The 288358-nt window shown below is 36.8% G+C and overlaps 3 protein-coding genes and 1 long non-coding RNA gene across 4 annotated transcripts; 2 read left to right on the top strand and 2 right to left on the bottom strand.

Moving 5' to 3' along the window:
* Positions 1 to 8665: 8665 nt before the first annotated feature.
* Positions 8666 to 9893, bottom strand: LOC125229641 (phospholipase A1-like). The gene is made up of 2 exons (XM_048134525.1): positions 9748 to 9893; positions 8666 to 9671 (listed from the first exon to the last, which is right to left on the bottom strand). The coding sequence occupies exons 1-2, from the start codon at positions 9878 to 9880 to the stop codon at positions 8725 to 8727; spliced, it is 1080 nt and encodes a 359-aa protein (XP_047990482.1). The 5' UTR covers positions 9881 to 9893; the 3' UTR covers positions 8666 to 8724.
* A 42127-nt stretch (positions 9894 to 52020) lies between these two features.
* On the top strand, positions 52021 to 270782 carry LOC125229646. Its single transcript, XM_048134533.1, has 4 exons — positions 52021 to 52168; positions 139270 to 139751; positions 268782 to 268942; positions 269767 to 270782. The coding sequence occupies exons 2-4, from the start codon at positions 139418 to 139420 to the stop codon at positions 269824 to 269826; spliced, it is 555 nt and encodes a 184-aa protein (XP_047990490.1). The 5' UTR covers positions 52021 to 52168; positions 139270 to 139417; the 3' UTR covers positions 269827 to 270782.
* Positions 129773 to 136528, bottom strand: LOC125229647. Its single transcript, XM_048134534.1, has 2 exons — positions 135956 to 136528; positions 129773 to 130278 (listed from the first exon to the last, which is right to left on the bottom strand). The coding sequence occupies exons 1-2, from the start codon at positions 136235 to 136237 to the stop codon at positions 130252 to 130254; spliced, it is 309 nt and encodes a 102-aa protein (XP_047990491.1). The 5' UTR covers positions 136238 to 136528; the 3' UTR covers positions 129773 to 130251.
* Positions 160498 to 161197, top strand: LOC125229648. Its single transcript, XR_007177432.1, has 2 exons — positions 160498 to 160562; positions 161021 to 161197. It is a non-coding gene; the product is annotated as an uncharacterized LOC125229648 (long non-coding RNA).
* Positions 270783 to 288358: the final 17576 nt, after the last annotated feature.

The raw sequence follows: 288358 nt of genomic DNA, 5'->3' as shown, positions 1-288358 counted from the left end.
GATGCAACGTAGCATAGTCAACTCCAACAAAGCATAGTCTTTGTTTAGCATGCATAAAACAGAACAAAGCTCAAGCCTCCGTAAATAACGACTAATGTTATCTTACAACGTAATATGCGAGCCAGTTTCTCCTATATTGTTGCGGCAAAGCTCTAAATGTCACCCTCGTTAAGAATTGTTTCTGTCGAATACCTGTTTTAAGTGAAAGAGCCAACACGTTTCGTTTCTAGTCAAGCAAAATTGAAACTGAGACGTCGGCGTCGAGTAGAGTTGTCGAGGGTCGCTCATTAGACTGTGTTCAGTGGAAAATGTCAAATAAAATTACGATTTGAGTTCATAACTCACTTATAAACTGCCGTAATCACAAACAATGAACCAATTTGTTCAGCTTTTTATTTTATATATGAAATCATACTACGTTTTGAAATCAGACATAATTATATTGTTTTTAACGACCGGTCTAGCCTAGCGCGTCGTGACTCTGCCTGCTAAGCCGCGGTCCCGGGTTCGAATCCCGGTAAGGGCATTTATTTGTGTGATGGGCACAGATATTTGCTCCCGAAACATTTTTTTTTTTTAGTATGAATAGGTAGACGTTTGACCACGATTACACCTGATGGTAAGTGATGATGCGGTCTACGGTGGATCACGCTTACCTATGAGATACCTATTTACTCTTGCTTTAAAGAGACCTGGATTGTACTCATGTGGGAACACAGACTCAGGCAGGGCATTCCACTCCTTGGCGGTTCGCAAAATAAATGTTGAAGCGAAACGTTTAGTGCGTTTTTTGGAATACTAACCGTGAAGCGATGTCGCATTGCCGATTGTCTGGTGGTCTAAAGGTGAAATGGGGACGGAGGAACAAGGTTGTACAGTTCCTCAGCGCACTCTCCGAAATGTATCCTGTAAAATACCGATAAGCTGGCAACCTTCCGACGATGCTCCAGGCTATGAAGTCGGGAATTGGTTAGCTCGTCGTCATTGATGATTCTCTTGGCCCTCCTCTCGACTGACTCGAGCGCCGCAAGCTGGTATTTCGCTGACCCATCCCACAGATGGATCCATGGATGTTTTCTATCCCCCTTATTCATAAACGTTCACTTATGTTATCAAGCCGATAAAGTTCGTTTGTCTCTTTATATCACACCAATACTTACGTCGGAAAGGGACAAACGAACTTTATCGGCTTGATAATGATAACTTTAGTGAACGTTTATGAATAAGGTGGTTAGTATATAAGTATTTGTGTATTATATATATCGTTGTCTGAGTACCCACAACACAAGGCTTCTTGAGCTTATCTATTTGTGTAGTCTATCTGAGTAAGATGTTTTATAAACTTCAACATTAATACAATTTTATTGTTTTTAATATTAAAAAATACAATATTTTAATAAAAGGTAACTTAAAATAAATATTAAAAATAAACTAACTATTAACTGTTTTATAATATAATATATTTATTTATTTATTTTTACAGACTACAATATTCAAAGTTCGTTTTCTATAAATGAGTTCGTTTCAAATCTGACAACTATGTAGATTTCATCACAAGGGAAAGGCAACATGTAAATGTTTGTAAATATAGTTTACTTACCTCCACAAACATCGTGAGGGAACCGAACTAAATAACAAGTTTACCTTCTGGATTGGAAGGTTTGATGGCAGTCGCTTTAGTGAAAAAAATATAGTCTCTAATTACACCAAATCTTGGTATTAGTTGCTAAAACAGATCCCCAGCTCTCACGAGCCTTGGAAAAATGCCAGGATGACCTTAAAAATTAGAAAAATAATAATTGACTAGTGTAATGTACATTACACTACTGATCTACTTACCTAAACTTTCTTTTCCATTACGCCGTCGCGTCTCATACTTCCATATCGATAAGGTTTGATTTCGTATGCGTCGCATCGCCGTCGCGCGACCATCGCGCGACCGTCGCCCACCCAAGCCACGGCGTTACTGTTGGGATAGGAAGAATTCAAACAAACTAGCGAACAACGTGAAATCTGTTACATTTTCACAATGGCTGAGAACTCGCCTCTTTAACAAATGTGTCATCAGTAATGACATACAGTTTGCATACAGTGTCGTCAAGGACTTTTACTAAGGAGGCACAAAATTCGAATTGCCACAATAAATAGCGCTATAGAGAGTGACAAACGTCGAGGTCAGGTGCCGCATGCACCAATGTGCAGAGACATGTCATTGCCGAGCTTAAATGGTTTTAAGCGAGACTTTTGACCAGACACTAATGTCAGGTGGACATAATACCAAATACTTATAATTGGTGGTGATTTTTCTATAAGTAAAAGAAAGCGAAAGGCTTTGGCTCGTTAGACGGGTTACATCCTAAAAATGGCGGGACCAGGGTAAGTAACATTTCTTCTAAATATGATAGCATAAAAAAGTTTTATGTTGTTGTCAAATTTACTTTTTTTTTTAAACTAGTGTTTTAATATTTGGAAATTTTAACACTTTTTTTACTCAGCTTGTGCAGACAACAAAATAAAAACTTTATTTTTCTCCACACCGACTGGTAAAGGCTCTCTTGATTCTTCTAAAACAGATGAGAAGGTTGCGATATATCCACAAGGGTGCAAAGTAATTTCATGCAAAATTCTACTTGATAGTACGAGTTCTTAACCAGATCTATAGTAGTAGAGCGGCGAGAGGGTCTCGGAAAAAGTTGATGTGACTGGAGAGTATACTGCTGACAAGTGGTATCGTTGTGATCGGTAGACTTTACTGAGTACGAAATAATGACTTGTCACATTCTCAGACTGTGGGGGGGTTAACTATGACGTCACAAAGATCGCGGTCCCGGGTTTCAATTTTTTGCCAATTTGTCTAGAACCCCTTATCCAATTTTGAAAAATGAGGTGTCGATTGAAAGCGTATTACATGCTGATTAAGATTTCTTATAAGTGAAAAGTATAGGTTTGTTAGTTATTTTTTAATTAACAATAATGCAAAAAATACTTTTTTTTACTCTCTTTTTTAATTTTTGTGACTCAAAAAAGCAGTGAAAACGGCCACTTAGCTAAAAAATATGTTATATAAATCATTTAACTACATTATTAAGCTATCTGTTGATTTTTAAATTTCTACGATCGGATAATAAATAAGCAAACTACAAGCACATACCTGTAGGCGGGGAGTACCGCTTGACGCGCGTTCCCATACATTCGGCGTCTACCAAATTACACCTCGCGCAAAATTCGTTTCAAGCAGATATACCTCTAATCTTATTCATTGTAACCTATCAATATTGGTATCATTTGAAAGTACAATTAAAGTACCTTAAGAAACAATGTCAATCATTTTCTTAAAATCAATAATCCCCAGTCTGCGGTGGTTACAAAGGAAAAAAGTGGGTATGGAATTTGACTGGTTTCCTAGGTTTGATACCATAGACGAGTTTAAAATGGGAGGTAAAGGTGACATATGGGTTGTTCTCTGACATAAAAGCTACACAGAGGGTCAGGGGAGAAAAAACTAGGGTTTAAGTTTAGTTTTAAGTTATTTTTTCTTTTATTTGTTGATTTTATTGTTTAATTTTTTTTGTAATTTTATCAAGGATACACGTTGGTTTCTTTTGCTGAAAATTCACTTTTTTATGAAAAATGTGATGAATTTCATGGCATTTTCCGATAGAGAATAAAATTAACTTTCAAATAAGGCCACATATACATACTTTTACTCATATAATATTAAGGGTAATACCGTTTGAACTCAAACGACTTAGAGGTGCGGTTTTTTGACCCAGTAGGTATTAAAAAGTAATCTTAAAATCAAGACGATTAGACTTCGGTCGTTATACATATTAAATCACTAAAATGAAGTTACCTATAATGTTTTAGTAATTATAATCATTACTTTTAGCCACTTTTCTCAGAACATAATTATTCGACAGAAGTCAAGATAACATTAAGAGCATATTTATTATTAATAATGCGTTATAAATATGAAATAGTTGTTGGGGTACACTTGTTAAGTACATGCAGCTCCTGCAAATACACTCAGTGTCAAAAAAATCACACATCTCAATCGTTTGCGTTGAAGCAGTATTGACCCACATATTAGAGAGCAGGGCGCGCAGGGCACCTCGTAAGACTGTGTGGCACTGAAAAACCAGTGAAGTCAGGTCTATGGATTGCTACACTGCTGTCCCGCTTGCACTACTCCGCCGGGGCTATTACCCTTAATATTATATAAGTAAAAGTATGACTATGTGGCCTTATTTGAAAGTTAATTTTAGTCTCTATCGGAAAATGCCATGAAATTCATCGATTTACTCATAAAAAAGGGCATTTTCACAAAAAGAAACCAGCATGTATTCTTGATAAAATTACAAAAAAATTAAACACAATAAAATCAACAAATAAAAGAAAAAATAACTTAAAACTAAACTTAAACCCTAGTTTTTCTTCCCCTGGCCCTCTGTGTAGCTTTCAGGACAGAGAACAACCCATATTTGTCACCTTTACCTCCCCTTTTAAACTCGTCTAGGGTATCAAACCCAGGGAACCAGTCAAATTGCATCCCCGCTTTTTTTCTTTGTAATCACCGTAGACTGGCGATTATTGATTTTAAGAAAATGGTTGATATTGTTTCTTAAAGAACTTTAATTGTACTTTCAAATGATACCAATATTGATAGGTTACGATGAATAAGATTAGAGGTATATCTGCTTGAAACGAATTTTGCGCGAGGTGTAATTTGGTAGACGCCGAATGTATGGGAACGCGTGTCAAGCGGTACTCCCCGCCTACAGGTATGTGCTTGTAGTTTGCTTATTTATTATCCGATTGTAGAAATTTTAAAAGCAACAGATAGCTTAGTAATGTAGCTAAATGATTTATATAACATATTTTTTAGCTAAGTGGCCGTTTTCATTGCCTTTTTGAGTCACAAAAATCAAAAAACAGAGTAAAAAAAAAAATATTTTTTGCATTATTGTTAATTAAAAAAAAAACTAACAAAACTATACTTTTCACTTATAAGAAATCTTAATCAGCATGTTATACGCTTTCAATCGACACCTCATTTTTCAAAATTGGATAAGGGGTTCTAGACAAATTGGCAAAAAATTGAAACCCGGGACCGCGATCTTTGTGACGTCATAGTTAACCCCCCCACAGTCTGAGAATGTGACAAGTCATTATTTCGTACTCAGTAAAGTCTACCGATCACAAAGATACCACTTGTCAGCAGTATACTCTCCAGTCACATCAACTTTAAAACTAGACGACTTTTTTCAATTCCGCCGCCTTACTATAGTCCGGTCTGGCAGAAAGCATGAAAACTTGGCATGTATTTATATAGCTTATAGGGTTATAAGAAAAAAATTAAGTAGAAACACGCCGAGGTGTCAATGTTTCTCCTCCTTCCCCCCACTTTTGTATCCCTGTTTTCAGTTTTTTTTATATATCCATGAAAACCGTGAAAGCTACCATTACGATGTCTATTAGGAGAAGTATATTCTCCATAAAATTCTCTACAATATTGTGTTTTGGAAGTATATAGCTAGAACTTATAATTTTGTAAACAGTGCAGACAGTCGCTAGCTCGGGTATCAAAAAAGCCATTGCCGTATGAAAAAAGAACAGTTAAAAGAAAATACTTACTTTCAAATTGTACCAATTTACTAAAGTGAACCGAATGTCTCGCTAAGTAAAGGTTTTACGGCAACTAGCAGCCGGGGGTCCTGACGGCCGGTAACAGCCTGTTTCCGGTACTCTGTCACGCTGTAATTGCTCTTACGTCTTTATTGAACTTGGTCATTTCTGACGCTTTAGAAGTTACAAAACCTTACATAGCATAGGTTTGTCATTGCCGAAGAGTATTAAAAACGAATAACAAAGATGAATTTTAGCCAAAATAGTGCAAAGTAATTTAATACAAATTTTAACTTGATGTCATTTTAACTGGCTGTTAAAATTTATGTAAAAATTATGATTTTAAATCATACATGTTAAATAAATTGAAGGATTTGATTATTTTGCGTTTGATTTGGGGGTAAAATTACCATAAAACCCTCGCAACGCTCAAGACTCCACATTCTGAACCACTCGCTACGAGGTTGGCTCTTTCACTTGCTCGGGTATATTGGCACGTTCGGTGAAACGCTTTGCCCCCTTGTAAAACAATTAGTACATTGCAAGTACGGAAAAAAGGAAGTTTGAAACAATTAAGTGGCAATAAATTAAAACACGACCGAAGTGAGTGTATTAAATCGACACTAGTTACAAATTTCCTTTTCGCACGTGTATAGTACGACGTTTTTCAGTATAGGTACAGATGGCCCTCGGAAGTTTCGACCTGACAAATAATGACCACTTTACGCATTAGTGCGTAAAAAAGCACCATCTGTACTAAAAATAACTATTACCGATTCTCATTTTTGAAAAACAAATCTTATTTTATCAAACATTAGGATTTGTTTTACCTATTAAGTAGTCACTAGTTCATCCCAGGGAGCCAGTCCTAATAACTTTATCTTGAGTGTGATACTGATAAATTTATAATCTGTAAGCATTAAGAAAGTTTGATTTTTATAAAACGCCGCTCTAGAAGTCGTTGTAATTAGTAGTTAATATTAATAGTGACTGTAACTCGGCAACATGTTACGGTTAACTAGGTACCTAAAAGTTTGAAACTCCTCAAAAGTTATTCCTTAAGTTCCAAGTTTAACTAAATTTTACAACAATAACAACTTTTCGAAACGCGAGAACACCGATACTTATACATTATTTAATTAAAAGCTGTGCTAAAAGCACATTGTATATTTAAATAAACGATTATCTAATTGCAACTTTTAGTAATGATCTAGTAAGAAATGGTAGCATAAATAAAATATGTAATTACTAGTATTATCTCTCTTTACTCGAGAAAACAATTCTATCAATTTGTACTATTTGTAGACACAATTTTCCAAATGGAGAATTAGCCTGGTTTTTGCAATAATAGCCTTAATTAATAAAGATAGATATAATACCTGCTTACAGATACAGAGCTTGGGCAAACAAACTTCCCACATACCTAATGGTGAGAGACGAGACTGCAATTTTTTCGAGTTAGTCGGTTAGTGACCTTGCAGGTAGTGGGTTCGAATCTCGATAAAGTTCCCGTCTTCCCGAGTCATGGATGTTTCCTATGTAGGTATATAAAACTACCTACTTAAATGTCTTAAATATGTATTTAGCCGAAATGACACAATCGTTGACGCTCGACGCCGATCAAAGCGCAGTCGTTCGCCAACGTATCGCGCCAATACGGAAAAGCGATAACGAGAACGATATAATAGTTTGTGCTCTTGGCTACGTAACTTAGATGGCATTTATTTATATACCTATTATAAATATCTACTATATACTTGGATAATTAAAGAAAACCTGTAAAAATATTGAAGAAAACCTATTTTTGTTTAAACCACTTAATCAACTCAAATTAAAAATTGAAATAGATATCATATACGCGCGAAAGAAAAAACGACAAGGCCCACTGGTGGCCACTCAAATTAAGTTGACTTTTGATTCGGTCATTCAATAATTTAGGTATTTATTATTCTTATTACAGTTTTAAAGCAGCGGATGGCGGGTTTCCATAGATTATGATAGTTTATAGTTTAGAAACTTACCATTTTATATAATAATCATCCATTCAAGCGTTTAAACATTTTGTGAAGCAATTCAAGCAATGACTAATTTGTCCTGGGTTGCCAATAACGTTGTTTGTCACGGTACGATTAGTTCCGACTCTTCCGACATTGCGAAACTATGTCGTAACACTTGATTGTAACTCTTATTATATCGTCATCATGTATTTATTAAGTAGGTACGCTAAAAAGGCATTTTTTTTTTCTGAAAATATATCACGTGATATTTTTTTGCGGTAAGATAATGGATGTAACGCAAGATATCGACGAGATCTGTTTATATTAATATCGGAACAAAGTAATTTATCTTGAAATAATACTTTAAAACTGGATTAAAGATCCCAGTTCCGGACCCCAGTCCCAGTCCGACTTTAATTATGGGTATAATAGATGTGTAAACTTTACTGTGTTAAGATACATTAATATAATAATATTTGATTTGAGTGATAATTCAAATTAACCAAAATTACAGTTAAATCAACCTATCTCAAAAACTATAAGAGATACTTTGATCAAACCAAAAATCGTTGAAAGAGTTAATTAGCATGCATCACCTCTATTTTTTTTAGAATTTTATACCCCGTAGTTATAAAAATAGAGGGGGGGGGGACATACTTTTTACGACTTTGAGAGCTGATATCTCAAAAACCGTTCACTTTAAGAAAAATGTTTTTTAGAAAACTTTATATCATTTTAAAAGACCTTTCCATTGATACCACACACGGGTATGTACATCGAAAAAAAAATTTTCATCCCTCAGTTACATGTATGGGGGGCCCCACCCCCAATTCTTTTTTTTACTATTTAGTGTCATAATTTTGTAGCGGTTCATACAACACATATTCCCATCAAATTTCATCACTGTAGTACTTATAGTTTCCGAGTAAATCGGCTGTGACAGACGGACAGACGGACAGACGGACAGACGGACAGACGGACATGACGAAACTATAAGGGTTCCGTTTTTGCCATTTTGGCTACGGAACCCTAAAAAAGACAACAATATGGCAACAATATATTTACAGCGTATTAAAAAAAACACTAGACTTGTCATACAAAATTATGTTAAATTTAAATTTGCGAGCCATTTATCTTCCTTGACTTGAACATTTTTAGCTCCACTCATACCAAGTCCAAAGGGAGCACTGGCAGACGTTCGCAGGTAGTATAAACCGCGAGTTGTGGACGACGATCCATAACCTAGCACTGCGAAATCGTTATTCTCACATTTGTTACCTATAAATGACTGCCAATTCACACACTTAACACCAACTATAGTTTTTGGGCTTCTAATACTTTCTGTGTATAGTTGAGCTGCGCGCAAATGACTGCACGAAGGTGACATACACCCCGGTTGGTTCGGGCCTCCGCCATTAACATAAAAGTCTGCGTGGCCCAGCGGTTCAATTACACCTTGGACTAGTCTATTTGAATGCACAACGTCAACATAATTCGCGTCCAATTTATCTAACCTCTGGTCCGCATAAGCGTACGAGAAGCACGGGCCGGCTGGATCCAATCCAGTAATGCGGCCCAAATTGCGGCCTTTGTAACGTCGAAAATACTTCCCCGCCCATCCGGCGATGTGCGCCCCGAGACTGATGCCGAGAAGATGAAAATCCTCCGAATTAGCTCCGAACTTTTCCAAATTGGCCAAAAGATTAGCGAGCCGTTTTCCAACCAAACGAGAGTTGTGAACGGAAAATATATAACCCTTATTAATCAGTTCCTCTGCGTCGATCATCATTACATTAAACATAGCTTTTTCATTGTATGCCTTAGCCATATCTAGAGGCACTTGAGACTGAGAGCTATCTCTATATCCGTGAATGATTATCTTGGTCTGTTTAGTGATATCAAACATTAAACCACTCGTCAAGGCTTTGAACGATTCATCGATAGGATATGTCTTCATCTCATTTCCGTCGATCCACACAATTTTCATTGTTTTAACTAGTTCATTATTCGCATTCATCGAACTGTACCGAAGATCCATGATTGCTCTACCTGAAAATAACAGGTATGTATTACATAATAGAATATTAAACTGGATAAAATCACTTGTATACAATGTAACACTCACATGCACTGGATAGCTTAATATAGACGTTTTCAGCAAAAGACAGAGCCGAATCGGAGCCAGTGGTTTGCGCTAGTGACGGCGGTATCAGACAAAACACGGCCAGTAGCGGCACGACGATACTGTTCTGGTGCATGGCATAGGCCCTGCGATAACACGGTCACTGTGTCACTGGCGGGCTATCGGAGAAAGGTCTCTCTCGCAGCCGGCACGGGAGGGGAGGGGCTATCAGATCTAGACCACTTACACGCATCGCCACACTTGCTCTCGGACACTCGTTTCGCCATTACGTAAACAAATCACAATATATAGTATGCACGTACTGCACATTTTTATTGCCAACTGTATATTGCTCAATTAACGAACTTTGTGAAATGGCAATCCTGGCTGACGTAATGATAATGTAACATTAATTTGATCTGTAATTTTGAACCCGGCACGTTGTGTAAATGTATTAAACTCCATTTTTATCAAATAAGTACGTCATTAATCCAACCTACTATGATATAATATAATTAAATTATACTTATACCACTACATATACATAAACATAAATGCAAGTGTCATGAGATGACTGACTGAGTGATTAATAGTACGAGTTCTTAACCAGATCTATAGTCCCGTCTGGCAGAAAGCATGAAACTTGGCATGTATATAGCTTATAGGGTTATAAAAAAAAATAGAAGTGGAAACACGCCGAGGTGTCAATGTTTCTCCTCCTTCCCCCCACTTTTGTATCCCTGTTTTCAGTTTTTTTATATTTCCATGAAAACCGTAAAAGCTACAATAATAACGTCTAAGAGAAATATATTATCTATAAAATTCTCTACAATATTGTCTTTGGAAGTATATAGCTAGAACTTATAATTTTCAAACTATGCTCATTTTCCCTTTGCCATATTTGTGTTTGGTGACCAGTAGGATAAGTAAGGCCAGCGACTTTGCACTTTTGCCTGTGGCGATGCTGCTTGGCAAAATTGTTCCTTGGGTCAGACTGATCCGATTTAGCTCAAAAGTCATGAAATCGCACATGACTACTCCCCACAAAGAGAAGGGGAAAAAAATAGGACAGGTGAGCCCAAAACCGAGTTCTGATGATGGGATCCTGGAGAAGTCAAGGGATCTCCTCAAATCTTAAAGGCATAGATATATTGATTTTTGTGTTTTTGAACAGCATGCATTTACGTTCAGAACAGTGACATTTAATGCAGTGGAACCTGCTGATGATCATCAGAACGTTACTCCTCAAAACTGAACGGCAGACTTATAATGACTTTGGTATTTTTATAAGAACATCATGCATTTACGTGCAAAACAACGACATTTGGTGCAGTGTAACTCCTGATGATGATCAAAATGAAACTCCTGAAATCTGAACGGCGCACTTAAAGTGACTTTGGTGTTTTTATAAGAACAACATGCATTTACGTTCAGATTAGTGACATTTGGTACAGCTGCTGATGATCACCAGAACGTAACTCCTCAAATCTGAACGGCAGACTTATAATGACTTTGGTATTTTTATAAGAACATCATGCATTTAAGTTCAGAACAGTAACATTTGATGCAGTGGAACTGCTGACGGTGATCAGAACGGAACTCCTCAACGACGCATAGCTCTTGTTAGGAGATTTCTAAACGTATCATATGCATGCTATTCTTTTCAAAATACCAAAGTCACTAAAAGTATGCCGTTCTGATTTGAGGATTGAGGAACTCTTCTCTCAGCTCACCATCAGCAGTTCCTCTGCACCAAATGTCGCTGTTCTGAACGTAAATGCATGATGTTACTCGTATTATAAAAATACCAAAGTCATTATAAGTGTGCCGTTCAGATTGGAGGAGTTCCGTTCTGATGATCACCAGCAGATCCACTGCACGAAATTTCACTGTTATGAACGTAAATGCATGATGTTCTTATAAAAAATACCAAAATCATAAGTGTGCTGTTCAGATTTGAAAAGTTCCGTTCTGATCACCATCAGCAGTTGAAATGCACCAAATGTCACTGTTCTGAACGTAAATGCATGCTGTTCTTATAAAAACGCAAAAATCACTATATCTATGCCTTTAAGATTTGAGGAGATCCCTTGACTTCTCCAGGATCCCATCATCAGAACTGGGTTTTGGGCTAACCTGCCCTATTTTTTTATTTTATTGATGAGATAATTGTCACGATTTAATTGTAAATGCCATAACTGTTACAATTAAATACATAGAAAAACATTATTTTGTTATAAAATCGTTATTTTTGTATGAAAAGGTGCAACGATTTTTTCAGAAACGATTAACACGTTCCTACATTACACGGAAATGATATACGATTTGCCCTAGTCGCTAAGAGAAAGAAGAAGTATTGCATAGATTTCATCGAGGGAACCGGCCTCTTCCCCTTCTCTTTGTGGGGAGTAGTCACGTGCGATTTCATGACTATTGGGCTAAATTGGATCAGTTTGACCCAAGGAACTATTTTGCCAAGCAGCATCGCCACAGGCAAAAGTACATAGTCGCTGGCCTTACTTATCCTACTTGTCACCAAACACTAATATATATGGCAAAGGGAAAATTAGCACAGTTTGAAAATTATAAGTTCTAGGTATACACTTCCAAAGACAATATTGTAGAGAATTTTATAGATAATATATTTTTCTTAGACGTTATTATTGTAGCTTTTACGGTTTTCATGGAAATATAAAAAAAAACTGAAAACAGGGATACAAAAGTGGGGGGAATGAGGGGAAACATTGACACCTCGGCGTGTTTCTACTTCTATTTTTTCTTATAACCCTATAAGCATACATGCCAAGTTTCATGTTTTCTGCCAGACGGGACTATACATTCATACTAATTCTCCTTTTCCGCCCCGCACTATAATCAACGCAGAGCCAAAACTAAAAAAGCTATGCTAAAGTCAGACGCAGACCTCATTTAAAAAGAATAAAATAATTATAAAACCCTCGACTTCAAGAAATTGTGAAACAAGAGTTACTCAACGTAATATCTTTCATTTTAAATAAAGTCGATCTCTCGCAGACTCGGCCATACAAACAATTAATTTTATCAGTTTTCATAGCACTTCCTTACGTATCTATTTGTTTCTCCAAGATTTAAATAAGTGACAATAATAATAACATATTCAACTAAATATGAACTTAATTTTCTCTTTTTTTGTATTGTCACTTTGTGTTTTTAGGGTTCCGTAGTCAACTAGGAACCCTTATAGTTTCGCCATGTCTGTCTGTCCGTCCGTCCGTCCGTCCGCGGATAATCTCAGTAACCGTAAGCACTAGAAAGCTGAAATTTGGTACCAATATGTATATCAATCACGCCAACAAAGTGCAAAAAAAAAAAATGAAAAAAAAAGTTTTATTAGGGTACCCCCCTACATGTAAAGTGGGGGCTGAGATTTTTTTCATTCCAACCCCAACGTGTGATATATTGTTGGATAGGTATTTAAAAATGAAGAAGGGTTTACTAAGATCGTTTTTTGATAATATTAATAGTTTCGGAAATAATCGCTTGTAAAGGAAAAAAAAGTGCGTCCCCCCCCTCTAACTTTTGAACCCTACTTCCCAAAAAATATAAAAAAAATCACAATAGTAGAACTTTATAAAAACTTTCTAGGAAAATTGTTTTGAACTTGATAGGTTCAGTAGTTTTTGAGAAAAAAACGGAAAACTACGGAACCCTACACTGAGCGTGGCCCGACACGCTCTTGGCCGGTTATTTATTTCTACAGTAGTCTAAGGCATGGCACAATACGATAAACTGGTCTTGCACGATACAGGCTGTGCTGGCCTAGTTCCTCTATACCTTTTTTTAAACGAAAAATGATCCTATATTTTAATCGCTAATACTCGTATTTACACATACAGAGTCACAGATGTTTTATATACGGCGGGCGACTATGTTTTATTTACAAGGTGTAGTGATACAAATCTTAAATACATAGAAAATCCTTCATTCTGGGATTAACGAACAAATACATACTTACCACCACACAAATAAATGTCCTTAATAGTAATTCGAACCCAGGACCACAGGCTTAATAGTAGACAGAGTAAGTATGCACTGAACCATACCGGACGGTTCTGTACTTAATCAATTTATTAGACTAAGTATACTAAGGTGACTTAATTAACTAAAGTTATCTAATTAAATGGTTCGTTACTGAAAAGCTAACTAATTAACAAGTTTAGTTACACACATTGTACGCAGTCCAAGTTATCCTAAGACATGTCAGGTATACAGAGCAAGCACCATTAGCGAATGTATACCTGCCTCTGAGAACTTAATAATATACCTTTCATTGCATGAGACGACAGTTATTTCCGTATCGTGATACTGACGGCCCGCGGCCGCGTCCAGTCTGTGGTCACTTGCACTCCTCCTCTTCTTATTCTTTGCCTGCTCTGTTTATTGGGGTCGGCCCTCCTCGTTCGTTGGCGCCAGGACACTCTGTCCAGGCCCCGTAGCCGAATGCCATTTCTCCGACGCGAAACGAAAACGAAACGCAGTCTGGCTCTGTCGCGCCAATACGCAAGAGCGATAGAGATAGATATCTACTAGCGTTTCGTTTCGTGAGCGTTTGTGCCATTCGGCTACGCACCCTGGCCTCGTAGCCGAAAATGGCATTTCTGCGACGCGAAACGAAAATGAAACGCCGCGAAGATAGTCTGGCTCTGTCGCGCCAATCCGCAAGAGCGATAGAGATAGATAGCTACGAAAGAGATATTATCGTGAGCGTTTCGCGAGCGTTTGTGCATTCGGCTTCGCACACTGGGTTGTCTGTTCAGCTGTGCCCTAAGACACTGTGCACTAAGACAACGAAAGGCTTGTGTCTCTGTAACATCTTTCGTTTTAGTGCGACAGTGACAGCCGCGTTTCGTTCGTTACGGAGCGGAGCGTTAACGGTTAATATACAGGGTTCCGTTTAAAGAAGTTTATTTTCTCATAAGAATATTACAATTCACTTACATGAGAAATTAATATTAACTTAACTATGTTGAGCGTATGTATGCGTATAATTTGATTACAAAAGAATTGCTTAACCTTAATATTATAAAAAAAAAATATATGTACAATAATTTATCAGTTTCTAAACTAATCATCTATCTATCTCATACTAGTATATGGAAAGCTCTATACGAATGTAAATTACCGTCAGAAACAATCGAACTCATTCAAGATATCTATAGCAAGAGCGTGAGCCGGGTAAAACTAGACAAAACTGGTGAAGAAATACACATTCAAAGAGGCGTCAGACAGGGCGATCCGCTCTCTTCTACATTATTTATCACGGTTCTACAACACATTATGAAAAACCTAGATTGGTCAAAAAAAGGTATAAATATAAAAGGACATTTTTTAAGCAACTTACGTTTCGCTGACGACCTAGTACTTTTTTCAGAGACAGCGTCACAATTGGAAACAATGATAACTGAACTTAACTGTGTTAGCCGTAATATTGGCTTAGAACTAAATATTGAAAAAACAAAAATCATGTCGAACAAAGCTCATAGGCCCATATTCGTCGAAAACCGACAGTTAGAGTATGTGCAGCAATATATATACCTAGGAAAACAACTGTCTCTATCAAAGTCTAGGCATTGCGACGAATTAGATAGACGCGTCTCAATGACGTGGAACAAATTCTGGAGCCACAAGGAGGTCCTGAAGTCAGACCTGCCTTTGAAACTAAAAAAGAAGGTTCTGGACTCATGTCTGCTTCCGTGCCTTTCCTACGCCAGCCAAACATGGATATTTAATTCATACACGAAAAGAAAAATTACAACCTGTCAAAGAGCCATGGAGCGAAGCATAATGAACCTAAAACTTAAAGACAAAATACGTCATACAACTATAAGAGAAAAGACCAGAGTTATCGACGCACTATCACACTGTAAGAAATTGAAATGGAAGTGGGCGGGCCACGTGGCACGAATGAATGCTGAAAAATGGACAAGGAGAATCACTTCGTGGGCGGGCCCTCCCGGAAAAAGAAAGTCAGGACGCCCAATAGAAAGATGGACAGACGAAATAAAAAGAACCGCCAGTGACGACTGGATGTCAGTAGCCCAAGATAGGGAAAATTGGAGAAAAATGGAGGAGGCCTTTACTCGTCAAGAGGTCCTTAATAATACCAATACCTGAGACATTGTTAAGAAAATATTATTTTTTATTATTAGCTAGCTATACCTACAATTATTCATGTCTGCATGAGATATAACTAATTGATTTAATGTTTTATTTAATTTATTGATGTAACGATAGAGTGTTTAATATTTTAATGATGACTAATGTATTTATAATCAAGTTTAAATTATTAAGGAATTGAATGGCTTAAATAAAAAATAAATAATAAACTAATCATCACTATCACTACATAGTATAAAACAAAGTCGCTTTTTCTGTCCCTATGTCCCTATGTATGCTTAAATCTTTAAAACTACGCAACTGATTTTGACGCGGGTTTTTTTTAATAGATAGTGTGATTCCAGAGGAAGGTTTACATGTAGGTATAGTACCCGTGCGAAGCCGGGGCGGGTCGCTAGTAGTATACAAAACAAAATAAAGTGTCCTATTGTAATACATGTCGATATTTATTTAAATATAACTAATTTTTATACATAGGTACTTATAATATATAAACGCGATAAAAACTTTGATACAACCACTACAAAATAAAATTGACTCGTTATGTATTGTGACACCGGTAAACGATTTAAGTGTGAAATACGTAACCTAAAAGCCGTTAACAGTGTTCAAACACTTCAAACGGACGACGCCATTACGCAGCAAAACCGGCCGGCCGAACAAAGAACAAGTTACACCGCAACCTTAAGCACTGGTTTCACCCTCAAACACCAAGCAGGATACCTCTAAGGCTTCAGGGAAGCCAGTGAGAACAATGGCCAAAATCACAAAGAAAATAATTAAAAAAAAAAAAAACCGTCGCCTTTCGGGTTCTGGTGAAAGCTACTTGCGAATGTTGGATTATGTAGAAATGTGTTGGAGTTTTTTTAAACTTCTTTTAATGCTTTAATTATTAGATGGCAACATAAATGAATATACGTATAACGTTAAGGTTTGAGGAGTTTCCTCAATTCCTCATGAATCCGATTATAAGAAATCGAAGCTTGACAAACTTTGACTTGAAAACTCAATATGCTTAACAAACAACTAAATAAATGTCACTGTTCTGAACTTAAATGCATGCTTTTCTTACAAAAATACCAAATAGTCACTATGAGTGTGCCGTTCAGATTTGAGGAGTTCGGTTCTGACCATCATCAGCAGTTCCACTGTACCAAATGTCACTGTTCTAGACGTAAGTGCATGCTGTTCTTATAAAAATGGCAAAGTCACTATAAGCGTGCCGTTCAGATTTGAGGAGTTCGGTTCTGACCATCATCAGCAGTTCCACTGCACCAAATGTCACTGTTCTGGACGTAAGTGCATGCTGTTCTTATAAAAATACCAAAGTCACTATAAGCGTGCCGTTCAGATTTGAAGAGTTCCGTTCTGGCCATCATCAGCAGTTCCACTGCACCAAATGTCACTGTTCCGTACCTAAATGCATGCTGTTCCTTTAAAAACACAAAAATGACCATATGTATGCCTTTCAGATTCGAGGAGTTCCCTCGATTTCTCCAGGATCCCATCATCAGAACTGGGTTCTGAGAAAAATGGGACCAATCTATATGCATATACATTCAATCAAAAAAAAATTCAAAATCGGTCCAGTAACGACGGAGATATCGAGGAACAAACATAAAAAATAAAAAAAAACATACAGACGACTTGAGAACCGTCCTTCTTGAGAGATTTGAGGCGACGGTTAAAAATAGCGCTTCAAGCCAAACCTCAAGGACGACGACCCACTACGCAGGCACAAAATGTACCTAAACGTAATGCACCTAATTCAAGCCGCCCCGGCACCCCTGAGGTACAAAAAGGTACACCTATAACATCATGATCAAATCGAGTTAAAGGAATAAATGAGTCATGATAACACTAACAGTGATAACCAACCACAACAAATCCGAGCCAGCGAGACCAGACATGACTCACAAAACAACAAACGAAACAGGACGCCGAAAATAATTCAAGGGACAGTACTTGTAGCGCGGCGATAGAATCGCGGAGTGAGTCGCCCCTGATCAAAGTTAAATGAACTTATCGAACTCCCTGTTTTCAAACAAAATAAAGTTATAATTATGGGAGATTTTAATATTGACTTACTAACTAAAACTAACGAAAAAAAGGTTGACCTAATTAAATCAGCTGGCATGACGTCACTGGTGTCCTTTCCCACCCGAATTTCCAATACAACTAGTACATGCCTTGATCACGCCTATACCAATATTAATAAAAACGATGTGGAGAACCTTACGATATGTTTATTTCGAATCACAGATGTGTATTAATTTCAATAATTACTTCAAAAATATTACAATTAAATGTTGTCATTTGGAAAATAATGTTTTCAGATATGAACAAATATAATTTTAATTACTGTTTTTATAACTATGACTGGACAAGTGACCTAAATAATATAACCGTTTTACATAACAATAAAACGATTATTATGTTCCGAGAGAAAGCACAGCGTCGCTATATGAAGATGCAATGTATTTTCTCACCTATTGTCAGATATTTTTATTCAATTTCTGAACGTTTTTAGCGTTTCTGAACGAATTTTCTGTCACAAGAGGGCGCGCGCGCTTTAGGCCGTTTTCACATTATCCGATCCGATATCGGATGTCGGATCGACATCCTACATCCGATAAACGCTTCCGATAGTGTCGGATGTCGGTCCGATAAAACGCATTGTTCCAAATCAATGATGTACGATTTTGTATCAAAAAATATTTAAAAAGTGTTTTATTTTTAATAATTATAAGCACTATATCCTAAATAGTATATTGTAAAATTAAGATAACGAGCATAAAAAATACTTAAGAGTGTCAGGCAAAATAAATAATTTTACATTCAACTATATCTACTAAAAGATGAAAAAACTAGTATCCGCAATTCGGACCGATGCATTACAACCTTTTTTTTTCAATGGAAATTTTCAACTTTTTTGAATTTCGATCATTAGCAGCTGTTTAAGGCGAGATGATCTGTCAAACTAAACTAACCAAACCAAGGGGGTGAGGTGCGCGGCGTCCGGGCAGCCCCGCCCGCGCGGCTCTGTTCGCTTGTCGCACACGGGAACTCAAATTCGCGCGGCAGCATGACACAGACGGATCGCAGTATTTTAACTGGGCTTTCTTAGTTTTTTCATGAAATAGGAGGCAAATGAGCAGCTGTATCGCCTGATATTAAACGATCACCGTCTTATTTTGTTTTATTAGGTTTCATCATTTGTGTAAGTAATACGAATGATTTATAGTTACAGTATGTTTGGTCAGCGTTATCGTTGCTTTTAAGGACGTCCCTAAGCTACAATCAATTTTATCGATTTTTTCGGATTCTCCAACTGCCATCGTCGAAACTTCTTAGTAATCGCACTTAGCTACAGATCGACAGGGTGAAATGAAAAGGACCATTCAAACTTTGCATAGTGACTTTTGATGTCATTATGAACAACTTTTATTAAGGGTCCAATGCTGAAACCACGAAAAAAAAATTGGATGTTCCATATAAATAGGAGCATAATTTGAAATTTACGAGTTACAATTATTTACCTGAAAAGATAATACTGTGTATAGAATTTTATGGAAATATACCTACTTGACTTCCTGAATATATAAAAAAACTGAAAATGGGGACATAAAAATGGGGTGGCGGGAGGAGGGGAAAGATTAACATCTCGGCGTGTTTTCTACTTTATGCAGAAGTTTTTTTCTTATAAACCTATTGTTAACACAACACAGTAACCATCAGCTTCTTTGACCATAGACTTTATGTAAAAATATATTATGTCATGTCACTGTTGTGTAAAAAGACACATAAAATTTGTCAGTCGTGAATAAATAACGCTTTTTCTTTTCCATATTGAAAGTCTTTAAGCTGTATGTATGTCAAAGTTTCGAATTTTATTCTTGTTGTTTATGAACCTACAACTTCAAACATGATGAAGTCACTCAACAAGTCACTGATGAAATCTGTGCTATTTATATTAAGATATGAATAAAATCTAAAGTATGAAAACTATGCAATTGAAACTTTGTCTATTTAATAAAGTTGCTATTGATATTATATCCTGACAATTATATTTATCTGGTTTAAACCAGACCCAAAATTCGAGGATTCAGAAGAACGACAAAATGCTTCAAGAAAACAGCTTTTCTCTTCGCTTGACTCGTGTTGGCGGGGGCACTACCGCCACTACCGTACCTCCAAATGGAATACAACCCAGCACAGGATAAATTATCAATACCATTCTTTGCCTACCTTGAATTCTCAAGTAATATTCATATCAAGTATCAACAGAACTATTGTCAAAGGAGTCAGACAGCTTGTTGAAGGATTCATATAATCTTGCAAATTAGACAAATATCTTTAAATATCAAGTACCGTAATCATACCCACCAAATAAAAAATAAAAAAATTGTCCAGCTTTATCAATGTATGATTATGGACTTTCATCAAAATTTATTGAGAAGTTAAAATACTGAAATCTTTTAACTATTGTGGAAAAATGGCGATAGTTGTCAAACAAAATTTCTGTCAGGCTGGCCACATGTTTGGCATAGACACAGAAAAAATATAGACGGAGGGTAGCATGATCTAATTAACCTTATACCAAATTTTGAAAGACAGAAATACCTACCGTACCTGATCTTCAATCAGTACTGTACCTACCGCCGCCTTTTCTTTCGAACAATTCAATATTTTTATGAAAATTTTGCATAAGTTTGTTCACTAGCTGGACATCAGTCATATATTTTCTAAGTGGAAAAGTTGTGCTGTAATGACGTCACAGACCCGTCATCTATGGGTTTCTAAAATCTATGATGTTTAGATATCGTAAATGTCACTTGATAACATCATATGAAAATGAAATACTTACGTGTATATATAAATTACCATTTTCTTACCTTTTCACGGGCTTTGATTACAATTTTCTTTATTTATTTGTTTTCTAGCACGCAATTATTTTTTCTGCCTCCTCAAAGCTTTGTTCCCCATTGCTTCAATGACACGTGACCACGCGGAGAAAACTGACACAGGTCCATCCTCTAAAAGCGCCGCCGCGCGACTGAAGAGGCCATAAGTGCCATCGAAAATGTTTTCAATTTCAAAACAATTTTAAAAAAAATTTTTTTTTTGCAAAAACAGGATTAGTAACAGGTCTTAAAATTGGGTTCATAGTTGTTCCATCTTTCCTTTGCGGATTTGGTAGTATTTGGTAAATATTATATTATTTTAATGACGCTACTGGCAGAAACTCATCAGATTCGTCTAGATAATCTTATTATCTATATATTGAAGTAAAAAACAAGTCAAAAAAGTTCTTATCATAGCCATGGGAACGATTTATTGTTAAGAGAAGAGGTAACTTAGGATTTTCTATCGAGCGAAGTTGTATCATTCATGTCGTTCAACTCCATAACATACTCACCAGATCCTGAAATTTAACATATATCGTTTTCAGATTTTTCCATTGCGTTTTCCTATGTTTTTAACGGCTTCAAAAAACGAGTGCGCGGAGCGTCTACGGAAATATATCGCCTTAATAGACGCCATTTTTGTCACGCACACTACTACAAAAGTTTATATACATTATATACGCACACAAACAAATATTATCGGCCGACAACTGGCGGGGGGTCCGGCATGCCAAAAAATGTCGGAAGCGTCCTGCCGATATCGGCAGTTCCATGGTGCCTCGGACAAAAACTGTTGTAGGAGAGTGTCATCGGCATTAAATCCGCAATTTTTGCGTTTTATATCGATTTTTAGTAATAATGATCTATTAAATACATAAATGAAGACCTGGAAGCGCATAAATCTTACATTTTACATCCTTCCTACATCCGATATCGGATCGGATAATGTGAAAACGGCCTTAGACTTGTCATTGCGTACTTCACCAGGAAGAAACTTCCTGCGACGCTGTGCTTTCTCCCGGAACATAATAATCGTTTTATTGTTATGTAAAACGGTTATATTATGTTCCTTTGGAAAGCACAGCGTCGCTATATGAAGACGTGTTTGTTATCTGCTGGTGACAATTTCACACGCAATTTGATGATAATGTTAATCACTTCATTAGTAAGAATGAACATAAACTGATTAGATGGGAGGCATGCCCCTAATTTTTAGGGTTCCGTAGTCAACTAGGAACCCTTATAGTTTCGCCATGTCTGTCTGTCCGTCCGTCCGTCCGTCCGTCCGTCCGCGGATAATCTCAGTAACCGTAAGCACTAGAAAGCTGAAATTTGGTATCAATATGTATATCAATGGCGCCAACGAAGTGCAAAAATAAAAAATGGAAAAAAATGTTTTATTAGGGTACCCCCCTTACATGTAAAGTGGGGGCGGATATTTTTTTTCATTCCAACCCCAACGTGTGATATATTGTTGGATAGGTATTTAAAAATGAAGAAGGGTTTACTAAGATCGTTTTTTGATAATATTAATATTTTCGGAAATAATCGCTTCTAAAGGAAAAAAAAGTGCGTCCCCCCTCTAACTTTTGAACCCTATGTTCAAAAAATATGAAAAAAATCACAATAGTAGATCTTTATAAAAACTTTCTAGGAAAATTGTTTTGAACTTGATAGGTTCAGTAGTTTTTGAGAAAAATACGGAAAACTACGGAACCCTACACTGAGCGTGGTCCGACACGCTCTTGGCCGGTTTTTTTTAAATTTATATTTTAAGGTACAAAATTAACAAACTTCAAGCAAGGGTCTGTTCTCATACGGACTAAAGTATAATGGCACACTGTTCTGATAACAATAGCTTATATCAATCCTGTCTCTCATACCTCAGATATAATTAAGGCATTTCAATCAATTAATGTTAAAAAAACTTGTGACCTTTGGGGAGTCTCTGTCCATGGTGTTAAATCTTTAATAGAAATTGTAGCGCCTGACTTGGTAGTTATCTTTAATAACAGTGTTGATTGTGGTGAGTTTCCTGATCTTATGAAACACAGTAAAGTCATTCCATTATTTAAATCTGGTAGCACATCCGACCCCACTAATTTTAGACCGATATCAGTGTTACCGACATTCAGCAAAATTTTTGAAAAGTTAGTGTTATTTCAGCTATTGCAACATTTTAACATCAATAATCTAATGCACAATAAACAATTTGGTTTTACACGGGGTCGCTCAACAACCGACGCTGGTGTTGAGCTAATCAAACAGATTTTCGATGCCTGGGAGGAGTCACAGGATGCCTTGGGTATCTTCTGTGATTTATCTAAGGCTTTCGATTGCGTCTGTCATGAAACACTGATCAGGAAATTGCACTACTATGGAGTGCGAGGATCGGCACTGAATTTAGTCAAATCTTACTTACACGATAGAATACAAAGGGTCGACGTGAATGGACAGCGCTCACCGGGGTCACTATTCTCTATGGGTGTACCGCAGGGATCAATATTGGGGCCTTTCCTGTTCCTTATCTACATTAATGACCTGCCATATCTTGTAAAGACCCACCATGATATAGTATTGTTTGCAGATGATACTTCCCTTATTTTCAAAGTCAAACGTCAGCAACAAACTTGTGAAAATGTAAACAATGCTATTTCCGAAGTAGTTAATTGGTTTAGTGTTAATAACTTATTGTTAAATGAGAAAAAGACTATGTATTAAGTTTGTAACGAGTAATGCTAAAAATGAACAAGCAAGTGTCGTTGTGAAGGATGAGGAATTGGAACTGGTAGATAGTACAGTTTTTCTTGGCATAACTTTAGATTCTAAACTTCAGTGGGGTCCCCATATTGCTACCCTCTCGAATAGACTGAGCTCTGCAGCATTTGCAGTGAGCAAGATCCGTCAGTTAACAGACGTGGAAACAGCTCGATTAGTTTATTTTAGTTACTTTCACAGCATTATGTCATATGGTATTTTACTATGGGGCAGTGCTTCAGAGATAAATACCATATTTGTTCTGCAGAAGAGGGCTATTCGAGCAATATACAAAATGAACCATAGAGACTCACTTAGAGATAAGTTTAAGGACATTAATATAATGACAGTGCATTGTCAATATATTTATGAGAATATTATGTATGTACATAAAAACATTTGTAAATTTAAGAAAAACTGTGATGTACATAATATAAACACTAGAAATAAGCATAAGCTTGCAGTGCCCTTCACTCGGCTCCATAAAATTAAAAAATCATTCATGGGTAATTGTGTAAGATTTTATAACAAACTTCCTAATGCCATCACTGAACTGTCTTTTAATCGATTTAAACATTATGTAAAGCGTATACTGATCTCTAAAGCCTACTACAGCACACAAGACTACATGAATGATGAAACACCGTGGGATACAAGTATTGTTGAAAACCATTAATTATATAGCTTATTAATGATGATAATTATTGATAATTCAATGTATTTTTATACAATTTTTTTGACATTTAGAATTTATTCTAGAAGTTTTTATACTAGTATTTTTTTATACAATTTAGATTGATATCATTTTATTAAATCAATGTAGTTTTAAAACAATATTGTTTATTGCACCAATAAATTGCTCTGATATTTAGAATAAGATGAATATTGTACACTGTTGACAATTTAAAAGTGCTTATTGTAAGCCTATTTGAATAAATAATATTTTGATTGATTGATTGATCATAGCATTTGATCTGAGATATCATGTCTTACCTTAAACACTCAATTGATCATGATATTCAGTAACAATCGACAAATATCGTTGATACCACTATTCTCGAAAGTCTTTGAGCGTCTACTTAGTGATAGATTAATGTCCCATTTCTACTCTAACAACTTATTAAATAAACAGCAGTATGCTTACCAACCCGGGAGGTCGACGATCGACGCGGCGCGCGACGTAGTGGCCAGGGTGACCGGCCACCTCGACGCCGGGCGGCAGGTGGCGGCCATCTTCTGCGACCTGTCGCGCGCCTTCGAGCTGGTCAGTCACTCCTTAATTCTAGCTAAATTAGACCACTATGGAATCACCGGCAACTTCCTACAAACCATAGCCTCTTTCTTTCCTCAAGGGCCGGAAACAATTAACGTCCGTACGGGGAGTACGATTTGACCTCCTGGAATTGGGCGATACTGCTGTTCCTCAAGGTTCCGTGATAGGAAATAACCTCTTCTCAATATTTATGAACGATTTCACAACCGCCACCGGCGATGCGGAAATTGTGATGTTCGCCGATGACTGTTGTGTAATCGTGGCGGCTGAAAATCACATCATGCTCAAAATGAAATTAACTAAGGTAATGGAAGAAGTAGCACAGTGATTCGCAGCCAATGGTATGATATTGAACGTTGAAAAAACTAATATAATCCGCTTTTGCTTGCGTGGTAAAAGTGAGCACGACTTATAAGCTGCAACGGTCAACTTGTCCCGCAGGTGGATCAAGTTCCTTGATGGACCTTGGTCTGATAATTGACTCAGGATTAACGTGGAGCCCCCATATCGACCAACTCTGTAACCGCCTGTCATCCGCTTGCTTTGCCCTGGGTAGACTTAGCCCCTGCCTAAATAACAGCAACGTCAAAAAAGCTTACTAGGGCTATTTTTATTCAATACTTACATACGGTATCGACCTGTGGGGTGACGCTGCGGACCGACTTAGGCCGTTCAGACTCCATAAAAAGAGCCATTCGGTGTATATCAGGAGTCCCATGGGATCACCCAGCTCAAGAACTTTTTAAACGGACAGGAATTCTCACCCTACCGTGTGCATACATTTTCGAAGTGGCAAAATACGTGAGACGCAACATAGCACAGTTCCCGACCCGCAGCAACGCACGAGGTACGGCTTCCAGAAGGCGTAATGAACCTTATGCACCTCAAACACGACTAGCCAAGTCTAAGAAGTGTATGCATACGGTAGGACCTAAAGTGACTTAAATCTAAACTGGTGTCTGGTGTCACACAATATTCAATTGATTCCTATTACGAGACCTAACACTGTATCAAATGAGTACTTAAAACTGTAAGTATACAAATATACACATACATGTAAAATTCGCTCGCTCAGCCTTGCCTGTTAATAATTAATGCAATTTTTAATCTAGCAGTAAGTATGCCAACAGTACCTGACGTGTAAAATTTTATTTTATCAATAAAGGATTGTATTGTACTGTATTGATGAAAAACTAGTATACCTTTGGAGGTGTAAGTAGCGTAGATATATAAATACAAAAGTTATAGTCAGTAGACGGTCTTCCCGATACTAACCTTATGTAAAGCATCACTAATAAATTGAAAAATTCAACACATAAACATAGTTGTCCCCGCTTATTATCAAGATGGTAGTGTGATTGTTTGTCGCCATTGCAGCACTAAAATTCTGGCTGTAATAACTCCACAATAACTCGCACCATAACAAGGAAAATGTATTGTTGAAGAGGAATGTCGTTGCGGACGTATTGGTGATCGTTATCAGGGTATATATTAATGTCCCAAGTTTTTTTTGCTATTCTCGCGTCCCGGCGCCCACACAATGAACGAGCACAATAAAAGTCATTCCAACAGTAATTTAACAAGTCTTCAACTGAGGCCCAACGGAAGTAGTTACATGCAGACTGCCACCACTCCAGCGCAACCTCGCCGAAACGTTGGGAAAAAAGGTAAAATGATGTAAATGCGTTCGACCTGTATGTGACTTTAAATATGCAGACTGGTTTTACTCAGAACGAAAAAATCGGTACTCTGACTCTGTCTTATGGCATGTAGGTAATCGTAATCTACACATCTGTCATACCCAATTTGCTCTATAATTAATAAAACCAACTATGATGAAACTTTGTGCACGTATAAATAAAAGTCAAATGAGGGCTAAAACGGATGGACGGACTAGATGTACAGTACTCTTATGTCATGTTCATGTATACGTTCAGTGCTCCAACTTAAATACCCACGATTTGCCTAGAAGGATACCTAGACCACAGGCACAGGAGTCACGTAGCATAAAAAATGGCGGTTCGGAGGACATCCCAGACATTAAGAAAAGCGAAGTTCAAAGAGCTTTAAACATGATGAAAAATGGTAAAAATGTAAAACGTGGAAGATATTTCGATTAGTTACAATTCTAAGCAGTTATTATTGCCCCGCCCGACCTTAAATGTAAACAGTTAGAGTTATTTAATGCTCAAACTCAAGATTCAAAAAGTAGTAGTAGTAGTAGTAGTAGTAGTAGTAATACACTTTATTGTACAAAGATAAGAACACACACAGTAAAGAAAAAAGAACACACACATCATTTGTACAAAGGCGAACTTATCCCATTAAGGGATTTCTTCCAGTTAACCTTAGAGCAGCACTTTCGCTACCAAGAACCCGACTGTCGGGCACACCGCTCGTAGAAGCGTAGCCGATTACATGGGTTTCCCCGTATGTAGCGAAAATGTCGTAGCGCCGCGTAGAGCCCGGTTTCGAAAGTGTTAAAGGAGAATTGGAGAAAGTATAAGCAATTGACAACTTACATATTAAGAAGTCGACTAGGGAATGCAATCTCATTCTCGCAAGATCTCTTTTGTACGAGATCTCGGTAATTTTGAGCGAGCGAGTAGATCTCGCGAGTTCAGCGAGATTAGGCATAAAAAAAAAACCGGCCAAGAGCGTGTCGGGCCACGCTCAGTGTAGGGTTCCGTAGTTTTCCGTATTTTTCTCAAAAACTACTGAACCTATCAAGTTCAAAACAATTTTCCTAGAAAGTCCTTATAAAGTTCTACTTTTGTGATTTTTTTCATATTTTTTAAACATATGGTTCAAAAGTTAGAAGGGGGGACGCACTTTTTTTTCTTTTAGGAGCGATTATTTCCGAAAATATTAATATTATCAAAAAACGATTTTAGTAAACCCTTATTCATTTTTAAATACCTATCCAACAATATATCACACGTTGGGGTTGGAATGAAAAAAAAAATCAGCCCCCACTTTACATGTAGGGGGGGTACCCTAATAAAACATTTTTTTCCATTTTTTATTTTTGCACTTTGTTGACGTGATTGATATACATATTGGTACCAAATTTCAGCTTTCTAGTGCTAACGGTTACTGAGATTATCCGCGGACGGACGGACGGACAGACAGACAGACATAGCGAAACTATAAGGGTTCCTAGTTGACTACGGAACCCTAAAAAGTAACATGCGTGATACAGGTTCTAGTGTGTACGCATGTTACAATACAATTCAGGCTCGTGACTTCGCCGGGTACATTTCCCCGAGCATACCTACTCATTTTGCGAGGTTATAATGTATGTGAGAAGCTTTCCTCGCTGAATATTGCATGGGAAGAAAAACTGATTAAAGTTCAGATAAAAGTCGCGAAAGTGTTTTCATGAGTTGCAATCTTGGGAAGACAGAATGGTAGACTCTTGGCAGTTGTGGTTACTGCGAACGAAGATTGCAACAGGAACATGTTGTTAGAACGAGCTTTCGCCGACAGAATAAGAAGTGTCCGTGAAGTACGGCGGTAAATGATTACGATTGACAGATACTTGTTAATAATGTTTGAATTAAGCTAATGCCCCTGTAGTTTTTGCAGTCCAGTCGTGAGCCTTTTCCCTTGTAAAGAGGAACGATGACGGCCTTGCACCAGTCCCTAAGTACCCGGCCGGTACTGAAGCACAAATTGAAAAGGCGATACAACTGACTCGCTACAATACCCTGTCCAGCCTTCAGCATCTCGGCGGAGACCTTGTCATATCCTGCAGCCTTACCTGATTTCATACCTTTCAATGCTTTCACAATCTCATCCATGCTAATATTACTTTCATTCATTGATAAGTTTCCATTCACACCTGAGGTTAGCATATTTGCTTCCTCCCTTTCAAACAGGCTTTCAAAATGCTCCTGCCATCTTTTTAAAATACACTCTTCCCCATTCAGCAAACTTACATTCGAATCTTTCACCGATTTTAGCTCAGAGTCCGAACTCTTATTTCTGGCTAGGCGAACGGATTTCCAGAAGAACTTTATGTTCGTCTTAAAATCTCGCGACAATCTTTCATCCATTTGATCATTCAGTTCATCTTTCTTTCTTTTAACTAATTCTTTCACACGCACTTTCATCCTTCGATAATTATCCTTCGCTTCGTTCACTTCATCAAAAGAGGCGTTATGGGCTCTTTGATTAGCTCGTGCCGCCAGCCAATCCCGCCATAGCTTCTTCTTCTCACATGCCGCCTCTTGCACTTCCTTATCGAACCACACATTCTTCACCTTTCCTCCTTTGTTCCTCTTACTCACACCACACACTACCCTAGCCACACTTACAACTTTATTTCTAAAGTTGCTCCATAATTCATCAATCTCATCTATATCATCCAAACTTTCAAACTCATTCTTCAATCTACTGACGTACTCTTCACTTACGCTTTCTTCTTGCAAACATTCCACTTTTATTCGGTCTAAAACGCTAGGGACCGCACGAGGTCGTGATCGCCATCCTTTGAACAGACCACTTATTCAGCACATTACCTGGAAGTGCTCAGTATGGATAACTGACCCACGATACACCCTAGTGTCCAGAACATTCTTCTTCATTCTATCATCCACGATTATAAAATCAATCATACTTTTCCTCACGTTCTCTGCCTCTCGAGTGTACAAATGTATCCATTTGTGAGCAAACATTGTGTTTGCCACACAGAAGTTCCACTCGAGGCAAATCTCCAACAAGTTTCTTCCATTCTCATTCACTCTATCATCGCCATGCATCCCTAGAACCCTTTCAAACCCAACTCTATTGACTCCTACCCAACTATTAAAATCACCTAACATTATCATCCTTTCATTATCCTTGCACACTTTTAAAACGTCTCTCACTTCGTCCCAAAACATTCGCCTTTCATCCTGTGTATGCTGGGAGTTTCCCGCTCCCTGATCTACAGGAGCGTAAACCCCGAGCACAAATATCCTTATCATGCCCACTTTCATTCTGATCCATATCAACCTGGGACTTACGCACTCAAACTCATTTACACATTCAGCCATCCTAGCGGAGAGTATGACACCGACTCCCTTACTGGCTCGATCTGAGCTTGGCACCCCCGACCAGTACGCCGTGTAAGCCCCATGTGTGGTGGTGTCACATCCCTTCCGCTTTGTCTCATTCACACAAAGCACATCGATCCTTCTTTCTTCCATCATCTGCAAAACCTCATTACATTTCTCATTCATTCCTCCTCCAACTTTCAATGTAGCAAAACGGCTCTCCGTGAGCCGCTTCTCGCCCTCGTAAGAAACGAGACGTGATGGTAGGCGTACCGCATCGCCGCCATGCGGATGATTATTTTGTTTCAAAATCTCCATTGCGTTCCCACGAGTAGTAGGGATAACAAGTCCACCCCAGCAGAGCCCTATACTAAGGTAAGGCGGGTACACCTAAGTGTTCTCTGACCCAGGACAAATACAAAATAACTATAGAAACAATGGTATTCGATATCTACCTTGAAGCATTTTATCATCTACCTCGACATTACAATCAGTCATTATAATAGGTCGATAGTATTTATTAATCATAGCTCCAGCTATTTATTAAAAGAAAAGTATTCAATTCGGAATATGGGATGTACTTGTACGGATTAGCAGCGGAAGATGCAAGTTTACGAAATAGATGCAAACTTCAATGCGTTTATTTGTATAAGGGCTACCAAGGGCTTTTGCTATCTTCGCATACACATACAGTCATGTTGCAGCATTCTTATGGATTTTAGCTTATTTAAGGTTAGTTAGTTACGTCTCCACAAACATGCTCGGACGGAACTGCTGGCCTATAAATAAAATAAAATAAAAATAAAAATAGCCTTTATTCCCCAAAAAGTATGCACATTACAATTTTTTTATATAAAGAAAGAAAATTTATATTAATTCAAGACTTGGAATATAAGTAATCTTAAACCTAATTTTAATTGGGGATCATCCATTTCTGGACGAAGGCCTCCTCCATCTCGTGCCAGTCGCTTCTATTTTGACCCAGACGGGGCCAGTGGTTTCCAGCAACCGAAACTATGTCGTCTTTCCAGCGAGTGAGAGGATGTCCTGCTGGCCTAACCGAAATAATAATGACGCTAGACGCCGATCGAAACGCATTCTGGCTCTGTCGCGCCAATACGGAGGAGCGATAGAAATATTTGTTTGCGTTTGTGCATTTGACTACGTACCCTGGACAGAATTCAGCATTTTCCATAACGTTCTTACTATCGAATTTTATTGACAATCTCATGGTAGAGAAACAAGTTGCTACTGTGTTGGTTGCTAATAAGGTACTGATGAGAGCCTATATCACAATTAAGAAATATTGAATACAAAAGTAGTCATTAATTACGTTGTGTTAGTTAACTAATCAGAGCTACATACATGAAGGTTACTAAAAATCACATAACACAAAAACTAGTCATTAATTATACGTGCAACTTCACACAGTTAATCAGAATATTAGAGGCTACATTTTTCAGCCAAATCGATCGAACGGTTTTTTTCTAACATTTTGTGCGGGGTTCTTGCCTGGGTTATAAATGGGTCACTTTATGCCCTTGTTGTACAATCTACTATATTTTATTCCATACATCCATACACGCGTTATTTTAGGTAGAAAAATGGCAGGGGAAAATATTATTTCAGCAATGTAAGGTGCACTAGGGTATTTCCGAATGATTTTTGCACTAGTTGATAAGGTGTATTTGTTTCCATGAACCAGTCAGTATAGCAAAGTTTTTAGACGGAAGTAGTGAATAACACACGTACTAGATGGAATAGCCTAACAATGGATTACAGAATTTTTCATAAATAATGTAAGATTTTTAAAATACAAGCATTTCAAATCTAGTTTGTTTTTTCGTTGCAAAGGTGCAATTCCGAATTGGTTCGGGTAAATCCGAATACACTTGAAAACGAGTTTTATGTGTATGTTGCATAAGAAACATATTACTTTTTTAATTGAAATTACCCTCCCGGCTCTTTTTACTTGATTTGGCGTATAGGAGTACTTATACATGTGTTTGTCAAGCTTTTATTTCGGATTTACCCGATCAGGAATCTGTGGTACTCAAACTTTAATGACACATTTATATCCACCATCAATAGTTTCCAAGGGGTCGCCTTATGATAATGTACCTACTTAATAAAAATTCACATATTAAAGGCTTAGTCTTTAACCTTTAAAAAAACGCAAGTAATGCACATAAACTTAGGTGGAAGACCTCCTAGGCCTTTATCAATCCATGTTGATGACACACGTGCTTCGTTGAAATTCACCGAACGGACCTAAAGGCAAATGTACATATTTTAGAATCGTTATATCCGAATAACAAAAGAACTTAATTTTGTTTGTTTGAGAACTACTGGCTATTACTTAGAGAAAACAAGGTCGGGTAATTCCGGTACACTTTGTGACACGGAATTCCCCACTTCGGGTAAATCTGAAAATGTAATAAAATTCAAGGTAGAATAGTTTAAGCCGATTTAAAATGGCTAAAAAACGAAAATCTCTCAAACACAAAGGCAGTCAATTCATTTACTCACCAAAGTACAGAGTTAGCGATGGTCGTCTAATTCCGAATGACAAAAAAGCGGGAATTTTTCACTCGCTCACTAATAAATCTAATGCGCCACAAGCGTAGTTTCGCCGCTAGCGTCTCGAGCCAACTTACGCTGGGAGGGAGATACTTGAACGTCATAGGGTGCGTTGCCAGAGCAAATTATGTAGCCGCGTTTAGTAGATATTAGTAATTTTCGGAATATCCCGAATTTCGGAATTAGCCGAGTAAACCTTATCTTTTTCGTTTTATATTGGATAACTGGTGCATGAAGAACGATTGATGTGTAATATATATAAAAAAAAAAAAACAAAAAAAAACTGAGGCTAAATCTCCTCAGCCTCCTTTACCTTAGTCTCTACCATGAGTACTGACATTTTGTAACACGAGTACCTTAAGTAAGGTCAGTGTCGCGAAGACCGTCTACCTTGAAAGACCATCTACTGAATATAACTTTTGTACCTCTATTTATACACGGTGTTTCCGGTATCACTCAAAACCTCAGACACCCCAACTGATTTTTATTTTTTTAAACTCATCTAGAGTATTCATCTTTTAATCTGATCGTTACTTTTTTTTTATTGAATTTTTAATTTTCTGTACAGCTCTACTTGACTTTTAGCTCTACACTCAATAAAGTAATTGCTAACTACCATCATAAACCATAACACTATTTATTTGTGTACGTTACTGCAACGACGTAAGGTTTACCAATAGACAGCTAAGATGTCACTGTAAAACACTTTAAAGCTTTGTCACAGTAAACTTCAAATTGGACAGGTAATAAACTCAATATTCAAAATGACAAGGTGGTAATTAGGTACGAGTTCAATTTGTTATGACTTATGATAAACATTAAGATTAAACTGACAAACAACGTCAAACTAGTAGCGGAAAAAAAAATCGTCCAAGTAACCAGCCAGTATTAATACCCCTAAATACTGAAAAAAGGTAAACAACCTCTTAGCAATGCGATATACACAATGTTGTATTACGAGTACAATAGAATGGGCACGTAAAAAATAATTAATAATACTAATTTAAATAAAAATATTACCCCCATCAAGATATAGCTCAATCGATTCTACTCTCGATTCTGAACAAACTGTTTTCAGGTTTTTAGTGTTAAGTGAAACACGGTGTATATCCATCGCTTCTTGCACCTCCGAAGGTATACCAGTTTTTCATCCTTAACTTAATCCATTGGTCTTCAATAGATATCCCTAGGACGAACACTAGTTAACAATAAACTCGATTTGTGTTTCGAACTCGAACGCAAAAAATTAAAAAAAAAAAGCGTGTTACAAAACACGGAGAAACTAAAAAGCCAAAAATAATAAACCTTCGAATTCAGATTTCTTATCGGATTGCAATAATCTAAACATCCAAATTATAAACAAATCAATTATTTTTGTAGTCGGTACCAGACCTGTTCGTCGCCTTGCTATTTCCTGTTTGCCCTACCCAACCATACGCAGGCTGGTCCCGACTCCAAAAATAATTGATTTGTTTATAATTTGGATGTTTAGATTATTGCAATCCGATAAGAAATCTGAATGCGAAGGTTTATTATTTTTGGCTTTTTAGTTTCTCCGTGTTTTGTAACACGCTTTTTTTTGAAGGCGGTTTTATTTTTTGTTAAAAAGTTAATTTATTTGTTGATTTTTAGTGGTTCCTGGTTATATTATATGTATCAGTCCGAATATATGTTGTACAGTAGTGAAAAAATTGTCCTTTAACTCCTAACCATTGAGGAGTTGACCTTCCATCATCAGCTCAGCCACATAAAATTATTACCATCAGGCGGAAATACTGGTGCACCTTTGAAAAATACACAAAAAACATTACATGTGCCTATAACATTTGAAGAGTTCCCTCGATTTCTCCAAGATCCCATCATCAGACCACGACTTGGTGCCAATGGGACCATCTCGGGGTTATACCCGTTCGATCAAAAAAAAATTTTGAAAATCGGTCTACGATTCTCGGAGATATCGAGTAACATACATACAAAAAAAAAAAAACATTCAGTCGAATTGAGAACCTCCTCCTTTTTTGAAGTCGGTTAATAAAATAGAAGCAGTCGGAATATTTGTGCATTATGTATGTAAATAAAGTAGTGAATTAATATAATAAACGTTCTTCCTGTCTCGTACTATTAATGCTCTTAAAACGCCTTCAATTTTTATTGTTTTATGTTCTGAAATATGTCACTTCGAAATTGTGCCTACTCGGAAAGTCGGCAAACATGAGTAAGGCACCTTTTTTAAGCTTTATGGGAAATAAGTCGAGTGTAAACAGGTGTGATGGTAGGTAATTTTAAGTTCCGACTTTGCTTTTGACTGGACCTGAAAAAAAGAAGGTTATGAACCTCATCTACAAGACATATCCGGTTTTGCCGGTTGTATAAATAGAAAAATGCTGATAAGTTGAAAATTTCGTGAGCGTCAGGACCCCTGGACCACTACAGATATTTGATGTTTAGTACATACTAAAATTTAGTACCTATTTGATACTATTTGGTACCTGAGTACATGTATTTGGTACCTGAGTACATATATTTGGTACCTCCACTGATATCGAAAAATCGAGCGAATAAAGTGGCCAGACATTCTGACGTCAGGATGTCTGGACCATTTTTGGTTTACATAGTTCTAGACAACACTACTAATTGATATCTTAGTCAATATTTAATACCTATTTGGTACCTGTCAATATATTTTTTTCAAATTTTTTTGGCGTACCAGAAAAAAGTTATGACGGAATTTAAAGTTGTGAGCCCAGCCGTGGCGTTGAACTCGTTGAAGTATGTAGCGCCTGTCAAAAGTATAGAGGCAAATCCGCTTGCCCTCCTGCGCGCGTCAACTTACACCGTGTCCAATAAGTCCGAATACTCACATTTTACCTCAGTTCTAAAGATATAGGGATCACAGGCCATCAAATTCTTATTTAAACTGAAGAGTATATTCCTTTTAATAAAATACAAGCACAAAGTTCATGAAATTTCCGAAGTGTCTAAGAAAAACAAAGCGGTAAAGTGCCAACAAAATACTTGCTCGGCACGCAGGTGACGAGTTATTTTTTATAAGCAGAATCTGTATGTGATAAAACAGACGCCACGTGTCCAAAATAAACTATTATGGGTACCGAGGATAGATAACGTTCCGGGCAACTAGAAAAATGTGCCTAGGTTCCAGAGCTCACCATCGGCCCAGATGTGGGATGCAGTATGTAAGCGAGGTAAACTACCTTCAGTACTTACAGATAAAAGCGTTAAAATCAACGTTTTTTTTCTTTAAAACCAAGGTTTTGGAGAAAAAAATGCCAGGATGCTTGGGAATGAGTATCATGTGTCCCAACAAGACGCACCTCCAGCACATTCGGCAAATGGTATTCTAGCGTAGTTTCAGACTAATTTGGCAGTTTTTTATCCGAAACATGAGTGGCCACCCAGGCCTCCAGGTTTAGGCGTATTAGACTACTTTGTATGGTCATACATGCTTTGAAGACTAAATTTTTATAAAATCATAAACCTAGATCATTTCAAAAAGATTATTGAGAGTATTTGGGATGAAATGTGAAGAAAACGGTGCGTGCCGCGTGTGATCCGTTTGAGAAGCGTTTGAGGCTGGTAAACAAGTTAATGCTGGAGTTATTCCAAAACATTTGTTGTGAATGTAGTAAATAAGAGTGCCATTCATAAAATATAATAATAATGTAGTAACTATTTGTTCATTTTGTTTTATTGGCTATTTGTGCTGTATTCAAACTTATTGGACACGGTGTAAATAGGAATTTAGTTTTAGGCACTCGCACATCATCTCTACTGACTAGTGGCATTAATATAGTCGAAATATAAAAGTAATTAGTGTAATTACACTGTCTAGTTTTCCATTTTCCTCCTGAGAGACCTAAACACGTGGCAACAGTTGGGCAAATTCTAGGGGGGAAATAGCATAAACTGTTAATTAACAGAAACGTCATTGGTAATATTGGTATATGTATAGGATGTATTTTGATGATGTGGCCAATTTATGGTCCACGAGCTCCGTTATAGGGGTTTATCATATAAATAAACCACTGCTTTCGATAACATTTGTTTTTTGCATCGATTAGTGTCAATATATGAATTAAGAATAAATACAAACATCAAATCAATCATCTACTATCAGTACCTACAACCACAATGACGCCAAATCTGCCATACAGCTCTACAGCAGAGCTGCTGAACAGTCGCAAAAATGACCGGCTGTCAGGGTAAACTCATTTACAAAATAATTTCTCCGCCAGGAGATGTCTCTCAGGGACATGACATGACGTTAGACGTTATTGAGACTGTAGGCTGATTTCGTCAGATTTAGGAAGTCAAGACGTAGTCTCGTGGTAATGCGCTTCGTATGCAGATGTTATCAGGTTCGATCCTGGACAACCGTCATTTTTTTTGTTTTCTTTTTTACAATTTTCTTTTTGTGTATTGAAATGGTGTTTAGTTACTGTTTTATCTATAAAAATGTATTTGCATGATAACTTAAGCCCTTTGTTAGTCGTATACCTCGTAATCAAAAAATCCTTGTACTCTTTCACCTATTCGCGTTTCGCCGCGATAGCGTATTTTGTTGTAGTGTGTAATATTGATGGTATACTCGTATTTTGTTACTCGCATATATTTTTAATCGATTTTTACATTAGTAGCAAATTTTGATGTAGCATTATTATCAATAGCCTAATTTAGTTAACCGCAAATATTTTCAATAGATTTTTACAACAATAGCAGATTTTTATGTAGCGTTTATCACTAATAGCCTATTCAGTTAGCCGCAAATATTTTTAGTCGCATTTTACCTGGGTCGCATATTGTATTAATGGTTTTTTAAAAAGTTCTTTATAGTGGTGCATTTGTTTTACCCCAGCCAGTAAACGGATTGCACGTTTTTGTAGAATCAGTACTCGCCCGGCATCTGTGGAATTTCCCCAAATAGCTGGGGAGTTTATTGAAAAACCTTAAATTTTTTGACCAAAGCATGAAACTTGGCGCAGTTGTTCCTTATATCAAAATAAGCCGATTAAGATCGGGAGCCTTCGGGAGCCTCCCCCCTGGGGCCCGGGAGGGGGGGTCAAAGTACCGCTTCACCCGGCTTGGTTTGAAAAATTCTAACTTACCCCGTTTAGTTAATAGGTCATGTTTGGTATCGTTTTCGAGTAAATCAATAACGTAGAATTCGTTTTTAGTACTAAAATTATAATTTAATGGTAAATAAAATAAAATAAAATAAAATAAAAAAATTGAAATTTTCATCCATGATTTACAAATTCAGGTCATCATAAATGACAAACTGTTTACTTTTTCTATAAATAAAAAATATGACATGATAGCCTATTTAATATAGATTTTAAAAAATATAACTTTTATCCACCTTTACTAACGTTAAGTTCCACAAAAAAATTACTTTAAGACGCGCGGCGTCGGGACGCCGCGAGCGTAATTTTAAAATGCCTTTATTTTAGAAACTCTATTAGACCCCGTTTAGCTATTAGGTCATGTTTGATATCGTTTTCGAGTAAATCAATAACGTAGAATTCATTTTTGGTACTAAAATTATAATTTAATGGTAAGTAAAATTAAAAAAAAATAAAAAATTTGAAATTTTCATCCATGATTTACAAATTCAGGTCATCATAAATGACAAACTGTTTGCTTTTTCTATAAATAAAAAATATTATATGAAAGCCTATTTAATATAGATTATAAAAAATATAACTTTTATCCACCTTCACAAACGTTAAGTTCGACAAAAAAATTACTTTAAGACGCGCGGCGTCGGGACGCCGCGAGCATAATTTAAAAATACCTCTATTTTAAAAACTCTCTCTATTTTAAAAATGTAAATGTAAATCAGGTTGAAAACACCGATGCAACTGCATAAAGAGGGTAGAGCCCTCTTTATGTAGTTGCATATGTACCCAGCTATGTCTCTGCGAAGGGAATGTATAGTATGAGTATGAGTAATCTGTCAATTAGGACACCACAGACTAAACTATAAGTGCTAACTTTTCAGTGTTGGATACTCTATGGCAGTTCCGACTCAATTATAATAAGCTCATTATAATTGACTTTAGTTAACTATAATAATTTCAAAAATAGAACTTCATACAATTTCTATACTAATTTGCGATATCTGGCAAATTTTCCTGCATCTGAAACAAATTTTTTTTATCTGTCGCGTTATCGGCCAATCAGAGACGGTTATTACAAACAATTGGTTGCTAGGTAATTCGATGTTGATACAACGGTGAACGACTCTATTGACATTAATTTTAACTTGCATGAATGGTGATATTTCCGTCCATTGATGATGAAGATAGACTCGTAGAAAAAGTATTGTATACAATAGTGATATAATTAAGCTTTTCACTCTCGTACCGTACTACACATGGTACTCGACTGAAAAGTTTTGTATTATATCACGATTGTATAAAATACTATTATATAAATTTCTTGACCCGACCCGAGTGTTGCCGTTGTCGACACCGGAGTCAATAATAATGAATCTTTTTCTATTTATGCATTAACACACCTCTGACACTGGCGATCAAATATATGAAAGAGGCGCGTTCCCCGCACACAGTATAAGCTCGCGTAGGTGAACGCGTACTATCCTTTGTGAATAGGCTTTAATATCATATTTTTATATTTATAGAAAAAGCAAACCGTTTATGGTGACTTGAATTTGCAACTCACAGATTTTTTTTTTTTTTTTAATTTCATTTAACATTAAATGGTCATTTTAGTACCAAAACTAAATTCTACGTTATTTATTTACTCGAAAACCATACTAAACATGACCTAATAGCTAAACGGGTTCTAATAGAGTTTTTTAAAATAAAGGCATTTTAAAATTACGCTCGCGGCGTCGGGACGCCGCGCGGCTTAAAGATTTTTTTTCTAAAACTTAACGTTAGTAAAGGTGGGTAAAAGTTATATTATTCATAATCTATATTAAATAGGCTTTCATATCATATTTGTAGAAAAAGCAAACAGTTTGACATTTATGATGACTTGAATTTGTAAATCATAGATGAAAATTTCAAACTTTTCATTTTTTTTTATTTTATTTACCATTAAATTATAATTTTAGTACCAAAAATGAATTCTACGTTATTGATTTACTCGAAAACGATACCAAACATGACCTATGAACTAAACGGGGTATGTTAGAATTTTTCAAAGCAAGCCGGGTGAAGCGGTACTTTGACCCCCCCTCCCGAGCCCCAGGGGGGAGGCTCCCGAAGGCTCCCGATCTTAATCGGCTTATTTTGATATAAGGAACAACTGGGCCAAGTTTCATGCTTTGGTCAAGAAAAAAAAGGTTTGGCCTCTTTTTGTCGATAAACGTCCCCACTAAAATCAATGTACCGTATGACATCAAGGAGTGAAAATGCGAAAAATAAACAGTTTTAAGTGACTTCCCTGATATCAGAGGTTGTAGTTTTTTCAATGCAAATATGGAACTACTTAACCTGTTACAGAGCTGATCGACATGGCACTTCCAATTCAGATTTGAGTCAAGTATAAAACCCAGAAATTTTGTTTCCTTACATAATGGCATTGGAACACTACTGATCCACGACGGTATTGAGGTGCTGCGACCAGAGAACATCATCAAATTGGATTTCGATATATTTAACAGTAGGCCATTTGACGAAAACCATCTCTTTAATTGGTCACAAGCTTCATGTATTTTCTCAGCTAACTGCTCGTGTGTTTTTGCCTTAACAACAACGGTGGTGTCGTCTGCAAATAACACCGATAACCCATTTTTGATGGCAGAGGGTAGATCGTTGACAAACAGTAAAAAGAGTGTATTTCCAGCTGCTGACCCTTGAGGAATACCTAAATTGACATTGCCAGTATCTGAAATATGTTTTTGGCCATTTAGTGACATTTGAACCACTTGTTGACGACCAGACAAGAATGATGCAAACAATCTGTGCGCTGACCCATTAATGCCATACATACTTAATTTATTCAAGAGCAGATTATGGCTAATGATGTCAAAAGCCTTAGACAAATCGCACAGTATGGCAGCCATCTTGTACCTATCATCTAGACCAGTCAAAATGCAGTCGACGATTTTGTGTGCTGCAGTAGTAGTGGAGCGTTTACGTCTATAGGCATACTGGTTGTCGGTTAGTAAATCGTTCTGTTCTAAGTAGGTCATTAGGGACGATGATAAAATGGACTCCACAATTTTCGAAACCGTAGACCAGGTACGATAGTTATGGGCCTGTAGTTGTTTACATCACTCTTGTCACCCTTTCCTTTATAGACCGGACACACACGTGTATTTTTCATTCGGGTATATTCCAATTTGAAAAATGTCATTAACTAAAACTACTAATATGTCAGATATAAACTTTTTAACAAAAAATAAAACCGCCTTCAAAAATAAGCGCGTTACAAAACACGGAGAAACTAAAAAGCAAAAAATAATAAACCTTTGAATTCAGATTTCTTATCGGATTGCAATAATCTAAACATCCAAATTATAAACAAATCAATCACTTTTGTAGTCGGTACCAGACCTGTTCATCGCCTTGCTATTCCCGTTTGCACCACCCACCCATACGCAGGCTGGCACCGACTCCAAAAATAATTGATTTGTTTATAATTTGGATCTTTAGATTATTGCAATCCGATAAGAAATCTGAATTCAAAGGTTTATTATTTTTTGCTTTTTAGTTTCTCCGTGTTTTGTAACGCGCTTATTTTTGAAGGCGGTTTTATTTTTTGTTAAAAAGTTTATTTATTTGTTGATTTTTAGTGGTTCCTATTGATATTCTATGTATCAGTCCGAATATATGTACAGTAGTGAAAGAATTATCCTTTAACTCCTAACCATTGAGGAGTTGACCTTCCATCATCAGCTCAGCCACATAAAGTTATCACCATCAGGCGTAAATACTGGTGTACCTTTGAAAAATACACTAAAAACATTACATGTGCCTATAACATTTGAGGAGTTCCCTCGATTTCTCCAAGATCCCATCATCAGACCCCGACTTGGTGCCAATGGGACCATCTCGGGGTTATACCTGATCGAATGAAAAAAAAATTTTGAAAATCGGTCCATGATTCTCGGAGATATCGAATAACATACATACAAAAAAAAAACAAAAAAAAAATAATAAAAAAAAAACATTCAGTCGAATTGAGAACCTCCTCCTTTTTTGAAGTCGGTTAAAAATAGGCCAAACACTTATTAATATGTTTAAAGACATGTCATATATATCCAATGTGGTACTGGTCCTTAATATTGATTTTATAGTGTTATCCAGAAGCTCACGTGTAACAATAGGGAGTGCGAATGACGGTATATCAGTGCTGCCCAAGTGCCCACCGACGTACTGCTTGGACAAGTACTCATCACTGCTTATTGCATGTTTCTTTGCAGTGTTCAAAAAGTGCCTATTGAATGCATTTGGAACCTCGCCATAGGACATATAAGTATCATCGTATTGATTTTTTATGTATACCAGCTGAGAAGTTGATTTTTTGCCTATTTCCTCATTTACAATCCTCCACAGTTCTTTTGAAGGGTTCGTGCTTTCTGCCAGTCTGGTTTCGATATGATTTTGACGGGCGCGGAGAGTCTCAGACATAATGAGCCGAGAGTAATGGTCTATACAGTCCGATATGATTGTATTATTTGGATACTGACGTCGTAGTTCGTGAAGGTCACGGTGTTTTTGCATGTATTCAAACAGCTCGTCAGTTGCCCACGGAACAGGATATTTATTTTTGGATCTTAATTTTTTAATAGGAAAATGCAAATCTATATAATAAGTCAACACATTAAATAATTTGTCAAATTTAGAATTAATGTCAATATTGCAATCATAAATAAAATAATTAAAATTATAATAAGAAATGTCCGTATAGAATGAATAAATAGATTCGGTATTAAATAATCGACGTTCAAACATTTGATTTGCTTTGGATTTTTGAACCTCACTTTCTAAAGTAAACACAAACCGCTGCGCGTTGTGATCGCTGATAGCAGTGTCCACTGGCGATACGGTTAGGCAGTCGCGCGCATAGTTCGCTAATCCGCAGTCGATGGATGACGCACTTTCGTCCGTTACGCGAGTGGGGAAAGTTACAGTGTTCAAACATCCAAAACAACCAAGTATATCGTCAACCTGCCGTTTTGAACTATTGTCAGATAAGTAATCCACATTTTGATCTCCGACTATGAGGAACTTTTTATTTTAATCCGGAAATAATATTCTTCACAACTCCTAGACTTCCAGAAAAGTAAGTGATTGTTATATTTTTGTAGTGTTAGGTAAAAGTGAGATTTAAAACTATAATGACGCATTAAAATCAGTAAGGATTTACCTGTAACGACATCGACATGCTGCGATCTATGTATCTCGAAAGTTTGGTACCTACTTAAATATTGTGGAACCGTCTATTCAGATATTTTATGCAAATACTATTTCGTCAGTATTTAAGAAAAAAAACACGTACCTACTTGAATGGTACGTGGTAGAAAGTGCGTTTTTGTTTTAAATAATATCTAAGTATAACATATAAATTACCACATAGGTGATGTGAAAAGCCCTCCCCGTAAATATCTCATTTTGCTCCCTTGTTACACAATCTAGTATTGCGCGTATGAGACTATTAATATATGAATAATATTTTTTTGTGTATTCAATATTGACTGATGTCAGATGTGGTATTGTTATACTAATACTTACAGTTAATAGTACCTACTAGATAACAACAACTTACTTTGTACGAAGTTGATTAACTTTATAGTAATTTTGTTCAACCCTGCGTGACCTTGCGCAGTATAGACCGCCCGCATCGACCTGCCGGAGATTAACTACTGAGTTGTCCTTATACTGTGCTAATACTTATATAATATATAAAAATAGACTAATAATATATATAATTATGGCGTAGGGATGTGACGACCCCATCGCCCACTGGTTTTACCACTGCAATCAGTCAACGCAGGGCAGCTTGTGGCGAGCTGTTGGGGAACAGCGACCCCACGTACCCAAGTGCTCCTGGGGAGTTCTGTTACCCGTAAGGCGGGTGGGTGGGACAGGACTCTCTACCTCTGGCTTGCCTTGGCTGGCCGTCCAGAGTGGAGTCGTTAGGGCTACATGCCCCAGGGGTGGAAGTGAAAATTTGCATATGACGCGAGTTGGTACAGTGGGGCTTGACAACCACTGGGCAGAAAGCGGTGTACACCTCTCGACACCCCCCTTGAGTTCTCACACCGGTGGTGTTGCCCTTGAGCCATCTTGGATGTCGCTTTTTGTGGGGGCCCATCTTGTGGGGACAAGTCAACGTCTGCCAGAAATAAAATTGGATACCGTTTTTTATCTCATAGCCCAGTATTTAGCCCATCACTTTCATCCAATAGCCCAGTTCATTTTAGATTCCATTAACTCTCAAATAGTCCTTACACCCTGGCGGGTGTTGCCTCTGCGTGTGTCCCATGATACGGGTAAGGGCAGCATCCGCCCGGTGTACCCCTTACATTTCATTAAAGTGTCAAAAGGGCCTTTACGCGTTGGCTTCGTCCCCGCGCACGCCTCCTAAAGGTCCGGAACACCATTGTTCCGTGATGGGAAAGATATATAATTATATCTGTGTATTATTATTATCTGTCTTGCTGTATATTACTATTTAAGTATGTTTATGTAAGTCTATTTATATTCTCTTATATGTGTATGTTTATTCAATTTGTGTGTTGGAAATTAGAATAAGTATGATTTTTCATTTCGAAGCACCTACTCTTTCTGATTATGTTTTTTATTTCCGCTACCCAAAGGTTGTCTGGTAGAGATCGCTCTTTAGCGATAAGACCGCCTGTTGTCTGCCTCTATTTATAATCATTTGTTTTGTCTCCGCTGTATCTTTTTTCTGTATCTCTTGCTGAGGTGTGCCAATAAAGAGTATTCTATCTATCTATCTATATATATGATGGTGAAGATTCGTCTTAATAGGCTATGTTATTTCTCACAATGAGTAATTAATTTTTGAAAAATATAAACTTGTTTCTTAGCTCTCTTGGAAAGTACCTAAGTGTTTGTTCCTTGCGACATTTTAAATTTCTTATGTAGTTCCTATCACGTTTGACATGATCTCAGCGAGTACCTAAGTTGAAATTTTGTACCTACGAGTACTGCGAATAAACATCACATGGCTGCCTTTTGTCTGGAAAAAATGTATTGTACATAGTACATTAAGGGTTTCTGCCCTGTTGAAGGTCAACTCGGAATCCTTACATTGTGACTCTTTGTTCAACCGATGTGACTTTATGTCTCAATTTGGTGTTATTTTAGTCCCAAACTCGAGAATTGCTTTAAACCATAGTTAAACGACTCATTTTTTTTCTTTAAACATCTTTTTCTGTCCGGTTTTTAGGGTTCCGTAGTCAACTAGGAACCCTTATAGTTTCGCCATGTCTGTCTGTCCGTCCGTCCGTCCGTCCGTCCGTCCGTCCGTCCGTCCGTCCGTCCGCGGATAATCTCAGTAACCGTAAGCACTAGAAAGCTGAAATTTGGTACCAATATGTATATCAATCACGCCAACAAAGTGCAAAAATAAAAAACGGAAAAAAATGTTTTATTAGGATACTCCCCCTACATGTAAAGTGGGGGCTGATATCTTTTTTCATTTCAACCCCAACGTGTGATATATTATTGGATAGGTATTCAAAAATGAATAAGGGTTTACTAAGATCGTTTTTTGATAATATTAATATTTTCGGAAATAATCGCTCCAAAAGGAAAAAAAAGTGCGTCCCCCCCCCTCTAACTTTTGAACCATATGTTTAAAAAATATGAAAAAAATCACAAAAGTAGAACTTTATAAAGACTTTCTAGGAAAATTGTTTTGATCTTGATAGGTTCAGTAGTTTTTGAGAAAAATACGGAAAACTACGGAACCCTACACTGAGCGTGGCCCGACACGCTCTTGGCCGGTTTTTTTTTTTTGTCCGGTACCTGGCTGCGTGAAAACAAATGGCATATAATTAACCGGGCAACTAAAATATTAAACGGGAAGTTATGTCGGGCATACAATAATATAATTTGGCTGTGTTTTAATATTGTGGCGACAAAAAAAATATATGAGCCTCAAATATTAAGCATCATTATTATTGAAAAAACGGCAGCAAATTTCAAGCGACAAAAATATTGCCGAGGAACATTAAACAATACTTTGGCGACTAAAATAATAATTTGCACCTAGTATTGTAAAGCGTAAGATTTTTAATATTTGTAGTCATATAGATGTTAGCACCTAAATAATTATACTTAGCTCATCGTTTAAAGTAGTAATTAAATTGCGATGGCAACTAAAAAAATTATTGGGAAGTAGGTTTTTTTAAAACACATATAAAATCGTTTCTTTATGGAAACGATGGTCTCATCGGAAGATCAGCGCTAGAAGTCACCAGCAACACGCTGAGGTGAGGCTTCTTCTTCTTCTTATCGTGTCGAGGTTCCTTTCTTATACAGTAGATGCCCAATAGGCAGCAGCATTAACAGCCCTGGCTGTCGCGTCTCTCAGGTCGAGCTCCGAGCAGTGATGCGGGCACGCGGGGCAAGCCAGTATAGGTGCGCCATGGTTTGCGGCGCTGTGTCGCAAGTGCATTGGGTCGAGGGGCTGCGGAGCAATCCCCATTTGGCCATGTTTTGCTTAGGTGAGGCCATTTTTTCGTGGCACTTCATTTCTTTCTGTCTTGTTGTTATTATGTGTATTTTGTCTTGCCTATGTTCACGAATAAATGTTTATTCTATTCAAACATCGTATTTGCGATCCGTAAACCACGGGTAGTATTTAAATATCTCACATCTATTTTCGAGCGAGTTGCAAGCGAGGGAACGCGTACCAAATCATTTTATAATAAGTCCACAGCAAAAAGCAGTGTATAAGCTTCTAACGGGTCGGTAACGCGCATGTGACACCCCTTGAGTTGCAGGCGTCCATAGGTCACGGTGACCGCTCTCCATCAGGCCGATCGTATGCTTGTTTGCCACCGACGTGGTATTAAAAAAAAATTGCCATGATAATCGTATATTACAAGAGCAGAATTATTTTCTACTAGCAAAAAGTGGTTAGGGTTAGGTTATTTTTTTAGTAGAATATATAAGTCCTACCAAATTTGCTAAGTATGGCATAATTCTTAGGTACTTTGTATGAACAAAACAACGATAGCAAAAAGGAAATTAAATACAGTCCCAGAGGCATGCATCCCCAACACACATGATTCGCTATCAAAACAGAAATAGGAAGAAGATGGACAACTTTTTACCGCCTAAATATTATGCAAACAAAAACCTACGGAAGTACTCTTAATTTAGAAGATTATTTTGCTCATTAACATTATGCTGCATAAGATTCGATATTATAAAATCTGCGGAACGATTTATGCCAAAGCATATTCTGAGTAAGGTTTTCCTGCCAAAAAATAGTATAGACGAAGTTGCCAGCACCCCCAAACACCTAATTTCTTACCATAAGTATAATATTTTGTCGACCGTTATATTTTATAAGAATCCTTTTTTTTATTAAAATGACAGCTCAGGTGACGAGTGCCGATGTATAAATTTTAAATGTACTTTTTATGTTAATTTGCTATATAAATATTTTAAAATAACTGTATATTTTATATTAATAGACAGCCGTTTTCCTATTAAACTGTATCTCTTAAATTGTTTCCAATATAATAATTCAGTTGCCAAATAAATAGTTGGTACTCGCGTCTGAATAAACCGTAGCCGTAATGACATTAAAATGCTACCTCATATTGAAATATTTTGAGGCCCCATTTTAGTCGCCAAACTATTATTTTTGATACCCATTTCTATGGTTATTTTGTCGCCCGGTTAAATACGTGCCAAAACAAATTAAGTTGATCGAGAATAACTTAATTTGTTTTCACACAGCCAGCCACCGCACAAAAACTACGTATTAAAAGGTTTTACTTCGGACTCGCTCACCGAGGGTTCCGTACAAACTTCCAATAGTTGAATCATCGAAATGTTATTCATAGAACTCTACAGACTTGACTAAATCCCTCAAGACTCAATTTCCCACATAACAAGTAATATTTTAATATACAATTTTATCCTTAGACAACGTCCAAATAAAATCAAGACTATTCGACTTCAATAGTTAACAACTTACGACATGTCGCAAGGACGCTCCTGAACCGACCTCATAATATCAGGAAAAACGCGATGTAGGAAATGAGCGTTCTACGTACAGCGACATCTATCGGCAAATTGAGTAAACTAATGCGCGCGAGCTAGTATGGAAGATGATTTTTATGGGATAATTGTTATTTGCGTGAGCCGATTTTAACCATTTTGCCTCTATTTAAAAACATGTAATTTCATTGTTACTTTATTAAAAAATACAGGTACAATAAACACCCGCAAGGGTGCTGAAACTGAAAATATAAATCTGAAAGGTTTTTTATTAAGAGGGCTTTCGTGTTAAAAATAGTGAAATCGCAACCGAGCGCTCGATCATACCGTGTGTGGTATCAAATTAAAGGGCTTTGCGAGTAGTTTATAAATATATATCACATTATAGGACTTTTTCTACTTGGTCTAACAAAATATGAGAAAATGTCCAAAAGTGGTAATAATTGTACCGGAGAAGGCTCGTTTTCAAAAAATTGGCAAAAATCAATAATAGCAATTTATAATCACTAAGGCATAACAGAAATTTAAGTAAACGTTGCAGATTAATTTAGTATAAAACTTACTTCTATGTGATGTAGATTTTCAAAGAAATTGTCACTTAATTTTAGGTAATTTCTGAAAAAAATTGAATTCGCCTTAGGCTAGTTTACTCTTTTTCAAAAAGTTAAAATAAAAATCTAGTCTGAAATGATTGTGGTACAGGATATACGAATTATAAATTTACCCGTTTTAATATTCAAAATTGTCCAAATTTTACAAATAAGATCGACTGATTCAGCTATATACGTGCGTTTTTCTAAACGTGCATTAGAGAAAAATTCATAATTAATTTAGTGAGTTAGTTTTCAAAAATCCAGTCTTATAAAAATCGAGATAATAAGATGTTCTAACTGGAACTTGAATTAAATAAATCTATTGGATAACGGAAAGTGTAGTATTTCACCGACTAAAACTATCAATTTTACATTCTTTTGACGTTTTTTTTGAAAGCAGCCTTAATTAAAAATTTTTTTTTCAAGATACGTGTACGATTTTATTTTTCCTGTAATATTCATTATCGTAATAGCCGACTTTGACGACCGGTCTGGCGCAGTAGGTAGTGACCCTGCCTGCTACGCCGCGGTCCCGGGTTCGAATCCCGGTAAGGGCATTTATTTGTGTGATGAGCACAGATATTTGTTCCTGAACCATGGATGTTTTTTATGTATATAAGTATTTATATATTATATAATTATATCGTTGTCTGAGTACTCACAACACAAGCTTTCATGAGCTTACCGGGCCTCAGCCAATCTGTGTAAGAATGTTCTATAATATTTTATTTTATTTATTTATATTTATTTATAGCCATGTTTGGTGAAAATTTCATAAATTTATGTTGGTAAACTTCGGAGATAAGGGGGGGGGGGCGGTCTTTTTTTTTTAATTTTCCTTCAAACAACATTTTTTTTCCACAACCAAAAAAATATAAAAAATAGTTTTGATATGTACAGTTTGAGCTCTTTCTAACGTTACCCCACTTAAAAAAAAAGTCATTTATTGTCGCAAATAATTTTAAGGTACAATTACTTAAGTACTTATTTCTATCATGCAACTAAGAGTAAGCTACGCTATGATACAGTACAATCATGTCTATATTCTATATTAGCTATGATCACAACTTTGAGGACTAAAATAACTAAGTAACTACCAACAGTTAAATACTAGGTGCGACAATAGACTCGAGACTCAGCTTGTGCCGCGAGTCTAGTGACTGCACAGCGCTGTTTTTCAGCCCGTACCTATTTCTTTGAGTGTATGAAAAAAGAATTGCTAGCTATCAGGGATAATGACTTCTAACCCGCGTTAACATTTGAATAGCTGCTCACAGGAGTTAAAATAACAATTTATAATAGGTACTATATAAATACTAATAGGCCCATAAAGTTTTACATTGTGTGAATAGTATTAGTATTAACCCTTAAATGCATGATTCTTCTTTTAATGAGAAATTAATGTATGATTGTATGTGATAGACAATGTTTTTTAACACTAGGAAAATTTTTACTACAGTTAGAATGTACAAATATATGATGCATATATACATCACTATACATTTAAGGGATAAGTAATACATATTTTATAAAATTATATTAATATTATTCATGAAATTCACGTATTTCTGTCTAGCAATCGGACCCTATAGTAAATTAATTTTCAATGTAACAGTATTATGCACTATGCAATTAATCACTTGACCTAGTTACTTGAAATTTATTTAAATAAATGAATAAAAATAGTACTTTCAATTTGTAGAGGTTAATAATGTTCATTACTATGCCAAATTTCAATTCTATAGCATAAGTATAGTTTTCGAGATATTTAGGAATGTGACAGACCGACTGACGGACAGAGTCGCGCTAAAGGTTCCTTTTGTACCTTTATGGTACGGAACCCTAAAAAGTAAAATAGCAGAAGTATTATGGAGCCAAATAATACCTACTTTAGGGTTTCCCTAAGAGCCCCGAGCTTCCCCGAGGTTTTCCCATACGATTTTTACCTTATCTCATGGTTAATGCAGTACTCATTTAAGTTTTCACCGAGTATTATTTTTTTATTATTTTTTACATGAACTCAACTCTCTTAGCAACATTACTAAGAATTCGTTCTGATATTTTTTTCAGTAAACTGATTACTTTTATCTTGCCGCAAAATCCTTCAAAAATAACCAGATTAAATGAAACTTCAAAATAAGCAGCTCTATTATTCTAGAGTATGGTACATTGCCGTCAGTTTTTAGAAACTAATTTTAGATACTTATTTTTCAGTACAGATGGTGTTTTTAGGGTTCCGTAGCCAAAATGGCAAAAACGGAACCCTTATAGTTTCGTCATGTCCGTCTGTCCGTCTGTCCGTCTGTCCGTCTGTCCGTCTGTCACAGCCGATTTACTCGGAAACTATAAGTACTACAGTGATGAAATTTGATGGGAATATGTGTTGTATGAACCGCTACAAAATTATGACACTAAATAGTAAAAAAAAGAATTGGGGGTGGGGCCCCCCATACATGTAACTGAGGGATGAAAATTTTTTTTTCGATGTACATACCCGTGTGGGGTATCAATGGAAAGGTCTTTTAAAATGATATAAAGTTTTCTAAAAAACATTTTTCTTAAAGTGAACGGTTTTTGAGATATCAGCTCTCAAAGTCGTAAAAAGTATGTCCCCCCCCCTCTATTTTTATAACTACGGGGTATAAAATTCTAAAAAAAATAGAGGTGATGCATGCTAATTAACTCTTTCAACGATTTTTGGTTTGATCAAAGTATCTCTTATAGTTTTTGAGATAGGTTGATTTAACTGTAATTTTGGTTAAGTTATTGGTTTATTATATTTGCTGCTACGGAACCCTTTGTGCGCGAGCCCGACTCGCACTTGGCCGGTTTTTTTTTACGCACTAGTGCGAGAAGTGGTTCATTATATGCCAGGTCGAAACTTCGGAGGCTCATCTGTACTGAAAAACGTCGTACGATACACGTGCGAAAAGGAAATTCGTAACTCGTGTCGATTTAAAACACTCCCTTCGGTCGTGTTTTATTTAATTTATCGCCACTCGTTTCGAACTTTCTTTTTTACGCACTTGTATCGTAATGTACTATTTAAGGATATGTGTTTTTTTGTCCAAAGTGGCATCACCGTCCATTATAGGGTATTTTACATTAATCTGGGGCTAGGATAATATACAGAGTGGGGCCTGTAACCAAGGTGAAGAATTGAACTGTAGGCTATTCTCCTTATACTGAACATTTTTTGTTCAGTGACTTTTAAAAATTATGAAGTCTTTAAATTTTAAATTTTTCATACAAAATAAATATTAGCTTCAATGTACGCCATTATTGTTGTCATTGACGTTGTCTGTCACACTTTAGACTTAACAGAATTCGCAATACATTACCTCTTAGAAAAAACTTTCAAGGGTGATAAAAATCAAAATACAAGTTATTTTTAAAAGTCGCCGAACAAATGTTGATCAGTATAAGGAGAATAGCCTACAGTTCAATTCTTCACCTTGGTTACAGGCCCCACCCACTCTGTATTTGTCGCTAAAAATTAATTATGTAGTCAGATTCAATAATAAATTAGAATCCATGTTCACAAGAAGATTTGATTTTGATCAAATCGGATCGAAAACATTTTTCGATGCGTCTTTTAAGATCATGAAGTGTGGTGACGCGGTACAGTGGCGGTGGCGGCGGTGGTGGCGGTGGTGGCGGCGGTGGCGGCGGCGGCGGCGACGGTGCCGGTGGCGGCCGGCCGTGGGCGGCGCGCGCTCGCCGGCGCCCGCCCGCGCCCGCCCGGCTCCAGTACCTGCCCGCCGCCGGCCCGAGCGCACGTCCCGGCATCACCCCCGTCGCCGCTCCGCTAAAGCCTCCACCACCTCCATCGCCGCCGGCACAACAAACTCTTGGTGCCCTTGTGATACTATGTGCTTCTGATCACGCTGACACCGGACGACTACTTTAAACGCAAGTAAGTTATAATACGGTAATTATACTGTATATGATTATTGACACCACACATGCCTGGCAAGTATTTGAGATATTAGACTAACAGATTATTGTCATACTGAAATTACTGAAGTCAAAACTGTATCATCTTCATCATCATAATTATTTAAACTCGTACGCACATCTGTTAATTTAGTACTAGTACTTACCTTGAAAAAAGTACCTAACATTAAATAAGTGTGTTGCAGGACGATAACAAGCATTAATTGTAATATATTATATATTATTTGTAGCACAAGTAAAATAATAACATAAAACTTCCTTCGAAAGCAGCGCCAAAAAGTGAGCCGTTATTTTTTTAAGCACACTCCTTACCCTCCCGTACACTTCTCTCCTCGGCTTTATTGACGTCACACAAATTCAACATCTATTCTTAATTGTGTAGGTACACTCGAATTTTACATTTTAATTTATAGGCTTTACTTAATACAAGTACACTATTAATAGCACGAAAACTATGTGCCTACTTTGTTATCTAGTGATAACCAGAAAGTCGCGAATAGTAACTACCGTAACACGTATAAACCATATAAACCAACTCGGCTTTCAATAAATATAATACAGGGTTAGTGAACCTGAAATATCCCCCAAATTTTTAAGAGGGGTTTTTTGAATACTTAAACAAACATAATAATTTAATAATAAAACCGTAAGTATTTACATATTATTATAAACATAATATTTATACACCTACTTTTTAGTTTTGTTTTGTAACATTATATGTCAATTCTGTAGGCCCAATTAGGTACCTACCGACTGTCAAACGAGACTATTTGCACACACAATCAACAATAGAGATGACCATCCAACCCTCATCTTTCTCATTGACCACGAACGACCCTCTCGAAGCTCTAACCTTCGGAATGACTTTAAAGTAATATGTATGAAAGCGCTATAATTCGTAAATGGGTTTACTGCCTACACATTTAGGTTATTTTGTTATAGTAAATTACATAGGATATATTATTATACATATTAGCGGAGCTAGCGTCCGTCCCGAAGCAATAAGCCCAATAAGGTAACAACATTTTTAAATTTAGGTACCTATGTGAGTCTATTATTCCAATAAAGGAGCGATTATTATTGTTTATTATTTGCATTAAAATGTTTACATCTATGTCTAGCTAAAAATAATCACAGTAACGGAATTGTTGTGTAGTAATAGGCTAAGTAATATGCGATTTACGTATTTTAGGTACTACTTAACCAAAAAATACTTAATTATTGGCTTCGCGTGGTGCATGGAGGGGGTAAGGGGGAAAAGTGATCGCAGCGCATGTGGTGCTCAAAATTTGAACTAAATGGAAAGCGTCTTTAACAGTTCATACAAGCTATAATAAGAGTACCTAATAATGACTCCACGGCCGATACGGCCACGGCAACTGCTTTCAAGTCCGTTGCTGTCTCTGGTGTGCTGCTCGCAAATGGCTGATATAGCCGATCTTGTTGGTAAATGTTCGTGGACACTGCGTACATGTGAGCACACCATTGATATAGTTGTATTGTATTGCCGCAGGTGGTCGGGCTTTTATTTCGCATACAAGGCTCGAAAGGAAACTATAATTCACAATTTCAAATATTTATTAAAATTGTATTATGTAAGGAACACAGACCAACCCAACAAGACGGCCCTTACAGGGCGACTCGCAGTCACCAAGCACACGAAAAATCAGGTGTATAAAAGTTTGAACGCGCGCGAAACCGATCAGTAGCGCCCAAGTATACGACCCGCTAACAGTAGTGTTCGTGTCCGCTAGGGAAAAAATCTTAAAAAATTAAATTTGGTTGCAAACAATGGTCTCTTGCAGCATAAAGTGGTGTGGCAAGTCTTCTTACACATACACTACTCGTCACTTGAATAGGTTCACCTTATATTTTACCCTTATGTATTATATTACTATTATTTTTCGAATTTTGTCCTTTGATATAGATCACTAATCTTGCGCTTAAAAATTTCTAATACACATTAAATACGTTACGACGCGTAATTGGTCAGTGTCTGACCAATCACAGATGCCCACGTGTTCGCGGCGCGTCACATGGATAGGTTCACGCCACGTTTTGTCTTGTATTATTACATTTGTCTGTGTTCTCGCTTGGTGTTTAGACGTACTTGTTTGTGTTTTATAAGATATAATATTTTTCTTGTTCATATAAAAACAATACAAGATGGGACGCAATAAACAGTTAACAAGTGAGGAAATTAATAATATCCAGTTTTTCTTAGGACAAAAATTATCAAATCGCGAAATAGCTCGCAGATTAAACAGAAGTCCTAATGTAATTAACAATTACGTTAAAAATAAAGAAAATTATGGAAAAAATTACAAAGGCAGAACAAAGTTTGCGACAAGTGCTCGGGAACGTCGAATGATTTTGCGCGCTGCTTCTAATTCAACTAAAAGTACGGCAGCAATAGCTAGAGAAACTAACACTACAGCATCCCTTTCCACTGTCAGAAGGATTATAAAACAAGCAAGTCACCTGAAAAGACGAAAATTAAAGAAAAAACCGGCTTTGCAAAGTCATCATATATTAAGACGACTTGCGTTTGCACAAAATCACATGAGCTGGACACACGAATGGAAAACAGTTATTTTTACCGACGAAAAAAAGTTTAACCTCGATGGTCCTGATGGTTTTCATTATTACTTTCATGATCTTAGAAAGGAAGAGAAGATTATGTCTCGCCGGCATTCGTCACTTCAATCTGTAATGGTCTGGGGTGCAATTTCATATTATGGTGCAGTCGATATTGTTTTCCTCCAAGGGAAACAAACGGCAAGGAAGTATCTACAGCTTCTAAAAGATAAATACAATGAAATTGACACTATTATGAATCACCGTCTTTGGATATTACAGCAAGATAATGCGCCGATACATACTGCACATGAAGTATCAGAGTGGTTTAAACAACAAAAAATTGAAGTTTTAAACTGGCCCTCATGCTCACCGGATCTAAATATAATAGAGAACGTTTGGAGTTGGTTATCACGTCAAGTTTACATCGGAGGACAAGAATTAAGTAACAAACAACAGTTGATTAGTGCCATCGACAAGGCTTGGAAAAATCTTGATTTAAATTTCCTTCGCTCTCTTTATGATTCTATGCCTAACAGAATTTTTGAAACAATACGAGAAAATGGTAAATTTACACACTATTAGAAATAAAATATATAATTACTTTTGAAAATATTTAGTCTTTTATTTGATGAACCTATTCATGTGACAAGTTTTTTTGTCCCATGATAACAAATAAATATTTTTTCTTAACAAACACGTCATTTAATTTGTAATGTCATTATATCTTATATCTACAAGTAAAGTATCCTACATAATACAAGTTTTACTTTTTCACTAATATTACTAGAAATGCCGATGAAACTATTTTTTGTAGTGAACCTATTCAAGTGACGAGCAGTGTATAAAAAAGATGGAATAAAATTCCACAGTTAAGTCAAAATAATTATTGGGTTGGTAAGAAAGTAATGAGCGATCGATTGAATTCCACATAAAATTTTTGAGAGAGTTCTAGAATCTTCTATGGTCGAAAGTATATAAAGGGCGAGTCGCACAGTTTCTCGTCAGTCATTCACTAGCTGTCGCCGAGCTAATATAAGGAAGAAAATGGACGAATTAAAAGTGCATGTAAGGCATTGCTTACTATATGAATTTCAGTCTGGCCATTCAGCCGCCGAAGCAGTGCGTCATTTATATGTCAGCGTGTTGCTCCTGAAGTTGTGTCTGAGGCCACGGCGAAACGATGGTTCCAGCGGTTTCGTAGTGGCGACTTTTCATTATCAGATCAACCTAAGTCTGGTCGACCGGTGAAGATTGATGTAGCCAAATTAAAAACCTTAATTGTAGGAGATCCGAGGCTAACGAGTCGTACTCTTGCTACCGAGTTAGGCTGCTCTCATGTCACCATAGAAACACATTTACACGAGTTGGGAAAAAACTACAAATACAGTGTTTGGATACCGCACGAACTTGATAGAGATCAACTAAACCGCCGTGCCGATATCTGCATACAACTTCTGTCTTATCGCCGCACATTCAACTGGTTGGACCATCTTATCACTGGAGATGAAAAATGGGTCTTATATATAAATCACACACGCAAACGTCAGTGGCTAGCTCCAAACGAAAAAGGAATAGAGGCACCAAAAACAGAGCCTCACCCGAAAAAAGTTATGCTGTCCGTTTGGTGGGATATTCATGGTATTATTCACTGGGAACTCCTACCAAGTGGAATGACTGTTACCGCATCAGTATACTGTAATCAGCTTGAAAATTTAAACCAAAAAATCTGTCAGAATCTTCCACAGCATGCTAAAGTTTTTTTCTTACACGACAATGCTCGCCCACACATTGCAAAAGTGACTCGGCTAAAGCTATTGGAGCTAGGTTGGAAAGTGATACCTCATCCACCGTACTCTCCAGACTTGGCACCTACGGATTACGCATTGATCGCTAAGCAATGCCTTGAATGAAAAAAAGTTCGATGATCAAGCCCATCTATGACAGTACATAGCTGAGTTTTTTAAATCTAAACCTAAGAACTTCTTCGCCGATGCTATTCATTCTTTACCAGAACGATGGAGACAAGTAGTAGATAACGAAGGCCGTTATATTTTTGATAAATGATTAAAATAATAAATTAAATAAAAATTACAATATTGGTTATGATTCGCTCATTACTTTCTTACCAACCCAATTGTACTGAGCGGCGCCGAGGCGCGTCCATCCCTTTTTGCCTAGTTAACAATGCGATATGCTATCCTATTCACGTAAACGACTAGGGATGGGGCCATGTTAGTTTAAAAATGTCTGTTGCGGGAACTTCGTACTACCGTTCGTACCATGTGCTACCATTTTATGAAATATAAAAGAAAGCAGATTTGTAATTGTGAATAATTATCTAGAATCTGTAGAGTCTGTAGTGTTATTTAGTTGATTGATTAGTTTAGAATATTTAGTTGGTAATTTAACGTAAACGTAAGTAAAAATGCACAGTTTAGTTATTAGTAGAATTATTTTTATTGAGGTGCTATCACAATCATCATCCTCCTTGCGTTATACCGGCATCGGCATTCGCCACGGCTCATGGGAGCCTGGGGTCCGCTTTGGCAACTAATCCCAAGATTTGGCATAGGCACTAGTTTTACGAAAGCGACTGCCATCTGACCTTCCAACCCGAAGGGTAACTAGGCCTTATTGGAATTGAGGTCAACATCATAATCAGATATGAAATTTAATCAATTCAATCTATGGCCATGGACCAGAAGGTCCATCAGTAGATCAGCTCCATGATACGAGTACCCTTATATTGCATCGTCACGTGATTTACACAATTATGTGTGCAAAATTTCAGCTCAATCGGTTAAAAATATCTGCTTTAAAAGTCGCATGATTTCACCCGAACGTTGCAAGTTAATTTCTTACCATTACTTGTAGAAATAATACTTTATAACTAATGAAATATAAATAAGTTAGAAAAACTGCTATAATATTATAATTTGTTGCAAAACAAATTCACCACAGTACTGGTACCGGTACCATTGTCTATAATATACATGTCCCATTCCCATCCCTACGGCTAAGCGTAAAGGCGCGCCATTATTTGAAACGACCAATGGCAGCACCGTGCGCTTCCGCCTCACCCCGCAAGGATTGGTGATTTGCGTCTCGAACAATATCGCTTGCATTAGGCTTCTAGTGGGGTGTTCTGTGGTAAGGAATCAATGTAACTACGTTATAAGACTTATATCGACCGGAAGACCGTGATTACCTTTTTGATTTTTGTCGAGCTCCCGATATTTTGATGCAGTTGGATGCATCATGGTCCCGGAAAACTGAAGAAGGCGGGTCGATGGCAAAATTGCGTAGACAGCGCGCGATCTACTCTACTTCGCGCGCGTCGGCTACGTTTACTTTCAGCGTTACCACTGGTGGCGTTCACACCCGATGGTCTATCCAAACACACTACACTCACAGTGTCACTATGTTTTTCAATTCTGACTTCACCGGTGTATTACACAAACAAATCACTGGATTCCATACATCAAAAAGGTAATCACGGTCTATATCCCGGTTAATACAAGTATAATGAAAATAACCGTGAATCATTCAAAACTCTTACAGTATGTGATATTTTAAGCAAAAACCACCGCTGAAGTTTTTGTACCTAGCTGTAAATAATAGAGAGACAATCCATCCATACATTGTGTGGTTATAGCTCAAACTGATTCAATAGCATTACCCAAAAAAAAAGTAACAAAGGCGAGCTTGAATGAAGATACATGCTAAAGTCCGAGTACATGTCAGTATCAAATTAGTAAGAGGGTAGTAACGTACTGGTCTGACTGAATCGAAAAGCTGTCAAAACTGTGAAATATCAAAACCAATCTTGCATTTTGGATCACCAGGCGCCCTATTTGTTATAGTTTTCAGCTAGTTCAAATGCTCATGGCTCACTAATTGTGGACGGTGTGTCATTTCATCTCACAGCTTCTAGTCGTTTTTTATGAGCGAGAAAAATTTATATCGAGTTTTTTTTATACTATGGAAAGCAGTCACCGTAACCTATGGACGCCTGCAACTTAAGGAGAACTTGTACACTCCCTTTTGCTGTGTTAAGTACACTGCCAAAAGGAGTGTGCAAGTTCCAAGGAGGGTTTGGGTTGCCGACGACTCAAAGGACAACAGACAGAACAAATTAGTTCCGTAGGTCCTTCCATCACCAGCACACTGCACCTTCGTTGAGCTCTGGCAGCCTTACTCACCGGCAGGAACACAACACTATGAGTCGGGTCTAGTGCTATTTGGCTGCTTCTGTATGGTATGTTTATATGTATTATACATAATTGACTTAAAACCGAAACATATTACACATATGAAAGAAAAATTGACCAAGGCTTCTGGTGCCTGAGGCTGGGTGGCTGGTGGGTGGTTGGGTAGACTATACAAAAGGGAAACAACCTTCAATGAGTTAAAAAAATTTAAACAAAAAATAATTGTATCGTATTGAGCAAAAACATTTAAAGGGGTTTCTCACTTTCTTTGCAAAATAACTTTCTGCACAAAGAAGTCTAAAACAATAATCGTTTTGCAACCAGCAAAAAATTGTTTACTTAGGCACGTTATTAACACAAACAGAAAGCCTTTCCGCTCAGTAACAGATCCATCACCTCCTGCAAACGACAAATACCTACGCTTTATTTCCTACACATTCTAGCGGTCAAGAAATATGAACGACTTTGAGACTCAACGGAGCGTTTCAAGCGTTCACAAAGCGCGACGACTGCGGCCGGTGTGAGAATACGTTACGCCGTAAAGCGAATTAGGGATCATCCATAAATTACGTCACACTAAAAATCGTGATTTTTGACCCCTCTCCCCTCCTTGTCACAGCTGGTCACATTTGTTAGACTCCCCCCTCCCTAGTGTGACGTCACATATTTTGCAAATTTACACGTAGAAATTATTGAATGAAAACAGCGGTTAGAAATCAAGCTTATTTTCATTTATATACTTAAATTATTCTTCGCCCCATCAACAGGAAAGGCTCTCTTGATACTTCAAAAACGAATGACTAAGTTTCATTGTATCTATAAGAGTGTAAAGTAATTTCATAGAAATTTTAACTTGATGTCCACAGCTGGCTGTGGCTGGTAGAATAAACGTTTAAATGATGATTTTGACTCTTAAATGTTCAAAAAAATATGAATGAAACTAAATTGTGGGATATTTTGCAGTTAATATTTTCCACGTGTTGTTGTGTGTGTTACACATTTATTTAACCTACGTGCCTTGAAACCCCAGCAACGCTCAAAATTTCACATTCTGAATCGGTCGACAATAAAATTGGTATCTTATATTTATAACCAGATACAAAGTCGAAAATAGGTGATCCTGATCTAGGCCATTTAGAACATTTTTAGCCAGACATGGCTTAAACAAATTTACTCAAATCATTTTTTTATGTTATTAAATTTTTAAATCGCTGTAGTTTGATTTTATTTAGACACAGATGTTTCAAATTTATTTTCTGGTATACGATAGACATTTTACAATATGAAATAAAACCAAAAAAACTACATATCTACAATAACAAGAGTATGCTTATCGATTTTGTCTGAAATTTTGGAGTTTTCACCGAGAAGTTTAAAAAAACGACTAATCAAATTTTGTCCGAGAGATTTACTAGCTAAAGAATGTTCTAAATGGCCTAGACTATCGCCTACTTTTGGCTTTTCATCCGGTTACCGAACATCCTGTATTTGTATAAATGTTTATGAGGTTTCATAAAGTAACAGTTTAAAGTTCGTGTTTTAACCCTTAGATTATGATAGATTTTGAAATGTGACGTCACGAAATTTAGGACCCCTCCCACCCCCTTGTCACACATTGTCACACTTCGTCGACCCCCTCCCTCCCCCTTAACGTGTGACGTAATTAATGGATGATCCCTTAGGGGTACCTAATGGGTTGTATCTTCTTCGAGTAAAAATGTGCCGTAACGCCGCAACGCGCATAGCGCTTATTCAACTTCAGAACTCCTGAATTAATTGCTTATAAATGATGGATATCTATCTTAACATAGAAAAATTGGTGCAAAAACTAGCCCTGTCGGATGTGCCAGCTGCTTGCTTAATGACTGGTGCTGAAAAGGCACCGTATAAACGACTCAGGAGTGCAAAGTCGGTTTGCTGGCGAGATTTAGGCGGCTGAAAATAGTCGTCGTCTAAACAGTCTGAAGATGAGTTTTCGGCAGGCACTGGCGCCGTAGATTAGGCGTCACAAAATGGGCTTCGTCTAAATCCACCATTAGGGTCGCCGGTCGGTCCAATGAAATAAAAGACAAAAATATTTTATGATTTACTTTTATAAAATGGCAAAGTTGTAAATTTTGGTATACACCTTATGGCATGCGCCATTATAATGTTATGTGTATTCTCAGTGTACTCTTTAAGTAATACAGTTACTTGCATTAGGTAAATATTTATAATTTCATTAATTTGTTTTTGACTGCTACTTATGAAATTTTGAAATGCATACGTGGAGCCGCAATCAGCAACGATTTAGGCCTTTTTAGGGTTCCGTACCTCAAAGAGGAAAAACGGAACCCTTATAGGATCACTCACGTGTCTGTCTGTCCCTCTGTCACAGCCGATTTCTCCGAAACTACTGGACCGATTTACTTGAAATTTGGCACACGTATGTAAACCTGTGGCCCAAAGACGGACATGTAATTTAATTAAATGAAATTTAATCACAGGGGTCACTTTTGGGGGGTAAAATTGAAAATTAAAAATCAAAGTTATTAAAACTATATTGTGTTACATATCAAATGAAAGAGCATTTTATCAGCATCTGAAATATATTTTTTTATTTTTTTTTATTTTGGTAATTTAGAAGTAATTTAAGAAAATAAGCAAAAAATGACCATTCCCCCCCCTTATCTCCGAAACTACTTAGCGTAAAATTTTCAAAAAAATACACGAGATAGCCCTCTACCTGTAGATTACAGGAAAACCTATTAGAAATCTACAGTCAAGCGTAAGTCGGACTTAAGAGAAAAAAACTCAGATTACGAATTTCACTCACTGCCGCTGCAAGTAGTTACTAAACGACTTAAAATTGTGTAAGCGCATTGGACAGGTATAAAGAAATCAATTTCTGTTTCGTTTTGCTTTAGAAATTGTTAAAAAAAAATCATTTTCCAAAATGACTTAAGTTCCTACTAAAAAGGAGGCGCTTAAGACCGTTTAGAACTTCACTGACCATAATATTGCCCACATAGGTCCAATACTACAATACAATAGGACTAGATACTATTTAATACCTAGAATATTTAATGTTATTCCATGTCATAACGATTGTAATAGCCTAGTGTCCCTCAAAAATAAGATAAAAAAGTTTTTATTAGATAATTATCAGAAAACGGGTTAGCGTAAATGTATCAATTAGACATTAGAATTAGTACCTAAGTAATGTAGTTTAATTAGATTAAGTATGAATCAGCATCAAAATTGTGCAATGGTTTCACAGTTCTCCGACAGACACAGTTTTTGTAGTTAGATAATGGCCACCAGCTGGTCGGACAAGTGTGTTGCTGTTACTACCTACCTTACACAGTAGACGATAAGGAAATAATAGTGAGTGCTTGCATTCGCCAACAAACTGTCATACAGTTTGGCGAAAATACTATAATTAGAACAATACTGTGTAACCTTTTTTGAGTAAATAAATTAAAAAAAAAAAAAAAAAAGGTGTATATATACGAAAACAAAAAAATTGTGCCACCGACAACCAAAATCTGAAGTCTATTTGCTCTATCTCTTATAGTACGAAATTTAGTGTACGTTGCCATTACATGTCGTCAGGCGCTCATGACCTTTTTGTATGGAAATGTCGAAATCCGACTCGCACTTGACCAATTTTCTTAGAAAGTTGTGTTTTATTATAGTTTTGAAGGAGGTTTCTTGTTTTTAGCCACCAACGCAAAAACGACGGAGTAGGTTTGACGCTTGACATGTCTGTATGTCTGTGGCTATGAAGCTCCCGAACGAATCAATCGATTTTGATTTAGTTTTTAATGTTTAAGGTGAATTCGTCGAGAGTTTTTTTTGTACCACGTAGGTGGCAAACAGGCATACGGTCCGCCTGATAGAAAGCGGTCACTGTAACCTATGGACGCCTGCCACTCAAGGAGTGGCACATGTGCGTTGCCGACTCGACTCATTAGAAACTTGTACAAATCTGTACTTAGAAGGGGCCTGGGTGCCGACGACTCAAAGGACAATCTATTGTCCTAATTACTTCCGTTGTCAGCATACCGCACCCTCGTTGAGCTCTGGCTGCCTTACTCACTGGCAGGAACACAACAATGAGTAAGGTCTAGTGCTACTTGACTGCGGTCTTTTGTAAAGCGGAGGTATACTTCCCCAGTTAGACTCTGCTCTACCTTAGGCCGTTTTCACATTATCCGATCCGATATCGGATGTAGGAAGGACGTAAAATGTAAGATTTATACGCTTCCAGGTCTTCATTTATGTATTTAATAGATCATTATTACTAAAAAAACGATATAAAACGCAAAAATTGCGGATTTAATGCCGATGGCACTCTCCTACAACAGTTTTTGTCCGAGGCACCATCGAACTGCCGATATCGGCAGGACGCTTCCGACTATTTTTGGCATGCCGGACCCCCCGCCAGTTGTCGGCCGATAATATTTGTTTGTGTGCGTATATAATGTAGGTATACGTATGTAGTAGTGTGCGTGACAAAAATGGCGTCTATTAAACAGCTGTTAATTGATCGAAATTCAAATTAGTTGACAATTTCCATTGAAAAAAAAGGTTGTAATGCATCGGTCCGAATTGCGGATACTAGTTTTTTCATCTTTTAGTAGATATATTTATTTATTTATTTATTTAAACTTTATTGCACAATTGGAAAAAAGTACAAATGGCGGACTTAATGCCTTAAGGCATTCTCTACCAGTCAACCATAGGGTCAAACAGAAATTCGCGAATGTGGGTGCAGTGAGAAAAATAAATTTAGAAAGCATGACAACTATTGACAAGTATAGCAATATTATTTACAATATATATTATTGAATATATATATTTATATAGTTGAATGTAAAATTATTTATTTTGCCTGACACTGAATATTTTTTATGTTCGTTATTTTAATTTTACAATATAATATTTGGAATATAGTGCTTATAATTATTAAATATAAATTATTTTTTAAATATTTTTGATACAAAATCATACTTCATTGATTTGGAACAATGCGTTTTATCGGACCTTCATCCGACATTATCGGAAGCGTTTATCGGATGTAGGATGTCGGTTCGACATCCGATATCGGATCGGATAATGTGAAAACGGCCTTAGAGTATATTCAATTTAGTATTAGAGTTATGTCAGTGTACATGTCAGCGGCCGCGAGTTCGCGGCCCATTCATTGGCGACGACCTTCGCGCGGCGCAATAAAATTCAATGTTGGCTGCTCGCGTGCGGTCCGTTTGTTAATGTCGGTAAGAATTTATAATGGCGGCATTTTGTGAACATCAAAGGAGTGAGCCTTCTGTACTTGTACTATTATATATTTTGTGACAAAACGAACAACATGTGTTCCAAGTACAACACTCGAAATGCCGGAAAGTTATAGTAGGTATCGACCGTAAATTGGCAAAATCCAACAAATTAACACATGTGATGGACCCTGCCGTCTATTAGTTATTTGTTATACAAGGATGCAAAGTTGTATTTTAACGGCGAGTGTGGAATTGAAAAACGAGCAAGTGAAAGGATTCTATAGTTGAACCACGAGCGAAGCGAGTGGTTCGAGAATAGACTCCTGAACTTGCGAGTTTTTTAACACACGAGAAGTAAAATACATTTGCACCCGAGTGTAACACAAAACTTTTCCCCTCACTATAGCGAGGAAAGTACAACGCAAAAAGCGCGTTTATCACTGCTTCCAGTAGTTCCACAGGTGGTAAATCATCGTCATCACTAGATTCATTCACTTTTATTAATTTTAAAGCATAAAAAATGACTATAGTCAAGGTCTAATTACTTTATCCACTAGTGGATAAAATGCGTTTTTACCCGCTGGTATTGAAGGACAAAACACGTGTTTCCGAGCTAGTGAGGGGAAAAATAAATTGCCGCAATATGTGGTTGAAGCGCCTAGTGTGTCGAACTTTAAGTATCGCTTAAAAATTTGGCTGGTCGAGCACCCGTTCTACACTTATGACAATTTTTTTATTACCTAATTAGAAAAATATTTTTGTGCATTTTTTATGTGAATATTGCCTAACTTTTTGTAATTTCAATCTTCTGTCTAATTATTCTCTAAGTATTATTGTTGTATGAATATTATTTTTTTAAATCAAATCTTGACGTGTAAAATGGCGTTACAAATAAATGAATATGAGTATGAGTAATGATTATTTTTACCATTGAAAGTTTGTACGGAACCCTCAGTGGGCGAGTCCGACTCGCTCTTGGCCGGTTTTTTGTTATTGTAAAAAGCTCAGGCAGCTCTGGGATCTTACTAAACAAATTGTACCAGTTAATGGCAAGTCACACTGACACTGGAAATAGATCAGGGTCAAGAGCTATCACATAAAGTTAACGTTGTTTTCAAGTTACTGACAAATCGATTTTGCTCATCATTATGAGATGTATGTACTGTATGTATATATTATATGTATATAAATTGTAAAATAGGTTAAATATTTTTGGCTTAAAAAGACAAGTTGAAAAACAAGCAATTCCTTTCAAGCAGAATAAGCTCAAAGCAGCTATAGCCTAATTAGGCCGCAAAGATTCAAAGCTCCGGCATCCCGCAGATACGAGTACTTAATTTGAACAGAATTGCATTCTGCAATCGGAACTCCAGTTGTGTTGGGAAAAGGTCTCGTAAATTAACAGGTGAGCTAGATAACTAGCTATAAGACATTACATACGAGACTACATTGACGGCATCAAGCATTAGGTAAAGTAATTTGATGGAACGCGAGTGCTCAGGACATGATGATGGCGAAGGTGACCACTCACCTACATAAAACAAGCGGATTAAGCAGAACTTATTTACTATGTTATATACTACAAACTTTTCCCCACTTTATGCAAAACTCAAGTAGATACTCGAAATTGCCTGAAACACGTCTAGTATTGCAATAATTAATAATAAAATAAAAATTAAAGCTAAATAACTAAGCACGGACGTGCAATTCTACCGTTTTAATTGATATTGGACCTTTGATTTCTAATTGGAAACACATAGGATCCTTCTTCGGGACAACTGTTCTTTAATTATTATATACTAGCTTTCGCTCGCTTTAGAAAGAGACAAAAAGTAGCCTTATCATAAGAGTGACATAATGTCACTCTCTATCCCTTCAACTATCTCCACCTAAAAAAATCACATCAATTCGTCGCTCCGTTTTGCCGTGAAAGACGGACAAACAAACAGACACACACACTTTTCCATTTATAATATTTGTTGCTGTACCTAGGAGCGACGTACAAAATGTAAGAATCGGATAATATTTACACCTCCACTTTCTTATTGTAATAGTTAATATTTTTTTCTACTCCCCTACGTTTATTTGTCAGTTTCAGGGTCGTGCACAGATTTTTTTATCTGCATCTGAAACACATTTTTTTAATTTATTTATTTAAACTTCATTGCACAATTGGAAAAAAACTTACAAATGGCGGACTTAATGCCTTAAGGCATTCTCTACCAGTCAACTATAGGGCCAAACAGAAATTCGCGAATGTGGGTGCAGTGAGAAAAATAAATTTAGAGAGCATGACAACTATTGACAAGTATAGCAATATTATTTACAGTCAATATAGTATAATTAGTACATTAATAATACGTTCATATCATTACACATATACTTATACACAAATATAAATACAAATATACATACAAATAATAGATCACTTATCTTTTTATCTGTCACTTTATCGGTGTCCGTCAGGTGTACTTAAACTGTACTAAACTGTACCTATAGCGAAGAAAACTGTACCTCAAGCAATCAAGCATTAAATACCGCCGTTCTGACGTCAGCTTGTCGCGCATAGCCGTGTAACATCGCCCCAACGTGTGGGAACTATGTTCTGGAACATATATCAATAAACTGTACCTAAACCACAGTATAATAAAGAGTACTGTCGTACAGTATGGCCACTCTCGCTTCCCGCTGAAAGTGCCGCCCACCCCCTCTCGGTTACCTCACAGTTACCGCCTGTCAAAAACGCGACCAGTCGACCTGTCATATCTCACTCATACAAGCTTAGTACGCGTTCACCTACACGAGCTTAGTTTTTTCGACTTCTTCCTCTGTCGCAGAAGCGACGGGGCGGCCTTCTCTGGTGCATTAAGCACCACTGAGGCGGTGGCTGGCGCGGTCCCATTACCATGGGCCGGGCGTTAACAGTCATTTTGTGGACTGATTGGTGGCTGCGTTTTCTTTCTCCTCCTTCGACTGGGGGCGCCCTTACGGGCGCGGTGGTGCAGGGTGGGGTGGACCGGGGCCGGCTCCGTTTGTTGGCTCATCTGGGAGCTCGAAGAGCTTCATGGTTTCCCGGGGCAGGGCTCGCCCTCGGGACTCGGGCGGCCTCGGGATGTGTGGCGCTATCCCCCGGAGGTGCGGGTAGCTGGAGTTATCCGCGCGGTCGAACATGACCCGCGCGCATTTCCCGATGAACTGCTCCAGGGTGCGCCACTTGAGGCCTCGGTGTATGGCAGCGTTGCGGACGTAGCGAGGGGCTGCCACTATCGTCCGCAGGGCTTGATTTTCCTGGGAGATGATGGCCTTCTTGTTTGTCTTCGATGCGAGTCCGTACCAGGCCGGCGCGGCGTAGGAAAGCCTGGACCTTACATATGTTTTGTAAAGCCCTAGCTTGGTTCTACGCCGTAGTCCGCTCGCCAGCACTGGACGGAGGGCGGTGCGAGCGTGTTTCGCCTTGGCCACCATCTCCTTGGAGTGGGCGTGCATCCGTAGGCGGCAGTCGATGTTCACGCCCAGGTATTTTGCCGCTCTGGACCAGGTGAGGGGCGTGCCGTGTAGTGACGGCGGCGGGGGCAGGTTTTGGAGGGCGCCGATCAGCATGGCCTGCGTCTTCTGGACGTTCACGGACAGGCGCCACCGCGTGAACCATGCCGGGAGCTCGTTCAGCTGTCGCTGCATCAGTGTGACAGCTTGATGCGGCCTGATTGAAGATGTGAAGAAGGCCGCATCGTCCGCGAACAGTCCCAGCATGGTGTTTCCAACGGTGGGGATGTCGTCCGTGAACCGCGCGTAGAGGGCTGGCGACAGGCAACTCCCCTGGGGGACTCCTGCCAGGATGGGGCGCTCCGTAGACAAGGTGCCCTCCACGAGCACCCTGAATCGCCGGTCGCTCAGGATCGACGCCACCACTCGTACGATGCGTCGGGGCGCCGTCGAGGTGGACATCTTGTAGAGCAGGCCTTCGTGCCATACTCGGTCGAAGGCGTACGAGCTTAGAATGTGTGCTAGGAACGCGCCTCTTTCATACATTTGATCGCCAGTGTCCGAGGTGTGCCTAAACTGTACCTCACTAAACTGCCAATAATAACATTTAAATCACACGTGATATCGGTCAAATCAACATTTTTTTTTAGTGCTCTCATGTTTATACTTAAATGAATGACATGTATGTTTGCCGATCAATTTGCAACAGGTGCTTGTTTTCACGTACCACTATGTGGCAGATTATGCCGATCACGAATTGGATTATATGGCCACAAGCGGCGCTGTCACTCGATCAGAGATGCTGCTTAAATCATCTGTAAAGATGCGCAAGGCCTAATGATGATGATTATATTGTAATAATATTACATGTATTATATTTTTAGATTCCATTAACTCTCAAATAGTCCTTACACCCTGGCGGGTGCTGCCTCTGCGTGGGGTGTGTAATGATTGGTATAACTTTTTTTGTTATAGTAACATTTGATATAACAATATTTGGTATATATTTAAAGGATATAATCACTCATTTGACATAATTAACATTTGGTATAACCACAAAATATTTACTTTTATTTTGTATAATCATTATTTCGTATAACATTTATTTATAATAACCGTTATATGCTATAACTATCTATTGATATACGACTAGTATAATATAACTAGCAAACAGTATAAAACATTTCATGAATTGTTTTTATTCTTTTTTGAAGGGATCACAGTTCTAACCTAACCTAACCTACTTTTCTGATAGCAGTACATATGTTTAAGGGTCACAGTTCTAACCTAACCTAACCTACTCTTCTTGGTAGCAGCGCGTTGTGTGAAGGGGTCACAGTTGACACAGTTCTAACCTAATCTACTTTTCTGGTAAATGATGGATCTAATTTATTTTACAATTTTTTTTTATACTAACTGTGCTTTAGAAAGAATTTGTGTTATACAATGTATTTATTATCGGAAATAAGCATTATACTCAAAGTATGTTATAATAAATGTTATTCGAGAAAATGATCATTATATTAAATAAGAATTATACAATTTGTTAGTATGTTATTTGTTATTATATGATTCAATAATTATATCAAATGATCGTTATAACGACTAAAAATATATCAAAAAAAGTTATATCGATCGATACGCACCCCTCTGGGTGTGTCCCATGATACGGGCAAGGGCAACATCCGCTCGGTGTACCCCTTAAATTTCATTAAAGTGTCGAAAGGGCCTCTACGCGTTGGCTTCGGCCCCGCGCACGCCTCCCAAAGGTCCGGATCACCATTGTTCCGTGATGGGAAAGACTTACATGTATTACGAGAAAAACAAACGCCTGTTGCAAATTGATCACAAACATTCATTTATTTAAGTAAATGAGAGCAGTAAAAAAAATGTTGTTGATTTGATCGATGTCACGTGTGATTTAAATGTTATTATTGTCAATTTAGTGAGGTACAGTTTATTGATTTATGTTCCAGAACATAGTTCCCAGTTTCCCACACTTTGGGGCGACACACGGCTATGCGCGCCAAGCTGACGTCAGAAGGGTGTGTCTATGTAACTATCTATTTAATGTTTAATTGCTTGAGGTACAGTTTTCTTCGTTATAGGTACAGTTTAGTACAGTTTGGGTACAGTTATTTGGTGCAAATGTTGTGAGTATTCAGACATCTCTCACGCCATCATGACGGACACCTTTATCGGCCAATCACAGACAGTTATTACAAATGCTTGGTTCTCAGGAAATTGGATATTGATACAACGGTGAACGACGCTATTAACATTAACTTGGATTTTGGACTTCCGGTTCGAACGCCATCTTAGCGGTCTCGTGTCGTGAATAATTTCTTTTTCTATTGCTCATTAATGTTGTTTAAAGTGCAATATCGATAGCTTCTTATGCAGTGAACTAAAGTAAACTAATGTTGTAGTGAGAAGCTGATGGAGAATTAATCTCGAAATGCGTTTAGCCACTTTTTTGTCGTCCGCGTGCTCTTATAAAATCTAGCTATCAAATTACAAGTGATAACTCACCGTACACTGTCGTACTTACCGTACCAAAATTAATAACTATTAGATCACCTTGACACTGGCAAAATAGTCCCAGTGGACTGAGGCCATTTAATTTTAAAAGCTTAACTTAACTTTAATTTGACGATATTGTTCGTCGATTGATGATGAAGATGATGACTCGTAGAAAAAGTATTGTTTTCAATAGTGATATAATCAAGCTTTTCACTCTCGTACCGTACTATTAGGCCACTCAGCAAGCTTCGTGGCCTAAACATGGTACTCGATTTTATTTGAAATATCTTAGAACTTGTATGACGTTTTATTTTTAAAATTATTATAGTTGACTTATAATGAACCGTAATGAAATATTATAGTTGTCAAGTGTCAAAGACTATCCAACACTAAAAAGTTATCATTTATTGTTTAGTCTGTGGTGTCCTAATTGACAGATTAAAGTCAACGAGTAGAAAAATAGTATTTTATACAATCGTGATATAATACAAACCTTTCAGTCGAGTACCACGTTTAGGCCACGAAGCTTGCTCAGTGGCCTAATAGTACGGTACGAGAGTGAAAAGCTTAATTATATCACTATTGTATATGTTATGGACCAAGTGATTAATAAGGGCATTATGTATAATGCCCGGGCATTATGAATAATGCCTAGCTGTATTGGGCAAAGTGATTAATCATTGTCTAGACGCCATTTTTTATCACATTGCCCGGTCATTATGATAATGCTACGTGATCGTTGGGCAAATTGATAATAAGTTTAACAAGTTTGCATGAACGACATTTTTTATCACATTGCCCGGTCATTATGATACTGCTACGTAATCGTTGGGCAATTTGATAATAAGTTTAACAGGTTTTTCTGAACGTTATTTTTTATCACATTGCCCGGGCATTATGATACTGCTACGTGATTGTTGGGCAATTTGATAATAAGTTTAACAAGTTTGCATGAACGCCATTTTTATCACATTGCCCGGGCATTATGATACTGCTACGTGATTGCTGTGTAATTGTTGGGCAATTTGATAATAAGTTTAATAAGTATACAGGGTGTTTCCTTATATAGGTGTAGGTAGGGTTGGCAGAGTAAAAACACGTGTTAACTGTTCAACGTTCTGTATTCAAGTGAAGCAGTAATTATTATAATGAACGAATGACAGATTGAGTGAGAACGAATGAATGTATTTATACAATGATTGAATGACAGGACAGGAGGAGGAGGAGGACTTGGATTTTTGTCATATACCAATAGTCCCCCTCAAAAATTCAAGTATTTTATACATTTAATATAAACTCAAATCAAATTTAAGACTATTATAATCCAAGCTTAACATACATTGCATTTAAAACATTAATCATTATCTCATGCAAACAAATTACATTTATGCAATTATTATTTAATTAAATCAAATTTAATTTAACTCTTAATTCGTGAAACTTGGTCATCGGAATTGCCTTCGTGAACATATCTGCTAGTTGGTTTCCTGTGGAAATATGTTCTAGCATTATTACCTTATTATTAATTTGTTCACGAGTAAAATGATATTTTATATCGATATGCTTAGACTTTTTGTGATTTGTGGGATTATTAGCAATGCTAATGCAACTATTGTTGTCTTCATAAATAAGTATGGGCTTAGTCACTTGTATGTATATACTACTAAGTAACGATTTTACCCATATAGCCTCTTTTACAGCTTCAAATAAACCCATATATTCGGCTTCTGTTGAGGAAACGGCCACTGTATTTTGTTTCCGTGTGCACCATGAAATTGTACAATTATCGAACATTTGAAATAAATATCCTGTTGTACTTTTTCTATCAGTTTCGTCGCCTCCCCAATCAGAATCCGCAAAAACAGTCAATAGCTGTTTGTAATCACATTTATGATAAGTCAATTTAAGATTTAAAGTTCCTTTTACATATCTTAAAAGATGTTTTAAACATTTCCATAATTCCTCATTGCCTTTACTTTGAAATCTGCTTAAAATATTAACCGCCGCGCACAAATCAGGACGCGTACAAAGCATTGCGTACATTAAACAACCTATGACTTGTCTACTAGGTGCATCATATTGTTCATCACTATTCAATGCGTCATAGTTTAATTTATTTGGAAAAGGTGATTTTGAGGGATTACAATCACTCATGGAAAATTTGTTTAAAACATTTTGTAGATATGTTGATTGGTCCAAAGTTATTTTGTCTTTGGTTCTGTCAACTCGTATGCCAAGGAACAATTTAATATCATTTAAATCAGTCATTTGAAACTGTTTCATTAGACAGTTCTTACACATGGTTTGTACACATTTTGTTACTATTAACAGATCATCAACGTATAAAACTATGTACACATTCAAATCAATCGAATTTTTATTCAATATGTACAAACATGGGTCAACTTTCGAGCTTTCAAAACCCATGCCCTTAATTGCCTGATCGAAACGTTCGTATTTTTCAAAACAATAAGTGTATTATGTCTGGCATTTCTTGCAAAATAACCTGTCTATGATAACTTTTACTATCAATTTGCAAAAGGCGTTGAGTGTAGATGCAAAAAGAAATTCAAATCTATACAATTTATGGCATAAAAGACTGGGCCCATAACCTATAGGTGTAGGTAGGGTTGGCAGAGTAAAAACACGTGTTAACTGTTCAACGTTCTGTATTCAAGTGAAGCAGTAATTATGATAATGAACGAATGACAGATTGAGTGAGAACGAATGAATGTATTTATACAATGATTGAATGACAGGAAGTAGGACTTGGATTTTTGTCATATACCAATACCTAACAAATAATGAAATGTAAATTGCGCTCTCTTGAATAAGCATACTTTTTAACCGCCGCCCTTAAATCTCAAATCTCAAGGAACGTGGTTCTCAATTCGTCTGTATTTTTTTTATGTTTGTACCACGTTATCTCCGCCGTTACTGGACCGATTTAGAATTATTTTTTTTTTGATTGAATGTATATGCATACAGATTGGTCTCATTTTCATCAGAACCCAGTTCTGATGATGGATCCTGGAGAAATCGAGGGAACTCCTCAAATCTGAAAGGCAAACATATAGTGATTTTATGATTTTAAAGGAACAGCATCCATTTACGTACACATTCTGCAGAGCTAGTTCATCATCTAAGTTTATTAACAATTGCATTTTAACACCTAAAGTGCTATTTTATCCCTCTCCTAGCGAGAAAGGGACACTTGGTCATACCTACTAAACAAACTAGGCGTTTCACCATCTTTGCCATGCGTGAAAGTACACTTTTATGATAGCGCTTACCGGTTACAATACTTTTTCTACGAGTCATCATCTCAATCTCACCTTTTTCATCAATGGACGGAAATATCATCATTCATGCAAGTTAAAATTAATGTTAATAAAGTCTTTCACCGTTGTATCAACATCGAATTACCTAGCAACCAACTGTTTGTAATAACCGTCTCTGATTGGCCGATAACGCGACAGATAAAAAAAAATGCGTTTCAGATGCAGAAAAATTTGCCAGGTAAGTATCGCAAATTAGTATAGAAATTGTATGAAGTTCTATTTTTGAAATTATTACATTTAACTAAACTATAATGAGCTTATTATAATTGAGTCGGAACTGCCATAGAGTATCCAACACTGAAAAGTTAGCACTTATAGTTTAGTCTGTGGTGTCCTAATTAACAGATTACAGTCGAAAAGTAGAAAAAATACTATTTTACTTCTACCAATAAACGGAACTGTACTGAACATCAATAGAATGTAATACTGTATTGACGTTTTTACGCGGTTTTAAAAGTACCATATATTATGAAATAACCGATTTTTAGCAATCTATGGAAATATCATTTAATATTATTATTATTACACGTCATTGCTGTCATGTGCCGAAAAGAGGAGCATACATATCTTAGACAAAGTTTCGGTTCATAAACTGATAATTATAAATGATGTTAGGACTCTGTTGCATACTATAATGGATTGATTTAAAAGTTTTGTTTGAACATTTTTTATAATCCGTATCATTCTCAGCGTATTTTAAATTTTAGTCAGTGATGATCCTTCTTGAGTTATCCCGGCATTCGCCACGGCTCATGGGAGCCTGGGGTCCGTTTTGACAACCAATTAAGGTTTAGTCAGTAGGTACCTTACCCAGGTATTTTTTTCCTGAATTTCAAAAAGCTATTTCTCATTAACTACCTACTAACTTTTGACAATTCCAGCTTCAGTTGTCGCATTATTTAGTCTACCAGCTTTTACTAGAAACAGAACATCTCCAATAATGAGGTTTCTTGTCAGGACTGTGCCATTTAGCATCTTATATCATTACATTAAATTAGTTTTTGAAAACATTGTTTAAAATAACACCTTCTATAACATTATAACTTGGAGCGAATGTTCCTATATACGTTAGCGGAATTATGAAGAGCTCGTTAGGGTTTCATTCATCGCAGTACAATGAATGGGCAGCAAATGCGGCCGCCGTGCCGGGTTAGATATTAATATGTAATGTTACGTACAACTGGCGCTATACGAAGCCACTGTACTGTAATAATTACATCATGGCAGATTTTTAGTTTAACCCTTTCTACCTGATTGTCAATTTTGACGTGTGCGTGTGGATTGAGTGAGCACCTTCCGAAAATTAAAAAAAATATGCTGATCACTTAGTAAAAGTTCTAAAACAATTGTAAAACGAATCTCTGAATTTGTAAAAAGATAAATCAAAAGATACACTTATTAATATGTGCTCACTCAGTTCTCACAAACTACCGACGAAAACAGTGAATGTATTCATTTAACATATAATATTTATATACTAACATTTAGTAAAAAATATGCCAACTTACCTCTATAAATTTTAGATCACCTAGTGACGTATTTAATTTTTTACAAATAGTTTCTTATGCTCACTCAATCCTCACACTTTTGAAAACCCGAATTTTGATGAAAAACATAAGATTTAGACCGCTAGTATATGTGTATAGTTTAGTTTTAAAAGTAATATGGGAATTTGTAAAATACAAAACGAACCACTAACGTGTCAGGTTTTTTTATAATACATTTTTGTAAGTACTCTCAGTCCACACGTTTTGAGAAAGTTAAAAATGTAAATATCTTAAGATTTGTAGCACCACAGAAACTCTAAAGTACTTCAACATTTAGTAAAAATTTTTACTAAATATCCACCATATAATATTTTATACTCGTTGTCTGGTTTTAAATATATTCAGATATAACTTTTCTCATACAAATGTATCATGTGACCACACTATGTCGGCTCCTGATTTTCCCCGCCTTCCGATTGTCATATTGATTGGGTAATTTCGTTCAATTTTGTTAATAGTTTATATTAAAAACTAATACCATATTAATTCTAAATCTGCAAACTGTTTTTGGGTTATGTTCTTGCTTGGCCTAGTGATGATGTGTATTTATGTAATTTAATAAGTGTATCTTTTGATTTATCTTTTTACAAATTCAGAGATTCGTTTTACAATTGTTTTAGAACTTTTACTAAATGTTGAGCATATTTTTTTAATTTTCGGAAGGTGCTCACTCAATCCACACGCACACAATTTTGACACAGTTTCGTTTTCTTTCAACCGCTTATACTTATTTGACGACCGGTCTGGCGCAGTCTGTAGTGACCCTGCCTGCTGCGCCGCGGTCCCGGGTTCGAATCCCGGTAAGGGCATTTATTTGTGTGATGAGCATAGATATTTGTTCCTGAGTAATGGATGTTTTCTATATATATATAAGTATTTATATATTATATATATATCGTTGTCTGAGTACCCGCAACATAAGCCTTCTTGAGCTTACCGTGGGCCTCAGTCAATCTGTGTAAGAATGTCCTATAATATTTATTTATTTATTTATTTATTTACTTATTTGCCAGGAGTGGAATTCATTTGCTTTATATCTTTCTCTTTGACTTATTAAATAGAAATTATGTTTAAGCATAACTACTGTCCATATGTCTACTGTCATACTATCTATGTGGTGGTTTATTTCGTGGACTGCATAAAATATTTTATTTTCAGTATAGGAAACTAGCCTATTTTGGATTATATTTTTTAATTCGTTTAGGTGTGGTATGCACTTCTGAAAAAATCTAGTTGCCTTTAACAGAATATTTTAAATTCTCATTGACTTAATAATGTGTTGTGAGTAAGATACGTGTCACCAAGCTCTTATTTTAGTATGCATGCTTTAATTATATTTCCGGGAACGAATGGGGTGACAGTTCAATAGTATGAACAAAATAGTTCTAATGAAATTCCGCAACATGCGTAGTCATATATTTCTGGTCAGGCTTTAGGTATGTTGCCTACCCTTTAAAATCTATTGAAAGACGGCCGCGCTTTCGTGCCTCGGAACATCTTCTACTCTCGGCAAAACATTTCATTTGACATTGAAGAAATATTTTCAAATTCTGAGTACCTAAGTCCTTATGGGTTGGCGTACCTGTGCGACGTGGTGTCTGCTATTGTGTTTATTTAACGCGCGGCTATTTATACGTGAGGAGGGTGTAGGTAAAGGCTTAAGGGATTGCGGTGTCTGATGACGTGCACCAGACACCTCATATCAATCTCCAATAAACGTTTACTTTAATAAATATATACTTAATAGGTACATAGTAGAAATAGGTGACGGTGACAGAATAGAGCAGGGTAGAAATTTTACAAACGTCATCTCGGTCACTTAAAAAAAGGTAATTAATAAATAATACGAAATAAAAATAAAGGAGCCTCCTTTCCGTGATCGTTATAACGTATTCTAGAGATCGATATGAAACGATAATTTGTCATTGTATACTGAGTACTGTCTTTGGTGGTTTTTGTTAAACTAGTTGTTTGACCGTAATTTTGAAAAAAAAAAACCGTATTGTATTGATTCATATGGCGATATTGGCGATAGCGCCTTGTTCTTCTTTTTCTTATCTTAAGAAGGTGCTTTTGTAACTACCTAGTCTTTGTTGCATTTGATGATATTTGTCGTTTTCTTACTCCGGCTTATTCGCAAAGTACAAGCTATGGCGGTCCCTGCAGGTGTCTACCGAATGAACGACTAAATAGGAGTTTCTGTAACTTGTTCCTAGCGGCCGCGCGTTGCGAACTAAGAGTGAATGTGCTAAACATTTACTTACTTGCGCCACAATACAAATTATTACCGTGGTTTCCAACTTCATTAGTACTTGAATAGGTACATAAATTTAATCAAGTTTATGCATGAGTGAATTAACTTCCCAAGGGGTCAGTAATTTCTTATGTGAAGTCAATTTGAGTACCTATTGAAAATTATTTATAAAGTGAGTACAGTCAGCATCAAAAGTAGCGGATGAAGTAAAGCTTCAGAAATTAAAAATAAAAGACCTAGCTTTTATGTTATATGTTTTATGTGTTACATTGAAGCCTAGGTATTAAACAAACCAAAATAAAGAGAATAATAGTTTTTTATACAATTGTGATATAATACAGAGCTTTTCAGTGGAGTACCATGTTTAGGCCACGAAGCTTGAGTGGCCTAATAGTACGGTACGAGAGTAAAAAGCTTAATTATATCACTATTGTATACAATACTTTTTCTTCATCATTCAAGTTAAAACTCGGTAGTTAAAGACTGTATTATATCTAAAAAGTCACCTGTAGAAGCAAAACATGAAATTAAGTACTGGTTGAAGATGTAATGTTTTGAAAAGAAGTTGCCCGCCGAGTTTCTTGCCGGTCCCATAGTGGATACCCCCCTCCCAACTGAGGGGGGACTGAAATCTTCTCGAGGCTGAGGCGTAGGGTTAGAGCCGGCGTAGCTTTATTTGACGTTCATATGCGCATTGTAATATGCCTACTTGAAAAATAAATATTTCATTTTCATTTTTTTTTTCATTTTAACTATAGACAAATTGAAATGCTGCCGAATACGCTGCGAAACAGTACTCTGTCTTGGAACCAACGTACTTATGATTACATACCAGTTGCAGTGGAGACTGCAGGGCCTTGGGGTGCGGAGGCGAAGGAGTTTGTGTGGTAATTAAGTCGGTGGCTTAGAGGCAGGGGTTGCGATCCTCGTTCCGGATCGTATCTGGTCCAACAAATTTCCCTGGCTGTAACAACGGGGTAACGCGGCCAGTGTTATGGGAACTTTTGGGCCAGCTGCGGTGGCATCATACCCTAGGTTATCTAGTGTTTAAGTTTGGCAAAGCCTGTTGCGGATTATTTCATTTGCATGTAGTTGACAGACAGACAAAGCCTGTAGCTGATTTGTTTTATGTCCACTTGACGAAGCCTGCGCTGCTGATCACGATCTATTTTGTTTCTTTGTATGGGTTTTGGGTTTAGTTTTAATTCAGTTTTAGTTTTACTTGACGAAGCCTGCGCTGCTGATCACGATCTATTTTGCTTCTTTATATGGGTTTTGGGTTTAGTTTTAATTCAGTTTTAGTTTTACTTGACGATGCCTGCGCTGCTGCTCACGATCTATTTTGTTTCTTTGTATGGGTTTTGGGTTTAGTTTTAATTCAGTTTTAGTTTTACTTGACGAAGCCTGCGCTGCTGATCACGATCTATTTTGTTTCTTTGTATGGGTTTTGGGTTTAGTTTTTTTTATTGTATTTAATTTGAAATTTGAATCAATGAATATTTTTTTGTAGTTAAAATCAAGAACAATTTAATACTGCCGGCGTATCATGCTGCCAATTTTATCACTTATCCACGTGGATAAAGCATCCGTCACGCTTTAGCAAGTATGTCAGTGTGAGAGTGACAGATGTCTTATCCACGTGGATAAGTGATAAAATTGGCAGCATGATACGCCGGCAGGACTGACAAAGCCCATACAAAAAAGCGTACCCCTGAAATGTATGGGCCATTTAGGCTTAAAACTAGATGGCGCAGTACGGAGCCTGGAAGTGGCCAAAATCATATTTTTCCCAAAAGTTTTTGCGTGTGTTTATGTTTTATAAGAACGAATGGCATATTTCTTTATTTTAAAATCATATATAGATAGATATCACGTCAATACACATTTTAAAACAAAAATTGTAGGCATAATCAGTATAGAGGTAGTTATGATAGTCGTTCACCTTTGTATCAATTTCGAATTTCCTGGCAACCAATTGTTTGTAATAACTGTCTCTGATTGGTCGATAACGCGATAGATAAATAGTATATTGTGCAACAAGGGAGGTAAGGGGGATTTTGTCAACGAGTGTTAATAACTCGCGACAGCCGCAGGCTGAAGAGAGTTATAGACACGAGTTTACAAAATCCTTACCTCCTGAGTTACACACAATATTTTTCATCACATTTGAGAGGAAAGAAATCATAAGGCAAAACCTTCAATGGATGGCGGCGCTGCTGCGACCAGTAGTCTATCTTCACCTATATCGCATTCTTCATATAAATCCATTGTTCTTGATTACAAACACTTTTTGAACACATAAAATACTGCATATAAATTAGATGCAATGTTCAAAGAAGCATACAATTGAACTCATTTTACGTGTCCGTCAAAATATTTTGTCAACATTTTCTGATTACAGTTTCTGTTGTACTACCCGTTGCTATGGCAACGCGGTCAAGCGCGAATGGAGATGGCCGTCATAATTTCCTGTCAGATTCCAATGTGTAATATTTAGCTTAATAGCTAGTCTGGTAGTGCAACAATAGTACATCTGGTGGTGCAACAAGGGGAGGAACTTGAAAAAAAAAATTGTTTTTGGCAAAATTTGCTTGACTTCATATAACATTTTATCTTTATTTTGTCCTCAGAAATGCATGGTTAAAATCTTTCTGTTTCCTCATGTTACACCGTGTATATTTTTTTGTTTTTAATGGCTAACAGTAAAAGTCCAAAACCTGATACGCTTAGGCCAATAAAATCTAATTCACACTTACCAATAAATTGTAACTCGCAAGTGTGTTGAAACACGACGCGTCGTATGAAACATGTGTGCATTAGGTACTCATTACACCATCGGCTCTCTTATGCGCCTATATCGCCCCGTGTGTAATGAGCAACCTAGAACACTTGTATCATAATGTATTATATTCTCACAGTTCAATTTTATAAAACGTACAGATGTAGTGTGAAAAGATTTTCCTTCGTATTCTTACAAAATGTAGGAATGTGTCATGACATTTCAGTCAGTCTCAGTACAAGACGTACTTAGACTCTGAACTAGCATGACAAATACGAGCGTTTCCGGAAAATACGAAGGAAAATCTTTTCGCACTACATCTGTACCTAGTTGACAGTGTCATAAAAATTTCTTAATTTTTCTGTCAAATGGCTTCCTAATTATTCTCCTAAGCCCCTTTAAAACATAAAGGATCTAATAGAAATTAGTCAATGCCGCCTCGCAGACACTCCTGCAGTAACCGCTAACCCTCCCGTCCTCGTCAATCCTACGAGACTGGCGCGTTTTGAATCTCTCTCGGTAGACGACAACCGACAACTCAATTATTAAAGAACGACATACAAGGAGGTTTTGACAAAAAAATATATTGAATTTGCCGCTTCGCCAATCTCCTTAGTCCTGAATTGTGGAATAGCAGAGCTCCAGACTAACAATGCTATTGTTGGTTTCTGAATAGCATTGCAGGTGTGGAAACCTGTTACATTTGAGTAAGTATACTATTTGGGGATAATGATTAATGATGCTAATACTATAATTATTTTTAAAAACCGGGACTTAATCGCGTATAACTACATATTAAAACGTGATGCTAATACTGTTGTTACATGTCATATCTTTTAATATAAATGTATTACTTAGGTAAAAATGAAGTTTCAATAGATATCATATGCTGATAAAATATGAAACGTGAGGTCAGTCGGAGTACTAACTACGGGGCAATTGTAACTAATCGAAATATCTTCCATGTTTTACATCATTTACTGTAGTTCCATAATTATATGTCCAGATAGCGTATAAGCTCTTTCATCATTTCACCGTAGATGGTGTTGATAGTCCTAATGATCTCTGATCTACACTATTTAGTAGTTTTAATTGCCCCGCCGTATTTTATATGAAAATCAACAACACTAGTGATATACTCGATTGGGGGTTTTGTATCGATATTAATACCTCATTTAGTGACTCTGGCTCTGGAAAGGGCTAAAAGTATATTCTATTGAACGTCATTGTGTATTATGGATTATTTTAAGCATTTAGTCCCTTATTGGTCAGATTACACAGGGTATGCACCTATAGACACAGTATCGACAGATTTCTAATAGGCACGATTCCTATCACTACTTAGTATGGAGACCAGTTTTAATTACCCCGCTGATATCTTGTGTTTTTTTACACAAACCGACAGACCTACATAAAAATGAGTGTTTAAGTTAGGTTCCTTACGTTTTGACAAACCACATGACATCCGGTTTACCAGAGTAAGTTCACCGTAACGAAACTTATTATCAATAGTTGGAATTCCCCCTCGGCGGGATAATTATAACTATTTCTGCCTTCTCATACAACAATCGTATTTTAAAGTATACGGAATCGCGTGATACTCTGCAGCCGGACCACCACGCTTTATTGTGCTCAGATTACCATGGTGGAATGTACCTCTGATATACCCCTTGTACCTCGTCGGAAATTGCATGTACCTCAGTAGTTTGCCAGAAATATGCATTTAAAAGGGGTCCGGCTGGGGAGTACTACTCCCCAGCCGGACCACGGCTGTACCCGCTCATATCACTGACTTCAAGATATAATTTAACTATCACAAGAATGTACCTGTTACATGCCCGTGAATAAGTTGTTTATTCCTTTTAAAAAGTGGCCTTATACATTATTTTTCACACATTAAAATTTTTGGTTATCGCGGTTAGTACGCGATTTCGTTAGCGCCTGAAATATGTGAATAGCAATGTTTTGTGTTTATATGAAATTGCGGAAAAATCTCATAAGGTATTACATCGACTTAAATTCAATTGTATATTTAGTATACATAATATATGTAATATTTATTATAGTATAATTTTTGTGTTATAACTTTCACATCATAAATATGTATATTATACCTAGGACATTATTAGTGTTATTACACGGATTGATAAAGTTCCACGGTAAAAGCACAGATTAATAATAAGTTGCTAACGTAAGTAAAAGTCAAGAGAACTCGTGAACAATAGTTATTTGTTTTACAAGGGGGCAAAGTAGTTGTTTTTCCGTACGTGCCAATATTGATACCAGAGCAAGCGAAAGATTCCAATATTGAACCGCGAGCGTAGCGAGTGGTTCAAAAAGTGGAATCTTGAGCGTTGCGAGGGTATCAAGGCACGAAGGTTAAACAAACTTTGCCACCGAGTGAAACACAAAATTTTTCACCACACCAACACGAACAAAATACTGACTATAAACCATCAAAATAAATGAAATCCATCAATTTATTCAATATTTATGATTTAAAATCATTATTTATAGCTAAAATGTAGCAGCCAGATTAAGACATCGAGTTAAAATTTGTATGAAATTACTTTGCACCCTTGTGGATAAAATGCAATTTTGCTATTTGTTTTCGAATAGCAAAGAAAGCCTTTACCAGTTGGTGTGGTGAAAATATATTTTCCCCTCACTAGCTCGGAAACACGTGTTTTGTCCTTTAATACCAGCGGGTAAAAACGCATTTTATCCACTAGTGGGTAAAGTAATTTCACCTTGAATAAAGTCAATTTAACTGCTTTAAAATTGATAAAAGTAGGTGAATCTAGTAATAACGCGACTATGCGACTATGGGATATGGGTTAAATTGTGGTGTAGGCGAGAGGCTGGCAACCTGTCACTGCAATGCCACAGTTTCGTTTTCTTTTAACCCCTTATTTGCCAAGAGTGGCCCTGAAGCTTTAGTAGTTTCATGTGCTCTGCCTACCCCTTTATGGGATACAGGCGTGATTGTATGTGTGTATGTATGAATCTAGTAATAAAGATGATTTACCACCTGTGGAACTACTGGAAGAAGTGATAAACGCATTTTTTGAGTTGTAGTTTCCTCGCTATAGTGAGGGGAAAGTTTTGTGTTACACTCGGGTGCAAATGTATTTTACTTCTCGTGTGTTAAAAAAACTCGCAAGTTCAGGATTCTATTTTCGAACCACTCGCTTCGCTCGTGGTTCAACTATAGAATCCTTTCACTTGCTCGTTTTTCAATTCCACACTCGGCGTTAAAATACAACTTTGTTTTTCAATTCCACACTCGGCCCCTTGTATAACAAATAACTATTGTGCTTGCCACATAAACAAATGCCCGTACTGCGATTCGAGCCTGGAGCACTGGCTTAGAAGGCAGGGTTATTACCAACTATGTACCTGGAGGGCCCATTTCTCAATACTGAAAGTTACAAGTTACAAGCGAACTTGTCATACCAGACATTGACTACTTGTAAAATTGTAACTTGTAGCTTCGAGAAATGGGCCCCTGACTGACCCGTCATCAAATGTACAATGACGCCTTTCAATACAAAACACTTTTAACATATGTAGGTACATTCTTAACTAATCGTAGTAGCGTAGGTAAGTATCAAAGTTTCAATTGAAATAAAAATGCAATGTTTATTGTGTACAAATATAATTTCGCAATTATCAATAACGATTAACTATCATGTCAAACCCTTGACATGTGTCAGGTTTGGTTTTCATATTACTTAATTCATACATATTATATTATACGGAGGTCGCGGGTTCAAAACCCGGCTCGTACCGATGAATTTTTCGGAATTTATGTGCGAAATGTTGATATTTGTCATTTGATATTTGCCAGTTGCTTTTTGGTGAAGGAAAACATCGTGAGGAAACCTGACAAATCCCAATAAGGCCTAGTTACTCGTACCTTCTCGTTGGAAGGTCAAAATGACTGTGGCTTTCCTAAAACTAGTGCCTACGCCAAATCTTAGCATTAGGATTGTCAAAGTGAACCCCAGGCTCCGATGAGCCGTCAGGAATACTGTAATAACGCAAGTAGAAGTATGAATAAGTAATTAACTCGGCAATAATTAACTCTTAATTAACTTCGTGTACAGTTTTTCGACCGTACCGCATAATATTCCAGAATTGAAAGGCGTCATTATATTTGATGACGCGTCTGGTCTAGTTGGTAATTCCTTCTAAGCCGATGCTCCAGGCTCGAGTCACAGTACGGGCATTTGTTTATGTGACAGACTCAGATATTAGTTAGTTCTCTTGACTTTTACCGTGGAACTTTATCAATCCGTGTAATAACACTAATAATGTCCTAGGTATAATATACATATTTATGATGTGAAAGTTATAACACAAAGATTATACTATAATAAATATTACATATATTATGTATACTAAATATACAATTGAATTTAAGTCGATGTAATACCTTATGAGATTTTTCCGCAATTTCATATAAACGCAAAACATTGCTATTCACATATTTCAGGCGCTAATGAAATCGCGTACTAACCGCGATAACCAAAAATTTTAATGTGTGAAAAATAATGTATAAGGCCACTTTTTAAAAGGAATAAACAACTTATTCATGGGTATGTAACAGGTACATTCTTGTGATAGTTAAATTATATCTTGAAGTCAGTGATATGAGCGGGTACAGCCGTGGTCCGGCTGGGGAGTAGTACTCCCCAGCCGGACCCCTTTTAAATGCATATTTCTGGCAAACTACTGAGGTACATGCAATTTCCGACGAGGTACAAGGGGTATGTCAGAGGTACATTCCACCATGGTAATCTGAACACAATAAAGCGTGGTGGTCCGGCTGCAGAGTATCACGCCGGAATCTTTATTTTTGGTTGAGAGCCAGGTGAAATAAAACCTAGATAACTAATCTAATTTTTTCTCATTAAACTAAGGTCTGCAGCTGCACTGCATATTTTGCATGATAAATATATAAAATGCGCTGACGGCATGGCCGAGTGGAGAAAGCGAGGCCTTTGCCTAACAGTATTAGGACACTATCAATATCTTGAGTCCCACTGCTGGGCGCCTTCCCTGTGTTCCGCCACTATAGTCACGCACGTTTTGTGCATGGTCCCGCCAGCCGCCAAAAAATAAGTCCAGGTCTTTCCGACATCTTATTTTTGGCCTAGGTAGGCCAGGTAGGTAGGTAGGTAGGTAGGTAGGTATGCCGAGGTCGGCATCAGGTAATTTGTGGTGCCCATTCGGTCGTTCTTCTAGCCCATCTCTCCGGTTGCAACGACAGACTGATGTGTAGCGTCCAATCCCACTTAAGTTTTTTTAACTATATAAAACTCCCGTGAAACTCAAATATCTTTAAAAATCTTTTAAGCTGGTCACTCACGTGTTAAGTCGATATTAACCTTCGACATGTTTCGATCCATTCGATCAGTATGCGCCGCGCTCTTGACGCGTAAAGGCGGGGACGCTACTCTTGAAAAAGATTCTCGGAAATGAATCGAAGCATGTTGAACGTTGTATCGACTTAATACGTGAGTAACCCGTTTATAATATTTTTAAATACTCACTTAAGCTTGGCTGCTTTCACTCACATCTGCAATGCCTTTTTAGAGCGCAACTCAGTGTTCCTTATCCGATCGTTTCTGTGGGCTCCAAATATACTGCGGTCCATTGCTTGCTGGCAAATCTTGAGTGGGGACTTCTGGGCTTCTATTAATGTCCAAGTTTGGGCGCCTCCATAGGTTAGGACAGACACATGCCATAGAGTTTGCGTTCTAGTCCTATTGGAAGGTTGCCCTTCATTAACGCCTTCATGGAACAGAACTCTTCCGGGCATTTTTGCCACGTTGATCAATTTCCTTGGATTGCCTGTCATCAAGGTAGTTGTATTGGTCGAGTTACTGTAAATTTGTAAATCCTACCCATCTACCGTGCCGTCGTGCTTACGTTTCGCCACATTGGTCATTTTTGACCTATTCATTTCGAGTCCGACTTCAAGATTTGCCGTGCTATATGACAGAATATTATTGCATGAAAATGAAAATGAAAATGAAATATTTATTTTTCAAGTAGGCATATTACAATGCGCATATGAACGTCAAATAAAGCTACGCCGGCTCTAACCCTACGCCTCAGCCTCGAGAAGATTTCAGTCCCCCCTCAGTTGGGAGGGGGGTATCCACTATGGGACCGGCAAGAAACTCGGCGGGCAACTTCTTTTCAAAACATTACATCTTATAATTAACATGCATTAAATAACAACATACAATTTAACATGCAAAAGTATTCATCAAAGAATATGAACAGACTAGGTACTCTATGGAAATCAATTTCAATAAATTATATTATTGCTTAATAATACGTCGTTATTCTTCAGAGAAAACATATCAAATTGTCATAGAAGAAAAAGATAATATGAATCTCAATATCATTAAATATGTAATTTACCTACACAACATAAAATATAAAATATTTGATGTGCTTTCTTATCTGAACTGTGTCCTCTATACATAATACAATTATTTTAATTGCTATTCGTTTTTTGTAGTTTCTGGTTCGGGCCATGCATGTTTGTCTGTCAAATAGTCCTCGACTCTGTAATAAGCCTTTAACATCAATGATTTTTTTAAGTAGTTCTTAAGAGCTGGGAGGGGTAATCTCAAAGCAGTGTCAGGTAACTTATTATAAAAATGAATGCATTGCCCAACAAATGACTTCTGTACTTTACGGACACGAAACTTCTTTATGGCAAGCTTATTTTTGTTTCTAGTGTTATAATTATGGATATCAGAATTCTTAGTGAAACAGTCTAAATTCTTAACAACATAAATTATACTATCATAAATGTATTGGGAAGCTACAGTTAAGATATTAATTTCTTTGAAGAGTTCTCTTACTGATTCACGTGTTCCTAAGTTGTAAATAGAACGAATGGCTCTCTTTTGTAATACAAAGATAGTCTGTATGTCAGCTGCTTTGCCCCAAACCAGAATACCGTATGACATTACACTGTGAAAATAACTATGATACACTAGGCGAGCTGTCTCAACATTAGTCAGTTGCCTGATTCTCCTAACGGCGTATGCGGCTGAACTTAATTTGCTTGCTAGTTTCTTTATATGAGGACTCCATTGTAGATTTTTGTCCAATGTTAAACCAAGAAACAGTGTTGTATCTACCATCTCTAAGCATTCATCATTCAAAAGTATTTTTGTATCGATTGGTTTAACATTCGGCAGAGAAAATCGAATACATTTGGTTTTCTTAGAATTAAGAAGTAAATTGTTGACAGTAAACCACTGCAGTACATCAGCTAACGTGCTATTAATTACATTGTAATCCGTAGATTTTCGGTCAACATTAAAAAGCAGTGATGTATCATCAGCAAAAAGTACTATTTCACAAAAGTTTTTCACTATACATGGCAAATCATTTATATAAACCAAAAACAGGAATGGACCTAAAATTGAGCCTTGTGGCACTCCTAATTGGACTACAGTCCCGCTAGAGCGAGTTTTGTTAACAACTACTGTTTGTGTTCTATTGCTAAGGTAAGAAGACATAAAGTTTAGGGCATTTATAGACAAACCATAGTGTTCTAATTTCAAAATGAGCGTTCCATGATCCACACAATCAAAGGCTTTTGAAAGATCACAAAATATGCCAATTGCATCACAAGAATTTTCCCAAAAATTATATATATGTTTAATGAGTACCGAAGCAGCATCGGTCGTGGAACGGCCCCTTGTGAAACCGAACTGTTTGCTTGTAAGTAATCTATGTCTGTTGAAGTGTCCCAGTAGATCATTTAACATTAGCTTCTCAAAGACTTTACTTAGTACAGGAAGTATTGATATGGGACGGAAATTGGTTATATCACTCGAATCACCCGATTTAAAAAGCGGTATGACTTTGCTACATTTCATAAGATCTGGAAAGGTGCCGTGGCCATGAGGTGGTTTGGAACGTAAGCCCACCACGCTGGTCCAGTGCGGGTTGGTGGGTCGTCAGTTGTTCAGCAGGGTATATATCATGTGATATTAGTTGAGTCCCAGCTAGTAAAATTAAAAATTAATGAAGTCAATAACTGGTAGACAATGATTTAAAGCATTAAGTCCGCCTTTTTGTACTGCAAGAATTTTCTTTCGTGCAATATATATTAAATAAATAAATGGTGTTAGAAATTCATTATAGGTAAGTACTTAGAAGATACGACAACTTTTTTTCAAAATGTCAATGTGAATATTAGCTATCATTTCGAATCACAGCTAAATAACATAATTTTATGATGTTATAAATTTCTTAGGCCATATAATATATCTTTTCACCTCACTAGCTCGGAAAGGACTTTTTTATTCTTTAAAAACAGATAGCAAAATCGCATTTTATCCACAAGAGTGCAAAGAATATTTGAAATCTGAACGTGTCATTAGTTACTTTCTTAAATATAATTTCTTGTAAAGGCATGTCCCAGACAGGACAATTTTCTCCCTGTGCTTAAATTGTCTTAACAAATCATGTGATACGAACGTAAAAATAATTTCATATCGAATTGTATCCGACTAAAAACATAAAATTCAAACAACTTTATAACATGATTTTGCTATAAAACGCTTGAAATCGTACAAGAAATTGTATTTTTGACTTTTCCATTGTACTTATTCAGAACGCACCTTAAGTAACATTGCAATCTCAAAACGCGTGAAACAGAACGCACCCAAATAGATTTTTCTTCTTGATTCTTAATTTGAAACTTTTGTGGTGTCGGTCGGTGCATCGTGGAAATTGTAATAAACGCAAATTGACTTATTTCTGTGCAATTATGTTCCAGTTGTTTTTATTGCGTGTTTCCTCGCTTTAGTGAAGTGAAAAGTTATGTGTTACACATTGATGCAAAGTTATTTTACTTCGTGTGTATTGCAACACTCTCTACGCTCAGGATTCTACTTTTGAACTACTCGTTACGCTCAGGATTCTATTTTCGAATCACTCGCTTCGCTGGTGGTTCAACCATAGAATCCATTCACTATCTCGTAGTTCAAACCTAGAATCCATTCGCTAGTTCGTGTTACAATTCCACACTCGGTTAAAATACAACTTTGCTCCCTTGTATAACAAATAACTATTTTCTACTCCCGAACTTTTAGTTGTCATTTACAGGGTCGTGCAAAGATCTTTAAAACCCTACATAAAAGTCAATTCTCCAAAGCCAGCGTCCGCTGGCTTTCCGCGCATGGGCGCAGTATCGAAAAAACTGAAAACGCATTGTTTGCTCTGTAACCATGGCAACGCATTGTTATAACGATACTGCGCGCATGCGCGGGAAGACTTTGGGCAGCTGAGCTGGCAGTGCAAACCTTTGCGTCAAAATACAGGAAACAGTGCAAATTTCACGAAAGTTATTCTAGTAAACTATTAAAAACTAAGTGCATGGTCGTAGAAAAAGTATTGTATGCAACGGTGTTTAACTGAGTCAAAAAAGTACTCATGGCGTCTTAATAGCAATTTTCGGCTTCGCCTCAAATTGTTACCCACGCCACTCGTCTTTTTTGACCTCCTTTAAACGCCTGTTGCATAAAATACTATACTCGTAGCACCAATAATTGTTGAGTGTAATAAGGTTATTGCCCTTTAACTTAACAATAAAACATTTACCTATTCGTTTTTCCATTATTGCCGTCACGAAAAAACGACAATAATTTGTCTAAATGCTATGTCAACGAGTGGGCATGACCCTGTCGAGAATATATAGCCTCGTGAAGTCTAAAAATAGGTAATATACAGGACGATTCATGAGCCGTCAGCAAGACTAAACGTACACGTAAACGTACACTCAGTAGGTAAATATAAAAATAATGGATCACACTGCACACTTAATCACTACAGAAAAGTTAGAACAGGGCAGTTTTTACCTTCAACAAATTTAATTATGTAGAATCACTTTGACAGCACTTAGAAGAAAATAAAGTGGCATGCTTCAGTGAGATACAATTTTTCAAAAAGTAACCGGCCGGAACGCTCCCTTTCAAAATGTTTACATGTCTTACCGCCTAGGCCACGACTTTGCGCGACCTGCTTCGGAGGCGGTGACTAGCGGAACACGCATAATACAAAAACAGCGCGGAAACTAAAACTAAACATGGGTAGAAATACCCGTGACCCAAAGACGGACATGTAACTTAAAAAACTTTTCATCACATTCGATGTTTAAAGGTCTCATTGCGTCCACGTGTACTGAAGAATAATGTACTATTTATTCCGAAGGGAATAATGAATTTAGTTTTAATAATGAATACAATCCGTACAATACTTCAGGCAAAGGATGTTTCAATCAGCCAAGGATTTTATTTGCACAACTTAACTTATTAAGCTATAAAAATATATTATACGGTATGAAATAGTACATTACATCAGAGGCCGGGAAAATGAGGATTTAGAGATAGGAGGCCAAGTGGGTATATATAGCGAGCGAGCGTGCGAGCGAGGCCGGATAAGGATACGAGGCCGGGAATCCGTTTTCACGCCGAGGCATGTATAGTGCTTTTCTCAAACATACAATGCTCTAAAGGACAATATTTTATAAAAAAAAAAGTTACTTTGCAGGCCTAGGCCTGAAAAATAATATGAAATCCCTTTACAGTCCTCTCGAGTTGTTGCGCCCAAAAAGCGATACTTCCCAGCCCATTTTAAGGAACGTAAAGACAATATTTCATTGCATGTTTGAGAAAAATGCATTTTATTTGCAATCTGGCTCCTGCCAGACTGTGACGGTCATTTCGATTTGTGCTTGACCGCGTTGCCATAGCAACGGGCAGTACAACACCGCCATTCATTGAAGGTTTTGCCTTATGATTTTTTTTCACCGTGTTTTCCTCTCAAATGTGATGAAAAATATTGTTTGTAACTCAGGAGGTAAGGATTTTGAAAACTTGTGTCTATAACTCTCTCCAGCCTGCGGCTGTCGCGAATTATTACACTCGCCGACAAAATCCCCCTTACCTCCCTTGTTGCACAATATACTATTAATCGTGACTCCTTTTTGCAAATATAATAGAATACTTTTTTTTTTCTAGCCTGCGTTAGTGTCCCACTGCTGGGCAAAGGCCTCCCCTCTCTTCCTCCACTCGACCCTATCACTTGCATTTCCCCACCAGTTGGGATAAAATTTTTCCAGGTCGTCGCACCATCTCCTTTTTGGTCTGTCCCATTCGGTAACCATTTTAGCCCACCTTTCAGGATGCATGCGGCAGACGTGTCCAGCCCAGTCCCACTTAAGCTTAGCGGTCTTGGCACCTACATCTACTACTCGAGTTCTGGAGCGCAGTTCCGTGTTTCTGATTCGATCAGTTTGTGATGTGTAAGCATACCTAATTAGATTAAGTAGGCTAGATGCTTTATATATGGAAACTGTATTACTCATAATGATCAGCTTATTCTATCTGTATTCTAATCGACATTACATATTGATGCCTTGGAGAGTCAACATGTGTTTCATTTATTAACCGAATAGAACATGCACCAATAGCTTCGACCAATACATGGCGACCTTGCCAAAGCGTGTCAGCGTGTTGAGGAACTACGACCACTAAGGCTTCTCTGCAGCATTTCGTCGGTTTGCTATTTTCAAGATGGGGAAAACTGTGTCTAGAGTGGAGAAGGAAGAGGTCATCATAGCTCAGGCCGGTCAGGGCAATAGCGCCAGGACGAGTCAGGACATCAGCCACGCGGATGGGCAATCATACATAACGATGGCTATGGGAGTGATGATCACCGTTATCTTCGTCTATCTCGTCTGGAAAAGGATCCACAAGTGTCTGACGCAGAAGATCGAGCGCCAGGCGGCTGCTATGGTGATGCGCAGGCGTGCGTCCGTCTAAGGTGGCGGGCAGCGGCTGTCGTGGGAATTCCTGGAGCGCTGCGGATCGGCAAAGCAGTGTGAGTGTCCTACCACGAACTAAGTGACAAAGACTTTCATCGGACTACCGGAAAAATCATGTAAGTGTAGTGAAGTGACAAAGACTTTCATCGGCCTGCCGGGAAATCATGTAAGTGTAGTGAATTATTTTCCTATGGACTGTAGACCTTATCGTGTGGCGTTATATTAGCTTAAGGCTCGTTATAGTTATGCCAGATGTTTTAGAATTTTATAAGCGCATTAATTATTTTAAGGAATATTTGCTTAAGCTTGGGCCAGTTAGAAGAAGCGAGAAGTTAGGGCAGGAAAAATTTTCGGAAGCAAAGTCGGTTTATAACGAGTATAATGCCTATTTAGAGATTTATATTTCAAAGGTAGAAAAGGGGGAAGTGCCCCTCGACAATAAGGTACAACAGTATATTGCGGAAGTCGAAAGAGCATATGCTAAAATATTGCAACTGTTCGGGGAATCGCAACAATTAATTAATTCAAACATGGGTTCCAAATCGAATTTCGACTTGAAGACGGCAGTCTCTCTTTTGCCCGTCATGGATGATACTGAAAAGGTTTCTTTGCAATTAATCGACGCCATAGAGTTGTATGGGACAATGATAGTCGAAGCTGACATCCCGGTGTTGATAAATTTCGTTTTGAAAACACGTTTGTCTTACAATGCAAAACTGCGGTTAACAGGTACCTATACCACAGTAGCGAGTTTAATTGCAGATATGAAACTTCATCTGCTAACTCGGAGGTCGGATACCGCTTTGCAGAAACAGTTGCAGACGGCTAGGCAGGCGGGAAAGAGTATAGAGCAGTTCGGTAGAGATTTAGAGGATATTTTTGTCAAGCTGACAATTTCACAAGCCAATGGTGATTCGAGTGCTTACAGTGTTCTAAAACCCCTTAATGAAAGGCAGGCTATTCACAGGTTTACCAGTGGTTTGCGAAATGACCGGTTAAGTACGGTAATATCGGCTCGCAATTACACGTCTCTTAAAGACGCAATACAGGGTGCTAAGGATGAAGAGATTGCGATGACACCAACACCCTCAGAGCAGGTGTTCGCGGTGCGCGGTAGGGGTGCAAGAGCCCAAATAGCTTCGGGTCGTGGAAATGTATATTTCAACAGTAGGGTAGGTGCAGCGAGACACCCGCAGTACGAGTACAGGAAAACCGAAGGACGCGCTTCCTACTTGCCCAGAGGCAGAGGCGGTGGCGCTTTCAGGGGTGGTTTACGCGGCCATGGATATCGTAAGAGCTACGGGCATAATGGTAACGGTTTCGGACCCCGTAAGCCCCATAATAAGCAGTACGTAAACACGGCTCGTGAGTGCAATGACACGAACGAGTCACCAGCCAGATCGTCTGATCTTCAGTTTTTTCGTAACTAACACCTTACCTTATATTATGGCCTTCGGTAACGTGAATTCAGTTCAGCTTCACGTAAATGGAAAGTCGTTGACATGGCTATTGGACACCGGAGCGTCATTGAGTGCAGTCAAATATGGTTCGATAAGACCAACAGCTCCGATGATTCACCCACACACAACAAACGTAAATGGGCTAGGCGGTGTAATTACATCTGTTGGTTACAGCTATCTCGATTTATTTTATGAGACAAATGAATCATTTAGTCACAAATTTCATGTTTTTGAAAATTTACCGGTTGACGCGGACGGGATCCTGGGTCAGGATTTCTTAAAAAAATATAGAGGCAATATAGATTTTGAAACGGACGTTTTGAAATTGAAAAACGGTAACCGCACATCCTTTATACCGGTACGCGTTTACTCTACACATAGCAGTAACGAACAATCATTCATTGAGTTACCTTCGCGAAGTGAAATTTTTGTAAAAGTTCCCATTAATGTCGCGGGGGATTTTGTTGTTTATGCCAGCGAAGTATGCGAGGGTATTTTCATAGCAAATTCTTTGTCTAGAAGTACGGATGGTAATTTGACTGTTAAACTATTGAACACGCGAGAGCAGGTTGTGAGGATTAAGTGTGTTACTCCCGAAATTAGGCGACTGGAGGAATTTGACGTTCTTAATTTTGATGAATGTCCAAATAACGCCGAAAGAGTGAAACTGTTGCTTTCTTTGTTAAAATTGAATTATTTAAATTCGGAAGAAAACGCCAGCATCTCAAGTATTTGCGCTAAGTTTGCCGATATTTTTCACCTACCAGGTGATAAGCTGAATACCATGAACCTTTACGAACAAAAAATCCATTTAAAGCCTAATGAATCTCCAGTTTACAGTAAGCCATACAGATTGCCTCACTCTCAAAAAGCGGAAATTAAAAAACAAATCGATCAAATGTTACGAGATGACATAATCGAAGAGTCCTATTCGGAATGGGCTAGTCCTTTGTTAATAGTACCTAAAAAAGCAGATTCCAGCGGGGAAAAGAAATGGAGGGTCGTAATTGACTACAGAAAAGTTAACGAGCGTATAGAGAATGACAAATTTCCATTACCGAATATTACCGAGATATTGGATTCACTGTCTGGTGCAATTTATTTCAGCACCTTGGACCTTAATCAAGGATACTATCAAGTAAAACTCGACCCTAAGAGTAGGCAATACACGGCATTTTTGGCTGATAAGCACTACCAAATGAAGCGCCTCCCAATGGGTCTAAAAACGAGTGCTAGTGCGTTTAGCAGAGCGATGACAGTTGCAATGACGGGTTTGAATTACTTACAATGTATCGTTTACCTTGACGATATTATCGTCATGGGACGAAATCTTCAGGAGCATAGCAAAAATTTAATAGACGTATTTTCGAGGCTGAGGAAAGTCAACTTTAAACTTAACCCACTAAAATGTACGTTTCTAAAAAAGGAAATTTTATATTTAGGCCATTTAGTTACGTCAGATGGAATCAAACCAGATCCAAGCAAAATTTTAGCGATTAAAAATTATCCAACTCCAAAAAATGAAGATGAAGCTAGAAGGTTCGTAGCGTTTGCGAACTATTACAGAAAATTTATTCCGAAGTTTGCCGAAATAGCTCAGCCAATAAATAATTTATTTAAAAAAAACGTAGACTTTGTATGGACTAATGAATGTTCAGATGCATTTAATACCCTAAAAACAGCAATGAGTAACCCACCATTGCTACAATATCCTAACTTTTCAGAAGATAACGAGTTTAGAATACACACCGATGCGTCAGGGATAGCGATAGGCTGCGTTTTATCAAACGGAGATGGTTTACCTGTTGCTTACGCCAGTAGACCCCTGAACAAAGCGGAGAAAAATTATCCCACCATTGAGAAAGAGCTTTTAGCTATTTTGTGGGGAATAAAATATTTCAGACCTTATTTATTTGGACGACGTTTCAGAGTAATTACGGATCATAGGCCGTTAGTCTATTTATTTAACATGAAGGATCCCTCCAGCCGCCTAACCAAGTTCAAATTGTATTTACAGGAGTACGATTTTGTGGTAGAGTATTTGAAAGGTAAAGATAATGTGGCTGCAGACGCATTATCAAGGGTTGAGATAACTAGTGAACAGCTGAAAGACATGAGTGAAAGAGTTATGTTCGTAACAACACGTGGGCAAAAGAAGCGAATGGAAGAGAAAGAAAGGCAAAAAAATGCCGGCACTACGGATTTCCAAAACGGTTGGATTGATCACCCAAACGTGGCCGAAATTCTAAAAAAACCTAACAATTCAACACAATTAAGTTTTAATTCAGAAGAGTATCGCAAGTGTGCGAAAATGAATGATTGTATTTATAGCAGAAACAATACGTTTGTATATACACCCTCATTGTCACTTATTAGCGTTGCACCAGTATCCCTATCATGTATGAAACGAGCTTTCTTCATGAGGGAATTGGAAGCTTTCTGCAATATTATAAACATTAACGAAATATGCGTTATTAAAAACAAAGACAATGAAAAGATTATCAAAGAGCTAGCTCAACATATAAAAAATATAAGTAAGTGGTCCGGGCCACGACTATGTATTATAAAGGGTGCAAAAGAAGTAAAGAATAAAGAAGACAGGCGAGTCATCATGAATGATTTTCATATCTTACCCACTAGCGGACACGCGGGTATGCGTAGGATGACGAATAATATAAAACGTCACTACTACTGGCCAAGCATGGAAAATGACATAAAAGCTTTTGTAAAAAAATGCGATAAATGCCAAAAGCAAAAATTCCATAAACACATAAAAGAACCGATGTCTATTACTACCACAGCCACATCGGCATGTGAAAAAGTGTATCTAGATCTAGTTGGCCCTTTAACTAAAGATAACAACGGGTATAGTTACATATTGACGATACAGTGCGAGCTCACTAAGTACGTATGGGCTTACCCATTACCCAATAAAGAGACCGAAACGGTCGCGCGAGCATTCGTTGAAGGTTTTATTTTACATTACGGCATCCCGCGCGAGATAGCAACAGACCGAGGTTCTGAATTTATTTCTTCAACTATGCGAAATACGTGTAAATTGTTAAAAATAAATCAGATACAATCCACGGCATATCACCATGAGAGTCTCGGTTCTTTGGAGAACTCTCATAAGGCCCTGGGAGCTTTCCTCAGAATCCAGACGGATAACCAGGCTCACGAATGGAGCAACTGGCTTCAATTCTGGTGCTTCAGTTATAACACGACTATGCATTCTGAAACTAAGTATACTCCCTTCGAATTAGTATTCGGAAAACTTTGTAATTTACCAACTAATATAACTAATAATAATATAGATCCTGTGTATAACTTCGATGATTATCCGATAGCTTTAAGGTATAGATTGCAAAAGGCTCAGGAAGACGCCAGAAATAATTTAATTATGTCAAAGCAGTTAAGAAAAGAAAGATATGATAAAACATGTAATCCAATTAAGTATAAAATAGGCGATTTATTATTAGTGAAAAAAGAAGGACGTGAAAAAATGGACCCAGTGTATTTAGGTCCATACTCTGTTATTGAAGACATGGATGTTAATGTAAAAGTTTCTATAGGAAATAAACAAAATGTAATCCATAAAAATAGAACTATTCCTTATTTTATGTAACGAGTTATGCTAGTAATAAGTTAGTCATAATCATTGACTCATCGGTGCACCAGGTGTGCGTCACATTTCATTATATTATTGTTATCGTAACCTAAGAGAGTAATCACCTCACCATAATTATGAGCGTGTCGTATTATACAATAACACATAAAAGTGATTGACCTGTATTTTTATTGTAGGTTAATTTGAAAGTTTGTTAAACATGATTTTTTTTGTGTAATATTTTTTTTTTTTTCTTTTCTAAAAAAAAAAAAAAAAAAAAATAGGGGGGAAGGTGTGATGTGTAAGCATACCTAATTAGATTAAGTAGGCTAGATGCTTTATATATGGAAACTGTATTACTCATAATGATCAGCTTATTCTATCTGTATTCTAATCGACATTACATATTGATGCCTTGGAGAGTCAACATGTGTTTCATTTATTAACCGAATAGAACATGCACCAATAGCTTCGACCAATACAAGTTCTGCGAACACCCAGTATACTGCGCTCCATCGCCCGCTGACAAACCTTGAGTTTGGACTTTAAAGCCTCCGTTAACGACCACGTTTGAGCACCATAGGTTAGGATAGGCAGGATACACATGTCAATAAGTTTGCGCTTGAGACACAGGGGAAGGTCACCCTTCAATAGCGCTTTCATGGACCAGAAGCTCTTCCAGGCGTTTTCGATGCGTCTATTGACTTCTAGAGTTTGCCTGTTTTCGAAGGATGCTATCTGGCCCAAGTAAATGTACTCATAGACATATTGTATATCCTGCCCATCTACCGTGACCCCATCTTTTGCTCCGTTAGTCATCAATATCAATAGAATACTTTATCTATGGTAAATGTACGTACCTACAGCTGATAGGCATTGCAAATTAATCTTATGTCTAGTTATCATATTCATATTCATTTATTCATAAAATTAAAAATTTTACATGTCAAAGTTAAAGTTAAATTATCATAATTAGGGTACAATACAATATTACATTTTAAAAATAGAAAATACTCTCAAACAAGTTGAATAATTAATATAAAATAATTTTTAAGAAAAAAAAACCGTCGCCTTTCGGGTTCTGGTAAAAGCTACTTGCGAATGTTGGATTATGTAGAAATGTGTAAGTATTTTTTAAAACTGCTTTTAATGCTTTAATTATTAGATGGCAACACAAATGAATATACGTATAACGTTAAGGTTTGAGGAGTTTCCTCAATTCCTCATGAATCCGATTATATTATAAGAAATCGAAGCTTGACAAACTTTGACTTCAAAACTTATGCTTAACAAACATAACTAAATAAATGTCACTGTTCTGAACTTAAATGCATGCTTTTCTTACAAAAATACCAAAGTCACTATGAGTGTGCCGTTCTGGTTTGAGGAGTTTGGTTCTGGCCATCATCAGCAGTTCCACTGCACCAAATGTCACTGTTCTGGACGAAAGTGCATGCTGTTCTTATAAAAATACCAAAGTCACTATAAGCGTGCCGTTCAAATTTGAGGAGTTCGGTTCTGACCATCATCAGAAATTCCACTGCACCAAATGTCACTATTCTGGACGAAAGTGCATGCTGTTCTTATAAAAATGGCAAAGTCACTATAAGCGTGCCGTTCAGATTTGAGGAGTTTGGTTCTGGCCATCATCAGCAGTTCCACTGCACCAAATGTCACTGTTCTGGACGAAAGTGCATGCTGTTCTTATAAAAATACCAAAGTCACTATAAGCGTGCCGTTCAGATTTGAGGAGTTCGGTTCTGACCATCATCAGAAATTCCACTGCACCAAATGTCACTGTTCTGGACGAAAGTGCATGCTGTTCGTATAAAAATACCAAAGTCACTATAAGCGTGCCGTTCAGATTTGAAGAGTTCCGTTCTGGCCATCATCAGCAGTTCCACTGCACCAAATGTCACTGTTCCGTACCTAAATGCATGCTGTTCCTTTAAAAACACAAAAATCACCATATGTATGCCTTTCAGATTTGAGGAGTTCCCTCGATTTCTCCAGGATCCCATCATCAGAACTGGGTTCTGAGAAAAATGGGACCAATCTGTATGCATATACATTCAATCAAAAAAAATTTTTCAAAATCGGTCCAGTAACGACGGAGATATCGAGGAACAAACATAAAAAATAAAAAAAATAAAAACATACAGACGACTTGATAACCGTCCTTCTTGAGATATGAGGCGACGGTTAAAAATAGATGTCGAACAATAATAAAAAAATTATAATAATAGTATGTAATTGTATTGAACATTAAAAAGCATTATTATTATAATATTCGGAGATGTCATAAAAAGCATTATTATAGATACCTGGTCCCGCAATGAGAACCGTTTTATTCGATTTCGCGAGTCGACAACATGTTGAGTGTAAGATGTTTTAATGTTTTTGTGTGATACGTGAACTTTTAAATGTCTTTATTGGAAATAGTTCAATGTACTATGTATGTTCTACTTACTTGTGTATCGTAGTACACAAGTACATAGTTTATATTTAACGTCGCAAACATGGACATAAGTGAGATAGATGATCGTTACACTCTCACACATATTACAAAAGCATTTATAACTCGTGGTAGTCCTACAAGTATTGTTTCGCCTAATAGGTAGCTAGGTGATCATTGCGCGTAATTGAAGGCTACGTTGGCTTGATTTAAGGGTTTAACTGTAAACGAGGCACTTGGCTCGACCACGCAAGCCGGTTCTTTGTAGCTCGGGTAACCAGTGTAACCACTTTAATTGTTTAAGGAAACTTACTCTTTGAACGCTCCTTCACATTAGAAAAGGCGATTTTAGGCCAGATACTCTAGCACTATGTACGATGATACTTTCATGCATAACAGACCGACCCCATAGATTTTTGAGCTACAATATTTTGCTATCCTATCCCTGAAACCTGCCATAAATGCTGGATCGGCCTCGGTAATCTTACTTTTCGATTTCAGGGTAGACTTGTTTTTAAATTAACCTCGGAAAAATGATAACACCTTATACAAATAAGTATTATGTATTATTTTTTTCTCAAACATGCAATGAAATATTGTCTTTACTTTCCTCGTCTATAATGGACTCGGAAGTACCTAACTTTTTTTGGGCGCAACAACTCGAGAGGCCTGTAAAGGGATTTATTTCATGCTAAGGTCAGTGTCGGGAAGACCGTCTACCCAGAAAGACCGTCTACTGAATATAACTTTTGTATTTATATATCTATCCAACCTGCCTTTTTAGGGTTCCGTACCAAAAAGGTACAAAAGGAACCCTTATGGCGCCGCTCTGTCCGCCTGTCTGGCTGTCCGTCTGTCACATTACTAAATATCTCGAGAACTACTTATGCTATCGGTATGAAATTTGGAATAGCTATGAACATTGTTAACCTCTACGAATTTAAGGTATTATTTTTTTTAGATTAATTAATATAATGAAATAGGTCAAGTGGAGTATCGTTAGAAAGAGCTCAAATTGTACCTATCAAAACTATTTTTGATAATTTTTTTGTAGTGGAGAAAAAAAAGAATTACTTACGATATCTCCGAAGTTTACCAATGAAAAATTACGAAAATTTTACAAAACATTTTAAAATTTTAACTTTCGCTTTAAAGCGATATATTTCCGTAGACGCTGCGCGCACTTGTTTTTTGAAGCCGTTAAAAACATAGGAAAACGCAATGGAAAAATCTGAAAACGATATATGTTAAATTTCAGGATCTGGTGAGTATGTTATGGAGTTGAACAACAACATGAATGTTACAACTTCGCTCGATAGAAAATGACTCCAAAGTTAACTCTTCTTTTAACAATAAATCATTCCCATAGCTAGGATAAAAACTTTTTTGACTTGTTTTTTACTTCAATATATAGGTAATAAGATTATCTAGACGAATCTGATGAGTTTGTGCCGGTAGCGTCATTAAAATAATATAATATTTACCAAATACTACTAAATCCGCAAAGGAAAGACGGAACAATTATGAAACCAATTTTAAGACCTGTTACTAATCCTGTTTTTGCAAAAAAAAAATTATTTTTTTATTTTTTTGAAATTGAAAACATTTTCGATGGCACTTATGGCCTCTTCAGTCGCGCGGCGGCGCTTTCAGAGGATGGATCTGTGTCAGTTTTCTCCACGTGGTCACGTGACATAGAAACAATGGGGAACAAAGCTTTGAGGAGGCAGAAAAAAAACTTGCGTGCTAGAAAACAAATAAATAAAGATAATTCTAATCAAAGACTGTGAAAAGGGAGGAAAATGATAATTTATATATACTCGTAAGTATTTCATTTTCATATGATATTATCAAGTGACATTTACGATATCTTTACATCATAGATTTGAGAAACCCCTAGATGACGCGTCTGTGACGTCATTACAGCACAACTTTTCCACTTGGAAAATATGACTGATGTCCAGCTAGTGTAGAAACTTAATATAATTTTCATAAAAATATTGAGTAGTTCGAAAGAAAAGGCGGTGGTAGGTACAGTACTGATTGAAGATCAGGTAGGGTAGGTATTTCTACATACATATAACATATAATCACGCCTGCATCCCATAAATTGTATTATTTCATAATTTGTATTATTTAAATGTATATTTCCTGTATTCATTTTTCGTCTTAAGTAAGGTTGATTATAATATGAATATAAAAGTAAAATACAAATAACACATACAAAACAATATAAAAAATATTGAAGAAATATTGCACGGATTTTACCTAGAGAACCAGATCTTTCCCCTCCATTTCGTGGAGGGTAGTCACGCACGATCGACGGAAAAATCTCGCAAAGCACCATTGCTTTAGACAAAACGCGTAGTTGCTACCCCTACTTATCCCACTACTCGTTAAACACGAATATTACACGAGGAAATTGTGCACAATCTGAAAATGCTGAGTTAAACCTACGACCTACTATATACCTTTTAAACACAGTATTGTAGAGTATTTTATGAAGAATATACTTCTCCATCGTGATTGTAGCCTTCTCGGTTTTCATGAAAATATCAATAAACTGAAAATAGGAATATAAAAATAAGGGGGAAGGGGGGAATCATTGACAATTCGGCGTGTTTCTACTTCTATTTTTTTATAACCCTATAAGCTATCTAAATGCCAAGTTTCATGCTTTTTACCAGACCGGAATGCAGCTCCGGTTAGGAAACTAGACTATTACAAAAGTTCTAATTTTATCAACATCAGTTTTAAGATTTGAGCAGTTTTTAAATCTTTACTGGACAAAGTCTCGTAGCGACAATAGACAACATGGCTGTAGTCGTTAAATTTGCATTTTGCGAGAAATCGTCGCCAATTAGGTTAGCGGCACGATGTCTACCCTGCCGCCGGCTACTCCTTCTGTCGGCCACTTCTCGGCTGCAATAACATACATATATAATACATCACCCCCTCGAAGAGCTTTGCCGGATAGCTCGACGGCGCACAGCTTGCATACCAGGCTATTATTTTTAATATTACAGCAGTATGTGAGCATAAGTGATTGTATGATTTTATCTCTGTTGGTGTTCCTATGAGAATCTTTTATTTCAGAAACAAAACAAGACACCTATTTAGTTGTTCCTATTTTGTTTCATTTACCTAGATCATTTATACAAGCGTTTTAAATTTTAATAAGGTTAAACCTAGGCCACAACTCGGACACTGGCGATTAAATATATGAAAGAGGCGCGTTCCTAGCACACAGTCTAAGCTCGTGTAGGTGAACGCGTACTATGCTTGTATGAGTGAAATATGACAGGTCGACTGTTCGCGTTTTTGACATGCGGTAACTGTGAGGTAACCGAGAGGGGGTGGGCGACACTTTCAGCGGGGAGCGGGAGTGGCCATACTGTACGATAGTACTCTTTATTATACTGTGCCTAGGCGTATTCTATTATGCCTTGGAAAAAGGTAGTACAGACTGTTACTGAATACGATTCGTTATTAATGGCACACATCAATGAATAAGCGAGCTAGAAATAAATGGAAGATGTTTATTTATATATCTTAAAGAAGATGTTTATTTTCGTAGGCCACGTCTTTGCCTTCGGCTAGTCTGTGGCCAAGAGTAAGCCCATTTATAATTAAAAAAAGAAAAAATATGCCTTAGACTTTGAGAAGCACTTATCAAAATTCAAATACTAAATACAAACGTTTATTCAGCGATTAGGTAGGCCAGGCCACAGTGGCTCTTTTACACGTCAATAGTCACAATACATGAAATATACATAAATAAATAAAAAACGTTTATTTGAAACGTAATGCTTAATACTAATACATATCTCCTGCCAGACCACAAACATTCAGATATAACTACGTACATATTTTGATACCCCTCCCAATAAATTGATGCTTAAAAAGAAATAACAAAAATAAACGTTTCCGACATTTATTTCTAAGCTTAGACGGTTGTCTATAGATAAACCAACGAAAAATACTTTCATCCAAAATTAAGAAATTTGGGAAGAATTGCATACACTTTCTTTCTTGCATTTTTGCATAAAGCAAAGATTTAGCGCCAATTAGGTTGGAAGCACAATGTAGTGGGGCCTGGTCAGCGTCGCCTCGTCGTCGTCGGTATTCAGAGAGCGATTTTTTTCGATGTCATATCGAGCTCAACACCGACTATATTTTTATTCCCTTCTTTGAATGGTGATGGTAATTTATATCACAACATGGTCATAATATGACAATGTTCAAGGTAGTTTTGCTGATTTATTATTAAGTTTTTAAGTGTAGTTCAGAAATTTAATCTATTTCGTGTTTAGTCTTCGTATGATAGCTGTCGCATATTAATAAAAAGTTGCACGTTTTTAAAACTACGCAGCAGTAATTTGCGTAAATAGCTGACATTTTACTTACGTGTCCGAAAATTGATGTTTTTTTATGAGTTTTTATTTGTGGTGTTTTAGTGAATTATGTACAATTTTATTATTGAAGTCAGTTTCGAAACATCATAAACGTTAATAGTAGATTTTGTACATTTTTTGACGATTAAATATGTATCCGAATTTTTCAGTATGCTAGTAAAAACCTGCTTTTTTAGGGTTCCGTACCAAAATGGTACAAAAGGAACCCTTATGGCGCCGCTCTGTCCGTCTGTCTGTCTGTCTGTCCGTCTGTCACTTTGCAAAATATCTCGAGAACTACTTATGCTATAGATTTGAAATTTGGAATAATTATGAACATTGTTAACCTCTGCAAATTGAGGGTATATATTTTTTTTATTTATTAATATTAAATACTCGACCCTATCACTCGCATTTCCCCACCAGTTGGGATAAAATTTTTCCAGGTCGTCACACCATCTCCTTTTTGGTCTGCCTGTACCTCTACCTACACCATCTATCGTAGTCCGTGGGTCCCACTCGGTAACCATTTTAGCCCACCTTTCAGGATGCATGCGGCAGACGTGTCCAGCCCAGTCCCACTTAAGCTTAGCGGTCTTGGCACCTACATCTACTACTCGAGTTCTGGAGCGCAGTTCCGTGTTTCTGATTCGATCAGTTCTGCGAACACCCAGTATACTGCGCTCCATCGCCCGTGGGAAATGCGAGTGATAGGGTCGAGTGGAGGAAGAGAGGGGAGGCCTTTGCCCAGCAGTGGGACACTAACGCAGGCTAGAAAAAAAAAAAAAAAATATTAAATACAGAAAAAGGCAAAAATAAAAGGGGGGGTAAACTGTAAATGTCAAGTTACTAGGTCAAGTGGGGTATCGTTAGAAAGAGCTCAAATTGTACATATCAAAACTATTTTATATATTTTTTTTGTTGTGGAAAAAAAGAATTTTGAAGGAAAATGTAAAAAAATACCGCCCCCCCCACCCCTCTTATCTCCGAAGTTTACCGACGAAAAATTATGAAAATTTATAAAATCATGTCTGTATTTTGCAACCTTTTTTTTTAATTAACAAAAAACTTTTCAGATTTTAAATTTCAATTTACCCACCTTTGCGGATGTATATCGTTCTTGAAATGAACACAAAATTTTACGTAAAATATCTTCTTTCGAATAAAACAAAAACTGCCGAAATCGGTTAACATAATAAATAATTATCCCTGAAAAACCAACGTACTATAGGTACAGGTCGCGCAAATTAGTTACCTAGCGAATTCACCGAGAGATGGCGTTGTACACAATAATACTCATCATTAGTACATACTGTATACAGTCTTTAGAATTATCTGAGAAACTTGAGATTTTAACTATTGAAAGTTTGTAGGGAACCCTCGGTGGGTGAGTCTGACTCGCACTTGGCCGGTTTTTTTTAATTTGGCTATTAAATATTTAAAAAAATAGTGACAGATTTTTTTCATTACTTGTCCAGTACTCAGCATACCACCAGGTATAATATATGTAGGTATTAAATTGTCAAAAAAGAAAAAAAACATGCAATTAAGGATTAAATTGACCTGAGAATAATCCCGGAAAACCCCTTTAAGCGACGCCTTGATTATGTAAAATTACTAGTAAAAGTACTGAACCGCCTTTTGTAGTCGTATTTATATAACAATATACATACATACATACATACATACATACATACAATCACGCCTGTTTCCCAGAGGGGAGGCAGAGATCACGGATTTCCATTTACTACGATCCTGACAAACCACTTTCGCTTCACACACTTTCATAACGTTTAATATATAACAATATATTTTATTTTATTTCAAGAAATATTATTTATTTATAACTGGAAAACCATTTAAACAATTTTAGCGAAAAAAAGCTTTCCCTATGTACTAAAACATTAATTATTAAGTACATTACTACAGAGGCAGGGACAAAAGGGGTTGCCGGCCGAAGACATTTAGGTAGGATAGGTCTGAGGCGGGCAACCCCATGTTTCCCGCCGAGGTATATAGTGCTTTTCTCAAACATGATATGAAATAAATAGAAATCTACTGAAAATAAAAACTTTGCTGCATATCATAAACCATGACTCGTAGCGCGTAAATTTCCGTTTTTGTGTGAAATTCCTTGACATATCAATAAAAATATCGAAAAAAGAATCAAAAGGTTAAATCGCAAGCACCAAATGGAGAAGGCCTTTCTATTGCCTAGAACCAGAGAATATAATACTCACTCCTACAATCTACACAAGAGTCTGAACGTCTGTAAAATCTCTTTTAGTTTTTTTTTAAATTGCCAAATACCTAACTAAGTAGATGCTATGTCAGCAATTCCCGTCAACTTTGTACAAAAATTAAGGGAAAAGTTGAATTTGTTTTTATTAATTCCTATTTAGGTGTCCGTGCCTTCGCTTGAACCACTAATGAGATTAACACCTTCATAACTCGGCCCTAATCGAGTGAATTCCTCGACTAGTAGCGCCATCTGGCGCGCCAGTCAAGTACTAGTGTCGCCCGGTTACCAGCGCTCGGCTGCTTTTTCCTCAGTACGCTTTTGTAACTCGGCCGAGCAACACGTTTACAAAAGCAAGTCTTAAAAAGTTCGAGAAATTTAAAACATCGAAAAGATTATGATTACTTCTAACTTCGTGATATTCCGCTCGGTGCCTTTGGCCCAGCGACGAGACGCAGTGACCTCCTGTAGGCACCGTCATAAATACGCGGATACATATGCCTCACTCACGTGAGACTGACATGGCGTCGTCCCGTGAGACGACAGACGTCGTCCCGTGAGACGACAGACGTCGTTCTGTGAGACGACAGATGTCGTCCCATGAGACGACAGACGTCGTCCTGTGAGACGACAGACGTCATCCCGTGAGACGAAAGATGTCGTCCCGTAAGACGATAGACGTTGTCCTGTGAGACGACAGACGTCGTCCTGTGAGACGACAGATGTCGTCCCGTGAGACAACAAACGTCCCATGAGACGAAAGACGTCGTCCCGTGAGACGACATGACGTCGTCCAGTGAGATGACATGGCGTAGTCCCGTGAGACGACAGATGTCGTCCCGTTACACGACATGGCGTCGTGCTGTGACACGACAGGCGTCGTCCAATGAGACGACATTGCATTGTCCCGCGAGACGACAGGGTTGTTCTTGTGTGGTGGCATGGAGACGATGAAGAAAACTGACAGCGATGGGACGCAGTGTAATCCTATGCACCGTCATAAAGAATATAAGGGACAAATGCCACGCTCACGTAAGACGAGACAGAGCGACGTCCCGTGAGACGACATAGGTTCGTCCCTTGAAAAGTCATAGCTTTGCCTCGTGAGGTGACAGGACACAAGAGATGTTTTGAAACAGATGAGGTCCCATTAGATAACCTGGCCTATGAAAAGATAGGGCCCACGATCCGATAGGGCATCGCCTCGTGATATGACAAAGGAGATCATTCATTGTGCAGACATGATTCGTCATTAGAGACAACATGAGTAAAGTTGTGCTGTGCGAAAAAGTACACTGTCATATAAATTGACAAGCGTCGCCCCGTAAAAGATTAAACTTTGCAGCGACTTGGAATTTGGATTTCGTTGTCCTATGCGATGATTTACGACATCCTGTGAGAACCCATTGGGTTATTACATGCTATGCACTAATTCACCTTTGGTGTCATGAGACGAGCGTTATGATCACGAGGCAAAATGTTGTATTTGTACTCGAATCTCAATGAGATTATGTCGCTTTAACATCTACTTTGCGGTAATTAGCACAACTCTTAACTAAACATACTTTGTATAAGGTATTTCTAAACATATGTACTTCGTAGAAGGTCTTTCGAATCAGAACCACAGCGTACGTGTTAACCTGAGACATACACAATTACACAGTTTAGTCATTGTCTTATTAGACAAAAATCATCACGTGATGGGTTCCCATAAGTGGGGTCGTTTTATACAGGTAAAGTGAACGACATCGGCGTCGTCTCAATTGCCTAATTAGCTAATACATAATCAGCGTGGTCACCTGACCAACAGATGAATGATTGTGAGGAATGTCCAAATTTATCTCGCTCGTGAATATCTGAACGGCCATAATGATGACGAATGTGTGATCCAATTACTGTAAAGCAACGCCGTTATTGCCAACCTAATTTGTCATGTCAACTTTTAGAATGCTCGTCATGATAGAGGTTTATTAGCAGGTTTGACGTTGTGAAAATCCACTTCCACATCTAAAAACGTGTGGGTGGAGCTTCGGTAGCAATTAACTAGCACTTTGTTGCCAGATACTAAGCGAATTAAGAAATATACATAATAGTGATGCTAAACAGAATGAAAAACCACTTTATATTACAAAGCCCTTCTTGCCCAATCAGAAAGGGAGAGGGGGTGGCGAAGATACCAATGGGAAAAAGAAAATCCATTAATTTATGCCACTGTTTTACGCTATTCCTAGGGTGCAGATTCTTTTAAATGAATGATTAGAGCTCTAGTCTCATCAACTCACGGGCGTCAATAATTGACGCATGGTCTTGGGTCTTGATACGGACTTTAGAAATGCAGAAGAACCACTCAGGTACTTAGCAAATGTTGACTATTAGCTACAAAATAACTTACCGCAAAGGAAAATTCTTGTACTAGGCTCATTACTCTGTGAAACCTGGATATTCGTCTGTATTTCAGCAAACATAGCTGTCCGGCTGAAACATCCAGTCGGACTAATGGCGGATAATGTTCCAGTATATGTTGTTCAGTATACCGAACTGACAAAAGTATTACTTCTGTAACAATCGACCCAGTAGAGACTTCTGAACCAATTCATTTAGAAATAAAAAGCTACAGCTCGGAAAGTTTTCTAAGTACGATATATACATATATGTACTACAAATTGACCTCAAACTGCCGTTAATCGACCAACGGTTAGAATACTCAATCATGCATTATTACTAACGTTAGCTAGACCAAGGTTACAGACAATCCTTGAAGAGGTTAATTACAAAGACAACAAACTCGTACCGGAAATCTGACTCCCAAATATATACGATATTTTGTGGATAGTTTGGCAAAATGACTTAAAGGATATGTTATTTAGTACAATAGCATTTTAGTATGCCTTGTTGCATTGTTACTCAGGACGGACTCTCGTCGTAAAAGGATTTGTCGGTTGCCCAGTTCGAGGGCGTAATGTTACGAATCCTATGTTTCTATAAATAACTAACGAATTAGACTAAAGAGACGACCGAACAATATTCTCAAACTATTTACAGCGAAGAACTATGGCTTACATCTCTTGACCGAAGTAAATGAAGTTGGTCCTAAACTTAAACAACTACACAAAACAAAGCAAGAAACCGTGTAGGTAAATTGTATTCAAAGTGCTTATTTGTTGTATGAGTATGATATATCGAAAACACTTTAAGCTCATTAAAACCAATAGGGCAATACATTTTCCGAGAGAAGCCGATTTTCACAATTTGCTAAGGCACTCTTATGGATAAAATGTTGAAAGGTAGTCACTGAATGTGGAGGCCTGGTTCTGAAATAATAAATTAAACGGAAATTGAAGGATGAATCTCTTTCGATTTTAGAACACAGTTTCCTCTTACAAATAAAGAGGCGCTCGCATCCTAAAATTATCGCCCGCTACTGCGGTATTACTAACAGAAAGTTCCCGTTTATTTAATTTGACAAATGTTTTCTGAACAGGTTTCTGGGACCTAGAGAGATTAACAGAAGTTGTATATTTACAATTAACTTTTGGAACTCCATTAGCGCGTTGTAGGATCGATACACATTTCTGCAGTTGCTTACTAAGCGCCATTTATTAGAATTTTGCGGCGCGACTATTAGTCAGTAACAGAGTAGACACCACAACTTATTCAAAAAACGGTTCGTAAGGTCAGAGGGCGAGTCCCAGTCCCAAATGAATTTAGTGTAAGGAACTAGAAATATGATGTTTATAACATTACTGTGCTTATGACTTAATTTAGAAGACTTCGGACTCCTAATATACCTGACATACAAGAATTTGTTGACACTCATAAAAGGGAGCGCAGATTCTAGGCAAAATGGGTTTCTAGTGGTAACAGAAAACTTAAAATTATTGCCATTTAAATAGATATTGATGAACTATAGTTATCAGAAGTAAGGTCTTGAAACCTAAATGAAAAATAAAAGCTCAGCGCTTAAGGTACGCAGTACTTATAGCTACGTTATTTTGACCTATTGGTCTCGGATGACAGGCAAGTGTAAATACCATTGTCATCGTCCGTGGCGCTACATGCTACAGCCGTGCGCACGTACGACTTTTAAGAAAATTCTAATTATATGCCATACGATAAATAAATAATTGTCATCTCGATATAATTGTAGAATCAGGTATTACCCTACATAACAGTTGCATCTTGTTTGTGGGAAGTCCCGCTGCATATGGATTTTGAGAAATAAGCAAGAATACAGTAAATATTAACCCGTATGTTTATGTGTATACATCAGTTTATAAAGAACGTGAGACATTTATATTATTCGCACAAAAGAGCAATATAGAATATATTGCTTTGCAATTTGGAGATAAATTACGAAAGTTCTGAAAAGAAAACTATGTATTTACTATCTTAAGCTGATGACTGAATTTTTATTATAAATGGGTAATCGTACATCATTAACCCTTATTTGAAGAGTTATCTGTCGTCTTACATTCTTATTAGAATATCGAAATGGACTAAAGAGCCATAAGTCGTAATGTTTTAGAATTACTAGCTCACGAATCGTACAATTTTGCCTTTATAAATTCGGCTAGCCAGCACATAAGTCATAAAAATGATAAGCCTAAAAATATATGCATCACATATTCATAATTAACACAAATTAAATATTTCAAATATCGAAAAAAGCATACTAGCTAGACATAGTAAAAGACTAAATAAAGTTGACATTTCATGTATATTCATGGAAGTATCAAAGTCAATTTAATTAGAAATAATTGCCTTCATTTGATCTTCGCCTAAGTATGTGTGACTCATTAGATCATTGATTCGTTTCAATCGCTTGTATCCCAAAGCTTTTTGCTCAGTTGACCCATTTTAATTTAATAGGAAAAATTTGCATAGTTTCCGTTCTCGTAAAGACTTTGAGTAGGAGCTTACCTTTTATTATATGGATCCTTAGCTAATCATGGCCATGGTATTGTTAATTCAGTCAGAAGCCGAAAATGTATTATCATCTTATTTGCAGTTTTGCTACCAGTCCAGCAGTAACGCATACATTATCGTGATGTAGGTATACATTACAAATTAACATATGATAGCGTGCAATTTCTTCCAACTCAAGTGTCCATTTCAATTGTTTTGGCAAATGTATATTTCATATACAGAATTCATAACACATTATGCTATGGGAAATATTGACATTTGGCAGTGGGCTGTGTAAGACAATGTTTAAGCTATGTCAATATTGCTTATTACTCAGTATACTAACAATAATATATGCATATTCGGAGATACATATAGGCGCATTACTTATGGTACAGTAATCAATTTACATGAAAAATAAAAATTTCAACATAATGTCATAATGCTCATGGCACTGCTATGATATAATTGTGTATTATAGTTACATGATATAATTATAGTTATCTTAAGCAGAAGAAGACTAGTATCTTGGTGAATTTATAAAAAAAAAAAAAAACATGTATATGATCTTGTTCTGACTAGGGACTGTTATAAGGGAAACGTGAGACAAATTTAGCCGACGTTGATGTAACACCCATTGATGAAGGGGAAGCTCTTCAGAGTTTGGGTTGCTACAGATATTTTCTCACAAAAATGTTATTGAAATAACAGGTTTTATTTCCGTAAATATTGTAATACCGATCTATTAACTACTGGCTTCCTGTGGGTTTTATGTTATACATAAATTAAGTGATTCACCACCATCATAGAGTCATAATGGATAACTGTGCTGTGCTGTGTGGAGTCAGTTTCAACTCATGAAACCTTAGTGGCTTTTTGAAACATCCCGTTGTATACCTTCCTATTTCTTATTATGACATTTCTGTATAAATAAAGTATATCAGTCACAGTACGCCCTAACCAGCGCCGGCAGAGGTTTAAACACGTCTCATTAGTGGTTCAAGCGAAGGCACGGACACCTAAATAGAACCGTTTTTCCCCCGAAGGGTAAAAAACGGATATTTAGGTTCCTGCCGAAGCTTGAACCACCCTTAAGGGCCTTGCCGGCTAAAGGTACTGAGGAAAAAGCAGCCGAGCGCTGGTAACCGGGCGACACTAGTACTTGACTGGCGCGCCAGATGGCGCTACTAGTCGAGGAATTCACTCGATTAGGGCCGAGTTATGAAGGTGTTAATCTCATTAGTGGTTCAAGCTTCGGCAGGAACCTAAATATCCGTTTTTTACCCTTCGGGGGAAAAACGGTTCTATTTTGTTACCAAGATTTTGTTGATGAATTGAGATTTTATTAAGTTTTATTTCGTCATTAAGGTTCTCTAGTATCTATATTTTCTTAATTATAACAATTATCCTGTATATATCTTACGAAAGTCGAATTATATTACTTAATGTTGGTAACAAAATAGGATCAATTAAAATTTGCTGACGTGGCATTGTACAAAGTTGACGGGAATTGCTGATGTAACAAATATCTGTGACTGAAAATTAAAAAAGAGGATTTTGCCGGCCTAGACCTGCAGAAATGTTTATTCATTTATAGAGGTAATTAATCATCATGTCACTAGGATGCATCGAGATATATCATATAAGTGAAAACCTAAAAGGGACCTTCTAATCCCCCTCAACCCGGAGGATCGACAAGGACGACGATCTTCAAGATAAATAAATATTTATAAATATTATTGGACATTCTTACACAGCCTGTCCCACGGTAAGCTCAAGAAGGCTAGTGTTGCGGGTACTCACACAACGATATATTCATACTAATCCATACTAATATTATAAATGGGAAAGTGTGTGTGTCTGTTTGTTTGTCCGTCCTTCACGGCAAAACGGAGCGACGAATTGTCGTGGTTTTTTAAGTAGAGATAGTTAAAGGGCTGGAGAGTGACATAGGCTACTTTTTGTCTCTTTCTAACGCGTGCGAAGCCGCGGGCAAAAGCTAGTATAATATACATACATACAACATACAATCACGCCTGTGTCCCATGAAGGGGTAGGCAGAGCACATGAAACTACTCAGGTGGAGGTTTCAGTGCCACTCTTGGCAAATAAGGGGTTTAGAATAAATTTAAAAGTGGAAAATGTCTGCCCTGGGTGTCTCACCCAGGGCAGACATTTTCCACTTTTAAATTTATTCTAAGCCTAACGGCATCGATTGCAGACGTTTCTGCTAATCAGAAGTTAAAAATAAGGGGTTGAAAGAAAACGAAACTAAATAAATATAGTATAATTGACCGCAGCGAAGCAAGGGCTACGTTTTAACTCAAGCAATTTGCTTTTGTATGTCTGGATGTCTCGCTTTACAGCTCGCATTTCCCAACCGATTCGCGTGAAATTTTGTGACCAGATTCTATGACTCAATAAAATTTTTTTGTCGTCCCAGATTTTGGAAATTGTTAAAAATGACAAAGTCATTGGGCCTCACGCCTTAACTTTCAGCCGTATCGATATCTTAAAAGTCTTGTCTTTTAGATGCATGTATATAGAGTGCTTGGCAAAAAAATCAGACGTTTTAGAACACGGGTTTAGACGGTAGATGTAAAAATATGTAATTTTGTATGAGAATAAGCATTTTAATTTCGCCAATCTACGTATGTGTTATGGTGGCTCAGTGGTAAATCACCGTGCTTTTTTTAAAATTTCTAATCACCAAGTTCTGCGTTCGAATCCTCCAGGTGCCATAATTTTTGTATTTTTTTTTTGCATTTGAATTTTATATTAATAATTATATTTTAACCAACTAAGCGATACATACATTTTATACACATATAATCATTTTTTTTCCATTAGAAAGTAAAATCCTGTTTGCTTGTTGATCGAAATTTGCACTTTTATGTCCGTATATTTTCCTCTATTCAACCGATTCTCGTAAAATTTAATTATGTAACGAAACTATTTATATTTATTTTTTATGATCCAGTGTTTAATAATTTTGAAGTACAAAAAAAAACTTATTATTTATAAATAAATGTAGTGCCGTAGATGGCAAAAATAAGTACTAACCAATTTGATTATAGAAAGGATGAGCTGAAATAATTATGATGCCTCTCCTACAACGTCACGCCACAATATTCTCACAGATGGCGTTAAACAGAAGATAAAAACTTACCTCGGAAAAATCAACAAAATTGTGTTTGACTAAAGAAAACGGACGTAAACTGGTGGAGTCCCTCCGCGCGGCATAATTGAAACTTCGTAAGATAATTATGGTAGCTGTTGGCAAACAAGAAGAAAAATAATAAAAATAAAAATTCAAAAAGTTTTGCATTTGCCGGGAATCGAACCTAGAAATATGACTAGCGTGAGGGCAAAAATGTACCATGAATGACACTGCACCACCGTGGTTTATACTAAACGGTGCGAATTTAAGTGTTATGTGCTGCCAACTTTCAAGTAGATTGAATTAGTGAGTTGGCGATGCATCGTAGTATTTAAAATAGTTGGGTTAGGGTTTTATTGTGACCCTTAAAAGCGAAAATAGGAAACCCACTTCGCGGGCTAGCGTCGACACGTTTACAAAACAAAAATTGATAACTAAACGAAAATGGACGACGAGGGGCGAAGCACCCACAAGGGGGCTCGGAGGCGAAGCCCACCGTCAAAAAACCAACGTAGTACGTATTGAAAATAAGTTAGGTTAGGGTCTTTTTTACGACCCTTAAGAGTGAAAATAAGGGGGGGCTCGGGGGGCGCAGCCCCCCGCAAAAAAGAAAGACCAATCAAGTTTCCAAACTAAGTAAGGTTAGGGTTTTCTTGTGACCCTGAAAAGCGAAAATAGGCAGCCCACTTCGCGGGCTAGCGTCGACACCCCTAGAAATCAAAAATTGATAACAAAACCAAAATGGACGACGAGGGGCGAAGCACCCACAAGGGGGCTTGGAGGCGAAGCCCACCGTCAAAAAGCCAACGTAGTACGTATTGAAAATAAGTTAGGTTAGGGTATTTTTTACGACCCTTAAGAGTTTAGCCCACACGAAATACCAACGTAAAACCTATTGAAAATAAGTTAGTTTAAGGTTTTCTTGCGACGAGAAAGAGTGAAAATAAGGGGGGGGGGGGGCGAAAAAGAAAGACCTATTAAATATCCAAACTAAGTTAGGTTAGGATTTTCTTGTGATGCTTAGAAGCGAAAAGCCCACTTTGCGGGCTAGCGTCGACACGATTACGAAACAAAAGTTGATAACAAAACCAAGGGCAGGACTATGATGCTTGCCATTTTCTCACTTATCTACGCGGATAAATCATCCGTCACGTTGTGGCAAGTTAGTCAGTGTGAGATTGACATTATGTCTTATCCACATTGATAAGTGATAAAAGTGCAAGCATGATAGCCCCACAGTTTTTATATGTTAAATGCAGAAATTGCCGTTAAGGGCTAGAGTTGAGTGCCTATAGCGTACGAGTATATGTCGCTTGAAACTGTTGCTGTCATGAGGTCATGACTTGACTGCGATAATCACTAATTAGCTTTCAGTTTTGCGTTCTCTAAGCATTTCGCGAAGGTCTACAGCTCCCAGAGCCACTAGTAAATATGTAATAGTTGTTGGGGTACACTTGTAAGTACATGCAGCGCCTGCAAATAGACTCAGCGGCAGCGTCAAAAAAATCACACATCTCAATCGTTATTGACCCAAATATTAGAGCAAATTTCTAATTTGTATTTTTTTGCTATGTGCTGTATTGTATTGTTATTTATTTTTTAGTTTCACTGTTGTGCCTTGGTTTCTGTTATGCTATGTAACTTATTTGAATAAAAAATAAATAATAAATGACATAAGGAAAAGTAGTTATGACTATGTGGCCTTATTTGAAAGATAATTTTACTCTCTATCGGAAAATGCTATAAAATTTATTACACTTACCATAAAGAAAGGAAATTTTCAGCAAAAGAAATCAACGTGTATTCTGGATAAAATTACAAAATAATTAAACTCAATAAAATCAACAAATAAAAGAAAAAAATAACTTAAAACTAAACTAAAATCCTAGGTTTTCCTCCCCTGACCCTCCCTGTAACTTTCAGGCGAGATAACGACCCATATGTCACCTTTACCTCCCCTTTTAAACTTGTCCAGGGTATCACACTTTAGGAAGCACTCAAATCGCATACCCACTTTTTTTCTTTGTAACTACCGTAGATTGGCGGTTATTGATTTTAAGAAAATGGTAGACATTGTTTCTTAAAGGACTTTAATTGTACTTTCAAATGATACCAATATTAATAGGTTACGATAAATAAAATTAGAGGTATATTTGCTTGAAACGAATTTTGCGCAAGGTGTAATTTGTTTGACGCCGAATGTATGAGAACGCGTGTCAAGCGGTACGCCCCGCCAGCGGTTATGTGCTTGTAGTTTGCTTATTTATTATCCGATCGAATAATTCAAAAAGTAACGGGCAGCTTAATAATGTGGCTAAATGATTTATATAACATATTTTTTATCTAAGAGGCCTTTTTATTGCCTTTTTTGAGTGACAAAAGTAAAAAAAGACAGTGAAAAAAAATTTTTTTGCTTTATTATTAATAAAAAAAAAACTACAAAACTATACTTTTAACGTAATACCAAATCTTAAATGGCACTGTATTAGCTTTCAAATGACATCTCATTTGACAAAATCGGATAAGGGGTTCTAGTCAAATTGAAACCCGGGACCGCGATCTTTATTGTGACGTCATAGTTAACCCCCCCTCCCCCTTCCAGTCTGAGAAAGCGACAAGTCATTATTTCGTACTCAGTAAAGTCTACCAATTACAACGATACTACGTGTCAGCAGTATAAATACTCTCCAGTCACATCAACTTTTTCCGAGACCCTCTGGCCGCTCTACTACATGCATTTAAACGCTTAAAGGTTTAATTAATAGTGTAACAACAGTGTTCGATGTAGGTTTTCGAACTGCTTGCTTGCTTGCTTATTAAAAATGTTGCGCGTGACCCACCATAACCACGAACTTGTGAAACGGCACGTCTTTAGGGGTCTTAAATTGTATTAATTTATAAGTTCGAATCGACCTCTACTCTATACTAACTTTCGCCAACAACAGACTTTTGTTTTCTAAGTGTCTGTATCCGGTAAAAACGTTAATTAAATGTATTAGGTTGATCAGGCGTCGGGTGAATGAATAGAGACGGACAGGGTAATCCGCAACCTTTCGTGGCACGTTTTCTTACGGTCGTTGAAGCCGAGCTTAAACGCCGCCTACGCGCAGCTCGCTTCAATCAACAGCGCTCGGATTTATGCCAGCTTAATGGCTAATAACTATACGCCAAACGACTCACTAAAGGATAGTTAACTCTACGCCAAACGACGGACTCAAATATCTTATATTATTTCTTAAAATTGACATTTTATAGACGCATACCTCAAATGACGTTGCCTTCAGTTCCTCTCTTGCTCCGTCTCAATTCTTACGAGTTATATTTACCTACATAGTCCTGACTAAGTTTAAAAAACCTTACAATCCATTTAGAAAAAATGTCCATTTAGAACAACTCAGTTAAAATATATTGCGAAAAAACCTTTAAAATCGAGGTTTCGCTCTCTACTGTTTCCTCCTTCAAAACTTAATCAATCTGAATATGAGAATCTGAATAAAAATTAAATTATCTGTGTCGGACCGTTTAGTTTTTTTGCTAATTGTTACCAATTTTGAATACCGGACCTTTTTTTGCGCCATAATTCATAAGGCCGTTTGTGGAAATTTTTGATAGGCTCTAGCGTCTATAAAAAGATGAACATCAAAAAAATCAAAACGGTCCGACACCGATAAAAATAATAATAATCTGTATTGAAAAATCATTGCTCTATCTTCAAAAACCAGGGAGGAAATAGTCGAGAGCGTTTGTATGGAGAAACGATCGCTCCTGTATCGTCTTAAATCTTCAAATATAGACAAGAATACGTATCTATTCATCGAAGTGTTGCATAGAACAAAGGCAAACAATAATCACAATTACGCCCACTACCATGTGAACTTGAACTGGAAAATGTCAAAAAATTACATGTAAACAAACGGGATACCCCATTTGCCAGAATTTCATTTGCCATTATTTTATTTGCCCTCCTATTCAACAATCATAATATTGTTTCTCATAACATCTTATGCCATAATCATTGTTTACTATATTAATCTAGTGCCAGAAACTTTGTTTCCCATAAAGTCAGTTTCCATAATGTCATTTGTCAGAATTATCGAAATCCGTAATTACCACATTCCATACCATCATTTGTCATACAAATTAGCGTCCAGAAAAGTCAATTTCCATAATGTGCTTTGGCAGAATCGAAAACTACTATAATAGGTACTAGAAGGACTAGAGAATGAAACTGCTATCAGAAAGTAGGTTAGGTTAGGTTAGAACTGTGACCCCTGGAAAATGAAACTGCTATCAGAAAGTAGGTTAGGTTAGGTTAGAACTGTGAACCTCTGGAAAAGGAAACTGCTTGAAAAGTAGGTTAGGTTAGGTTAGAACTGTGACCCCCCGGAAAATGAAAATACTATCAGACAGTAGGTTAGGTTAGGTTAGAACTGCGACCCCCTGGAAAATGAAACTGCTATCAGAAAGTAGGTTAGGTTAGGTTAGAACTGTGACCCCCTGGAGAATGAAACTGCTGGAAAAGTAGGTTAGGTTAGATTAGAACTGTGACCCCTGGAAAATGAAACTGCTTTCAGAAAGTAGGTTAGGTTAGGTAATAATATGGGCAACAATTAATATGGCAATAATTGCTTATGGCGTTTGAATATTCTATGAAACCATATTATTGCACTTAATAATATGGATAACAAATAGTATGGCATTGTATGATTATGGAAGGTAATATTCGGATAAACAACGAGTATGTCATATGATTTTTATGGTAAACAAATCATTCGGGCAAATGAAATTCAGGCAAGTTAGATTCGGGCAAATGAATATTATGTTTAATGACTGTCGGGCAAACAATAGACAACCGTAATTTATGTAGGTAGATTATAAAGACATGTATATAATAATAAAAATCAGTTTCCAAAGCATTACTCACGGTATAAACTTCCAACCCCAGACCTAAGAAAGAAGCAATAAATTGGTGCTGGCAGGGCATATAAGGACTCTTCAAGAACATAGGAGTAATGGTAGAAGTTCTACGAGCGAGTGATATGGTATTCGCTAAACCTCCGTCCCATTAATGCCATATTAAAACAAATCTAAACGTAAGTACCTAGTCATGTCCGCGGCCGCAGAAATATCCGACACGGGCCTATTCCCAGGCTAGGCCTGAATCTTTAAGCATAATCTTTTACGGTAGGAAAAAAAACTAAGAGCGTATTGAACAATATTAGGTAAACAAAGCTTAAATATAATTTATTATAATGTTTTGTTTTCCAATTTCCAGTGTGCTCTAAGAAACGCATAGAACGTGCAACGACTATTTATGCCATTATTTTTACAATTAACAACGAAACAACATAGGTGCCCCATATCAAACATTACACATTGTATTATATTTTATGAGTTTTGATAGATGAGAACCACAATCAGTGTCGATTTTGACCACCGCAAGCACTGCGATCGCTTTGCTTACCCCCTCCATGCACTTCGCACGAAGCCAATAACAGTCTGCGGAGTCAGGTGGGCATACTGGATTACTGGACATACATGTTCATTGTTGTTGTTTATTATTATTATACCAGATTGAAAATCTCGCTTAACTAGTGAAAAATAATTGTGTACGTATTTACAGAGCACATGTTTCAATCCGTAGATTATGTTTTCATATAAGATATAGAAAAAAACATTATACTAATAAAGAGGCGAATGTATGTCCGGTTGTTGTTCTTGTACAAGCACTGCGATTAGGTAGGTAGTTGTTTGCGTGATAAGTATAATTGAATTGAAACCCACATCAAGTGGAATTATTTTGTTGACACGGAACAAAATGATTATTACAGCGCACACGCACAGTACTGCTCGGTCCTGTATCCGTACTAATTTTAAATCGTACTTGCCGACATGTTATATTGGGTTGGTAAGAAAGTAATGAGCGAATCATAACCAATATTGTAATTTTTATTTAATTTATTATTTTAATCATTTATCAAAAATATAACGGCCTTCGTTATCTACTACTGGTCTCCATCGTTCTGGTAAAGAATGAATAGCATCGGCGAAGAAGTTCTTAGGTTTAGATTCAAAAAACTCAGCTATGTACTGTCGTAGATGGGCTTGATCATCGATTTTTTTTTCATTCAAGGCATTGCTTAGCGATCTGAACAATGCGTAATCCGTAGGTGCCAAGTCTGGAGAGTACGGTGGATGAGGTATCACTTTCCAACCTAGCTCCAATAGCTTTAGCCGAGTCACTTTTGCAATGTGTGGGCGAGCATTGTCGTGTAAGAAAAAAACTTTAGCATGCTGTGGACGATTCTGACAGATTTTTTGGTTTAAATTTTCAAGCTGATTACAGTATACTGATGCGGTAACAGTCATTCCACTTGGTAGGAGTTCCCAGTGCCATAATACCATGAATATCCCACCAAACGGACAGCATAACTTTTTTCGGGTGAGGCTCTGTTTTTGGTGCCTCTATTCCTTTTTCGTTTGGAGCTAGCCACTGACGTTTGCGTGTGTGATTTATATATAAGACCCATTTTTCATCTCCAGTGATAAGATGGTCCAACCAGTTGAATGTGCGGCGATAAGACAGAAGTTGTATGCAGATATCGGCACGGCGGTTTAGTTGATCTCTATCAAGTTCGTGCGGTATCCAAACACTGTATTTGTAGTTTTTTCCCAACTCGTGTAAATGTGTTTCTATGGTGACATGAGAGCAGCCTAACTCGGTAGCAAGAGTACGACTCGTTAGCCTCGGATCTCCTTCAATTAAGGTTTTTAATTTGGCTACATCAATCTTCACCGGTCGACCAGACTTAGGTTGATCTGATAATGAAAAGTCGCCACTACGAAACCGCTGGAACCATCGTTTCGCTGTGGCCTCAGACACAACTTCAGGAGCAACACGCTGACATATATTACGCACTGCTTCGGCGGCTGAATGGCCAGACTGAAATTCATATAATAAGCAATGCCTTACATGCACTTTTAATTCGTCCATTTTCTTCCTTATATTAGCTCGGCGACAGCTAGTGAATGACTGACGAGAAACTGTGCGACTCGCCCTTTATATACTTTCGACCATAGAAGATTCTAGAACTCTCTCAAAAATTTTATGTGGAATTCAATCGATCGCTCATTACTTTCTTACCAACCCAATAATTAGTTAAGGGCATACCTTTACATACAATACTCTTAATTATGTTTTAATAGGTTAAACGGTTAAAAAATAACTGCTAGATTACTAAATACGTGGTAGGTAATACGATTATAATAACAGACCAAAATAACGGCCAATTATATTGAAAGTAATTGACAGAATTTGTTTTAATTGCTTCATAATTTTACTTTTTTTTTAAATTGTGGCCAGACGCAAGTCACATTTGGTATAAATTAAATCACATACATATGTATGCCTACGCCGAGTCAAATCAGACGACGTAGGTACCGGAGGCACGCTGTTACGTCGTCGCCTAAATATGTAGAATGTTTATTTTTCTGTTTTCTATTTTTTATTATGTGCTACAGGTATTGTATTTTATTTTTTAGTTTTATAGTTCGTTGGATATATTGTTATGCTGTGTGACTTATTTAAATAATAAACAAATAAATAAATAATGCTGCGCCGGTTCGCTTCGCCTTCACTTATTGATGGTGACACCTATTTTAGTTTAAAATTGGTATATAGAGGTACGAGTATATACATTTCATGTCTTTCCAATGTTGGAAAACAACAAGGGATTTTTGTAAGCAAGGACCCAATACGAAGGCGTTAACAAATTGTGTCCAATCTCGTACAAAATCATTTTATCAAGTTTTATGATTTGTAAATAAAGCTAACATTTCATTATTCCACCCTAGTTAAGACCAATTTTATTCTTCATACAAACGCTCTCGACTATTTCCTCCCTGGTTTTTGAAGATAGAGCAATGATTTTTTCAACACAAATTATTATTATTTTTATCTGTGTCGGACCGTTTTGATTTTTTTGCTATTTTTATTTTAAAAGATGCTAGAGCCAATCAAAAATTTCTAAAAACGGCCTTTTTCAACATGGCTCAAAAAAAGGTGTGCTACTCAAGATCGGTAACAATTAGCCAAAAAATCTAAACGGTCCGACACAGATTATTTCATTGTTGTTCAGATTCTCAAATTTCGTTCCGTTTAAACAAGTGTTGAAGGAGGAAACAGTCGAGAGCGAAACCTTGATATTGATAAAACCTATATGATTTAAAGACTTTTTCGCAATATCTTTTTCCCCTTACTAGCTCGGAAACACGTGTTTTGTCCTTTAATACCAGCGGGTAAACACGCATTTTATCCACTAGTGGGTAAAGTAATTTGACCTTGAATAAAGTCAAATTAACTGCTTTAAAATTTATAAAAGTAGGTGAATCTAGTAATAAAGATGATTTACCACCTGTGGAACTGGAACTGGAAGCAGTGATAAACGGGAAAAGTTTTGTGTTACACTCGGGTGCAAATGTATTTTACTTCGCAAGTTCAGGATTCTATTCTCGAACCACTCGCTTCGCTCATGGTTCAACTATAGAATCCTTTCACTTGCTCGTTTTTTAATTCCACACTCGGCGTTAAAATACAACTTTGCCCCCTTGTATAACAAATAACTATTAACTTAGTTGTTCTCAATGAACATTTTTTTTTCGATAAATCTAGTTAATAACACTATTATATTTAACTGAAATTCCCAAATTGAAAGGGAGACTCCTTTCCATTAAGTAAGTATTAATTATACGCAGGTCATTGTTAATCCACGCCAAGGATTGACACAACGACGGGCGGCATGTCTCCAGTAGCCACACGCTCGTTAACATACACGGCGCGGCCGCGGCGGCTTACCAGCCGTGTCAAGATGATGAATTATGACAGAACTTTTTAAAGAAGGCGTTTTGCGTTCAGGTCATGCTGATATAAATGTAGTGCTCGACAGAACATAATTTAATTCGTCCATTCATGGAGGTGCGAATTTGTGCGTATCGGAGGGCGCGCCTGCCCTCCGCTGGCAGCCCCTCCCCCGGCAGGCGCCTGCGATGACGTCAACCGCCCACCGAGCACCGCCACCCGATTATAAATAGCCATGCCGATAACACGCCACAGGTTTCGGCCCGTTTACTTCCCAGTGTTATATTTTGAACTCACTCTTAAATACTTAGTTCCTAAACTTTTAAATACTTTAGGTACTAATGATTACAATTCTAAAGCAAAAGCTAATTATCTTGGTCACATGAAAAGTCGTACTAGAACTTTATTATTTTGACGTCATTCATATCGTATCACTTGCGTGGAATTACTTTTCACGTGGGTGTCGTAGAAGGCGACTATGGGATATGGGTTAAATTGTGGCGTAGGCGAGAGGCTGGCAACCTGTCACTGCAAAGTCACAGTTTCGATTTCTTTCAACCCCTTATTTGCCAAGAGTGGCACTGAAGCTTTAGTAGTTTCATGTGTTCTGCCTACCCCTTTATGGGATACAGGCGTGATTGTATGTATGTATGTATGTACTTTTCACGTAGGTACGCATAAATTTCGGTCGGCGCTTCAATTCTTCAATCCTTTAATATATAGTCAATAATGTTTTCATGGCATCTACCCAAAGGAATTTGTTGTTTGATTTCATTACTACCTAAGATACACCTAATACATAATAGATATACCTAAGATATTAATAATATCTTCAACAATTAGATAACAAGACAGCATTAATCTATTCAATCATTGATATTCACTTGGCGACCTGATAGAGTTTTTGTCTTGTATTTTGTCATTGCTTTTTCTCATAAATAAGCTACCTCTAATGTATAACAGATAAGACTAGTCTGTAAGCACAAGGCAGTTGAGATAGACATATATATGTGCATTTGTGCAGAATGACACATCTCTGTATGCTGCAACGCAGGCAGCACAAATATGTTTTCACAGTAGGAAATATTTTTTAAACTTATTAAATTTTAAACCAAAAAAGGGCAGTTCAGCTGACACTGTTACAAGAGCTCGCTTTTAAGCTTTTTCATATTGTTACAATATTTAATTAAGAGGGGAAGATAACTAATAAAAGGAAAGGATTTTAATAAAACTGATATTTAACAAAATATGAACATGAAATAAAACTATGGAAACGGATTAAATCGTGTATAATGCGTTTGTGTTGTATGGTGTTGGACATTTGCAGTTTGTTCTTTGTAAATCTTGTGTAGATTAATTGGTTAATTATTATTTTTTAAATAGTAATGGTAATTTTTTTGAATATTGTATAACTAGCTTTATTAATAGTGTGTGAACCTGCCTTACAAATCTATATTATTTGTGGTCATGGTTCGTTAATATTTCTTGTATGTAGGTAGCTTCTGCACATTGTAATTTTTTCCCCAGTCACCCGTTGACCACAAACGCTGTAAAGAATTCGAAACGTCGGGATGAATTTTAAATTCATTATACGCGATTTAATCCGTTTCCATAGTTTTATTTCATGAGTAACTATCGTGGTAACCGAAGACAATAAAATATGAACTTTTATTTCTCTTATACTCAAAACAAAAGAAAACACAGGTAATACTATTTTATGCAACTGGCGTTTAAGTGAGGTCAAAAAAGACGAGTGGCGTGAGTAACAGTTTGAGGCGAAGCCGAAAATTGTTAATAAAGACGCCACGAGTATTTTTTGACTCAGTTAAACACCGTTGCATACAATACTTTTTCTACGACCATGCTCTTACTTTTTAATAGTTTTCTAGAATAACTTTCGTGAAATTCGCACTATTTACTGTATTTTGACGCGTCGGCCTCCCCTCTGTTATTGCACTCACCCTGTCGCTCGCACTCCCCCGCGCCGCCGCCGCTGCCAGCCCCCGGCGCCCCGCGCACCCACGTTATATCCCTTAAAGGCTTCCTAACAATGCTTTAAGAGCTATATCGTATGCGTGGGTGCGCGGGGCGCCGGTCGGGGGCGGGCATCTTTTATGTAGGGTTTTAACGATCTAGGTATACACGACACTGTAAATGACGAATAGAAACGGGAATAGACACGACGACGGGGGAATATTATAGACACAGGAGTAGAAAAAGTTATTAATATACCATAAAGTAAAAGATACCCCAGGCTAGGAGACTCAGGGGAGCAAATGTAGATTGGCGAGCTTTTAAGTTTGGTTATAGAAATAATTAAATAATTTAACTACATTTTTGGGAGCCTTAAATAAAACTAAGGTTGGATCTGACCTCTCTGTCAATTATTGAAAGAGGTGACCCCTGCTGCCAGGAGAAGGCTGCGCCTGTAGGCACCTACTAGATGGCCGCCAGGAAGGTGCTCCACGCCGCGACCAGTCAAGCGTGTGCAGGAATTCCTTGCATTCGAAGGAGGGATTTGTTGACCCCGCTGTGGAAAAGTGGCCAGCATGGCAGCTGATGCACTGCATGTCGATACAGCGAGGTCTGGAATGTACCTCTGCCGGCATCTAAAGGACATTAATGCTCCGAACAAGTCCTGGGTCAAATGGAAAAACTCGGCCGGCGCACATGATATATATGATGGCGGGTTAAGCCTCCGCGATTGGGATCGAAAAGGAACGGCCGGGCCGCTGGAGCCCTACCTCATGGCTCGTCGATTCAATGACAGCCGGACCATTGAGTTTCCAGCCAACAAAATGCCGGTTGCACAAGAAAACGGATTCAAAAAAAGGCGAATACCGAAAGATTATTTCCAAAGAAAAAAAAACAAATAAGACGTTTATTAGAACGACAACGAGTAATAATTAACAATTTATTAAAGGTCGTAGATAAAACTGAAGTGTGCCAGCGCTGTGCCCCGTAACGCCATCTCTTGCGATATCAGAATATTCTAGTTCCCAAACACCTATACTTAATACTAACTATCGCTGCCAAATGACCCTATCTGTACAAAAAGCTACACAGAGATTAAATACTCGTATACTATTTACTCTAAAGAAAATAAAGGGCATTAAGTATTTGCGGCGGCGGCGATTGCAGGAATACTAATTTCATATTGATTAAAATATTGAAAACTATTGACAGCTTATTTAAATTTTATTAGCCTTAATAGCAACAAAGCTTTGTTTTATTGATTTTTGAAAGATACACAAGCTGTTTTGTGAAAACTACAGAGTGTTTAAAATGTATGGAATATTAGAAAGTTGCTACCTTTTGCGGCCACAAAAAATTCTGGTGACCACGGATTTGTAAAATTAATACCGAATCGCACTGAAAAATAAACTCATTTTCACATTACAGTAAAAATAGAGGCCTTAGGATTTCCACTTTTTCTTAACTCAAGTTAAAAAGGGTAACCCCTTATGCACTTACCAAAATTAACTTTCAAAAGCCCAAAAACATTTTTTTCCACGTCAGAAATGTACTCAACAACCTAACCTATCTGATATTTAAATTTGGCAAACGAGGCACCAGGGGCCCTATTCGAACCGTTATCTAACTGTCAAGTGGTATCATTTCAAAATCAACTGTGGATAATGGTCGCATGTGAGATCGGATCGCAAGTTGGTTTTGAGCCAACCAAAACGTATTAATTGAAAAAAAATATGAATCTAAAATCAACTTTATCTTAGTACAATAGGGCTTATAGTTTTTTACATTAAGCAAAACGGTACATGATTCATGTGTCCTTTTTACCGTTGACAGCTTCTGGTACATGTGGATTTGGTCGCTAGACTTTTTTGTCTATGGAAACGCTGTGCACGATGCGGTGGCGAGTAGCGGAACTAAACATGTCATTTACCGGCTATCAAAAAGAGGTTACACTGGTGATGGTCGATAAAGACTATTATTAAACGAATTTTAGCAGCAATGAAGCTTTATTGACAAGCGTTATTTTTGTGAAACCGACATCTACACGTCACATAATGCTAGCTCCACACATTATGAAATAAACGCCACAAATTATAGGAGGTATATACACGTCACCCAATCTCAAGTTGCTTCTAAACCACGCTTACGGATCAAGTCGTAAGTACATTCACACATTTTACAAAATACTTAAATTGAATTTTTTTTCTCCTACAGAGCCGCCATTCATAGAGTCTGACCGGAAAGTGAAGAGTCGTGAAATGTATGGGGTCTAATACATTCCACGACTCACGACTCCTCACTTTCTGTACAGACACTAGTATACAAGGGGTTTGCATTGAAATTCAATGAGGAGGCACACTCGAAGCTTGTGACAGATGGCGCCACCTTATAAGTCCATTGCACAGACAAAGAATTTAATACGTGAGAGTGAGAAGAAGATATATTTTTTCTCTCTCACACATATGAACGACAATGACATGCCCATTATTACACTTACGTACAGGCGCCGCCTAAAATGTCAGTGCCCGGCGGGATAACATGTCAGTGTGTCTCCTCATTCACATTGACAAAATAGCTTGAACATGTTAAATCCATTAAACTGCAATTGAAATTCCTATCTTTTTTGTGCCAATGTTTTCATTTCAATGACATACAAACACAACTATTAAATATGTGTTTGTATTGTTTATATTTATCAAGAATAAATGATTTGTATTATGATAATAATAATGATTTGTATAAGGCGGAAATTAGTTTTTTACCTCACCCACACAAAAAGGGACTTTGTTTTTTTTCTACGAGGGAGCAAACTGACAATTTTCTGTTCGAGAACTTTGTTGTCAGTACAGAATATTAACGCAACGAGTTTGCATACCTTTAAATGTCTGTCACATAATTAATAATTTACATCTTGGGCGTTAACATTTCAATACCTACTATTATCGAAATCCCTCGCTACGCTTAAAATTCAATGTGATTGCCATGCCCACAATATTGCTGCCGATATACAAATACAGTTGTATTTTTATAGCACCCTAAAGAAAAGGATGCATATAGTTTTCTTTGTTCTTGTTTACTGACACACTTGTTTGACAAAGTATAGTACGCACTTACCTAAAAAAATATTGACAAAAATGTGCAAACTCTTTGTTGCGTTAGTATTTTACACTGGCAAATTAATTCTACAACACAAAATATTGTACCTATGGTAACACCACATTTGGAGATACTTTTGCATTCGATCGTAAATATAATAGAATATGCCCAATAAAACAACTGAACAAGCTTCGTTAAACTTTATTTGATGTCTTAAATGTTTGTGTCACAGAACACATTTGTACATTTATTTAGTCGCATACATCTGTATACTCCACAACTATTGTTACTATTGCTATTTACAACAGGGGAAGACAATTATATAACTCCGTATAGACAGATAGGAAGAAAACGGCCAAACTCAGAACTATAAAGAAAAAGGTACGGTGGCTTAGATGGCTTTACACCTTTGGGGGGTGCTCGGCTAGATGGCGCCAATATTAGTATTTTACACTTTAACTCATATCAAGCTAAGAATATGGGTCAAATTTTCAAAACTGTGGTTCAAAAGTTTTAAGCCTGTGTCGAGAGATAGCAGTATAGGCACTGTGATTACACATTTTACTTTGACAGTAACTCTTCTTCAGCTAGTCGATATTCCGTGCCACGACCGCATTATTTACCGCATGTATGATTTGAAGAACCACTGCAATTATTACAAAGGGGGAACCTAAGGTCACAGTACAAGAAAGAGCTCTATCTACAGTATGGCCACACCCAGCAATAAACTCTGAACTAATGTAGATACTTACTACAATTTAAATACACGTGACTATCAAATTAAACAAATATCGTGACTATTATTTTGAAAAATCTTATCTCACACTGATACTTAATATTGAAACGCAGTGCCTCTACATGGACTTCATACATAGTTACTATATTCTTCTTTTCATTGACAGAAAAACAAAGTGATGCTCTCCAGCAATGTATTTAAATACAAAATGCAAATACTTTGGTTTTTTACCTATTTCAAATAAAAATACAAAATAGTTTTAGAAAAAGGTATTTGAAATACAAAATGCAAAATAGGTATCTTCAAAATACCTTTATTCAACTAAAATACTTTTTTGACATAAGGTAAAGCTTTTATTCTAAAGATGTGTTTAAAACACAGAATCACCAGAGAGCCCAGAAACCTGGCTCTATAGAATTAGCACGTTAAAAAGTGAAGCCAAAAATTGGCTGTCTCCATGTCTAATATTATAAAAATCTAATGAAAGAGTTATTAGGGGAAGGTTGCTATCATTGGACCACTTCGCTGCTCTATATATATACTCGGTGGCAAAGTTCCTTTTACCTTCGTGCCTCGATACCCTCGCAACGCTCAAGATTCCACTTTTTGAACCACTCGCGACGCTCGCGGTTCAATATTGAAATCTTTCCCTTGCTCAGGTATCAATATTGGCACGTCCAGTTAAACAACTACTTTGCCCCCTTGTAAAACAAATAACTATTATTTTTTCAAACTCGGTAAACGTAACAGTCAAGACGCTAGCTTTTTTGAGAAATTAATCGTATTTAATCTAAAGAACCTTCCCTTAAAATTAACGGAATTCGAAAAAGTAAGTAAGTAAACACTTTATTGTACAAGAAAAGAATACAACACATATAATTTAAAATAGAAACAGGGTGTATAGTTTGCTAACTGGACACCACCCGACTAGTCGGGGCAGAGGTAGACCAAAAAAAACGAGGCGAGATGACCTCGACGTATTTTGCTGCGGCTAGCCGAAGCAGGCGGCAAAACGTGATGGGTGGCGGAAGAAAAGAGAGGCCTTTGCAGTGGGTCACAAATATAGGCTAGGAAAAAAAATTGTTTGCTCTTGCCTGGGGGTTTTTATCTAGCACGAAGTCGAAACTCCAAAACCATGCAGAGTGCGTTTTTTAAAAATGTAAAAAAAGTACCTACAATTTTTTTTTCATGAATATGTACACTACTGTACTGTAAACACCACAATCAGAAAAGGTATCCGGGGGTGGCACATGAGGAGCCCACGACGGTCCTGGTCAGTTCCATGTCGCTAACAGGTCCGGGTTCTCCATTTTAGTAGTAGCAAGGTGCTCCGCATTCCTGTAATAATGGTGATATAGTCAATGAACATTAATTAACAGTTATTTGTTATGCTAGGGGGCAAAGTTGTATTTTAACGCCGAGTGTGGAATTGAAAAATGAGCAAGTGAAAGGATTCTATAGTTGAACCACGAGCGAAGTGAGTGGTTCGAGAATAGAAACTAAACTTGCGTGTTTTAAAACACGAGAAGTAAAATAAATTTGCACCCGAGTGTAACACAAAACTTTTCCCCTCACTATAGCGAGGAAACTACAACGCAAAAAATGCGTTTATCACTGCTTCCAGTAGTTCCACAGGTGGTAAATCATCTTTATTACTAGATTCACCTACATTTATCAATTTTAAAGCAGTTAATTTGACTTTATTCAAGGTCAAATTACTTTACCCACTAGTGGATAAAATGCGTTTTTACCCGCTGGTATTAAAGGACAAAACACGTGTTTCCGAGCTAGTGAGGGGGAAAATGTTTTTTTATCGCACTCTATTGCTATTTTGCACTTAATACATGCCAAGTCGCGCTTTCGCTTTCTCCCAGACCGGACTGTAGCTCCGGTTAAAAAGCCGTAATATAAGTAGTTCTCGAGATATTAAGTTATGTGACAGACGGACACACAAGACGGACGGAACGGCACCATAAAGGTTCCTTTTGTACCTTTTTGGTACGGAACCCTAAAAAACCGCCGCTTTTGGAGTTCTGGTGAAAGGTACTTACGAATGTTGAATAGGCTACTTGCCTCCTAGTCAAATCAGCTTCCCTTTAAGAACTGTCAAAACGAATTTTAACGTTTTGCTAATATGAAATCGAATTGAGTGACGTCACGTTCAACTCATTTACTTTATATATTTCTACCTGACGAATTAAATAGAATTTGTATTTAAAAATAACTTCTATCCATGTTTTCCTTATATTTATCTGATGCTTTATTTCGTGCATGGTATTAACACTTTCGCTACCAAGAACCCGACTGTCGGGTACACCGCTCGTAGAAGCGTAGCCGATTACATGGGTTTCCCCGTATGTAGCGAAAATGTCGTAGCGCCGCGTAGAGCCCGGTTTCGAAAGTGTTAAATAATTTATTTTAAGTACAGTCAAGTTCCATGTTGTGTAGAAATGTGTATTTTTTAAAACTGCTTTCAATGTCTGGTTATTTGATGGAAATACAAATGAATACATCAATAACGTATACCTACCGTTAAGGTTTAAGGAGTTCCCTCAATTCGTCATGAATCCAATATCCGACTACCTATAAGAAATCGAGTTTGACAAAATTTGAGTTAAAAACTCAATATGCTTAGCAAACAAAGATCCTTTTGTGTCATCTTTGAGAAGTTTCGTTCTGATCATCATAAGCAGTTCCACTGCACCAACCCCAAACTCAAGTAATTTTGGAGAAAATAGGCTGTGACAGACGGACAGACAGGCGCACGAGTGATCCTATGAGGGTTCCGTTTTTCCTTTTTGAGGTACGGAATCCTAAAACCAAAGTCATAATAAGTGTCTCGTTCAAATTTGAGTAGTTCCGTTCTGATCATCATCAGCAGTTCCACTGCACTAAATGTCACTGTTCGGTACGGTCGACTACAAAGAGATGTATCCATTTCTCACCTTATTACGATGCAAGAAGCTGAAAAAGTGTATACATCTCTTTGTAGTCGACCGTACGTAAACGCATGCTGTTCTTATAATAACACAAAAACCAATATATGTATACCTGAATAAATTAAAGTTATGGTCTTTGGGAGCCTGGGGTCTGCTTTGACAATCAATCCCAAGATTTGGCGTAGGCACTAGTTTAACGAAAGCGACTTCCATCTGACCTTCCAACCCGATGGGTAATTAGGGCTTTATTAGGATTACCCGGTTTCCTCACGATGCTGTCCTTCAGCGAAAAGCTACTGGCAAATATCAAATGACATTTCGCACATAAATTCCAAAAACCTCATTAGTGCGATCCGGGGTTCGAACCCGCGAGCTCTAACGCGACCACTGTTCTGAACGTAAATGCATACTGTTCTTATAATAATACTAAATTAAGTCACTATAAGTGTGTCGTCCAGATTTGAGGAGTTCCTTTATGACCATCATCAGCAGTTCCACTGCACCAAATGTCACTGTTATGAATGTACTTAAATTAAAGCTATTCTCATATAAATACCAAATTCATTGTAAGTGTGCCGTGCAGATTTGAGGAGTTCCATTCTGATCCATTTCCATCATCATCAGTTCCATTGCACTGAGTTCCACTGTTCTGAACATAAATGCATGCTGTTCTTATAAAAATACCAAAGTCACTATGAGTGTGCCTTTCAGACTTGAGGAGTTCCGTTCTGACCATCATCAGCAGTTCCACTGCACCAAATGTCACTGTTCCGTACGTATATGCATGCTGTTCTTATAAAAACACAAAAATCACCACATGTATGCCTTCAAGATTCGAGGAGTTGCCTTGATTTCTCCAGGATCCCATCATCAGAACTGGGTTTTGATAAAAATAGGACTGATCTCAAATCTGTATACATATATACATTCAATCAAAAAAAAAATGAAATCGGTCCTGTAACAACGGAGAAATCGACAACATAAAGAAACCGGTCAAGTGCGAGTCGGACTGGCCCACTGAGTAGTATCCGTACAAACTTACAAAAGTTAAAATAATCTCATGTATCTCATATATGTACTCGTACCTATAACTTTAAAGATTTGACTATAATTACCTATAGGTATCGGTGAATTCGCTAACTAATTTGCGCGACCTGTTTAGTATGTTAGTTTTTCAGGGATAATTATTTCTTAATGTTAACTCATTTGCATAGTTTAATCTTAATTTAGAAGAGATTTTTTTTACATATAATCTCGTATTCATTTGTAGTTCGATCTGTTCGATAAAATCCGCAAGGGTGGTTAAATTGAATTTTAAATCTGATTAGTTTTTAAAACCGAAATAAATTACACATATGAAAGAAAAAGTGACCAAGGCCTCCAGTGCCTGAGGCTGGAATCGAACCAACGTACCCTGCAATCGCGGCAGATGCCTATTTCCGCTCGGCCACCCAGGTCACAGATGCTGAGGTCGAAATTATCTCTCATATGAGTAATCTATACAAGGACTCGCAGCGCCCTCTGACCATCCCTAGAACCTTCCTTCCTTGACAGATTTGAGGCGGCGGTTAAAAATAGTTTTGATATGTACAATTTGAGCTTTTTCATACGATACCCCACTTGACGTAGTAGCTTGACATGATTTACAGTTTGCCATTAGAAGTTAAAAATGTTCATACCTGTTCCAAATTTCAAATCGATAGCAAAATTACCTAGTTCTCGAGATATTTAGAAATATGACAGACAGACAGACATACGGACAGAGTGGGACTTGCTCAGTCATCTCACATCGCTGATCATTGAGCGAGACATGCGCTCCAAGCGGAGATATTTGTAACTGCAATTATAAAGGCTCAGCCGGTCATTTTTGCGACTGTTCTACTTCGACAGACTTTCCTCCTTATCTCTAGTTTCCCTGGCAAAATCTTATTGGTAGTTGTCACAAAAACCTACTTTTTCCATAAAGCCTGGCTTCCACATATCGGAATCGAGCGGCGTCGAGTCGAGTTTTCATCTTATACATTTGAATGCTATTCGACGCATCATGAGAAATGCAAAATACGAAAGTATAGCTATTAGTAAACTACGTAATAATTTATGGCAGAAGGTCCTTTAAGTATTAGGGACTGAATAAATTAACCGACTTGGTATTACAGGGATCTCAACTCTTTTTTACGCCAGAAGAACTGTGTTGAAGGACCAGCGATTACGTAGTTCCTGACGAACTATTGTAATATAAAATAAAATAAAACGGAAAAATAAAATTATGGTAATTGATGCGTGCCGAACTTACTGCTGTTGTTTTCTCGACAGTTCAGCGGGCGGCCACCCTTTCGAATATTTACTTGGTTCACTCTTTCTTGTGTACACTCGCGAATCGTTATTTATTTAATTAATAATTATAACTTTATTCGTCGTTGCGGATATTTTTTCACATTGACATCGAATGTCTTTTAGTTTAGCAGATTGACGTATTTTCTTATATTTTTTAAGAAGGTCGGCAAAAAGGCGGGTGACACGACAAATAAAAATGAGGTTGAACCTATCATAAGGAAGAGCGAACGGGATGGACGATATGAATGATAATGAATGAAAAGGGCGCGAACAAACTGAGTTGCGAAGACTTGGTGTTTTTACAAGTTTTGTTTTTGATGGGATACAGTATCTATTGTCTTAGTCCGTTTTTATCCGATCCGATATCGGATGTCGGAAGGATTTAAATGGAAAAACCGGCCAAGAGCGTGTCGGGCCACGCTCAGTGTAGGGTTCCGTAGTTTTCCGTATTTTTCTCAAAAACTACTGAACCTATCAAGTTCAAAATAATTTTCCTAGAAAGTCCTTATAAAGTTCTACTTTTGTGATTTTTTTCATATTTTTTAAACTTATGGTTCAAAAGTTAGAGGGGACGCACATTTTTTTCCTTTAGGAGCGATTATTTCCGAAAATATTAACATTATCAAAAAATGATCTTAGTAAACCCTTATTCATTTTTAAATACCTGCCCAACAATATATCACATGTTAGGGTTGGAATGAAAAAAAATATCAAACCCCACTTTACATGTAGGGGGGGCAAACTAATAAAATATTTTTTTCCAATTTTTATTTTTGCACTTTGCTGGCGTGATTGATATACATATTGGTACCAAATTTCAGCTTTCTAGTGCTAACGGTTACTAAGATTATCCGCGGACGGACGGACGGACGGACAGAAAGACATGGCGAAACTATAAGGGTTCCTAGTTGACTACGGAACCCTAAAAACAAGTAAAAATATAGGTGAAATTATGTTTTTTTCAACTCCCGGGTTGCAAAACAATGCCATCTAGTTTTGAACCAAAAATTGAGCTTTTTTTTAGGGGTACGCTTTTTTGTATGGGCTATGTCAGTCCAGTATTAAATGGTTCTTGATTATACTAATATAATATAGCAATACCCATGACGAATTTGTGTCAAATGTCAGATTCCAAATTGAACATTAATTTTGAAATCAGCAGCCCCGAAACCTAATTTACGACACTCCCATGACGACACAAAAGTTAGGAAAATGAAATTAATGATAATTATACTCTATTATTATTATTATTATCTGATAATGGAACAAGCACGACGAAGGCTGTGAGGCATTTGTGTTGTATGGTGTTGGACATTTGCAGTTTGTTTCTTTGTCAATTTTGTGTAGATTAATTGGTTAATTATTTTTTAACAGAGTAATGGTAAATTTTTTGAATATTGTATAACTAGCTTTATTAATAGTGTGTGAACCTGCCTTAGAAATCTATATTATTTGTGGGCATGGTTCGTTAATATTTCTTGTAAGTGGGTAGCTTTTGCACATTTTAATTTTTCCTCAGTCACCCGTTGACCACGAACGCTGTAAAGAGTTCGAAACGTCGGGATGTATTTTAAATTCATTATACGCGATTTAATCCGTTTCCATAGTTTTATTTCATGAGTAACTATCGCGGTAACCGAAGACAATATTAATTATACTAATGGTTAAGATGTGAACTTAAAATATAGCTTTTTTGGCTCACCTTAACTATAAACTGAAATAGACCTACCATAACTACTTACATAATTTGCTAACTGCCGGACAAGCGCTTGACGAGCAGCGCGACCCAGCTGCAGCTCTTTGTTTAGCCAACACCTGTCAGGAGCCATTGCCAAATAAATATCAGCATTCTGCTGACGGGCGTCAAACTCCGCCGCTAATCTCTGCTCCTGCTGCTGCTCCTGTTCTTCGTGTCGGTTCAGCGGAGGCAGTTCACAATTCGCTTTGTTAGCTATATTGTCAAGCACACAACACGTTTTAACGATCTTAGCTGCCGCTGCTGGCTTGTAGTGCAGTTTCTCCATTGACGACAAACACTACCAACTGATTTTTAGTCGCCCAAAACACCGCTCTATACAGTTGCGGGCTCGAACTTGTAAAGCGGTATAACGAGCTTCTGGAGATCCTACAGGTGCATCCAAAAGTCAGTGCATCCATCAGTAGTGTTTGCCTCTGTGGGTAAGCTGAATCACCTGAAAGAATATAAAAATGTATGGCTGTGATATATTGAAATATACAATTATGCTACGAGTGTTTTGTCTAACAGTTCTTACTTAGAGTGATATTTAAATTGACTAAACAATAAATCACACGTGCACGGAATTTGTCAAATTTATGTCACGTTAGCTTTTTTTTAAATATAAAATTATCATATCTACGTTTTCATGATGGGTCTACACCGACGCAAATGCACGTCATTCTTGTTTATTTTAATAATGCCAACGCCATCTTGCGACGAGTAGAGGAACCAAGTTGTGCCGAAAAAAACTTGCAATTTACTCTTTGGTACGACAAAATCCCCGTCTAAGTGTCATAAACCAAACATGGCGGCCATACCCATCGACAAAAAGTCTATATACTGTGCCATTCAGGAGAACGCATGCCTTGGTTCGTATTGTCAGGCCATGAGAGATTAAATTCGTGTAAAATTACGCAATTCATATCTTTGTAATGATATGATGATTCGAATTGCAATCTCATTCTGTCACTTTGACACAAGAGTAAAATCAAAGTAGAATCAATACTAGAGTCGTGACACGTTAGCAAAATGCAGACCCAAAGTGTGTACCAAAAGTATTGCCAGTATTACAAGTTTGACACAAAAAAGGGAATTTAATCGTTTGCCGTGCTTAGGATTTCTACAAATAGGTGTTATTTGTGAATATTTTATCTTTTTGTCAGAAAGGGTCGGACGTATCGCGAAGTTTTGAGTCAAAGAGATTAATCAACTAACATATTTTTAAGCAATATTTTTTTTAAATATTTTTTGGTGTAGCTGGCACGACGACGACCGTCTATTAGCAAAAAAACATTTTAATTCAAGTAACAGTGAAAATGGAGATACGAGGTGATAAAAATGTCATATGTTATTTATTTCAAAGATAGAAGTCCGTTCTTTTAAAATACTCAAAACTTAAAAAATACTCCATCAAAAATAAATGTTACAAAAATTTTATCCGGTACATTGCCTGAGCTCTAGTCCCAACCTAGTACCAATCCAGATGACAGCTGCACGTATTCGACAACCCGTGATCCAATCCACTATCATTTGAGAGTCAACGTGAAACGTCAAATTCGCCATGCCGAATTGAGCCCCAGACATCCTGCTTTCACGTTATTACGCTTTTCATGAAGCGCTCAAAACACTTAGTATTTTCTTTTGAGTAGTACCTATATGTAGGGTTTAAAAAATATATTGTTAGAATATTATACGATTTACATAGTTAATAAAGAACCTGCATCGTCATCATGATTGTTTTTTATTGACTTCAATGGGCGCTTCTTTAGGTCAAATACAATTAATTTATCTAAGAAACTAGTGTCTTAACTTATTAGATTTCACTATTATAGGGTATTTTATTTAATGTATCTGAAAAGTTTCGCTGGCCTTCCAAATCATTCGAACAAGCACCTAGCGATTTGACTGCTAATTTAGAAAACATGTACCGAAATGATGCAATATTTATTTATATGTTATGGAGAACCAACAGTTATTAACCTAACAGTGCAGTACAAGACATGATTCAGAACTTGCGAACAGAAACATCTGACGAAACTTTTGAACGCCAATTAAAAATCTTTTTATTGGAAAATCCATTATATTCTGTAAATGAGTATATGGAAATGACATGTAATATAAATTGACTGTAATCCATTAATGTATTTATTCGTATTTTAACTTTAGTTTGACGATTATTATGACATACCTTGTTTTTTCTTTTTTCCTTTTTATGTAAAAATTGACATTGTGATTATTTATAATTTATTATTATTTTTTAAATTAGTATCAAATTGTAATTGTAATTCACATTTCTATATAAAATTCATACTTGACGATCATAATATAAATTCGTATAGATTAAGATAGAATTAATTTATAATGTAATTTTATATTATGAAATAAATAAATCTAATCTAAATCTAATCTAATCTAATCTAATCAGAAACCCATTTACAGGATCTCACAGATAGATACAAAGTAATATTAATTAAACTAATACTAGCACATACCAACGCACACACATACATGCTCACAAAAGTGTGAACATAAAGAGAGAGAGAAAAAAACCGGCCAAGTGCGAGTCGGGCTCGCGCACAAAGGGTTCCGTAGCAGCAAATATAATAAACCAATAACTTAACCAAAATTACAGTTAAATCAACCTATCTCAAAAACTATAAGAGATACTTTGATCAAACCAAAAATCGTTGAAAGAGTTAATTAGCATGCATCACCTCTATTTTTTTTAGAATTTTATACCCCGTAGTTATAAAAATAGAGGGGGGGGGGACATACTTTTTACGACTTTGAGAGCTGATATCTCAAAAACCGTTCACTTTAAGAAAAATGTTTTTTAGAAAACTTTATATCATTTTAAAAGACCTTTCCATTGATACCCCACACGGGTATGTACATCGAAAAAAAAAATTTTCATCCCTCAGTTACATGTATGGGGGCCCCACCCCCAATTTTTTTACTATTTAGTGTCATAATTTTGTAGCGGTTCATACAACACATATTCCCATCAAATTTCATCACTGTAGTACTTATAGTTTCCGAGTAAATCGGCTGTGACAGACGGACAGACGGACAGACGGACAGACGGACAGACGGACATGACGAAACTATAAGGGTTCCGTTTTTGCCATTTTGGCTACGGAACCCTAAAAACAGGAAGTTAAATAAAATGAATGCACTAAAATTCTACATACTAATTAAAAGATCACTCACAAAAATCACCGCTTAACCAATATTTGCCTCACATGCGATACTTTACAGTTAAACTTTAAAGTTGAATGTGTAACATTAAATCTTAAAGCATTTTTCATGTTGTTTCAGGTCTGCCTACGCTAATTCGGAATTGTTAAGGGTATCAGATACAAGCACAAATTGTTATAAAAGTGTATAATGTGGTCGGGCGTGCGCCCACGGGGTGTGCGTAGATTGTGTACTTAGTACTCGTGAGTGGTGGGAGGCGGGCGACAGCATGCGGGTGTACTGCATGGTGTTGGCGGCGCTGACGCTGCGCTCGGCGGCCGAGCCCGCGCCGCGCCGGTACGCGGCGGAGTGGCGCGGCGCGCGCGACCGAGAGCTGGCGCACGCGCGGCCACTGCACGACCTCTTTGACCCGGAGCCCGAATCGGCGGCACCCGCGCCGGTGCACCAGGTCTCGCCGTCACTACCCGCTGGAGCTCTCCACAAAGAACGACGGCGCAACCGGGCCTGGTCTAAACGTGCTCCACGCCTCCCTTCGGAGATCGCGAATCAGATGATGCTACGAGCTTCGCGGTCAAGTCGACCTTATGATGTTCCCCAAATTGGTAAGTTAAGAAAAAAATATATCATGACGTTGCTGATACGAGCCATGTGTGGAAAGTAAAGTATATAACGAACGTAATAGTCGATTAGTATAAAATAAATTAGAAGCTGTATAATAACCGAAAAGAAGCAAGCATATCGTGGACACGCTCAAAGGCACGTCGGCATTTTTTTAAATTTATTTAAGGGATAACAAACATCTGTACAAGGGGTATTACAACAACTGTTACATTATAATTATGTACAATCAACAACATTATCCACAAAGTAGGTACTATACAACTGTTGAAGGCTGTCAGACATGAGACTGATGTCACTGATGTTCATGAAACTTCAATATAAAAAAACCGGCCAAGAGCGTGTCGGGCCACGCTCAGTGTAGGGTTCCGTAGTTTTCCGTATTTTTCTCAAAAACTAACTGAACCTATCAAGTTCAAAACAATTTTCCTAGAAAGTCTTTATAAAGTTCTACTTTTGTGATTTTTTTTTATATTTTTTAAACATATGGTTCAAAAGTTAGAGGGGGGGGGGACGCACTTTTTTTCCTTTAGGAGCGATTATTTCCGAAAATATACATATTATCAAAAAACGATCTTAGCAAAACCTTATTCATTTTTAAATACCTATCCAACAATATATCACACGTTAGAGTTGGAATGAAAAAAAAATTCAGCCCCCACTTTACATGTAGGGGGGGTACCCTAATAAAACATTTTTTTCCATTTTTTATTTTTGCACTTTGTCGGCGTGATTCATATACATATTGGTACCAAATTTCAGCTTTCTAGTGCTAACGGTTACTGAGATTATCCGCGGACGGACGGACGGACGGACGGACGGACGGACGGACGGACAGACAGACATGGCGAAACTATAAGGGTTCCTAGTTGACTACGGAACCCTAAAAACCGGCCAAGAGCGTGTCGGGCCACGCTCAGTGTAGGGTTCCGTAGTTTTCCGTATTTTTCTCAAAAACCACTGAACCTATCGAGTTCAAAACAATTTTCCTAGAAAGTATTTATAAAGTTCTACTTTTGTGATTTTTTTTATATTTTTTAAACATATGGTTCAAAAGTTAGAGCCCCCCCTTTTTTTCCTTTAGGAGCGATTATTTCCGAAAATATTAATATTATCAAAAAACGATCTTAGCAAACCCTTATTAATTTTTTAATACCTATCCAACAATATATCACACGTTGGGGTTGGAATGAAAAAAAATATCAGCCCCCACTTTACATGTAGGGGGGGTACCCTAATAAAACATTTTTTTCCAATTTTTATTTTTGCACTTTGTTGGCGTGATTGATATACATATTGGTACCAAATTTCAGCTTTCTAGTGCTAACGGTTACTGAGATTATCCGCGGACGGACGGACGGACGGACAGACAGACATGGCGAAACTATAAGGGTTCCTAGTTGACTACGGAACCCTAAAAAAGGACAATAAGGTAATCACTAGGAAACACTATTCTATACTAATTAAATGGTGCAGGTAGGTGTAGTTGTGAAACAGTATTTCTGAGTGAATCAATATCAATGAACTTTTTAAATTTCAGTGAAAAAAAAATCGGCATGATCTTCTCCTGAGATAACTAGATTATTTTTATTTGGTTCCTTTGAAGCTAAAATAACTAAAAGGTTTATTTTTATCATTTCTACTCTACGTTTGGAGATAAATTCATCTTTTAAAGTATAATGTTATTTTACTACTTTGTTCATAAGGTCATATTAAACGAAGACTGATTTCGTTACTGCGCAACTTCTTTTTCCGCCACTCGTCACGGCGACGCCTAAACTTCTAACTAGAATATCAAAATACACTTAGAACTCGTATAATTATAAGACAACACCTTTACTACATGTTAATAAGGTTGAAAATAAATAACAATCACAATTAATTTTGATAACACAAAATTACTTACTTTTTCTCTAGTGCAGCGACCCTAAGTGTGTCCTGGCCTCCAATACGATTGTCCGCCACTGGCTTTACAGTTTCTCTCCAGTGTTCAAACTGGAGCTCGAGCAGATCCGCCCCCACAGCATCCTTCCATCGATATCTACACCTGCTCTCTGTCTGCTTTCCGTAGAAAACTCTCTTCGCCGCAAGATCGCCCCCATACGCTCTAAGTGCGTTTCCGGATTCTCCAGCTTCCGTCGGGTCTCTCTAGCATAATAGTACATTACTACAGAGGCCGGGACAAATGGGGTTGCCGGCCGAAGACATATAGACGGCCGAGCGAAGCGAGGCCGGATAGGTCTGAGGCGGACAACCCCATTTCCCGCCGAGGTATGTATAGTGCTTTTCTCAAACATGGTATGAAATAAATAAAGTCTACTGAAAATAGTAACTTTGGATGGCTGTATCTCCTAAACGGTGCATCGTAGCGCAAAAATAATCGAATTTTCGTTCCGTATACGCCTATAAAAAAACAAAAAATTAAGAAAAAAATTAAAAAAAAAGGAAAAAAAATTTTTGTATGAAAACGCACCCAAAATCAAATATTGTCTAGGGCCCGTACCAGTTGCAGTCGGCACGTCTATAAAGCCCCTTATATTTTTTTTTTTAATTGGCTAAATACCTGGATGTTATGTCACAATTATCTGTGTTTGGAAATTAAAAAAACCGGCCAAGTGCGAGTCGGACTCGCCCACCGAGGGTTCCGTACAAACTTTCTTTCAAACTACCTAGTAAAAATAATCTCATATTTTCATATAACTCTAATGACTTGACTAGAAGACAAAAGTATAGGCACTAATGAGTATTATTGTGTATAGCGCCATCTCCCGGTCAATTTGCTAACTAATTTGCGCGACCTGGTTTTTCAGGGATAATTCTTTATAATGTTAACCGATTTAAACAGTTTTTACTTTATTGGACAGAAGATGGTTTACGTAACATCTCGTATTAATTTGAAGTACGATATACATCCGCAAGGGTGGGTAAATTGAATGTAAAAATCTGAAAAGTTTTTTGTGAATTAAAAAAAAAGTATTCATAATTCAAACACGATTATATTTTTCCTGTAATATTTAGCATAAAACCAATGTTTACTAAAATTTTCATAATTTTTTGTTGGTAAACTTCGGAGATAAGGGGGGGGAACGGTATTTTTTTTTACATTTTCCTTCAAAATTCTTTTTTTTTCCACAACAAAAAAATTATAAAAAATAGCTTATTTACGTTCAATTTGAGTTCTTTCCAACGATACCCCACTTGACCTAGTAGCTTGAAATTTACAGTTTGCCCCCCTTTCATTTTGACCATTTTCTACAATTAAAATTAATATATTTAAAAAAATTATACTTTCTATTTGTAGAGGTTTACAATTTTCATAACTATTCCAAATTTCAAGTTGATAGCATTAGTAGTTCTCGAGATATTTAGGAATGTGACAGACGGACAGACAGACGGACAGAGTACCTTTGGTACGGAACCCTAAAAAGAAGACTTTGCCGGCCTTGGCCTGCAAGGTTTGTATGAAATTCCATTATCTATCAATCGTCCTAGCCGCACTTGCAACGTCATACTTCGCTGCCAATTATAAGGCACATAACATCAATATTTCATACCATGTTTGAGAAAAATTACTTACTTACTTCACTGGCACAGCGACCCAAAAAGGATCTTGGCCTCCGACGTAAGAGATCGCCACTCTGCCCTATTCTGCGCCATTTCACGCCCGTTGGGTATAAAATAAATAGAGACGAGTGCGGACAAGTCTTTCAGGTCGAAATGAAAATTCAACACAAAATTAATAGTCATACTAGTTATGACAAAAAAGCTGCACTTTTAGATGGAAGCGGCTTGCTTTGCATGGTGATAGTAAACATCATAGTAAATGTTTGTTTGTTTTTTGAGGATATCAAATATTTATCCCTTAAGAAGCCAGAGTAGCGAGATGTTTTACGTAAATGAAAAAATATGTATCTTTTCTTCTATCTTCCTAAGGGATAACATTTTTGATATCCTCAGAAAAAATCGTTTACTATGATGTCTACTGTCACCATGCAAAGCGGCTTGCTTCCATAGTGCAGCTTTTGGCCAAAAATCCCCTATAGCAAGTATGACTATAAGATAATATGTATATGTATTTAATAAGTTGACTGCTTTCGCACTTTGTTTTCTCTAACATACATAAGCACAAACAATCAGCAAAATTGAAATGTCAAATGAACATTACAGAACAAACCTACTGAAATCATGCATGACACAGACTACCCAATGAAATGTGTAACCGTCGTCGTCATAGCAGACATCTGAACGAGCTGCGGGACATTAAGTGGGCATGTCGAGTGCGGATAGGCGGCAAATGCCAAAAGCTTTAGTCCCACGTTATAGTCGACGTGTGCACTGGTTCACCGCAACTAGTGATCCGTTTAATATGTACGGCTAGGGCTGCCTGTCGGAGCGGCGGCCTTTGAGCCCGACGCGTAACGCCCTCGTTTACCAATTACATCTACACATCAAGTCATTGAGCCCAATTATTAGACTAAAGATAAAAAATAATTGATCATTATCTTTAGTCAAACTTTTATTAAACTAAGAGCATATCAGCATGTGTGCACTTTTTTTTATAATTGTATTTGGGCCATTTTTAAGATCATTCATAATCATCTCCAAGATAGTACTTACAAAATCACAAATACCTAGTAAAAGCATTGAAAGTTATAAGTTGCTAGAATGGCAATAAAAGTGGTCTGATCATTGGTAGAAGACGAAAGTAGAATAAACAAAAATCTCTGTTGTAGCGAGATTTATTAGCGAGTTATAACATTTCAAAACCTTTGTGTTCGAGCATTTCATTGACTCACTGAGCGTACTCGTAAGCGTGAGAATGATGGATTGTGCGTGTTCGCGATCGCGGATATAACGAGTTATGATGTGTTTAGACAACGTGTATAAGGTGTTACCAAATTAGTCACGGATATTCCCGAAGTATATTCATATTATTCATGTATGAAACATCATAGATTTTGTTATTATTTTTTTTTGAGACTAGGAAATATTTGCAACGTTAAAACACCCTGTTCGTGTGATCATTTAATGAAAGCTCATTAAACCAGTTTAGTATCTCTTAACTGTAACGGCCAGTTTTTCGCTGAACCACAATGAATGACATTTAATACATACCTACAAATGTTATGAGAGATAGTTTTCGGGTTAAATGTACAACGTCAATTAACGTCCCTTAAATATCCCTGACTAAATTGGTAATACCTTATATAGAAGACGCTTTTGTATAATGTTTAGCTTTCCTGGAAAATCAGTTTTAACTTAAGTATGAAATGGATTTAAGTGATTTTTTTATGTCGTGCGAAAGTTAAAAACTTTGGATTCGAATTACTTACTGAAGTATCTCGAAAAATACGTCAAGTTTATTAATTTCATGTAGAACTTACCGGTCCTTCAACCACGTAAATCTAGAGGTGCTTTTGTAAAGTCGCGGTCAGTTACATCTATCATTTACAGCGTATACATATAAGGAATAAAATACATGAACATGACTACTCTAAGGCCGATAGTCCACTAACATATGTTTATCATAGAAATATGATCATAGGTCTGTATGCCTCCATTTTTCTCCAACGTGAACAAAAAGGATGGCATGTTGCCTATGATCATATTTCTGTGATAAACATATGATAGTGGACTATCCGCCTAATAGTCATCATGATGTTCATATTACACTGGTATTATTGCCGGTATAAATATCAGTGACCGTAACATTTATCCCACCAAAAATATTCTGTAAAAAACTAGCCAAGTCTCGATGGAGCTGTTAGTTTGTTTATCTCTAAAAAGTAATGAAATCTAGCCAAAGTCGTGCCAAGTCTAAGGTTCCTTATTGTGATTTCTTTATTATTATAGTTAATGTTGTGTGACTTGGCCGCTGAACGGTAGCGGTTCTGGCGACAGATTGGTACAATGGTGTCATGGAGCACTTGGTTTTGTACCCTTGTGTACCCTTCAACGGCCAAGTCACACAACATTAACTAGAATAATAAAGAAATCGCAATAAGGAACCTTAGACTTGGCACGACTTTGTCTAGATTTCATTACATTTTAGAGATAAACAAGCAGCTCCATCGAGACTTGGCCTGTTTATTACAGAATGTTTTTGGTGGGAATTCAGTTATTTTTGTAGAAACGTGGGCATTTATTTATTTATTTATTTAATCTTTATTGTAAAGAAAGAAAAACTTATAGTACAAAAGGCGGACTTAATGCCAGACAGCATTCTCTACCAGTCAACCTTTAGGCAAAGTAGAGATATTGTGGGCGGTGATATTACTAAAACTTTACATAGTCACCTACATAAGAAGTTACATAATAAATATACATAAACCTACATATACCTATATTTCCAAAAATACATTCATACATATTTTTTACAACTAGGAATCCTTCATTCTACCAGCAAAGAAAGAACGTACAGATTTCTTAAAAGCGAACTTATTTGGAGCATTTTTTTAATATGTAGTGGAAGGCCGTTCCAAAGGCACGCTACATGCACGCGAAAAGAGTAACGCCGTGTCTTTCGTGGGCGACGGTCGCGCGACCGTCGCCGTCGCGTCTCATACTTCCATATCGATAAGGTTTGATTTCGTATGCGTCACATCGCCGTCGTGCGACCATCGCGCGACCGTCGCCCACGCAAGCCACGGCGTAAGACATAAAGCCAGTGTGATGAGGTGGGATGGATAAGGACATATTGCCATGAAATGAAGCGGCCCACCAAGTTGAATATTTTTTGTAAAGGCGGTGGTATATCGATCTATAATACTTAGTTTGGTTGGGCTCTTGTGTTTTCTAATCAGGGTCACCGCAGGTACTCCAGACCTTCGATTATCCTAGTTTTTATAGTTTTAATAACCAACATAAAGCCACATAAAGGGCCATTAAACCCTAACTCTGTACCAAATTTCAGCTCTCTGAGCTCATAGGAAGTACTAATTCTATTCTGATGATCATGAGTGAGTGAGTGAGTGTCATAAATGCGAAACTTTGCTTTCGCTTAACTTCGGAACTAAATGACCTTCAGACTTCAAATTTTCGATTTTAAGTAAGGTCAGTGTGGAGAAGACCGTCTACCCAGAAAGACCGTCTACTGAATATAACTTTTGTATTTATATATCTATCACTTCTTACACCTCCGAAGGTATACCAGTTTTTCATCCTTAATCCATTGGTCTTCAATAGATATCCCTAGGACGAACAATAGTTAACAAAAAACTTGATTCGTGTTTCGAACTCGACCATCGAGTTTAACAAGGTTACGCAAAAAATTAAAATAAAATAGAAGCAGTTGGAATATTTGTGCATTATTTATGTAACGTAGTAATTTAAAAATCGTTCTTCCTGTTTAGTACAATGAATTCTCTTAAAACGAGTTCTATTTATTGTCCTGAAATATGTAACTTCAAAATTGTGCCTAGTCGGAAAAACCGTAATATAAGAGTAAGGCACCTTTTCTAGGCTTTATGAGAAATAATTCGAGTTTAAACGGGTGTTGTAGGTTAATTTTAATTATAAGTTTCGGCTTTGCTTTTGTCTGGACCTGATAAAAGAAGGTTATCAACCTCATTTAAGGGGCATATGACGGTCTTGCCTTATAAATAGAAAAATGCTGATTATTTCTTTTTATATCTATCACATTGCTCCTTGTTATTACAGAATATAACAATAAACATGATTTTGATACTTATTTCCATATGAAATTACGCGACAACGAGCACTAGACGGTCTTTCTGTACTCAGCGCGTGGGGACGGTCAACCCGCCGAGCCTTAAAAAAAGTTATTTTTATCACATAAGTTCTTACATAAGTTCACATAACTTTGCTCTTCAGTCAAACAAACCGTTTCGTGGGTTTATACATTTAATTAAAAAGGGCTTTACTATTAGACGGTTATTCATGGGAACAGGCTCCGATCATTGCTCTTAGAGCTTATTATTATTCCTTTTTGTTGCGGTCTACATAAAAAGAAGTAGGTTATTTCGTATTTCAACTTTATTATTGGATTTTGAAGACTTTTATCTCAATTTCCTTTAATTAACATCTCCGATAGCGCAATCATTTTTTTTTTCTATAAAATGTTTCTTGTGTGTAATATCATCGGCATCGCCATCCACGAGGAAATTCAGAATATTACCAAATTCCTGTCGTACAATTGCGATTTATTTTATTTTGTTTTTTCCATATTGCTGACTCACAAAATTATTAAAAATGTAAATTAATTCCTGTACCTACTTATAACCTACAGTGATAGTATTGATATTACGCTGCCCGTGTCACACATTGTTATATAACACCAACACCAAAGAAATACCTACATAACTCAGAGTAAGAAAAAAACGTACCTCGGAACCATGAAGAGAAATGTACGGTCGAATAGATCAAAGGTATAGCTTTGATTGACTAGATGGCGCTAATAAGAATATTTGACACTTTTAACACATTTCTAATTTAGACTATGGGCCAAATTGTCAAAAAGAAATGTTTTGTGTCGAGAGCACACTTTTACTATACATTTTACTTTGACTCTCTATTTATTTACTCGATCCTCTTTGATAAGAATTAGAAAAGCCAACGTGAATTTCATCAATGCCAACATGGTAAATGTTAACGTGAATGACATTTAATTTGTATTTTTTTTAAATAGAATGTACGTATCATTTACACAGGTTAGAACAAAGTAGATTGAATAACAAATGTATTCTATGTGTATTGTGTTGCATATGTGATGGATATAGACCGACGTCAAATTTTACTACTATGTCAAGTTTTTGGCAACTACGAGTAGCTACATCTATTGTTGAGTAGAAGAATCAAAGCTTCAATGACAAATTAGCCATTAATATTAAATCATGCGCCGAAAGGTTAAGTGACGGAGACCTATTCTTCTTTGGCAACTAGATGTGAAACAGTAATATCATTTCTTTTTAGGCAACTAGTTGCGTAACAAGATTATTCATCATTTTTCAACAACTGGTTGCGAAACTTGGTTGCCAAAACGGCCGGAGGGAAAAAAAAATACCACTATCATGTCCCGGTCCTGATTTTCACTTTAGTTTCACTTTACTGTTAACTTTATTTTAGTTTTTTGTAATGAAAATAATTATTTCATTTCAAATTTATACTATTGAATTGTGAGAAAAATAAGGATTTTTTTAATTAAGTAAATGTAGTTTATCACACCCGAACAAAATCGGCGATATCAACCTTGATTAAAAGTTCCTATAAATATTGGCGGCAACGCATATGAAATGCCTCTAGAGTCGCCGTCTTCAAAAAGCTATATTTATCGCATATTTATCATCACTTGCGTGATATTACATATTTTACCGTATTCTTAAAAAAATCTTTCAAAACCTTGTAACTCTTTCCTTCTTGCTTTATTTTTGAGTAAGGAACCCTCAACGGGAATATCGATTTGAACAACAACGCACCACGTACGATCCTTGTACGTGCAACACTTACCAATGCCTATTGCTATAAAGTACTTCCATTTCATGACGGCTCTATGTCTAAATGCGCTCGACGCTCCAGGGGTGGAATACCGCTAAGGTGGGCTGAGACCGTGAAGAAAGCTTGTGGTTCCATGCAGATGGCAGTCCATATGGCCCTAGACCGCGTCAAGTGGAGAGAAATCACTGTTGGTCACGATCCTCAGCCATGAGGGAACGACTGAGAAGAGAGAGAATGTCTAAATATAGCTGCGCTGATGGGTAAAAAATACCTTCATCATAATGAATTAAACATGTAAGATACACAGTATAAAACAGGTATTAAACGTGTAGCTGTAGATATCATTGCATCTGTCAGACAAACGTCAGTTTTGTTTTTTCGAAAGTTACACATGTATGAATGAATCTTTTGCCATTTTTAGGGTTCCGTAGTCAACTAGGAACCCTTATAGTTTCGCCATGTCTGTCTGTCTGTCCGTCCGTCCGTCCGTCCGCGGATAATCTCAGTAACCGTAAGCACTAGAAAGCTGAAATTTGGTACCAATATGTATATCAATCACGCCAACAAAGTGCAAAAATAAAAAATGAAAAAAAATGTTACGTGTGATACATTGTTGGATAGGTATTTAAAAATGAATAAGGGTTTACTAAGATCGTTTTTTGATAATATTAATATTTTCGGAAATAATCGCTCCTAAAGAAAAAAAAGTGCGTCCCCCCCCCCCCCACTCTAACTTTTGAACCATATGTTTAAAAAATATTAAAAAAATCACAAAAGTAGAACTTTATAAAGACTTTCTAGGAAAATTGTTTTGAACTTGATAGGTTCAGTAGTTTTTGATAAAAATACGGAAAACTACGGAACCCTACACTGAGCGTGGCCCGTCACGCTCTTGGCCGGTTTTTTGTCTTCAAAGAGGGTCAAATAAAATACTTATTATTATTTATTTAAGTATGTGTAGGTCAACGAACTCATATAAGCATGGAAGTCGCCATCAAGAACATTACCGTTCAAATTCTCGGGACCACACACATTAGCACACATACACAATTACACTAACATTTACACAAGACATTACGTTTACAGGCCCTGACCAATTTTCGATTGTTTTTTTTTACCTGGAATATTTCTCAGCCTTAATCCATATTTTAACAACTTTATTGGTTTTCTAAGCATTATTTTTCTTATTTCAGTATAGTATATGCACCGACGCACTTAAAATTCAACAATCAATATAGTTATGTACACAAACACTGAGTAGTAAATATTATTATTCCTGGTTAAACCTGTTAAACTGAGGTAAATTGATGGCGCGTTGATAAATTTAGACTTATATTATGAAATCACTCGAGCAGTTTAATTGCTCATGGTAATTAACCCACATTATAATACAAATGCAAATAATTAAATTCTTACGCCATTACGTTTTAATGTCATATAGTTTTATTTATTTTTCATTCTGATGTCACTGATAGTTCGCCATTAAAAAGAATGAAATGAATGAATGATTTTGGAAAAGCAGTCGCCAAACAGTAATAATTTGTGCACAGGTAGTGCACAGTTCTGTGACCAATTGTGCCTGTTACCAATCGTCCCCATTTGGGTAGCCTCGACTAAACGACGATCATACTGCGACTAAGAATTGAGACACGAACATATTATGTGTGCACGCAAAATATTCCGATTTGCGTAGGAACGACGACCGAAATGGTTATATAAAAAAAACATTTATTCATGTAGGTACCAAAAATAGCAGTTATAAACAGGCCATAAACTATATTAACACAAAATAGGCTTCACCATGTCCGTGTCTGAACTAGGCAGATCCTGTATCTCAGGCAGAACAAATAACTTACAAACTAAAACAGGGAAATTATTTGATATCATGTGCATAGGTATTCAACTAAAAAAATAAATAAATTACATTACAGATTTATAAATACAGTAGGTTACCTACTTAAAACTATCATAAATCTAAAAGTACAGCAAAAAAAGATGGTGAGCCATATGTAATACTTATTGCTTATTAGCATTTTGATGAGTCAACAGTTGTACTTATCGCATCAGCATAGGTAGGTGTATTTATTTGTAAACATTAAGTAGCTCTGTCTAGGTTAGTTCTATTTAATTGTTTTCCGAAACTTCGTGTATACATGTGATGCTTCAAAACTTAATCAATCGGAACGAAATTTGAGAATCTGAATAACAATGAAATAATCTATGTCGGGCCGTTTAGCTTTTTTGGTTAATTGTTACCAATCGTGAGTATCACACCATTTTTTGCGCCACAATGAAAAAGGCCGTTTTTGGAAATGTTTGATTGGCGCAGTCTTTTAAAAACAGAATATCAAAAAAATCAAAACTGTCCGACACAGATAAAAATAATAACAATCCGTGTTGAAAAAATCATTGCTCTATCTTCAAAAACCTGGGAGGAAATAGTCGACAGCGTTAAAAGACTGGGATCTGTTATCAGAAGTGCGAGTGATTACCAAAATCCAAAGGTGATTAAGCTCTTGTACACGTCACTGGTTCGTAGCAAACTTGAGTCTGCGGCAATTGTCTGGAACCCTTATGTAGTACTTACGCACTACTTCTGGAGAGAGTACAAAAAGCGTTTCTAAGGTTTCTGTATAAAAAGTTGTATGGGTACTATCCCTATCTGTACCCTACTAAGTTCTTGCTGGGATCGCTTGGCTTCAAATCTCTGGAAGTAAGGCGTAATTACACATTTTTGACATATATGTGTAGTATATTGAGGGGAAAGAGTGACTGTCTTGATTTGGTGTCAAAACTTGTTAGGCTTTCGGTACCATTCGTCCCTAAGAACCAGCTCAGGCCGCGGTGCCCCAGTCTTTTAGCGGTACCTCTTGCGCGTACAGTTTCCTGCAGAAACTCCGCAGTTCTCCGAGCCCTCAGGGATATTAATGCGTTCCTGACATCAGCTCCTGATTGCGATGTGTTTGATAGTAGATGGGTAAATGTGTGTCGTGATTGTTTGAGATACTGTGAGCCGATGGATGAATGAAAATAAAATGCTGTGACTGTTCATCGCATTTTTTGACATGTATTGTATTAAAGCCTTTTTTTTACATATTTCTACCGTTTGTTATTATTTCTTTTTTTACCAATTGTATATTGTGATTTGCATGAATTAATCATAATGAATACTGTAATTATTCTCACTAAGCATGTTTAAATTTGCGCTTTGGTGCAAACTGTAATGCTGTGTAAATTGTATGTTATATTAATAAATAATAATATTAATTAATAAATAATAATATTATAATTATACCTTAACGTTCCTCGAGAATCACTCTATTTTTAAGTGAAATCCGCACGAAAATCCGTTCAGTACTTTTTCGAGTTTATCGCGAACACACACACACATACACACACACACACATACACACGCACACACACACGCATGCACGCACGTACGCACGCACACACGCACGCACGCACGCACGCACGCATGCACGCACGCACGCACGCACACAGACGCGGCGAGGAACTTTGTTTTATCTAGGTGTAGAGATAGAGATGTGTACCTAATCCTTTAGGCGCGTTTAGACGTTAACCACAAAGATTTATTCAAATTTCAATTTTGGTATGCTGTCATTAGAGTCAAAAATAGTGATGTATGCATTTAAGGGTTAATGCATAGTTAATAGTTATGTATGTATACATCAAGCCTTTTTTTGGAAATAATGTATGTTTTTAATTAGTAGGATTTTTTTCTTTATATTTCCCTTAATCTATACAACATTACTCATCTATTCCAATTTTTTGTGAAGTAATACAAAAAAATCATACATTCAAAGGTAACCCTTTAAATGCATGATTTCCGCGATCCGCGGCTCTCTTTTTTGTTATTTTTATTGATTCGGTCAAGTTGTGTTCGAATGTATGGGAAATTAAAAAAAAAATCCAGCAAAATCTTAATGTAGTATGGTACCTTAGGGTAAGGTGCTTTGCGCACACTAGCGTCCCCTCTACCGTCCCCCTGACTCAACACCCCCTTTTAGCACGAAATAGGTCCCGGTTTACGGTTTCTCTTCATTTTTGAGAAAAGTATCAGAGTTAGGAAAAAAATGTCTATAAAAGAATTAATTCTTATTAGATTTGAAACAAAAAAAGTTATATGCATTTTTTTTTGTAGCACTTACCATATTCGTGCATAAGCCTGTTGAATTTCGATATAACTCAATACAATGAAATAGTAATATGTTTATTAGTGGTTTAAGACAGACATAGACCCGCTGACGGACGCATGTTCAGCTCACCAGTATAACGCGACTCCTCACTCTTAATGACCGAGCTAAACCGAAAGACCTAATTATACTTGGTAGCGTAAACTCGTATGCGCTAGGTAAGCGTTGGGAATGCACCACAGTTACTTGCAAGAGTTTAGTTACTCAAGCCGGCTAGTAACATACTTCTACCCACTTTGTTAATATTTTGTTATGATCATTTATTTATTTTTGTTGTTATTTGACGACGGGATATGGGTTAAATTGTGGCGTAGGCGAGAGGCTGGCAACCTGTCACTGCAATGTCACAGTTTTTAACCGACTTCAAAAAAGGAGGAGGTTCTCAATTCGACTGAATGTTTTTTTTTTTTATTATTTTTTTGTATGTATGTTACTCGATATCTCCGAGAATCGTGGACCGATTTTCAAAATTTTTTTTTTGATCGAACCGGTATAACCCCGAGATGGTCCCATTGGCACCAAGTCAGGGTCTGATGATGGGATCCTGGAGAAATCGAGGGAACTCTTCAAATGTTATAGGCTTATGTAATGTTTTTAGTCTATTTTTCAATGGTACACCAGTATTTACGTCTGATGGTAATAATTTTATGTGGCTGAGCTGATGATGGAAGGTCAACTCCTCAATGGTTAGGAGTTTAAGGATAATTCTTTCACTACTGTACATGTATTCGAACTGATACATATAATATCACTAGGAACCACTAAAAATCAACTGAGCTGATGATGGAAGGTCTACTCCTCAATGGTTAGGAGTTAAAGGATAATTCTTTCACTACTGTACATGTATTCGGACTGATACATATAATATCACTAGGAACCACTAAAAATCAACAAATAAATAAACTTTTTAACAAAAAATAAAACCGCCTTCAAAAATAAGCGCGTTACAAAACACGGAGAAACTAAAAAGCCAAAAATAATAAACCTTTCAATTCAGATTTCTTATCGTATTGCAATAAGCTAAACATCCAAATTATAAACAAATCAATTATTTTTGGAGTCGGTACCAGCCTGTGTATGGTTGGGTGGGGCAAACAGGCAATAGCAAGGCGACGAACAGGTCTGGTACCGACTACAAAAATAATTGATTTGTTTATAATTTGGATGTTTAGCTTATTGCAATACGATAAGAAATCTGAATTGAAAGGTTTATTATTTTTGGCTTTTTAGTTTCTCCGTGTTTTGTAACGCGCTTATTTTTGAAGGCGGTTTTATTTTTTGTTAAAAAGTTTATTTTCTTTCAACCCCTTATTTGCCAAGAGTGGCACTGAAACCTGAGTAGTTTCATGTGCTCTGCCTACCCCTTCATGGGATACAGGCGTGATTGTATGTATGTATGTATCATTTATTTATCACTGCCTGCACGTTAGTTGTAAAATATATTTAAACAATTATTGTGTTCTCAAGTAAGCGAATTTATGTAAATTCTTATTGAGAATAAATTTCTTAAACCATTAAGTTCTGAATTTTGTCAAAGTTTATCAAGCTACTAGTTTTTGCCCTTCTAATAATAATACCTTTTTACCAAGTTTCAAGCCTGTAGCTTGAAATAAAACTTATTCCCCATGCAAACTTCAGCCAGCCTCATTTTAAATCTCTTAAAGGATAAAATTCCAGAAACGCTGAAATTAGTTTCTTTCCATTTTAATATTACCTTTATAAGTAGTCTTTATAAGAAGTTTCAAGCTCATATTCTCAAAATAAAGGTAGATCCTCATAAGAATTTTGGACACCCATTTCACCCCCTTATTATAAATGTTGAAAAATCCTTCCTTAGCGGGTTTGTAGACCTTATAAGTAACCTACGTGCCAAATTTAAATTCCCTAGCACCAGCGGTTTGGGATGTGCCTTGATTTAAGTCAGGCAGTCACTCAGGACTTTGCCGTTTATATACAGGGTGTTTGGCACATAGACCGACAAAATTTTTTGGGGGGTTTGCATAATTTGTTTGTTAGTCTTACATTAGGCTTATCTGCTTCTAAAATACTAGATTTTTATTACAAATTTCAGCATAAAACGTATTTTAGATGCAGACAAGCCTAATGTAAGACTAACAAACAAATTATGCATTTAAGACCACACGAAACAAAACAAAAGTTATGGGGCTTCGAAAAACAGATTATCATTTGATAAATAAAAAACCGGCCAAGTGCGAGTCGGGCTCGCGCACAAAGGGTTCCGTAGCAGCAAATATTTAACCAAAATTACAGTTAAATCAACCTATCTCAAAAACTATAAGAGATACTTTGATCAAACCAAAAATCGTTGAAAGAGTTAATTAGCATGCATCACCTCTATTTTTTTTAGAATTTTATACCCCGTAGTTATAAAAATAGAGGGGGGGGACATACTTTTTACGACTTTGAGAGCTGATATCTCAAAAACCGTTCACTTTAAGAAAAATGTTTTTTAGAAAACTTTATATCATTTTAAAAGACCTTTCCATTGATACCCCACACGGGTATGTACATCGAAAAAAAATTTTCATCCCTCAGTTACATGTATGGGGGCCCCACCCCCAATTCTTTTTTTTACTATTTAGTGTCATAATTTTGTAGCGGTTCATACAACACATATTCCCATCAAATTTCATCACTGTAGTACTTATAGTTTCCGAGTAAATCGGCTGTGACAGACGGACAGACGGACAGACGGACAGACGGACAGACGGACATGACGAAACTATAAGGGTTCCGTTTTTGCCATTTTGGCTACGGAACCCTAAAAATCGTATCTCCAGATCCGTGGGTCCTAGGACCAAGGTTCCAAGGAAGAAAAGGAAGGAAATGACACCACAAACCCCCCAAAAAATGTTGTCGGTCCATGTGCCAAACACCCTGTATATGGATGACATGAAAATAGTGCACGATATCAAAAAATATTTTTTAGTACAGATGGTGTTTTTTTTACGCACTAGTGTGAGAAGTGGTTCATTATATGTCAGGTCGAAACTTCCGAGGGCCATCTGTACTGAAAAACGTCGTTCGATACACGTGCGAAAAGGAAATTCGTAACTCGTGTCGATTTAAAACACTCCCTTCGGTCGTGTTTTAATTTATCGCCACTCGTTTCGAACTTCCTCTTTTACGCACTTGTATCGAAATGTACTAATATGACCTTTCTTATTAGGAATTTCATGAGCATTATTTCTTACAATCACAACTTTTTTCTAAAATGTATACATTCCCAAAAATTAAAAAACACTGAATTTTGGGACATTTTAGAGTAAAAGGGGGGGTTGCGTCAGGTGGAGAGAGGGGACGCTAGTGTGCGCAAAGCACCTTACCCTAAGGTATCAAACCGCATTTCTTTTTATTTGGATTACTTTTTTTTTTTTTTCCAAGAAACACCGTTTGACCGAATCATATGGTCACCACTTCTATTGGCGTTTTTCCACTTTGCAAATAACAACCTAGTGTACAATTATCCGTATCATCAATTATGTATGCATTAAAATATAGGCTTAATCATTTAGGAGAGCCCTGCTCAGGCGTGTCCGATCACGGTAAGAATTCCAAGACGTCGCCTGTCCATCACTCACGCAACAGGTTCATTAGAACTTCCGACAGCCCGCTAACACCTTAACAGCTCGACAACCGAACCATAAATAACAACTAACAAGACTAGTGCATCATCGGGTTGGCAAATAAGCATTAAGACGCTACGGGAGCGAAAATGCTAAAATGGAAAGGAGCATATTTTCAATTTGGGAATTTCAGTTAAATATACTAGTGCTAAATATATTAACTAGATTTATCGAAAAAATGTTCATTAAGAACAACTCAGTTAAAAGATATTGCGAAAAAATCTTTAAAATCGAGGTTCCGCTCTCGACCGTTTCCTCCTTCAAAACTTATTTAAACGGAACGAAATTTCAAAATCTGAATAACAATAAAATAATCTGTGTCGGACCGTTTAGATTTTTTGGCTAATTGTTACCGATCTTGTGCATCACACCTTTTTTTGAGCCATATTGAAAAAGGCCGTTTTTAGGGTTCCGTAGCCAAAATGGCAAAAACGGAACCCTTATAGTTTTTATAAATTTTTGATTGGCTCTAGCGTCTTTTAAAATAAAAATAGCAAAAAAATCAAAACGGTCCGACACAGATAAAAATAATAATAATCTGTGTTGAAGAAATCATTGCTCTATCTTCAAAAACCAGGGAGGAAATAGTCGAGAGCGTTTGTATGGAAAATTGACCTGTATCGTATAGTCTTAAAAAGTCGTTTAGTCTTAGTCTTTTTTACTTGCTTGTAGTTACGTAGATATATTATGTACGGCGCCTTACGGCTAACAAATAATTATTGAAAGTGTTTTTTAAATATTTTCTTGTAGATATACAGCACATTAATTCAGACTTAATTTAAAAGATATTGCCAAAATATAGATATTAGATTGCATGTTATTAATTTATTCTAAAATACAATACGAGTAAAGCATGGCGTTTATTTATCATCATTTTCAACCTTTGAAAATAAACCCGAATGTATCACCTTCTTTAACTTACCGTATGACTTCGTGTAAGAACATATTTGTACATGAATAATAACTTCCTATGGGATGTAATAAAATTATTATTATCACATAAATGACATAAATGAGGAAGTATATAACCTGTCACATTTAGAATACGTCTTTTTCTACTCGTCGACTTTAATCTGTCTATTAGGAAACCACAAACTATATGTGCCTACATTTCAGTGTTGGATAGTCTTTTACACTTAGTCAACTATAATATTTCATTACAATTCACTTTAGTTAACTGAAAAAAAATCAAAAATAGAACGTCATACAAGTTCTATACTAATTTGCGATATCTGGCAAATTTTTCTGCATCTGAAACACATTATTTTTAATCTATCGCTTTATCGACCAATCAGAGACGGTTATTACAAACAATTGGTTGCTAGGTAATTCGATGTTGATAGAACGGTGAACGACGCTATTAACATTAATTTTAACTTGAATGATATTTTTCGTCCATTGATGATGAAAATGATGACTCATAGAAAAAGTATTGTATACAATAGTGTAGTGATATAATTAAGCTTTTCACTCTCGTACCGTACTATTAGGCCACTCAGCAAGGTTCGTGGCCTAAACATGGTACTCGACTGAAAAGCTTTGTATTATATCACGATTGTATAAAATACTATTAGCTCATCCAGCTGACAAAAAAAACAAGCTATATAACACAAAATGCGTTTAATGGAACGTCTCAAATGCGCTCGCGTTATACGCTTTTAGTTTTCTACCTACTCGTAAAACCAACTGGATGTCATAAGAAATAAGCTCGTTTATTAAATTTATTTTTCTAAATGAAAATGGGTTCGCTCGTTTACCTGCGGAGTGTAAACTCGTAAGGCTCTTAGATGTATTACCTACGGAATAGATGCCTCCAAACCATAAAATTACATATGATTTAGATGAATGTCTCGCGTAGGCTATCAAACCACCTTACCCGTTGCCGCTATTTACCTACGAACCGAATATTTACCGAAATAGAAATCGTCGAATATAAACCTTTATTTGGATATCAGAAGTCTACAACGAAACTCAATTCAGCATTATAAATAATTCATTTGACCATAATGTAGTTGAAACAGCCGGTTTTTTCAAGCGAATATTTTATGTTGGGTAAGGATTTTAAAACTACCTACAAGTACGAGTAACCTCCGACAGGTTTACACTTTTAACACCAGTGGTCTATTTCACAACAGTCGCCCAACACTTCGCCGTTCATTGCCTATTCAACAGGAAAATATTGACGCTGAGTAACAATGTTATTACTTATCAACCCAGAAATAGGCAGAATTGTCAGTGTCAAGTGTCAATGTCACTGTAGTGAAATAGCCCACATCAGTAAGAGCGTGCGCAGACAGAGAGCGGTCTGGAGTTCTGCGTTCCGCGTTCAGAGTTCTGCGTTCTTTAGAATGTACCGAGTCTGTAGCAACAACGCACACAGCGGGCAGTCTGCCCGCGGCGGTCAAAGCGGAACGCCGCGTTCTAGCGTTCTTTTCCCGCCGAGACAGAGAACGCCGGAACGCGGGGATGTCTGAGATTGCAAACACAGAAAAAATAATGAATTTGTTAGGAAAAGGAAGGATTTCTGAGGTCGAATCTACGGATAGTACACGACGAAATGCTGTTATGTTTATTTTATCCTTAATAAATAATTACAATGCCCTAAAATACAGCCTACCTTTATTTTTCTCAATTAATGAAAATATTCATCGACATGCGAATAAAAATATCGAATCACTGTTCATCTGTAAGGAGAATTTAATAGGTGGAATTTTTGAGCATTAATTCTTCTCTTCATAGGAAAACGAACTTTTCAGTGACATGTTGCATGTACAAAGACACAAACGAAACTAGAACGCGAGAATTTGAACGCCGCCTGTGTGCGTTGGAGCTCTTGAGCGGTCAACGGTCACCAGAACGCGGAACTCTGACAGAACGCAGACCGCTCTCTGTCTGCGCACGCTCTTAATGCGAGGTTGTCAAAGGTCAAACTTCATTTCATAATAGTATGAAAGGAGTTGTAGTAGGTACATATATTTATATTGCATATCTTATATTGCAAATATGTCGCGTAAAGATAAGAATGTAGGTACTTTTCTGAAGCGAGTGCAGTATCTCCCACGGCTATAGCTATAAGCGTCATAAGGTGGATGTACTAGTGCTCGACGCGGTACTAGTACTCGTCACCCATGGTTTAAATAGCGATTAACCTTTCGTATGCGTCTGTCAAAAAATTGTCATTAATATATTAGTCATAATAACTACATGTTAAAGTTGAAACAATATGGAGCAGATCTGCTCCTAAGCATACGAGAGGTTAATAAGATAAGATTACCGTTACATTCATCGCAATTAGATTTATTAGATGAGAAATGTTTGTAGCCTTCACATTTCATACGCCATATTATAAAATATAGAAACTTTTTTCAATTAATGAATAATATATGTGATGACATTGTCATGAGCAATCAATCTCTCAATTTTGTTAGCGATTTGGTAAAGCTTTGCTCGTATTTGCTGACTTATTTGAAATACTTTCACGGTAAGTTGTGAACATATTCTATAATTGTGTTGGTGCTAGAATGTGCGGGAAGATATTTAAGTAATTAAATGTCGATTTCGTTCATTGTTACTGTGATAAACAAGCGTGTCATTTATTAGGACTGAAAACCGTCGCAAGTCTAAAACTCGACACGGCTGGCATTTATTGGGACTGTTACGTTATTTTCCAAGTCCCAATGTTTGTCGAGCCGTTTTTTCAGGATATCACGATTAAAGTAGCCAAAACGAATCGTTTACAGTTTCATATTATCAGCATATTTTTCTGTAAGTCACATTAACTTTACTGAAAAAAACAAATTACATGCACATAGACAGTTTTTTGTATATCTTTTACGGTTTTATTGATATGTTTTCTCGTTAAATGTCGTGAAATCTGTATAATTTCTTTGGGTAGTGCTTGACATGTCATTTTTCACAAAACTTTGGGTATATTTTCAGAAATGCCGCCTGATAAAGGTCAGTGGAAGAGATATTCTCAAGAAGACTTAGAAAAGGCCATAGAAGATGTGTTAAGGGGTTCGTCCATCGCCTCGGCAGCAAAGAAATTACATAAATGTAAATTACATATTTTATTACATAAATGTAACACGTAAAAAGTAAATGTTATCAACAGAATACGTTTTTTTTTATTAAATTATTTAATTTTGTAGTAAATTTTAACCCAAAACACTTGTTTTTTACTGTTTTTCCTGAATCATACTTAGATGTCATCTATTAGGACTGCCAGCAAAAGCACCTGTCAGTTATTCGGACAAGCGTATTGACTTATGTTTTATTTAATTTTGAGATTTTTTTATATTATCACTGTATGAAACTAATTGCATTTAACAAAGTTAAAGGTCACATCTCCCAAAAAAGATGGATATGTTTTGTATAGATGGGTAAATTATCGTAATATCACGAAACACATAAATATTTTCCCTTAACCTGTCGAGCAGTGGTACATCCACCTTACAGGTAAATTTCCTACTATATTTCACAATTTGACTCATCATTTAATTCATTTAATAATTAAAATGTTTATTTATTTGTTGATTTTTAGTGGTTCCTATTGATATTCTATGTATCAGTCCGAATATATGTACAGTAGTGAAAGAATTATCCTTTAACTCCTAACCATTGAGGAGTTGACCTTCCATCATCAGCTCAGCCACATAAATCACCATCACCATCAGGCGTAAATACTGGTGTACCTACCTTTAAAAAATACACTAAAAACATTACATGTGCCTAACATTTGAAGAGTTCCCTCGATTTCTCCAAGATCCCATCATCAGACCCCGACTTGGTGCCAATGGGATCATCTCGGGGTTATACCTGAACGAATGAAAAAAAAATTTTGAAAATCGGTCCATGATTCTCGGAGATATCGAATAACATACATACAAAAAAAAAAACATTCAGTCGAATTGAGAACCTCCTCCTTTTTTGAAGTCGGTTAAAAAATACTAACTATTGCTCCACCGAACAGTAAAAACAAATTTACTTGAAATAATAATCAAATGCCCGCGAAGAATTATTAGGATTGTGTGATTTTGTTGGATAATTAAATAAAACATTACATAGTACATTACGATTAAATAGTACATTTCGATTTACGATACAAGAGCGAAAAAAAGGAAGTTTGAAACGAGTGGCGATAAATTAAAACACGACCGAAGGGAGAGGGGACACGAGTTACGAATTTCCTGTTTGCACGTGTATCGTACGACGTTTTTCAGTAGGTACAGATGACCCTCCGAAGTTTCGACCTGGCATAGAGATTGACAAACAGCAGACAGACTAGAGTTTTAACACGTTCGACGCCGGTGACACAGCGTCTGTGATCAAAAAATCCTTACTCCTATGCCAGTGACACATATGTGTGTTTTAATTTATGAGCCTTTTTGTTGCCAAATTTCAAATTAAATAAAAAATGATTGAACATACAGTTATGTTATTCAAAATTAAATCTAAATTTGTAAGTTTGGGCGCTTAACGCTTTGGTTTCAAAATTTGTAAGTTTTTGATATTGCACAAGATTACCTTTATACAGTGCCGGGTGGCACAAATATGTGTCATTTTTAAGACAGATTTCAGCGGTTCTCAAAATTTTCATTGGAACTTACTATAGATTGCACAGCCAATATGAAATAAGTTAACAATTTAGTACTAATTTTGTATTAATAGTATTTCGTACGATATTAATAGTATTTCGTACGATTGTAACATAATTAAGATTTTAATAAACCGTGTTTAGGCCAGTTTTACTGACTAAACTTATGGAACTTTTTTATCACAATTAATTTCCAATTTAGGTAATAACTTTTCTTAGTACTTGGATAGGGTTTGAGATCCGGATATCCGAATTATCCGGATATCCGTTGAATTTGAGATCAGGATCCGAGGTCTCATCGGATCCGGATAAAACGGATAATACGGATCCGTTAAACATGGGCATCGATCCACACCAGAAAGAATTTTCGAATGAAATTTATGAATTATTCCCTGTATTTTGTCGCGTAAAATGTTTATTCACATTTGTTTAATTCAAATACTACAGAATATCAAGCTAGGTTAGGTTCGGTACATTACGCCATGCAATTAATCCATAAAACTATATGTATTAATGATAACAAACTAAATAAAATGAACAGTAAACCCATAGCTGGGCACCGTTAATCAAATAGTTAACTTCGTTAATCGTTAATCCGTTACTTAAAAAGTTAACTTCGTTAATCGTTAAAGCGATACATGTCGGTAGATTTAACGGAAGTTAAAGTTAATCGATAATTCGTTAACACGTCATAAAAATAGGACTTCACTGTAGGTATTATGTATTTGTATTTACTTAGTATCCACCAAAAACCATTAAAACCTGTGACGCCAATCGGTAAAAAACCGAAATGTAATAATTACGGTCTCTTCGGGCTTTTACCGCCATTGGTTGGCTAAATCCTAGGTTTTACTTCGGATTGGTAATTATTGGGTCATTCATGCGGTCGCGATCGTGGTGCGTCGGTTCTTCAGATTGAGATTTGAGACGACAATTCGATGCTGTGGGCCACGATAACTTGGTAGAGTAATCTAAGGCCCGCCGGACTCGATGCGTCGGTTGCGCGATTTGTCTGTCATGCCTGATGATTGCACTCTATTCCCAGGTTAGTGATCGATCTAGCACGTCTAATAAGATTTAGAGATCTCGAATAAGTGATCCAAAGTCGCCAATTGGTCTTTAGACTGTTTATAACCGACGGATCTGCTTTTACCGATAAATACTAGGTTTTGCCGTACGAGTACTACGGGCTTTTACAGTAGCAGTCAGGACGTGGTATTCGCGACGCAGCGAGCCGCTTGGGGTGCTGGATTAACGATTAACGGACTCGATGAAATTTAACGGAAGTTAACGAATCCGTTAACATTTTTTAAAGTTAACTTAAAAGTTAATCCGTTAACCGAAATGTTAACTTCGTTAATTAACGGATTAACGAGTTAATGCCCAGCTACGAGTAAACCATAGTTTTTAAAACTGTTTTCGTTACTAACTGGATGTATCCCGCAGGAATAACGATAAATTATTAATTTTCTATAAAGCAGAAACGGTTGCCATGGATGTTCTTTAGCTTAGTGATTAATTAAAGATCATGGAGGTAATTATGTAATTACATACGTAATCATTTTATTAGCTCATTTCAGATCCAATTTTTTTTGTATTTAATGAGATGGGAGGCAAACTAGCACACCCAAACCACCAGAATAGGGTTGCAAAAAAACGGTTTTTTTTCTGGCTTGAAAAAAACGAAAAAAAACCGTGAAAAAAAACAGTTTTTTTTCTGGAGTATGTTTTTTTCTAAAGTACGAAATCTCAAAATTTGCAAAATAGTTAATACTTTTATACGGTTTTTTAGACTTAATGTTAACTATTAAACGAATTTAATCAAATCCTTTAATTTCTGGTCTTATAAAAGTTACATTTACGAAATCTGTAGTTGATAGTTATCACCATTTACTGTTGGCAACACCACCGCCTCTCCACGCTACACGCAACATCGGGGATTCCCCAATAAACGTTTGTATACTGAATGTTAATTGAATTAAAATGTACGTTATTGTTATTGAAACATGTTACAACTCACGAAAAACCGTTATTGTCGTATTATTTATTCATCTGAAAAAAAAAACACATTTAGAAAAAAAACCATGGTGCTCGGTTTTTTTTCATGTTTTTTTTCATAATTCTGAAAAAAAAAACATTTGGTTTTTTTTTTCTATTTACAACCCTACACCAGAAGGATTGGAGTGCACCTCCATAATACTTTTTGTGTAGATAGTTAGATACATACATATTGACACTCCCGGGTCCAACGCAATAAAATTATATTATTTTAACTTTTTTTCCTACATCTGCAATTTTGCATGGATATCATTATAGGCTGTGGTTACGGATTTTGACGCCCCAGGAAAACGGAGGTACTAGAACAGGTTCACTAGAACAACACTAAATTACCCTGCATTAGCTTATGTATGTTAAACAAAAAATATTGGCCTACTGTTTAATGTTATATGCTGTAGAATGGGAGTGACATTCATTGTGAATTTGTAACTTCAAACTCTAGTAAATCCATTCTGCTTTTTTTTGTAATCATCCTTAAAACCGAATCGATTTATCCGAGTTGAAGTTAAGCGACACAATTGTGTTAAAAGTCCGTATATTTATTATGTCGTTTTGTGAGTTTAAATCATTTTATTTCAGTAACAGCAGCTTAGATTTGACGAAACCCCTATAAAAAGTGACCATTTCAACACGGATCCGTTTTATCCTAAATATCCGAATATCCGGATCCGGCAAATTTTAAGATCCGAAATATCCGGATCCGAAAAATCGGCGGATATTGCAAACCCTATACTTGGGGTACTGAACTTGTCTAAAAGGCAGTAAATATGAGAAATTTTGACAAATGTTATTAACTTAAATTATAATAGCAGTATTATTCCCTATTATAGGCTGTGGTTACGGATTTTGACGCCCCAGGAAAACGGAGGTACTAGAACAGGTTCACTAGAACAACACTAAATTACCCTGCATTAGCTTATGTATGTTAAACAAAAAATATTGGCCTACTGTTTAATGTTATATGCTGTAGAATGGGAGTGACATTCATTGTGAATTTGTAACTTCAAACTCTAGTAAATCCATTCTGCTTTTTTTTGTAATCATCCTTAAAACCGAATCGATTTATCCGAGTTGAAGTTAAGCGACACAATTGTGTTAAAAGTCCGTATATTTATTATGTCGTTTTGTGAGTTTAATTCATTTTATTTCAGTAACAGCAGCTTAGATTTGACGAAACCCCTATAAAAAGTGACCATTTCAACACGGATCCGTTTTATCCTAAATATCCGAATATCCGGATCCGGCAAATTTTAAGATCCGAAATATCCGGATCCGAAAAATCGGCGGATATTGCAAACCCTATACTTGGGGTACTGAACTTGTCTAAAAGGCAGTAAATATGAGAAATTTTGACAAATGTTATTAACTTAAATTATAATAGCAGTATTATTCCCTATTATAGATAAAAATAATCGATATATCACTCACAATTTTTAAATGGACATTTTCGGCCGCCTCCTAGTGTATAATAATCTATGTTGAGTTCATTAGTGCTAAAGTTTGAGAAACACTGAGTGATAAAGTAATTACTTACGGTTTTCTTCCATTTTGTGAGTTTTAAACTATTTTTCCGTCTTTTTCGAGCATTAGCACCATCCCACAGCACGTCAGAGAGATGACTGACGCCGCGAAATAAAAAAAATCGCATTTTAGTAATTTACCTCTGAACTATGCCAGTTGACACATACCTTGTGACCATGTTATTCCTATGCCAGTAACACAAATATGTGACTACGATAATTACGCCCGGCATAGCTAAAGGGCTTAGTGAAACGCTGCCGGCGTCGAACGTGTTAAATGATTCACGGTTAGTTTCACAAGACTTATATTGACCGGGATATAAACCGTGATTACCTTACCGTGATTTTTATTGAGGTCCCTATATATAATATATTCCTGCATATATCGCTAAACATAGGCTTGGATGAAAATTATGAACAACTTACTTAAGTTACTCAGTAAAAGAGAAAATACTGGTGTTTACAATAAATGTTATGTACGTATCCCTGCTGCTGAAAGTACACAAAAGTAGTAAAGTCAGTGCACTGACTTTATAAATAGGTCGGTGTTCACTAAGATAATCGCTTCCTGACATCTACATTCATACTCGTGTTTTCAATTATTTGTGTCAAAATATTTTCTTCGGTTACCGCGATAGTTACCCATGAAATAAAACTATGGAAACGGATTATACGCGATTTAATCAGTTTCCATAGTTTTATTTTATTTGTTCAACTTTATGCCTATTACCAACTCTCATTTGACACAATGGAGCTGTGGAGGTAATACGACTGAAGATATTGCAATCAAACTAGGAAAGTATGCAAATTACGCACTCGCATCTTTTGATTATGTGACTTGTTGGAATTATTTTTTGCCTACTTTTTCAAGTATTCAAATCTTATAGGTAACCTTGAATAACCAATAGTGATATTTACGAGAATCACAGAGCTTTATTGCTATTTTGTTATAGCTTAACATTGCAAACCATGACAAAACCTAATGTTTATCTGTTGGTCTAGCTACTGGAGATAAATGAGCGGACTGTATAACTTTTATAAAAATATATTAATAACAATAAATTGACCGTTACAATCAAATCAGAGCGCGGCGCGTACAGTCTATATCGCGAGCGGGACGGACGCGGGCCGTCGTGTTTCGTGTAGCGCGGTCGGTGCGAGAATGTTCTGCCCGGGGGCGCGGGGCGCGGGGTCCGGGGCGCACGGCGCGCGGCGCGGGCGCGGCCATGGATGGACGACCGGTTTTAGTCCGAGCGTCCAGGGTTTGAAGATGCACTGGTGCTATCAGCACCATATACTCCCGGCGTTGAAGACCCATTGTCTTCAAGACTGTGGATTGGAAGAGGGCATATCGTATTAAAGGCACGACGTATGATTCCCTTCTTTGTTTTGATGTCTGCTACTCTGGCGACTCCATCTTTCCCAGGTAGCACATTGACGATACGGCCCATTAGCCACATAAGAGGCGGCTGGTTGTTCTCTTTCACTACCACCATGGTTCCTACTTCAAGTCTTCCTCTGGAACTACGCCACTTGGTCCTCTGTTGAAGGTTGACGATATACTCGGTTGAGAAACGATTCCAAAAATGCTGTCTGAGAATCTCGATCCGTTGGAACCTTTGGAGACTTGAGATATTCTGGCTGGAGACTTGTCGATGTGGCACGGACGTGAGAGATCTCCCAATAAGGAAATGTGATGGAGTGAGGGGTGTAAGGTCAGATGGATCATCGGAAAGAGGTGTAAGCGGCCGTGAATTTAAAATTGCTTCGACCTGGCTAAGGCATGTGGTCATTTCTTCGAAGGTAAGATGCGTAAGGCCTAACACTCGACGTAAATGATGCTTTACGGATTTGACGGCAGACTCCCATAAGCCGCCAAAATGGGGGGTATACGCGGGAATAAATGAAAAGTTAATACCCTCAGCAGCCCTATCCTTGGCTAAATCTTGGTTTAGCACATGAGTGAGCTCGTTGGCGGCGCCAACAAAGGTAGTGCCATTATCCGAAAATATGGTTCTTGGCTTCCCTCGACGAGCTATAAACCGATCGAGTGCTGCAATAAAAGCTTCCTTAGTAAGGTCAGAGACAAGCTCCAAATGAAGTGCCCGTGTTGCTAAGCAAACGAAAATGCAGATGTATGCCTTTATAAGTCTGCAGCCTCTACCCTTGCGATCGGCTATCAAAATAGGTCCTGCGTAGTCAGCACCTGTTTCTATGAATGGAAATTCTAGATGTAACCGCTCCTTTGGTAAGTTTCCCATTACAGGTTGAATGGGTTCTGCCTTGAGTCGAATGCAGCGGATACATTTTCGCACTGTATGCTTTACTAAGTTGCGACCCCCAAGTGTCCAGTAATTTTGACGTAATATGGACATAAGTAATTGAGGACCTGCATGGAGGGCGCGAAGATGCAACATTCTAACAAGAATCTTAATTATAGGTTGTTTACAACAAACAATTATTGGGTGCTTAACACCGTAATCGTAAAAGGAATTAAGAAGTCGACCACCGACCCTGATAAGGCCAGCGTCGTAAAATGGAGACAATGATTTGAGTCTGCTTTGCTTAGGTAACTCCTTCCCCAATTTTAGCAGGTCATAGTCTTCAGGAAATGCTGTTTGCTGAGACACTCGAAGGATTAAAGTTGACGCAGCAGATAATTCAGAGGTGGTAAGGTAACCTTGTCTTTTATTACTAGTATTACGACAATTGTAAGTGAATCGTTGTATGTAGGCAATTACCCGCTGTATTTTTGCATAATCTGAGCGATTATTGATCAATGTCTGAATGACATTGGCGTCATCTGAATTGTGTGAAGTGATGACGAATGATTTATTTTGTGTTATAGTCTCTGGTAATTGGATTTCACTTTCATAACCAGGTGCGGTCGGCCACTGTGAAGAATCAGAGGATAGAAATGATGGCCCTGACCACCACAAAGAAGAAGTTTGTATAAGTTCTGCATCAAGACCCCGAGACACGAGATCAGCAGAATTATCCTTAGAAGGCACGTAACGCCAACATTCTGCTTGAAAGCTGTCTTGTATTTCGGAGATCCGGTTTTTTACGAACGGTCGTAGAAGAGCCGGAGAAGATTTTAACCATCCAAGAACAATCATGGAGTCGCACCAAAATGTGCAACGTTCTGGTTTCAAGGTCAGCGACTCCAGGACCTTTGCACACAGTCTTACCCCTAACAATGCTGCACAAAGTTCGAGTCGAGGAATAGTCGTGGCCTTGATAGGTGCAATTTTGCTCTTGGAGGCCAGAAGACGCACACACACAGAGCCATCCCCAGCCACGGAGCGGACGTAAAGGCAAGCTCCATATGCCTTTTCTGAAGCGTCCGTAAACACGTGAAATTCAATCAAAGTAGCTGAATCACCTAATATCCATCTTGGTATATTTACACCATTTAGGCTAGGTAGTGTTTTAGCAAAATTATTCCATGCTGTAAGTAGTCTACCCGAAAGAGGCTGATCCCAATTAATTTTGTCTACCCATAATTTTTGCATCAAAATTTTAGCTTCTACAATGCAAGGTGTAACTAAACCAAGAGGGTCAAACACCTGCGCTATGGCTGACAATATAGTGCGTTTGGTAACTACTGACGGAACTGTAATGTTTATTTTAAAGGTCAACGTATCCAGGGCACTATGCCAGTTAATGCCAAGTGTTTTTGACAATTCTTTTTCACTTAAGTTAACGGTATGATTGAGAGAAGTCTCATTATTATTGATTTGCTTCAAAATATTTTCGTTATTTGATTGCCACTTACGAAGATTGAATTTCGCTGAGCGAAGAGTGTCTATGACCTTTTGACATAAAGACACGGTATCAGCAATTGACTGTGACCCTGACAAGAAGTCATCTACGTAAAAGTCCTTTGATATTGCATCCTGCGTTTGCTTATCTAAAGAGTCCTGTGCCAATTGGAGAAGACAGCGTGTGCTCAGATAGGGCGCTGACGCTGTACCATAGGTCACTGTATTAAGCGTGTAAATTTTTATAGGTTGCGAGGGGCTAGACCGCCAAAGAATTTTTTGAAGAGACCGTTGATCTTCGTCGACCAGAATTTGTCGGTACATCTTTTCTATGTCCGCAGACACTACAAACTTATGTTGACGGAATCTAAGTAGGATAGCGAATAAATCATCTTGGATCCTAGGTCCAACCAGCTGGATGTCGTTCAAGGACTTTCCAGACGTGGTGGCAGCAGACGCGTCAAAAACCGCCCTTAGCTTGGTAGTGGTGCTATCTCTCAATATGCCATGATGTGGCAAGAAGTATGATTGTCGCGAAGTGTCATGAAAGCTTTCACTCATGTGACCTAAGGTTTCATATTCAGTCATAAAGTCAATGTATCGGTCTCTGAATAAGGGATCCCGATCAAACTTTCGCTCTAAGGAAAGGAACCTGCGTCGAGCCAGTTCAAATGAGCTCCCCAATACGTCTGGAGACTCCTTCAACGGCAACGTGACTACAAAGCGTCCCTCTTCATCGCGTTTTGTTGTAGTAGTGAAGATTTGCTCACATGTATTTTCGTCTACGGTGAGATTATGTTTCGAAGGTATTGTGTCAAGCTCCCAAAATGGAGATAGATCTATGCCTGTTTGTTGGTCATTAAGAAAGAAACAAACAGGATTATGAGGTTTGTTACGGGTTGGCTGATGCAAAGAGCCCACGACGAGCCAGCCGAGTTTGGTTTCAGCAAGAAGTGGATTTTGTTTACCAAGATCTATACGCCCTGAACCAATAACAGCCCAAAAGACTGGGGCACCTACCAGAAGGTTTATTGAAGACGGTTCATAATAAGAGGGGTCAGCTAAACAAAGTCCTGAAGGTATAGGTACTTCCTGAACGTTCAAAAATTGATCAGGTATGGGTCGTGTGACCTTAGATAATATGTAACAATCAATGTCTGTCTTAAAAGTTCCATCGCGAGACTCCATATGAAGAGAGCAAGCTTGGACACTTTTTGTCTCTTGGTCTTCTAAGCCAGAAGTGTTAGAAATTACAGGACGTGTTGTCAATGACAGTTCACTAGCCAAACTCTGCGAAATGTAATTTGCAGTGCTGCAATTATCAAGCATGATCCTAACTGTGTGGAATTGACCCTTGCTATCACTGACCTTCACCAGAGCTGTGGAAAGGAAAACATGTGGTGTTACGTTACCCATGACATGATTGTTCGCAGACAAGGATACGTGTTCCGAGGGTGTATTTGTGTCATTATGTGTGTGCAACAACGTATTGTGCCTGACTTTGCAATATTTGCAATGACTAAGACTGCATTTTGACTCATGATGGCCAGGGCGCAGGCAGTTAAGGCATACCTTACACTCCTTGGCCTTAGTCCAACGTTGGTCAACCGGCAACGCTCTGAAGGTGTCGCAATTGAAGATATAATGGGTCTTGTTACATAAGGGACAAGGTTTAATATGATTTTTTATACTGTCATGTTGACTTGAATTGGCTAGGAAACTTTTAGGCTTATTGACCGATGATGATGATGAGTCTGCCTTAGACTTACTATTTTTCGATTCCTCTAATGTTTCAAGAAGATTACACCTGTTGCTCAAAAATGTAAGGAAATTGTCAAGTGATGGAGGCTCCGACAATGAGTTTCTATGCTCCTCCCATTTCCTACTCGTAATGTTGTCTAACTTTGACGACATTATATGAATCACTAAAGTATCCCAATGATTAACTGGCTGATCAAGGGTAGCCAGTGCTCGAAGATTTTTATTTGCAGTATCAACTATTGTTCGGAGACCATGGCAAGATTCTCGATGAAGAGGGTCTATGTTAAAAAGAGCTTGAACATGGTTATTTACCAATAATTGTTTGTTGTCATACCTATCGCAAAGCAATTTCCATGCTGCGTTATAATTTTCTGCTCTAAAATCTAAGCTACGGATTACTATGGCTGCACTTCCATGAAGAGAAGCACGTAGGTAGTGGAATTTATTGATATCATCTATGGATTTCTCTGTATGTATTAATGAGACGTAAATATCTTTAAATTCCAACCAATTTTGACAGCCGCCGCTAAAATGTGGTAGATTTATTTTTGGCAAGCGTACGTTACCTGGCTTGCAAGTTATGACAGTAGGGCACTCATCGGAACCTACCTCCGACCTGGCGCTGGCGTTATCCTTAGCGCGCTGACTACGATGACGCTCCAAAAGTTCGCGCGCGATGGCGAGCTCGTGGTAGTAAGTCCCTTCAAACTGCTCTCGATCGGTATACAGCTCGCTCGGGTCCTCCACTAGCTGCTCCAACTCGCTCTGAAACGTGTCATATGGCTCATATAAAGCATCTATTTTATTTATGCGTAGGTCTAATTCGACCAATTGTGGCTCACTTAATTGATTACAAGATTTTGCCGTAGCCAAATATGCAGAAAATTGCGTAAGCTTAGCTTTAAGCGTTCCACGTTTTTTAATTAATTCTTTGATGCGCGCTTCTGTAGCCATTTTGCAATTAATGTTTTGAAAAAAAAATTAAAAAAGAAAAAAATGCAATTCAAGACTAAAATTTTACTAAGTATGAATGTACTAAGCATTAATTGTGTTGCCAAAGAATTTTAAATAGCAACGCTAAACTCAACTTTGTTATTAACTTTTTGCAGGCGCTAAAATTTATACTACGTTTATGAAATTGTGATATTGCTATGAAAAAATTCGTGGCACTAAAACGCTTATCTCGACCAACCCACTTTTTGCTATGAAATTTATTTATGATTTAATTTTACTCTTTAATGAAATTGACTTTTATTAAATGAAGATAATTAAGATGTAAACACGAAATAAAGCTTTGTAAGATTGAAAATGATAACTTTAGATATGCAAATATGATAGAAGCAATTTTAAATAGACTATTAACTTTACTGGAATGATTTTAAATGTTAATTTAATTACTATGGGAATGCAAACCAAAGTAAGGGGAATAATGGAATGATCTCACAGTTATGCTATCCGTAAATGTAGGCCGGTAGGTAGTGAGCTCCAATCCCGACGATTTCTCTTGATGATTGATGTATGTATATTTGCATTCGATGTACACCCGGTGTTGTTGTTTTTATTGCACGTAGTTCGTAGATAATGCTGCGCTGCAGGGGCCGTGCACTTCGAAGTTATGATGAACACGGCGAAGACCTCAGTTTTGTGTAGCAATCACGAAGACAACTTAAGACGGGCGGTTGTAGATGACGAATTGAAGATGTACTTTTCACGACGAGCTGCGACCTTCACTCGTAGATCCGTCGTTATAAGTTGCAGTACGACGGGCGCGATATAACGGTGATATTTTAAATCGCGCTTGTAACGGTCCACTGTCAATTTCAACGGCGTTTAAGGACCATATGTTGGTCTAGCTACTGGAGATAAATGAGCGGACTGTATAACTTTTATAAAAATATATTAATAACAATAAATTGACCGTTACAATCAAATCAGAGCGCGGCGCGTACAGTCTATATCGCGAGCGGGACGGACGCGGGCCGTCGTGTTTCGTGTAGCGCGGTCGGTGCGAGAATGTTCTGCCCGGGGGCGCGGGGCGCGGGGTCCGGGGCGCACGGCGCGCGGCGCGGGCGCGGCCATGGATGGACGACCGGTTTTAGTCCGAGCGTCCAGGGTTTGAAGATGCACTGGTGCTATCAGCACCATTATCCGTGTAAACATACCTCCTCAGTGCTTTTATATGATATTTTCATTACGGTCAAATTTGCTTGATGTGATAACTAATGAAATGTCCTATCACTCCTTTTAGTTTTGGCGTCGGTATATTATTAGGGACACCCGGTATATTTGTAAGTTGGCCTAAGTGGGCAGTTTTGTCAGTGGCGCCCCGTCGGGATTTGACCAACGACAGTCGGAGAGTCACCATAGCACGTAATTGGGAGCGGAAACAACTCGACGTCAGTCCCGCCGGGACCGGCGATAGTCCGGTTCGCGCCCGTCCAGGAAAACACATAGCTTCGCATACCTTCACAACATTGTAACAAGTAACAGTGGACCAACGCCTTTGATGATGGGTCTTTACTAAAATAGAGGCCGTAGAAGAAGGTAATCACTAACGGATAAAAAGTATCCCAAAAAAATTAAATCCTTTGGAACCAACTGTAAAGTTTGTAAAAATTCACTAATAGTACATTACGTCAGATACGTAATAATAATAATGTACCACCTGATGTACCATGTTTATCGCAATAAAGTAATTAATTCATTCGTTCATTCATTCAGACGCCGGGAAAGAAGGGCTTACAGGCTGAGTAGGTATAGCTGAGCGTAGTGAAGCCGGATAGTGATACGAAGTTTTGAAATTTGAAAAAGCTCTTGATAAAATATTTAATAAATCCGAGCAAACATATATTTTCGTGTAATTTCCACGCTATAACTTTTTTTTAAATCTATTTGATAACCTTTTAAACGGTGACATTTACAGCATTATAGTCTGGCAAAAAAGAGTAGAAATTAATAGGAGTGCCACCGTCTATGTAAACTGTTTTGCGTGTTTTTTTTTTTCTAATGATGGCGTTGTCGTAAGTATTATTTATTCTGTGGCGTTGTGTCAGAATTTAACGTTTAGAAACAAATGACTCGAGCATTTCAGGCTTAGGTGGGGAAGAAATTCCATTACATATCATCCTCACTCAGCGCACCAGATACGTAGTAGGTACTTCCCGACCTAATTTGACAACATTTCATTGCAAGTTTAAGAAAAACCTGTTTGCTACCAATTAGTTCTAGTTGAGAATTAGTAACGTCAAAAGGGGAGTTTTTTGAACGAAAAACTAAGTACTAGTTTTTAGTAGAAAACTAGACAGTAGTCGTAAAACCTATTGTACAAGAAAATAATACAACACACGAGAAAAAAGACAAAAGCGAATTTATCCCTTAACGGATCATCTCTTCCAGTTCACCTGTAAATTTAATTAGAAGTACTTAGCTCAATCTCAATCATATATACCTACATGGAAATTACAATTATATATTAATAACAAACCGGCCAAGAGCGTGTTGGGCTATTCTCTGTGTAGGGTCTCGTAGTTTCCCGTCCGGAGCGCGGAAGATGGTAGTCGTGACCAATAGTTGTAGTTCCGTCGCCGGCATAAATAAGTGACGATTTCTATACCTTGTCACATTAACGTCTTGTTTGAATTGTCAGACGATTAAAAGCGACAAGGTATAGAAATCATCACTTATTTATGCCGGTGACTGTTACAGGAAACATTATTCAACATATCCTAAAATTTGAATCGAGAAGATGAAGGATTGTTGCGCTGTGACTTAGTATCAAACTTTGTTCTTCCGTATCAGGTGTCCGCCTTAATTTGAAAGAGTATCTTTCCACGGCCTCGCGGCAACAGGTGAGTAGCGGGCGCAGGCGCGCCGCGCGCGTCGATACCCGTCCCTCCGCGCGACCCTCGCCATTCACACCCGTACACTAATACAACCACAAACACATGTATATTGTACATGTTTTAAATTTCACCCGTAATCGGTAATCATCATAGGTTTTATTATATATAAGCAATATTTGATGACAGCACTTATGCCCTCTACATTTAATTTGCCTTCGTATTACCACAATGGTTAATGTCTGTGTCGGCTATCATATGAAGGTATAACTTAGTATTAGAGGATTCAAAACTCACTTTACTTAGTTTATTGGAAATAGAAGCAAATCTCACCGAAACCGTTACCGTAAATAAAGCACAGTGACCTTTTACTCTTTCCGAGATCTTTCGTTACACGCGCAGCTCGTTAAAAAAACATGGTTCTGTGGAGCTGTCTAAATAAATTGTGGTTATCTTAAATATCCACGACAGTAATGTACCAAAATGTACTAAAAATTAAACGCCTGCAATTAACTCAAGATAAATGCGAAGGTAGTTTAAAAATATCTGTATTGGGCTCAGGTGACGCACTTTCGTAGTCGTTACACCTCATAATAGCGATAATATAAGGCTCCAGAGTAATGATAACGCCTTGGAACCAGCGTATATGGACTAAACGAAATCGAGATAGGCTTTAACGGGTACTTTTAAAAATAAATTTAAATGCGAAGAAAACTCGTAGCCTGCTCTTTTATTCTCAAATCGAAACAGGTAGTTCCTAGAGGACATACGTTTTGCTTTAAATAGGTATAAAAAGGTGCGTTCCATTTCAACGCGAAAATAATCGTAATACTTAGTCAAAACATTTTTTGCCGTAGAGGTTTTTTTTTGGCTCACCTAAACTATGCTAGCGAAGAATATAAACAGTTATTCTCCTATCCTGGAAAGGTCTGACTTTCCTTCCTTCGTCCTAATAGACTAAAAAAAAACAAAATTGCATTACAACTAGGGAACAAATCAAATTATTTTATTATTATTTTTTATTGAATTTTTTTTTCTTTCGTGTATGATACGAGTATCTATTTCAATTTATAAAATTACATTAGTTATGGCAACTTTTCATTTCCGGGACTTTGGGCGGCTAAAGGATATTTTAGCTAGTATTGATCTTAAAGGTCAGACCGTGTTGCGCTCAACCTAACTGTTAAGGCTTCACTCGCAGGTTGTTATTCAAGTGATAGTCATATTAACGCAGCACAGCAAACAAGCAGCGTCTGTTACTCTATAATTTCTCTATAATAAACCGCCAGCAGCCTTACTCGGAGACTTTAATTCGGGTAACCTCAACCAAATCAATAATTAATTCATTCTACCCGGTTAATCCTATCATCGGAGACTGTTGAATTTTCGATGGAGGTCCCAATAAATGTCGTCTATTGAAATTTCATTAACGAATTTATTGTCTTGGGTCGAAGACAGACTAATAAAATAATACTCAATTAACCTCAATGTCAACTGTCACGACACGAATGTCGCTGATTTTGTTTTATTTGTAAATAAACATATTTTTAACCAACATGGCGAAAAATTAACCAATTTTTAAAAAATCAGCACCTTTTTCACAGTAATATATTGTCGCAGAATATTACGCTATCGAAAAACCAGATATTCGTACCAACTCCTACTCAGTTCGCTTGAGTTTGACATATTTGATTACGCTGTCAAATCACCGATTTTTATGCATATTTAATTCAAGAAAAATATGATATTCATAAAGATGTAGGCTGCTCCGACCTGTACTGAGCCGCGGGCGGCCAAAGGCCTAGCAGCCGCCGCGGCCCGCGACGGCGCACCGCAGTCCTGCTGCCAGCCGTGACAGCTGTGCCTACAGACCTTGACAGACGTTTGTTTTTATATATAATATTGTGTTTTGTGGCTTTTTCACTCTTAATAGGTATTTATTTTTAGTTATAGTTGTATTTTTACTTTTATGTATTTAGTTTTTAAGTTCTCATGCAGGCCGCGACCCAATCTGGTGATAGCACGTCTTCCACTATCCATCCTTGTCCGTTGTGTTCAAAAACCTTCGAAACTAGCCGTGGCTTAAATATACATAAAACCAAAATCCATCGTAATGCTCTCAGCCAAAATGATTCCCCGCTTATACTAGCCAACACACCACCCATTCATCATTATCCGTTCCATGTTCGTCTCAGTAGTCTTAAACAAAACATCCCAATAATTAAACGGATTCCGCGCGGTGCCAGAATTTCTGTAGCAACTCATCTTAGCGACCTCATAAAAAAGTGCTGTGATAGTAATACGATTGAGGATTGGCACAATCTCCTTCTGTTTCCATATATGATATTACATGCAAAAGTTGACAACGAAAACATATCTCTGACTCAGAAGATTAAAAATAATTGCAGTAACTTTTCGATTCCTCCAACCTCAACCGCACCTAGTCATCTTCCTAAAAGCTCCAATGAAATCAAATGCATTGAAAATAAAATCATCGAGGGTGACCTGAAAGGTGCCGCTCGTCTTCTTTTTTCTAGTGACGTGCTATCTCCAGATAATCCAGATACCCTTTCGGCCTTACAAACTAAACATCCCCCAGCTCCCGCGGCCCCCTACTTTTTCGACCCTCCAACAGCAACTCAGTCCTGCATACAGGCAAAAAACATTGAGGTATTCAATGCCATTTGCTCGTTTAAAACCGGGTCTGCAGCAGGACTCGATGGCCTCAGCCCACAACATCTAAAGGATCTGACATGCCCGTCCTTAGGGGACGTTGGCGAACAATTAATCAATAACACCACAAAATTAATAAATAATATGTTCACAGGTAATATTAACCCTGAAATTGTACCCATTTTATATGGAGCAAATTTAATAGCGTTAACGAAAAAGGATGGTGGGGTGAGGCCAATCGCTGTTGGTGCAACACTTCGCCGCTTAGCATCCAAAATTGCCGTTCGACATATCCTACCAAAATTGCAAAAGTCTTTCGAACCGACTCAATTAGGCTTTGGAATCAAAGGAGGTTGCGAAGCCGCCGTGCACGCCCTCCGGACATTCCTTAGCGACGACCAGTGCGAAGTGTTGCTCAAAATTGACGTCAAAAACGCATTTAATTCTTTGGACAGAGATACCTTGTTGGCAGAAGCAAAATCTAACATTCCCGAAATTTATAACTATCTTCTCCACTGTTACGCAGATCCAACGAAATTAATGTACCGAAAAAACGAATTATCGTCAGAAGTAGGCTGCCAACAAGGAGATCCCCTGGGGCCAGCAATTTTTAGTTTGGCAATAAATCCTATCATCCAAAATTTGAAATCTAAATTTAATGTTTGGTACTTGGACGACGGGACCCTAGGAGGCGACGCCGACACTGTACTAGCCGATCTTACAGTGATCATCCAAAGATTTAACTCCATTGGCCTACAACTAAATTTTGATAAGTGTGAATTATTCATTCAAAATTCCTGTATTAACAAAGATGACGTTGTTCAAAAATTCAACTCTCTCGCGCCTAATATAAAGTTACTCGACAAGAGTAACCTTTGCCTCCTAGGATCCCCCATCTTCGAAGAAAATTTTCCTAGTTATGTTCAAAATTGCGTTTCCAAATTCGAAGAACACTCTCATCGTTTGCTCCAAATTAGCCCTCACTACGCTTTGACTGTTATAAAGTTTTGCCTATTCGTCCCGAAATTAACTTATGTGCTTCGCTGCTGCACCCTTTGGAAAAATCAAAATCTTCTTTCACAAATAGATATTATAATTAAAATTAACCTAGAATCCGTCCTAAATATAAAACTCAGCGAGCAGTCTTGGACCCAGGGATCCCTTCCCATCCGGCACGGTGGGTTAGGGATCCGCAAAATTTCCAGTGTGGTATTACCAGCTTTTTTGTCGTCAGCTCATAGCTCGTCCAGTCTCATAGGAAAAATCCTACGAACAAACTGTGAGGCTGCGGGCTTGGCTGACGCCAAAAATGCTTGGTCAATTGCTTGCCCCGGTCAAAATTTTCCCGAATATCCAAATTCTCAAAGGAGCTGGGACGACATTATATGTAAATTGACCGTTAGTTCTCTCCTAGCCCAATCCGACACTGAGGGACGAGCCAGACTCCTAGCAGCTGGAACCAGCGAAGCAGGGTTCTGGCTCCATGCACACCCTTCCCCAAATTTGGGCACATTTTTAACCTCCGATACTCTCCGGATTTCAGTTTCTCTTCGTCTTGGGGTCCCGGTCTGCGCCCCCCATCGCTGCCCCTGTGGCCATGAGGTTGACCGACTTGGGCACCACGGCCTTTCCTGCCAACGAAGCGCTGGCCGCTTCTCGAGGCATGCTGCCCTCAACGACGTGATCCGCCGGTCTCTTGCGTCAGTCAATGTGCCGGCCCTTTTAGAGCCGACCGGCATATCTAGGACGGACGGTAAGAGACCGGATGGGATGTCGTTGGTTCCGTGGAATATGGGACGGGTGCTGGTTTGGGACGCAACTTGCGTTGACACACTGGCCCCGTCTCATCTCCACCGAACCTCTGTGAGGGCAGCGGCAGCAGCAGAGGCGGCCGAGAAAATAAAGGTAGGAAAATACAGCGGTCTCGGCGCCGAATATATTTTTATTCCATTCGGCGTCGAGACCCTTGGTCCGTGGGGCCCTGGCGCTCTGAGTCTCTTCAAGGACTTATCGAAGAGACTAAGAGATGCCACCGGCGACCGAAGAGCTGGCAGCTTCCTCGCTCAGCGTATTAGCTTGACCATCCAGCGAGGAAATGCTGCCAGCGTCTTCGGTACTATGCCACAGGGGCCATTTTTAGATTTACTTTAGTTTAATTTTAGTTTTATTTAGTTTAATTTAATTTAATTTGTATTTTATTTTATTTTAAGTTTAATTTTAGATTTAATAGTTAGTTTTATTGTAAGATAATTTTATGTCCCTAATGTTTTATTATGTTATATATCAATAAATAAATAACTCAGTCATTATTTTTTTATCAACTAGGTAGCATAATGACCTGACCTGGATGAGAGAGCTGTCGAATTTCAGAGTAGTGATTAATGTTTTTTTTTTAAGTCTGTTTAGTCGTACCAAAGAGAGAGAATATTATTAATAATTTCTATAATGATGCCGTGGCATTCAGTTCAATAATTTAACCAGAAACGTGTCAAAACGAATGAAAATAAAAATTGTAGTTCTGAGTTTTTTTTTTGTAAATAATTATAGCGATCTTATTGTGTAAATGATGTATGATGGTGGTATGTATGTATATGTCGCAGTAAGATAGATAAAGCCGTTGTATAGTTATAACCCTAGGGATATAATTATATGTCGTAACATAGTTAAACGAAAGCGATTAATTGCTATCTTACTAGGAATATAACTATAATACGTTACTAGTTTAGTCATATAGTTATATGACTGGATTCAGTTTAGTGAAATGATTGTAGGCAGGAGTGCGGCGGTGCGGCGGAGGTATAGTTATAACCCTAGGGATATAATTATATGCCGTAACATAGTTAAACAAAAGCGATTACCATCTTACTAGGAATATAATTATAATACGGTATTTAAAATTGCAAACAGGACGTATAATTATATTCCTAGGGTTATAACTATATAACGGCTTTATCTATCTTACTGCGACATATACACTAAAACAAACTGTGAACTAGACACATAAAGCATAGTTACTTTAGAATTGGTACGCGATGGCAGGAATTTAATTTTTAAATGAAAAGAAAAAAGTAAACAATATTTTTTATTGCAGAATATAAAAAGATCGTTTATTAATTTATAGCATGTCACATATATTTCAATCATTCAGTATGTTTATGCACAAAATTACGGACTTTTCTGAAAATAGTATTCATCCATCTTTTTTGTCTGTTGATTCTGTGTGGACCGCAAGGAGTGGATATTTTGAATTATTTTGCCACTATTATTTAATTGTCCTTTAATGAAATAATGATTTGGGCAATAATTATTGCCTAGTAGTTTTCTGGAAATTCAACAATTTAGCAATCATTGACCCAGACCAAGGGGATTTTTCACGTATTTGTTCACAGTGCATTTTCGCCGGTCAACGTCCATCATCAATAACTTACAAACGCAAAAAGTTAGATCAACCAAATTTCTAATATAGAGTTATCAACGTATTAAAATTAAGATGTGATTATCAGTTTTTTTTAATTTTTAAATATATTTTTTTTATTCGTCGCTAAACGCGTGCCAATACTATGTTAACTATGCTTTACATAATATATACCCATGTATTTAAATTACTGCGGTTTCGGTGTGCGTAGCCGAATGCACCAACGCTCACGAAACGCTCACGATAACATCTCTTTCGTAGCTATCTATCTCTATCGCTCTTGCGTATTGGCGCGACAGAGCCAGACTACCTTTCTGCGGCGTTTCGATTTCTACGGGGCTAGGACATGGTGTCGTATGCTTTCTTTGATCGATGCGAGTATTTATATCTACTTTCAAATTAAGCAAAACTTAAATATAAGTTTTTTGATGATTCAAAGAGTGCATTTCGGATTGCAGAATGCACATCCGTGTAAATGCTTATGATTAAGCCGTGATCTTAAACGTTTTAATGCATATTATTATATTAAACACGTCTTAGACGCTTCAAATTAATTTCTATTTAATAAGTCAAATTCATGCAACCGGCGTTTAAAGGAGGTCAAAAAAGACGAGTGGCGTGGGTAACAATTTGAGGCGAAGCGGAAAATTGTTAATAAAGACGCCACGAGTATTTTTTGACTCAGTTAAACACCGTTACATATTAGTTATTTGTTTTACAAGGAGGCAAAGTTGTTGTTTAACCGCACGGGCCAATATTGAAGCCCAAGCAAGCGAAAGATTGCAATACAACTAGGGAACAAATCAAATTATTTTATTGAATATTTTTTTATTTGTTCCTTTTTAAAGTAGTCACACTACTATATATAAATTGAAACAGATATCATACACGAAAGAAAAAACGACAAGGCCCACTGGTGGCCGAGCCGGGAATCGAACCCGCCCGCCGTGGTACCCGACGAAATTTCTCTAGTGTATGTTATCTCTGACAAGGCTAGGCGCCTTTTGACCAACTCTAACGCCGTTTTCACATTATCCGATCCGATATCGGATGTCGGAAGGATTTCCATAGAAAAAATCCAGGATGGCGCCTGTAATGTATGGGATATCGGTCCGACATCCGATATCGGATCGGATAATGTGAAAATGCACTAAGGGCGAGCAATTAGTGCTTGCACCTCCTATATGAATCCTTTGCAGGATTACGATATAGCGAGAGAGAGATGGTGCTGCCGTCTATACAACTAGGGAACAAATCAAATTATTTAATTGAATATTTTTTGATTTGTTCTTTTTTACTATATATAAATTATAAATTGAAATAGATTAGCCGCGTAAACTGAAAACCCGGGTTCGATTCCCGGCTCGGCGGTAAGATTCCAATATTCAAAACATGGAATCTTGAGCGTTGCGAGGGTTTCAAGGCACGAAGGTTAAACAAACTTTGCCGCCGAGTGAATCACAAAATTTTTCACCACACAAACACGAACAAAATACTGACTATAAAACATAAAACTAAATCAAATCTATCAATTTGTTCACTATTTATAATTAAAAATCATCATTTATAGGTAATCTCTACCAGCCAGCTCAAGATATCAAGTTAAAATTTGTATGAAATTACTTTGCACTCTTGTGGATAAAATGCAATCTTTGCTATCTGTTTCCGAATAGCAAAGTAAGCCTTTATCAGTTGGTGTGGTGAAAAATACTTTTTATACGACCGTGCACTTAGTTTTCAATAGTTTTTTAGAATAACTTTTGTAAGTTCACACTGTTTCCTGTATTTTGCAGCTGCCCCAAGCCATCCCCCGCCGGCGCCGGCTTCCCGCGCACGCGCGCGGTAACGTTATAACAATGCGTTGTTTCGTTACCGCGCGCGTGCTCGGGAAGCCGGCGGGGGCTAATTTTGGGGAATAGACTTTTATGTAGGGTTTTAAAGATCTATGTACGACCCTGTAAATAACGAATAACAGTTCGGGAGTAGAAAAAAAAAAGTATAAAATAAATGAGTTGACCGTGACGTTACTTCTCACGATTTCATATTAATTCAAATTTAGCAATTCGTTTTGACTGTCTTTTTCAAAGCTAATTTGGCTAAAATGAAAGTGGCCTATACTGGATGGTATTATTAAAGAAATTAGTTGGCATTTTCTTCGAAAAATTGTCTAGTTCACTGATCGACAACAACTTTAATAATTCTTCAGACTAGAAAAAACTTGAAAGTTCAAAGATAATCGATATTTTGTCGGGACATTAATTGGATGTGTGAACTTTGCCAATTACATAGCAAAAAAGATTCGATAAAACTTTGCTGCCGCCTACGTGAAGATTCGATGGACTTTCTCCCTAGATACTAATCATATATAATCTTATTTGAATAATATGATTAGTATCTAGGGAACAAGTATATAGTACTACGTTTGTATGAGGAAGGAACACTAATATAATTGATTATATTTATATGATAATATTTTAATATATGTAAATTCTTTGCTAATAAATTTAAAGAATTCGTTAGTACAAACTCATGAGCAAACTGAATGATCCAATTAAGACCAAAATGTCATATTAGTCTAGAGCCAATTTGACCAAAAGTCGTCTCCTTCACGATTTTCGTAGACATCTCTTCTAAATACCTAAAACAGGTATGGATGTGTTCCTCATTGTCTCCAGATTACGAATTGACCTGTTTTAGTTTAAGAAGAGAGGGCGGGGCAGGTCGAGAAAAAGGGGAGGAAAGATGGTGACCGACCATCATTGATATTTATTTACATCTCGAGTCCTATGGCACCAATCTGTTCGTGCGAGGTGTCATTTGAAAGCTTATTAAACCTACTTTAATTGTTTTTAAATAACTATGCTCATAAAAGTAACCGTTTAGGAAATATTTGAAAATATGTGTTTTTTTATCGCGCATGAATTGCACAAGTACTAGTAAAAAATGCTTCTAACTCAATAAACAATAACTTTACCGCAATTGATGTTATTATAAAATTTACGCATCTATTCATGCGATTTCTAAAAAGATATGTTTTATTGGTATATGATAATATATAACCATGTAATTACGAATTTTGTTTAGCAGGGGTCACTCCGCCCGGTCGCATATTTGGGCGCTGACCGTAGTAAAGTATTCAATATTTTTAAGGTCCTATTTTACGGATCCATATGTGAGAAGTATCGTTTGAAAGCAAATTAAACCTACTAAAATTGTTATTGAATAAGTATAGTCATACAGGTAACTGTTTACATTATATTTGAAAATATGTGTTTTTTATCGAGCATGAATCGCTCAAGTACTGATAAAAAATGCTTCTAACTCAATAAACAATAACTTTACCGCTATTGAAGTTATTATAAAATTTACGCGACTATTCATGCGGTTTCTAACACTATAAGTTTTATTGGTATATGATAATATATAACCATGTAATTATGAATTTTGTTCAGCAGGGGTCACTCCGCTCGGTTGCATAAATGGGCGCTAACCGTAGTAAAGTATTCAATATTTTTAAGGTCCTATTTTACGGATCCATATATTAGAGATATCATTTGAAAGCAAATTAAACTCACTACAATTGTTTTTGAATAACTATAGTAATAAATGTAGCTGTTAACAAAATATTTGAAAAGATGTGTTTTTTTATCGAGCATGAGTCGCACTGATAAAAAATGCTTCTAATTTATAAACCATAACTTTACCGCACTTAATGTTAGTATATAATGTACGCGAAATTTAATGCGCTTTCTAAAAATGTAAGTTATATTGGTGTATAATCTTATATGACCAAGTAATTACGAATCTGGTTTAGCAGGGGGCGCAGCAAAAAAGAAAGACCTATTAAATATCCAAACTAAGTTAGGTTAGGGTTTTCTTATGACCCATAGAAGCGAAAAAAGGCAGCCACTTCACAGCACACGAGCTAACGTCGACACGCTTAAAAAAACCGGCCAAGAGCGTGTCGAGCCACGCTCAGTGTAGGGTTCCGTAGTTTTCCGTATTTTTCTCAAAAACTACTGAACCTATCAAGTTCAAAACAATTTTCCTATAAAGTCTTTATAAAGTTCTACTTTCGTGATTTTTTTCATATTTTTTAAACATATGGTTCAAAAGTTAGAGGGGGGGGGACACACTTTTTTTTCCTTTAGGAGCGATTATTTTCGAAAATATGAATATTATCAAAAAACGATTTTAGTAAACCCTTATTCATTTTTAAATACCTAACCATTTTTAAATATCCAACAATATATCACACGTTATCTTATCTTATCTTAAATCTGCGGGGGGGCTTCCGGATACACCTCAACCCATCGGGATCTTTTGTGCAATTATCCCCTTCGATCCTAAGGTCTTTCAGCTATTCAGGAGCTTCTCGACCATCTCTACGTATCGGATGATGAGGCTCATGGGTAGCTCTCTGAAGTCCTTTGGTGCTAGGTAGCCTGCTCCAAAGTTCCTCATTCTTTGTCTGGGGAGGGCGTGACATTCACACATTAGATGTCTGACGGTCTCTTCTACGTCTAGCAGGTCTCTGTGGCTCAGTTGGTCAGAGTGATTGGACCAGTGTTCGAAAAGGTCGCTCGCGGGTTTAAGTAATTTTAAAAGCGCGCCTACATCTCCCCTTGTACAGCAAATATCGCTTAGCCTCTATTTTGTCCGTTTATTCCTAAACAACTAAACTTCAAAGGCAAATACAGCAGATTTTATCGTTATTGCATTGCGCAATGGTCTAGAGCCTTCGGACTATTCGAGTGTTCACAAGCCACTTAGCTTTCTGTTCGCTAAACGCCCCGAGAATGCTCGAACGCGCCTTCAAGACGTTCGCTCGGAGCTACGACCCCGTGGTTTATCCAAGCTTATGGGAGCTGAACAAACAGACACACACACTTTCCCATTTATAATATTAGTATGGATCATCGGGTGTTTCCATCGGGAGAATATAATATATAAATATCGTTGTCTGAGTACCCACAACACAAGCCTTCTTGAGCTTACAGGAAAACGGAGAAACGCACCTCGCGCTCATTATCCATACTAATATTATAAATGGGAAAATGTGTAAGTACCATATACCTACTCGAGTTCTGGAGCTTTTTCAACACGCAATTATTAGCAATTGACATGCAACTCTTATTAGTAACAGTTGCATGAAGACGCGTTACTTATATAGTCTGAAAATCATATAAAACTAGTTTAACATAAATGACAAATAAAATAAACATTGAACTTACGGGCTCCGGGTCATAAAACCAATGTCAAAGCAACTATTTCTGCCCACGCAAACCGTTCCAGCGGCAGCGCTCCTATTGAGAAATACGGTTTGTTCGTAGAATCGCTGCACAATTTACGTTGTTTTCCGCCACATTGCCTCGTGTGAAGTATTACCGATAAGGTTGCAGAGTTATCTCGAGGCGATCACTTATAGACAAACGTTTTTAGCAAACTTTGGGTTGAGGTTGGGACCTAAAGCGATAGGACTGTGTATCTTATAGTTATAATACATATTCGTTTATACATACATAGATAACTCCTACTCTACAACGATATTAAGGATCCTTGACTGAAAATATTGGTCAAAGGTCAAAGGTTCCTAAGTATCCTAAACTATTTTCGTACAGCAATTTACGAGAAACATTAATGAATCAACAATTTAAGATAAATAAATAAAGTAATGGCTCTGTGGCAACCCTCGACGGCGTTGGCGAGATGACCTTGACGCCTATGACAAGGGTTGGTGGGAAACGGGTCAAGACCGGGATACGTGGAGAAGGAAGAGGGAGACCTTTGCCCAGCAGTGGGACATTCTAGGCTCATATAAATAAATAACTGGTTCTATGAGGACAAAAAAACTTAATCATAGAATCCATTTACAAAGTTTCGCGAGAATCGTTTGAGAATCGCTACCTGTGGAGAAGAACATCCGGACATACAAAAAAAGCAAATAGAGTCAAACCGTAGATCTAGGCTGTCTCTGCGGCCAATAATGGTACATTGTGCAACATGGGGCGGAAATTGAATATTGCTAACGAGAGTAAGTTAAACCGCAACGGCTTACCGGAGTGAATTAAAGACAGTTTGCAGTCTTCTTACGCACAATGTTTTTTATCATACTTGCAACATAAAAATATGTAAAAAGATTTAAAAAAAGATAACAACGGTACTAGATATTTCATCACTCGAGAACTACCGCTCTGCCTGCGCAACTGCACATTTACCTACTGTGGGAGTATGATGTACATTACGATACAAGTGCCGAAAAGAGGAACGAAACCAGTGTCGACAAAATTAAAACACGACTGAAGGGAGTGTTTTAAATCGACAAGTGTTACGAATTTCCTTTTCGCACGTGAAACGTACGACGTTTTTCAGCACAGGTGGCCCTAAGAAGTTTCGACCTGTGTGCGTAGCCGAATGCACAAACGCTCACGAAACGCTCACGATAATATCTCTTACCTATCTCTATCGCTCTTGCGTATTGGTGCGACAGAGCCAGACTACATTTCTGCGGCGTTTCGCGTCGCATACAATACTTTTTCTACGACCATGCACTTATTTTTTAATAGTTTTCTTGAATAACTTTCGTGAAATTCACACTGTTTCCTGTATTTTGACTCAAAGGTTTGCACTGTCAGCTCGGCTGCCCAAAGCCTTCCCGCGCACGCCCGCAGTGTCGTTATAAGGCGTTGCCATGGTTACAGAGCCAAACAATGCGTTTTCAGTTTTTTCGATACTGCGCGCATGCGCGGAAAGCCGGCGGACGCTGGCTTTGGGGAATAGACCTTTATGTAGGGTTTTAAAGATCTGTGCACGACCCTGTAAATGACGAATAACAGTTCGGGAGTAGAAAAAATTTAAAAAAGTAATTATTCAAATGGTTGATGGCAAAAATGTACTACTCGGTAAAGGAATTTGTTGACAGTAATATAGAGAACCTTACACTGTAAATATTGTACACATGTATTATAATAGAATAGCTTAATATGTAAGTATAATTAAGGGAATTGAATGTAATTTTAGTTACGAGTAGTAGGTAGTATATTTTGCATGCTGTCAAAACCGGCTAAAAAGTTGGGACACAAAAATTATGTAACACCTATTATGTTAACCCTTTTTAAACGCAAATAAAGATTATGAATATGATTATTATTATGACGTTTTTTTAATACAGTTGCGAAAAAACACTACTACAACGAAATAAAACTATTAAAGATTGATAACCAACCAGAAATCTTAATTTTCGCATCGATATTGACGCATTTTTTGACAATTCAAAGGCGTATCATTGAAGCTTTTAAACTTGCGTGCATATTTTCAATTTTGCTTTCATCTAACACTATTTTTTTCTTTCATTGTGCCATAAAACATAAAATTGTACGATTTGGGACAATTGTTTAATATATACCTACATTTTAATTCAATCTACTCATTTATGCCTCGATGTATTGCAAGAATCTTATATACAATGGATGTTAAGAGTTTTGAATGATTCACGGTTATTTTCATTAGACTTATATTGACCGGGATATAGACCGTGATTACCTTTTTGATTTTTGTCGAGCTCCCGATATTTCGACGCAGTTGCATGCATCATGATCACGGAAAACATGACGGTTTTCCGTGATCATGATGCATGCAACTGCGTCGAAATATCGGGAGCTCGACAAAAATCAAAAAGGTAATCACGGTCTATATCCCGGTCAATATAAGTCTAATGACAATGGATGTTGCACGCCGAACATTACTTTGAAGCCAGAAAATTTGACCTTGAATTACGTCACGCCGGTCTTGCATCTCTTTCTTTAGGGTGTCCATGATTAAGCATACATTAGGGATATCCCGCGGAATTTGACGTATTACATCTCTCGACACAGGCTTAAAACCTTTGAACCTCCGTTTTGACAATATTCTCAGCTTGATATGATATTGATATGTGTTAAAATGTCAAATATTAATATTAGCGCCATCTATCTGAGCGTACCTACCCCAAAGGTGTATCGCCATCTAGCTCACCGTACCTTTTTCTGTATGGTTTTGAGGTAAGTTTTTTTCTTAGACTTTATCTGTCTATACGGAGTTACATAAGTATTTGTCTTTTACTAACTGGCACCTGTGTTTATTAAAGCATGCAATGGAATATATATTTTAGTGTTTTGGTCATCACAATAATATTTTGGTAGTAACTACTGGGAAAACTAATCCCAGTAGCTATCAACCCCCGGTGTGGTAATTAACAATGTGGGGGAAATCCCAGTAATTAGGACAGGTAAAAACTTGGTGGTAACTAGTGGGAATAGCCACAAAAATATAAGGGAAGTATTTGTCAATGGGGAAATAATGAAATACTAGGACGTTTTAAAACAGTATCTTTATTTTTAAGCGCCGCCCCAAATCTCAAGGAAGGTGGTTCTCAATTCGTACGTATTTCAATTCTCTTCGCATGTACATATGTATCTCAATTTAATGTTTAGGCCACGATATATCCGTCGTTACTGGACTGATTTTTAAAATTTCTTTCTGTGTCATAATCTTCAGGCTTAAAGTGCAAATCTGCAAATTGTCGAACGCTCTGAAACATTTCCTTTTATCGGTACAATCTACAGCCAACAGCCAATGCTGCCTCCTTCCTTCATCTTTTGGAACACTGAAAAGTTTAATATTATTCATGTTAATTGTAAAGACATAAATTATATAAAGTTGGTATTATTATACTGTGATATGAACTATGAACATAGAAACCGTACCAAGTTGATAGATTTAGCTCCATTCAATAAGAGTAAATACCATGCAAGAAAAAAGATTGGTCACCCTAGTCGTCAAACCACACATAGCATTATTTTTCTTTAAAGGTCATATTTATCGTTCTAAACCTATTCGTGGGAATTTTGATATAATTTGAGACAATGAAACCAATATAATGATAAGAACTAACCAAGATTACAAGCAAAATAGAAGAAAATTTATTGCCAGTGAGGTTTATGAACATTTTGGTAAAATAAGTACTTACTTGTGAAATTTTACGTCGGATTTCGGTTTCCATTTACTTCCACAATGGTTCACTATGCAATACATAGCTCAGAACTTAAGTAAATCGTCGAAATACGTTTATTTTGCAAAATAAATCTCTGAATCGGTGAATGAATTTTGACAATTCTGACATATCGGGCATATTTTTTTATTATTAGTGTTCCCATAGTACGCAGGAGGTAAATACCGGAGAAATAAGGTTTTTGATTGAGTTTTTTTTTGTATAATACAAAGAAAAGTAAGTCAATTTGATTGAAGAATGTTTTATACGTTTTTTTTATTAACTTATCTGGCAATACATCACAGTGTTGGAATGAGATAGAACATAGGAGTAAAGGTGAATGAACCTGGCTTCAACTCATTGGTCGGCACGCACTATCCAGAGATATATATAAAATTCTTGATGTATTGCAAATTAAATAAAATAATTATGACAAATAATCGCGTAACATATTAAGGTTTTTGAACGTGCTTGCTGACAGAAGACGCGTTTCGTTCCATTCATGTTCTGTTTACTTGACTTGTTTTTCAAAGTATAGACCATTTTATAAATTATGTTTAGTGTGACTAAAAGTAAACAATTACATATGAAATATCAATGTTTTAAACATTAATCACTTAATAGTATGTTTATAGTTTTATTCCGTCTTAGTAAAATAGACTAATACTAGCGACCCGCCCCGGCTTCGCACGGGTACTATACCTACATGTAAACCTTCCTCTACAATCACTCTATCTGTTAAAAAAAACCGCATCAAAATCCGTTGCGTAGTTTTAAAGATTTAAGCATACATAGGGACATAGGGACAGAGAAAGCGACTTTGTTTTATACTATGTAGTGATGATTAAAACAGCCCCGAGGCTGTTTTAATATTAGTCTATTTTAGTAAATAGTCGTAAAATGGAACGTATACTTTTTACGCACTAGTGCATAAAATCCAACTCGCACGGTAAACAGCCAAAAAACAGGCACTTTTTGAGCAATTTTATTTAAAAAAAAAATTAAGTATACTTTTACAGACTGCATGTAAACAGCTTTTTTTTATATTCTAAATGTAGATTATTGCTTATAGTTTATGTCATTAACACAAAAGAAATATTTTAATTGAAATTTTATGCTTAATTGTCGTCACAAAACTGACATCGAGTTCATTTTTGTTAAAAATTTTCACTAATTTTGGGTCCCAATTTTGCCCAACAGGAAGTTTAAGAGCTCGTTTGGTAGTAGGTGCAACTGATTCCAAGAATATTTCTAATTTCAGTTTTTTTTTTTTAGTATTTTCTAACCGTTTCTAGTAACTAAACTTAAACTTGGGTAGTTTCATGTGCTCTGCCTACCCTTTCATGGGATACAGGCGTGATTGCATGTATGTATTTATGTTTCTAGTATTTAGTAATTAACGGCTAGGTATGCGAATGTTATATTCTTTAACAGAAATTTAAGAATTTTCACCTCTGTGCTTTCCGATACATTTTAGTTACATAATACTTCGTCGTAAAGTGCCACTACTAAGGTTACAGAGTTATCTTTAAAGCTTATTTCAGGTGTGACATTGCACATTTTTAGTACAACGACGTTTTTAGGTTTGTCTCAAACATAAGTTTTTGCGCATGGCAAGGACTTTAATTGATCTAGCAACTGAATCGATATGGATGACAGTTCTGTAATCCAATCAGAATCATCTGTAAACAAGGGTTGTTGCCAGTATACAAATATCCATGATTTTCATGATGTTAATCATTTTAGAATTTAAAATAAATATTTGATTTATAAATTAGGAAGTTGCTAGAATATGGTTAGAAGATCAGGTGTAATTTTACACACTAGATATTTCAGTCATTTGAAATTTATTACAGCAAATTGTTGCTGAGGTTGTCGTTCTATTTGGTATCCCCAAGCCTCCCAAGGTCGTTAGGATTTTGAGATCATTTCCTCCTCACTTGCTAGCTGACTCCGGTACAGGTCGTAGGCCTCCAGTGGCTATTTTTAATGTATCATGGATTATCTCTGATATGGAACAGAAATCCAAATTATGGAGCAGCAGGAGTCCTCTTCTGCAGGGCCTCAAGGCTCCTCAGAATTGTATTTTTCACCATGAACTGTGAGTAGAGTTCAGTTGAATAATATTGTGTTAACTTCTTTGTGTGATCTTGGCTTTGTCAAGTTTTGACCATGTGTCTCTGTTTCCAGTCTCCTGATGGTTTATGTGGCGGGAAGGGTTTGTCAGAGCTGCGAATGATGAGGCTTCTCAAGTTCCAGCTGGTAAGCAATCCAGAATATTAATTATTCATATGATAAGGTTAGGCCACATTTCCATTGTCTAATGAAGGTTTTTTTTCTATTTCAGCTGACTGGGATTTATCAGATTTATTTAATTTATTTTTACATTTTAGATTTTGAATTTTAAATTTATTTGTGGTTAAATTTCGAGCTCTTCAAAATTGTTCTCAAGATCTCAAGATTTGAGCTTCATTTAGTTTCTTCAAATTTGATGTTCGAGGCTTTCCCACCAGTTTTCCCGAGCCGGGTGTGGGAAGGCCCCGTTTCACAGGGAAGAGATGTTTCCGCAATGCATGCGCTAACTGGCGAGTCACACGCGACCACTTGTTAACTACAAACTGCAGGATCGTGGGCGTTACCGCGGGCGTTATTTGGGGGGTGATGAAACAGGATGACGGCGTAGGGGGTAAAGGCTACAGTCATGGGGTAACATATTAACATTTCATTTTATGTTTATGTTAATGTGTTACCCCATATTCGTGCGCATGTCGTCCTTAAATGCAATTACAACACAATACATGCGAGTATTACCACTTAAGCACATATTTTTATTGTCTGTGGAGCGAGCTCCTTTATAAAGGTTTTTTTTTCACACGTTACTTTACGTGAACCGAAAATAAAATAACCGGCTCGCTCTAATACTAAATTAGCTTTTTACTACGAGTCGTACGAGTATTAGATTCCGTTTACTGGACAAGCGATCTGGGATGGGTCCGTGGGAAGCCCCGTAAATAAAAGTGATTGCGTTTAACATACCTATTCCGCGCCGCTAGTTTTTACTGTACCGCAATGCGATTAAGGCAAATCAAACAAGTGTAGTTTAAAAAAACCTATTATTACTATTGATAAATACATAAGTATAATAATATAATAAATCGTTAATTCTTTCTTATGAAAGCAACAAAATTTGAACAACAACGCTAATCTGGCATGTGTACGAATCTGAGAGCGATAATTCGAACTACAAAATTCTGTTATAAAACCGATATGCATACGCAAGGGTCAAGCACAACTAAATGATAATATCAATTTTAAGCCTTGAGTTAGGCTGAGCTGATTGTCACTTCACATACGAAGTAATTGAAATAATAAGTAACTGTGATTGAAAAACTACGTAGTGAACGAAACTCAACTGGCTCAGTCACACAAATACGGAAAAGCAATAGAGAGAGTGACAGCTACGATACGCTGCGGAGCGTGAACGATTGTCACTTCGTCGGTTAACACGTTCGACGCCGGTGACACAGCGTCTGTGATCAAAAAATCCTTACTCCTATGCCAGTGACACATATGTGTGTTTTAATTTATAAGCCTTTTTGTTGCCAAATTTCAAATTTAATAAAAAATGATTGAACGTACACTTATGTTATTCAAAATTAAATCTAAATACGCTTTGGTTTCAAAATTTGTAAGTTTTTGATATTGCACAAGATTACCTTTATACAGTGCCGGGTGGCACAAATATGTGTCATTTTTAAGACAGATTTCAGTGGTTCTCAAAATTTTCATTGGAACTTAAGTACACATATTTAAAGTCACACACAGGTCGAACGCGATTAATTAACATTATTTTCACCTTTTTTCCCAACGTTTCGGCCAGGTTGCACTGGCCGTGGTCGCGGAAGACTGACGTCCCAGCAAAGTGTCACCGGAGATGTAAACAACACAAAACTACCCGATATCAATTTATATAAATGTTCGGGGTAGACAAATAAATATAATCTACCCGCTTTTAGTTATTGTTTATTTCCCACCGCACGACACACAGCACTCACAACATCCGCGCACTGGTCCGAAGATAGATCTTTTGGTTTGAACATTTGAATCACTGGTCCCCATGTTGGCGATAATCTATACCCGTCTTCCCTGTTAAAGTTTTTAGGATATTTTTTAATTTCGATCGCCTCCCTCACAATCCGGGGATAATAGTGTCGCTCGGTGGAAAGAACTTTGGGTTTGTGTAGCTCAATCCAGTGATTCGTTTCCGCAGTAAGCAAGTGCTCGGCGATTGCAGATTTGTGTATATGGCGATTTTTAACTGCCGCTATGTGTTCCTTCACCCTCTCTTGAACGCTGCGCTTTGTTTGGCCAATATACGCACTTCCACAACTGCAATCTATCTTGTAGACACCCGGACTTTGGTACGGAATGACATCCTTAGGACTGCGCAAGAGACTCGCTACTTTAGATAACATCAAAGACGAAGAAGAAGAAGAAGAGAGAAGAAGAGAGAAGGGGGAGAGACATCCGCAGGTTGACAGGCAACCAGCCTTTTTGCCGTATGTGAAAGGGATAACGGATAAAGTTGGATCAGTACTAAGAAAAGTCTCCATTAAGACTGTATACACACCGTTATCTAAAGTAGCGAGTCTCTTGCGCAGTCCTAAGGATGTCATTCCGTACCAAAGTCCGGGTGTCTACAAGATAGATTGCAGTTGTGGAAGTGCGTATATTGGCCAAACAAAGCGCAGCGTTCAAGAGAGGGTGAAGGAACACATAGCGGCAGTTAAAAATCGCCATATACACAAATCTGCAATCGCCGAGCACTTGCTTACTGCGGAAACGAATCACTGGATTGAGCTACACAAACCCAAAGTTCTTTCCACCGAGCGACACTATTATCCCCGGATTGTGAGGGAGGCGATCGAAATTAAAAAATATCCTAAAAACTTTAACAGGGAAGACGGGTATAGATTATCGCCAACATGGGGACCAGTGATTCAAATGTTCAAACCAAAAGATCTATCTTCGGACCAGTGCGCGGATGTTGTGAGTGCTGTGTGTCGTGCGGTGGGAAATAAACAATAACTAAAAGCGGGTAGATTATATTTATTTGTCTACCCCGAACATTTATATAAATTGATATCGGGTAGTTTTGTGTTGTTTACATCTCCGGTGACACTTTGCTGGGACGTCAGTCTTCCGCGACCACGGCCAGTGCAACCTGGCCGAAACGTTGGGAAAAAAGGTAAAAATAATGTTAATTAATCGCGTTCGACCTGTGTGTGACTTTAAATATGTGTACAAAGCGCGAGAACTTAAAGTGTTATATTGCAAACCGTTACGGGAACTTAAGTAATATGTAGATTTCACAGCCAATATGAATAAGTTAACAATTTAGTACTAATTTTTATACCCCGGTAAGCTAACCCGGGAAGTAGCATATTCCTTTAGTATTTTTTTGACTCCGTGCCGTTTTTAACCGCCTTCCAAATCTCAAAGGAAGGGGTTTTCAATTCGTCTGTTTTTTTTTTAAATGTTTGTTCCTCGATATCTCCGTCGTTAGGACCGATTTTGAAAAAATTTTTTTTTATTGAATGTATATGCATACAGATTGGTCCCATTTTTCTCAGAACCCAGTTCTGATGATGGGATCCTGGAGAAATCGAGGGAACTCCTCAAATCTGAAAGGCATACATATGGTGATTTTTGTGTTTTTAAAGGAACAGCCGGCGTATCATGCTTCCAATTTTATCACTTATCCACGTGGATAAGACACCTGTCACTCTCACACTGACATACTTGCCAAAGCGTGACGGATACTTTATCCACATAGATAAGTGATAAAATTGGAAGCATGATACGCCGGCTGCATGCATTTACATACGGAACAGTGACAGTGACATTTGGTGCAGTGGAATTCCTGATGATGGTCAGAATGGAACTCCTCAAATCTGAACGGCACACTTATAGTGACTTTGGTATTTTTATAAGAACAGCATGCACTTACGTTCAGAACAGTTCCGATTTTTGAAAGTCATAATTATTGTTAGTCATAAAATTTATTAGCCATAATAATCAAAGTCCATAGTTGTACAAATCCATAACGTTGAAGGAAATAAACTTATTCGGAATAATTGTTCTAAGGACTTTATCACAAGTCATAATGATTAATAACCATGTGTTTCTTCACTAATAGCATTCAATGGGATCTCTATTGTTTTCCATAAAAAATGTTGCAATGTTTTTTTTGTATGCATTTTCGTAAGTTGTAATTTGGCTTACTAACTTCCTCAATATTTATTAAATTTTCATGGCACCTATTAAACCAATTGGTCTCGCCAATATTTTATATCCGCTTTTAAGGACAAAAGATAACTAGCAAAAGCAACTGGCAAAAGGGTAGGGTTATTTTTTGAAACAATTTTGTTCCGCCAATAAGTCGACGGAGCCCCGCTACGCGGGCCTCCTATTTCCGCTCTAAGGTACAAAAGGAAACTAACGAACCTACACGAGGAAAAGGGGTTATTTTTAAAACAATTTAGTTCCACCAATAAGTAGACGGAGCCCCGTTACTCGGGGCTCCTATTTTCGCTCTAAGGAATCAAAGGAAACTAACAACTACCTAAGGAATGGGGGTTACTTTTTGTTTGGAAGTCATAAATAATATTTTATGTATCAAAATGTTTCTGTGTACTTTTATGTATGTCTGAAATATAATATACTTTAGGAATTTTAGACATTAAATCTATATGCTGAACAATCAGTAGGGCTTCAAAATATATGCCTAATAATATTTCTGAATAATTATTGTTATACTTTTCAATTTTATACTCATCAACTTTATGACTTATAAGATTATGATATCCAATATTATGGTTTGTTATTGTTAGAGCCATTAAACGTTATTCGTAACAAAAATTATGACTAGTGATGTTTATGACCACAAAATATATGAATAACAACTTCTGACTAACGAAATTATGAACAATAAGTTTATGGGAAAGAAAGGGATCCCGAAATTTTGACAAATGTTAATAACTTAAATTATAATAGCAGTATTATTCCCTATTATAGATAAAAATAATCGATATATCAGTAAACACAATTTTTAAATGGACCTTTTCGGCCGCCTCCTAAGTATCTATGTGTATAATAATCTATGTTGAGTTCATTAGTGCTAAAGTTTGAGAAACACTGAGTGATAAAGTAATTACTTACGGTTTTCTTCCATTTTGTGAGTTTTAAACTATTTTTCCGTATTTTTCGAGCATTAGCACCATCCCACAGCACGTCAAAGAGATGACTGACGCCGCGAAATAAAAATAATCGCAGTTTAGTAATTTACCTCTGAACTATGCCAGTTGACACATACCTTGTGACCATGTTATTCCTATGCCAGTGACACAAATATGTGACTACGATAATTACGCCCGGCATAGCTAAAGGGCTTAGTGAAACGCTGCCGGCGTCGAACGTGTTAAGCCAGCTGGACCATAACTATGCGTTACAATCCAGTACTATGCGGAACTTAAAATCGTCCCGTGTCCGTTCCATAAGCGACGGGACCGATGAATGGTCGCATAAAAGGAACGGAATTTTGATCACACAATGAATTGTCGAGAGAACTGAGCAAAGCGCCTTTTGTATTGTCCCCGGTGAATGCCTATACAATATCCTTATTCTCTAAATTCCTATAAATGGATTCAATAACAAGTATCTCGCCTTACTGATAAATAGCCAATCGAATAACACAGAAATAAAGGGACCTCTCTGGAATCACTATAATTATCACTCTCACGATACCTTATAAAACAAAGTCCCCCGCTGCATCTGTCGGTGTGTCTGTGTGTGTATGTGTGTTCGCGATAAACTCAAAAACTACATGCTGTTTTCACCTAAGAATAGAATGCTTCTTGTGGAAGGTTTAGGTATATAATTTGTTAAGATTTTGTGTGAATTGGTTCAAATAGGTATGACAATATTAAAATTTGCTAAATTTTTAAGAAAAAAAAAACGCCGCCTTTGGAGTTCTGGTGAAAGCTACTATTAGCGAATGATGGATTGTGTAGAAATGTGTAGGTATTTTTTAAAACTGCTTTTAATACTTTAATTATTTGATGGCAACACAAATGTTAAGGTTTGAGGAGTTTCCTAAACAATTCCTCATGAATCCGATTATAAGAAATCGAAGCTTGACAAAGTTTTACTTGAAAACTCAATATTCTTAACAAACATAACTAAATAAATGTCACTGTTCTGAACTTAAATGCATGCTATTCTTATAAAAATACCAAAGTTACTATATGTGTGCCGTTTAGATTTAAGGAGTTCCGTTCTGATCTTCATCAGCAGTTCCACAGCACCAAATGTCACTATTCTGGACGTAAGTGCATGCTTTTCTTATAAAAATACCAAAATCACTATAAGCGTGCCGTTCAGATTTGAGGAGTTCCGTTCTGACCAACATCAGCAGTTACACTGCACCAAATGTCACTGTTCTGTACGTAAATGCATGCTGTTCCTTAAAAAACACAAAAATCACCATATGTGTGCCTTTCATTTATTGTGTTTTTATGTGATTTGAGGAGATTTCGATTTCTCCAGGATCCCATCATCAGAACTGGGTTCTGAGAAAAATGGGACCAATCTGTATGCATTCAAAAAAATATTCCAAATCGGTCCAGTAACGACGGAGATAAACCAAAACTCGCGTTGCGTCGCTGCCCCTCAATAACAAATACACGGTGCAGAACTTCACGATCAGTCTTTATCCAGACATGAATCAAAATAGTCTGTTTATTTTAAAAATGTTATAATTCTCACTATAGAACATAAACTCATTTATAAAAAAATAATTAAAAATGTTAGTCTAAACTTTGACAATTACTTATACAGGTTGTATTTTGATAGCGGGTCTGTAAAGTAGAAGACCATTTAAAATTTATGAAAAATGGCGTTTACCTACATATTTTTGGAAAACCATACAGGATGCGAAAAAAAGGTAATTTTTCACAAACTTTTTTTTTGACGCCAATCGTTCCCATTTCTATCAAGGATCAAAAGCCTGTATGAGACCAAAATAAGATTTCTGACTAGAAAATCCACAAATCAAGAAAAACGATCCCCATAAAATTTGTATGAAAAAAATATTTTTTTATTTTCACATAAAATTTAATGCCTATCTATTCCATTCTTATTCAGTAGGTATCAATAGTTTCCTAGATGTCAACTTACGATAATGTATTCAACGCCGCAAATAAAAAAAAAACATATATTCACTATGGAAAAAGGTAGGAGCACTGTAAAAATAATGAAAAAATCTATCACCATTTTTTTTTTCAAATATGAAACAACCTACTTAAAAAAGAAGATTTTTAGTAGAATAATGAAAAATTCGAAATTTGCTTAGTATTTTGTCGTGAAAAACTGTACTTAATCTACTATTAATTCAGTGTTTGTGATGTTTAGAAAAAAAATCATCAACAAGCAAAGAAGGGTTAAATATAAATAACGCGAAGTTTAATTCGAACAAAACAGTTCACAATTATTTTGCGAGTATTAGGGGCGAGGCACCGCGAGTTTTAGCAAAAAATCTGCGTTGCGGTGCCGCACCGCGGGTTTTTGCGGTGCGTGCCGCACCGCGAGTTCTTGCGTCGCGGTGCCGCGCCGCAGATTTCCTGCCGCAAAAACTGGCGGCGCGGCACCGCAACGCAGAATTTTTGCGGTGCGTCGCCGCAACGCGCCCATGTGGCCAGGACCTAAGAGCTTTAATCGAAAATGCTGCAGAAACCATTTTACGGCGATGACTGAAGATGAACTACTAACATCAGTGTTGTGCGGCGTATGATGAGACTGACAAAAGAGTGACCTACCAGTCCTGTTGTCCGTCGTCCGTCGGCAACCCGAACCCTCCTTAGAACTTGTACACTCCTTTTTGCTGTGTACTTAACACAGCAAAAAGGAATGTACAAGTTTCTAATGGGGTGGCAACGCGCATGTGACACTGTTTGAGTTGCATGCGTCCATAGGTTACGGTGACCGCTTTACATCAGGCGGGCCGTATGCTTGTTTGCCACCGACGTAGTATAATAAAAAAAAAATATGACGACCGGTCTGGCTCAGTCGGTAGTGACCCTGCCTGCTAAGCTGCGGTCCTAACGAATCACTTGATGACAACTAACTGAAAGCGCGAGCTTGATCCTGAATCACCTGTAATGTTGTACTTATTTGCTGGTTAATTGAATCCAAATAAAATTGATCCCGGTGCTTGTGACCGCGGGCTTTGTTGGATTTCTTCATTATTAATTTCTTGACGAACATCCAACAAATAATATATTATAAGTATATTAAAGTAGCTGGAGATTAAAATGTGAATAGCCTTATAGTGGCCGTATTTTGGTCATTACCTGACGCAGAAATTAACACCTACCTTATTTTTGCCATGAATTTAAGTTTCAGCTAGTCAAAGCTTGAATTTCCATTTTATGGATATTTTTTATCATTGTATGGGTAAGCATTGGGTAAAATGGGTAAGCTCATAAGGTTCCTTAAAATATGAATACAAATTTTTACTTGCGCAAAACTCATTGGTACGAGGCATAGTGTCTAATATAACTATAATCCTACAAGAAACCCATTTTATATTTCTGTTTAATAGATTTTATCTCTTCAGAACGATAGTCACCGCTTAGATGATATTGCCAACATTACAACAAGAGATTGGTTTGAATAGCCGCCGCAAACCCGCTCCTGATAGAAATCGTTGCGCGGATGAAAGTTTACATTCCATCCTTTTGTTAGAATCGTTATTGTAGTCAAGTTCTGCGCGGTTCATAATACGGGGTTTGTTGTTAATACTGTCATAATCTAACGTTTATACAAATGTGCACGTAGAAGATCATAAGTATTTTGAGAAAATCATTTTAAATGCTACGGGAGCGAAAATGCTAAAATGGAAAGGAGTCCCCCAATTTGGGAATTTTTGTTAAATATACTAGTGTTATTAACTAGATTTATCGAAAAAAATGTCCATTAAGAACAAATCAGTTAAAAGCTATTGCTAAAAAATCTTTAAAATCGAGGTTCCGCTCTCGACTGTTTCCTCCTTCAAAACTTATTTAGGCGGAACGAAATTTGAGAATCTGAATAACAATGAAATAATCTGTGTCGGACCATTTAGATTTTTTGGCTAATTGTTATTGATCTTGAGTATCACATTTTTTTTTAGCCATATTGAAAAAGCCCCTTTTAGAAATTTTAGATTGGCTCTAGCGTCTATTAAAATAAAAATAGCAAAAAAATCCAAACGGTCCGACACAGATAAAAATAATAATAATCTGTGTTGAAAAAGTCATTGCTCTATCTTCAAAAACCATGGAGGAAATAGTCGAGAGCGTTTGTATGGAGAATTTACCTGTACCGTATCGTCTTAAACCTCGGCGAAATGAGCTGGATATTATATGTCTTATTTGTATAGACTATGATATGATTGAAGGGTTAAAAAACCGGCCAAGAGCGTGTCGGGCCACGCTCAGTGTAGGGTTCCGTAGTTTTCCGTATTTTTCTCAAAAACTACTGAACCTATCAAGTTCAAAACAATTTTCCTAGAAAGTCTTTATAAAGTTCCACTTTTGTGATTTTTTTCATATTTTTTAAACATATGGTTCAAAAGTTAGAGGGGGGGGACGCACTTTTTTTTCCTTTAGGAGCGATTATTTCCGAAAATATTAATATTATCAAAAAACGATCTTAGTAAACCCTTATTCATTTTTAAATACCTATCCAACAATATATCACACGTTGGGGTTGAAATGAAAAAAAATATCAGCCCCCACTTTACATGTAGGGGGGGTGGTACCCTAATAAAACATTTTTTTCCATTTTGTATTTTTGCACTTTGTTGGCGTGATTTATATACATATTGGTACCAAATTTCAGCTTTCTAGTGATTACGGTTACTGAGATTATCCGCGGACGGACGGACAGACGGACGGACGGACGGACGGACGGACGGACAGACGGACAGACAGACATGGCGAAACTATAAGGGTTCCTAGTTGACTACGGAACCCTAAAAAAGGAAGGACAAATCTTTAAAAATTCTTATCTAATAAATTATATTTAAAAATGGAAAGTATGCGAATACTTTAATTTCGTTCCGCTCCATTCGATCGGCACACAGAATATTTTTGCACCTTTGCAAACTCCTCGACTTGCAGTGAAATCAAATTTTGTATGAATAATGTAAACATAAGATGGAAAAAGCATTTCGCTGATTTTAAATCAGATCTTTGCTCAAACCTGTCGGGGTAAATACATCTTTATTGTGGCATTATTGTAACGTGGTGTCCCATAGACCCCATAGACTATAACGACTTTGCCCTTTTAACATGACTTTGCCCACCGCGCCACATCAGTTCAGTAAATTATGCTAAATACCTTAAAATCTGTACCTGAGAGGTAATAACACTGTGCCATTTTAGTAACATTACACGAGAGCTAATTTTATGTTAAAATTGTGATCCCCCCACTAGTTTTCCGAACTTACAGAAAGCGATACTTACACACAAAGTTTCAGTGACATTTTTTTCTACTAATCAACAATAAATATATTTAGCATTATTATTTGGCAGTTATTGACACATCATTTTCAAGCATACATTTATTCAATAAAACGTATCAAGTACAAAATGGTTCGCAAATTAGTCTACATATAAAGGCGCAATTTTACTCGTAGTCAGGTCACAGTATAATAAAGAGTACTATCGTACAGTATGGCCACTCCCGCTTCCTGCTGAAAGTGCCGCCCTCTCGGTTACCGCCTGTCAAAAACGCGAACAGTCGACCTGTCATATTTCACTCATACCAGCATAGTACGCGTTCACTTACACGAGCTTAGACCGTGTGCTAGGAACGCGCCTCTTTCATATATTTGATCGCCAGTGACCGAGGTGTGGTCAGGTAGCGGCATAGCAATAATTGACAACCCTACTATATCTTATACTATAGCGACCCGTACCGGCTTTGCAAGGGAAGTAAATCATAAAAAAGAGTACAGTAAGTTTTCCTTTACACCGTTACCTTAGACACAATTTCACCATTATTATTATAAATCCACATTGTCCCACTACTGGACAAAGGCCTCTCTTACTATGCCACGTATCCCTATCCTCGGAAGTCTCCCACCAGTCTGTCTCAATTTAAAAAAAAAAATAGCGAGTTGCCCTTTAACGCCTGATTCCATCGATGATTATTTGCAAAGACGTTAGCGTAACGACCCGGGTTTCATTCCTGCAGTGACCGGAGGAGTTAGTCGTTGGTTTACGAAATATTTTTCAGATTACTCGTATTTTTAGGGTTCCGTAGTCAAATAGGAACCCTTATAGTTTCGCCATGTGTCCGTCCGTCAGCGGATAATCTCAGTGACCGTTAGCACTAGAAAGCTGAAATTTGGTACCAATATGTATATCAATTATGCCCCCCCCCCCTCTAACTTTTGAGTCGTAAGTTTGAAAAATATGAAAAAAATCACAAAAGTAGAACTTTATAGAGACTTTCTAGGAAAATTATTCTGAACTTGATAGGTTGAACAGTTTTTGAAAACTACGGAACCCTACACAACTTGGCCCGACATGCTCTTGGCCGGTTTTTATATCTACTTTTAAGATGGCCAGAAGTACATTCAAGTACCTCTTCATATTCTATTCTATAGACAATACAGAGGTCGCTTATGTAATAACAAGCTAGTCTAGTGGTAAATTAGTAACTAAGTTTTAGTTTAGGTGATTCACTCATAGGATCTGGCACGGAATGTGTCAATATTTTCATAGACAGTCGGCGCCAACTTTGTGTATCAGACGGCTTTCCCTCCGCATACCACAAACCCACAAACACAAGACTATACACCGCAAAAGTATTATGATTGATGAAATACTTTAACAATAAAATCTGCTATTAAAAGATGTCACTAAAGAAATTCGATCACTGTAAATAAATTATATTTGGCTCTAAGCGTAGATTGTTTTACTTAAATCAGCAGTTACCTACAGTGCGTCACCACCATTCATCCCACGCATCTCGCAGAGGTCAGCCAAGGACTAGCCGCTTGCATTTACGATTGTTCTATTTTCCTCTGCCTTACAGAAAACAACTTGCGTCATGTGTTTGTTTAGTTATGAACGAATAAACATTAGACTAGAGTAGTACATCTGATAATGGAACATTACGAGGATAAAAAATATTAACTTAAGTATATATCAACTAGTGTAGTTGAGTTGAGCAGTATAACGACATATCGACAAATAAATCTCATACATTTCCCGTGCGTTGTCGTGACGATAAAATGAGTCCATAGAGGGCAATTAATCACGATAAGCTCAATTATCAAAAATTTTCGAAATTTATTGCTGTCTTCTTCTGAAAAGCGTGGTGTCACGAATAACGATAAACTGAGTCCTCACGTATTACATAGGTTACTGCCCGTCAAGTGCGTCTTAGATTAAAGGATTGCAATTCATAATAAGTAATCATAACCTTGAATGACCACGCTTTACCGACAAGAGCTAAGTGCAATTGTTTTGTTTTTGTATTAAAAATCATGTTGTTACACAATACAAGGTCAAAACACATTTTCGAATAGGCCAACCAAAATTTTTACAAAGGGTCTTAGAAGAAAATTGCGCATTATGTGTCATTGCTATGAATCCGGTCCGAAGAAAAGCTGCCAATATTCACTACTAAGATATTACCCAATTCTAAGAAAATATTCTTAGGCCACGTTGTTGTCCTACAATCTAAATTAATATGAATATTATAAGAAATACACCAGGTATCCAAACTGAATTGATAAGGGCAGATTTCGGAGAAAACTAAAATAAACAAATCGATAACATTACGAGTACAAACACATCTACAAGATCCATTTTCCACTCGAATTATCTCTTGGGAGTATAATTTTCCTCTTCAATTCACGTATAAAGGCACAATGCTAAATGGGCACTGCTTATTGTTTGTAACGATAACGCGATATTAAAGATAAAGGAGAGCATCCCCTAATGGCCGGTGTTCGGATCGACCACGGAAGTTTAGGCCTTTGAACATGAGTAATGAGTATCTTTGTTATTACTTGCTGGGCGAATCAAGGGTTCAGTTCAGTTGAGCCAGTGTGCCCCCCGAATTTGCATAACCGGTATTTTTTTGTATGTAGAGATCACGTTAAATTGGTTTTAACAAGTATTCTAGTCACCCGCCAATGCACTTTGATGAATGATTATAGCTATAATCCCTAGACACACCTACACAACAGCTAAAAGATTGGACGTTGTCTCCGCATGATTTGCCAAATGGAAACCAGGTCGTACGTGGTCGTTTAAATGAATGATCACTCGTTGTACTTACATATTTCCTTTTTTTTCAATTTCATGTGACATAATAACGCATGCAATAAATAACGTCTCTATCTTCGGTGATTGTAGCGACCGTATTCGTATGTATAATAGTCACCCCGGTCTGTTTATAAATAGAGCTTTCTCTGGATTTGTCAAATTTGCAAGTTTGCCTATACCTAATCATCATACATATTTTGATCTCCTCTTGACATTTCTGAGGTATAAAGTATATTGTATGTACATAATATAATTATGTAGAATCGAGGAGGCATATTTTATAACATCCGTGCAATTTGGAACTATTAATTTTCAAATAGTACCTAATATTTATCTATCTAACGATAAGTTGCTAACTTGCCCTTTCTATTACTAATTATGATTATAAATCGGATGAAACAGTGTAGTGCTTTCGAAATGGGATACGCACTCCAATAACAAATTATCAATCAAAGTTGAAAACAAGAGCAGGCGTGAGCGGGGGGAGCGGCGCGCGGGGGGCGGTGCAGGCGCCAGACTGACTGGCGCGACGAATGCAAGCTGCATCTCGCAGGTGTTCCCCTCCCACCCGCCACGTACGATCATGACCTGCCTTCTATTACAAATATCTATTACAATTTTATTATAAACCACATATTTAGTGGGTCTGTGAGCTGTAGACCTTCGTGATAATTATGCTTAATTAAATGTACTTAAAATCCAAAAGTGAAAAATACTTAGTTCTTCAAGTCATTAGTCACAATATTTAGAGTTTAGACCATCGCATCATATACGCGGGCTATTGGCAAATTGCACCTTTAAAAAAAAATCCAAAAACTGAACGACAAAAAACTTTTATTCGATCAAAGAATCTGCTCACAAAATAGTTATATATATATATATATTATATATATATGCATCATGCATTTTTTACTCTATTGACAGCATGTCAAAATTCAAATTTGAATTAATCTTTGTCAAGGTCATGCTTTTAAGGGTTAAAATTGCAATAGTAGTTTATGCGACTGTGTATAATGAAGGGCATTACAACATAGTGTGCGTTTATGAAACGAGCCTAATAAGGAGAGTTTCATAATAGGATCACCACGAGTCTTGTAATGCCTAATTATGTATAGTTAGCATACACTACTTTAGCTACCCAAATATCCTACTTAAGAGTTATGATGGGTTCAGGAACCATAGGGAAATGACAATGGCGGCGTTTCTAATATCTGACAAACAAATAAAGTCCCTATTTTTGTGTCACTTGAGATCAAAATGTCATGCGATTTATAGTAAAAAAAAAACATACTGAATTGGGGCTTCGTATTGCTATCTGTTTGTCTATAAAGACTGTATCGTTACGTATGAGGACAACTTTGAGTAGCCGTATTTATTTGCTATTATATTTTTTGCTTAAAACAAGACATAGGCTTGATAAGGCACATAATAAGGTTCACATTTTGTCCTAGAAACTCGACGTGAAGCAAGTGGTTTAGACAGTATTGACTTAATCCTCCCGAGTAACAATTACGATTCCGGACAAATGCTACTAGAAAATTCACAAAGTGCGTAAAAAACGATACGATTGCGAAAAAAAATTGTACTGTGTGAACCTCAACGACATATGATCCACAAAGCAGAATATCTGGACATAGTCTAGCCATAGTTATTTTTAAGAAATAAAGTTCAGGATCTGTGTATGGCGGCCATTTAGAGAATGTGGCATGGTGCTTCCTCTAACTCCGACTTTGATGTCGAATTTAACTATCATACACTGTTTATATCGATTTGGTTTAGGCACTGTTCAAACACCGTGAATGTCAGTTAGACTTTGGCCTATGGCTAATTTTTTTATCTGTTTCTCTCATCCTGCTTGCATCAAAAATTTACGACAATCCGGAACGTTGCTCAAAATAGCGTTTTTTTTAATTATATAAATTCACCGCATTTTCTGCAAGTACCCAATTGAAAAACCATGAAGAGGACTCTTAAAGAATATATTTTGGCAGCATATTAACCTTTGTTTGTTGAAATCGTACAAACAGTCATTGAAATATTCTCAAATTAAGCCAGATAGGGGTTGTCCGAAATTTATTTGCTAGACCTTAATGAAAGTACCATAAAGTCTCTAAAATAAAAAAAAATTAGACCTTCTTATATCAAATAGTGCTTACCAATACCTTCAGATCATACTCTCGGAACATAATAATATAAAATTATGCACATGTCAACATTTAGACGAGGTTTGTTTTGTCCTTATACTTATCGATACAGTCCTTAGAAAAAAATCACAAAAGTAGAACTTTAGATACAGCACACTCATATGAATTTGACAGCTCTTCCAAATTTAGACTCATGACCTTCAGTGGGTAATAAGTTAACATTACAGTTCCGTTTATTTCTGCTGATTGGTACGGTGGTTATTTGCCTATGGTTTCTGAACGCATTTATTTTTATTTTATTTATTTGGCCCACAAAACAAGTTACATACAGACATTAAGAGAAAAATAAATTACAATTACTGAGCTGGCCTATAACTCTAAACATGTGTGCACAGATAGTATTTAATTTATGTAAATAATATGCGCCACGGAGGTGAGATGTCATCTTTCACGTTCATTAGGTACATTAATTCTGGAAGAGCAACTGACTAAACTTATACCTACTACATATAACTTAAAACTAAACGAAGTAGAAATTATCATAAACATAAACATGTTTGTAATTGCCATTACCGACTGGACTGGACACATGAACGCAGCTTTGCATTATAGAGGGTTTATGATATACCCGGATGTCATTTACTTTTATAATTTCATAATTTGTTTCATAGAGCGATTGAAGACTGAAAACGCAGTGCACGGATGCAAATTACTTTTGTAATTTTATAATTTGTTTTTTCTACTCCCGAACTGTTATTCGTCATTTTTTGGCAAAACGTATTGTTTGACTCTGTAACCATGGCAACGTACTGTTATAACGCGAACGCTTTATATACGCGGAATGGCTTTAGGCAGCTGGCTCGAGCACTGGCAGTGCAAACCTTTGCGTCAAAATTCAAAATACAGGAAACAGTGTGAATTTAACGAAAGTTATTCTAGAAAACTATTAAAATGTAGGAAAAGTATTGTATGCAACGGTGTTTAACTGAGTCAAAAAACACTCGTGGCGTCTTTTATTAACAACTTTCGGCTTCGCCTCAAATAGTTGCATAATAGCATTTTATACAATCGTGATATAATACAAAGCTTTTCAGTCGAGTATCATGTTTAGGCCACGAAGCTTGCTGAGTGGCCTAATAGTACGGTACGAGAGTGAAAAGCTTAATTATATCACTATTGTATACAATACTTTTTCTATGAGTCATCATCTTCATCATCAATGGACGAAAAATATCATTCAAGTTAAAATTAATGTTAATACTCGTAGAGTCGTTCACCGTTGTATCAACGTCGAATTACCTGGCAACCAATTGTTTGTAATAACCGTCTCTGATTGGTCGATAACGCGATAGATAAAAAAACGTGTTTCATACACATACATACATACAATCACGCCTGTATCCCATAAAGGGGTAGGCAGAGCACATGAAACTACTCAGGGCCACTCTTGGCAAATAAGGGGTTAAAAGGAAACGAAACTGTGGCACTGTGTGTGTGGTGTGTGGAAAACGTGTTTCAGATGCAGAAAAATTTGCCAGGTATCGCAAATTAGTAAAGAACTTGTAAGTTCTATTTTTGAAGTTATTACAGTTAACTAAAAGTGAACTGTAATGCGAATGTTGGATTATGTAGAAATGTTTAGGTATTTTTTAAAACGGCTTTTAACACTTTAATAATTTGATGGCAACACAAATGAATATACGTATACCGTTAAGGTTTGAGGAGTTTCCTCAATCCCTCATGAATCCGATTATAAGAAATCGAAGTTTGACAAAATTTGACTTGAAAACTCAATATTCTTAACAAACATAGCTAAATAAATGTCACTGTTCTGAATTTAAATGCATGCTATTCTTATAAAAATACCAAAGTTACTATATGTGTGCCGTTTAGATTTAAGGAGTTCCGTTCTGATCTTCATCAGCAGTTCCACAGCACCAAATGTCACTGTTCTGGACGTAAGTGTATGCTTTTCTTATAAAAATACCAAAATCACTATAAGCGTGCCGTTCAGATTTGAGGAGTTCGGTTCTGACCATCATCAGCAGTTCCACTGCACGAAATGTCACTGTTCTGGACGTAAGTGCATGCTGTTCTTATGAAAATACCAAAGTCACTATAAGCGTGCCGTTCAGATTTGAGGAGTTCCGTTCTGACCATCATCAGCAGTTCCACTGCACCAAATGTCACTGTTCCGTACGTAAATGCATGCTGTTCCTTAAAAACCACAAAAATCCTCCTCCCCCTCCTCCTCTTCCTTAAAAACTTATACTTTTGCTCTCACTTATATTGTCAATCTATCGATGTCTACTGGCACTTTTCCTTCTTTGTGGCGGAAAGCGTACGTAATTCCATTACCTAAGAAGGCTAATCCTAGTGAAATGAAAGACTTTCGGCCTATCTCTATACTACCTTTCTTGTCCAAAGTTTTAGAAGGGGATACCCCCATTTGCCAGAATTTCATTTGCCATAATTTTATTTGCCACCCTATTCAACAATCATAATATTGTTTCTCATAACATCTTATGCCATAATCATTGTTTACTATATTAATCAAGTGCCAGAAACTTTGTTTTCCATAAAGTCAGTTTCCATAATGTCATTTGTCAGAATTATCGAAATCAGTAATTACCACATTCCATACCATCATTTGTCATCCAAATTAGCGACCAGAAAAGTCAATTTCCATAATGTGATTTGGCAGAATCATCGAAATGCTTAATTATCACAGAGGCGACACTACTAGAAGTACTAGAGAATGAAACTGTTATCAGAAAGTAGGTTAGGTTAGGTTAGAACTGTGACCCCCTGTAAAATAAAACTGCTACGAGTATCAGAAAGTAGGTTAGGTTAGGTTAGAACTGTGACCCCCTAGAAAATAAAACTGCTATCAGAAAGTAGGTTAGATTAGATTAGAACTGTGACCATCTGGAAAATAAAACTGCTATCAGAAAGTAGGTTAGGTTAGGTTAGAACTGTGACCCCCTGGAAAATAAAACTGCTATCAGAAAGAAGGTTAGGTTAGGTTAGAACTGTGACCCCCTGGAAAATGAAACTGCTATCAGAAAGTAGGTTAGGTTAGGTTAGAACTGTGACCCCCTGGAAAATTAAACTGCTTGAAAAGTAGGTTAGGTTAGGTTAGAACTGTAACCCCCTGGAAAATGAAAATGCTATCAGAAAGTAGGTTAGGTTAGGTTAGAACTGTGACACCCTGAAAAATGAAACTGCTATCAGAAATTAGGTTCAAATATGGGCAACAATTAATATGGCAATAATTGCTTATGGCGTTTGAATATTATATTAAACCATATTATTGCACTTAATAATATGGCTAACAAATAGTATGGCATTGTATGATTATGGAAGGTAATGTTCGGATAAACAACCAGTATGTCATACAATTTTTATGGTAAACAAATCATTCGGGCAAATGAAATTCAGGCAAGTTAGATTCGGGCATATGAATATTATGTTAAATGACTGTCGGGCAAACAATAGACAACCTTTTAGAAGCCATTGTCCATAAGAAATTGTCTGCTCACATCTTCAACAACCAGCTCCTTTCTCCTTATCAGTCAGGTTTTCGCTCTGGTCACAGCACGACTACCGCATTGCTGAAAGTTGTTGAGGATGTTAGATCAGGCATGGAGACATCTCAGTTAACAGTGCTAGTCTTGATAGACTTTTCCAATGCTTTCAATGCAGTTAATCATGACTTGTTACTTGCTACATTAAGACACCTAAACATCTCATCAACAGTGACCGAGTGGTTTTCTTCCTATCTTCAGGATCGACATCAGGCGGTCAGGGCGGATGATGCTATCTCCGATTGGCGTGAACTGACTTCTGGCGTTCCTCAGGGCAGCATTCTGTCTCCTCTCCTTTTTTCTGTCTTCATAAATCTAATTACTTCTAGGATCCTCTGCTCTCATCATTTATATGCGGACGACCTACAAATATATACGCAAACTGATTTAACTTGTTTAAAACAAGCAGTGACGAAAATTAATAATGATTTGGTCAATATCTCTACCTGGTCTCGTAATTTCGGCATCAATGTTAATCCGGACAAATGTCAAGCCATCATATTCGGAAGTCCTCGCTTGCTTTCTTTAGTAAATGTAGATCAGTTGGCTCCGATCCTTTACGCGGGCAGTGTGGTTCCTTACGCGCCGGAAGTGAGAAACTTGGGTCTATTAATGGATAGTGGTCTGTCTTGGGCTCCGCAAGTCTCGGATGTTTGTCGCCGGGTAACGAATATGCTGCGATCTTTTTACAGGCTTAAACACTTTTTGCCGGTTAGCACGAAAATGCTCCTTATTCAGGCGTTAGTATTGCCTGTAATAGATTATGGTGATGTATGTTATTCAAACATTACGCAGGAATTACTAAATAAATTGGATCGTTTGCTTAATAACTGCATCCGATTTATCTACGGGCTCAGAAAGTACGACCATATTTCCATCTTCCGCCGAAAACTAAACTGGCTCCCGATCCGCGAGCGTAGGTCGTCTAGAATACTTTGCATGCTCTATACTATCCTGTTTGATCCAGCTGCACCAGATTACCTTCGATCTAAATTTCAATTTATAACTCCTCGTCCCGATTGCGATCTTCGTAAGTCTCGGAGCCTTAAGCTCGCTATCCCCCTCTATCGCACCGGGTTCGTCCAACTCGTTCGCTATGCAGGCAATTCGTCTTTGGAACGATCTCCCTCTCGCAATACGACAAGCACAGAGCAAGTTTTCCTTCAAACGTCAATTACGTAAACACTTCTCGCAGGTACACCAACGTTGTTAGACAGTAATGGTTAAATGGGTACTATATATATGTATATTATATATTTTAGTTAGTTTATGTATGTATATGATTGTACTTATTTATGTATGTATATTGATGATGCATATAGTATTTAGATAGTGACTTATATCTATTTAAATTTATGTTTTATTTTCCGCACCAATTGTAAGTTTCTGTTTGGTCCAATAGTTGACTGGTAGAGAATGCCTTAAGGCATTAAAAAAAAAATATATATATATACTATTATTTAAATATTATTATTATTATTTGTACTTTATATTGTGCAATAAAGGTTAAATAAATAAATAAAAAACACAAAAATCACCATATGTGTGTGCGTGTGCCTTCCAGATTTGAGGAGTTCCCTCGATTTCTCCAGGATCCCATCATCAGAACTGGGTTCTGAGAAAAAATGGGACCAATCTGTATGCATATACAATAGAACAAAAAAAAATTTTCAAGATCGGTCCAGTAACGACGGAGATATCGTGGAACAAACATTAAAAAAAACCGGCCAAGAGCGTGTCGGGCCACGCTCAGTATAGGGTTCTTTAGTTTTCCGTATTTTTCTCAAAAACTACTGAACCTATGAAGTTCAAAACAATTTTCCTAGAAAGTCTTTATACAGTTCTACTTTTGTGATTTTTTTCATATTTTTTAAACATATGGTTCAAAAGTTAGAGGGGGGGGGGACGCACTTTTTTTTCCTTTAGGAGCGATTATTTCCGAAAATATAAATATTATCAAAAAACGATCTTCATAATCATAATCTTTAATCATAATCTTTATTGTTTGTGAGAAATGGGTTACATTGCCAGTAATACTAATTGTAACAATTTTCGTGGAATCACCAAAACTCTACCTTTACAGGTGTACAAACAAAGCATTCCTTACACGTCTTAGTCTAACTAGGAATTATATCATGCATTAATAGTTAATACACATCATATTATTTATTCATTCTTAATATAAGAATTAAGAACATACAAAATTAAAAATTAAATTATAAATTGGAAGTCAAACATAATATAATCCCATTAAGTCATAGTGCTCATAATTTAATAAATTCATTTATATTATAAAAACAATTTTGTACTAGCCAAGCACGGACTTTTGATTTAAATAACTGTAAATTATATGTCTTAAAAATGTCAGGTAATTTATTATAAATACGAATACACATAATATAAGAATTTCTCGATGAAAGTGCCAATTTAACAGAAGGTTTATGTAGAGTAAACTTATGCTGTGCTCTCGTCACTCGAGGACCCATGGTCTGGAACTCTACAAACAAGTATTTATACTTGTGGACAAAAACACAGACTTCAAAAATGTACAAACAGGGGAAGGTGAGTATGTCGTTTTCTATAAAATAATTGCGGCATGAGCCCAAATGTTTTATGCCAAACATAGCCCTGATACAACGCTTCTGTGTTATAAATAAGGCATCTTTATCAATGCTGTTTCCTCAAACTACAAGTCCATATCGTAAAATTGAGTTTACATAACCATTATAGGCGAGTATTGCTGCCTGGGTTGAAACAGTTTGGCTAATTCGTCTAAGTGCAAAGATAAAACTATTTACTTTAGATCTGACATTGGCGGCATGCGCCGTCCAATCACAGTGGCTGTCAATGATTATACCTAAAAATCTTGTATTTTGCACCTCTTGTACTACTTCACTACCTAGAATAATGTTTAATTTTTGTGTATTTCCTCTTGCTGTACTGAACTGAATATAGCTAGACTTATTTACATTTACTTTTAAGTTATTCACGTTCAACCACTCTACTGTGCTAACTAACGCCCTGTTTATATCATCATTATAAGTTTTCATATTTTCACATTTTACAATAATAGATGTGTCATCTGCGTACAGTAGGCAATCATGGCTGGGTAAGCACATCGGTAAATCATTTATGTAGAGCAAGAACAGCAGAGGCCCCAAAATACTGCCTTGCGGTACTCCGTATTTATTATGAATTAATGATGATTTGTATGACTCAAGAGTTTTAGATGTTTTGCAATATTTTAGGGTCTCGACACATTGATGTCTCTCATTGAGGTATGTCTTAATCCAATCAAGAGCTGGCCCTCGAATACCATATCGATATAGTTTAATAAGCATTCTCTTATGACAGACAAAATCGAAAGCTTTGCTCATGTCTAGAAACAAAACTGTTACAGGAATCTTATTATCGATTGCATTTAATACATGCCTCACAAGTTTAAATGTCGTCAGTGTAGTACATCTCGATTTGCGAAAGCCATGCTGTTCCTCTGTTATTACATTATAACGCTCTAGAAAGCTTGACAACCTACCAAACATAACTTTTTCATAGATTTTTGCGAACACAGATATCAAAGCAACTGGTCTATAATTTTCAATATCCGTCTTTGAGCCTTTCTTATGAAGGGGTTTAACCACTGATTGCTTTAGAGCATCCGGATAAACACCTTGGAGTAAGGATAAATTTATAGCGTGTAGGAGAGGTCGCTCAATAATATGCATACTCATTTTAATGATATCTGTTTTCACTCCATCATATCCCACCGATTTGGAGTTTTTGAGTGATTTGACCAGCTTATTCAGTTCATATGCGCTTACTGGATTGAGAAAAATGGTAGATGTGTTATTAATTATATTAATGTCATCTGTAGAATCGTGACAAACATTGTCTTGAACAACATTAATAAAATAATTATTAAAACATTCAGCAATTTGTTGGGGATCCTGAATAAATTTATCGCCACATTTCAATTTATCTACTGATTGTCTGCTACAGTCTGACGTTGTATAATCTTGAATAACGTTCCACACTGCCTTACATTTATTACTACTATTTTCTATATATTTTAAATTGTTAGCTTTTTGATGATTAAGAAAACACTTTTTAAGAAGATGACAATAGCGTTTATAATGCAATTTAGCCTCATGACAATTTCTACTATACAAGTATAGTTGTCGTTTATGTTTACAGCAGTTTCGTAGTCCTCTAGTTATATTTTTAGACTTCCGTGAATTATTCTTGATTTTCACTTTAATCAGCGGGAAACAAAGGTTGTAAAAAAGTAAAAAAGTGTCACTAAAAATATTAAAAGCTTTGTTGGCGTCATTTTCGATTAAAACATCATTAAACGATAAGCTACTCAAACATTGTAAAAATTTTAATTGATTGTCATGACTAAAATCTCGTCTGAATATAAACCACCACTTAGTAGGATCTAAAGAACGTTTAGTTACCGGTATCTGATATGATTGCGCCGTGTGGTCAGATAGTCCTAAGTCATGGACAATAGCATTACCATTTTTTGTATTCGAAGCTATGTGGTCAATACAAGTTTCCGAGCGTTCAGTTATTCTTGTCGGGCCGTTAGTTAAGAGTTTTAAATTATAATTATCTAATATATGTCTGAACTCATTCGCTATTGATGTGACCCTCATAGTATCGATATTGAAATCGCCACATAACACATACTTTTTTCTTTTGTTTGAACATAAAGTATTGAGTAGTTCCTCAAGCTTTTGAAAGAATACTGACTCTGGTGACGTGGGCGTTTTGTTTGTATAAATGCAAATGATTACTATGTTATGCTGAGTAAGTGAAGTGGCACAGCATTCAAAAACATGTGACTGAGACAACGAGTTGGCCATTGGCCACGGGTATAGGTGTAAAATTTATATTATTTCTAACGAGTATAGCCACGCCACCCCTTTTTGTGTTTTTTCTTGAAAAGCTGGCAGCAATCTGAAAATCTTCTATTTTTAAATTACGTTCTGAGCCACGAAGAATATTAGTTTCACTCAAACAAACTATGTCAACTTGGGTACCATTGTTTATCAGTTCATTTATAGAGACATTAAGTAGCTCTTGTTTATTCAATGCACCAGATATGTTTTGGTGCAATACGCCAATGCTAGGATTTTTTGTTTCGGCTGCACTTACCGGCTCTACCGGCGTAAGATTATATTGATGAGTCTCAAAAGAATAATTTGCAACGAAAGGAATGCTGGAGCTGACCTTGAGTTGACTGATTTTCTTTTAAAGGCGTATCACGGAGCGGGTACAGATAATTTATTTCATTTATAAGATTTGCGACATCCTTAAAAATAGTTTCAAGTCCCCTGTTATTTATCGTTCCAGTTCCTTGCCTAAACATGTATTTTGAATATGTCAGATTTTTATTAGAGTCGAGAATGAAAGCGTATTCGTATACAAGATTATCGAGGTATAATAATTGGTTAAAATATTCAACTCTTCTGTTATATAAATTGGCCTTAAAACTTAATTTAAATGTTGGTAGACATATTATTACATTAGTATGTTGAACTTTTTGAACATTAAGTCGTATAAATTCACTTAACTCTTCGTAATTAGCAGTTATGTTAAAGTCTTTTTCACCAATATAAATCACACAGAAATCATCTAAAGTATAGTTTTCCAATTTTTTGTAGAGTCCATCAAATAATTGCTCAATTCCACCCCCCGTTAAGCGGTAGTGAATACAGTTATGAAATGAAGGTTCAGTAATTTTTAATAAGCTAGAATTAATACTACTTATGACGCATACTTTCGGCAACCTTGCTGCGTCGTTGAAATTTCGCATCTCGATACTATTCAGTTCGTCTCGTGATCCTGGGCTAGCTGTCACCCCGAGAGATGAGCTTGAAAGTTGAGGTATATCTGATGTCGGTTGAAGTGTAGGTAGAGCTTGTTTGTATGCTCTGTTTGAATTACTTTTTGGATTTGTTGCTTGACACTTCAGTAGTTCTCCTTCAAGTTCGGTTACTATTAAATTTAAGGATCTAATTTCTTGTTCTGATTCAAGGAGCTCTTTTTGTAATGTGGCTATATTTTTCTCCATAGATAAAATTTTTATTGAGTTATCCGCTTGAAGCTTAGACTTAATACCGCCAATAATAGGGCTTGCTGGAGATAGCCTGCCCTTGCGAGCAACATGTTTTGACCGTTGCGGTGAGTTCGAGTTACACAAGTTTTTGAGCGTGTATAATTCTTGTGTCAATTTATCATTTTGACGCTGGAGATCATTTTTCTCTATTATAACATTTTGCAATTCATCATCGGTGCTCGCTAGTTCAAGTTTTAGTCTATCGATTTCACTTTTGAGTTCCATTACCAAGCTAGAGTCGTAGGTTAGTTCGAGACTCTTAGACAGATCCTCATCTAGAAGTCGTACTGTATCTTCAGACGAGTCATAGGTAGGCATTATTGATTCTGTTGACATAGATCTAGTCGGTGTATCATGTTCGTAGGTTCGTGACGGCGGAGAGACAATTATCGAGTCTTGCGTTTGAACCATAGACGAGGTGCTAGGTGCCGGTGATGCTTTATTAGCTGGTATTTTTCTTCTTAGTGTTATATTTTGTTCATCCTTATTCTTTGTCAGTGTTGATTTCTTGAGAGTATGATTTTGTGCGTTGGGAGCCGGGCGACATGATATGCATACCCATTCTTTTTTGCTCTTTGTAGTCATTAAATTAAAAAGCTTAGTTCTGCCGGCACAATTTAAGTCTAATATCTGTTTGCATGTAGAACATTTAAGAAAGTTTTTCCCTTCTACGACCTTACCGCATTTTACGCAAACATGCGCCATCTCTAATTTTTTTATAAATAAACTGATTGAAAGATATGAAAAAAAAAAAAAACACCAAAACGTTATTTAAATAATTTGTGACAGAGTTAAGTCGAATAAAAATCCAAAAAAAAAAAAGTCACAACTTAGTAAACCCTTATTCATTTTTAAATACCTATCCAACAATATATCACACGTTGGGATTGGAATGAAAAAAAATATCAGCCCCCACTTTACATGTAGGGGGGGTACCCTAATAAAACATTTTTTTCCATTTTTTATTTTTGCACTTTGTTGGCGTGATTGATATACATATTGGTACCAAATTTCAGCTTTCTAGTGCTAACGGTTACTGAGATTATCCGCGGACGGACGGACGGACGGACGGACGGACGGACGGACGGACGGACGGACGGACGGACGGACGGACGGACGGACGGACGGACGGACGGACGGACAGACTGTTAGAGTAATTATTTATTAATGCCTTATTTTGATTTATCTTACTGTCATTTATGATGAAAGTATTAAAGAATATCAATTGACTAATAGTAGTCACTGGGTTTCCGCCATGTTGGAATGTTATAAAAATGGCGGACAAGCAGTGACGGTGGCCAGTTCGAGTACAGACGAGTAGTAGTGAAGAAGTCTTGAATTATTTATTGTAAATTGGTTGTTAATATGTTTGTTATAAGTGAATAAAGTAAATGTGATGGTACAAGTAATAGTTTTCATCATCAACCTGGTAATATCCCCAACAGTTCAGAAGTTGGACGAAACAAAAATCGATAAGATTTTTGCCACGCCGCACAAGTGTAAGGTTTTTTTTTTAGTCAAAATAATGTAACGGATTTATTTAACGAAACGTGCATTTAAATTGCTTTGGTAAGTGAGACATGTATTATATTTATTTCTTAAAATTAAACTTCATGTTCTGAAACTGGTTTGATAATCTACCCTCATGGCAGTATAAATTGATGAGCTCTCATTATTGTTTTATTTAAAAGATGACTTACTTTTGTACCTAAAAATCTTTTTACAAAAGGTGTGTAACATTACATTGCCCATTAGTTATTGAAACACATAAATCTGATAACTATATGACTAGTATATTCTGGATACACAATAAGCGCCGTCATATGATACGTCATTCAGTTTGTGACAGTAAAATTTCATAAATTAATTGGCATAAGGAAATCGTGGAATTATGAGTAAAGTAAATTTGTATCCTATCAATAGAAATAAAGTTCTGATTAAACGACTGCTTTATTTAACGATGCCTCGAGTTGTTAAACACAAGCCATTTTATGTTGTTTCCGAAAAGTGGTGTAATTTATTCCAACGAGGCAATTGTCCTGCTGTTGTATTCTGTTATTATAATATAATTATACATATTCGAGCTTATCAAGTTATACAGATCAGATAAACAATTAAACATTCATACTGAATGAAATACGCTGTGTAAAATATGTTCTCATAAAGTACTTCAATAATTTAATCCCTCGTGTCCGGTAACACAAGATTGGTAAAAATTATGTATACTTATGAAAAGTTGATCTCAATTCAAACTGAGAATTATAATGCAGTTCTTAATTTTGATATTTAATGCTTTAAGTACGATTTTGAACAAAAACGATTCCTGTTCATTTGCAAATACATATTTAATAGTGAATTTAACATATTATATTAACCGTTAAAATTGAAGTTGTGCAATTGTGGGTAGTTTAATTCTGTTAAGTACTGAATTTAAATAAACAACTTTGATAATAAGGTTGCCAACCCCTGGTATGAATAATGGAGAGTAAGTTGTATCTCTAATCATCTTCAGATATTTTATGATAACTCGTTATAAAAATGTTTAGCGTTTTAAAGTTTTAAAACTCAACGAATTGAAATGTGTTGTTTTTCAACGTTTTATTTCACGAATTGGACTGATTGATCTCATTTTGATTGTTGACGGTATGCTACCACATTTATGAATACTATTTTATAATGGCCAGTGATGGCAGAATTATTTAATCAAAGTAACGTATAAAATAAAATTCTTCGCATTTTACCATGGTGATCATGGGTGATAATTCGATGGGAAATCGAAAAATTACATCTATGGTGTGAATAAATATCATTAAGACATGTTTCAGACTATTAGTAATATCTGTTTGCTTCTTGAGAATAACGATTCAATCTTGATATGCTTATATATTATGGTGCATGTGACATGACGGGTGATGGTCACATGTAGTCATATATAGAGTCATATGTAGTCATATGTAGAGTCATATGTAGAGTCATATGTAGAGTCATATGTAGAGTCATATGTAGAGTCATATGTAGAGTCATATGTAGAGTCATGTGTAGAGTCATGTGTAGAGTCATGTGTAGAGTCATGTGTAGAGTCATGTGTAGAGTCATATGTAGAGTCATATGTAGAGTCATATGTAGAGTCATATGTAGAGTCATATGTAGAGTCATATGTAGAGTCATATGTAGAGTCATATGTAGAGTCATATGTAGAGTCATATGTAGAGTCATATGTAGAGTCATATGTAGAGTCATATGTAGAGTCATAAGTAGAGTCATATGTAGAGTCATATGTAGAGTCAGTCATATGTAGAGTCAGTCATATGTAGAGTCAGTCATATGTAGTCAGTCATATGTAGAGTCAGTCATATGTAGAGTCAGTCATATGTAGAGTCAGTCATATGTAGAGTCAGTCATATGTAGAGTCAGTCATATGCAGAGTCAGTCATATGTAGAGTCAGTCATATGTAGAGTCAGTCATATGTAGAGTCAGTCATATGTAGAGTCAGTCATATGTAGAGTCAGTCATATGTAGAGTCAGTCATATGTAGAGTCAGTCATATGTAGGTCATAGAGTCATATGTACGCGTAAACTCGAGTATTTTGGCCCCAGTATAAAATAATGACTTGAGCCAGGGTATTGCACAATGAATCGTATCTTGTGGAATATGGTTGACGCACGCGGATGGACGTGCGGGATTTAGAGCGCGTGGATGAACGTGCGAGATTTAAAGCGCGTGGATGAACGTGCGAGATTCAAAGCGCGTGGATATACGTGCATAACATTTAAGCACGTTGATGAACGTGAAAGACTTTCATTTCAACCTTTATAAATACATGAAACATTAATATAAAAGTACAACATAAATGACTGTGCCTTAATATCAGAATGTATATTATTTGCGACTTTTGATTGGATAAAGCAGTACAGCAATAATTACATATTTATCTTTTGGCTACTTGTAATACGTGTATCCAGTTCTTTACATGTTTTATAGTCTTAGGTGATCAAGAATAAAGTAACAAAAAAAGAGACTTTATTGATAACATATAAAACTTAATACCTAGCAGGTTTAGCTCGTAAAATATTAAAAGTGAAGTACTTAAACTTTGTATCGGTTATGAAGAGACCTATTAGATTTAAAATAAAATCGTTACTAACGACTAGTTTCCCTTTCATAGATAAAAGAAATAAATTGAAAATGTGCAATTTGAAATCTAGAGAGCAAACATTAATAATCTTTTGTCTTTAAATTCGCGATAGCTCTTCATGAAAAGAAAATATATACTTGCTTTATGTGTGAATAGATCTTTTGATAATTAAATGAATTGCTTACCACTTGCGGCTTGTAATCAGCGCGAATAAAGATACGTCGGATATCGTATTTGGTTTTTCATACGACACGGTATATATAAAAAAAAAGAGATTATGTATATAATGTCTGACGGGTGTCGCTATTGTTGACCTGTAACCTAAATAGTATATGTACAAAGAGTTTTTCTATTTCGGCATACTATTGCATCAATCTTAGCTAGTACCTAAAATAATAATAATAATAACAGGATAAAAATAATAATAATAAGGACCTACACCGTAGTCGTGTACTTGCGATTAGTCTTAAATGGTTGCGTAATATAATATGTTTACGTTACAAATGGTAAATATTAACTAGGCGCGATATTTTATTGACAGGTCATTTGAGTATTTAAAGATTCTGTAAATGTGTATGATATATACATCTGAAAAATCTTGAATATACTCAGTATATATAAACAGTAGATATATTAATAGGCGATGACAATAATTTAATTAATCATAACGACTATCGATACATTATGACTTATTGAATTGATTACCGAACCATAATCGTTTTACCATAATTTCGAAGACAGTCGAAATTATGTTCCTAAAGAAAGTGTTGCAAGTTTCAGATCAAGGACCGAGGAGCGTCCAGGTGAAAGGGCCAGGGTCTGGTATTCGTTTACCACCCAGGAGTGCCCAGGTGAGAGGGTCGGGGTGTAGATTCACTTCCGACCCAGGAGTGCCCAGGTGAGAGGGTCAGGGTAAAGATACCTCTGTTTCGATCGTCCACCGTGGGTCCTCATACGCTGGCATGGTATGCGAGCTTGCGTCTGGCGGCGCAATGTCCGGCGTCCGTGATGAGCAGCATCGGCAGCACTATCCAGGCTGACAGAGCTTGGGTGGCCCATCATGCTGTTGCAGCGGACGGGTACATCATGTTGCCGAAGCCCGTGGCGGCACGGGAATTTCATTCAATCGTGTGATAAGGTGGTGATGTCATAAAACCGTGTAAATATGTTCTTTTTGCTTGTTTCGCGAGTGAAGTGTGAAATGAAGTGTTGCATTGTTTACTTAAATATGTTTATAACTTGTGAAATTAATTTAATTATCATAATTTAATTAGATGTAATGAATTCAATTGGATGTAATGAATTTAATTAGATGTAATTAATTTAATTAATTTAATTGTATCGAAGTTAATGTTATTCATATATTTATTTTTCACGGGCCTATATTTCTTGATAAGATTTATGGAAATATTTAAAAATCCATTTTATAGCATATCGTAATTATGTGGTAAAGGTATCGGTATGAAGTGAAGTGATGTTTTGTATTTCTATTGTTTAAGAATTATTTCAAATGCATATTATACTACACTTTTATAATCTTTCTTGTATAAACTGATATTGTCTTTCTTTTGAATTATTTCACATTAAGTTTTGGCGAAGGGTCTCGCCTCGAACAGGATGGCCGAGCTGTTAGAGTAATTATTTATTAATGCCTTATTTTGATTTATCTTACTGTCATTTATGATGAAAGTATTAAAGAATATCAATTGACTAATAGTAGTCACTGGGTTTCCGCCATGTTGGAATGTTATAAAAATGGCGGACAAGCAGTGACGGTGGCCAGTTCGAGTACAGACGAGTAGTAGTGAAGAAGTCTTGAATTATTTATTGTAAATTGGTTGTTAATATGTTTGTTATAAGTGAATAAAGTAAATGTGATGGTACAAGTAATAGTTTTCATCATCAACCTGGTAATATCCCCAACAAGACAGACATGGCGAAACTATAAGGGTTCCTAGTTGACTACGGAACCCTAAAAATAAAGACGAATTGAGAACTACCTTCCTTTGAGATATTTGAGGCGGCGGTTAAAAAGCATTTCAATTCTACATACATGACACGAGTAAATAGTCACGAGATGTTACTAGTACTAGCACTACTAAAATACAATGATATCAACATATCGTACACATTTTCAAAAATGGTTGATGTAATACGTATACTATATTTAATGACCTTCAACCGTCCATGAAGACCTTCAGTTAATATGTTTTTGTTGAGTTGTTTATTCAGTCTGAAGTGCAGACAGCCCGACGGCGGGACGGAAGCCGAGGAGTTACTTAACGACTACAATCAAACCGCCATTTCCCTATTGTCTACTGAAGACGGGCTAACTGGAGATTTTACTTCCTTATTTTTCAACTGACTCCCAGAAACGACCTTCATAATCTTTCTTTCTTAGGATTATTTAACGATCAATAGGTATCCAGTTGTTTTTTTTATAAGGAGGCAAAATTGTTGTTTAATCGCATGTGTCGTTCATTATTGATACCCGAGCGAGCGAAAGATTACAATATTTAACAAATTCTGCCACCGAATGGAGCGCAAAACTTTTCACCACAGCAACAGAAGGAAAATACTAAATCTAAAATATTAAATAAATCAAATCCACCAATTCATGGAACATTTATGATTCAAAGTCATCATTTAAAAATCTATAATCATCATTTAAAAATCTAAAATCATCATTTAAAAATCTATTCTACCAGCCGGCTTCGTACATAAAGTTATTTTTTTTATGAAATGAATTTGCACTCTTATAGATAAAATGCATTTATTTCATTTGTTTTGGAAGAATCAAGAGTTCCTTTACCAGTTAGTTTGGTGAAAATAAGTTCAATGACCAAAAAAGTGAATCACAATATTTACTACTTCTAATGTAATTTATTTTGACATGTGCCGTGCCGTCATATACTTATTACTTCTTTTTTTTTATTTCCACCAGATGAGTCCTGTTAATGAGCCTAACGACTAGCCAAATTTAACAGAAAACAAAAGAAACCACAGTGTATCTTAAACACTATATGTTTGTATGGAGAACCGAATTTGCTGCGGACCTTTAATCATGAGGTTCTCCACTCATCTCATGATCTTAAATATAAATTACTTAGGTACAAATCATATCGTAGGCACGAGAGGGAGAGTGGAACACTGAGGATAAAAAGAGGACGAATACATTGAATAACTATGATATTATCCTCACTTGGTATTGTAAATAACCTAAATCCTACCCACTACAATGCAGGACCATTATTTATCCTGGTTATCATAAGATTTTTAATAGCTAAACGCTCGTACTCTGCCCTCGTTGTGCTTAACTTTATATACAGAGTCACAGATTAGATAGCTAGAAATCTTTAAATGAATTTGACAAGTAGACATTTCTGCAACTTGCTGCGCACTTTGTTTCTGCCATTGGAAAACTAACAACAACTAAGTCTGCGCAGTCGTTACACCTAACAAACAACTTAGGTAGGTACAAATCACGTAAACAACGGTATATAAAGGTGAAGCTGTTGTAATTTGGTATACAAGAGATTTAAATGCAACATTCTGTACCATCTAATAATCCCGGCTCGTACCAATGAGTTTTTCGGAACTTATGTGCGAAATGTCATTTGATATTTGCCAGTCGCTTTTCGGTGAAGGAAAACATCGTGAGGAAACCGGACTAATCCCAATAAGGCCTGGTTACCCTCCGGGTTGGAAGGTCAGATGGCAGTCGCTTTCGTAAAACTAGTGCCTACGCCAAATCTTGGGATTAGTTGTCAAAGCGGACCCCAGGCTCCCATGAGCCGCGGCAAATGCCGGGATAACGCAAGGAGGAAAAAAAAAAATTCTGTACCATCTAAGTACAAGTACTATATCTCGTTGAGCGCTTTGACAACACAAACACGTCTTAACTGTATTTTACTTTCCGAGTAAGTAATGTACAAATAATGATGTAAATAATAAAAAATAATCATGAAAATATTGAACAAATATTTTTGTCAGAAACTCCACTAAGTCGCACGAGATGAAACCACCTACAACAATAATAAGGAATGGAGAGGTATCTTTTTTTTAAATTATATATTTTTTTTATTCATGTTTAAAAAAAATTATTCAACAGGTTAAATTACAGAACGTATCATAATAGTTATTTGTTATACAAGGGGGCAAAGTTGTATTTTAACGCCGAGTGTGGAATTGAAAAACGAGCAAGTGAAAGGATTCTATAGTTGAACCACGAGCGAAGCGAGTGGTTCGAGAATAGAATCCTGAACTTGCGAGTTTTTTAACACACGAGAAGTAAAATACATTTGCACCCGAGTGTAACACAAAACTTTTCCCCTCACTATAGCGAGGAAACTACTCGTACAACGCAAAAAATGCGTTTTTTAATGCTTCCAGTAGTTCCACAGGTGGTAAATCATCTTTATTACTAGATTCACCTACTTTTATCAATTTTAAAGCAGTTAATTTGACTTTATTCGAGGTCAAATTACTTTACCCACTAGTGGATAAAATGCGTTTTTACCTGCTGGTATTAAAGGACAAAACACGTGTTTCCGCGCTGGTGAGGGGAAAAAAAACTTAACTATGAACTTATAAATAAAACTATAAGTAAACTTTCTACCTATAAAATAAAACCATATAAATAAAAAATTGGTTCTAAAGGTATCTTAGAAAGGTAGGTATGGGTATTGTAAGTACTTTCCTCTCATAATATCGTCATTCGTTGTGTTCTTTATATTCGCTTGGTGTCGTAAAGTCCGCGCCCACTATGAAGATTTTTATGGTGTAGTCAAAAAGTAATGAAGTTCCGTATTATCTAGCAAAAGTTACAGAAGGAAGCGTTACGGTGACAAGTCTGTGTGTCAGCAATGTTGACAGTAATTAATATAAGAATCAGATTTATTTTACCACATCATCCGGATTCTAAGCAGCACTTTCCCACCCTCCTCATCCAGAGCTTGTGCCATTACTCGAACGTGCTATTGTGTCTGAGAAACGGCCGGTTGGCAGGCCCAGGTTCCGATGGATCGACGAGGTCCAGAAAGACCTGTGTGCCCTTCAAGTGACTGAATGGCATCATTCTAGTGTCGGTTCAGTCTAGTGTCGGAGGTCAAGATCCACTTCGGGTCGCTGAGCCAGTAAGTAAGTACAGCATCCGGATGCAATACGTTTTTGGAATTGATTTAGTTTTATATTTTATATTAGGTATAGTGTTTTCCGCGTGTCGGTGTGGTTAAAAATTGTCTTTTTACTCAATGGCAAAATTTGATAAGCCTTTGTGTCTTGAAACCCTCGCTTATGATTTCACTTTTCACAATATTAGAATCTTTCGCTTTCTTGGACTTCATTTTTTTTTGATGGGAAAGAATGACATAGTCTTTTGCCATCCCTCACGTTGTCTCACTTAGTCAGAAATTCAATATATTTGGAGAAATTGTGTAATTGTGATCAACAAGTGAATGAAGATAGAAAATAATCACTTTTCTTTTGGTGATAACTGATAAAACCAGCTTATTTTGAATAAGTTATTTAGCAAGATAGTTACTTCACCTGTGCAACGATTTAAGATTTTACGCAACCGTATTTGTTTAAATAATGTCTTAATAGGTATTCTACTTAGTCCTTTTGCTGGCAATTAAGAGAAAACTAACCAACTAAATGCGAGTTCTGTTACCCACGGGAACGGAATTTCCACGAAAATTAAATTACTCTTTGGGTTAAACCCTGTGTTAAACTATAACTCATCAGGTTTCAGGTTTATGGCCAGGGGTATTGGGTATACATCATTGTTTACCTATTCATTTCTAGAGTTTCTAATTTGTTAGAGGGTCTTTACGGTATAATTTACTGATAAACCACTAAATTTATATGAATAAAAAAATTATCGGTTTGTCATCACTAAGTGGATCAAAATGAAGATGGTATATGTTAATAAATTCTATATCGTAATTATAACAAAATATAAAGTATGATTGGTATGATTTAATCAAAGAAGCACCGGACTTAACCTATTCCTCCTTTCCTTCTTTTAATTGTTCAAGCGGTTAACTCGACCCGGACATTTGTCCAGTCCAGTGATGTAATAATAGTCCTCCAGGAAAATAAAATGTAGTTGCTATGCGACATAAATATAAAACGATAAACGTCCGTAGAGTTATTTCCGTATGGGATTGAATATTTACAAGTGCTCTTTCAAGTGAATTTAAATTGGAAAAGAAATCAGTGATGATTTGAGAAGCTAGGGATAAGGTTTCTCTAGCAATCGATAGGAAAACTTGTTTACATAAATAACTTCACAGTAACCTAGTTTAGAAGCAAAAATAAAATCCAACACAAATAGCGTCGAAAGGGAAATGACCTCATTCTACGCGGTCATTCCGGTTAGTTATTCGAAACCTTCTCACGCACGCATCTATAAAGTTTATTTTTAGTGCGGCTTACAAGTATCTGGCAATTGGCGATTACAGTTAAAGCTCTAATTAAGGTTTGAACCGTTTTATTGTGGCGTTACGTTATACGCCGAGCTTGCTGTTCGAGTACCCTTTCTAAATTAATTTTCATTGCCGTTCAAATTATACCTAATAACAGAATCAACTGAAAAATATCATCACGTTAGTTGTTTAAGTTTAATTTCCTATACCTATACTTAACCCCAGTTGAGTACTTGACTAAATAAGTATTTACATTTACAAATTGATGTTTTCAAATTAATCAAGAAAGTTTTAAACAAAATCATGCTCAATTAATTATCAAATATAAATGAAATACAATTACACTACTCACAGTAAGTGAGTATGTAAATACTTCGACGAATATACGTATAAGTAATACGAGTACACTGTATTTTACGAGCTTTTATTTAATATAAACACACTTAAAATCATACATAATTGTCAGTAAATGTTGACCAACTACATGTTTTTTCTTAGCCCACTTATCCAGAGTCAAAAAAGATAGAATTTCAATGGATCCAGTTTGTGCTCCAGATTTTAAAGCAAATGTAAACAAGAGGATTACGCAGTCTCCAAAAGACGGCAAAGTTATTAGATCGCGGGGTAGCCCGCTAACGAGCGCCAGCGAGCTGGCCAGTAATATTACCGCTTACAGAACGCCGTGGTCCCAAGTAGTGATGTGCAAGTTGCGGAAACTTTCCAAAAAAATCTTTAATTTCTTGAAAAATTCACGAAACTTTCACGAAAAATAAAGGGAATTTAAATTTATGATATGGAAAGTTTCCATCCATACAATTGTCCATACAAAGTATGGAAAGTTTCCGAAATTTTCCTATGTGAAAATTTCAGAATTTTGGAAACTTTTCCGTCGGCACATCAGTAGTCCCAAGCTAACCCGCACGTATCAGCGAACGGGTATGAGGTCAATGTTACGCTGGATTGGTTTGTCTGACGTTCGGTAAGCGGTAGGGAGTATAATATCTGGACGCGAGCCAGTCGCGGCTGAGCATAAATTGTACCACCACTCGCCACTACGTGTCCTTTACAACCTTATGCAAAAACGCACAAATGTGAAGAAAAAAACAAGGTCAAGCTCTTTCTAAGCACAAAAAAAAATACAAAACATCCTTAGTTTAGTCATTTTGACACGTAGGGTAAGATGGTTGACAGTGGATCACTCAATTTTTCGGAGGCCATATCTCAGGAAAGGTTTGACATATTTACATTTTGTTTGGACTCTTATATACATCATTTATTTAAGATTTATTGTGTTGTGGTTTAAAAGCTATATTATGAGACATGTATGGTCACTAACGCTTTTAAAAAAAAATGGAATTTGATCCACTGTGCAACAGGGGGTGTGAACAATGGATATACCAGTGGTCCACAGTGGACCAAAGAGAATCATATCAGAAAGATAAGGGGAAAAAGAATGAAACAGAACATGTATTAATTTTTATTAAAATATTCAATACTAAATATCAAAACCTAGTAACATAGGTGCACTGATCATCTAACTAAAAGATCCAATTTGTAAGAATTTCCACTTTCGGCCATACAAGCTTAGTAAACAGCCATACAATAAAACAAAAATAAATATTTCTTGTTATCTAACTTAAACTTTATAATGTAAGAAAATTAGACCAATAATTATTATGCGTATATAAATAATTAACTACTCAAAATGCTTTTATGGGATCAATATTTCTGAAATGAACATTTCTGACCATACAACATAAGTAAGAGCCACATAAAAATAGTCTTCCAAGATTTTTTTATGGCAGCCTATGCTTTTTCCACTCGTTCGTTTGGTATTCCTCCTTCATTTCTACAGGTGTGACCCTTTTTCGAGGCAGTCTGTAACATAGGAATGTGTACTAAATCTGACCCACTGTGTACTTGACCCATATGACCCAATGTCAACCTACACGCCAAAAAAATTAAATAATTAAAAACAAATACAAAAAAAAATATTTATAGCGGAAAATGTTAAAACACACAATAGCTTTTTAATCAAGGTAGTAATGAAAACGATAACAAGACATTCAATGGCATATAATTCGAAATTATACGATAAATTCCAACTTACGTAAATATGCTACCCGCGGAGTGATATCACGTTCACACCTGCACACAACGTTCTGTTCGCGCGGTCCCCTGGGCACTGAGCTAGTAGGTACGTGTTGGCCAGAGGTATCCACGGCGCGTAATAAATTAATAATAGTGTATTTGAATTCGTCGTAGTGTGCGTGACCTATTGTGCACCAGCGACCCACTGTCAACCACCTTACCCTACTTATCTGCAGGAACTCCAGAGAAAACGGGTTATGCTGTCATTATTAATAATAAAAATTATGATAAAGATATAAATATGAGTAATGTATATTAATTAGATTGAATTAAAATAAATATTAATAGTCCTATCAGGGGGCCGATTTTTGAGTCTCACGGCGTTCGAATTCAGAAAATTGTTACTGAAAATAATAGGCAATTCACCGTTTTCAATCGGTATTTTAGTGACAGTGAGACTCAAAAATCGGCCCCCAGAGGTGAGACTCTAATAGTGATTTGAGTGTTGTGAGCGACAATAGGTTGCTGATGTTATAAGTAACATTTACGTTTATACCTTGTACTTTTGGCACTTGAAAAAAGTGTAAACAAACCTGAGCTGTCAAATTTGAGGGTTGTTTATTAGGTAACGTTTGGTTCCTGAATTTTTTTCTCTATTTAAAAATAATTGAGCTCACTACTATTTTCCATTTCATTCCACTAACATGTAATTTCGTTTAATTTGACGAAACGTATACACCTTCACAAATACAAACCTATCGTCATTACATTTAATGAATATTATTATTTTCTTCAGGGAATCATCAACCAAAAAGTACCTAATTTTGCAGAGGTTTAAAACTCATGGTTGCATTTTAATCTGGATGTAACTCCGGTTTCACATTAAATAAATAAATAAATAAATATTATAGGACATTCTTACACAGATTGACTGAGGCCCACGGTAAGCTCTAGAAGGCTTGTGTTGTGGGTACTCAGAAAACGATATATATAATATATAAATACTTATATACATAGAAAACATCCACGACTCAGGAACAAATATCTGTGCTCATCACACAAATAAATGCCCTTACCGGGATTCGAACCCGGGACCGCGGCGCAGCAGGCAGGGTCACTACCGACGACTGCGCCAGACCGGTCGTCAACACACATCGACATTATCGACATTATCCGATCCGATATCGGATGTCGGAAGGATTTCGATGGAAAAATCCAAGATGGCGCCTGTAATGTATGAGATATCGGTCCTACATCCGATATCGGATTGGATAATGTGAAAACGCACTAACTCTACTAAAATATAAAGGTAGTACTTATGCGATTTTTAATTTTATCTGTCTGACATTTGCCATTGCTTGTTATCAATCATCATCATCTGTTCCGAGTTCGATATTTGTGTTTTCGAGCTTCCGTCCCTCCGTATGAGATGATGATTATTTATGTTTTTTAGGGTTCCGTACCAAAAAGGTACAAAAGGAACCCTTATGGCGACGCTCTGTCCGTCTGTCTGTATGTCTGTCACATTTCTAAATATCTCGAGAACTACTTACGCTATTGATTTGAAATTTGGAACAGTTATGAACATTTTAAACCTCTACAAGCTGAAACTATTATTTAAAAAAATATATTAATATTAATTATAGAAATTGGCCAAAATGGAAGGGGGCAAATCGTAAATGTCAAGTTACTAGGTTAAGTGGGGTATCGTTAGAAAGAGCTCAAATTGTACATATCAAAACTATTTTTATATTTTTTTTGTAATGCAAAATAAAAAGAATTATGAAGGAAAATGTAAAAAATAAAATACCATTCCCCCCCTTATCTCCCGAAGTTTACCAACGAAAAATTATGACTTTTTACGAAATATTGATTTTAAGCTAAATTTTACAGGAAAAGGTTTCTGGCCTTAAAAGGTTCACTATCCCTGGATCTGTCAAATTTGACGGCTCTAGATTGTTTACACTTTTTTCAAGTGCCAAAAGTACAAAGTATAGTTAGGTATACGGGGCACGTGGAATTCCTAAATAATTTCCATCTGCTTAGGGTAAACTCACCTCATTCGGTGACACGCCTAATTCAGTGAAACAACCAAAAATCGTCTTTCGGAATAGTGCTTCAAAGCTTGTATCACCGAATTAGGCGTGTCACCGAATGAGGTGAGTTTACCCTATGATAAAGCTATGAGTTGGTGTATAAATAAATACAATTAAACATAGAGTAATAGAAACAGAGAGAGCCTCACTGAAGACCGGCTGTGACCCAACAATGGCGGACATTTTTTTTAAACTTTTTTTATGGCTTGGTGGTGGAACACTCAAGCCAGCAATGGCAGACGGTTTGCGATGTGCAAACACGATTTAAAATCAAAATAATGATAATTCAGGTCAAGAGAAAATCAATTCTTCATTTAATTTATCAAAAATTAATTATTAACATGAAATTTAGAAATCTATTGTTTTTAACTATAAAATAATGACTCACTGCACCGTGTGCAAACACTATTTAACAGAAATACTGGTCACACTCTTGTTTTGCAGTTTGTTGGTTTATGATTATGAACATTAATGAATATCGTGATTTTTAACTTCTGATTAGCAGAAACGTCTGCAATCGATGCCACTAGGCTTAGAATAAATTTAAAAGTGGAAAATGTCTGCCTTGGGTGAGACTTGAACTCACGGCCTCTGGATCGATACTCCAGCGCTCTGCCAACTGAGTATCGATCCAGAGGCCGTGAGTTCAAGTCTCACCCAAGGCAGACATTTTCCACTTTTAAATTTATTCTAAGCCTAGTGGCATCGATTGCAGACGTTTCTGCTAATCAGAAGTTAAAAATTTAGCATGGTTAGCGCATCGTAACTGGTGAATTTCCAATATGACTTGGAACTCCGGTTGCCGTTTAAGAAGTTTAACACTCTTACGGTAGATGTCGCTACGGGGTCCCATTGACCTTAGTAGTGGAAAATTTCGCTGGCTTGGTTGAAGTCTTGGTGGCTCAGTTGGCAGAGCGCTGGAGTATCGATCCAGAGGCCGTGAATATCGTGATTTTACGTAACATAATAACGTGATAATGTATTAATTTACGCATGAAAAGTTACTCCGTATTTTTTTTTTCTTTCGATTTTTACACAGTTTGATAACGCATGTAGGCATATTTTCTTATTTTTCTGGAGATGTTTTCGCCACGGGCGCCTCGATCCGACTGACGGGAGATTAGTGGATGAGGTCATAGACAAAGCTATCAATGTGAATGATGGAATCACAGGTTTTTCTTCGGAGTTATCCGTCCATAGAATTGTAGGTTCGTGCAATTAAATGGTTTCTTTTTGGTGTTACAATTTTAAGGGAGCAAAACAGGAAGAGCGTTTCAAATTCAATCTTTTCCTGCAGAACTTTAACGTAAAAGACTAGTCACGTGTGTTTTCTTTCCTATTATTTGAATGATTATCATCAAGTGGGCCATGCTCGTTTTCTACCGAACAGTATTAATAGAAAAAAAAACTCTGGCACAGTGACCTTCACAATAGAAAAATAAATAAATAAATATTATAGGACACTCTGCACAGATCGACTGAGTCCTACGGTAAGCTCAAGAAGGCTTGTGTTGCATGTACTCAGACTTGTAATATACAAATACTTATATACTTACATAGAAAACATCCATGACTCAGGACCAAATATCTGTGCTCATCACATAAATTAATGCCCTCACCGGGATTCGAACCCGAGACCGCGGCGTAGCAGGCAGGGTCACTACGCACTAGGCCAAACCGGTCGTCAAAAATATAACAGATATATGTTTTAAAATCGTATGCGCGTTGACTTTGCTTTTGGGTATGTTTCAGTAAATTTTAATCAAATAACCTAACAAAGATAATAATAACGGTGCGTGAAGCAGCGCGTAGTGACCGCACCGCGCCGCGCCGCGCCAGTGAACGCCACTTGTTAGCACATAGTAACTCTCTCTGACCTATAGGTACCTCTACACGTCACTAGTCACATGGAGCTGTAAATAAATATATCATCGAACATATGAATAGCGATACTACTTTTATATTACTTTTATTTTGACGACCGGTCTGGCTCAGTCGGTAGTGACCCTGTCTGCTAAGCCGCGGTCCTGGGTTCGAATCCCGGTAAGGGCATTTATTTGTGTGATGAGCACAGATATTTGTTCCTGAGTCATGGATGTTTTCTATGTATATAAGTATGTATTTATCTATTTAAGTATGTATATCGTCGCTTAGCACCCATAGTACAAGCTTTGCTTAGTTTGGGACTAAGTTGATCTGTGTAAGGTGTCCCCAATATTTTTTTTATTTTTTTTTTTACTAACTATAATTATGGACACCGTTCACAAGGTGATCTGTCCTTGGCTTTATTATATATTTGCTTGACGTCATATAACATATTATCTTTATTTTACCCTCAGAAATGCGTCGTTATAATCTTTCGGTTTCATCATGTTAAGTACACCGTTTATAAATGTGTCTGTGGTGTGTGATATCATGTGATATGATATGTGATATGTTTCACTTCCAAAGGTACGTTGTTGAGTAGGCACAGGAGCACAAATTTAGGCAGTGGTAAGCTTTTTCCCGCGGCTTCGCTCGCGTTAGAAAGAGACAAAACAGAAGCCTATGTCACTCTCCATCCCTTCAACTATATCCACTTAAAAACGTCACGTCACGTCACGTCATTTCGTTGCTCCGTTTTGCCGTGAAAGACGGACAAACAAACAGACACACTTACTTTCCCATTCATAATATTAGTATGGATTTAGGTTACTTTTCTCCGACTTTTAGCACTTCTCGTTGAGCGCTGATCACGACACCGTGCATTTTCGATACGTAAAATTTCCATGTTACCGGCTATTAGTTATGATGTAGCGCTAGGGCCGTAGCTCAGCGGTGAATGTTTTAGCACATTGCTACGGTTGTAGCGCTACGCCGTAGCCAAAAGCACGAGTTTCCTACAGGCAATAATAGTAGATGATTCTGTAACAAGGAACAAAAATAAAATATTTACGGCAAGGGCGTACATTGAATCCTGAACGAAGCAAAGGATTCTATGTATAATTAAACGCTGATGCTTGGGAGCGTAGCGAAGGATTCAAAAATAGAATCCTGAGCGTACTAAGTGTTCAAGTATTAACGCCCAAAGTGGATATCATTTTGCTACCATGTGACACATACGGATTTTACCATCAGTGCTTAGGTATCTTCTTCTTCCTTGACCTTTTTCCCATTTACTTGGTGTAGGTCTTTCTTGTCCTTTTCCTCCGTAAAACACGATTTTTGGCTGTTTCAACGTATGCGTTAACATCCTTCATGTCTTTTTCGTCAGCTAAGTGGCAGGTGGTATTTCGCTTCCTCTTTTTGTGTCGGCATGTTTAACGCCAAATTAATGATTTACTGGGCGACGTAGAATATGCCCATACCAGCGAAGACGATTTTCTTTGTTTCTCAGATATAGTTGCGACTTTGAAACTACCTCTTTTGTAGTCGTTGCGGATTTTATCCAGCTGACAAACGCAACATGCTTATTTCAGTGACATGCAGTTTATTTATGTACAGTTTGGTTGTTGTTGTTGCCCAATACTCTGAGCCGTATAAAAGAGCAGGTCTTATTGCGTTTTTATAGAATCCCTTTCACTTTTATTGGCATTTTCTTATCGCATATTACACCGGTCAGCTGAGCTGAGCTCACTCAGCTCCCTATTTTCAAATCACCAATGAGACAATTTATATGTTATAATCTTATTGGGATGAAAAGTGCCATTATGCTCCCATCATAGCAGGAAAGAGAAGTAGTACTCTTTCCGAATGGGTGAGGTGAAAAATTATTTATTAGCCTGAGATACCATACTTTAAATTTAATACTCATGTTTGACAAATAGTATCTAAAGATTTTTGTACAATACTTGTTTTTGGTCTATTTCGTTTACTGTACAGTCAACCAATTTGAATCCTAGGCCACTCTAGAACCCTGTCTTATTGACACCGTGCTGTATTTGTCAAAGAAGTCACTTCGACGTTTACTGAGAAAACGTTCTACAGTGGCCTAGGATTCAAATTGGTTGAGTGTACAAGCTGGAGCATTACAAACTATTTTCACATATTTAAAATCACATACAGGTCGAACGCGATTAATTAACATTATTTTACCTTTTTCCGCGGAAACCTGTATGTAACTTTAAATATGTGTACAATCTATATGTGACTTACTTGTTTTCGACCTGTATGTGACTTTAAATATGTGTACAAAGCGCGAGAACTTAAAGTGTTAAACTATTTTCAGTTGATGTAGGTACCTGAACCCATTGTATCACAATTCACAACTCAACATGTAGTTTTAAAATGGTAACGAAAGCCATTGTTTGTATGGTAAAGCAATACCGTCGACCTCGATGGTGAGTTAATGTTTCAATGAAATAGACACAAACATCCTTCAAGTTTAAAAAATCATGCCATGAGAAATATAGTTATAATTAGAATATTTAGAATAAACTTCGAAATGTTTAAATAGGTATGTTCGAATACAATACCTTTGGATGTATGGTAACCATAGGATTATTAGTGACCTTTCTGGTTTTCAATATAACCCTTACATAAAACCGTTTACCGTATCTGGTATAAATATCCCTAGCGTCGTAAGGAGGGCTACATAATTTAGTACGACGCGAACCGATCGATGTGAAATCTAGTAACCATATAAAGGCATTAAGTGGATGAAATTTGTTATTGCTGCGAATTAATTCTTCCAAATAATCTTTGACATGTCTATTTAAGTATTATAATAAAAAAGTGGGTAGCAATTAACAAGCCTATTCATGATATTGTAACAAAACCTTAAACATAACGTACCTATTTAAGTTAGTTTAATAATCACTTTTTAATATTCATACGTTACGGCGGTAAGGCAGTAAAACAGACAGTGCAGTCGGTCGGGTTGTGTTTAAGGTTCGATGCCAAGAGTTGAAGATGCCAAACAATAGGCAATATGCCGCCGCGGCTCCGTGGCTGTGTTATAGTTCCGCCTATTGCTCGTCGAACTCGCGGCCCGGAAGATATTCACATAGCGGACCGCGCTATCAATCAAGGTTAACGTCCTAGGCGTTTAATAATATATTATTTTTGTTTAGGAGTAAAAGGCATTAAATATTGAGAATTAGTTTTTTTGTTTAATATTTGTATTAAACACTATAAACTACGAGTAAAAGTTAGTAAGTAAAAAGTTATGTTTTTTTATGTCACCCCCCAACTAACTGAAAAGTAGTCCAGGAAATTAAATGGCATTCCTATTTAATTTTTAAATTCTTCTTCCTCTTCCTCGGTTCCTCATGGCTGAGCCGCACGGCCTTCTGCAATCCTCATAATAGGCGCCTGTGTTAATCCCTGGATGTCATTTTTAAATTAGATTGTCTTAAAATGATAGCTTTCATAACAATTTTTTTTAAACCAAGAAGGTGGGGAAATCAGACATGAGTAGCGACATGTGGTGCGGAGTCAATGCTGATGCGGAGTCACGCAACATCTAAATAAAACATATAATTTTGATGTCGCACGATTTTCCTAGTCATTTTATACATAGTAGAAAGATTTCTGACATAGACACGATATCACACATTACTCGCGTCACTGGCTGTAGTCATACTTGTTATGGAGAATTTTTGGCTAAGCTAAATAACAATGTCAATCATCAGTCACAAAATAAATCATGGTTGCATAGTTATTATCGAATTTAAGTTTGTATGTAAAAATGTTTTGCTAAGTTAATAGTTATTTGTTATACAAGGGGGCAAAGTTGTATTTTAACGCCGAGTGTGGAATTGAAAAACGAGCAAGTGAAAGGATTCTATAGTTGAACCACGTGCGAAGCGAGTGGTTCGAGAATAGAATCCTGAACTTGCGAGTTTTTTAACACATGAGAAGTAAAATACATTTGCACCCGAGTGTAACACAAAACTTTTCCCCTCACTATAGCGAAGAAACTACAATGCAAAAAATGCGTTTATCACTGCTTCCAGGAGTTCCACAGGTGGTAAATCATCTTAATTACTAGATTCACCTACTTTTATCAATTTTAAAGTAGTTAATTTGACTTTATTCAAGGTCAAATTGCTTTACCCACTAGTGGATAAAATGCGTTTTTACCCGCTGGTATTTAAGGACAAAACACGTGTTTCCGAGCTAGTGAGGGGAAAATTAGATTTATCCATACTAATATTATAAATGGGAAAGTGTGTGTCCGTTTGTTAGTCCGTCTTTCACGGCAAAACGGAGCGACGAATTGACGTGTTTTTTAAAGTGGATATAGTTTAAAGGATGGAGAGTGACATAGGCTACTTATTGTCTTTCTACCGCGAGCGAAGCCGCGGGCAAAAGCTAGTTTTCTATAAACGGAGACATCCTGTACCTAGTACCTACTTAAGTGACAATGTGATATTATCGTATCATCAAGCTATAATTTGATGTATGGTCACAGGAGATGACCATAGGAACACTATGATGAAACAATACAATGTAATTGGGTATTTAGGTTTAATAAAAATGTCTTTCTTTATGATTACCAAAAATAATTCTCAATGGCTATAATTAAGAGATAAGTATTTACCTGGTAAGGGGTCGTTTTGCTCAATGGCAATGTTATGGAGTACTGCTAAAGCAATGATTGTAGTCTTCACATTGCCAAGATCTACAGTCATGCCCTGCAGCAAGCAACGAAACCGAGCCTTCCACACGCCGAAGCAGCGCTCCACCGTATTCCGCGTCCCGATGTGCGCCTCGTTGTAGCGCTGTTCGGCAGCAGTTTGAGGCCTCAGAAGGGGCGTCAGGAGGTAGGGCTCGAGTTTATAGCCGGAGTCGCCTAACAGTCTTGTCCCTCGGAACTCGCCCGCCTCAAACCGCTCCTTCAGCGAGCACTCATTAAAGATGCGGGCGTCGTGCGTGCTGCCTCGCCATCTGGCTACCACGTCATTTATTCTCAAATGCGCATCACATGTAACCTGATAATGGAAATTTTAATTAGTATCAATATTAATAGTTATCAATATTGTGTTATGCAAGTACCTACTTATAATTTGAAATAAATAAGGAAGTATTTCAAAAGAAATAACTAGCCATTTTAATTATAAGAAATAATTGTAGGTATTCACCTGAATGTTTAGGGAATAATAGCCCTTTCTGTTTACATAATACTGGGCATCGTTGCCGCAGCATTTTTTAATTCTAACATGGGTGCAGTCAATGCACCCAATAATGGTCGGGAAATGCCGCAATTCGAAAAACCGCCGGCAGGCATCCTCCCGCTCGGCTGCATTGGCGGGCATTCGTATATAGTGAGCAGAGTGTTTGGCCAGTGCTCTGGCCACTGCCGCACACACTCTGCTCACCGTCGGCTGCGAAAGCCCGTGCAGCTCTGCGGCATCGTCTTGGACCTGATAATTTTGTAGTTTTGTTAGCATTAAAAAGTTTTTAATACTTATGTTACATAGTACGTAAAATCATAAAGATACTTACTTCTTTACGCCCCCAACACCTGATAGCTGTAAGTACCTGCAGCTCTGGTGTCAGGCCGGCGCCTCTCCGGTCTTTGGCCAAGTCCGCCCGAACTAGTTCCACTATAAAGTGGACGGTGCACTTTTCTAATCGGTAGCGCCTTCTGAATTCCACATCGGGCAAATCCTTTAAAGGATCTGCCCTTTGTAAATAAACTTTGCGTCGCCTTGGTTGCGGCAGTTGGTTTACCAAGTTTATAACTTGAACCGCTTGAATCGACTGCATTTTTTCCGTGGTCGTGAGACTAATAAGGATCTTTCTTTCTTAAATTCTAAAATCATTGACACGATCAACTTTTAATTTCAGCGGGCGATTTTATTTTCCCGCCATTCCTGATTCATAATTATCTAATGTTGCAAGTGAAAAATATGTCTAATTTAAGACAAATAAATTATTTTAATACAGCATAAATCATATAATATCATATTTAAATACCTATTTTTACATAAAACATTCAAATTAAATACGAGGATGCTTAAAAGCAAATACCGTCCTACATTAGCTCCTCGAACATGCATGATTTCGTGGCTGTCAAAAACCAGCTGATGTGAGGCGGCCATCTTGTATATTAGAGATAAAATCCCGTTAAACTGGGGTCGGGCTCATTTTAAAATTTCGAGGATTTACACAAGAGATGATGCACTGTTTAGCGTTAATGTGCGTTTATGAATAAGGTTTTTTGACATCCGCACATCAACAACGTTTTAAATAGGTTGTAACTTTTTATGAATAAGGCCGTTACAATATAAGTCGCTACTGATGTGTGTGGTGGAATTTGCTGACTTGGTTGATTGATTGTTGGTGGCTAAAATGGCAGAGCGATGGAATATACATGCAGAGGTCGCGAGTTAAAGTCTCACCTAAGGCCCTATTTTTCACTTTAAAATTTACTCTAAGCCAAGCAAGTGAACTTAGCATTCATTAACTAAATTGCAACTTGAAGAAGACTGGCTGGAATTGGCTCATTCTGTCCTAAATGTCTCTAGGGCCAAAATGTCACTATCAACGTAACCAGTTTAACAACCAACAGATTTTTCACAGGACAACATAAATATGACATTATAATTGCTATAATAAACATAACCTAACATTATCTGCTTAATTTATTGTTTTAATTAAGGCTGCATAACGCGTACGCTACCTAAAGAAGTTTACGGCGTGTTCATGGTGTGATGAGGAAATAAGTTACAATCATAACATACTAGGTGTTTCTGTAACTGCTCCTGTTACTGAATTAAACTGTAAGCTCTAGTCCTCAAACTGACAAACATCTAACATCTGTCTACTTTTAATAAATCATTTAATTTGTTTTATATCAAGTAGAAATACTACTAGATAAACAATAAACTGAAAGAAATGCAATATGTACACTAAGAAAAAGTGAGGTCTCCAGTTGCCCACGGCTGGAACTGGTGTATTCTAACTGATTAATTAAAAAGTGTTTTGTCTCTTTCTCACAAATACATAAGTCTACATGACAGATAATTCAAATGATTATTACCTAATTCAAGTCTATAAAGCGTTTATGAATAACGACATAAGGCGCAATGTTTTTTGTTTAATTATAGTGTGACAACGACCAGTAAAGTAAATTACAATGATGATGACGTAATATACCGTCGCCATTAAATATATCAGAGCTGCCAAATATCTCACAAATATCGGAACACGCACTTTACTTGACATTACTGGTGTGGTCCGATATTTGTGCGAGCTCTGACTGCTCCGATATATTTGATGGCGACTGTACGTGTACGTCTAATATTGAATTTGCATGAACATTTTGAACTCATGGACTCCATATTTCTTTATGACAAGAAGTGATTTATTCGAAAGAACACATCTTCGCAGTTATAACAGTGGTTAATGTGTACAATGTATTGTTTCCATGAGGATGCCACTACTCAGTATGTGCCGGAGCACTTAATCAAATCGAGCCTAATAATTTAATCGAACATAACCTATATAAGCTAAATTTTAATAGCGTGTCAAAGATCAGAGACGTTCTCGTCGACATTCGCCAACGTCGCACACTATCGGCGCTCCATTCACGCAATAAAGCGCCACTAAAATGATAAATGAGCCCCGCCCACGCCCACGCGTTCCTCGTCTTTGGTGACTCACGACCAAACAGATACTTAATATACTCACAATACATATTTTGTCAAACTCCTACGCCAAAAGTTTCGCACGGATAAATATTGAGTAAAATACTTTTTTTAATACTGGTGAATTAATGAATGATCTGTCATGATTTTGAAACAATATAATATAATAGTAACTACCTAAATTAACTAGCCTGAACAAGTTGCACAGGACACGATTCATTCAAATAAAATTTTACCTTCTACGTAACATGTATACACGTTTGGATTGCCTCCTCGTGATTAAATAAATTGTGAGGGAAAGTTTTTATTGATGAAACATCATTTGACACTTACATATCCCATCGATATCAGACATATCATAGACAAACAGAGACGCCTAAAGGTCCTTTTTTACCTCTTTGTACGGAACCTTAATAATATGTAATCAATAGGTACTATTTTTAATCATGAACTGTTATTGTTTATTAAGTAAGAATAGATTTTTATATTTTTAAAACATTCAGCAATATTTACACCCAAAGGAACAACCTCGAATGAAGTATTATTTATTAAGTTAAGTTTCTAACCTTTTTAATTCCTTACTTCAAAAAAAATTGTTTATACACGTTTTTAACTCTTTGAGTGTAATCGGCATACGTCGGACTCCAGCGGGCATTTTCGTCGCATGTCAGAATGATAGTTAAGGTTCGCAAATCAATCAATTCACTTTTGAGTTGTACTTAGTATTTGGTACCTTTTATTTATAATGTGAAATTCCAAATATCATAGCAATTAACTACGTTCTTTATAAACGTACTTGGACAACATATAAGTCAAAATGGCGAAAAAGTTCGTTTGGCTTTATCCGTCACTCAGACAATTGCAGCTGTGAGAAAGAAACAAAACATAAAGGAGTAAAGGTGGTTCGCTTTCCATACAAAAAACAATCAATTATGAAAATCCTAAAGTAGATAGACGCGCATATTTTCATTTAGTTATACATATTGTGTAATGACTTCATAAATGATTGTTGTTTTTTGTATGGAAAGTAAACCACCTTAAGTTCGGAGTCCTGTCGTAGTAACGTATCCATTGCAATATATAGATATGCAAATTAACAAATAAAGCAACCCTACCAACAAATATAAGTATGAACAACAGTCATAATGACGCATGTCACCTATTTATTTGTTTTTAAGTGGCCACTTCAGTGGGCTATGCTATCAGTGATCATTTCAAAGAGTATTTACACATTGAAGATTAATAAATGATGAAGTAACTAATTTAATTAACTATGTTACAAATACTAAGTACATCATATAATTTAATTAACTAAGGTCAGTGCGGGCAAGACCGGCATAGTTTATTTGAAATAAAGTTTGAGTGGATAAAACTCTATAATTAATGTAGTCTGGCGTAATGCGCATGGTCCTACGGGATAGCAAATATTATATTTTACAAAGCTTTTACAACATTTTGGTGAAATAAGGTACTTTTAAGTGATAAAAATCACATTTTTTAAGGCTCGGCGGGTTGACCGTCCTCCCGCGATGAGCACGGAAAGACCGTCTAGTGCTTGTTGTCGCGTAATTTCATATGAGACTAGGTTCCAAAATCATGATCATTGTTTTTTTACGTAATAACAGGGCAGAATGTGCTAGATAATTAATAAAATAACGTTGAAATTTTGAACATATAAGCATTTTTCTATTTATAAGGCAAGACCGGCATATGTCCCGTAGATGGGGTTCATAACCTTTTCTTTTTAGGTCCGGATATTGCATAATACTGCGTTTTCCAACGAACATCTGCAAATCCAATTTAGTCACGATATTACAGTCGACTACTTATCTGCTTTTGAAACTTTGTTATTAAGAAAAGGTAATAGGTACGATATTAGGATACATGAATTTGTTTGGTAACATTTCTTAGCAATGTTTGGTTTTGCTATAGTCACTACCAGAGTTGGACAAAAAGTAATCGACTAACGATTAACGATTAAAATAAGACGATTAATTAGTCTGATAAAAAGTTAATCGATTAATATCTATCTCTGATCCAGGCATGGCCTTTAATATTTCAATACGGGTCGTGAATCTAAAACGGGCGATTGAACTCTTATCGTAATAGGTGTCGTCAGATAGGTTTTCGGGATGCTGATTCCAAAATTAATGACTAATTTGAAATCATGACATTGCTGACAGTCAATTTGACACAAAATTCATCTGCTGTGTCGTCAAATAAGTTTTCGGGGGTGCTGATTTAAAAATTAAACACCGCTTTGGAATATGACATTGCTGACTGTCACTTTGACACAAAAGTGAAATCAGCACCCCCAAAAACCTATTTGACGGCACCTATGACGACTTTTGTGTCAAGTGACAGTCAGCAATGTCAGATTCCAGATTGGTTATTAATTTTGGAATCAGTACCCCCGAGAACCTATTTGACCACACCCATGACCACTTTTGTGTCAAAGTGACAGTCAGCAATGTCAGGTTCCAAAGTAGTTGTTAATTTTTAAATCAGCACCTCCGAAAACCTATTGATGACACCCACAGAATGACACCCATTGCAAATTTTGTGTCACAGTGACAGTCAGCAAAGTCAAATTCTAGATTGGTCATTAATTTTGAAATCAGCACCCCTGAAAACATATTTGACGACACCCATGACGACTTTTGTGTCATAGTGACAGTCAGCAATATCAGCAATGGTCGGGTAGCCGTAAAATAGTCGGTCACAACCGTTTTAAAGGATACCCATACTATCCCTGTTGGGTAATGCTGATCATAAAAATAATGACCAACTTGAAACCCTACTCTCTTTTAAAATATGCGTCGCCGCATGTTGCACAATCTACACATACTTAAACAAAAATAATAGAAAACGGGTAGATCTTACAATAATTCTATCAACTTCAATATGATGATGAACTTCAATATGAGTGTAGGCTTACTTCTGTTCACCTCTTATCATTCTTCACAACCATGTCACATATATTTTATTTTTATTATTTAATACTTTCGAATGATTTTAGTAACACCATACGAATCATTATCAAAACTGTATTTGGAAGTTAAAATCAAAAACGGTACAACTATCATAAGCCATAAACGTACCTTACCTATATATTGATATTGTTTACGCTCGACTTATTTCCAATAAAGCCTAAAAAAGGTTGGCAACTCCTTGTTTATCATATGCCGGTCTTGCCTTTCTCTTTTATGCCGGACTTTCTGAGTGGGCACAATTTTTAAGTTACATATTTCAGAACATAAAACTAGAAATTGAGCGCGTTTTCAGTAGATTAATAGTACTAGTTAGAAAGAACGGTTATTAAATGACTCCGTTACATACATGATATACAAATATTCCGACTGCTTCTATTTTATTTAAATTTTTTGCGGAACCATGTTGAACTCGATGTTCGAGTTCGAAACACGAATCAAGATTATTGTTAACTAGTGTTCGTCCTAGGGATATGAATTGAAGACCAATGGCTGGAGGATGAAAAACTGGTATACCTCCGGAGGTGTGAGAGGCGTAGATATATAAACACAAAAGTTATAGTCAATAGACGGTCTTTCCGGGTAGACGGTCTTCCCCACACTGACCTTATGTTACAAATACTAGGTACATTATAATACTCGTGTAAGTTAAGATTTTTTTGTAAACCTTATTTTGCCCTCAAACTGCCCCCTATAGTCCGACGTATGGTAATCGATATACTTTCGGAAACATGGAATAAACATTAAGATAATTTCATAATAATAAAATATTGTTTAAATAAATAAATAAATATTATAAAATATAATATGATTATTATAATTTGATTTGAAATATTGAATCTTCAAATCTTATACTACTATGGAAGTCCTTTGAAATCCTTGTGACCGGCGCAAGTTTTGGGGTCCTGTTCGCTGGAAGATGGCCTGCCTCTGCCGCATTTGCCTCGGTGTCCACGTGGCACGCGTTCCGGGTTGACAAGTCACCGCAGAGCTGCCAACATGCCCGGGAGGTCCCGTGACACGTTCCACAGCTTTCCCGAAGGTTCACCATTTTAGAGGTCGGTCCGATTTATCCTTCTAATGGTCAGGGCATCTGCGCCGGCTGCAATTTAGTTAAATTCATAGAGTCAACAATTTAGAGCAAGCAGATATTTTTGAGAACTGGTACCTAGGTATTTTAGTAGTATAATTTCTAGTTATAAATTAAGATAACTTGTGTGAAAGTTTACTTTGAACCCTTTTAAGCGACCTAGCTTTCCACTGAGCTCTGTACATTTCATTGGTGTCGAACAAGAGATTCACAAGTCAGTTTTCACACAGTTAGCGCAGAAATTAAATTAAGAACCAAGTTAACAACGCACTTTGGCAACAATATTTTCTACATAAATAAATGTTATAAAATATAGACAATCTTAAATTATTTATCTCCACATATACTTCCCCTAGCAAGCTTATTTAGACACCATTTTAATTATTTTCAATTTCAGTATTTTTTTCTATTATTATCACTTGTGTCCTTAATTTTGTACAGCCGGAGCTTTAAGTTTATTTACCAGAAAGGCACCCTGTGATAATTGGCACAAGCAGAATACGAGTATTAGGCTTACCTAATACTCGTATTCTGCTTGCCATTATTTACTCTTAACCCAGGAACAACATATTATTATACGTAGTTTTATCATTTAATAAGATACATTTCATACAAAAATATGAATTATTCTTTATTAGTTTTTTTTCCTCTTAAGGTTAGCTCAGAATTGAACAAGTTGAATCTAGAGAAGCAACAAGCTTAAACCGGATTCGAAGAGCTACAAGCGTAATGAGGGTTCGATGCAACCAGCGAGCCGATGCGCTCCGCTAGTTAAGCTCTAGCCAGTCAGTTCAACATACGGCTCGATTCCAAGTTTAAGATGATGTTAAGTTACGTCAAATATCTGGATATGATATGGATCGGATTATCAGTGACGGGAATGAAAATTCTTCAACCAATAACATCCTTCTCGCACTGATTTACGATCAATATGGTATCTCGAGCTAATACAAGGGATGTGTGCTGATACTTCTGATATAGGTAATTGGTAGTCACTATTTTTATGCTTGACACACATTGCACAATACATGGAGCACATATATACCTGCTACTTATACGGGATGAAAAATGCTAATATAGACAGACCCAGACCAATCTAAATTGAGAACGATTTAAAAGCCCCGCCTCTGCAAGGGTCATGTAAACGTCGTCATTTCATAGAAGCTTGGAAATTAAAAATGATCTGTCAAATTCGGTGCCAACTTAGCTTGGTGCGACTTCTTACATATTGCTTTTATATATAAAATGTTATTGCTACAGTTTTGTATTAATTGCAGTGGATCAGTTGGCAAAGTCGAGGCATATGTCAACATCCCTATTCGAACCGCTCGCTCAGGAGCCGGCTCCTGAGTACGTGCGCGACGTGTCGTAAATATTTATCGGCACTGCCCTCGGCTAGAAAAACAGTGGTCTACCTTCATTCTGAACCTGATTAATTCTGGACAAAAATCCATTAACTACCTACTTTAACCAAGGGCACACTTAGATGTTTATTCCTTATGTTTATAAATTAAATTAGACCTATATATCTTTAGCTACAAACCAAATCACACCATAATACTAAAAACAGAAATATATACGTATGTCCAATAAAACCAAAGCATTTTTATTAAATATATCAAGCATCTTTTCGACACAAACAAATCCGCAGCTATACATTGATCCGCCACTTTCGGTGGGCTGATAAAGGTCTAAATCGATTTTTTGGTCAAACATTACACTTTGAAGTCTGGTTCTCTAATCTTCCAAATTAAGGACGGCACTAAAGCATGAAAAGGTTGACCAAATTGTTATCGATCGACGTGACCGGCACACGTAGTATCGCAATTATCGTAATTGCATAATTCGCGGTAATTTAATTAACTAAGTGCTTTGTAGAAGAGTAAATCCGTATTGTAGTACAAAAAGTGGTAACGCTTCTTAATCTAGTCACGACTTCCTTTGTTTTAAATGAGGAAAAGACACCTAATTACATAATAATATGGAGTTAATGTAGGCCGACTAGTGGCAGGAATTGTGGTTTTGTAATTTTAAAGTAGAAATAAGCTTATAGGTATTATGAATTTTATTTACTGAACATATTTTTCACGGAAGCTCATTTCTACTTTAAAATTACAAAACCACAATTCCTGCCACTGCCAGTCTCATGCCCCAAAAGATTAAAAACGGAATGTTAGAGTTTATCGGTCCGAAGCAATCCACTCCGAACCTATAGGACCGATTAACTAGAATTTTGGTACTCATGCATACGGAAAACCGCCCGATTATTGTATCTCTTTAAACGATTTCAAAGGGTTTTTTGGAATAGACAGAACAGAAAATCTCAAATTAGAGAGAATTTATTTAATCTGATTGATGATAATTAAAGATTAAATAACATTATTTTGATAGATCATGATATGATAAAACTAACAAGTTGTCCACGACCTTGAGATCTCAGACAGTCGAGACTCGAAACTCTGAAATGGCATTGTATCAAGAAAGTGTACAGCGCCCTTAACGGCTACTAAGGTAACGGACCCAAACATGGACAGTTTAAGATAAAAGTTAAATTCAATTCAATTCAAAACCTTTAATGTCATAAACAACACATGTCAAAAATACAAAACAATAATACAATAAATAAGGAATTTAACTAATCTTAAACAACTTAGTCAAAAAATAATGATAAATTTAAATACTAACCATAATTATATTATATATATAAAAAAACACAAGAAATTAAAACAACATGTCAAAGGAAGAAAACACACATTCATCATTTTAAATTAAACTTATACTATAGAATTCACGGACCGTAAAAAATGCCTTGTCAATTAAGAAGTCCTTCAGCTTTTTAACAAACAACTCATAAGAAGCCACCTCTTTAATGTCACGGCTCAAACTATTATATATTTTGATACCCACCACTTCCAATGAGTTTGATGATTTCGCGAGCCTGACTAATACAGATTTAATATCACGATCAGTCTTTCTCTGGTCAGGTCGACGTAGGACATATTCATTCTTGTGTCGATACATATATTTTGCCACTTCAAATATGTATATACAAATAAGTTTGACTATTTTTGATATTTCAGCGCTAAGCGTGTTAAAACTTGAATGTCTTATCCTTCATTTTCATTTAAAGCGCATTTCAGAACAGATACTCCTATTGGTTTCTTCATAGTTAACAAATTAAAACGAGGTGTTTTTTCTCCAATCATAGACGGCAGTTCTCCAGTAATGGATCCCCCATTATGGACAGTGAAATAAGTTTAAAATTTTGCTTTTAAAGCCAACTGATACTCAATGAGTCAATTTTATATACCCCAAATAAAATTAGTTTGGGTTATTTTAACATAGGATTGTTTCTTGTAAATTTTGGTTTCGCAAATTGTTCCTTGTCCATCATAGGAGGTACGCAGTTTTCTGGTTCCAGTTATGGACACTCGCAAAATAACACTATTTCTTTATTTATTTGGAGCAACAAACTAGTATGTTTTATACCTTATCTCATGCTTAATGCAGTAAGTAAAACTCATTCAAGTTTACACGGAGTATTTTTTTTTTTATTATTTTATACATGAACTCAACTCTCTTAGCAACATTACTAAGAATTCGTCCTGAATGTCCTGATATTTTTTTCAGTAAACTGATGACTTTCATCTTGCCGCCAAATCCTTCAGAAATAACCGAATTAAATGAAACTTCAAAATTAAGCAGCTCTATGACTCTAGTTTATTGTACATTGCCGTCAGTTTTTAGAAACTAATTTTATATACTTATTTTTAAGGATTTGTGTTTTTTTGTCCATAATGGCATCACCGTCCATTATAGGGTATTTTACATTACCACCCCGTACAACAGTTACATACATTCTCCGTGACGTTCTCTCTATCGAGTAATATAGTTTATAGTAATAAAACATCAAAAGCTCATGGTCGAAGCGTTAAACTCAAAGTACCTAAATTAAAAGTAAATTGTATACAGCTACGGCATAGTTCATCAGATAAAAACTTTCCTTGGAGTCTATCTAATCTGTAAGTCTCAAGAAAGTCCAGATTGCACTGTAAGAAACTTTTAAATCCAATAATAGAAACAAAGGAGGCACTCGCCCCGAGTGAGCCAGATGCTTGCGGAATGCAGCTTTAAGCGTTGAACAATCCAGAGAACGGCTTTCAATTTGTAATCAAACCAACTTACTCTGAGCACATGCTCATCGACAAAAGCAATTATTAAGCTTAAATATCAACAAAATAGAGATTTAAATCAGGTTTAGTGTATTAAAAAAACTGCTACTCTTGAAAAATATCCTCGAAAATGGATCCAAACACGTCGAGCGTTATATCGACTTAATACGTAACACGCTTAAAATAGAGGTATTTTTTAAATATGTCTGAGTGTCACGGGAGTTTTATAGTTAAATTTGAGGTTTACGAGTAGTGTGTTAATTTGTTATTTGTAGTTTGTTCACATGTTGTAAATAGTATCAAGTAGTTTATTCGGAAAGAAAATAGTCGCGGAATGTATGAGGCTCAGTAAACAGCGGTCACACAGACGTTATTCTGATTCGCCGTACTCCATTAAAATCAGTAAATAATGTTTGTACTACTCGCTGATGCACTATCATATCATGCAATCGGCAAATGCAGTGCACTGTACCTGGGCGTTTTCCAAATTAAATCCCGAAAATCGAATTTCACCTGATCTGGACGTGTTTGGGCTCATTCTACTCAGAATCACGAGCTGATTCGATCCCGACGATAAAAAAATGTGTCCCAAATTTTCCATACAAAATTCGAGTTTCCAATACGTCACGCTCGTAGTAAGTTCATACTAAAATCGTGACGTAAAAGGAAAAAAATATTAGGACACTTTTTTTTATCGTCGGGATCGAATCAGCTCGTGATTCTGAGTAGAATGAGCCCAGACACGTCCAGATCTGGTGAAATTCGATTTTCGGGATTTAATTTGGAAAACGCCCACCTACGATTTTTACAAGCTTTTATATTGAATTATGCGGTTACTGTTAGTTTGGGAGTATCAACCCCATTATATAAATGATGAAATGTAAATTCATTCAAAAACGTAGCTTGCTCAAAAATATCGCTTCGGTAAAGTTATTTTGTATAGTTAAGCTAAGCCGTGTTTTCAAAACGTCACACTTGTCACATTCTAGGCTGATCTAAGTCTGGTCAATATGAAAAATATCAGTGCCTAATGCGTAAGATTTTTTTATTTTGATCTATGGAAATCCCATACTTGTTGGTCTCAATACGTTTACTTATCGGTCTTATCACAAATAACGTGGTAAGTGGGTAATAAGGTAAGCTGACCTGAGGGAGTTTTTACTTTTTTTTGAGGTTAGGTAATTTTTAAATACAACAATAGAACTAAGTATTAACTCTGTACGAGAAGATATTGCCACGCCAGGCGTTGCAAATACAATTATTGAACTATCGACGTATAAAGCTATTTAGCATAAAAAACAATTCGTATTGTCTCGCTTTAAACTTTGTTAGGTAGTAAATTATAGGACACGCGAAATCATTAGTAATTAACAAAATATTTCCACTATATTACTTTCCAGGGACACAAGAAAGACAGAGATAATTCTGATTTCAAAAACAATTTATGCGATAGATCTGTATTAGTTAGATATAATTATGAATATGATATGTCAGTGTCAAAAGTGACGACTGAAAAAAGTTTAGATTGGAAAAAAAATCTGATTTTTCTGACCTAATTGTAGCGGCGTGGGAATTGTCATCCAGCCCGCCTACTTATAGCGCTCAGATTATGCGCAAGCGTAACCGCAGACGGCTAGGAATGCTAAGCTAAAACCACCTTATTCTGGTCCTGCCGAGCGAAGCTCGACGTCTAGAATGACACCCTTCGGGAGGCAGCCGGCGCCGCCGCGTCTGCCGCGCACCCGACCCGTCGATTACTACACACACATCGGATAACGCCCACGACCTTTTACATACATCGATATAACCTTACAGTTCGCGTCACTCACCATGACGCGCAGAATTGTCAATCCAACATTTAATAACATGACAATACGCGTCAAGGTACACGTCATGGTAAATTACATAACCTATAACTATTAACCGCGACAAATAATTTTCCAAACAGGATTTATCTAACGGCCCAGCCACGACATTGGTCTAAGTGCGGCAGCGGTGAGCGGCAGCCATACGTGCGAATGAGAAGTCCCATCGCTGTGTCTCGCTCCAATGTATGGCCGCCGCTCACCGCTGTCGCGCTTAGACCAATGTCGTGGCTGAGCCGTAATATTAGTAAACGTCGAAACGTCGCTTAGATATTAAAATCTTTTCTAAATCGTGAGGCACGAGATTTCCCAAAATAAGTAGTAGGCGTTTCTTTTCAATAACGAACTTTTAAAAGTCAGAATGGTAAATGTCCTATAGGTAACATGTATTTGTCTATTAGCTAAATAGCTGACGTAACATCGAAAAATAGGAATACCAGAAATTAGGAAACATCTTTTTTAACAAAAACTATAAAGTTTTGGCCGGTGAATTTGCATAGTTAGTTACTATTACTTTATATATTATTAGCGCACATTGTACCTGGTTTACTACAGCCAGCGTTTGATTCGATTTTCTACTACTGTAACTCAACACAACAGCCTTAAACAGCATTTTAGAAAGTGGGTGTAGGGCGCTACTTCTACAAAAAAATAAAAGCCTAAGGTTCTAAAAGTTTAACCCTTAAATGCATGGTGATGTATATTAGGGTGGAGCGAAAAAACACTTTTCTGGAATTAGCAAACCTAATAGTTATCAATCAATGCCCCTTAGTCTATGAAGCCTTTGTGCAAATTTTCGGCTTTTTAAATCAACATCTTCTGCCTCCGCATTAGGGTTGAAATTTTGAAAATCTCATACAAACCTAAAAATTCAACTTTCAGATAAAAAAAATTTCGGCAGTATTATGTTTAGTATATGTTATTGATACATATCATTATGAGAAACTACAAAAATTTGCGAAAGTAGCGTCAAGAATCGCCAAACTTTGTTTGTTTCAGTACATTCGCCAAAATAGCCGCTAAAATACTGAAAATTGGCGATTTTTAACGCTATTTTCGCAATTTTTGGTAGTTTCTTGTAATAATATGTATCAATAATGTATATTGAACATAATACTGCCGAAAAAAAATTTTTATCTAAAAGTTGAATTTTCACGTTTGTATGGGATTTTCAAAATTTCAAACTTATTGCGGAGGCAGAAGATGTTGATTTAAAAATCTGAAAATTTGCACAAAGGCTTTATAGGCTAAGGGGCACTGATTGATAAGTATTAGGTTTGCTAATTCCAGAAAAGTGATTTTTCGCTCCACCCTAATGTATATATGCATCATATATTTTATGGCCTGTGGCTCAATATGTAGCTATCCAAAATCACATTTATAGCTTAATTATTATTCAGTATTTATTATTATTTAATAAATAAATTAAATAATATTATGATTTACTATTTATAACATATTTAAGGATAAAGATGAAATGGCGGAAAAGTGTGAAAAAACGGGATGATGGCGATTTTTAGTATGTGATTTAGGTAGATTTTTTCGGAGTTAGTAATTAGTTTATGTTTAAATATCTTATCATGGGGGTTTCACAAATAGTTTACCTTTCTAATAGTAGTCACACTTTACAAATAAAACTTACTAATAATTATATATTTATATAAATAACTTTTGGCCTATTTAACTTCTAACACTGATTGAGTATTAAAATTGGTATTAAATATGTATGCGACATAGCCAATTACAAGTGCCCAAAAGTCGGGCATACATGAATAAATACGTAAATATTTATCCAAAAACTGGGGAATGTAACCGTTAGATTTTAAGCGCAGGTAGGTGCCAACCCGAATTCATTGTGTTCATCTGTTACGTACTTAAAAAGCTTAAAAAAAACATCTTTCTGCTTGTTTTGTGCAATAAATAGTACGATGTGTAAGATTGGAAATAAAAAATTGAATTTAGAAACACAAACGTAACGATATATTCGATGTCTTCTCCCTTTTGGACGATTAAGTAAGTAGGGTGTATCAATAATGTCAGAGGGAGATCTAATTTCATTTCAAACTTTTTTTTTTTATTCAGAAGTCGTGCTCCATCAAAAATATAACACATTATTAAATGAAATAACAAACACAGCCGAATGAGCATAAATACTTTCATTCTAGTTCTCTTAAATTGAAAAAGGTTTCATGTTTTCTTTTACTCATTGGAATTAATTTTCATTGCGCTGGTATTAACATTACTTCATTTTAAAAACATATGTGACAGTACCTGCGTCAGACAAGGAAAGCTAGGTGACACGTATTATTTTCTCTGTCTTATGTCTCTGTTCTAATTCCTCAAATGAGGTCAGTAGTTAACTAAAAACTCTAGTTAAAAGTTAACACCTTTGAAAAAATTAAGGGTCACTGACCGCTGTCACAGTAAATTGAGGTAGTGTGAGTGAAGGGTGTTTGTGTGTGTGGTGGGATAATTTGACAGAATCTGAAAATTTTCCCTCCTCTACTCTTAAGCGGCAAGAAAAACATGATTCCTGCTATCAAAACTTTCGTTAACGCAAATCACCGTATAACATCCTTTAAATTTATCTACATCTGACAATGTAACTACCCGTTATACCCGGTCATACCCGTTAGGAGAGAAAATAAAATTCTGCATTGGAGTAAAACTCGATTTACTTTTTATCCGTGTCCGTGTATTTTCCTACTGGATTTCAGTTGCAGAGTCAAAAATAAATAGCAAAATAAAAGTTGCTTAACGTCAACGAAGCCGGTGTAAACGTAATAAAAATCATTACGCAGGTTTTGTTATTCTACCGACATTGTACGAAAAACAGTCCGGTATGTCAGAAGTAAACCTTACAGCTTGTAGCTTAAACCTTAAATGAATGATTTTTTTTCTTTTATCGCGAATGAATATATGCGATATACAACGGTTTTCAGACTCTGGGAAAAATAATAAAAAATATTTAACATCAATTTTAATATTAAATCAGTGTTAGAAGTTAAGTGGGCTGAATCATATCTATACAAATATATAATTACTAGCTTTTGCCCGCGGCTTCGCTCGCGTTAGAAAGAGACAAAAAGTAGCCTATGTCAACCATCCCTTCAACTATATCCACTTAAAAAATCACGTCAATTCGTCGCTCCGTTTTGCCGTGAAAGACGGACAAACAAACAGACACACACACTTTCCCATTTATAATATTAGTATGGATTGGTAAATTTTATATGAAAAGTTTTACTACTATTAGAAAGGTATACACTAAAGGTAAAATGTTCAAACTTAAAATATTTACTAATACTGAAAAAATGAGCCTAAATCACATGCTAAAAATCGCCATAATCATGTTTTTTCACACTTTTTCGCCATTTCATCTTAATCCTTAAATAATACATAGTAAATCATACTAACTGCTATTAAGCTTTTTATTATTGATTAAATACTAATAAACAACGAATAATAATTAAGTAATAATAGTGATTTTAGATGGCTACCTTAAATAATACATAGTAAATCATACTACTTACCTGCTATTAAGCTTTTTATTATTGATCAAATACTAATAAACAATGAATAATAATTAAGTAATAATTGTGATTTTGGATGGCTACATATTGAGCCACGGGCCATCAAAGATATGATGCATATATATACATCATCATGCATTTAAAGGTTAAGTACCTATTAATGCAGTGCTACAAATCGCACAACTTTTGACGTTTGGCATTATTATTATTTATACACCCTGTTTTTATTGAATTCCGTTAACTTTAAGGGAAGGTTCTATAGATCAAATATAATTTTTTTTTTTTATTGAAAACAAAGATTACAGTTATACAGTTTCTAGTTTTTTCGCCAAACTTACGTTTAACGGCGAAATGAAGCACTCATTTTCAAAGTTAGTACCTTAAATTATATTAAAAGACTTATTCTAGTGTTAATAGATAATAATATCTTATGAATAACTAATGGCGCTTTTCATTAACGCTTTAAAAACCTGAATTAGCCAAAAAATCGCTGTCCCTATCTGTCATGTTGACTTCTGTATATGTGAGAGAGGGACCAAGCACCCCTTTAATTAATCAGTTCAGTAACTATTTTAAAAATGCGAGGGTAATTTTTCGACGACCGGTCTGGCGCAGTCGGCAGTGACCCTGCCTGCTACGCCGCGGTCCCGGGTTCGAATCCCGGTAAGGGCATTTATTTGTGTGATGAGCACAGATATTTGTTCCTGAGTCATGGATGTTTTCTATGTATATAAGTATTTATATATTATATATATCGTTGTCTGAGTACCCACAACACAAGCCTTGAGCTTACCGTGGGCCTCAGTCAGTCTGTGTAAGAATGTCCTATAATATTTAATTTTTCATTCAGGCTTTGTACCTAATAGCAACTTCTTAATATTTGATTTAAAGATGTTTTTACTTCGACATTCGTCTTCTAATGTACCTATTAATGTGTTAAATAATCGCGGTGTGATGTAGCGGCGGGTCCGTTTGCCATAATAGTTGCTGGCGGTAGGTTCCACATATCGACGACGCTTTGTCCCTCTAGGCGCTCGGGTATATATTCGCGGTATTAATTTCTCTAAGAAACTAGCGTCTTAACTCTTACGGTTATCGAGTTATTAAAAAAATAAATATAATTACTGAACACGTGTGTGACAGCCTTTACCAATTCCTAATGTTATTTGTTTTGACATGTGCCATCAATGACTTGACACTAACTTGTATGTTATTCTCAAGGGTCTCTCACACTAATAAATGCATTTATTATGAATGAAAATGATAAAAAAAATTTTTTTGCGAATTTAACTAAAACTGATATACAGGTGGTTCCTGATAATGAACCTAGCTACGTGTCGAATTTAACGGAAAACAAAAAAAAACACGGTGTATTATAGTATTTTATACAATCGTGATATAATACAAAGCTTTTCAGTCGAGTACCATGTTTAGGCCACGAAGCTTGCTGAGTGGCCTAATAATACGGTACGAGAGTGAAAAGCTTAATTATATCACTATTGTATACAATACTTTGACAGCCTTTACCAATTCCTAATGTTATTTGTTTTGACATGTGCCATCAATGACTTGACACTAACTTGTATGATATTCTCAAGGGTCTCTCACACTAATAAATGCATTTATTATGAATGAAAATGATAAAAAAAAATTTTTTGCGAATTTAACTAAAACTGATATACAGGTGGTTCCTGATAATGAACCTAGCTACGTGTCGAATTTAACGGAAAACAAAAAAACCACGGTGTATTATAGTATTTTATACAATCGTGATATAATACAAAGCTTTTCAGTCGAGTACCATGTTTAGGCCACGAAGCTTGCTGAGTGGCCTAATAATACGGTACGAGAGTGAAAAGCTTAATTATATCACTATTGTATACAATACTTTTTCTATGAGTCATCATGTTCATCATCAATGGACGAAAAATATCATCATTCAAGTTAAAATTAATGTTAATAGCGTCGTTCACCGTTGTATCAACATCGAATTACCTGGCAACCAATTGTTTGTCGTCCGTCTCTGATTGGTCGATAACGCGACAGATAAAAAAAAACGTGTTTCAGATGCAGAAAAATTTGCCAGGTATCGCAAATTAGTAAAGAACTTGTGTGAAGTTCTATTTTTTAAATTATTACAGTTAACTAAAAGTGAACTGTAATGAAATATTATAGTTGACTAAGTGTCAAAGACTATCTAACACTGAAAAGTTAGCACTTATAGTTTAGTATATGGTGTCCTAATTGACAGATTCAAGTCACGAGTAGAAAAAAATATTTTCGAACTACATCTGCACTGACTTACGATGACGAGACGACCGGTCTGGCCTAGTGAGTAGTGACCCTGCCTGCTAAGCTGCGGTCCTGAGTTCGAATCCCGGTAAGGACATTAATTTGTGTGATGCATACATCGGGGTTTTCGGAGCGGGAACGTTTGACATTAGCCAAAGAGTAGGTATTTACTTAAAAACAGATCGTACTCTAGCAGGTTTCTACCGAATGAATAATTGATTGAAAAATAAATAAAGATTAATCATACATATAGGTACATATTTTATAATGGCCATTCATTATCAACCTCTTCAGTTAAGTCTATTCATTTATAAATAAGAAAATGTTTCATAGTTTATTCTAAAAATCGTGTCATTTATTAAATTTACAGCAGGTAATTAATTAAAGTTATTTTTATTGTTATCTTATAAGCAGAGATCGGATTTTCGTGCGTCATCTCATACTAAAAGTCATTAAAATGACGTAAGTCACTAATATCTCTGCTTAAAAGTTATAAGACTTTTACGGAAATTAAAATAAAACTTTGTCACAGATTGTATACAACTCGCAGAGAGGTAGTTATTCATTACTAGGCATAATATGATATTTTCTTAGACTAACATATGTGTTTATCTCTACTCTTTCTCAAATCATTCCCGCTCCGAAAACCCCGATGTATGGACTGATGAACATAATTATATTTTTTTCTGTCATGGGTGTTCTGTACGTACATATTTATCTATATAAGTATGTATAATCGCCTAACATCCATAGTAGGCACAAGCCACAGAATTAGATTTAGTGGGTGTGTAATGATTAGTATAACTTTTTTTGGTATAGTAATATTTGACATAAAAACATTTGCTATATATTTAACGGATATAATCACTCATTAGACATAATTAACATTTGATATAACAACAAAATATCTACTTTTATTTTGTATATTAATCATTTCGTATAACATTTATTTAAAATAACAATTATATTAGGGGCCGTCCATAAATTACGTCATCGATTTTTTCAGATTTTAGACCCCCCCCCCCCTATAATCATCCTATCGTCATATCTTAATGACCCCCCCCCCCCTTCTCCCAAAATTGACGTCATTACCAGTTTGACAAAATAAAACATTGCAGATTTGAGAAAAATAGGGTATTATATGATTAAAACACTTGGCTATAGAATCATCTTTTATTATTTTTACTTTGGCAATAATCATTGATATAATATAACTACTTATTTTTTACTTTTCTTTGGATAACTCCCACGGAGTTTTCACCCATTCTTTTAAATTCTGGATCACGGGTAATATCTCCGTATCCTCCTGATATTCGTTTTGGCTCGATTCATCCACGTCTTCAACCCACTCAACGTCAAGTGCCTGTCCCGTTACGCCGTCATGCAACTGTTGAAGGACTTCTGTTCCTCGCCGTCCCAAGATTCGAGCACTACGACGAGGGGCCGCAGAAAGTGGATGTACACTTTCAGTGCTAACTGAAGGTAAAGAGGACAGAAGCTGGCGTCCTCTTTTAAAGGAGGCGCTGCTTCCAGATTTGATGTAAGCAGCAGGGGTGGCGGCATAAATCCATCAGGGAGGATCTTGCGTAATTTGATTTTGGTGCAACGGATTTTGATGCGGTTTTTTTAAATAGATAGACTGATTCTTAAAGAAGGTTTATATGTATAATACATTTAAGTACCACGGGCGAAGCCGGGGCGGGCAGCTAGTATTATATGTAATATTATTGTTAGAGTATTTTATCTGTAGTTATTACTGTATTTGTGTACATCTATGTTGCATTACTTATGTATGTTTATTATGAGTTATTTTAGTATTGTATGCGCCTTAGCCGCCTCTCACATTTGCAGTCTCACTTACTAGGTGTGCTGGAAGAAATTTCTTTTTAGAAATAATCTTTTTGTACGTGAAAAATAAACTATAAATAAATAAATAAGAATGACGTCAATTTCGAAACACCCCCCCCCATCTATCATTTACCGTCATCCGCAGACCAAACCCCCCCCCCCCCCTAATTTAGAATGACGTAATTTATGGACGGCCCCTTATATGGCATAATCATCCATTAATATACAACTAGTGTTATATGACTCGCAAACAGTATAAAACATTTCATGAAGAAATTTTTTTCTTTTTTTGAACGGTTACAGGTCTAACCTAACCTATTTTTTTGATAGCAGCTCGTTGTGTATAAGGATCACAGTTCTAACCTAACCTACTTTTCTGGTAAATGGTGGATCTAATTATTTGTGCAAAAAAATGTTGTTCTCACTGTGCTTTAGAAGGAATTAGTATTATATATGAAATAAAACTATGGAAACGGATTAAATCGCGTATAATGAATTTAAAATACATCCCGACGTTTCGAACTCTTTACAGCGTTCGTGGTCAACGGGTGACTGAGGAAAAATTAAAATGTGCAAAAGCTACCCACTTACAAGAAATATTAACGAACCATGACCACAAATAATATAGATTTCTAAGGCAGGTTCACACACTATTAATAAAGCTAGTTATACAATATTCAAAAAATTCAAGCACCGTCGGCAAAGGTCTGCAGTCTCTGAACATGTCATGGATAAAGTCAATCATGCTATAAAGTTTGACAAGCCTCTGGTTCTCGCTAAGGAGAAGCGATATATACCCAGAATGTTGCGAGAGGCCATTGAGATCAGGAAATATCCAAACTTTAATAGAGAGGATGGCTTTACTTTACCACCGGCTTGGGATCCAGTAGTACATCTGATAATGGAACAAGCACGACGAAGGCTGTGAGGCATTTGTGTTGTATGGTGTTGGACATTTGCAGTTTGTTTCTTTGTCAATTTTGTGTAGATTAATTGGTTAATTATTTTTTTTTTAACAGAGTAATGGTAAAATTTTTTGAATATTGTATAACTAGCTTTATTAATAGTGTGTGAACCTGCCTTAGAAATCTATATTATTTGTGGTCATGGTTCGTTAATATTTCTTGTAAGTGGGTAGCTTTTGCACATTTTAATTTTTCCTCAGTCACCCGTTGACCACGAACGCTGTAAAGAGTTCGAACGTCGGGATGTATTTTAAATTCATTATACGCGATTTAATCCGTTTCCATAGTTTTATTTCATGAGTAACTATCGCGGTAACCGAAGACAATATTAGTATTATATAATTTATTTATTATTAGAAATGAGCATTATACTCAAAGTATGTTATAGTAAATGTTATTCGAATAAATGATCATTATATTAAACAATTTCCATTCATTATATTATCCTTTCTTCCCGTGGGTGTCGTAGAAGGCGACTGTGGGATATGGGGGAAATTGTGGCGTAGGCGAGAGGCTGGCAACCTGTCACTGCAATGTCACAGTTTCGTTTTCTTTCAACCCCTTATTTGCCATGAGTGGCACTGAAACTTGAGAAGTTTCATGTGCTCTGCTTACCCCTTCATGGAATACAGGCGTGATTGTATGTTGTATGTATATTAAACAATAATTATACAATTTCTGAGTATATGACTTGTTGTTATATGATTCAATTATTATATCAAATGAACGTTATTACGACTAAAATGATATCCCTTCATGGAATACAGGCGTGATTGTATGTTGTATGTATATTAAACAATAGTGACCAATGTTGTATGTATATTAAACAATAATTATACAATTTCTGAGTATATGACTTGTTGTTATATGATTCAATTATTATATCAAATGAACGTTATTACGACTAAAATGATATCAAAAAAAGTTATATCGATCGTTACGCACCCAGATTTAGTACTTAGAAGAAACAAGTTCATCTATTTGTGTGGCGGCCGAGCGTGTCAGATATTGTACTGAAGTTGTTACTTGCCTGTGATTTTAAATATGTCTCAGGACCTTGAGTGTTCATAATTTGTGTGTTGTTGCAATTAAATATCACGTAACAACACATTTTTCATGTTTTTGTTGACTTTAACTTACAAAAATTGACGTCCGAAAGCTGCAAGCTGCGATTAAAGACGGACAACTCAGGGAATTTTACTGAGTTCATTTGACACGCTAAGTAGATATTTACGTCTGCTTGATCTATGGTTTACATGACATCTGTGGTACAAGCTTCGCGTAGTTTAGGGTTAGGTTGATTTGTGTGCATCAGAATGACTGACCAAAGTGGCAGATCGATGTTGGAGTACCATCAGCATTTACTACCTATTTGCTACTATTTACTACCTATATTGACATATTTGCTACCTAAGTTAGAAAAAAGATTTTCCAAAAATAATGTGGGCAGTCATTCTGACGTCAGGATGACTGCCCAAACTGAGTATGCCGGGATTGGACCCCTTAATTTGCAACAATGTATATACTATGATTTACTACCTATTTGCTACCTACACATATATTTTTTTCAGATTTTTTAGGTAAAAAATAACGATTTTATGAGCAAAGTATTATTTTTAGAGATTTCTTCCATAAAGTGGGCAGTCATTCTGACGTCAGGATGACTGCCCAAACTGAGTATGTCGAGGTTGGACCCCCTAATTTGCAACAATGTATGTACTATGATTTACTACCTATTTGCTACCTGCACATATATTTTTTTCGGAATTTTTAGGCAAAGAATAACGATTTTATAAGCAATTAGTTTTTTTGTAGAAATATGTTTCATAAAGTGGGCAGTACGTTCATACTTCAAGTTGGACCCCCTAATTTGCAACATTCTATGTCCTATGATTTACTACCTTTGCTACCTACATATAATATCTATATATTTTCATTTTATCTTTTATAAATAAAATCTGAAAACATACATAATATTATGTAGGTAGGCAAATGGGGCCTTGGGGCCTATATTTATTTCATTTTATAAAATTTTTCATATTTAAAAAAATCTGAAAACATACATTTATTATGTAAGTAGGCAAATGGGTAGTAAATCATAGGACATAGAATGTTGCAAATTAGGGGGTCCAACTTGAAGTAAGAATGACTGCCCACTTTATGAAACACATTTCTACAAAAAAACTATTTTGCTTATAAAACCGTAAATCTTGGCCTAAAAAATCCGAAAAAAATATATGTGCAGGTAGCAAATAGGTAGTAAATCATAGTACATACTTTGTTGCAAATTAGGGGGTCCAACCTCGACATACTCAGTTTGGGCAGTCATCCTGACGTCAGAATGACTGCCCACTTTATGGAAGAAATCTCTAAAAATAATACTTTGCTCATAAAATCGTTATTTTTTACCTAAAAAATCTGAAAAAAATATATACTGTGTAGGTAGCAAATAGGTAGTAAATCATAGTATATACATTATTGCAAATTAGGGGGTCCAACCCCGACATACTCAGTTTGGGCAGTCATCCTGACGTCAGAATGACTGCCCACATTATTTTTGGAAAATCTTTTTTTTAACTTAGGTAGCAAATATGTCAGTATAGGTAGTAAATAGTAGCAAATAGGTAGTAAATGCTGATGGTACTCCAACATCGATCTGCCACTTTGGTCAGTCATTCTGATGCACACGGTTGATTTGTGTATTCCATTTATTTATTAATTAAACATGACTACGAAATTTTATTTTATTTTTAATTTATTGTCTAAGATGTCTGTGGTTATGACGTAACATTTTCATAGGTAATCCTTAAGTATGAGGGTCAGTGGAGACAGAAGCGCAGGACGTGCTATGAGTAACAAATATTACGCAACAAATTCAGGTTGCGGCCGCCTTAAGGTACTCCTTTCGGTCTTTTGTCAGCAAACATTATGATTTATGACATCGTACCTACTTCTGATGAGATAATGAAATGAACGTATTTATTTGCATCAGGCATCGTAACTCGTATGTAATTTAGAATAATAATTGTACTTAATATCTACCTGACATATTGATTGATGTGTTCTGTAAATGCTGTTGACATGTAAAACTATGTTGTATAAAGGAATAAATGAAGGTTAACCACAACAAAAACCACAAAGCTGAAATTGGACTAAGCAGGCCATATCTGCCTTATCCACCCATATAGTTGGGCTAAAATAGCCATGGTATGGGTGCTGCAAGACGGACGAGAAGCTGGTAGGTATAGGCGGAGATGACGGGATGACCAGAGGGACAATTTTCCATTTTCCTTTAATTAAAAAAAAGGATAAAAGGCTTTTGAGGAATTAGTGCTCTATGCACGTGAGCCTAAACAATAAATTTAATTTAGTATTTTACTTGTGTATATATTTATTTTATATTGGTTTTGGTCATTGTTTATACAACACTAACATTTGTCATCATCATCCTCCTTGCGTTATCCCGGCCTTTGCCGCGGCTCATGGGAGCCTGGGGTCCGCTGTGACAACTAATCCCAAAATTTGGTATAGGCACTAGTTTCACGAAAGCGACTACCATCTGACCTTCCAACCTGAAGGGTAACTAGGCCTTATTGGAATTAGTCCGGTTTCCTCACGATGTTTTCCTTCACCGAAAAGCGACTGGCAAATATCGTATGACATTTCGCACATAAGTTCCGAAAAACTCATTGGTACGAGCCAGGGGAACCAACAACACTATCATTTATATCGTCTTAATATGGTATTGATAAGTGTGATATGGATTTTAATTTATTTCCGAAATAAATGTTTTTTTAAGTTGATACCTTACCCTCATCCGCCCCTAGTATGTTCGGTTTCATATATTTCCAAATATATATTTTTTCCTACGGTTTATGATGGAATTTATTTAATAGACATAATACAATAAATTCAGAAAGTATGGTTTTTATACATCTTTCACCATTTTAAGTAAAAGTATCCTACATACAACAATAAACACTGATATCATGTACCCTTAATCACCCACCTCAACCAAATTTATTATATACCTATTCACGTTCAAGGGAGTAAATAATTCAATTCTGCCTTGAATGACGGGAATATTTAATCAAGACATTTCCATTTTCAAAAGATAACGGCCGGGCGTTTTCAATAGCTTTGATTTCTGTAGAGATCTGGTTATGCAATCGCAATTCGCACCTTTGATTTCGGTATTACGCCGTGTCTTGCGTGGGCGACGGTCGCGCGACCGTCGCCGTCGCGTCTCATACTTCCATATCGATAAGGTTTGATTTCGTATGCGTCGCATCGCCGTCGCGCGACCATCGCGCGACCGTCGCCCACGCAAGCCACGGCGTTACACAAGAATGAACTATAATTCTAATTTTACTTCTTTGCGTCGTTACAGGCATACGTTTTGACTAATTCGGGTTTTGAGTTTCGGTTTTAGTTACCTACTGTAAACTTATGACGTTGTGATTATGAAATAACTAACTATAAAATGAACCAAATATTTTCGTAAAAATCTAAAAACATACCTACTATAAAGTAACGACATAAAAGTCAGTTGCAAAAATAAAACTTTTACTCCTCAGCATGTTCCTACTTCTATTTAATAAATCTAAATATTATCCATACTAATATTATAAATGGGAAAGTGTGTGTGTCTGTTTGTTTGTCCGTCTTTCAAGGCATAACGGAGCGACGAATTGACGTGATTTTTTAAGTGGAGATAGTTGAAAGGATGGAGAGTGACATAGGCTACATTTTGTCTCTTTCTAACGCGAGCGAAGCCGCGGGCAAAAGCTAGTATCAAATAAAGATGCCAAGTTTCTTGCTTTCTGCCGCAGGGATTTTTTACATTTTTGCATTACGAGTATTCCGCCACTTACAAGGTTAAGCTTCTGTTATGATTATGAATTATTCAATATAGTCTGATCCCAGTTTAAATCACAAACATAACTAGATATATTATTACCTATTAACTGTGTTTTGTCCCATCTTCAGACATCGGTGTCCCTAAACAATCGCAACTGCTTTTGAATGCTCAGCACGCCCGCCAGTCCCCCACGAAAGTGAATAGATAGGTTTATACTTATAGTGAAGCCTCATTCCAACCGCTTACAATCCGCGATTATATTTCGTCACGAAGCGAACCACTATAAAACATGCTTAGAATAAGTAGAGATGTCACTGTTCATTGAGTGCACGTCACACTGGTTCTCGACTCGCTTGTACTCGGGCGATCAATAGGAACACACGGCAAGCGGCGAGCCCGGCCTCACTTTCCCCGGAGTCTAAAAATAGACGCTCGGCAGAGTTAGCTTGCGAGCGGACTCAATGAAACTTGCCAAGCCGAGCCGCCCCAAATGTTGCACGATAGTTTTAACATTCAGTCATAATGTTGACGTAGGTCCATGTGCAGCTCATTCACCATCGCACCTTTGTTCTTGTATTCTCTTTAATTCATCAGGCCCTGTCAGGAACAAACTATTCGAAAGCAGGCAAGTCGGCTCTACAGTGACTTAATTTTTCAATATGATAAATAAGATGACGTTTATATTTATCATGTTAAATACATATAGTATTACCATTATGTTAAATACATATAACAAAGCCAGCTCAATTTTTTGGTATTCATTCAAAACTCACTGGTAAGTTATTGATAAAGTAATAAGAGACCAATTGTTTACTTTATACATCAAAGGAGAAAATAGTTGTTTATAGACTTTGCATAGTGCAGGATAAGAAAAATGAAAGTTTACTTTGAACCGTACAGAAAAGAGCTCTAAATAAAATACCTATTTCATGTGATAATCTAGGGACTATGGATGAACAATTCTAGTCTAGTCTGTGCATGTTATAAGTAAGTAATATTTTAAATGGGAAAGTGTGTGTGTCTGTTTGTTTGTCCGTCTTTCATGGCAAAACGGAGTGACGAACTGACATGATTTTTTAAGTGGAGATAGTTGAAGGAATGGAAAGTGACATAGGCTACTTTTTGTCTCTTTCTAACCCTCCACTTCCCTAAAATGGGAGGGTGTGGAAGTTTGTATGGAGCATTCCGCAATTTTCGAATTTAACGCGAGCGAAGCCGCGTGTGCAAGCTAGTCATTTATATATCTACAATAAGTACTTGTTAAACTTGAATACCATTATGGAGCAGATATGCTCGGAATTTACTCTGGCTAACCAAACGTTATGTACTCTGATAAAATTTACTCTTATCTATGTTTTCTTATTTACATTGTACATACCTTTAAATATACTTAAATAAATTTAAAAATCATTTTAGATTTTATGTAAAATATAATTTTACAATAAAAACATAAAACTCTGATAAATCAAATTTATTGAATAAATATAAACGAAAATACATTGTGAATGTATGAATACTCGTAGATCTATGCATCTACGCCGTAGCAATCGTAGCATGCGTAGCACTCTTGGACCGAAATATGGCACCTGCCTTGCTCATATGTTAAAAACATGACAAAATAGACAGGCGGTGACTCGCCAACTCACGTCATTATTTCTGAGTCTGAAAAATGCGTCATTATTTCTGAGTCTGCCGGCGTATTATGATTCCAATTTTATCACTTATCCACGTGGATAAAGCATCCGTCACGCTTTGGCAAGTATGTCAGTGTGAGAGTGACAGTTGTCTTATCCACGTGGACAAGTGTGTAAGCATGATACGCCGGCTGCTTGAATTAACTAAACCTATATCTTTAACTTTAAATAATTACTTGTCAAGAGCCAAGTGTCACTGATGACAATGTCAACTAAAAATGCGCGAAATATGACGGCTCTGTGTCTGTACACAAAATTTAGCACGCACATTTACGTAAAATTAATAAAAAATTCACATGTATTTGTCCATGATTTCTGTATGAAACAATGTATTTCATTTAATACCGCGACAATGGATAATATAAAGTAGATTTATGCGCATATTTTTATTTAGTTGTAGTATGCGGTGACTAAATAAATGGGAGCGGCTTTTTGTATGGAAATACAGTAATATTTAAGGTGGTTACCTTAAATATTACTCGTTGTGAGGGAAATTAAGTCTTGAGGGATTTGGTCACGTCTGAAGAGTTATATGAATCCCATCAAAAACATAAATGTGAAATGAGAGCATAGTTCAAGAATATGATGCCTATATGCCTTGGTTGTTGACTTCAATGAAAAAAGAAGTGAGATGTAAATGGGTCCCAAGTTTAATGATCTGTCCTGAATATAACGTTATTTATAATAAAATAAAGTATAATTTCTTCTTATTACTTAGGATAATATATTGTAGCCCAAGGTCTGACTTGGCGAGTTCTCATATATTATTATGTTCGATGACTAGTTTCTACCAGCAAGCCAAATTTCGGATTAATAGAATAACAAGTAACAAGTTTAGAACTTGCGAGGGCCATAATATAATTTTATATGACAAGTAGCCAAGTCAGACCTCAGACCTATAATTGATTGATTGATTCTGTTAAAACAAATACAAACTTTTATGTTAATTAATGCTTTGAACAAACGCAAGTTCTGTTTTTTTGTACCTTTAAACGGCTCTCATGCAAAATCGTGAATTTACACTTGGTTCAGTATACCTCTACTTAGGAGGTATATTACTTTGAACATATTTTTTTTTTTTGTATTTTTGTCAGGTCTCTTTAAAAGCAAAATTCTATATAAAGTAAATAGTAGAGTGTAGATTTTCATCAACAATAACTTGTTCCAGAATGTCCTCCGGCCGCAGACGGCATGGAGCGCTTCGCGTGCCCCACGCCGGACCGGCAAGGCCGCTACCGGTGCATCGACGATCACGTCCTCTGTGATGGCTTCATCGACTGTCCCAACGGCGAGGACGAGGATCGACAAGCCTGCATGTTCTACAAGACGGTATGCACTAACTACCTGTAGCTTGTGAACTCTTCACTATACCAACACTACCAACAGTCCACGACGCCGACGCTGAGGACTATTCTGATTTCTCTTCATCCAGGAACACCTTTTTTTTATACTCTTCCCTATGAAGGAAGAATCTTATCAGAACACACAGCACAGATCAATACATATAATATTAGTATTTCAAAGTTAAAGTTCTCCTGTACCCTGTACCGATATTATCTCTTACTTCTTTCAGTATACTCTATGTTAACTTTTTTGCTGAGTAATATTTAAATGGTTTATATTGTTTGTATACGTATGTCTATACCTCTACTTTTCTACTAGATCTTTCGCTCTCTCCTGAAGAAATCTTTGTGCACATATTATTGTTTCTTTTTATTTTTGTTGTCATCGTTGTTTTCGTGTTTTTACGAAACTGTGTGTCTAACTAAAACTATTTCTATGTCTATTTGTTTTATACTTCTTAGACTTTATACTCATTACTTATTTATCTACCAACACTAAATATGTAATAGTCCGATTACTTCGTTGTTTTCGTTTTTTTTTGTGTAATGAAAACTATTTATTTTTCTATTTGTTTTTATATTTCATAGACATATAATTTATTATGGCAACAATAATTATGTAAAATGCCGATAAAAACTAATTTAGTATTGGTCCTCAAAATGACTGGTAAAGAACCGACCCATGGTCATGAGATGAGAACGCGCCAGCCACCGCCCAAGTGGCTCAAAAGAACCAGATAAGACCACATCATTGTCAGGCAGACAATTGTGGAAGACGAATTGCTGAACTTAGTATTGGTTTTGTTTCAGACCAAGGCGCACCTGGACGTGCTCGCAGACGCGCTGCTACGGTGGGCCCGTGGCCGCTAAGCCTTTCCCGGACCCTGACCCTAGTGCTCCATACCCAACCACATCTCCGACCTCATCATTATTACCCTCGATTGAAAAGCCAGATGGGTTCTTATGAATAGTGAACGCTGCGATTTATTTTCCGAAGTTCTGGACGCGACCAGCCGATTACTCGTAGACGAGTTGAAATGAAAGTGATGAAACATATCAAGTAGTGGTTCAGCCTATGCCAAAACATAACCACTTAAAGTGTAGTGTGTAAGGACTCCGAGCGTGAACGGATGAGACTATTCAGTAGGAGATGCCCGAGAAGAGTGCATCGGTTGGAACGAGGAAGTGTTGCTCTGGTTTCGTCCCAAGTCTCTCTGCAGCAATTTTACTTTACCATCGATATTTCGTACTTTCTAGCATTTATTAAACTAAAATGTGAGACTGGTAGTCGACATTGTTAGTCGGTAGGTCATTATATTATTAAATATAGAATAGTTCTTCATCTGACGAAACATTTTTGTCGATTTGTTGATGTATTTACCTTTTTACTCTGTTATTAGTTGCAGCATTCCACACTTTATGATGGTTGTAATATAGATAAAAACTCTAAATTGTATATAATACGAATACTATTACTGATTTATGTATTGAATTCGTTTAATCTCGCGGCCTACACGTAACGAAGGAAGTTTGTCTGAGCCACTAGTTGCGCCTTACGGCTCGCGACAGCTCTGCACATTCCAAGTTTGTCAAAACGTTTATGATAACAATGTCTCAGTAGACATAAATAAATTTCATCTCAAATAAGGCAGCTACTGTATATTGGTATGTAAAACGTTAGTTGTTAAGATGGTGTTTTATTCATTACTTTTAAGTACATATAGTAATTTATCCATGTTATATATTTTTTATTCTATATATATTATACCATTCCATGTTGATTTTTCATTTGTTTGACTTTAGTGGCACAAGGTTTTCGACTGAATAATTGTCTGATTAATTTTATAGTTAGTTAATTACTTACTAGAGTTAAGATTATTTTATAGCAGCGATCAACACCATTCTAGTCAAATGAGTTCCTAATCGAAAGCATAATGTTAAATATTTAATTATAAATTTCATCAACTTTGTGCAATTTATTACACGCCAACTAGTCAACACTTTGCCTACAATTGTACAAGAGTCCAATGCTTGATTTAATTCTACTATTGTCGAATTCGTTGTCACAAGAGATTCGAGAATTCAATTTCATTGTAAATTCAGGGCGAAGCCTTATTTTTAATAACGATTCTAAAATTATCAATTTTCCGTCATATATTGATTTGGCATCTGTTAGGAGTACTTATAATTTTAGTTAGTATAAATAATACTTTAAAACATGTCTTAACTTCCAGTTCACATCCGTTAATGTAATTATATTAATGCTTATAGTATATTTACATAATTTAATTTGATGTTCTAAGGTATACTTACATCGGTCAGTGTATCTTTATTTGGGGTACTATAGGTAAAAATATAAGAAATCAAACGTAAATCTAGAACTCAAGTACTAAAAGTATATGGAGAATATAGTAAAAAAATATCTTTGGTTGAGTATAGTTTTTTTTTAAGTAAAGCTTTTAGGAATATCGCATAGATGTATTAATAGGGTACTGTATGATTTTGTCTGCATTTATAGGTAAGTAAAACGTATTTAATGGAATCGGATGCACCAAACCAAGTAGCTGTAGTATATTTTTAAGGATAAGCACCGTAAACTTAATATTTGTTAAATTAAAAAAATATCCTAATATATGCATTTGAAATAGATCAGTAACACAAATACAGCAAAGCGTGCAAAGTAGACCAGGGTGATTCTTAATGAATTAAAGGACATTAAATTTTATTTCATGTCTAAATGTATGTAGTAAATAAGTAATGAATTACTATTAAAAGATATATTTAAATCTCAAATAACACTGGAGTGATATACCGCCTTTGGTATATGTGGCACAAAGTAAAAAAAAATAGGCTTTTCGTATATCAAAGGCTTAGCCTTTGATATACGAAAAGCCTATTTTTTTTTACTGTATAAATTAAGTATTTATTTAAAATAGTATATAATTAATGGCATAAAGTTTATAGTTATACAAGAGTAGCTTTAGAATGGTAATTATTTTAAGGATAGGATGTGAACTGAAGTGCTTTTACCACGATAAATATTTTGAAACAATGGAGGCACATCAAAGCAATGCAAAAATAATTGATATTATAATATAATTATTTTAATTGAATAATATATCCAGATGATACAATAGTAAATTCATTTTAAAACGTTTAACCCAAATAAACAACGCCATAGTCTGTTAGAACACTAGTTCTTGAGCCAGCAGACTCGACGATGTTTATATACCCTTTAAATCTTTTGCATGTAAAGTTCGTTTTATACATACCAAACTGCAGACAATTAGAGAAACTATTTTAATTTTAATGTTATTGCTTTGATGATATGGTTTCATGAATAATTTATCGTTTTTATTCCAATTGCAAAACTCTATGTAAAACTATTTTGCTTTTCATGTACCTAATGAAAATAATAAATTGTAGGATTATACTCGTATTATTTAAAGTATTTTTCAAAATGTCTTGTCCCTGTTTTTACTTTTATTATAAACATATATGTATAATCTCTGTGGCAAAAAATTCACGCAATAAATTTAAAATTACAACGATTGAGCATAAGTGGAAGGTACAAACTTAAATTGTAGCTTTGCCCCGTTTAGCTGAAGGAAAGACTCACCAACGAAAGAGTTACTTATTGATATTAATCACTAGACATCAACTAGATGGCAATACCGCAACTCATTTTGTTTTGATTTTTTTCTATTCTAAAAATATAAAATTATTTACACTACATTCTAAAATAGAATTAATTGAATAACTTCCAAAGTCAATGGTTTTAAAACACAGTAACACGCGAAATTGACTAGAATGAAAATCCCAGTCCTAATAGAGACTTAGTTGTTAATATTACCAACATTTTATGTTACCTACACCACACAGAACACCCCACTAGAAGCCAAATGCAAGCGATATTGTTCGAGACGCAAATCACCAATCCTTGCGGGGTGAGGCGGGCGCGCACGGTGCTGCCATTGGTCGTTTCAAATAATGGCGCGCCTTTATGATTAGCAGTAGGGATGGGAATGGGACATGTCTATTATAGACAATGGTACCGGTACCAGTACTGTGGTGAATTTGTTTTGCAACAAATTATAATATTATAATTAAATTATAATAAGGCCTAGTTACCCTTCGGGTTGGAAGGTCAGATGGCAGTCGCTTTCATAAAACTAGTGCCTACGCCAAATCTTGGTAGTAGTTTCCAAAGCGGACCCCAGGCTCCCATTAGCCGTGGCGAATGCCGATGCCGGGATAACGCAAGGAGGATGATAATTGTGATAGCATCTCAATAAAAATCATTCTAGTAACTAATAACTAAACTGTGCATTTTTACTTACGTTTACTAAGTTAAATAACCAACTAAATATTCTAAACTAATCAATGAACTAAATACCACTACAGACTCTACAGATTCTAGATAATTATTCACTATTACAAATCTGCTTTCTTTTATATTTCATAAAATGGTAGCACATGGTACGAACGGCAGTACGAAGTTCCCGCAACAGACATAAACTAACATGGCCCCATGCCTAGTCGTTTACGTGAAAGGGATAGCATATCACATTGTTAACTCGGTAAAGAGGGATGGACGCGCCTCGGCGCCGCTCAGCACAACCATATTGACCAGTATAAATGAACTCCGCGGACAATAAACAATATTCAACAAAATAATTAATTTGACTTAAGAGCGTTATAACATTTCGGCGTCGGGCGAAATTAGGTATTTTACCCGCCGCGCGAGCCCAATATGCCGACCCTTTCTAGCACGTCTTATCACTCGCTCGCACTACAATAATGGACAAAACAATCTTGATCCTTTCTATGGAAATTTGATAACAACCACAATCTACTATCTCGATATAAACTTTTGATTTCTAATAAACATTATTTTGTACGAAAATACTAGAATGTAGCGCAAAATAATATCAATTATGTTAAAATTTATTTAAAAAATTAATTATAAAAGTAGATCCCATCCCAAATATTTGCTTTTGTTATATGAAAATTACTGTAATGCTGTATTATGATTACCTCTGTAATCCATTCCTTTGGAATCGGTATAATATAGATTCCTGTAATATGGATTCCTCGGTAATCAAGTACTTAAGTAATCTGAATTCCACTTTACTTCGATTCCAGCTAGGCTTATTACTTTACTTCTTTATGTCACTCAAATTGTTTTTGGTTCACATGTCATTCTAGCATTTTCACTTTCACATTTCAAGTGCATATACCACGAGTATAGGTTTTCGGGTGTGCTGATTTAAAAATTAATGACCGATTTGGAATCTGACATTGCTGACTGTCACTTTGACACAAAAGTCGTCATGGGTGTCGTAAAATTGGTTTTAGGGGGTGCTGATTCCAAAATTAATGACCAATGTGAAATCTGACATTGCTGACTGTCACTTTGACACAAAAGTCGTCATGGGTGTCGTCAGGTTTGCGGGGGTGCTGATTCCAAAATTAATGAACAATGTGGAATCTGACATTGCTGACTGTCACTTTGACACAAAAGTCGTCATGGGTGTCGTAAAATTGGTTTTAGGGGGTGCTGATTCCAAAATTAATGACCAATATGGAATCTAACATTGCCGACTGCCACTTTGACACAAAAGTCATCATGGGTGTCGTAAAATAGGTTTTAGGGAGTGCTGATTCCAAAAATAATGACCAATGTGGAATCTAACATTGCTGACTGTCACTTTGACACAAAAGTCGTCATGGGTGTCGTCAAATAGGTTTCCGGAGGTGCTGATTTGAAAATTAATGACCGATTTGGAATCTTGACATTGCTGACTGTCACTTTGACACAAAAGTCGTCATAGGTGTCGTCAAAAAGGTTTCCGGGGGTGCTGATTCCAAAATTAATAACTATTTTGGAATCTCACAGTGCTAATTGTCATTTTGACACAAAAGGAATCATGGGTGTAGTCAAATAGTTTTAGGGGGTACTGATTCCAAAATTAATGAAATGATTTAAAAATGAAATAAAACTATGGAAACGGATTAAATCGCGTATAATGAATTTAAAATACATCCCGACGTTTCGAACTCTTTACAGCGTTCGTGGTCAACGGGTGACTGAGGAAAAATTAAAATGTGCAAAAACTACCCACTTACAAGAAATATTAACGAACCATGACCACAAATAATATAGATTTCTAAGGCAGGTTCACACACTATTAATAAAGCTAGTTATACAATATTCAAAAAATTTTACCATTACTCTGTTAAAAAATAATTAACCAATTAATCTACACAAAATTGACAAAGAAACAAACTGCAAATGTCCAACACCATACAACACAAATGCCTCACAGCCTTCGTCGTGCTTGTTCCATTATCAGATGTACTACTGGATCCCAAGCCGGTGGTAAAGTAAAGCCATCCTCTCTATTAAAGTTTGGATATTTCTTGATCTCAATGGCCTCTCGCAACATTCTGGGTATATATCGCTTCTCCTTAGCGAGAACCAGAGGCTTGTCAAACTTTATAGCATGATTGACTTTATCCATGACATGTTCAGAGACTGCAGACCTTTGCCGACGGTGCTTGACATCCGCTATGTGTTCCTTCACCCGTGTGGAAATGCTTCGTTTCGTCTGTCCCACATATGACAGGCCGCACTCACAGTCTAGCCTGTACACTCCCGCGCTTTGTAGAGGAGTTTAACATTTCACAGGCCTCAGGAATTGGGACATCTTCTTCATAGGCTTGAAATAATTCCTGAGGCCTAGAGGAATATTGTATAACTAGCTTTATTAATAGTGTGTGAACCTGCCTTAGAAATCTATATTATTTGTGGTCATGGTTCGTTAATATTTCTTGTAAGTGGGTAGTTTTTGCACATTTTAATTTTTCCTCAGTCACCCGTTGACCACGAACGCTGTAAAGAGTTCGAAACGTCGGGATGTATTTTAAATTCATTATACGCGATTTAATCCGTTTCCATAGTTTTATTTCATGAGTAACTATCGCGGTAACCGAAGACAATATTATGATTTAAAAAGTCATGACCGATTTGGAACCTGACATTGCACAGTACCCCTGGAAACCTATTTGACAACACCCATAACGACTTTTATGTGAAAGTGACAGTCAGCAATATCAGATTCCAAATTGATCATTAATATTGAGATCAGTACCCATGAAAACCTATTTTACGACACCCATGACAACTTTTGTGTCAAAGTGACAGTCAGCAATGTCAGATTCCACATTGGTCATTAATTTTGGAATCAGCACCCCCTAAAACCAATTTTACGACACCCATGACGACTTTTGTGTCAAAGTGACAGTCAGCAATGTCAGATTCCAAATTGGTCATTAATTTTGGAATCAGCACCCCCTAAAACCTATTTTACGACACCCATGACGACTTTTGTGTCAAAGTGACAGTCAGCAATGTCAGATTGAACATTGGTCATTAATTTTGGAATCAGCACCCCCTAAAACCTATTTTACGACACCCATGACGACTTTTGTGTCAAAGTGACAGTCAGCAATGTCAGATTCCACATTGGTCATTAATTTTGGAATCAGCACCCCTAAAACCTATTTTACGACACCCATGACGACTTTTGTGTCAAAGTGACAGTCAGCAATGTCAGATTCCAAATTGGTCATTAATTTTGGAATCAGCACACCCTAAAACCTATTTTACGACACCCATGACGACTTTTGTGTCAGAGTGACAGTCAGCAACGTCAGATTGAACATTGGTCATTAATTTTGGAATCAGCACCCCTAAAACCTATTTTACGACACCCATGACGACTTTTGTGTCAAAGTGACAGTCAGCAATGTCAGATTCCACATTGGTCATTAATTTTGGAATCAGCACCCCTAAAACCTATTTTACGACACCCATGATGACTTTTGTGTCAAAGTGACAGCAATCTGAGGTACTACATATTTGTAATCTGAAAGTAATCAAGTCAATAATTTCAGTTATTTTGAATCGACTATGATTCCGAATTATTGGTAATAGTAATTATTGTATAGATGATTAGTGATTCCTTTACATGTAATGGTAATTTACCGTTTCACTTGATTACATTACAAGTAATCTGACACCCAGTAGTGGATTACAAAGTAAAATCAAGTAATCGTGTAATCCGGAATCGATTACGATTTCCCCATCTCTGGGTTTAGTTATATGGTTCATTGGTACTGGTGACCACCATCTGGCTCCATCATCAGACCCTGAGTACCACCTCTTGTCAAAGGTCTTGTTGAGACGAACCCAACGAGCCTAAACACGAAGTCGTTTACTTACATGGTTCACTGGTACTGGTGACCACCTTCTGGCTCCATCATCAGATCCCGAGTACCATCTTGATGTGTCTTATCATCTTGACCGTATTGTAATTTTTACATATTTATCATCATAACGTTGTAATACTTTAACATTCAAACATAACAAAATATTACAAAAGCAAATATTTACGGATCTAGGATCAAATTCGTTGGTCGCTGTTTACACACACACAATGCGAGGATAGCCCGTGTATAAACAAGGCGTCCGACCCACACAACGATAAATATTCTCGACGTTTGCGATCAAAACTCGGAGAGCGAAGTGACATACGTCTCACCTATACGAGCTCCGGCGCGGCACTGAAATCGCAGGCGTCCGTCACCGGTTAAATAGCGACAGGAAGGCTAGTTTTCAAAAAATTGGCAAAAAATCATTATATAATATTATAACGACAAATGGATAACAGCAATTTAAGCAGATTGTACAGATTATTTATATACTAAAATAACTTCGATAACATGTAGATTTTCGGAGAAATGATCACTTGTTTCAATGTATTTTCAAGACAAAATTGAGTTCGTTTTACTTTCAATTTCTCAATTTCAAAGGATTAAATGATAAATATTGTTTAATGGGCCTTAAGTACAAGATATTTGGAACTTAAATTTACCTCATTTATGAGAGTGAGCTTATCAAATTGTAGATAATAAGAGCTCCGAATTCTGTGCTTCACGCGGTTTTTCCTAAACGAGCATCAGGAAAACAATCATTACTAATTGAAAAAGCTTTTTTTTCCATATGTTTTTTAATTAACCGACAGTTAATAAGATGTTCTAACTGAAACAAGTACTTTCTCTGTCTTTTAGTATGAGTAAAGTGTACAATTTTGTCGATAAATATTGTGCATTTTACAATATATCGCCTTTTTTTGTCATAGCGCTCTTAACTGTGGAATGTTGTTCCATCTTTTTTACATGTAGAAGTGTTAGAAGACTTGCCACACCACTTTATGCTGTAAGAGACCATTGTTTGCAACCAAAATTGATTATTTAAGATTTTTTCCCGAGCGGACACGGACACTGTTAGCGGGTCGTATACTTGGGCGCTACTGATCGGTGTCGCACGCGTTCAAACTTTTATAAACCTGATTTGTCGTATGCTTGGTGACCGCGAGTCGCCCTGTAAGGGCCATCTTGTTGTATTGATCTGTGCTACACCAGCGTCTGTCAGTAAAAACATGGTAGGGGTGTTGAATAAAGTATTCCAAACTACAACGCCCACCATCATTGTTCTTCTCTTATTTAATTTTGTCGTCAAGAAGTGTGATTGTACATATTTTATTAGACTGTATGTTACCTATAATGGATATATTATTAGTGTAATTGCACCGACATTTGCCTGTTTTGTATGTGCACAGCAATTTATTGTGATATTTTAAATACTATAGAATAAGTGCAAATCAAGATCTCGCGAGTAGACTATGTACCTATAAATGTGATTATAATTCATTTACATAATATAAATTAATATGTATGATGTCGAATTAGTCTATCGAATATGGACGCGTCTTATTTATATTATACCTACCTAGTTTAGACCGGCTAGACCATTCACTAATTCAGCCTCGTGTAATTTTTAGAGCCTATTTATGCTTGCGTTGTGCGGCATCCCCCCTAGAAAGACTGCTAGACGGCCGGGCCAAACTATTAAAATTCATCAGAAATGTCAGAAGCTATATCACATAAAGGTTCTATTTTCGACTAGAGCGGACGCCGCATCACAAATCTGTCACTGTTTCTATTTTATTCGAAATCTTTAGCAATTTTCGTCAATTTTATGAATACTTGTGTACGTAGGAATAAATAAAATATGAAGTGCTAATCGTTGTCCACCGTCGTCCTAAGCTGTAGCCCCGCGAGGGCGCAGCGCGCAAGCCACTCGCTGCGCGTGCGTCGCGGCTCGCATCCTTATTTCATTGCACCTCACCTCTATGATATTTATATAGTTATTGTTATACAATTATTTAATTAACTATGTAAGCACACGACTACGAGCACAATTTTTCTACACATTTATTAAGTACCTTTAACCTATAAGAAGGTAAATTAAATGTTGATCAAGGTTTCTAGTCACTTTTATATTTCGCATATTACATGCGATAAATACAATATTCAAAAAGTAACAGCGTATGCTCATGGAATCTTCCGAACTCAGTTCAAAGTACATATTTGTAATACCAACCTATTTCTCAGACATGATATATTAACAATAATCGCTCAAATGGGAAAACTATTTCGACGATATTTATTGTTGAAGTAAAATATTTTTAGATGTCACCCTTGATAGTTATCATAACTACATTGAATGCTTTTAATTTGGTCAATTACTAGATGCATTTAAAACGCTTCAAAGAATTTTCCGCAAGAAACATACAAGTTAAATTATGAAACTTAGAAGAAAAAAATATTCGCCAATTTTCTTGATGGTAGTTGTTACTTTAAAAATGCAACTATTTTTGTAGATACATATTATCTATTTGATTACCACTAGATAGAGATTTACATAGTATATATTTTCTCATGGAGTTACGTTTGCTGATATAAAGACAAACGAATATTCATTTACGCACGATAAGTCACTGACACCGCAGCTAATTGATGCGCTGATTAAAGACTCAGTTTCCGAAAATGTGATGCCAACATGGCTTGTTGGATCCGAATTCTCTTCATTTTGTTATGACATTCGAATCATTATTTTAAAATCTGAATATACACTTACACCTAGGAGGCTCTAGAGTTCTTTAGTTACCATACTTCTGAGTTAAAGTTTCGTTTATTCTGTATTTATTATTTTGCAACGAAGTTTGCGAATGGAAGAATATTTTCAGAATTTGAGTTTCAGACAATAAATACCTCCAGAGAAAAAAGGATACGTGTTCGGAGCATAAGTACCTAGTCTTACAAAACACAAACTCAAAATGTAAAAAAAAATCTACCTGCGCCGTCAGCTTCGGTTTCAGTGGGTATTGATCGAGCTAATTAACATGGAGTAACTATGATATAATTCAAATCCCAAGGATTCTATTAATGTATTATTATGTCAAATTGATATGGTTCCATGATTCAGGGTGCCGTTTTGCTGATCCCTCGGCGTCGTACAAAGCTCTCCCAAGTGAAGCGACCCTCACACATGTACATCAAAACTGAAGGGACCGTTGCCGAATACAAAGAATATCGTATATTTTGTTTTCATATAGATACCTATGTATTCGGCACACACTCATTTCATACATGGGTGTAGCAAGTAAGTACGTACATCGTACTCATACCTACATGTATAAAAATATCAATATGCAAAATTATTTGTTTTCGGCGACGGGTCTTATGCCTATCAACGAAGTTGATAGTTTTCTCGTACTCTTTGAGACTCTTGCGTTTAGCCGTATCATGCACGAGTTCACTTGACTTGTCATTTCGCAGATTATGTATGCAACTCATATGGCGATAATCTAATAAGTCAGGTGTAATATTACCCAGTCGACCCTGTGTCTTAGCTAATATGAAACATATTTCACATTTTACTTCAAATTAATCGAATTAAATGAGAATATTGAATGAAGCATGCTACTGTAACTTTTCCGCTTCAATAAATCGTTAATTTGAATTGTTTAGACATGTTTATTAGATTAAACATAAATATACAGTACTCTAACACATCAAAATAATTATTATGCCCTTTGTTACGTACGTTTGTTACGAATATCGAGTTCAAGTTATACTGTATGAAATAATAAAAGTATTTGTAAAACAAATATGTTTTATTTCTTGTAAAGGATTCGATTCAGGGTCGACTTCGCAATGTAAACGTGGCTTCATAACGACTACGCTATTTTGTAGGCGTAATATACTTTTGGACTATTTATTATGTATTGTTAATTACTATGTATGTTGTATTAAGATAAAAAATGAAAACAAAAAATAAATGTTAATAAATGCCTCAGCCAGATGATATGAGAGTTTTATTTCGAAACTTCCTACGTCTTCGCCTAAGGCAATTATTTCCAAATAATTATTGTTCAAAGGAAAACGTCCACATTACCCATGTTCAACCCTTTTGCATACACATTTAATTAGGTAAGCACAAGACAGGTTGTTGGTGCGTGAAGGCAAACGCCTTCCCGAACGAACCGGGACGCACTTTACAGCTGGAAAGGGGTCATATTAAATACGATTCAACGCCGTAAGATAATGAGCTTAATTAACGCATTTGATAATAATTATAGTCAATATAGTCAAAGTACACATTTATCCATTAACAATACCTACAGGATTCTGTTTAAGTATGGTTTATATCATTTATATGCATATATTTTATATAGAATTTCCTTTTATTTTGGTGTTTTATCGAATTTTTCTTACGTGGCGCAGTACGTAAGAATGCGGGGTGCCGGGTTACCGAACGCTCTTCTGCTAGAAAGCTGTTATTCTGCACGTGCCACTGCACTTGAGTAGTTTTTATGTATCATCTAAAGTAGCTTTATAACCTATATAGGTTAACAAACCGTGGATAATGCTTACTCGAATGCACCAACATCAGCGAGATACTTTTATTACCGACGTAAAACATACACCACGGTCGGTTAGGTACGGTACTTATTAAAATACATATGTATAACCTCTTTTTAGTGGTCTAGGGCTGTTGACGACAGTACGAGTAGACAACACAGGTACCAAACCAAAGCGAAAAACTGTTCTTTATTAAGGGGCTGACAACACTCAATTGCGTAAAATTAATGTTAATTGCGCAGTTTTTTAAGACAAACTAAGTATTAGTCTTAGTAAGGCAAGTAAATTATATGTTATTATTCATTATATTTCAACGAACATAGCCGTACTCGATACACGATTTAATGAAATCGGCTCGATAGAAAAAAAATGCAAAGATTGGTCTCGAGTTCGTCATTAAACGGTTCTGTGTCGTTCAATTATTCACTTAGTTGTCTTTAATTAATATTACAATAACAAAAATATACATATCTAAAACACTAACGAAACATTTTGCACAAATAATGCATCTTTAATATTTTTCCGCACTTTTCGTACCTAGCCGCCCTCTTTTAGTGACATCGCGCTCTCACTTACTCCCATACGATTAGACAGTGTACGCTAGCGTCAAGGCCATGGGGTGCTGTCAGCGTCTTAAATATAAAATATCGAGGAGTAAAATTTAAGCATTACTTACATGTTATGAGTAAATGTAGAAGATCCAATGAGGATTGGATGTGTCTATACACATACAGGACGGGTACGGGTAACACGACAGATTTAAGATAAACAGAGCTGCAGGCAGGCAAGTATGGTCGCGCGATAAATGATATCGCACTTAACGCACTATTTGTAAGTGCGATAGGGACGGCCAGATGTTTTATCATTTATCGCGCGACCATGCTTGTCTGCCTGAACATATTGCACCGACAACTATAAAAAAAAACCGGCCAAAAGCGTGTCGGGCCACGCTCAGTGTAGGGTTCCGTAGTTTTCCCTATTTTTCTCAAAAACTACTTAACCTATCAAGTTCAAAATAATTTTCCTAGAAAGTCTTTATAAAGTTCTACTTTTCTGGTTTTTTTCATATTTTTTAAACATATAGTTCAAAAGTTAGAGGGTGGACACACACTTTTTTAGGGTTCCGTAGTCAACTAGGAACCCTTATAGTTTCGCCATGTCTGTCTGTCCGTCCGTCCGTCCGTCCGTCCGTCCGTCCGCGGATAATCTCAGTAACTGTAAGCACTAGAAAGCTGAAATTTGGTACCAATATGTATATCAATCACGCCAACAAAGTGCAAAAATAAAAAATGGAAAAAAATGTTTTATTAGGGTACCCCCCTACATGTAAAGTGGGGGCGGATATTTTTTTTCATTCCAACCCCAACGTGTGATATATTGTTGGATAGGTATTTAAAAATGAAGAAGGGTTTACTAAGATCATTTTTTGATAATATCAATATTTTCGGAAATAATCGCTTCTAAAGGAAAAAAAAGTGCGTCCCCCCCCCTCTAACTTTTGAACCCTATGTTCAAAAAATATGAAAAAAATCACAATAGTAGATCTTTATGAAAACTTTCTAGGAAAATTGTTTTGAACTTGATAGGTTCAGTAGTTTTTGAGAAAAATACTGAAAACTACGGAACCCTACACTGAGCGTGGCCCGACACGCTCTTGGCCGGTTTTTTTCTTTTAGGAGCGATTATTTCCAAAAATATTAATATTATCAAATAACAATTTTAAAAAACCCTTATTCAGTTTTAAATACCTAATAAAGGGTTGGAATGAAAAAAAAAATCTGTCCCCACTAGATGTCTGTTAGATGTAGGGGGGGTACCCTAAAAAAACTTTTTTTTCACTTTTTATTTTACCACTTTATCGGCGTAATTGATATACATATTGGTACATAAATTTCAGCTTTCTAGTGCTAACGGTCATTGAGATTATCCGCGGACGGACGGACGGACGGACGGACGGACGGACGGACGGACGGACGGACGGACGGACGGACGGACGGACGGACGGACGGACGGACAGACGGACGGACGGACGGACGGACGGACAGACGGACAGACAGATAGACAGACAGACAGACAGACAGACAGACAGACAGACCGACAGACCGACATGGCGAAACTATAAGGGTTCCTAGTTGACTACGGAACCCTAAAAAAACGTTTTTGTTCACTTTATGTACATGACACCATACTTTGCAGTTAGTGTGTAATCGATTTTGATTTAAGTAGGTAAGGGACCCAAAATGGCTCCAAATTGTTCATATAAAACTACACACGGTCACTGCATTGCCTGATTCTCTCTTTTACGATACGTTGGCTTGATACACGTCTACTGACTAGATAACAAACCCTTTAAGTATATTTAGAAAGTTGAATTCGCAACTGCCCACGCATAGTGACATTTCACTAACAAACGATTAATTGGTTCCGTTAGTACGTTGATTTTTAGGGCTCCGTACCAAAAAGGTACAATAAAGGGGCAATGTACTTATACTTTTTACAATGGATGATATACGTCATCATAAGAAGCAATAATGCATTTTTAGGGTTTCGTACGAAAAAGGTACAACAGGAACCCTTATGGTGCGACTCTGTGCGTCTGTCTGTCCGTCTGTCACATTCCTAAATATTGGCTCGCACTTGGCCGGTATTTTTTTAAAGCAGCGTAATCTGCGTAATCTAACGCGCGCAGCATATTTAACTTAACCACGCCCTTAATTATTTTTTCTCAAACATGCAATGAAATATTGTCTTTACGTTCCTTAAAATGGGCTGGGAAGTATCGCTTTTTGGGCGCAACAACTCGAGAGGACTGTAAAGGGATTTCATATTATTTTTTAGGCCTAGTCCTGCAAAGTAACTTTTTTTTATAAAATATTGTCCTTTAGAGCATTTTTTTTTATTTCATTGTATGTTTGAGAAAAGCACTATACATGCCTCGGCGTGAAAACGGATTCCCGGTATATACCCACTTGGCAGGAAATCCTCATTTTCCCGGCCTCTGATGTAATGTACTATAATGAATAAATACATTTTTTAACCCCCGACGCAAAAACGAAGGGGTGTTATAAGTTTGACGTGTCTGTCTGTGTGTATGTCTGTCTGTCTGTCTGTTTGTCTGTCTGTTTGTGTGTGTGTCTGTCTGTGGTATCGTAGCGCTCGAACGGATGAACCGATTTTGATTTAGTTTTTTTTATCTGAAAGCTGAGTTAGTCGGGAGTGTTCTTATTTTATAAACTTCCTAACGAAAATAGTTATTTGTTATACAAAGGGGCAGTTGTATTTTAACGCCGAGTGTGGAATTGAAAAACGAGCAAGTGAAAGGACTCTATAGTTGAACCACGAGCGAAGCGAGTGGTTCGAGAATATAATCCTGAACTTGCGAGTTTTTTAACACACGAGAAGTAAAATACATTTGCACCCGAGTGTAACACAAAACTTTTCCCCTCACTATAGCGAGAAACTACAACGCAAAAAATGCGTTTATCACTGCTTCCAGTAGTTCCACAGCTGGTAAATCATCTTTTTTTACTAGATTCACCTACTTTTATCAATTTTAAAGCAGTTAATTTGACTTTATTCAAGGTCAAATTACTTTACCCACTAGTGGATAAAATGCGTTTTTATCCGCTGGTATTAAAGGACAAAACACGTGTTTCCGAGCTAGTTAGGGGAAAAAAATATTGTTAGTATTGTACAGCATAGACACTATTAGTAAAGGACAATGACAGCTCATAAGTCTCATCAGCTCAGCTTATTCGCGATGTGAATACCTAATGACAAGAAATGCACGCACCACGCAGTACATTGAACGTGCGAAATTCGTTTAACCCTTAAATGCATGGTGATGTATATATGCATCATATATTTGATGGCCTGTGGCTCAATATATAGCTATCCAAAATCACATTTAAAGCTTAATTATTATTCAGTATTCATTATTATTTAATAAATAATTAAATAAATTAAAAAATATTATGATTCACTATTTATTATTTAAGGATAAAGATGAAATGGCGGAAAAGTGTGAAAAAACAGCATGATGGCGATTTTTAGTATGTGATTTAGGCAGATTTTTTCGGAGTTAGTAAATAGTTTATGTTTAAACATTTTATCATGGGGGTTTCACAAATAGTGTACCTTTCTAATAGTAGTCTAACTTTACTAATAAAACTTACCAATAATTATATATTTATATAAATAGGTTTTGGCCTATTTAACTTCTAACATTGATTTAGTATTAAAATCGGTATTAAATATATTTTTTATTATTTTTCCCAGAGTCAGAAATCCATTGTCTATCACATATATTAATATCTCGTGAAAAGAAAAATTCATGCATTCACTATGATTTTTTGAGACGCAAAATTGCTAACATGGATTTCATTATTATCGGTTTGAATAAATGCCCGCATGTTGGTAACACACTGTATAAGTCGTAAAAAATAGAATCACTTACCAATAGGACGAGTTTTTCATGATATGACTGGTTGACTACGATGTCATGTTGAAGATCACCAATCCATGATGATGCCGCCGCACCGCGCCACGCCAGCGCGCCACACAGCCAACCTGGGGGTAAATTAAGTCAATGAACTATAATTGCTAGAAACAAATTGTGGGACGCGTCCACGGACGCGCGTCCACTGCCGCGATCTAGATAATGAAGCTAGGAACACACTACGCGGACGTCCGTCGTAAATCGACCGCGGACGGGAATCTGGACAATGGAAATACACATAACCGTGCAAACTATCGGTCGACGGACGCGGACGTGGCCTTGAGCGCACGGACGTCCGATCGAAATCTGGCTCTCTGGATGTTTTGTTCCGTGCACACTGATAGGTCGCGGTCGCGGTCGTTTTACGACGGACGTCCGCGTAGTATGTTCCTAGCTTAACCGTGCAAACTATCGGTCGACGGACGTGGACGTGGCCTTGAGCGCACGGACGTCCGATCGAAATCTGGCTCTCTGGATGTTTTGTTCCGTGCACACTGATCGGTCGCGGTCGCGGTCGATTTACGACGGACGTCCGCGTAGTATGTTCCTAGCTTGAATATACACTTAATTGTGCAAACTATCGGACCTAAGCCGTGGACGTGGCCTTGAGCGCACGGACGTCCGGAGTCCGCCCGGAATCAGTCGCGGTCGACAGCCGCGTCCGTGTGACGCGTCCCATAATTTGTTCCTAGCTTTATTACCTTAGTAAGGTTTAGTCAACATCTGTAAGTCTTCTCCGTGAAATGTGCGTACCTATTGTGATTAGATTCTCCTATTAGCCTCCAGTAGGACCCTATCGCCAGAAGGGCTGAAGCAGCGCGCGCCCGAACGGCAGAAGAACTGCATTCGGCATTCTTCATACATACCGACATTACAATTACATTGTGTTTGCTGCGACCTGCGACACTGGACGCTTGTAACCGATATACAAACCGTGGCCAAATTACTACGTTGGCTGTTGTATAATATTGTTATTTTTTTCGTTTAAGTCGTACTTACTTGGATATTTTAACTCATATTCAAATGAAAGAAAAAAATCAATTCATCTACTTAAGGTAGTCCAGTCTTCGCCCGGCTAAGTCCAGTGACAAAGAATACCTACCTTGAAGAACTGGGGGCCGATTTTTGAGTCTCACGGCGTTCGAATTCAGAAAATTGACACTGAAAATAGTAGGCAATTCACCGTTTCCAACCGGTATTTTAGTGACAGTGAGACTCAAAAATAGGCCCCCTGGATCGAAAATTTGAACAAGCCTATAAACAAATACATACAGACTGATACAGTAACTAAATTAAGTACCTACCTCCATAAATAGTGCGTTTGTTCAGTGTTTGAACGATTTGAAGCCGTATCCTTTTCAAAACCACTTTGTCTCGACAGAAAAATCCGCATATATTTTTCACCAACAAAAACAAAAGACGAAGGAAAAACTATTTTCTTCTCTTATCAGACACTGGGCTGATCAACCAACCAGTATGCACGGTGTGGCTGGTAATGGTGACGGGCTTTACACATGCCTACAGTGCCTATGCAGAGTATCACTCAACTCAACACTCAGGAGCAACGATGAGAGAAGATACCTTCGATTTACGACATTGATGTGGTAGGCCCCCGGTTAAAAGTGTTACATGTACAATATTAAGTATCTCAGTTTGGGCTTTGCCTGCTGTTTGTTGGTAACATTGTTTATTTTATTGCAGCTTTTTTAAGCCAGCGATTAAACATAACATAATCTAAGCTTATTAATTTACTTAATACATTACACTTTTGACAGCTTTCACAGTTCAATTCAAAATTTGATACGGTAACGATTTGAGGTAGGTACTTTGTTGTCTATGCTGTGGTAAAGGCCAGTCAAGACGTTATCAAAACGTGATCAAAACGATAGATTCAATCTGAAAAAAATTAAATGAATTTAATTTTAATTAAAATTAGTTTACATTTAGGTATAGGACATTCTCAGACAGATTGACTGAGCCCCACGGTAAGTTCAAGAAGGCTTGTGTTTTGGTTACTCAAAAAACGATTTACAGCAATTTGAACTCATATTAAAACGTAGTGATTCAATA

Source organism: Leguminivora glycinivorella, chromosome 9 (genome assembly GCF_023078275.1).
Source record: "Leguminivora glycinivorella isolate SPB_JAAS2020 chromosome 9, LegGlyc_1.1, whole genome shotgun sequence".
Taxonomy (NCBI): Eukaryota; Metazoa; Arthropoda; class Insecta; order Lepidoptera; family Tortricidae; genus Leguminivora; species Leguminivora glycinivorella.
This window is presented reverse-complemented; position numbering and strand designations above follow the sequence as displayed.

Excerpts from the sequence above, each read along its gene's own strand:
- LOC125229641 (XM_048134525.1), bottom strand. The coding sequence starts at position 9,880 with ATGCACCAGAACAGTATCGTCGTGCCGCTACTGGCCGTGTTTTGTCTG. Across the intron at positions 9,672-9,747 it reads TATTAAGCTATCCAGTGCAT|GTAGAGCAATCATGGATCTT; the intron begins GTGAGTGTTACA and ends TGTTATTTTCAG.
- LOC125229647 (XM_048134534.1), bottom strand. The coding sequence starts at position 136,237 with ATGGAGAAACTGCACTACAAGCCAGCAGCGGCAGCTAAGATCGTTAAA. Across the intron at positions 130,279-135,955 it reads TCCGGCAGTTAGCAAATTAT|GAATGCGGAGCACCTTGCTA; the intron begins GTAAGTAGTTAT and ends CCATTATTACAG.
- LOC125229646 (XM_048134533.1), top strand. The coding sequence starts at position 139,418 with ATGCGGGTGTACTGCATGGTGTTGGCGGCGCTGACGCTGCGCTCGGCG. Across the intron at positions 139,752-268,781 it reads TTATGATGTTCCCCAAATTG|AATGTCCTCCGGCCGCAGAC; the intron begins GTAAGTTAAGAA and ends AACTTGTTCCAG. Across the intron at positions 268,943-269,766 it reads CCTGCATGTTCTACAAGACG|ACCAAGGCGCACCTGGACGT; the intron begins GTATGCACTAAC and ends GTTTTGTTTCAG.